This window comes from Sciurus carolinensis, unplaced genomic scaffold, assembly GCF_902686445.1.
Source record: "Sciurus carolinensis unplaced genomic scaffold, mSciCar1.2, whole genome shotgun sequence".
Lineage (NCBI taxonomy): Eukaryota > Metazoa > Chordata > Mammalia > Rodentia > Sciuridae > Sciurus > Sciurus carolinensis.
Window position 1 is genome coordinate 1,561,793 of NW_025920137.1, and position 288,358 is coordinate 1,850,150.

Genomic DNA, 288,358 nt, shown 5'->3' on the forward strand with positions numbered 1-288,358 from the left:
ACAAGCAGGTTGCAGCCGTAAGACCGCTAAAAAGTATCTCAATATTTTTATTTTTGAGTATTTGTGCCCAGATTCTTCCTTGGAGTAGCTGAAATTTCCTTCTACTCAACTCTCTACTGTCACACCAAACAACTCTCAAACCACCTGAGTATTACAGCCATCTGTCCCCCTTACTGATCAACCTTCAGCTCATTTCCTTCTGCTCTGAGAACAAAATCTGAATTTGTTAGCTTTCTTACATTATGTTAATGATGAGGCCCTTTCAAATAGTTTCTTTTAAGAGGAAAGAGAACACCAAACCACTGCACCTATGATCTAGTCTGACGCATGCAACCTACGCTAAACCCTACCACGGGATTATCTGGTATTCCATGAAAAGTAGATTCTGGCATCGCTTTCAAAAACTTCATCATTCAACCTTCCACATCAACAAGTCTCATTTTCATTGATACGTGTGAATAAATACACATACCTCTCTAAAAAGTTCCTGTGGTGAAAGGAGAGTTTCTTCCTCCCATCGGCTGGTGGGTTCCATGGAAGCTGCAAACCCCAGCAGCAAAGCAGCTCTTAATAGCAGACCTTGGAAGCTCACGGCCAATTTCCTCTTGCGTGGTTCATGTCTTCTGAATCCAAAGGTCTCCATAATTAACGTCCCTGGGTCCAATCCCTGCTCCCTGCATGCTCGCAAAAAAAAAAAAAAAAAAAAATCAAATTCACCTCACAAATCCCACAGCACTTTGCCGCTTGAATGTGTGACTCCAGGGGTAAATATGGGGCTTGGGTCAAAGCCATTGGTCCAAATTTATGCTAATCAGTGTTTGGATAAAGTAGCATCGCTATTGGTCCAAATTTATGCTAATCAGGGTTTGGAAAAAGTAGCATCGCTATTGGTCCAAATTTATGCTATTGACCTTTTGGAGAACTACACAAGCTATTGGTTAGCATTTGAGTCTCAAACTTTGGCACTGCCCTTAATTCCGTTTTTCTGGCTGGGGGCCGGTGGTGAGAGACAGGTCAATATGCCCTGACTCTCCTGGGCCCTGACATGCACCTGCATGATGGGACTCATGGACACAATTAAACATCAGTATTTGAGTGAGTATCAGGCATGTTTTCTCAGATTGATTTTTTTCTAGGTTGTACTATATACATAACAGTGCAAATCGTACTCAGTTTTGATAAGATCAACTTTTATAATTTGCATGAGTAAAATGTTATCTATCTTCCTTTGTCTGACTCATTTCACTAAAAATAATGATTTTTATTTTTATCCCTTTTGCTGCAAATAACAAGATTTCATTATTTTTTATAGGTAAATAGTATTTCATTGTGTGCTGCATCTTTTAAATCCATTTATCAGTTGATGGACACTTCAGTTATTTAAATTTCTTGGCCAATGTGAATAGTGCTATAATAAACATGGGAATTCAGATCCTTTTTGACATACTGATTTAATTTGTATATATTTTCAATATTGGAAAAGCTGGATCATATGGTAGCTCAATGTTTAAGTATTTTTTTTTTCTTTCAGTGCAGGGAGTTGAACCCAGGGCCTCGTGCTTTAGTTGGGCAAGCACTATACCAACTGAGCTATATTCCCAAACCCTCAGTGTTTAATTCTTTTAGAAAATACTTCATTTACCATTTTCCATTATGACTATGCTACTGTACATTCCCACCAATATCGTGCAAGTGTTCATTTTCTCTACATCCTCACCAATTCTTGTTCAATATAGGTTTTCTATAATAGCCATTCTTACTGGAGCAAAATGATATCTCATTCTGATTTTGATTTGTATTTCCCTGATAATTACTGATGTGGAGTATCAGATCTTTATTGTTTTTTCTTGAATCTTGTTTTCCCAAAAACAATAATTTTTAAATTCTACATTGACAAAAAGGACTTAAATATGTTTATTATTTCAAAATAAGTGTTTGTTCATTTTGAATTATTCAGTCTGAGGTATTCTGTTACAGCAGCAAGAAAATGGACGGGATGCAGCCCTGCAGGGCGGCCGCCAAGGAGGTGGCAGGCCGCCACATGCTGACCGCGAACCTCTGGTGCAGCCTCTTCGCCGCTTCTGTGCTACAGAGCTACAAAGTGCGACTTGGTGCTGTGGCCCCTCCCCTCCTCCTACACCTGACACAACTCTAAGGACTTCCAGGCCTTGCTTGCAGATGCCAGCAAGTTACCCAACCTGAAGGAACTTCTCCAATCGCCTGGAGATGAAGACCAAAGGACCTGGGACCTGGTGAGCTGGATTTTATCCTCCAAGGTCCTGACAATCCACAGTGCAGGGAAGACAGAGTTTGAAAAGATCCAGCAGCTGACTGGTGCCCCTCACATGCCTGTCCCCACCCCGGACTTCCTATTTGAAATTGCATACTTTGAACCAGCCAACGGCAAGTTTTATGAGACCAAAGGAGAACGAGACCTAATCTACGACTTCCACAGTAGCCGCCTAGAAAACTTCCATTCCATCATCCATAATGACTGCACTGCCACCTGAACAAGGGCTTCGAGCCAGCTCTCCTGGTTTTCCAGCCATTGGTTTATGCTCATGATGTTCCTGTATCTGCTGCTGCTGCTCATGGTGAGTGTCATCAACTCCTCTGCTTTCCAACACTTTTGGAATCCTGTTAAAAGATAATCTTTCTGGGTCTGGTGTGGGGACCACCTCAACCACGTGCCTTATGATATTGTTTCCTTATCCTGTGCCTCATGTCTGACAAGGTCAAGTCTGGGGACTAGTTAGGGGCCACAGGACAATGTTTTAATATGCCATAAATGTATTGATTGCCTTTGATGATGCTCCCAGTCACACTCCAGTCAGTTGGGACCCCTAACCCCTCACTTGTAATTTTCCCGGGAGCCCTCCCATCTGCTCCTTCCTAAGCAGACCAAGGGAGTTGGTTCTTCAGCCAGGGCCAAAGGAAAAAGTCCTGCTGCATTTAAAAACAAAGTGTCCAAGCTGTCAGTGGTATGTTTACAATCATTGCTGGTGGAGGTTGGCCCTTTCTCTAATGCCTTCTGGAAGGCGGGAAAGTGTGTAGTGGGTATTAAATCACTAAGCAGCAGTTGCCTTGTGTTGGCTTGAGACACCCAAGAGGGACAGTCATGTTTCTCATTAAAAATCAGTGGGATGGTTTTTGGATTCCATCCGTTCTTGTATGTGAGTGCAAAACATTTTAAGTTTTCTCAAATCAACAAACAGCCCTCTGCTATAGCTGTACCTCCCTCCCTGCAAAGCATGGATGAGAAAGGAGGGAGTCAGGGCCCTGATTTTTAAAAGAAATATAGACTTAACAATATAGAGCAACTCAAGGCATCTTTTTCTAAAAATTATCAACTGTTGATTATAGCTGAAATGGAACCAAATGTTTGTTTTCTGACTTTTTAAAAATAGCTATTTAACAAATTAGTCTTTGTGAGCTAAGAAAAGGAAATTTCTAAACCTACAGCACCCTTTGGCTGGGATGCACAGCCTCTCTCTTGGCTGCATTCTAGAGTGAGGTATCTGAGCCTCAGGCTTGCTCCTGTTCATATTCTCATGAAGCTGCCAGCCTCAAGTGCCACATTATAGGCCATCAGTGGGATGCTGGCCTTGGAGACGAGGCCCAATCAGTGTGTCACAAATTCATATGATTGAGCCTCCTTCAGAGGACTCAGCCTGAGCTTTAATGTGTAGGAAAAGCTTTGGCTGCCCAGAGAGCCACAGCCTGACTTTGTTGTGTTTTCTTTCCCTTTTTCCTGCTGAGTTTCAGCTGTAATGGAGCCCTGTCCAATTTCGGAGTGAAATTGCTGTAAAGAGGGGGAAGAATCATTTTTCTACAATTTATAAATTGTGAAAAAGCCAATAACATGGTTTTTACATTGAATATTGAAACATTTCAAAAATAATAAAGATATTTTCCTAATTAAAAAAAATTAAAATTTAGTACTACACAATTGAAATTTTTGCAAAGATATTCCACAAAAGATGCTGTACTTCTTCATGCTCTATCATATTATCTATAAAATGTCCAATTCTCCTATTTTTATGATGTACCCTTTAGTCCTCCACCTATGGTTGTAACCACTGGATTATTGCATGATAAAGGTAACTTTTTTTTTTTTGTCATAGCTACAACTAGTAAGTAAACTATGAGCTAATACTTTTGTACTTGGAATTAACCAGCATTCTTCAAATTTTAGTTTTTTATATCCATTGATGATTCTTGTCTGAGAAAATTATTTCAGAGAAGTAACAAAGGTGATATTTTACTAACATTCATTTTTTAAGTATTATCTAGATTTCTCCCGTTTATCTGTTTATTTTTTTTTAAAAAAAGAGAGAAGGAAGGAGGAGAAACACTCTTTCTTCAAAGGGAATAAATTATAGATTCTTTTAAAAAGATAGCCTAAATGTTTATATGAAAACTTCTTTTCCTTTACTTAAGGCCCTTCACTGCAAAATTTAGTTTTATAGTGCTGTAATATATGGCATAATAGTAAATACCTGTAGTCCCCAACCCAGGAGTTCTAGTATAGACTGCACAATAGTAGTCTGTTTTTAAACTTCTGTAGTACCACTCAGAGTGATTAAATGAGATTCCCAAATACTTTCTTTCATCTACACTAAGTCATCTTCCAAAGCAAAGTATCCCTCCCAGTGCCTTCATAGAAAGCACTGCACAGGCTGCAGGCTGGCTGTGGAGATATGAGGCAAGGCTGAGGCAGCTTAGAAAAGTACAAAGAAACCAAACTAGACATGGTAGTACACAGCCTGTAACTGCAGAAGCTCTGGAGACTGAGGCAGGAGGATCACAAGTTCAAGGCCAGCCTAGATAATGGGTAAGACCTATCTAAAAAGTAAACTTTAATAATGAGTAGGAATGTAGCTCAGAGGTAGAATGCAGGCCCTGGATTCAATTCCCAGTACTGCAAAGAAAGGAAAAAGGAAAAAAAAATCTGGATTCAGAGAAGGCTCCTTTAAGTGTAGCACATAAACCGAACAGTTGTAGTAAATAGGACTTTACTAGTAGTACTTTACTATCAATAAAACATGGCTTGGACATCTGACAATGTACTCTACAAATGTGTGAGATGCAAAGAGCCATCAAGTCTCAAAGTATCTATGGAAACAAGGTGACATTCAAGAAGGGAATAAAAGCAGGAAAAATATACCATTTTGGCAAGGTATCTGAACGGCAGACTATTGTAGATTATTACCAAGCAATGCAGCTACTCTGAGTCAAACATTCAGAGACAAGAGTTTTGAGCTATCAAAACATTACTGCTCTTTGAACTATGCTTCAGTTTCCAATGCATAGAACATTGGTTCTTATCCTTTATTCTTACATTCTGGCATCTGACTAAAACCGACCCAGTATTGTTCTAATAATTGTCCAGCTAAATCCTCTTGGTGAAACTATTCACAGGATTTGCTCCCTATTTTTTACTTCAGGTGTTTACCTACAGTTCAATTTATTCCATTGACGCCATCAAGAATGATCAGCCACTTTATTATTGTCCTTTCTCCCACACAGATCCAGTCATACCCAATTACTGCCTGCACAAAAAATAAAAAAGGAGTGGGGGCCACATTTGTGAATAGCAGTTCTAATGGTGAAAACAGGAAGCCCTTAATAAAGAGAAAAACAAGTGACTTGGTTCATCTTTCCATATAGTTTTTTGTGAGAACCTTTTGAGGGTTTTCACCACAAGAGGTTGGCCAAAATATACACCTAGCTAAAGTTACAACTAATAGGGAGACAGAGTATTGCAATAAAATGTAGTAGAGATAAAAAGTAAGATACATCACTTTTATTATGCAGGAAAATCTAAACAGATATATAAAAACTCTTCATTTCAAATACTGTATGTATTATTATTGAATGTTGCATTCCTATAGCCTCTGTTATCAGAAATGTGTATCATAAACAACTTGCATCTCCAGAACATAAATGAACAGTATTGATAAATATCGTATTTTACATTTGGAAAAAGGTGGTTTTACTTTTTGTCTTACGTACCTACAAAATAAAGTTCAAATTATTAAAGACCAAGGTATAAAAATGGAACAAAAATTTTAAAGGTTAGAGTTGCTTTCAAAAACCAAAAGTTGAGTATAATTTGTCTCTGATATAAAGAAGTCTTTTAAAAATCTCACACAAGTGATCAGTTTAATAAATATGATGACATTAAATTTTTTAATATCTTTTCTACATAGAAACTCCAAATACATTGGTTAAGACATACATGTCTCTTCACTGACATCATTGAATTGGACAAAGCTGAACCCACTGTGTGGTGGTGATACCCTCAGTTTTGTGCAGGTGCTGGGAAGTAAACTTGTTAATACAAGTGGCTATTTTCAGACCCAGTTTTCTACTGGGCAGAAATCTAATATATAGCCAGGATTTTTTTTTTATAATTTAGGATTCATTGAAAGTGAATCTCTAGACTTTATCTTTTTATGAGTATCATTTAAAAAAAAATAAGAAATTGAAACTTTTGGAAAATAGCACAAGTAAATAGGGTGAATCAATATTTGTATATATCCTTTCATAATCATAAAATTCCTGCAGCCTACTTAAAAATCAATCCATGTAAGGTCATATGTTTTATTAAGTTGTACACCCTTGAAATCTCAACACATAATTTACATTGAAGGAAAAGTTTTAGAATCAAAGACATTCCTTAATAATCCAGTCTGGAAAAAATCTAATTCAGCAATTAAATTCCAAAATGAAATAGCAAATTAATTACTTATATAACCAGTTCGATGGATCTTAAAGGTCTAGCAATTTCAAAAGGCTTTGGATATATCATTCATAGGTGATTCCTCTTGGAGGTTTTAGTGTACTGATACCATTCTGGAAAACCCTACATAAAAAACAGCAGTTATCATTTGCCTAAACCTTTGTTGCATTGCAATCAGGATCTTGTCTTTTGAAGAATATTACTTGTCAGAAACAAGTAAATGTTTTCCACTCTTTATGGTGATAACAATTAGAACTAAACTTAGAATGGTAATTTTGCTGGTGATTGATGTACTTATTTTTTTAATTTTTTATATGACCTTTGTTTGTTAAATGCACCTTACTAACTGCTTGCTTCATTATTGGATTGAATAAATTACATAATTTTTCAAATATGTGTAAGAAATGAATATAAATTTAACAGTGGAATATACGTGTAATTATTTTTTTCAGTCTTTTCCTGCAGAAACAGTCTGCTGTGTTTCAAGACCATGAGGTATTTTATTACTACTCTTTCTTGGCATTCAAAAATGTTTAAAAGGATGAAGAAACGTTTCAACATAGCACATTATTTTGGTCTCCAAGTGATTTGTGTCATGCATCATTATCAATTTAAAAATATTGAATTATAACCCTAAAATATGATTTGTTGATATTTGCAGTTTCCCCTTTTTTTTATGACACTACAAAAGAAATACAGCTTTGGCTGGTTCCCTGCGCCTCCTGCTTCCCGGAGCCCCGAGGTGCCAGAGTTCCTGGCGGTGTGGGATCCTGACTGCAGCCTTCCCCTGGGTCTGGGTCTGTAAGTTGGACGGCCAGAGCGCCCGGTTGGGGTGTGGGATCTCTCAAAATGGAACCCCTTGGGACCCAGGATCGCCTGGGACCTGCACTGTAAAGAGGGCCAAGAGGCTAACCTAGGCCCTGGGGAACTTAATTAAACCCTTAGTCCGGCCCACGTTGCGCCCCACCCCTTTCCCAGCTTCTGGAGTGGGGATCCCAAGGATACACCAGGGACCGCATCCTGGCACCCCAACCCAGGACCCAGCATTTGGCTCCAGTGCTGGACCCTGGCGCCCTGTAGAAAGTGCCAGAGGTGAGGCCCGGGAGACTATCTGCAGGAGCCAGCTGTAGGCAAGCCCTTTAGCGCTAACCCTTGAGAATACGAGTTACTCTTTTGATGGGATTTCCACCAATTCAGCCAGTGGCCACACACTTTATACATTTACTGGCGTTATGCCAGGCACTGGGAATTCGTTAAATGTCGTTAAATTTTTCAGGGTCAAGTGTGGGAGCCATATATAAACAAGTGCCCTTGAGAGAGTGAGTGAAATATAGTTTGTTTTTTATGTACTAACTGTTAAAGGAGCAGTTGTTGGAAAGCCTTTAGAAAGAGACATCTGAATTATACTTCTTGGCGAGGATAAAGTGTGGAAGAGGCTTTCAGGAAAAAGGAACAGTTGGAGTGCTACCAAGTAATGACTGAATATAATATATGTGTAAAAGAGGAAATGGGGCTGGGGGAGCTTCTGTGCATAAGAAAGTAGACTGGGGTCCAGATAATGAGTGGTTTAATTCTAATGGACACATACTTTTTGATGAGTCTGATTTTCATTACAGAAAGTCATTTTGTTCTATAAAAAGCCTATAAGGAAGAAATTTCTATAGCTGAATCTGGACTTTTAAAGCTAAAGATTAGATACTTACTGTAATTAATTTTGAAGTGATAATGGGATAAGTTTGGGGCATGGCAGTAAAGTCCTGAATTAGAGTTATGACAGTATTGTTGGTTGCTTGACATAAAAGTGTCAAGACTCCATAGGTAATCTGTTGAGGGAGAAAAAGATATCCAATATAATTCATAGATTTTAGACCTTTGAAGAATATGATGCCATAATCAGAAATAGAATGATAAGGTTAGTGTAGATTACAAATTCACTTTTTGTACATGTTGAAGTCTAATGGGATAGCCACATAGAAATGGGCAGCATAGAGTTGGAAGTGTAAATCTGGAGATCAGCCTAAGCATGGTGTCATAGAGGTGGAAGCTGTAAGACGAGCTGGCATCAAAGAGGGAGTACTGAGGAAGGACATTTTGGCAGGGGGGTTAGTGAATGCATTTTATAAAGCTGGAAAAAAAAAACTATAACTAGAAGTAGTTGTAGTAGCAGAAACAGAAGGTTTTAGCCAACAAGAAGACCCAGATATCAAGAGAATTGAAGACTCCACTGGATTAATTCATACAAAGCATCTGAAGAAGATGAGAAGGGAAAAAGTTATTAATTTCATTATTAAGAGATCATTAGTGACCTTTTAAAAGTGAGTTTTAAGCTGGGCACAGTGCCACATGCCTGTAATCCCAGCAATTTGGTAGGCTAAGGCAGGATCACAAGTTCAACTTCAGAAACCCTATCTCAAATGTAAAAAATTTTGAAAAAGGACTGAGGATGTAGTTCAGTGGTACAGTGCTACTGATTTCAATCCTCAATACCACCAAAAAAAACAAAAAAAACAAAAAAGAATTTTAAGTAGAGTGGTGAGCTAATGGCTAATGATATGTGGAGCATTGGTTAAATGGGAATCAGAAAAGAATGCACATGAAGGAGTTCATAACAATAACTGACAGTTTTTGTCTATTTACTTAATACATGCTTATAGATTACATACCACATTTGAAGCTCTTTTAAAAATTAAGTGATTTAGCCAGGCACTGTGGCTCACGCCTATAATCCCAACAGCTTGAGAGGCTGAGGCAGGAAGATTCAGAGTTCAAAGTCAGCCTCAGCAACTCAGTGAAATGGTGTATCAAAATAAAATATTAAAAAGGGCTGGTATGTACCTCAGTGGTTAAGCACCCCTGGGTTCAATCCCCAGTACAACCCCCACTAAATTAACTGATTTAATTTTCTTTAACCACTCTATGAAGTAATTTACTATTGATAGACAGGAAAACTGAACCAGAATTGTTAAGTAACCTGCACAAAGTCACAAAGAGGTAGTTGAGCAGGGTTTCAGTTGTAGAAAATATGGCTCAAGAGTCCATGTTTTGCCTCCACTACTATGCAGTGACAATATTTTTGGAGACAAAAGAATAGGAAACTTTAAGAAAAGATAATCTTGATTTTTAAAAAATGGAGAGGCTTAGAAGGAGACACAGGTTCAAAAGGTAATTAATGAATTTATGTTTGTGTTATATAGTTTTTATTTTTTTTCCTGTCTCAAGTCCTCTTCCATGCCAACTTAGGTCTATTTTTTCCACTCTCATGCTTTAATTTATCACTTGCCATGAATAATCAGGTTTCCTCTGCAGCCTCAGACCCAAATCCAATCAGCTAATAAATCTGTACCTTGATATCATGTAGGCTCTTCTGACTCAATATTTTTAATACCAGATTCATGGTCTTCCCCTTCAGTATTGTCTAGCTTACTGAATGACAACTAAAGATATTCAGTCATGCAAACAAGCAAACAAAAAATACAAATATCAATGTTTAAAATAATGAGATAAAGATAAGATAAACTGATTTAAATGTTTTGATATGGACAAATAAAATGTAATGTTGTGATTAAATACTAACATTTTTCTTTAAAAGTTTTAGCTTAATACTTGATGAAATAATTATTTGAAGACAAGGTTCTCATTACAGTTTATTTCAATTATTTTAAAATTATAATTAAAATATTTTCTAAAAGAAACCTAAATTTAAAGGAATAAAAGTCTTTTTGGTGGTATTTGCCGAAATGATCACTTTCATTTTCCAGTATGAACTGCCTGCTGTGCAAAATCTTTTAAAATATAAAGTAGTACATTTTTATTTCCCTAATGTAAATTAGACAATTGGGGGGTGGATTAAAAACTTTCCCAGGTTCATATTTAATAAATTTTATTTATTAGATTAGAAAGTATGATTTTACAGTATTTTAAATAGAAATCTGAGCATGTAAACAACTGATTGACTTTCCAGTTTGTACCATCTCTTTTCCTTGAGAAAATCAGTTAAAAAAAAATCTCTGTGAGACTTGGACTAATTCTAATCTTATTCTCCCTTTTTATCACCCTGCACTTAAAACTGTTGACTATGTAAATTTGTTGCATATTCTCTTAAAATGGCCTTCACAGAGATTTCAGTGGACTAATTGACATGATTATATTTCCTGCTTGAAAAATCACTCTGGCTACTTATAAGAACTGTGTAGAACAGAGGAGGAAGCGGGCATATGGCCTAGTAGGATATTCAACATTGTAGGCAAGAGATAATGGTGACTCAGAAGTAGAAAAAGAACAACTGGGGTATATTCAAAGGTGATATTAATAACATTTCCCATTGAATTGGGAAATGTTTATCTAGTTTGGCTGATTGCATAAGCCTTAGTCTATCATCCTAACAGTTATTAAGAGTGCTTCACTTCAATTTCAAATGTGAATAAAGCTATTTCATTTAACCAATTGTATTCAAAATTTAAATTAATGGGGACTGAAAGCTGATTATTTGAAACAAATTTTAGGTAAAAACATAGAAAATATAATTATTATTTTATGAAAAATTATAAAATAATAGCTTGTCATATATATTCTTAATTTCTATTATTTTTTTTTTTTTTTGTGGAGGGGGTACCTGGGATTGAACTCAGGGACAATGGACCACTGAACCACATCCCCAGCCCTATTTTATATTTTATTTAGAGATAGGGTATCACTGAGTTGCTTACCACCCACCATTTCTGAGACTGGCTTTGAACGAGCAATCCTCCTGCTTCAACCTCCTGAGCTGCTGGAATTACAGGCATGTGCCACCATGCTGGGCTTCTGTTAATATTTTCTTTACAAACTTAGTTAATAGAGTTTCTAACAGCATTCATTATGATGTTTGTATCGGTATTTGCATATTTTTTTAAAATATGGAAAGATATTTGATTCTACCTTTTACACTGTGATTCTACTGTGTCTCTGGATTATTTTTATTAACCAAGTATTCCTTGTTCTTTCTGAGTTTATAATATGAGCATAAAAATAAGACTCATAAATTAATGGAACAGAGTCCATAAATGGCCCCATATGAATATGGGCACTTATTTTTACAATGGTGCCAAAGTAATTCAATGAGAGAAATAAAATTATTTTCAAACAAACAAAAAAAGGAACAGAACTTACAGTGTCTGCTGCCTTTTTGACTCTGCTATTGTAACAAATGTACTGGGTGCTCAGTCTCTTCCAGCTTTGAATATTGTGATATGCTTACTGACATTAGCTAAAATATTGACCTTCAATGCTGGTCTGAATCTGGGTTTCTGTTGTCCAAAAATAGAATTTACAGACCTCAAAGGGCATCCTGCCTGGAAATTTAAGCATGAACCACAACATGCATACTTGAATGTTGCTTTCTCCCCTTACATTATTTTTTGCTGTTAAATTATTTTGGCCCTCAAAAAGCACTTCTTTCTATCATAAGAAATATGATGCCACCCTTAGACTCTATAGTTTCCATTTGGCTTCCAGGTGGATTCAGTCAACTGTCTGCAGTAATTGATGAAACTTTCCTTATGACCTTCAATGTCCCATTTAGTACATATTTTAGCTGAAGTTAAGTGCACTTTCTGGATTCATGATCTTGTCCCTTCTAAAGTATAAAATGAGATGAAGGGATAGTACAGGTATTCAACACCCTTTGATTTTGTAAGTATTTTATAAGTAATAAACTTAAGGAGAATCTTCTAGACTTGCTGTTGTACAACAGATTCCAGCTATAGATTTATGTGAGTTATATTTCTACATATGAGATAACACAGAAAATGATCATGAAAAAGTGAATAATAATAAAGACTTCTTCAAACAAGGGGTTTCTTATAAAAGTGAAATGTCTTGGTTATTAAAATAAAAATTTTAATGCATAGAATCTGTAAATTCAGAAAAAAAGTTATAAAAAGAGTTTAAAATCAATACCAAATCTCTAATCTAAAAATTAATCTGAATTTATTGATTATTATTTTTTAACATCAACCTTGTTACTATAACAAAATACATGAGGCAGGCTAACTGTACAAAGAAAGAGACTTATTTTGTCCATTGTCCTCTAGGTTGAAAGGCATGGCAATTGTATGAGTTTCACTCCGGTCAAGGACTCTGGGATGAATGGCATCAAAATGGCAGGAGCAAGAGATTACACAGCCAAGTAGGGAGCCAAAGAGCAACTTGGGTTGCCCAGTTCTCTCCAAGGCACATCCTCAATTGTTCTATGCATCTCCCACTATGTCCCACGTCTGAAAAGGCCCCACACCACCCTGCTCATCATCAAGCCAAGGATCAATCTTTTAGCTCATGAACCTTGGGCGACAGACTCAAATCATATCCAAACCATAGCATGTCAATAACCTGGAATAATGTACTTGCATGGGTATCATTTTCCCATTGTTATAATACACAAAACATTTAGTGACTTACATCAACACAAATTAATTGACTTATGGCTCTGGAAATGAGACATCCAAATCACTGGGCTCAAATAAAGCTGTAGCAGGAATTTTAAATTCAAGAGGTACAAAGTGCAATGTTTGCCTCTAATATTTCTCAGATTCCAGTGTCCTCTGCCTTCTTTTGTGTTGGTTGCTTCCCCCATCTTTAAAACATCACTCTAATCAAAGCTTCAGTCTTCACAACACCTTCTTCTCTGACTCTGACTCCCAATGTGTCCCTTTTAAAAGTACCACTGTGATACTTAAGACCAATCTGAATCATCCACAAAAGTCTCCAGACTTTTAAGATTCTTATCTTCATCACAACTTCTGTCCTTTTTATTACACAATACAATATCTACAGGTTACTTTCTAAATTTTTGAAAAACAAAATAGAATTTTTAACATAATGCTAGGTTTAGTTCCATTGACTCCCTACATTGTATCCTGTGTGAGAAATTTTCACATCTGTTGATATTAGAATTAATAATAAAACTCTAACATGCAGATTCTCATCTTATTACATAATTTTCCTTTTTTAAAAGTGGAAAAAGAAGAAGAAAGAGAGAGGGAATGAGTTAATAAAGATGAGTTAAATATTGTCACCAATGTTCCATAAATGTTCAGGATTTGTTGCAGGATCCTAGTCTGTTACTCTGGTTGATGTGTATGTTTGTATGCTAAAAAAAAAAAAATCTATTTTGATTACTGTATCTTTGTAGAAGATATTAATGGAGATGGAGTGATGCCTTCAAGTTATTTCCTTTTATTCAAGATAACTTTGGCAATTGTGCACAGGAATTTCAGGGTTTTTTTTCTATTTATTCAAATATATAAACTTAACTTTGATAGAAATTTTATTAAATATTCCTATAGCTTTGAGCAGTATGTACATTTTAACAACATTAATTCCTATGATCCATAAACATGGCATATCTTACCATTTTTTTTCTGTTTTGCTCTATTTCTTTCATTAGTGTTTTATAGTTTTTAGTTTATGTAGATCTTTCACTCATGTGGTTAAATTCTTGACTAACAATGTTTTGTTGCTTTTGTTGCTTTTCTTGCTAATTCTAATGGAAATATTTTCATAATTTATCATTTGAATAGATTTTTTGGTATTGTAGAAAGTCACAACTGCTTTTTGTATGGTAATTTTGTATTCTGTAACTTTACTGAATTTATTAGTTTAACAACATTGGTGTGGAGTATGTAGAATTCTCTATATTTAAGGTTAGAGTTTAATGTTAACAAAGACATTTTCATTTTCTCCTTTCCTATTAGGATTCCCTTATTTTTTGTTCCCTTGTTTTGGCTAAAACTTCTAGTTCTATGTTGAAAAGATATGGTGGTAGTGGCCATTCCTGCATTATTCCTGATCTTTGCTGAAAGTCTTTAATTTTTCATCACTAGATTGTAAGTTTAACATTTATGACTTGCATTTTTTAAGTGGAATTGTTTACTGGGATTTTTGCTAAGTAATTAAAAAAACAATAAATTACAAAGACAGTTGAATTTATAGATTGTCATTACAGGTTCTACTCATAGTGCTTTGAACTCCCTACCATTTATTTTGCATGTAAATATTCTTGTTGAGAGGACCTAGCCCTAACACTTTTTTCCCTTTTTTTTTTTCTTTTCTTTCACATTTCTTATTGGTGCATTATAGATATACATAATTATGGGATTTGTTGTTACATATTCATACACACAAATTTAACAATTTAATTTGACCAATAACTCCCCATCTCCCCCACTTCCCTCCCTACTGCCTACTCTCTGGTCCCTTACCTCTACTGATCTTCCTTTGATTTTCATGAGATCTGTCCCCATCTTTTGTTTCCTTTTTCTTCTCTAGGTCTCACATATGAGAGACATATGAGTTGTATTGTATTAAGGTATGTCCATTCTATACTTGCCCTGTTGAATAATTTTTCTCATGAAGGAATATTGAATTTTATCAAAAAAATTTTTTTGCACATACTGAGAAAATGACACTGATTTTCAAGAAAGTACAAAGAATACTTAATTGGGAAAGAATAGATGCTTCAAAAAGTACTACTGAGAAAACTAAATATCCTTATCCCATACAATATAAAATATAACTTACAGCTGATTAAAGATTTTAATATTATATCTGAAAACATAAAGTAACTAGAAGAAAACACAGGGGAAAAATGTCACCATAATTTCTTGGAAATTAGTGTGGATTTGACCCCAAAACTTCAGGCAACAATAGGAAAAATAAGGAAATGAGATTCCAGCAAGCTAAAAAGCTCTGTATAGCAGAGAAAGCAATTGAATGATGTAAAACACAATTCAGTAAGTGAAAGTATCTGCCACCCATACATTCTGCCAGCAGTGAAGATTAAAATATATAAGCAACTCAAATGACTTAGTGTCAAGAAATTTAATGACCTGATTAAAGCATTATCAAAGACCTCAACATTTCTGCAAAAAAGACAAGCAAATGACCAATAAATATATGGAAAATGTTCCATATCACTGTAAGGGAAATGAAAATTAAGACCAATATTAGATATATTCTCATACATGTTAGAACTGCTTTCATCAAAAATATGAAATATAAATGTTAGTGAGTATGCATAGAAAAGTGAACCCTTATTCACTGGTGGGAATGTGGACTAGTGCAGATATTATGAAAAATGGCAAAAATAAAATGGAAAAGACTAGAAAAAGAAATAAGTAGTTATTTTGTTGAAGTGACACATGCATTCACAACTTTACACAAATGTAAAAATATTGTTTAATATAGTTTGCATATAAAAGTGTAAAACTCATGTGTTATGGCTTAGATATAAGGTATACCCCAAATGCTCATGCATGAGACAATCCAAGAAAATTTAGAGGTTAAATTATTGAACTGTGAGAGCCTTAACCTATTTGGAGCATTTATCTCCTGATAGGAAAACTATATGGTGGTAGTAAGTGACTGGAAGAGGAGGTCATTGGGGGATGTATTTTTGGAGTATATATTCCATTCTTGGTGAGTGGAGTGCTCTCCTGTTCTCTTTCTCTCTCTCTCTCTCTCTCTCTCTCTCTCTCTCTCTCTCTCTCTCTCTCTCTCTCTCTCTCTCTCTCTCCTTCTTGTTTTCATGTCCTGAGTTACTTTCCTCCATCACGTCTTTCCACCATGATGTTCTACCTTACCTCAAACACAGAGCAATGGAGTCAGCCATCTATAGACAGAGACCTCTGAAACCATGAGCTCCAAAATAAACTTTTACTCCTCTAATTATTCTTATATCTTTTGTGAAATGTTGACTAAATCACTGTGGATCTGAACTATAATATAGTTTTGGTTTAGAACTGAAATTGCCCCCAAAGCATCATGTATTTGAGCCTTGGTCTCCAATGCAATAATGTTCAAAGGTGAGGTACTTGGGAAGTGATTAGATAGTGAGGATTTGAAATGATCTATTTATCAATCCATTAATAGGTTCATAGCTGAGGACTTTATTATGAGGTGGTGGAAATTCTAAGATATGGGACCTATTTGGAGGAAGACATTCACTGGAGCTTGCTTTTGAAGGGCATTTTGTTCCTAGCATTCTCCAGTTCTCTCTCTCTCTCTCTCTCTCTCTCTCTCTCTCTCTCTCTCTCTCTCTCTCTCTTTTCTTTCTACTTCCTGGCTATCATGAGGTCAGCTCCTCTGTTCCATCACACCCTCTTTGCCATAGGCCTATATTAGTAAAACCAGCCAAACTTGTACTGGACCTTCTGAAACCACAAAACAAAATAAATCTTTCCATCATTAAGTTGATTTTCTCAGGTATTTCATCAAAGCAATAAAAAAATAATTCAAATATAAAAGCCCTCTGACCACAACCACAGATCCTTCATGATCAGGCTTATGACTAAATAGTCAACATCATCTTTTGAGAAACCCTGCACTTAATGTGCTACTCTAAGATTCTAAACAATCCATAATTCCTTCAATTAATTATGATTTATAGATTGATTCCAGATTCTCATTAATATCTTAACACAGAAATTTTCTGCATCAATAATGTTAAGTGTGTTTCTCATACTTTAGCATTTATCGAGATTACATTGCTGGGTTTGCTCTAACAAAGTATTTTTCAACATAAAATTCCAGAGTACTGAATTCAGTTTATCTGAGGTTAGGCCTGAATATTTTCAGGTGATGTTAGTAAAAAGTTTTCACTTGAGTTTCATTACTGTATCCCTTGTCTGGTGTCTCACTTTAAGCATATTTTTCTTATACGTAAATCAAGTTTTGTGAAACCATCTCTTGTAATACAGTTGTTTGGTTTTAATGGCCATTTCCTTAGATAGCAGGAAAAATATTAAATCTCTTTTTGGGGAAGAAATATTAAATTCATTCTTTTAACTAGAACACCCTAGTTAACAAAGAGCACAAGAGTAGGTGTTAAATATCTGTAATAAATGCCTTAATTGAAAATTTAATTTTGAAGGCTACACCATACTGGTTATTATTTTTTTTTATATTTTGCCTTCATGTATTTAAAATTTTCAGCAGAAAAAGAACATGATGGTACATTGAGTGGAATTACAGCTTGCAAACATTTCAGGTGGTAATGAAATAGCACAGTGATAAAGATGAGAGCACAGAGAGCTATTTCTCAGTCCCTACTTAAATTTATAATAGTAAAAGTCATCATGAAGACATTTTCAGAAGATATTATAAAAGTCAGTCTAAATGTCAGACAAAAGTTTTAAAGACCTAGTGTTCAATAAGTGAAGAAATGTTTGGAATAGAACTTAAGTTAATGTCACAATAAGTTTCAGTAATGTCACAAACTTCATTCGAATGAACACAGTTTTGTAATGCCTGCACAAAAGTATTTTGAAAGGAAGTAGATCGTGAATCAAATTTTTTAACTTAAGATTTTGAAACAGGTTGTATGTTTTACCTTACAAACTGCAATTCATTTATTAATTCTGTGTCATGTGCAGGCTGCATTTGTCATACCATGTCCTATCATTGTGACAACTCTAAAAACATAGTTATAAATCAGACTAAAAGTTTAAAATATATGAAATCCACTTAGATGTCATTTATACTTATATGTATATGTTTATATGTATACATATATGTATATGAACTATAATTTGTAAAATATGAAGTTGATGGTAAAAGCAAAAATTCAATTAGGCAACCAAAATAGAATGAGCATTCAAAATTCTGTTCAAACTAAGGAAAACAAAGGTAGTTATCATATAATTACATAAGAGAATGTGTTAGAAAATACAACATAGTTATATAATTTACTAATATGAGAAATTGAAAATATCAAACTTTTTTTCATATCTACCCAAATGAACTCCTTTCTCTATTTTTCGTCAGGATCACTTGTAGCCATATCCATAATATAGTTTTCTATGCCTTCTCTATAAATCTACTACTGGATACTAATGCTGAAATTTCAGAATAGGGTTTTTGATTATCTAAAGATACCCTAACTGGTGTAAATTTATTGGATTACAGAACAAGAGTCTTAACTCTTCCTCTTTCCTGGACTTCCCCGATAACATTACTTTACTATGAACTTATATGCCAAAATGTGGCATACTTGGCTTCTAAAATACCCTCAAAATGTGATTCATTATCTTTCTTATGGATAAAAATCGAAGGTATAATTCTTAATTTTTACATCACACTAAGCATTCCAAAAGATGTTGTACTTTTGGAATCCAGGAAGCTCATCAAATGTTAAACAGTAAACTTTTATGAATTGACTATTCAACAATCTCTGGCAGGTTTTTACCTAAGCATGGGATCCAGGTATGTTCTATATGTGCCTTCGACATTCCTATCAGCATGATGTAAACAATGTAGCCAAGATTTCTAAAAGAAGAATGAATTAAGCAATGACCCTGAATAATATTTTAGGGGATAAAGCCTGTGGTACCTAACACAGATGTGACAAACAAATAATGAAAATCCTGAAGGCGGAATTTAACCAAATCATACAGTTATAGTTTGGAACTTAGATATCTCCCAAGGGGTCACATGTTTGCTTACTGGGAGCTAATGGTTCTGTCTGGGGGAGTAGTTAGTGAGGGTGGAGGCCATTGGGAGGCAGTGAGTTCACTGTGGATGTACCCTTGAAAGTAATATGAGAACCTCATTTCCTTCCTCTCCTTTTTACCTGACCTCCTTGAGGTGAGCAACTTTGTTACGTAAAATGCTTCCCACAAAGATTTTCTGCTTTGCCACAGACCCAAGGTGGCTGGAAAATGTAACCATGGACTGAAACCTATGAAGCTAGGAGTTAAAATAAATCGTTCCTCATTCGAACTTGTTTATTTCAGGCATTTTGTCACAGTGATACGATTCTAACAGACATATGGCTATTACCTAAAGTGTAAACATTTTAATTCAGAGATCAGCAATGTTTTCTGTAAAAGGTCAGATAGGAAATATTTTATGTTTGTGTGTCTTACCGTCTTTCTCATAATTCTCCTATGTTATTATGGTGTGAAAATAGCAGTAGAAAATACATTTTAAAGAGGTGCAGTAATATAGTTGTATTTGCAAAAAGAGGGACAAGAGGGATTTTCCATGTTTAATGACTTAGTTTATGTACCACAAGTAAAGGATATATGTTATCAAAATGATTGAAAAAAACTATAAAGTTTGAAAAGTTTACTTTGCATTTAAAAACACAAAACATTTGAAAATAATAATGTAGTAAAAGACTGTCTTGCAAAGTATAAGAAAAATAAAGTGTGCATGATTCCATTAAGAATAGAAAAATAAATTTTAAGGCAATAACTATTAAGAGTCAGAGATATTTCCTAAACATTATGTATTAAGTTAAAGCAATATATATTAATAAAAACACATACCAACTGTTAGCATAATGTTGAAATATAAACAATTAACCCAGTGAGGTATTATATCTAGTTTGACACATTTACCAGAAAAATGGAATATATAGTTAAGAAAATTCACTTGATCATAAACAATCATCTGATTGATAATAGATGAGATAGCCTACTACAATTCATTAAATGAGGGAACTATATTCAATAAACAGTGCTCAACCAATTAGATACCTACATTCAAAATTAAATAAGTAAACTCTAACCAGTTCTTCACACTCTATACAATAAATAATCTGAGGTTGATCATAGACCTGAACATGAATGATGAAGCTAACAAAAAAGCAAAATGAAACAAAAAAATTAAATTTCTTTTCTTGAAAAAACTAAGATAATAATGTCTTGACCATGAATAGTATTTTTAAATGAGATAAATGTCCTTAAAATATGAATAAAATCGATTTCATTAAAATTAAGCATTATTTTTTATCCAGGAGCTACATTAAAGAAGTGAAAGGCAGAGTCCGTGCTGCGAGCCATCGCCCGCTGCCATCCCAGGCCGCAGCACGTTGCGGGCGGCGAGCCCCCCGCCACCCGCCTCGCCCCCTCTGGGCGGTGGCCTGCTCTCTGCAGCCGCCACCCATGCGGTGCTGGCCCCCAACCAGCAGACCTAGGTCTTCTGCAACCAGATCTTCATAAACAATGAGTGCATGATGCCGTCAGCAAGAAAACATTTCCCACTGTCAATCCCTCCACTGGAGAGGTCATCTGTCAGGTAGCAAAGGGAATAAGGAAGATGGGGACAAGGCCCTGAAAGCTGCCCGGCAGCCTTCCAGCTGGGCTCTCCCTGGCGACGCGTGGACGCCTCTGACAGGGGCCAGCTGCTCTACCGCCTGGCTGATCTGATCGACCGGGACCGCACCTACCTGGCGGCCTTGGAGACCCTGGACAATGGCAAGCCCTATGTCATCGCCTACCTGGTAGATTTGGACATGGTCTTGAAATGTTTCTGGTATTATGTCGGCTGGGCTGATAAGTACCACGGGAAAACCATTCCTATGAATGGCGACTTCTTCAGCTACACCCGCCATGAGCCCGTGAGGTGTGTGGGCAGAGCATTCCCTGGAACTTTCTGCTCCTGATGCCAGCGTGGAAGCTGGGCCCCACCTTGGCGACTGGAATTGTGGTCATGATGAAGGTTGCTGAGCAGATGCCACTCACCGTCCTCTATGTGGCCAACTTGATCTAGGAGGCCGGCTTCCCCCCTGGTGTGGTCAATATTGTTCCTGGATTTGGCCCCATGACTGGGGCTGCCATTGCCTCCCACGAGGACATGGACAAAGTGGCATTCACAGGGTCCACTGAGGTTGGCCACCTCATTCAGGTTGCTGTGGGGAACAGCAACCTCAAGAGAGTGACCCTGGAGCTGGGGGGAAAGAGCCCCAACATCATCATGTCTGACGCTGACATGGACTGGGCAATGGAACAGGCCCACTTTGCCCTGCTCTTCAACCAGGACCAGTACTGTTGCCCCGGCTCCCGGACCTTGGTGCAGGAGGACATTTACTCGGAGTTTGTGGAGTGCAGCGTTGCCCGGGCCAAGTGTCGGGTGGTGGTGGCCGCAGGTGGATGAAACTCAGTTCAAGAAGATCCTCGGCTATATCCAGTCAGGGAGGCAAGAGGGGGCGAAGCTGCTGTGTGGTGGGGGGCTGCTGCCAAGCATGGCTACTTCATTCAGCCCACCGTGTTTGGAGATGTGCAAGACGGCATGACCATTGCCAAGGAAAAAACCTTTGGGCCCCGGTGATGCAGATCCTGAAGTTCAAGACCATAGAGGAAGTCGTCGGGAGAGCCAACAATTCCAAGTATGGACTGGCTGCAGCTGTCTTCACAAAAGACCTGCACAAGGCCAATTACTTGTCCCAAACCCTTCAGGCTGGCACTGTGTGGGTCAACTGCTATGATGCGTTTGGGGCCCAGTCCCTCTTTGGTGGCTACAAAATGTCAGGCAGTGGCCGGGAACTGGGCGAGTACGGTCTGCAGGCATACACTGAAGTGAAGACTGTCACAAAGTTTCTCAGAAGAATTCATGAAGAACCACCCAGCTTCCTTCCTCATCCAGTGCCTGAGAGTCCCTGAGATCAGCAAGATTTTCAAGAACGACCTATGCACATGAAAGGCTCAAAGGAGAAACGCCTCCCAGGAAATCTCTCTGGTCAAAAACGTCCCAGAATTCAAACTGATAAACAGGGTGGGCTGGTAGGGTGAAGCATCTGCAGAAAGCCTGTTTTAAACTGTAACAGTACTGCTGGCTTTGAGGGTGATTGCTTACAAAACCAGGTTCATGTGTTTTATCTTCTGTCTCGATCTAATACACTTCTGTAACTTGCCTTTATTTGAGAGGAAAAAGTGAACTGCTAGCACCCTGCTTTGTATCGCTGACTAAAACTCATTAAAAACTGAACTACTTTCCACAAAAGAAAAAAAAGTGAAAGGCAAATCACAGAACTTGAGAAATATTTTCAATTTATATGAGACAAAGTTTTATATACATATAAAGAATTACTACACATTAATGACAAAGGTCATAAGTCAAATTTAGTTGATACAATTATTTAATGGACATTTTACACAGGACAATAAAATTGCCTAAAAATACTAATAAAAGATTTTCAACATGATTATTTAGAGATAAGTTTAAATACAAAATGGTATAATAATAATATACATCATGTTGGAAAGGATATAAACAAATTTGATGATGTGAAGCCTTGAGATTGTGGAATAATAGAAACTCTTATATTGCTACTGGAAATAAAAAAGGTAAAACTAACTAAAGTGATGTACGTGTTCTGTTATTCAGCTTTTCATAACTGTGACCAAAATAACTCACATGGACAGCTTAGAAAAAGAAAAGTTTATTTTGGGCTCATGTTTTCATAAGTTTCAATCATGGGCAGACAGCTCCATTGCTCTGGGCCTGAGTTGAAGCAGAACATCATAGTGGAAGGAAATGGCAAAGAAAAGCTGCTCAACTCATAACAGTAAGTAAGCAGACAGAGAGGAAGAGGCCATGGAGAGATATAATCCAGGTCACACCACCAGAAAACTACATCCTCCCTCCACCCCCTACTGGTCTACAGTTACCACGCAGGTGTCAATTGAAACTACTAATCCATCAAGTGTAGATTAATCCATTGATGAGGTTACCATTCTCATAATCCAATCTTTTCACCTCTGAATATTCCTTTTTTGCCTCTAAATGCATTTAGTCCATCTCCTAGTTTCCCCATAGTCTTAACCATTTCAATATTGCTCAAAAGTATGAATCTAAAGTTTCCTCTGAGATTCAAGACTGACTCTTGCTGTGAGACCTTGTAAAAATACTTTACATATGTCATATACATCCAGGGCATAATGGCACAGAGGAAACATTCCCATTACAAAAGGGATGCATAAGGCACAGAAAGAAGAAATGGAACTAAAGCAAGACCGAAACACAATGAGGCAAATATTAAGTCCTACAACCCTGTTCCAGGATCTGGAGTACATAAGGGCAAGTTGTGGGTACTAAAGGGCTGGAGAAGCCCAGGCCCTTCAACCTTCCTGGCTGTAGATGACATGGCCCCTCTTGACTTTCCTTGGCAGACACTTTATGCTCCTGGGGTCTCTTAGTTCCTTGGGTCTCCATTCCCACTTCAATTTAGCCTTCACAACTTTATGCATCACCTTATCAGAGGCAGCCTACAGGGATTCTGACCCTGCTCCACTTTGCCTAACCACCGTCCCCCCTTCCTTTGACATTTCAGCGGAGGCCTCTGACCCCCTAACTCCAGCATCCTGCCTTACTGAAAAAGCAGTACCATATGAATAATGCCAAAAGCCTTCTGGTAGCTCAAGAAGTAGTTGAAACCCATTGGACCATTGTCTTGACCTGCGTGATGGTTTATTCAGGAAACTGGACAAGAGGTGATGCGGGATTAGAAAAAACAAATCTACACACAAATAGAAAAAAAACTGGGACCTAGTGTGCACTGCACTTGGCTGGAGTGAATGACAATGAGTCAGTTCAGCATGTTTATTATATGTTACATCATTAAAAAGGATTTATTGTGAGCAATTTCTTCAAAGGATTCAAGGTGAAGGACAGACTTCTGTGCAGCCTAATAATAATTATTAGTTTGTGCCCATAACTCTCTACCCCCAAGACAGTTGAATTTGGAACCCAAGATTAAGAACATATCAATTCTGTGGCTGGCACAGAACCCCCTTTGAACAGGAACTGGGTAACCTTTGATCAACACTTTTGCACTAAGAAATTCCCAAGAGAGGTAGCACCACTGTCTCTGTGCAGTTTAAGGACCATAATTCATTTGCCACTCTCAACAGATCATGGGTATATCAGCTTCTGAGTGCCTGGTGGCTAAGCATGGTAAAACAAATCCTGGAGAAAAATTTTCTTAGGCAATGAGTGCAATCAGGTTCTCCTCAATATCTCTTAAAGAAATTTGACTTTTATACCCTTGAGCCTGCCATGTGTGTGAACTGCTGGTTCTTTAGATTCCCTCAAGAAATGTCCTATTGTCTCTCTCCAAAGTATTTAGCTTCTCTTTAGTGCACATCATCTCTTCAAAAATCATGACTTCCTTGGACCCAATTTTACAAGTCCTTCTCTGGCCAAACTGCAAGTTTTCACATCTTTCTTATTTGCTTTTTACTCCCACTCTGCATAGTAAACCTTGCTAAAGGTTACCTGCAATACCCATGCCATTGCCTGGATACAGTGTTGCCTGAAATATCCTCTACAATATTAATTAGTCCTTCACTTATAAATTCAGCTTCATAGAAAGTCTTAGGGCATGGAAAAATGTATATAAGTTTTTTTGCCAAAATGTAAGATGAAAGACCTCCAGTCAATTTGCCTTCAGAATCCTTATTTCATCTGAAATGTCATGAGCTCACTTTTTCCTATCTGCATTCCTATGGGTATTCTGGTCTTCTGAGTGCCCACCAAACTGCCCATTAACTTCTGAGTATAGCATTTAAGACTCTATCAGACTGTATCTCCAAACTTCTCCAAACTCCTCCCATAAATCACTTTTAAAGTATTCTGAAAAATATGGTCAGGTATTATCACTGTCATGACCACACTTCTTAGAACCAATATCTCTGCTAGTTTTTTGTAACTCTTATCAAATATCAAAATAACTGACAAGAAAATCTTAGAGGAGGAAAAGTTTATTTGGGGCTCACATTTTTAGAAGTCTCACATTTTTAGAGGCTGAGCCAATTCTATCCATCTGGGCCTGAGGTGAGGTAGACCATCATGGTGTAACGAATGACAGAGTAAAGCTTCTCATCTCATGTAAGTCAGAAAGCAGAGAGAGTCCAAATGAACCATCCTCTAGTGGTCCAAATCAACCTCCTTCAGCCACAACCCTCTTGCCTAAAGTTAGCATCCAGTAGTGCATTCACATTATTAAAACATTAAATGAAGATGAATCCACTTATGAGGTTGCAACTCTCATAATCCAATCTTTTAACCTCTCAGAATTGACTAAGACTTTTCAGGAGACATTTATGATTATATTACTGGTGTGACTCAGTACCGTGTATAGCCAGAGGAATGAGAAGGTATGCTCCATTTGTGTACAATGTGTCAAAATGTATACTACTATCATGCACAACCAATTAGAACAACAACAACAAAAAATTGCTATGAAAAAAGAAGATCCAAATCAAGGTTCATATTCTCCATTACTCAGCAATTCCTTTTTAGATTGTTAAGGATCAAGACAACCTGGAATTATGATAAGCTTTGGAAAAAGTACTCTTCCATCTGGGGAAGATAGAATTATCACATGCTCTGGATCTTGGACTCTGGAAATTCTTTGCTTTTTGTCCCTATCTTATTTTAAAACTTACTTTTTTGTTTTGATATTCTTCTTATGATTTACATTTTTATTTTCACAACAGGAAACATGGTCAAAATTAACCTAAGGTATCATATACAGCAGGATGTTTTTGGTTAGTTTTCCACCATTGTGACAAAAATAACTGAGAAAATAAATTTAAAGAGAAAAAGATTTCTTCTGGTTCAGAGTCTCAGAAGATTTGGTTTATGATTTGCTGATTCCATTGCTCTTAGGCCTGTGGTGAAGCAAAGAATCATGCCTGGATGCATGTGATAGAACAAATGTGCTCAGCGCATGTTGATCAGGAAGTAGAAAATGAGAGAGAGAGAGAGAGAGTGAGTATTCTCTTCAAAGATACAACCTAAGTGACTTATTACCTCCAATTAAATTCCCATCTTGCAAACTATCCATCACCTCTGTTATTGTCTAGATGTGAGGTATCTCTCAAAAGCTCACAAGTGAGGCAATGCAAGAAGGGTCAGTGGAGAAATGATTGGTTTGTGAAAGTCTTAACCCAATCAGTGAATTAATCCCCTGATAGAGATTAACTGAGTTGTAGGGTGTGGCTAGAGGAGGTGGAGATTGGGGGCATAACTTTGGGGTATAAATTTGTATCTGGCAAGTGGAGTCTCTCTATCTGCTTCCTGATCATCATGTGAGCTGCTTCTCTCTGCCACACTCTCCCACCATGAAGTTCTCTACTATTGTTCTGGTTGGGTCCTTAAGTCATAGCAGTGAAAAAGCTAACTAAAAAAACCTCTTAATAGCTCCTCAAATTAAGAATAGATCAGTGGATGAATCTTCTTAAGAAGTTTAGCCCTCATGATCCAACTGTTGGGGATCCAGATATCCCCAACTGTAGACACTGCTGCTTTGGAGACCCAAACTTCAGAACATGGCTTTTGGGGAAAATTTTTAATTCAGATCATAACAAAGGTCAATACCTCTGTTTCTGAGAACATTTGAATTAGAGAGACATGGTAAATGCGATGCATAATTATTGTGGTTTACATCTTGTAATGTATATACTTTATGTTCCACTGTAATGTGTCAGAAAATTTGAAGGAAAAGAAATCTAACACAGTGGGCACTCTCATGAAGGGGAATTGTCTCTCAGATATGAAGAGGTAAGATCATTGGGTTATTCTTAGTGGCTGCCTGCCTACAGATGAGAACTCCTCATTTCCAAGTGGGCACAATTTTCAGCACATCATGGTATACCAATATAGAACAACATCAGGAGATCCTCTTAAAAGCATTGAAAAAATATTTGACAAATTGCATTTTTATAGTCTTTTAAGTTTTATTATGATGGACATATGATAGGCATAACCTTAAAAGTATCAAATAATAGACAAAAAGCGTATATAAGATACTCATGCACATTGCTGGTTTGTTGCTTGAGCACACTGTATGGAACAGGATGTATTTCTGCATGGAATGAATAATAAAGATTGACAGACTGGGTGCACATGATATTTTTGCCATCTTATGCTTCAACTCATTTATGAAGTTTTTGCATTATTAAGATGTGACCATATGCTTCCCCTCCACACTTTAATCAATAGTTCCCAGAATTGGCAGTGAACTTCAGCATGTCTAAATACCTGCACTGTAAGTGAATTTTTAATTGTGGCATGTTTATTTGAGACATATTCTAGATCATTATCTTTTTCCTCCCCTATTTCTACTTTCCATTTCCACCCAAGTATAGACTGTATTTCCTACATGGACCTAAGTGGGAACAAAGATCCTTTGAAGGTTTGTGCTAGAACAACAGAAAGGAAAATGATTTTTAGGTGGAGTCTAGAAAGAAAATAGGCTTAGCTAAGATCACATGAGGAAGGGAATCCTACTATTTACAGGTTTTCTAATTTAGCCCTGTCATACCTATTTCTGTTGCAATAATAGAGCTGTCTTTCAGAGAATCAGTCTTCTCATCTATGGTCTTATAGCTCCTCCATCGAGAAATTCGACAACACTGTCGCTTTTTAAAATAATTTTGTCTTTTCAGTTGACACATAATTATTCATACTTATGGAGAACAGAGTGATAATTCATTTCATATATGTGGCATGTAATGATCAAAGCAAGGTAATTGGCATTCCCATCTCATCCTTTTTATTGTCATATGCCTGCACCAATAGTCATCAAAGTACATTTAAGATTTTTGTCTAGAACTTGAAAGCATAGGAGGATGAAGCCATCTTAGCAATATAAATAATGTTCTAGATAACTCATATGACAAAAAAACTACCAAACCTTTATTTTCATACTTTGTAAGATAAATAAATAAATATCCAGTAATTAAATCCAAAGAGAGAACACAACAAAATTAATAAGAGTTAAATGTTAGCTTCTTGACACACCTTCAGGGACCAAGCCTTTATCAGCATTCTAATCAATTATGATACTAAATAAGGTTATATTATAAGGCTAATTGATTTTAATTTGAAAATCATTGTGTTACTCTCACTGGCTTCCCTTTTTCTGCTCTACAGAAATATCCAATCTGCTGTAATTTTCTAGAGAGTAACATCACTGTGACCTGCTGGCAATCTCTGGTTGCACATTTGTTGATCCAGAAGGAAATCGCCAGGTTCATTTGGCATTGTAGGCCAATGTAATGCCACAAAGATTGTTGGAAAGCTCTCTGTGATGTGGAATAAAATATTCATCCCAACAAATATTCCTTGGGTCATGCTTAGAAATATCACAGCAGTATAATGATAGGACCACAATCAACACTCAGTTCAGGCAAACTAATTTTCTTAGGAAGACTTCAAAGACCAACAGACAAGACCAAAGTACTGGTGAAGTCAATTAAATTGCAATATATATTCATTCTGATTAGGGTGTTTACATATGACAGCAGTATCCTCTGGATAATTCTTCATTTACATATATACATGCACAATCTAAGATTCAATAAAACTTGTTACTCGCATATCTGCAAATATAAACATAATTTCTACAAGTAATTTTTGAAGCTGAAATACTAGCTTGTGTATGACTTCTCATGAGTGGCCATGGCTTTGCAGTTTCAATGCAAATTTCTTGTGATTATATTCACAATTAAGTCTTTTTCTAACTAATAGGAAGTAGAATTTTGAGGTGATTATTAATTCTTTAAATTATAATTATATGTCCACATTAAATAACAGGAAGAGTACATGAATAAATTAATCAAGGATAGTTAAATACAAAACATACATTATTTTCTTTATTAGAAGGATTTATTTCACAATCAAGTATTTTCTCAAAGTTCATGTTGTGCTTTCAATGAAATAATATGACCTATGTGCTTTATTTCTCTTCTTTCAAACCTGTAATTTTCATATACCTCTTGATTAAGTTTTCTGCTTACCTAAATATGAAACTCATAATTTCTCTTAAGAAGGACTGAAATGTAATTGAAGAAAACCGTATTATATTTCCCAATTTTTCCTTAAGAAAAATGTAAGTAAATGAAAAATTGATATATATGTATATTTTTAAACTTTCTTAATTAAACATAATGAAAGTAATGAAAATATTAAATAGTTTATTTGAACAAGAGACAATTTATGAATTGGGAAGAACCAAAAAATATATATAAAGAAAGAGAAAGAAAAATGTGGTTTTGGACTCCATTGAAGCACAAGGGACAGGCTTTTTAAAAATGATTGCTTCTGATTAGATGAACTTAAGTTTAATTTTTTTCTAATATAAGTGTTTACAAGAAATAGTCCAAGTTATGTTTCACTTATGTTTGCAATTCAAATAAGGTTAAAATTATCTTCATGGACTAATTTACTTTGCTCAGGGATTTTTCAGACCTGATCTCCATTTCAATTTACTTTGATGGATACATTGATTAGTGGATAGATAGAAAATGCGTGGTAATATACGTCTTGAATATTATAAAAATCTATAATAAAGAACAGCAGTCAGAAAATATATTCTGTAAAATGAAGAACAGAAAATATAGAGACTTTGCAAAACTAAATTTTCTTATTCACCAATAATCAACTGCCATGTATAACTAAACAGAACAAACAAAGAAAAAAATGTCGACCCATCAGCCTTAAAAAGAGCCATGGAAACTGCCAGTGGAAGTAAGTATATACCATTAAACTCTATGAGAGCATGTATTTTACATATATATTTATATATATGTATGTTTATATATATATACATGTATATGTTTATATATGGATATGATGCAATGTATATTTAGATATGCAAATGTGATAAAATATGCAAATTTAAATTACAGATGAATATGCATGCATGATTAAAATCATGCTAATTGGGTGAATGCATACCAATTGATATATACTAATAGAGAAGGTTAATGGACCAATAGATAAGTTAGGTATTGTCATTCATTCAAAGTAAATATTACATTCATTTAGCAGAAGATATTCTAGCCACTGAAATTCTATGAAAGATAAGGACTTCAAATTTGTTTTGAAATAGCAAAAGAAACAATAAAAATGGACTTCAAATACCAAATGATCAACAGCCCACATAGTACAGTTTTGATTTGGTTGATCAAATATATCAGATTTTTGTTTTCCTTTGAGAATGAAGAAGCACTGCATATGTGCAAAGATAGAATAGGTAATAACATTTATGCCATATTTAGTAGTTGGAAAGAATTGATTTTCTTTATGTTCAAAACAAGGATGAGGATATAGACAATGTAGAAACAAATGCATTTCAGATATATTAGGGCTTTTATCATATTTCATTAACAGTCAATTTCTCTCATTATAATGGCTTGTGTTTTATATACTCCCTTAGTTGTTTAAACTTCTTAGTATCTACCATATTGTGCTTTAAATTTTATTTAAACATCTGCATTAGAATAGATAACTTATTATGAATAAAATGTTTACAAATAACATTTTTTAAATACCACGTTATATCTTTGTAATATAAGCTGTGCTTAGAATTGTGGTTGCTTGACATTTAAAGAATGTTATTTTAGTACAATCGCTTCCAAGTAAATACAAAAAAAAATTCAAATTTATCTTTAATTCTTCGAAAATACACAGTATTTCTTAGCATTTTTACACTTTAAATGTACATAGTGGCCTGATTCTGCAAAAGAAATTTAGACCTGGAATCCATAAACCATAACATAAGTTGCTAAAAAAAATCCCTCAATTAAAAAATGAATGATCGGCAGTGGAAAGGGGTTCGGGCGCGGGAGCGGGGGGAGTGGGGGGGGTGGGGGCCCGAGCGCCACAAGAGTATGACGGGGTTGTACGAGCTGGTGTGGCGGGTGCTACACGCGCTGCTCTGTCTACACCGCAGGCTCACCTCCTGGCTCCGCCTTCCGTTCGGCACCTGGAACTGGATCTGGAGGCGCTGCTACCGTGTAGCCTCCGCTGCGGTCCTAGAGCCGCTCGGCTTTAGCTCCGTAAGCCCCCGGCAGTAGGCAGGAACCGCCGTTACCACCCGCACCCGCGCGCGGGCCCGGGTCCGGCCGCCGCCCACCCCCGCCGCGCTGGCGCGCGGACGGCGGTTCCCTGGAGAAGTTGCCTGTACACCTGGACCTGGTGATCACCGCGGAGGAGCAGGAACCCAGCTTCTCGGACATCACGAGCATCGTGGTGTGGTTGGTGCACGGCGGTGGGTATCTCCTACATTAGTGTCTACGACCACCAAGGTATTTTCAAAAGAAATAATTCCAGACTGATGGATGAAATTTTAAAACAATAGCAGGAACTTCTGGGCCTAGATTGTTCCAAATACTCACCAGGGTTTGCAAATAGTAATGACAAAGATGATCAAGTTTTAAATTGCCATTTGGCAGTGAAGGTGCTGTCCCCAGAAGATGGAAAAGCAGATATTGTGAGAGCTGCTCAGGACTTTTGGCAGTTAGTAGCCCAGCAGCAAAAGAGATCTACAGATTTGGATGTAGATATGTTAGACAGTTTACTTAGTTCAAATGGTTTCCCTTTCCTGATTTAGTATTGAAGTTTGGTCCTGTGGACAGCACATTAGACTTTCTTCCCTGGCAAATCAGATTGACTGAGATTGTCTCTTTGCCTTCCCACCTAAACATCCGTTATGAGGACTTTTTCTCTGCCCTTCGTCAATATGCAGCCTGCGAACAGCGACTGGGAAAGTAGTGATCCCTGGTTGCATAATTTGAGTTCAGGCTTTTGGAGAAAAGGACCCAAGTGACTCTGATGTTTACAAGGCACCTATGAAACCCTGTGCACACCTAATTCATATTCTTCATAATTTATCAACAAACAAAAAAAAGTGTCTTACTTGAGAGTGAGTGTATGAGTGTGTGCAAGTGTGTGTGCATGTGTGTGTGTGTGTATGGAAATAAACTTATAAATGGGGGAAGTATTGGAGAATGAAATAAGTAGACCTACAACTTTTGAGCAAATAGCAGCAGTGTTTTAGGAGCTGAGATTTCACATGTAAAGCTTTGGGCCCCTACTACTTCCCTGTTTTTGTGGGGAGTAAAGGGAGGGAGTGACTAAAACTGGGTTGTTGTTTGGGGAGAAGGGAGTAATTTTTGTTCTGTCTTTCCTAGTGACCAAACTTTAATTTTTTAAAATAATATATTATTAAATGGAGGTATTCTTAGTTTGAGGGAGTTGCAGAGAATGGAGTTCTGTGTTGCTCACTTGTTAAAAGTTTGCTCCTCTTCAGAGGAGAGAGAATACCTATCTTAAAATACCCGTCCATTTTCATTTCTTACTTCAGTGTAGTTAAACTGTGTGACTTGAGAACGGAGTCTGTGTTCTGTGTTGTAAAGAACATTTGAAAAAGAACTCTTGATACACTGAGATGCAGAATTTTAAAAAAATTGAATTAGGCAGTCAGAAGGGAAAAAAAGGTGAATAAATTGTATTCTTTAAAGTAAAGGTGGAAAATTTCCTAGAAAAGAGAAGTTTTGATTTTCTATTTCATGTAATGTTGCTTAGTACCCAAAATTGGTTTAAAAAATATTTCCATTAGCTATTTTTATTTAAAATGAGCATTTGAGAGAAATTACCAGGGCAGCTCATTTCCTTAGAAGTAAACTGTTCTTCCTTGAAATAACACCTGGGATTTTTTTTTTTTCTCAGTAAATTCCAGTGGTGACTTTGCATAAAAAATTAAGTAGGATTGAGGCCTGTGGGGGGGGGGAATATTACCAAAGTCTACAAAAATAATTTAGATTAATTTTATAGGACAGAGAACTCACTGATTCTGTTTTTTTTTATGAATAAATGATTTCTTGAAAGGTGTTTAATATTTTCCCCTCACTACTGATCCTTGGACAGAAACCATTCTTTATATTTGATGGACTGTTCTCAGAAAACTCTTTCCAACAAGTGTACAGTAGTTAATCTAAAATTGTACATTTAGAATGGAGTATTATAAATACTAGGTCTCAGAAGTCTGGAAAACAGCAAAGAAGACTGAATTTGGAAAGCATGGTCTGGAATTGCTTGGCAGATTCTAAAGCAATGAATAAATGTTTCAGCTTTGGATTATAAAACCCCATTTATGATTTTTAAAATACACTTGAAATAAAAATGATTAAACTAAATTTTGGTCCAGTGACATTACTTTGCACTTCATAGTTCTTTATATAACCTTTTTTAAAGTCTTAATTTATTGCCAAAAGTTTTGTGTGAAGCTACAGCATATCTAAACTTTGAGAATTTTTCATTTATTTCCCTGTGCTGTGATCCATGTTTTATTGAGAGTTTGTGTTTTTGTTTTTGGCTAATTTAAGACTGAATTTTTGCCTTTTGCAGATACGATAGATATGTTATTTATAACCATTCTGGAGTACGTTCAGCTTTAATGAATTAAATTAATTGGTCAATTAAAGGGAAGAGATATAATGTTTGTTAAAATAAAGTTAGTCAAATTATCCATTGGCATATAGCTCAGGTCCCTAAAGAGTTAATATTGAGTTTTTACACTTCTCTCCTATTTCATAATAGTGTATGTACATCAAAATAAATCTATAGCCCATGACCTGAGTCTAGGAAGAAATACTTGAAACATGTTGCTAAGCGTTCTGAATTTGGATATACACATTTCAGAATCTTCTCAGGTGAGTTTGACTGCGTGTACAGTCTGTACAATTTGAATAATATTGGTCATTCTATCATTCCTGCCAAAATTATCACAAGTTCTGTATCATCAGGGCTCCCTTTGCACTCCCGCCAAAAGAACTGATAGCTGTAAAGAAAAATGTATCTATGTGTATTGAAGGTTATTTTCTTTAAATTTTTCTCAACACTCCCCACAATGAAAAAAATTATCAAATTAAAACTACTTTATGGATGACAGCTTGTAGCATAGCAAGAAGTTTGAGAATTTGAATTCCATTCCCAGTTCTGGTTGTGCTTTGCTTCTTAAAACTAATTGGTTCTGTTACAAAGTTTAAAAACTAGTTTTAATGTGAATAGCAAATTCTGGTATATTGTGACAGAGGCTTGAGATTGCCTGTCTCTGAGAAGATGTCATATTAGTGAGCAGTGCCAAATACACTGTGCTATCTATAATTTAATCTTTGAATGTATATTAATTAATTAGCTCCCTCCTGTGTGATGGTACCATGCATAGAGTCAATTAAATCCTTGTGATGTTTTTGTATGGCTGTAGACTTTGATGAAACATGTATATAATGTGTACAGCAAGTTTTTATGATTAAGGAATCAAATTTATTGAATTTTATTATTGAGAACAACATGTATGAACAAAACCCAATAAAAGAATATACTCTTTTCATGGACTGTAAAAAAAAAAAATGAATGATCATTTCTAATCATTGGTAATATGCTAATAGTGCCAAAACAAGAATTATATTTCCTGTTTTCTGTTTAAATTAACTTATTTTTCCAACATTTGGAAACTACTGTGATATTTAATAGATGTATAAAACATAATGAAAAGTTTATGAAAAGTTATTAAAGAAGACATTGATTTTAGCCCATGATTATAATTGAACACTCCTAATTTTTTTAGTGATAATCAATTGTCTTCTTAACTGATAGGGAAGAAAGGCAATTTATTGTCATTTTCTCAATATCATGTTCTTGATTACTAACCCTTATTTTTAATGTGCCTCTGAAAGATTATAAAAAAGAGCAAGTTCTTTACATCAAATAATTATGTGCATGAAAAATATTGTCATAACACCTTAAAAATGGTGCAGTTAGAAGAGTGTTTTCTTCAGTTTCTTTTTTTTTTTCCACAGCAACAGGGCAAACAACCTTGGCTCCTCACTTCATATTGCTAGGTTTAACATCTCTCAATTTTTTGTAAGTGGAATTGAGGATAATAATATCTAGTCTGTAAGTAGATGTAGGTGCACTGACATTTAAATAATATTTAAACAAATTCTTAAAAAAATTGAAGCTGCAAAATTTTACACAGAGTTATATTGTGTATAGCACACCTTCAGCACAAATAAGCACTTGAAATTCAAAATAATTGAAAATATCACTCACGCATATTTCCAAATCAAAATTTCATTTCTCCCTGGGCATGATGGTGCATGCCTATAATCCCAACGGCTCAGGAGTCTGAGGTATCAAGATAGCGAGTTCAAAGACAGCCTCAGCAAAAGCGAGGCTGTAAGCAACTCAGTGAGACCTTGTCTCTAAATAAAATACAAAATAGGAGTGGGGATATGACTCAGTGGTTGAGGCCCCTGAGTTCAATCCTTGGTATCAAAAAAAAAAAAAAAAAGAAAGAAAGAAAGAAAGAAAGAAAGAAAGAAAAAAGAAAAAAGAAAAGATAAATTCATTTCTCATGTAACTCTACTTAAATCTACCCTTACAATTAGTTCCTACAAAAGATTTTACTATATTTAACACAACACTGAATTAATCAGTGAACTTTTGACTTAGGATTTAAAAATCTGAAATAGCTTCCAAAGGGTCAAAATAGTAAAAATGATTATCTCCTGGAGTTACTTTTAAAATTTTTCTAAACAATCAAACATCCACTCTATATATCAGAAAGTGAAATGTTTTATTATTTTGTGTCAAATAACATTAATTGTATTAAAATAATATTATTTAATAAATTAACAAGATGAGGAAGTCAACCATAAAAAAGAGAATAGCAAATAGAAAAGTGATAGATATACTTTCTACAGCTGATAGAGCCAGCAATATCAGTGAATGCCAACATCTAAAAGTAAGTGATCATAAATTTAGACTTTTAGATAATGTTTAAAATGGTTCTTAATATATTTCATATTCCAGTAGAACAGCCCGAGGTTCTTACTGGACTCACATACATTCTAGGCTTTTTATATAAGACACTGAATGTTTGGTCATGTTACTTTTCTTTTCTCTCTGCCTACTCCATTAGACAAAAGAGAGATTGGAATCATTGGAGGTGTGTGATCTTTAGGACTAATCTAAGCAGCAATACCAACATCTGTCAATTTTTCTGCTGCCTGCAGCCTAGAAGCAGCCTCACATGCCCTTGTTTCCCAGAGGGTATCCAAAACAGACTTGAGAGTCTTAGGAACAGTTGGTGCTTTATTTTGAGATTACTTTCCAAGTTCAGAATCCTTATTAATGAAAAAAGTCGTCTAAGAAAACAGATGTTCAGTTGAGAGGAAAACAAACAAACAAACCAACAACAACAACAAAAAAAAAAACACCACAGATAACAGACATACTCTTGAATCATAATGAATATTTGCCAGAAAATAAAGGATGTATTTCATTGCATTTAATGTAATATTCTTCTCGAACAAGCCAAAATTACACCACATTTTAGCCATGACAAAACCATGTAGCCAATATATATTTTTTTAATTTTTAATAAAATTTTATAATTACAAGAGTTACATGTTTTCAGTTTGACTTACTTTAAGAGGATTTGAGTAATGTTTAATATCTGAATGGTGTTTCTCTGAAATTTATGTAAATTTTATGAATTAGTCAATTCACAGTGGTCACAAATCATTGCTATATTTAACTTCCTTCCTTCTCTTTGTCCAAGAAAATTAATGTTTGAATAAAGTTTCCCCAAAACAGCTCCTTTACTGGAATCTCACAAAATTGTTTCCAGAATAGTGTCCAAAATAATTTATCAGGTTTTGCTATTTCAAGTTTGGGGTAACTTTGAGAAATTTCTTATATTACATTTCCCTTTGAAGAAAGGAAAAATGTGAATTATGCAATTTTCTTAAGTAGGTAAGTCATTTTATTGTTGACATGAACACTTAAATTATACTTGAAAAGAAAATGTGATAGGCAATGAATCATGTTATATTTTATAATTTGTGATTAAAATGTTACTACTTTTAATACAATGAATATTTTTGCTTAACTTTAAAAATGTTTATGTGTTATCAAATTAGCTTATAAATTTTCCTTGGTTTTTATGTAATTTATATAAATGATTTTTATTTCTCCAAAACTATAAAGCAAAGAAGCATGGAAATTATTCAGTGATGCTGCATGGAAATTATTCAGTTTTTTAAAGAAAAGGTTGAAAACCTTAGATATTAAAAAAGAAATCAATGTTTATATTAGGAATGTGCTAAATTATTTTTATTGTGGTGAATTTATATTGAATCATAAATCAAAAACATCAATCCTAAAAATTAAATATAAAAAATTTCTAGCCAGGCATGGTGGCACACACTTGTAATCCCAGCTGCTTGGGAGGCTGAGACAGGAGGATCCAGAGTTCAAAGACAGCCTCAGCAAAAGGGAGGCTTAAGCAACTTAGTGAGACCCTGTCTCCAAATAAAATATACAAATTAAGACGGGGGATGAGGCTCAGTGGTCAAGTGCCCCTGAGTTCAATCCCTAGTAATGCCCACAAAAGAAAAATTTCTTCCTCTTTTGACAGAGCTCTCTCCAGGGGAAATCACTATCTTGATATTCATTATATTCTCACATATTAATTTAAACTCTGATTTTATATTGTTGTATTTAGAAACAATGTGTAATAACTTTAGATGTTTTAATAAATAATATAAACACTATTAATTTGCTTTCAACAGTACATTTTATGCATACTGAACATCCTACTTCCACAAGGTTCTATCTCTTGATGATTGAAATTGATGTAGGTCCTAATTTTTATCTCTTACAAACTTTGTATCTACTACTATTCTTTTTCAGGTCTTCATACGCACATTTGAAAAAGTTCCACAAGAGTATACGTTTGATGACAGAATTGCTCTATCATGTTTTTGGTATTGCTTTATATTCAGTACTGTGTAAATAGCAGTACATATTCATGCCAACAGGAAGTAAGATTATAGAATTTGCCACCTTTATAATACTGTGTTGTCATTGAGGTGTGTGAAATGATATATAATGGTAGCTTCATTTTGCATTTTTCTCATTTGATATTTGAAAATCATATGTTCATTTATAACTGAGTATACTATTTAGTTAATATAAAAACATCATGTAAAAACTCTTTATACCTAATGATATATTATGCCTTAATGTCAGTCTTGCCTAGTATTCTTTAGTTATCTTACGTCAGTGTTTGCCTGTGTTAATTTATTTTTAATTTTAAAAATTAACCTGGTCTAAGGGTTTGATCATATATTTCATAAACTACATTAACCTGATTTTTGAAAATGTAATCTCAGTATATTCTTAATTATCTGACAAATTTAATTCTCATGCATTTTTTTGTACTGGTTAGCAAGTTTGAATTATATTCTTCCATATTATTAATTGAATAATATTCAATTCACTTTTCTCATGAACATAAAGTTTATAACTTACTTTCAATACTAAAAAGTCTAAAACAATATTGTTGTGCAAAAGACACAAGGCAAAGATTTTTGCTGTTACACTTCAATATAGTCCAAATTTGGTTGATAATTTGTTCATTTCAAAACATAAATTTAAAATTGAAACTATTCTCTTCAATTATTCCTGGGAAAATATTAAGTATTTACTGAAACTTCTTAGTATCTCATTTCTTCTGTTCTTATTTCTCTACAAATATTTCTCTATGCCTTTCTGGAGGTGTCTGCTCTTTTGCCATTTATTCTTCACTTTGCCTGAGAGGGAAAAACACCCCTAGACCTCATTCCTTCCTCCATTTAAGGCAATGTTGCCTTGTAAATGGCAATACTTTTAGTTTCTTCAAGATTCTTCATGAACCCACCCTTCTCTTCTGTGGAAGGGAAAATACAGCAAAAGGAGAAAGGAAGATAATGGATAGCAAAAGCAATTCCATTTAAATAAAACCATACATTTCTAATGACTTTTTCCTTTTCAAATAGATGCTTGACATATACATTAACATGTGATCTTTCCTGCAACACCTCATATCCAAAAAATAATAGTATTGTTTCTGATACTACCTCAATATTTAAAATGAAGATTTTTTTTTTCTTACAGAGCAAGTGCATATGTTGCTGGAAATGCAATGCCATGCAATTTTGAAAGGAGTTTTTAAAAATTCACTATACTACTTGGCATCATAAACTTTTTACATTGGGACTAGTAATTCTGGATTCTATTGCTCATGATAATATGAACTGGCAAAGCAATATGACTAAGCATATTTCCACTGTGGTACATAGATAATTTACAGTGTGCATGTGATTTAGAAGTAGTGATCATACAGCAAATTTTGGGAAAAATAAGCTTATATAAGTGAAAATAAACCCGATGGAAATAAAAAGGTTTATCTTATTTGTATGTTCACATTTTAAAAAGTAGTGAATCATTTTTTCCTCAATTAAAGGATACCATGAGTTAATATTTTACATAAAATTTCTTAAAGGACAAAAATAAATAAAAGAACACTCTCATTAGAAAATGGCATTTGCATAATTACTATAAAATGCCAATTTTACACAAGAAAATAGGAACCAGAAAGGTTTCAAAATCTCTTTTGAATAATACATGCATATGCAGAGGTTCTGCATGGCTACGTCAATCACCCCATCAGTGAAAATATTTACCTTAGAATGTTAACTTTAAAATAAAAATTTTCAATATGAAAACAGAAGACTTCAGTATAAAATGTACATTTTCTTCAGTCATGTCTCCCTTTCCATCATTATAGGTAAGCTAAATAATTCATCTGTTCTCTATTTACAAAGCAATAAAACTTATGTAAAATATCAGGGACCTATAAATATTTAATATATAAGACCTGCCCAGTCCTATACATTCAAGCCAGGTAAGAACATGTAAAATTCACAAATTAAATTATTTTTGAGACATTGGTCTAGTGACCATATATTAAAGTATTAGTCCCCAGATTACAATGCTATTTGAAGGTGGTGGAATCTTTAAAAGGTGGGGCCCACTGGAAGCAAGTCAGTTCACTGAGGTCATCCCATTGTAGCGTTCAAGCCCCTCCTCTTCTTCTATCCTTGCCTTCTAGCTGCTGAGTATCTCCCTCCACCATGTGCACATGCCATCATATAGTGCCTCACTACCTGCTCAAACAGAAACAGGTACAAGCAATTAGTTATTGGAACCTCTGAAACCATCTACCAAAATACACCTTTTCTCCTTATAAGTTAATTAGCTCAGGTGTTTTTCATAGTAATGGAAAGCAGACTAATATAGAAGTGATTTTCCGTAGACTAAAATGCATAGGTCTTAAATTCTCATTTACTTTCAGTTTTTATTGAGGTAATATTTTCATCTCTTTATGAAGTATAGTAAAATAATTTGATACACATATACAATATGTAATGATCAAAACATCACAATTAGCACTTTTAACTCCTTTAACAGTAATCCAGTCATTTTGAAATATGTCATAGATTGTAAAATATAGTTGTTTTACTATATTTCAGAAAAATATAACCAATTTCTCCCACTTAGCAGTGTTTTGGTAACATCTTATAGTCTCTTCTCTCATCACCCTTTCCAAGACTCTAATGACAATTATTCTATGCCATTCTTCTGTGAAATTAGACTTTTAGTTTCTACAGGTGAGTTAGAACATGTGATATTTTTCTTCCAATATTTGACTGGTTTCACTTAACATGATGACCTCCAATTCTACCCATGTTGCTGCAAATGACTTTAGGATCTCATTCTTCTTTTAGAGATGAAAAATATCCTGTCAGTCATACACACCACATTTACTTTATCCATTTAACCACTGATGAACATATCAGTTGATCTCATGTCTTGTCTATTATGAATGCTCCTACAAAAACATGAGAGTGCAGATGTTGCCATGAGATACTGATTTCATTTCCTTTGGATGTATAACAAGTAGTGGGATTGCTGGATCCTGTGGCACTTCCATTTTAGTTCATTAAGGAATCTCTAGTGTTTGTTTTCCACAATGACTTAGGTGCCACCAACAGTATGTAAAATGTCTAATTTCTTTGTGACCTTGCATTTTTCTGTTTGTTTTGGCTTTTTTATAATAGCTACTTTAACTGGGATAGCATGATATCTCTATATTGTTTTGATTTGCATTTTCTTGATGAATAATGATATTGAGTATTTTTTCATTTATTTGTTGAACATTCTTGTCTTTTATGAGAAATGTCTATTCAGGCCTTAAGTGCATTATTTAATTGGATTATATGTTTTAGATGAGATTGCCAGTTGCAGGAAGCCACATTTCACCACACCAAATAAGATTTAGAGAATTCTATAATCTGAAAAAATTGCTTCATGCCCTATTCTAGTTAATTCTCTAATGGCAAATAATCTCTAGATCTGACTAGAATGTATTTAAGTAGAATCACACAACACAAATATTTTGTGTGTCTGGTGTTTTCATTCATCATACATGTGAAATTCTCCGTGTTGTTGCATGTATTATTATTGTCTCCCCTTTTATTGATGATAAAATACACCTAAAATTGATTTACTCATTTTGCCTTCCACCATGGGATGATGCAGCACAAAAACCCTTCCAGATACTGACCCTTTATGGACTTCTTAGCCTCCAGAACTATGAACTCAATATTTCCTAGTTATTGGTATTCTGTTATCATAACACAGAACAGACTAAGAAACAAAATTTGGTCTGTTAAGTGGGGTAATTGCTATAAAAGATAACTGGAAAAGGAATAGATTTAGAAATGAATAATGGTTAGAGAATGGAAGAATTTGAAGGACCAGGTGAGGAAAAGCCTATATTGTCATAAATGGAGCATTAAGGGTGATCCTAGTGAGGACTCAGAAAAGAGAATATATGAAATTTTTAGCAATTGTTTAATTAGCTTAGATCAAAATTTTGAGAGATGTGGATTTTGAAAGCAATTCTGATGAAATGTCAGATGGAAATGAGGAATAAGATATTGGAAACTAGAGTAAAGAACATCCTTGTGACACAGAACTTGACTGAATTGTGTCAACAGAATTTAAAAGTAATAAACTAGAATGCATCTCAGAAAAAATAAGCAAGCAGCAAATCATTTAGAGCTCCACATGACTTCTTTTAACTGCATAGAGTAAAATGTGAAAATTAAAAATATGGAATTTATAATGAATAGGAAAACAACTTTTAGATTTGATGATATCTCAGTCTGGTTTGATAGAGAATGAAAGAGTATTTTCAGGAAATGAAACCAAAGGTATAGACAAGCAGGTGATAGGAAGACTACTATTAATAGTACAAAATCAGAGTCTATCCTGACACATGCATAATGAGAGAATGCCATCAAAGTCACTTTGGAGGTTACTGATTCCCTTCCTTTCATCTCAGGTCCAAGGGGACCAAGGCCTACGGGAAGGACACTGGCCAAAAATGAGTCCTAGGACCCACTAGGAAACCTGGATTTTGCTGTCCAGGACTGATTCCAGTCCTGCTTCCCACATTCTGGCACAGCACTCCAGTTACCCTAACTGTGGCTCAAGTAGGCTCACAAGTGGGTTTGCACATTGCTATTGAAGGTGCAATGGGAATGTCTTGCAGCATCTATTAAGTATGAAGACACACAGAACTCAAGAGCTGTTGGGAAACATTTTCTTCCACCTAGATCTCAAAGGACACCAGTGTCCTGGGGGCCAACACAAACACGTTACACAATCAAAGTCGCCAGAGAGAGTCCTCAATAGGGCAATACTCTGCAGAACTACGGGATCAGATATACTGCAAAGAGTCAACACCATGGGTGTAGGGTCACCACTGTGATCCCAGAACAATAAAACCACCAGTGTGTAATGGCACCCTGGAGAGCTGCAGGCATGAGACCCTAAACTATGACAACTGCTTCATTGGCTAAGACCATTAAAGCCAGAGCATGTGAAGGCATCAGGACCCAGATTGGGACAACATCAGGGTCCCCAGAGGGTGGGATACGGAGTCAAACAAAATTTTCTTCAGGTTTACAATTTAATTTGTTTCCTCTGTGGGATTTGGATTACTTGGACCATTTATCACTTCTTTTCTTTCCTATTTCCCATTTTGGAATAGAAACGTCTGCACTATGCCAGTTCCATCATTATATTTTAGAAACATGCAACTTGGTTTGATTTCACAGGCTCACAGCTGGAAGATAATTTAGCTCAGAATGAACCATGCCTTTGAGTCTCATGCACAAATGATTTGCACGAGTCTCTGGACTTTAGATTTTGATTGATGTGAGATAGAGTTAATACTTTTGGGGCTACTGAAATAAAGTTATTGAATTTTGCATGTGAAGAAGACATGAGTTTTTGGATCGAGAGGAAGAATTTTATGTTTTTAATGAAGTCCCTTATAGAACTCACGTTGAAATTTATCTGTCACTATACTAAGTACTAACAGTACTAAGCTGTGAGACCATCAAGAGGTAATTAAGCCAAGGGATCTTAACCAGTGAGGTATTGGAAAGGGTCAGGCAGTCAGTGGAGGTAAGAATGATGAGGGGCTGGTAATGAAAAAAATGAGAAAATTGTTTGACTCACGTATTTCAAGTCAGGCAGTCAATATGGATAAAATAATGAGGGTTTCAAGAGAGACTGATTTTTTCAAGGGAAGAAAATAGGGTAGTTGATGGTTATTTTTCAAGAATATAAAAAAATCTTCCATGTTCTTTCTCCTAGGCACGCATATGGGAGAGAAAGGAAAAACAATGATTAATGAAAGAGAGATGTTCTGAGGATTATAAAAAAGGCAAGTGAGGCCAATACCATGCCATTTTTGTTACTATGACTCTGTAGTATAGTGTAAGGTTTGGTATACCCAAAGGACTTAAAATCAGCGTATTAAAGTGATGCAGCCACATTAAGTTTATAACAGCTCAACTCACAATAGTTAAAGTATGAAACCAACTCAAGTGCCCTTCAACATATGAATGGATAAAGAAAATGTGATATATATATATATATATATATGAAAAGGATTATATATATATGTATTTATATTCCATATATACATATATGGAATATTACTCAGCCTTAAAGACGAATGAAATAATGGCATTTGCTGGTAAATGGATGGAGTTGGAGATCAGCATGCTTAGTAAAATAACCAATCCCCAAAATCAAAGGCTGAATTTTTTTTCTGATATGCAGATGCTAATTCATAAAACAGGTGGGGGTGGCTAAGGAAGAATACAGTTATTTTAGATTAGATAGAGGGAATAAAGGAAGGGGTGGAGGTATGGGGGCAAGAAAGATAGTAGAATGAATCAGACATTTTTACCCTACGTACATATATGACTGCATGACTGGTGGGATTCTACATTACGTACCACCCGAAGAATGAGAAGCTATATTGGATTTATGTGTGATGTATCAAAGTGCATTCTACTGTCATGTATAACTAATAGAACAATAACAACAAAAATAAATCTATGACATCTGGTGAAAAATTTCATTATCCTGAGGAATACCATTGACCAAATCATATTGCTATATTGTGTGTACATAAAAACTGTAAAAATGAATAATTATGTATAATTATAATGTACCAATAAAAAAAGTGAAAATTTCATTTAAGGAAAAAAGTCAAGTGACAACTCTCCTGAGGGCTTTTGACTCCCTTCCTCTCCAGAGGATTCTGTCTCTATCACTTTCTTAAATACCTAACTCTTGCTTACTGTGCTTGCTTGCTTCGGATGTTTGCAGTGTTCATTCTTGGACTCCGTAGAACACAAGCTCAGTCCTGATCACCAATAAGCCTGGTATCACCATCATGGGTGTTCCGCTGTTATAAAGGATGAGTTTGTCTTTATCTTGCAGTGCCTTGTCCTTTCTGTTTCTTCCATGGTTTTGAAAAGTAAGAAGGCTATTTCCAGATATAATCTCCTTGATCTTAGAATTCTCAGCTTCCAGTATTATAAGAGAATATGTTTTTCTTGAATACCTACTCTATGGTATTCTGTTATAGCAGCACACAAGAGACTAAGACACCATACATGGTGATACTGACCTGAGTAAGGTTTTGTTATGCTGATTTCTATTTTCAGAAAGAAAAGGGATGTGGTTAAAATTATGATTGCTTGAAAGATGGAGTAACAGTTTCCTTCCTGTCTGGAGGGAGAAATCTAAAAGAAAATGACTCAAAATCATACACCTATCCTTTAGCTGCTGTTACAGCAATGCTCATGTTATGATATCCATGATGTATTAAGGATATTTTATTCCCCTTCTTCACTAAACTCCCAAATCTATCTGGGAACCTTTCGCATTGCTGCTAGCTGAGCAGATCTGTCTCTTAACTGTTAGTAATGATGCTGCGATCACATTCTATATGTCCTTAGGAGGAGAGTTATTAATGGTAGTAAATATTAATATATATTATTGCTTGTCAAAATGCAATTCTTCAGAGTCATTCTTCTTATATAATGTCTTCTTCAGAGAGAATTAATGTAGTGTCCCAAGAGATTCTTGGAATTCCTAATGACAGATTTTGTGGATCAATTAGTTTCACTTATCATCAGTAAGTCTAAATAACAAATCAACACTTTTAGTTGTGTTTTTGACAGAAATAACTGAGGGCAATAGTTTTTGCTCCCTTGAATGGAGGAGAGTAAGAGTGGAGATAGTAATGTGAATGGAGAATGCTTGGTTGTAGGGATCCATTTTCTGTGGCTACAGAGCAGTGGGGTTTCTCCAGAAGAGTAATGGAATGACAGTTAAGCTAGACAAAACAATGAGTAAAATTTATTTTTTCTGAGACACATTAGAAATCTTACACCATACTGATTCACACAAACTCTACTAACATTGTCTCACTATCGATCTAAGTATGTGAAAACTTTTGCTGTGGTTGTTTTAAATATGACACTATTAAATAGTGTCTACCCACTGGACCATGTCATGAATAATTTTAAATCACTAAAGAAAAATGAGCAAATTTGTAATAACATTTTATGTATACTTTTAATTATTAATCATGTGTATTCCAACTTGGAAAAAAAGTCTCAATAAATAGTTGTTGAATTATATTTTTCATTTGTGGCAAAAGTTTTCAAGGTTAGAGAGTTCTGGAGATTTACTGCACAATAATTTGCATATACTTAATAATGCAGAACTATGATCTTAACTGTCAAGATGGTAAATTCATTATTCTGTGTATTTGCCACACTTAATTATAAAAAGTAAAAAATTCTAATTAAAATATTTCTCTGAATGTAGGGTAAGAATTCCTGGGTCAGAGTATGTTTATTTTCAGGAAGTATCAGTACAATATCCTGCTTGAAACATTTGCTTTCAAAGTGCCTCCTGGCCTCAAATTTTTGTCCCCCACTTTCCATACATTGATCACTCACATGCTCTCCATGGAAGACATCCCCAGTCCTATTCAATCACTGAGTCCAGCTCAAGGTCTGGAATCCCCTGAGGTAGAGCTCTCTAAACATTTGTTCTTCTAAATCCCCTTATATGTGAACTAAAGACAACTTGCCTTCTCTTGCCATTGCCAAAGGCTCTGTGCCCCATTATCTGTGACCATTATCCTCTTTGTTTCTTTCCAGAACTTTTTGAACTCTGAAAACTGTCTTTAACTCTGAGAAGTTTAATTGTCCAGAAATTAAATATTCAAAGACTTCTTAGTACAAAATTGGTGTTTATTAAGCATTATTTTTTACTCAAAATCTAAAATGTTTTTAAACTACCTGTTTGCCTTCAGTTTCTTGTGCCAGTGAGCACATTTCAAGTCCTTTTTTGAACATACCTCTTAAAGTTTGACCTACTTCCTTCATACTTTCTTTATTTTCCTCCTTACATTTCCCTCCTGCCTTCCTCCTTCTCCTCCTCCTTCTACTTTTTCACCTTTTGTCTTCTTTCCTTGCTCTCCTCCTCATTCTTTCTTTTCCTTCCTTCTTCTTTTCCTTCTTCTCCTCTATTCTCTCTCTGAAGGAAGGAAGTTTTCCTTGGGAACTTAGGAACTGAGTGAAAATGCTACACCATGAATTTAGCCTTTCCCTGAGTGAGTTATTCAACTGAAAGGATCCATTGGTCTATTATCATTAAAAGTGTAACCACATGCAATTGTGGGTTCTGTTTGTGTTTATTTCTTGTGATAATTCTCAAAGCAGTGTCTCCCCAACAAAGAAAGCAAGGGGGTTTGATTGCAGAAACATACATATATTGATATAGGAAAGAATCATCACTGTATTTAGAAACAGGCACATTCCTGAGCATGCTCAGTTTGAGGATATATATTGTGTGATTAAAAAGTGCAAAAGAAACTGCCTCTGAGTGGAGAATTTAGTATTATAATGTGCAAAGTTTATGTCACTTAAAAGAGTCCATCATAATGAATGAGTGAATTTGGCTAGTTCCTTGCAAATTTCTTTTAAGGGCTTTGTCTGAAACAAAAGAAAAAAGAAAGACACAACTCTCAAAGAGCATTGACAGTCGTTTAAATCAGTAGCAGCTTCAAACATACCCCATAAGCAAAGGTGCTTGCTTCTAAATATACCTGAGTAGCAGATAACAAGAGTTACTTATGAATCTTGTATTTTTGTCTTTAGTACCTAATCAATTATCATTTTCAACCCTGAACCCCAGGACATTTATATTCTTTCTTTTTTGCAATAAAAATTCTTTTCTGACATCATATTTTTCTTGTAATACTTTAACACCATCAGTAATAACTAACAAACAGAAATATTCCATTGTTCAAACACTTTTTCAGGAGCTCTGAATTTGGACAGCATGTGATCTGTCTTATAATTTACTACAATTTTGTTGAAAATATTTATTCAATGTTTGAGCCCTCCTCAAAAGGACATTGAACCATCTAGACTTCATTATCTCATCTTTATGCCAATGCCATACATTCATTTTAATGAAACTTAAGTTCAAAGTACTAATTTCTGAATCTGTCAGTGCAATAGTTGGACCTGCTGAAAAAAAGAAATCTGGACATCTCAGAGATGAAGTAATATCACACTCTAATAGTGCATGTTGGTTGAATTTCTTATTAATTCTTCACTAAGTAGTAACATGAAGATTCTGGACTCTTCCACCTTGAGACTTTGATACTTCCAAGCAGTTTGTTTCCATCTGTATGAATGATATTTGCATATCAGCATAAAGAGTAGTATCAGCACACATAAAGGACTAGGCCTAGCATGTGCAACATTTTAACATATTTGTCCAGATTCTTCTGGTCAAAGCTGTTGATAGGGCAAAGCTATCATTATGACTTGGATCTTCAATGTCCCCCAAAGTTTCAAGTTCAGTGGTAGGGTTTTGGGGAAGTGATTGGATCTCATGGATTCTGAATGAACTACTGGGATGTGGGACCTGGTTAAAGGAGGAATGCCACTGAGTATGTGCCCTGGAAGGATTGATCATCTCTCTGACCTCTTCTCCTTCTTTCTGCTTCCTGGTTGCCAAGAGCTGACAGATCTTCTCCACGTCACCTTTCCAGCTGACAGTGAACCTGAACTAGCAACCAAGATGAATCTTTTCTCTTGTAAGTTGTCCTTGTTAGTAATTTCATCACAGGGATGAAAAGTTGACTAACACACCTGTCACACCTGTGAAATGGAAAAGAACACACAGATGGGGGTGCATCATTAGTCTTTGCCTACACACTTTTCTTATGAATTCTTACCTATGATGTTCTTATGTATTTATGTTGTTACACCTCACTGTACAAATTGCTTTCATAATTCATGCCATCTATTTTCATTACTCTATCTTATTTGAAAGTGCACTTCCCCTTAACATTGATTTACATTAAAAAATTTTTTAAATTATTTATTTATTTTTATTTTTACAGACTGCATTTTGATTCATTGTACACTAATGGGGTACATCATTTCATTTCTGTGGTCATGCATGGTATAGATTCATACCATTCGTGTAATCATACATGTAAGTAGAGTCATAATGTCTCCCTCATTACACCATTTTTCATACGCCCCTCCCTCTCATTTCCTTCTACAAAATCTAAAGGTCCTTCATGCTTCTCTCACTCCTGACCTCTGCCCCCCCCATTATATATCAACATCCACTTATCGGGGAAAACATTTGGCCTTTGTTTTTTGGGGATTGGCTTATTTCACTTAGCATAATATTCTCCAATTCCATCAATTTATCTGCAAATGCCATAATATTATTCTTCTTTATGGTTGAATAATATTCCATTGTGTATATATACCACAGTTTCTTTATGGAATATAAGTTGATGTTATGTAAAATACATCTGATTAGAAACTTTAAGAAACTTTACATGGTTTGTCTAATAATTTGTTTCACTCTTTTGGAAAGTTCATGTATTTCTTAGAGGGCATGGGAAACTACATTCTATAAATTGAAATAAAGATGCATGGTACACCACTACTGCTAAACTATAGCTGATATAAGTTTTAGTTGAAAATGAACTTTGATGCTTAAATTATAAGAATATTGAGGTTGTTATGACCAAAAATTCATGAAAATTAAATTTATTTTTTTCTTCAAAATGAATATGAATTTGTGATTTTATAACAGTATTATCTCATTTGTTCTTTCTGGACTTATATCTACCTGAGATAGATAGGCAGGCAGGCAGGCAGATTGGTAGATGAACAGATAGAAGATAGATATCATCGAAATGGCGGTGCAACCGAAGGAGGCGCTGCAGCTGGAAAGCGCAGTTGAGGTCGGTTTCGCGCGCTTCTTCCAGAGCATGCCAGAGAAGCCAACCACCACCGTGCGCCTCTTCGACCAGGGCGACTTTACACTGTTCACAGCGAGGACGCGCTGCTGGCTGCCCGCGAGGTGTTCAAGACCCAGGGGGTGATCAAGTACTTGGGACCAGAGCAAAGACTCTGCAGAGTGTTGTGCTTAGTAAAATGAATTTTGAATCTTTCGTAAAAGATCTTCTTCTGGTTCGTCAATATAGAGTTGAAGTTTATAAAAACAGAGCTGGAAATAAGGCATCCAAGGAGAATGATTGGTATTTGGCATTTAAGGCTTCTCCTGGCAATCTTTCTCAGTTTGAAGACATTCTGTTTGGTAACAATGATATGTAAGCTCCCATTGGAGTTGTGGTTGTTAAAATGTCCACAGTTGATGGTCCACGGCAGGTTGGAGTTGGGTATGTTGATAACATACAGAGGAAGCTAGGACTGTGTGAATTCCCTGATAACGATCAGTTTTCCAATCTGGAGGCTCTCCTAATTCAGATTGGACCATGTGTGTTACCAGGAGGAGAGAATGCTGGAGATATGGGGAAACTGAGGCAGGTTATTCAGAGAGGAGGAATTCTGATCACAGAAAGAAAAAGAGCTGACTTTTCCACAAAAGACATTTATCAGGATCTAAATCGGTAGTTGAAAAGCAAAAAGGGAGAACAGATGAATAGTGCTGTCTTGCCGGAAATGGAGAATCAGGTTGCAGTTTCATCACTGTCTGCAGTAATTAAGTTTTTAGAACTCTTATCAGATGATTCAAATTTTGGGCAGTTTTAATTGACCACTTTTGACTTCAGCCAGTACATGAAACTAGATATTGCAGCAGTTAGAGCTCTCAACCTTTTCCAGGGTTCAGTTGAAGACACTACTGGCTCTCATTCTCTGGCTGCATTACTGAATAAGTGCAAAACCCCTCAAGGACAAAGACTGGTTAACCAGTGTGTTAAGCAGCCTCTCATGGATAAGAACAGAATAGAAGAAAGATTAAAGTCAGTGGAAGCTTTTGTAGAAGATGCAGAATTGAGGCAGAGTTTACAAGAAGATTTACTTCGTCAATTCCCAGATCTTAATCCATTTGTCAAGACATTTCAAAGACAAGCAGCAAACCTTCAAGATTGTTACTGACTCTATCAGGGCATAAACCAACTCCCTAATGTTATACAGGCTCTGGAAAAATATGAAGGGAAGGTCATCGTCTTCCACTGGCACACACAGCTTTGCTTCAGATATACGTGAAACAATGAGAAAGAAAACACCTGCCTAAGCCAACCAGATTAACCAAACTGACTATCAGCAAGGTGGTAGATGTTGCAGCCAGATCACCCTCGCATCCAGAAATAGCTATTTGAAAAGATACAGACCTTTATTCATCATTTCCCTTTCCTACCCCACTCTGGAGATTAAACCTAGGCCTTGCACATGCTAGGAAAACACCAGGTATTGATGTTGGCAGCTTTTGTGACTCCTCTTATTCATCTTCGTTCTGATTTCTCAAAGTTTCAGGAGATGATAGAAACAACTTTAGATATGGATCAGGTGGAAAACCACGAATTCCTTGTAAAACTTTCATTTGATCCTGATCTGAGTGAATTAAGAGAAGTAATGGATGACTTAGTCCACACTAATAAGTGCAGCCCGAGATCTTGGTTTGGACCCTGGCAAACAGATTAAATTGGATTTCAGTGCACAGTTTGGCTATTACTTTCATGTAACCTGTAAGGAAGAAAAGGTTCTTCGAAACAATAAAAACTTTAGTACAGTAGATATCCAGAAGAATAGTGTTAAATTTTCTAACAATAAGTTGTCTGCTTTAAATGAAGAATACACTAAAAATAAAGCTGAATACGAAGAGGCCCAAGATGCCATTGTTAAAGAATTTGTCAATATTTCTTCAGGCTATGTAGAGCCAATGCAGACACTAAATGATGTGTTAGCTCAGCTAGATGCTGTTGTCAGCTTTGCTCATGTGTCAAATGGACCACCTGTTCCATATGTACGACCCGTCATTTTGGAGAAAGGACAAGGAAGAATTATATTAAAAGCATCCAGACATGCTTGTGTTGAAATTCAAGATGAAGTTGCATCTATTCCTAATGATGTACACTTTGAAAAAGATAAACAGATGTACCACATCATTACTGGTCCCAATATAGGAGGTAAATCAATATATATTCGCCAAACTGTGGTAATAGTACTCATGGCCCAAACTGGATGTTTTGTACCATGTGAATCAGCAGAAGTATACATTGTGGACTGCATCTTGGCTCAGGTCGGGGCTGGTGACAGTCAGTTAAAAGGAGTCTCCACATTCATGGCTGAAATGCTGGAAACTGCTTCTATCCTCGTCTGCAACCAAAGATTTTTTAATAATCATAGATGAATTGGGAAGAGGAACCTCTACCTATGATGGATTTGGACTAGCATGGGCTATATCCTATTACATTGCAACAAAGATTGGTGCTTTCTGCATGTTTGCAACCCATTTTCATGAACTTACTGCCTTGGCCAATCAGATACCAACTGTTAATTACCTACATGTCACAGCACTAACCACTGAAGAGAACTTAACTATGCTTTATCAGGTGAAAAAAGGTGTCAGTGATCAGAGTTTTGGAATTGACGTTGCAGAGCTTGCTAATTTCCCTAGGCATGTAATAGAGTGTGCCAAACAAAAAGCCCTGGAACTCGAGGAGTTTCAGAGTATTGGAGCCTCACAAGGACATGATGAAACAGAACCAGCAGCAAAGAAGTGCTGTCTGGAAAGAGAGCAAGGTGAAAAAATTATTCTGGAGTTTCTATCCAAGGTGAAGCAAGTGCCTTTTACTGAAATGTCGGAAGAAAACATTACAATAAAATTAAAACAACTGAAAGCTGAGGTGATAGCAAAGAATAATAGTTTTGTAAATGAAATCATTTCACGAATAAAGGTTACTACATAAAAAAAAAAACAATGGAATGAAGATAGTGTTGATAAACTGTAGTCTGTAAGACTTTTGTTTCATATTAACCCCTTTTCCACAGTGTTTGAGTGATTGACTAATGGTGCCCATAGGATATCAATTTAATAAAATACATAGTGATAGTACATTTTCAAAAATCTTTATTTTGGAAATTGAGAGCTGTAACTAAGGACTATTTAAATGGACACAAACAGTAGTAAGCAATGTGCCGAATTTTATAAATAAAGTCATGTTAAAAAAAAAAGAAGACAGATATCATCACTATACTTAAACACATATTAAGACCTGCACAGAGTGCACAGAATTAGAATGACTGACAATCCTATTTGGCAGATTTATGATTTTTCAGGCTTTGCCCACATTTTAATTTACTAAATAATATTTTTCAAAAATTCTAATTACATTTTATTTTTAGAACCATTTAGATTTAGAGGAAAAAAATGCAAAGATGTACAGAGAAATTCAACATGTCCACAACCAGTTTCTCCAACTATAAAAATCTTTGAAGATTATGGTATGCTTGCAACCAGTAAACCAACATAGACATGTTATTATTGGCTACATATTCTGTTGTGCATTCTCTTGGAGGTCATCTTTACCTTAATGGCAAAATACACTTTTGGAAGAGTTAGAGTCAAGGCCATAGTTTTCAAACATTTCCATAAGTTTAAATGGACAGGAGGAAGTAAATATCAGGAAGAGTGAGCCTCTGTTGACCTCCTTCCTTCAAACCTGGCTATTGAACTCCAAAGGCTCTATGCTTTCCATAAGAGGGAGTCATAGCTTTTAGCTTCAAAACACTGTGGGTAAATATTAGGGAAAAGCAATATATGATAGTTTAAAATTTTTCTTTCTTTCTTTATTTTTGCTATGTTTATTTTGGATTTAGCAACAATGTGGTAGCTAATTAGTTATTTTCATCTTGTAAGAAAATAAGTGATATCATGAAGAATAAATATGCCATGTTTTTATTTTAACTTGTCTGCTTGCAGAGACCACTGATGCTACTGAGCTTCCATGGCAGGAGCCTCAAGAATCAGTAAGGGGCTTAAATTCTAAGCACAATAAAAGAGAGCCAGCAGATAAATTCTCTCTCTGCTCCCCACACAACCCATGCGATCTTACCTGAATGTTTACTTATGCTAGTAGCTTCAGCTCCTCTGATGACATTCACTGAGGAAGAGCACTGAGCTACTCTTATTGCAAAAAGGTGTTCATTTTGACCTTTTCTTTTTTTTTTTTTTTTTCGCATGGGATCTATCTTTATTTATGATTTAAATAAGCAACATCTAGCATATAGGTAAACAGAATATAGTTAGGCTTTTAAAATACATTTAAAATACAATATCAGTCATTTAATTGGCATATTTATCCCATTTACATTTAATATAAACTTTGGCATGAAGAGATTGTATTTGACCTCTTGTTATTTGGTTTCTACTTGCTTCCTCCATTTTTTCCTATTCTTATATCAGATAATTTTTTTTTTTTTATTTATTTATTTTTTTTTACGTTTACATAGGGTAATGATGTTTATTATATTTTTCCCCTCCCCCCCCCACCCCTCCCACCCCTCCCCACCCCTCCCACCCCTCTTTTCCCTCTACACAGTCCTTCTTTCCTTCATTCTTACTGCTCTCCTTAGCCTAACTCTAAACCTAACCCTAAACCTAATGCTAGCCCCTCCCACCCCCCATTATATGTCCTCATCCGCTTATCAGCGAGATCATTCGTCCTTTAGTTTTTTGAGATTGGCTTATTTCACTTAGCATGATATTCTCCAATTTCGACCATTTGCCTACAAATGCCATAATTTTATCATTCTTCATTGCGGAGTAATATTCCATTGTATAAATATGCCACAGTTTCTTTATCCATTCATCAACTGAAGGACATCTAGGTTGGTTCCACAATCTGGCTATGGTGAATTGAGCAGCAATGAACATTGATGTGGCTGTATCTCTGTAGTATGCTGATTTTAAGTCCTTTGGGTATAGGCCAAGGAGTGGGATAGCTGGGTCAAATGGTGTTTCCATTCCAAGCTTTCTGAGGAATCTCCACACTGCTTTCCAGAGTGGTTGGTTCAACATTCGGAAATCAATAAATGTCATTCACCATATCAACAGACTTAAAGTTAAGAATCACATGATTATTTCAATAGATGCAGAAAAAGCATTTGATAAAATACAGCATCCCTTCATGTTCTTTATTTTTGATATTTAAAAAAAAGTCTTATGTTTTCATCTTTTCTGCTTTCTTGGAAATAGTAGTATTTATCTAAAGTAGTCTTAGCCTAAATGTTCTCTTGCCACAGGCTATGCCCCACCACCCCTGGGAAGCTGAGCTAAATTAGTTTCTAAATGAAAATGCAATATATATTTAAATAAAAGTTATATATAAATATAAAATTATTTATGTAAAAGTTACTATATGATCATATGGCTGAGAGCATCTAAAAATTAAAGAAAATGTTTCCAAACAGATAAAATTAGGGTTCAGTGGTTGAGATACTAGAAGGTGGTTGCATATTCTAATAATAATAATGATAATAGAATTTCAATATCAAGAAAACAAAATGGAATTAGCCAAAGTTAAGTTTTATAAGCTAAGAGAATTTATTCATTCATTTAGCAAAGCAATTTCCAAATGTTGGCTTGTGCTAGTACTGGGGAATACAAAAGTAAAAAGAAACAAACCACATCAAGTAAATAGAATTTCTGACAGTAGGAAGATTATCTTTTGACACAGGGGTGCTATAAATGGATCAAGAAATTATACTATCCTGTATGTAAAATTTAGATCCATCTGTGGCCTAAAACTGGTAATTTATCATTATTCTTTTTCATATCTCAAATCATATAAAGGTATTTTATTCCACAAACCCCTTTAGATAGTTTGTTATGAGAGTAAGTAGTAACACATAAAGAAAAAAGACTACAGTACAATATTAGAAGTTTGAATGTAGGTCTTGTGAACATTCCAGAAAGAAAGCTGAGTTTAACAGCTAAAAAATTTGTTTTTGTTTTGTTTTGTTTTTTTCTCAGTTAAAAGGTAAGATGGACTCAAATTCTCCCCCCACCCCCTTGGTACTATTTCTTATGCAGTGGGGCTATTTTTAGTAACAGGAACTTGACATCAACTGAGTATTTGCAATAGTATGAATCTTGGGCCTTCATTTTCAGTGACTCAACCTTTCAGTGGACACCCATTTTGCTTCCTCCTTAGAGTGGAGTCCAGAGCTGAGAATCTCCAGGCCAATGAGCCAGGATCACAGCTCTGGGTTCTGTGCAACTAACTCCAGCTTCTTTCCAAATAGTGCCCTATGCTGACCTTCTCTTACTGGTTTTCCAGAGCCTTTGTAAATTTACCCAAACGTGTCTATTAACACCTAGAGTGTTGTCCTTAAACTCTTTTTGGAGATCTTTTCTTAGATTGTTTTGATTTTCTTCTCTTTCCTTTTCTCTATTTTTTTTTTTTTTTTAGATTTCTGAATTTGTTCCCCTTCCTTGATTAACCTTTTATTAATATCTATCATCTATTAATTTATTTAATCCTTAAAAAAACAGTTGTGTGATTTTACTGAATAGACAACCATATTGAAAGGTTAATAAATATTCATGATGGCAAAATAATTGTATCTAAATTATTTTCATTTTAAAATTCAGAGATATATTGCCATTATACCTAATTTATATAGTTCCTGAATTTGTGTTTGACCTTTATTTATATTTTTAAAATTTTTTATTTGGATTATTAAATATATAAAATCATCAATAATATAAAAATGAAGCAAGATCCATTTGATAATCTTTATCAATAATTTTGTCAAAAATGGAATTTTAGTCAAAAGTGGGAGAACATTTATTTGATGACAATTTTAGATACTAAAACTATCAGTTTTTCTAAAATATAGGAGATACAAAAAATGGAGGAACACATGCATGAAGAAACTTGTTCTCTGATATAAAAAGGTATGTGAGAATCACTCCATCTAAGCTAATCGTTAATGCTAAATTAGAAATCATCATAAATAAAGATGATAGTATTATCAGAAAAAAAAGTTCTCCTATTTTCTTTCCATATATTATGATAAATATAAGAATCAACCACTTAGAAAATGTTAAAACCACTGGCTAATCTGCTAGTTAGGAATGATATGTGCTTATCCCATTTTAAAATTTATCTCAACAAAATTTTTATTCTGGTCTCTATAATGTTAATATCTCATAATTTGTACATTTAACAAGTAAGACTTTTCCAAGTCTTTAAGGCAAACCTTAAAGTTCAATGTATTTTTAAGTATGGATAAAATAAAATTATCAATATTGCACAAGATGAGTTAGTCAGGTTCCTATCATTTTAGGATATTGTCAAAAATGGAGATGAGCAAATATCAAAACAGAGTCTATATTATAGTTTTAAAATACTTTTTTCAATTGGTATTTTCCCATTGTAGAAAAAGTGTTCTCAAGACTGTCACTATGTTTAAACAGTTTACTCTGTAGCCAGGTGTGGTGAGGTGGAGTTACTGTTGAGGGGATTTCTATGCTGGGTAATAACAGGTGAGCAGGGGATGAACTGTGTATTCTGCCAGCACAGTTTAAACCAGTAGAATTGTTTTCCTTTAATTTCAGTTTAATGTCTCTGAAAGGTATTTATGGAGTTTGTATTCTTTTATAAATATGTTTGCATCCTGACCATTAACACAAATCCTTGAATTTGATTTTTCTGTTCAGGACAATGTAACTAAATTCTTTTCTCCTAAATAACTGCATAGGAATTAACAGCAAAAGTCCACCGAGTTTATTTTCTAGAAGATAAAGGACTGGAAATATTCAGTAGCAGAGTATGGTATGGAATAGAATCTGTTTATCCATTTTGTGATTCTTCATTTAGTAAAAGAATTATGGTTTGGTTTGTAGACATTTGGAAAAGACACTGTAAGACTAGAACATGTTTATGAACTTGTCATTACTAGACAGACATCAAACTAGATTTTGTTCATCAATAAGAAATACATGGAATAAATCAACAAGAAATAGTTTGAAACAAGTTAATACAGTTACTAAAATCTTTTGTTATTTTATTTTGGGATATTTACCTGAAAACGTGGCAGAAGATGGCAGTATAGATCCTTTTAATTTAGACAAAGTTTAACATTCAATTTATTTAGAAAGTTTTAATATATACAAAAACTTTTCATTAAAATAATTTATAATTTTGTCATTACTTAAATGTCATTTGATTAAAGTCATGGTTTATATTATTACTATTATCAGATGATTTATTATATAAAATGTCATTTCTTATATATAAACATATCAACTGATAAACTATAAGACTGTTTAAAAAAGTAAAATTTAAGCAAATACTGCCTAATGTAATTATTTTTAATTTGTAATGTCACTTTCCATGGTGTTAGATGCATACTTTAATAATAAATACATAAGATTTCAACAATAATACAATCATTAAACTCAATCTGGAAATTTTTTAAAAATATGGAAAAGGTGAAAAAAATCAAAGATTATTTTCTTGGTAGTAGTTTACTTCCTCAGTGTGTTCAGCAACTTTGCTGAGATTTTTCTGGCAAAGCAAATTAAAATAATCAATATGGAAGATATACCAGAACTAACATAAACCAGTAGAGAAGGTAAATTAACCAACAAACATGGAATACCATAAATTGATTTTAAATAGAAAAAAACATTCAATTGCTACATTGTAATGGTTGTTGAATTGACTTACTTGAATTGAATTCCTTAAGGTAACTTTTTTAATAAACTGTGACCTATGTTGAATTTACAAGTATATTGTAACTTCAGACTTAAGACTGACTTTAGTAGCTCATCACCTAATTTTTTGAGTTCATTTTGTTTAATTGAACTCTTCAGTTTTCAAATGCCTCATAAGATAATATGAAGCAAAATATATTGGAGAGTTCATTTTAAAAAGTTAGTATTTGAAGCTAAGAAAATAGGGTTTATGTGTTACTCTCCTCATTCCAAATACTTTCCCATTTCAACATGCACTTTTTTTAAGCAGTGCAATAAAATGATAGTGCATGGATAAACTATATAGAAATACTTTTATCTTCTGAAATGTACAGATGACTTTAAGTATCAATATTCCATTTTTAACCCAGTATGTTAATATTTAAACCCGTGAAAACAAAAATAAACAATGTTACCTTACCAATATTCCTTTAATCCTTGATAACTCACAATTAAAAGAGATAGGAACAATATAAACAATGATTTTGAGAAGGGAAGAAAATCTTTCTAAATTATCAAGACATCTAATAGTTTTTCACCAGAACATATTTTTTTTGATTTTTTTTTATTGTAAACAAATGGGATACATGTTGTTTATCTGTACATGGCATAAAGGCATACCATTTGTGTAATCATAAATTTACATAGGGTAATGTGTTTTGATTCCTTCTGTTATTTTTTTTCCTTCCCCCCCACCTCTCCCACCCCTCTTTTCCCTCTATACAGTCCTTCCTTCCTCCATTCTTGCCCCCCTCCCTAACCCTAACTCTAACCCTAACACTAACCCCCCCCATTATGTGTCATCATCCACTTATTAGCGATATCATTCGTCCTTTGGTTTTTTGAGATTGGCTTATCTCACTTAGCATGATATTCTCCAGTTTCATCCATTTGCCTGCAAATGCCATAATTTTATCATTCTTTATGGCTGAGTAATATTCCATTGATATATATATACCACAGTTTCTTTATCCATTCATCAATTGAAGGACATCTAGGTTGGTTCCACAATCTGGCTATTGAGAACTGAGCAGCTATGAACATTGATGTGGCTGTATCTCTGTAATATGCTGATTTTAATTACATGGTTCTTTTTAGTATGCTGAGTTGTGCTTAGGGAGAATTGGTAGCTTAAAATTGTATACTCTCAAATGCCGACCCAGTCTTAACATCTATCAAAATAATATGAAAATAGTAATACCATGTTAAAACACATAATTATAATAGCACTCGTTTTACCCATCTACACACTCAACTGCATGGTCAAGGAAAAATTAAGCCAAAGTGAACAGGAATTGTTATTTCAAATGCATCATCTGTTTTGTTCTTTAAAAATCCATTTTTTTCTTTTATAATCTCTAAATACAAGCATACAAAGAAAATATTATTAATAAGCATTGCAATATGTGAAATACTAGCTAATATCTTGTGTATCTGAAATGTATAAACTAGAGAAATTTAATAATATATTTTCATGTGTGTCTAAGTATAATAAAGAGTAGTGAGTTGGGGATAAAAATAAGTTAGCTGGATAGTAGAAATCAATGAAAGAATAAATTCAAGTCTCCTGTGTGGCCCATAGGATTGTCTAACACAAAATATGAATGTAAAAGGAAGCACTAGAGAAGAGAGACTCACTGGCATACAATAGAAGGAGCACATTTGTCTTCCACAGGATGCAGGGGAAGCTGTCTTCTTAGGAGAGTGAAAAACTTCAAGCTAGAGAGTAGATAGGAAATGGTAGAAGTTAAATTTAAATGAAGAAAGATATCCTAAGAATTGATATTGGAGTTAGGTGTAACCATGGAATGCTAGAACAGAAGAGGGAAATGGGTAAAATGATAAGGAAACAGAGAATGTGCATGCATTTTCCTTTATGATTGGCAATGCCAGGTATGTTGGATTTAGAAGGCAAAACGTAGTTCTGAAGAAATAATTTAGGAATTTACCTGGCAGATGGTGGATTTGCAGTCCTTCTTTTTGTCCTTATAATATAATAGGTAGATATGATTTAGAGCCAGTTGAGATATATTTTTTAACTTTAAATTTCATATTCTCTGATATTTAATATACTGTTATCATCTTTCCCAAAACTATCAAAGACATAATTTTTAAACAATGTTGATAGATTTTTTTAAGAAAGATTGATAAATTAGCTCCTTTAATTATGCTATTTTTCATATTGTTACCAAATAACTTAAAAGGGGATGGAGAAAAAGAAAGAAGATGATTTTCCAATAAATGCAATTCATTTATTTCCAATAAATTCTGTAATCTAACTTATTTGCTTTTTCATATTCCTATTGACTGGGGGAAAATATGTCTATAATGTGTACAATTGTTCTGTATGTCATCTGGGTAATCTATTAATAAATCAAAATTTTGATGATTGCCATACTTATATGACAAGATTTTAAAAAGAAAGTTAAAATACATTAACTGTTCAAATCTCACATTGCCTATTCCATGCCACTGCAGTGTATTAAGTGTTGGCAAGATTAGAAGGCAAATTCTGATGAAGGAAACTTGATGCTTGAACTGCAAAAGTTTGTAATTTCATTATTGTCCTCTAACCTCAGTGTGATAGGGGTTGGGTCCAAGAGCATGATGCAGTTAGACCTTGGCTTTACCTAAATCTAACCAACTATGGTGGATGAAAATAAAGCAAAGCCAGCAAAAGTCTCTATGAAGAAAGTAAAGTGAGCCAAGAGGAGAAAAACAGAAAGTAGTCCCTACAGGGTATTGTTAAAAATCAATTTGACAAATGATACTAATAAATAGGCTGAGTACTTGAGGACTGAGAAGGACTCATTGAATCTTAAAATAGATAAATTATTGACAACCTCAGTGACTGCTGGAGAAAAAAAATCAGAAGTTATACAGAACATCTGAAAAGAAAAAATATATATGAGGAACATGCAGTCTACTTTCAAAGAACACTATTCCATTCTTAGCATATAAAAGTATATTTTTAACATACTATAATTGCATGTATGTTTCTGTCCTACAAGAAAATTGAATTTATTTTAAAATTTTATTTATTTATTTATTTATTTACATTTAAGTAGACAATTATTGTACTGCTCAAGAATAACATTATTTTCCGACTAACCTTTGTCATGAAAGAGAACTATCTAAATCACAAAGTGCAGTGTTTTTTTCCCCAATGTGCACAAATGCAGTACAACTTTTCATTCCTCTGCTTGTACACGATGTAGAGTCACACCATTTGTGTTATCATACATGTACATAGGGTAGTGATGTTTGTCTCATTCCACCATCTTTCCTTCCCCCTGCACCCTCCCCTCCCCTCATTTTCCTCTACACAATCCAAAGTTCCTCCATTATTCCTTACTCTCAAACCCCATTATGTATCGGCATCCATTTATCAGAAAGAACATTGACCCTTTGGTTTTTTGGGATCAGCTTACCTCACTTAGCATGACATTCTCCAGTTCCTTCCATTTACCTGCATGTGCCATAATTTTATTCTTTTTTATGGCTGAGTAATATTCCATTGTGTATATTTACCACAGTTTCTTTATCCATTCATTTACTGAAGGGCATCTAGGTTGGTTCCACAATCTAGCTATTGTAAATTGAGCTGCTATAAACATTGATGTAGCTGCTTTACTGTAATTTGCTAACTTTAAGTCCTTTGAGTATAAGCCAAGGAGTGGGATATTTGGGTCAAATAGTGGGTCCATTCCAAGTTTTGTAAGAAAGTGCCATACTGTTTTCCAGAGTGGTTGCACTAATTTGGATCCCACCAGCAAGGTATGAGTGTACCTTTTTCCCCATATCCTTGCCAACACCTATTGTTGCTTGTATTCTTGGTAATAACCATTCTAATTGGAGTGAGATAAAATCTTAGGGTAGTTTTGATTTGCATTTCTCTAATTACCAGAGATGTTGAATATTTTTTTCATATATTTGTTGATTAATTGTATATCTTCTTATGTGAAGTGTCTGCTCAGTTCTTTAGTCCATTTATTGATTGAACTATTTGTATGTTTAGTGTTAAGTTTTTTGAGTGCTTTATAAATTCTGGAGATTAGTGCTATATCTGAAGTGCATGTAGTAAAGATTTTCTCCCACTCTATAGACTCTCTCTTCACATTATTGATTGTTTCCTTTGCTGAGAAAAAGTTTTTTAGTTTGAATCCATCCCATTTGTTGATTTTTATTTTTATTTCTTGGACTTCGGGAGTTTATTAAGGAAGTCAAGTCCTAAGCCGACATAATGAAGATTTGGGCCTATTTTTCTTCTATTTGGTACAAGGTCTCTGGTCTAATTCTGAGGTCCTTGATTCATTTTGAGTTGAGTTTTGTGCAGGGTGAGAGATAAGGGTCTAATTCTATTTTGCTACATCTGGATTTCCAGTTTTCCTAGCACCATTTGTTAAAGAGGTTATCTTTTCTCCATTGTGTTTTTGGCACCTTTGTCTAGTATGAGATAACTTTATTCATGTGGATTTGTCTCTGTGTCTTCTGTTGGGTACAATTGGTCTATCTGTCTATTTTGGTGCCAATATCATGCTGTTTTTGTTGCAATTTCTCTGTAGTACAATTTAAGGTCTGGTATTGTGATGCCTCCTGCTTCACTCTTTTTGCTAAGTATTGCTTTGGCTATTCTGGGTCTCTTATTTTTCCAAATCAATTTCATGATTGCTTTCTCTATTTCTATGGAAAGAGACATTAGGATTTTAATTGGAATTACATCGAATCTGTATAGCACTTTTGGTAGTATGACCATTTTGACAATATTAATTCTGCCTATCCAAGAACATGGGAGATCTTTCCATCTTCTAAGGTTTTGGTTAATTTCTTTATTCAGTGTTCAGTAATTTTCATTGCAGAGGTCTTTCACCTCTTTTGTTAGATTGATTCCCAATTGTTTTATTTATTTATTTTTTTGACAATACTGTGAATGAGGTAGTTTTTCCTAATTTCTCTTTCAGAGGATTCATCACTTATGAATAGAAATGCATTAGATTTATGACTGTTGATTTCATACCCTGCTACTTTGTGGAATTCATTTATTAGTTCCAGAATTTTCTGGTGGAATTTTTTGGATCCTCTAATTATACAATCATGTCATTGGCAAATAGTGATTGTGTGAGTTTTTCTTTTTCTATTAATATCCCTTTAATGTCTTTCAACTAATTGCTCTGGCTAGAGGGCAATGTGTCTTATTCTCTACAGAGAAAATTCTTCAGGCCTTGTGCTTCCTTCAGAAGAATTTTTGTATCTTGTTCTTTGATTTTTTTCTTCTACATTTATTTAGTATATTCCATAAGAATTTTTTGATACTTACATCTCTTTGATATTATGACAATATATAAAATCTCTAAGGGAACAGATAACTGTGCTTTATTATATCTTCCAATGCATTTTAACAGATACAGTGAATTTTTCAAAGAGCATAAGCACATTTCTCTTTGACTTATTAGCAATTGTTATCAAAGTGGAATTTCATAATATGGAAAATTTAAAGAGCTTAGTCTTTTGTGTATGTTTGTGTGGTTGCATGTATGAAAAATTACAACTTGGTGGAAATAGGAAGGACCAAAAATAATAGAAAATCATAAGAAGAAGTACTGAGTTGGAGAACTTCCATTGCTATCTACCAAGACTTTGCAATTATAATCCATAACCCTGCATAAGACTGGACCCAAAAAAAACAAGTAGACCACTGGAACATTACAGAGATTCAATAAACATACTAATACATAAAGGATATCTAGAATTTTTTTTTACATACAAGTAACACTAAAATATAGTCTGGGAAATATATTCCTTTCATTGATTGAGTTGACTCAATTTGTTCACTATGGAATCATTGAGACTCATGGTACTCAATCTATAAAATCAGTGTTTTACAGATTGTAAAACCACGGCAATTGGTACACTTGAAAAACACTAAACTAAAACATAAATTTTGATATACTTTACATTTAAATTTGAGAGTTTAAAAAATACCAAGACTCTGCTGATATTGTAAAATTGCAGCTCATGAAATAGAATAAAATATTTGTGTATATCTGGCAAAATACTAGCATACAGAATACATTAGGTAAATTAAACATGAATAGGAAAAAAGACAATGTAATAAAATTTTGCATGTGTTAAACCATCCTTGTATGCCATGGGTAAGTCTTGCTTCTCACAATGTCTGATACTTTTAATGTGCCATTGAATATTTTTTTCTCAAATTTTCTTGCGCATTGTGCATCATTGTATATCAGGGATATTGGTCTGTAACTGTTTTCTTGTAATTTCTTTGTGTATATCAGGTATTGACATAATTCTATTCTAGTGTAAGGAAATTTAAATGTTCTTTGATTCAATTTTGGGGGTAGTTTGAGAAAAAATGCAATTAATTCTTCTTTAGTGTCTGGTAAAATTTATTGTTGGGCCATACAATCCTTCTACAGATTTTGGGTTTAGTATTTTTGTTTGTTTCTGTTTTGTTTTGTTTTTCCATAAAGCTTTCATACAGCAAAGGAAACAAAGTGAAAATACAGAGTATAAAGTGGAGAAAATATATTTGAAAAAATATTCTAGCTTCTAAATATATTTGAAAATACTCTAGCTTCTAATATTCTAAGTTAATCAGTAAAGTATTTAATGGCAAGAAAAATGTACTAATAGACATTTCTCCAAATAAAACATAAATGGCCACAAGGTGTATAAAAGAAAAATGCCAAAAATCAATATACAAGGGAAATGCAGAATAAGTTATCATTAAGATGGATATTTTATAAATAAAAATGAAACAAAACAAAACAAAATAAAGGGTACGTTTTAGCAAAGATGAAGAGGAACAGAAATGGAAACCCTTATTCACTGTTGTAGGAATGTAAGTTGTTATAGTCAATGTGAAAAAGAATACAAGGATTCCTCATAAAATTAAAAATAGAAGTGTCATATAATACAGCAATTAATACAGTTTAAAATTAACAAATATACATTTCTGAGTATATATCCAATTATATTAATCAAGGTCTTAAAGATATATATGTACCCTCACACTTTTATGGTATTTTTCTATCAGCCAAAATATGGAAACAGCACAAATATCTATTGATGGATAAATTTCAAAAGAAAATATGGCATGTACACACAATGAAATATCATTCTGCAATAATAAGCAAGGAGATCTTCCCATTCATGATACCATGGGTGAACTGAGAGGACCTCTTCCTGAGTGAAAAGGACAAGAGTTGCATGATTCCCCCTATATGAAGTAATTAAACAAAATATTAAAATTTATAAAAGCAGAGAATTAAACAGTTTTTGCCAGGGTTGGCCTGAGGGAAATAATTCCTCAATAGGTATAGAGCTTCAGTACTGTATGCTAAGGAAGTTCTAGAGATCTTCTGGACCTACAGGTAATGATAGGGTATATATTGAGAATACACCTCATGTTTACCATATATTAAACAAACAAAACCCAAAGGAAGTGTTGGAGATGAGGAATATACTTAGTATCTTGACTATTGAATGTAATGATGGTTTCTTGGGTGTATGCATATGTCCATACACATAAATATAAATATTTGTACGCATGTATATGCAATTTTTCATATATCAAATATAACTCAAAAAGTGTAAACAAATCATATTATAAATTATATGCCCAGTCTCATTCAAAATATTAAATTGAAAAATATTTCCTTGACAGGTACACTTAATGATAATATAGAAAGTGACAAATCCCACCATTCTGCTGAACTAAAATATTTGAATAAAATAAAAATTGTATTTGCTGAATGAAATATTTGAAATTAAATATTTGAAAATATAGAAATAAAATATTTAAATTACTCATTGACCTATTCAATGGCAAAGAATCAATGACTTTAGAATCGTTCCCCTGTAGTCAGCTACATTTCATGTAATGATTGTAAGCATAATACAGTTTTTTTAATAATTTTATAATTCCTATATTAATAGAGTACTCATAAAATTCATTAAAACTTACTAGAGTTTCCAGGAAGTGTTATATTAAAATATTAAATATAGCAATAAAATATATTACTTATAATATTTTATTAGTAAATGTTTATATATGTTATTAATGACACATTTTGTTTTAATGCCTTCTTATTCAAATGGTAATGATTAAAAATTTTTAGTATGAGTAAACAAAAATTATACACTTAATTAAATCACCATTAAAACCATTATGTGGATAATGCCATGAAAATACACTATGTTTATCTTTTCCTGAATTAGCAATAATAATTTAGTATGCATGAAATATACAATGATTATAATTATTATTGGCTGGTTTATATTATTGTATTTAAAAAGATCCTGATAAAATAAACCTAATTTTAATTAAATCTTAACATATGTATTTTTGTACCAAAGGGAAAGATTTTCACATACATAATATATTTCTGTATGCAGTTTGTGTCTCTATGCACAATTATATATATATTTATATATACATAAATTATAATGTACTTCTAATGCTCTCATCTTTACCATGATATAAAGACATCAAGAAACTGTACCATGATGCCAAAAGTAATTTGTACCCTTTGATTTTATTTTCAAATTGACTAATTTAAATTTTAAAGAAAACTAATAAAACAATTTTTCAAAATATAGTAAATTTGGGGGTAAATCATAAAGATATTTCATTTCAGCTCATACCTTTTAATTGAGGTAATTCTGTCAAAGGGGATGTAGGGTCATTGGATCCAAGCAACTGTGAATACATATAATTGGCAAATGAACAATCAGCATTTCAGAACTGGTACTTGAAAGCTTTATAAAGCAGATAACTGATCACTGCATTGTTCAAGACCGGCAGGTGTTCTCACAAATTACCTGAAGTAATTTGCAGTAAAGTACTGCCACAAAGTTTCACATTAAATATGGGTATGATGTATGTAGTTCTTTCTACAGAAGTAAATCAAAGGTAGTTTTCTTCTTTTTTTTTTTCCAGGTATTTACTAATTACCATATAATTATTATCTTTGCCTATAAGAAAATATGTAGAATACATATTTTAAAAATGCAAGGTGACATTTCCAAGAGCTTAAGTTGCCTAAATGGTTAAGATTTAAATTTTTATTTTTAATGAGAAAAATGACACCTATAAAAGAGATTTGTGTGTGTGTTAGTATAGTGGTTACTAGTGGTTATTCATAGATTTGTTTTATAAGTAGTTATTAGACAATTATGCATATTTAAACTTATACACTCATCTATCAAGATGTCATAGAGGTAATTTCACCAGAGGGCATTTTTCCTTTAAGCATTTCTGAAGGCACTTAAACTTTTTTTCCAGAAAATCTTTTAGTTTATATATATATAATTTTTATATGCTTAATTTTTGATAAACCATGTGGGAGTTATGGCAATTTCTATGCTGTCAAAAGATCTTTGCAGTTGGCACAGCACATTTAGGTAGTAAAATCATTTTTTTTCTCTTTTCAACAATAAATTAAACAGCTACTATAACCTATTTACTTTATATAACTCTTAGTTCTTTATCCTTTTGATTTTTTATAACTCTTAGCTTAAATATAAACACCTTTTGCACCTGTGAAAAATATTTTCCTTTATATTTTTTTTCTGTAGGATTCTTTCTAGGTTCATTTGTTTATTGTAGTATTAATCATTTTATTAGAAACAAAGAAAAAGGAACACATTATCCTTTGCCTCCTTGGGTTACAATCATCAAAATCACTCTTCTATTTCTATGTTTTGTCCCACTAGATGTCCTTAGGGATATTCTCTCTGATAGCAATGCTATATTCTGAAATACTCTCTGAAGGACTTGCTGATACTGTTATACAGTAAACCTTCTTAATTCATAGTCAAACTATTCTCTATCAGGAAAATGTGTAGTATAATAAATATATAATGAAGTAGCATTCATTTATCATTATCAAATATTATGCACTGAATAATATATATTATATAATGTATAGTTTTATACAATGAGTGGTGCACTTGGCTTGTTTACACCAGCATCACCATGAACACACAAGCAATGCACTGCATTGTAACATTTTAACAGCAGTAAGATCACTAAGCAACTGGAGTTTTCAACGTCATTATAATTGGATGGGATCATTATCATACATGTGCATCACTGGGTAAGACATCTATTATGCAGTGTCTCATAGCAAAATATTATTATCTCTTATTCAAACTTCTTTGCTACAAATTTTTCTCTCTAATACAGACACATAAATTTTAATGTTTACAAATTAGAAAAATTTAAAGTTGCTGAATTGATAAACGAGTGATTTACATAATTTGTGGCAACAGTTAAGAACAAAGTCTACAGGAAGAAAGTATAGATTCATTGTATTTACTATAATTAGAATTTTATAATGTAATTAAAATGAACACTTATTCTTTACACATGGTCTGATACATGTCCCATAATTTTGATAAAGTTTAAAGTTAACAAATAAAACTTAATCCTTAAGCTATGGGCAAGAAATACCAATTGTAGAGAGAGTTATCACATTTTACTCATTTTCTTCAAATCTAATCATATTTTCATTTTGGGAAGATAAAAACTTCTCAAAGAAATGTCTCTTTTTAAGACAATTAACTAATTTTGGGAGATTTTTACGTAAGATTAGAAAAACATTTCATACCAAAATGTTATAGTTCTCTATGAATTATAAAATGTACATCTCTCAATGATGTGTATCCTTACGTTGCAGATTGAAAAAAAAATTGAATTGCCACCAAATTTTAAGACTACTTTGGCAGGTGACATAAATATATGATTTAAGAAACACACAGGGCCTCATTTTTATTAACTTGATTTGTATGTATTTATTTAGTTATTTTTGTTTAGTTTTCAAAATTACTTGAAAACAATATGGAACAAAATTGGAAGCTTTTGATTTTTGCATTTTCAAAAATGAAGAATTTTAATATAACAGAAAAGAAGAAGAAGGAATAAAAAAAGAAAACTCTGAAAGTCATTTTAGGAATTCCAGAGCTTAATTGGTTACTATCTTCCATCTCAAAATGAACTGTATAAAAATAACGAGAGGGATATAAACTAATATTTAAACAAATGAGCTGAAAACCTCAGGTAACTGAAGCATGTTTCTGAGTGTAGATAATCTGCAGTAGGAGGACTGTGCCTCAGGTACAGAGGTAGGAGACACACAAGGACCTATGACAGCTCCCCAGGGAGCCTTGTCCTCCCTTACGCTTCACACTGGGAAACACACCACCCTCCCGCCCACTCCCATTAATCACAGAGCACCTTTCTTACAGGAAAAAAAATCTAGACAACACCAAAATCCTCTAAATGCTAATGGAAACTGAAGGACATGTATCCATACGGAGTTTACCGAGCTGTCTCTATCCAGGAATCAAAAAAAAAAAAAAAATTATACCCCACTGCTGCTGCTCTTGGCTTGGTTAAGCCCCTGATGGTGGCTTGATTCTCTCACACATACGGAAAACATTATAGATTGTGTTTATTGAATGTTTTACATTTAAATATAATCACAGTTGTACTTAGTACTTATTACATGATAGCATATTTGACAAAAAAATTTGTTTTTTGTTTCAGAAGACTGAGGCAGGAGGATCACAGGTTCAAAATCAGCCTCAGTACTTAGCAAGACCCTAAGCAACTTATTGAGATCCTAAAAAACAACAACAAAAAAATGGGGGGTCTGGAGATGTGACTCAGTGGTAAGTGGTTAAGTACCTCTGGGTTCTATCCCTGGTACAATAAATAAATAAGTAAATAATCATTTTTAAGACTTATAATGCCTACCTTTGGGCTCATAATGACTTATGTTAAGAATTTATTTGTGATGCATGTATTTAACATATTGGTTATATTTATAACAGCAAATCTTCATTTTATATCTTTGTAACTTCTAAATTATTTTTTCCACAAAAAATTCTTTTTAAATGACACATTTTTTACTACCCTTATTATGATGAATCCATTTATTACCTTCATTGACCCATAATTACAAGGTATGATTAAAATGTACTGATAATCTCTGCTACTTTAAACAACCCACATATATTTTCCACTCCCCCTGCCTCAAAATTCATCTTTATCTTTAGGAACACTAAAAATAATTCTTAATTTATGCAGAATTAATTTAGTGTTTTATAACTCTTCAACTAGAATACATCAACATATGATTAACTCTCTAAGGTTTGCCTTTCAAATGATTGATTTTTAAAGAGTTATTTATGTACGTACAGTTTCTTCCAGGAAACACAAAGGATTTTCCCTTGAGGGTTTTTGAAACACAAAAGATACCACTGTATAATTTTCCCAAATGAACTTTTTTTTTTTTTTGGTAGTGCTGGGAATTGAACCAAGGGCCTTGCGCTTGTGAGGCAAGCACTCTACCAACTGAGCTATCTCCCCAGCCCAGAAAATACATTTTTTATTAGACCAGCCTTTATTAAGTTCTTATAATGATGATTGGCACAGGTATGTCACTTATGACACTAAAATTATGTTGACATATCAATGCCACATAAAATATTTTGTATAACCTTAGGTACAGCTAACTTAATAAAGCATGTTTGCCTGCTTATGCTGTATTATCATCAAACTGGCATATGGTTGTCATTTAATTTCTTTCTCATTTACGATTATTACTTTCACTCCACTCTACCTTTACATCATCAATTTCTTGGTAGTATTATAAGCATTACAACTATCACAGAAGAAAACATAGAGTTTTAAGGAGCGCTCCACTGGCGGTCCGCAGTCAGTCTGCTGGCTGCTGTGGGACAATTGGCAGATAAGGCATGTAGCAGATATGCTGTTAACAACGCGGGTGACCATGCCGATGACCAGGATGGTGACTCCAGGTTTTCAGATGTTATTTTGGCAACAATTTTGGCAACCAAGTCTGAAATGTGCGGCCAAAAATTTGAACTGAAGGTAGATAATGTGCTGTTTTTTGGGCACCGGACACTGCTGCAGCATGCTCTGGGGCAGGTCTCCAAAACAGATCCGTCCCGAAGAGGGAAAGCGCCTACCATGATTCTTTTTAATGTGGTGTTCGCCCTGAGGGCCAACGACGACCCTTCGGTGATCAACTGTCTGCATACCCTGTCCCGTTGCATTGCCACGGTCCTGCAGCATGAGGAGCGCCACTGCCAGTACCTCACTCGGGAGTCCAAGATGATCCTGGCGCTGCAGGATGAGGTGTCCGCCGTGGCTGACGCAAATGAGGGTCCGCAGTCCCCGTTCCATCACATCCTGCCCAAGTGCAAGCTGGCAAGCGACCTCAAGGAGGCGTAGGACAGCTTGTGCTTGTCTGGTGGGTGCGGCTCCACATCAACAGCTGGCTGGAAGTGAGCTTCTGCCTACCACACAAGATCCACTATGCTGCCTCCAGTCTGATCCCCCTCTGAGGCCATTGAGCGGAGCCTGGAAGCCATCCGCCCCTACCATGTCTTGCTACTGCTCAGTGATGAGAAGTCCCTGCTGGGTGAGCTGCCCGTCGACTGTTCCCGGTTCTGGTGTGGATGATCAAGACCACATCTGCTGTGAAGAACCTGCAGCAGCTAGCCTAGGACGCTGACCTGGCTTTGCTGCAGTGTTCCAGCTTGCGGCTCACCTGGTGTACTGGGGCAAGGCTGTCATCATCTACCCTCTGTGTGAGAACAACGTCTGTGTGCTGTCTCCCAATGCCAGCGTGTGTCTGTACCGGCACTGGCTGAGCAGTTCTCCCGCCAGTTCCCATCCTACGACCTGCCATTCATCCTTGCCAAGTTCTCCTTGCTCATTTCCTTGTCGGAGTTCAGGAACCCCCTGGCGCCCCCTGCAGGAAACCAGGCTCATCCAGATGGTGGTGTGGATGCTGCTGCACTGGCTCCTCATCCAGCTGCACACCTATGTCTGCCTGATGGCCTCCCCCAGTGAGAAGGAGCCCCGCCTGCGGGAGGAGGACGTCCCTTTCACTGCCCGGGTTGGTGGCCGCAGCCTCAGCACACCCAATGTCTTAAGCTTTGGCTTTCCAACCAGCAGTGATGACATAACCCTCACCAGCCTCAGCATGGACAACTCAGTGCAGAGCTGCTCCCCAGTGGGGATTCACCACTGAACAAGCGGATGACAGAGAGCCTGTGGCCAGTCTGTGAGAGCACGATCGGGCAGCCAGCCTCAGTGTACCTTCTGCCCAGAACCCTGAGGATCTGCGCATGTTTGCCAGGCTCCTTCACTACTTCCGCGGCCACCACCACCTGGAGGAGATCATGTACAATGAGAACACTCGGCGCTCCCAGCTTCTCCTGCTCTTGGACAAGTTCCGCAGTGTGCTGGTGCTGACCGCCCAGGAGGACCCTGTCATTGCTGTCTTCCAGGCGCTGCTCACATGATCCAGGAAAAGAATGGGGCGTGAGGGTAGGCACTGTGGGTGGCCAGCCCTGGCCTGACTGAAGACCTGCAGAGCCCTTGACCTTCTTGCCACCGGCACCTTGCTCCCGTTCAGCAGCCGCTGTGGGGTCATCACACTCTGGGATGTCACTTTCAGTTGGTAAGGAGTAAACAAGTTTTATTCATTAGAAATATTTGAAAATGGAACTTATAGAGATGAAACAAAAAACTTCATAACATGATTTTATTATAGTCGTGTATGTATCACAAAGTAGAATGACTGTTTTAATAGTTTATAACTAGGATCCTTAGTCTCAGAGATTAGTTATTAAATAATTAATATGAACTCAAAAAATTTCACTACAATTATAGCTAAAATAACTGGTAATATAATTTGAGGGTTTTTTTTTAAACTATTCCTTATAGTAGACAAAAAGAATACAAATATGTTTTCCTTTTCTGACATTTATAGGATTTGTTGTATAAAACATATAAAAATACTTTTATTTTAAAAATTTAAGATTAGTTTAGATATTATTCAAATGCAAAATTCTACAGCGTTTTAACAAAACCTTGTTCAATTTTGAGCTTTTATAATCCAATAAACCACTAGTTCCACCATTTTGGGGGTTTTTATTTTTTCATAAGTATTTACCATGAAATTATTTTAAATGTGTTTTTACATATGTGGAAGATACAGAAAAAAAAACTAATAAATAATTTCAAATAATTCTCATCTTTGGTACTATTTTGCATTCATGGAATGTACAGAAATGCAATAATAATGTAACTATTTCCCTCAAATTTTCCACATTGATCCATTTTGTGGGTCTAATTTTTTCATGAACTTGAGTAAAACCTGAGACATATTCCAAGAATATTATTTATTAACACTCCTTAATACCAACTTTCAGATAATTTTGTCTCCAAAAGTTTTAGTTCAATAATAAACTTGACCACCCAAGTGCATAGTAATATTTCTGAACTTCGTTAAAAATTAAATTTTTTCTCCTATCCCAGCATAGGCTGCTTCTTCTACAGATGTCTAGAGCAGGATGAGGAAGTGTTACCATTTTTCTTCTGTTCACCAGTGTTGCTTTTCCTCAATGTCCTAATCCACTCGTAGTTATTTAACTTCCTTTTCTGATTCTTCCAGATCTAGAGGGAGGAAGAAGAGGGAAAAGATGTAAGAGTAATGAAGTGGTTTATTGAATTGAAACTGATATAAGTGTGGGTTGATTTCTTATAGCCAAGGAAGATATTGAGAGTGACATTTTTAATTGAGAAGAAATGTGTAGATTTTTTAGAGACTTTCTTTTCTTATACATCAATACCCTTTGAGTTCCTTAACACTTTTTCCTTCATCTGGTTACTCAGCATGTTGTCAGCTTCTGATTTATGATAGTAGACCTCCATTGATTTTGTCTTTTGACATTTCACCCATAACTGTCTTGGAAATTATCCTTTTAAAATGTGTTCAGGTCAGTTTTTATTGTTGTCCATGTCTAAGTGGAGTATATCTAACGTCCTTTGCCAAGACAAACTATAAGTAAGAAGAATGTTTCCAACATAGTCAGCTTATTTGCATTCAGAAGGTCCAGTGATCATCTTATCAAGCTATCGGAATTTCAAGGCATGTGTGTGGAACCAACCATTGTGTACCCTTCTCCCAAACATGTCAAGGGAAATAGGCCAGATTCTCTTAATGATCTCTTAAGACTCTTTTTCTTGGGTTAAGAATGAAGTGGAAGCATCATCATCTGTTAGAGTTCCAAAGAAGGAACTTATACTGTATTAACAGTACATCCCTCCCATTTACCTCTTCAACTGTACTGCTTTCATACAGTCTAAAGAGATAAAAATAAAGCTTACACATTAATTTTTGACTGCTTTTTTTACTTGCCCCTTTCCAAGTGGTCTGGGAGCTCACAGATGCGGGGGCTGTTAATATCAAGACTCTATTTGTCTTAAGACATTATGGGATTGAGTTGGTAGAAATCACATTTGGTATCAGTACAATATTGCAAAAGATTATAAGTGAAATGTTAGAGTAGTATAGAAAATGCAGAGTCTTTAAATCATTTTTAATACTTTCTTAAATTATCTCATTATTAATGTCCAGCCAGGAAATCACTGCCAAAACAATGTATATAATTTTGAGATAAGTAATTATTAATTATTTTATACTGACAACTGAGTGAATGGAAGATTTTTCAAATTTTATATTTCAGGACATAGATGTTTTAAGCATTTATTTTAAAATAAAATTCGGTGTACAATTGTGTATGAGATACATCACTTACTGCAGAATTTGTTTATCTTTTCAAGAGTTTTCTTGAGCTGCACAATTGATCATACATATTTCATACTATTTTAGATCTGGGCATTTTTGCTTTTGGTATAATTTAGTTCCAACTGTGTTAGAAATAAATATCAAATACTATCTGGAGGAAAACTGAGGGGAAAAGTGTTTTATCTGGTTAATTTAAATGTTAGGTCATTAATTATATTCTTCCTCATCAGTTTTTTTTTTTTTTTTTTAATTCCCAAGACAGAGTATTACCATTCAAGTCATGTAAGTAGGCTCTAAGTCACAGCCATATCTGAGAGAGTTGGACATGTTTAATATTTAAAGTTTCACCATCTTTATTCCATTCTTTTTCTAGCTTGATTTCATGTACTTTAGAGGATAGAAAATTAGAAAAACAAGCAAAATGTTGCTCCCCAACTACTCAGAAGTTATGTTTCTTCTAGTAGTCACATTCACATGAATGAGGCTTGCAAGCAGAAAAGAGAAATGTGCTTTTTAAAAAGGAATTCCTGCCATATGCAATAATGTGAATGGGCCTGGAGAATAGTAGGATTCATGAAATAAGCCAGCCATCGAAGGACAATGCTACCTGATTCCATTTATATAAGGAATCTAAAATGGTGAAATACAGATAATCATAGAGTGGGATTGTGGTCCAGGGACTGGGGAGAAGAAATGAGGAGGTTGGTCAGAGTTCAAAAGGCTTCAGTTTTAGAAGAATGAGTCCTTGAAAGCTACTGTATGTCATAATGCCTATAGTTTACAGTACTGTCTTGTGTACCTAAAACTTTGTCAATAGTATAGATCTTCTATTAAGTGTTCTCATCACAAATCAAATAAAAACTTTTGGAGCAGATGGATGTTTATGATACTGCTTATAGCAATGATTTTATGACTGTATCCTTATCTCATTAAAATGTACACAATAATGTGGACATTTTTCATATGTCAATCACACCTGTATAAAATTGTTAAACTGATAAACAATGACAGCAGTTCATTATCACATTTCTGCTACAGAGTTTTCAGGGTAAGAGCTATAAATACATCTTAAATGAATGTGAGAAGTTATAAACTTATCCATTCAAACTGCCTCCAGTTCATTTCCACTTTAATTTATGTATACTCAGGAGTAGTTTATCTTATACTGGAGGTCAGCAAAAGGAGAAAGACTCCTGAAGTTTTCCCAGGCAAAGGAATGACACTTCTTCTGATGACCCTCTCCTTCCACTCTCACAGCCCCCAGATCAGCTGCTAGTCAGATTCCTGCCTCCTTCAGGATATCAAGAACTCGAAGGATAAAGGTAATAAAATAAGAGAATTGAAACATTTCATTCTTATAATAGCAAGAATCTGAGAAATGTGTGTGAGAATGTATATTTCTTGTGTCAGATACATAAAGGCAGATAATTATATATTAAAATAAATACATTGATATAGATTAACATTTGAAGATTCATTTTTATATCAACATACTGGTTCTAACAGCTCTCAGTGATCATGAATTTTTTTTTTTTTAGATTTGCTTTTGGCTTTGATTAATAGCTTATAGCCTCCATTCAATAGAACCTATGGTAAATGAAGTTTAGATATTAGAAGTTGGTAGAAGTTAAGATATTAGAAGTTTGGTAGAGAGGAATTAATCTAAATGTCTGTGGAAAAGTTGAATGATATAAAAATACAATTCATGACCTGCTCAACTCCTACCAGAATGCATCACAGAAAAAGCGGTGAAAAATATTTCTTTTTTTATTTTGGAAAATGCTTTTGAAGAGAAATTCAGTATAGTTGACAAGTTCTGTCTGTAGTTTGGGAAAACCAGCAGAAGACACGACCTCTGAAATAAGATTCCGTTTCATCAGTGTTGGCATTATTGAGTGAAAAATACAGATGTCAATATGTAAACTGCAAAACAAACAAAAAAGAATTTGTCATTTAAGATAAAGATAGGTAATGAGAACTATATTGATCCACAGGGTTGTTTTTGCAGGGACTGAAATTGTGGATTTTAAGTTCAAAAGCAATGAACAATCCAATAAATGCTATTTTGTTCTATATAACAAGAAAAAAGAATGGTGAATGAGGACTGATATGATCCACAATGAGAAAGTCATTCTCTCTCATCCAATTTGGTCTTGCATCTTCACACAATAATGATAACTCTACCAGCATCATGTTATCGTATAGGAATTCTGTGTGTGACAAGATAGAACCTTTGAAAATGCTTCTTAGAAATAGGCATCACAATTTCAGAAAAATTAATGTTATGTAAAAAAGTCATCAGATTCATTAATCATTCTCTACATTTCTGTCTCCCATAAAATTAGTTGTTGCCTCTGACATCTAAATTTTGCTTCCCTCTATCACTCTACTGTGCTTGAATCACCTCCTTTGTAAACTTGAGAGTTGATAGTGAACCACTAGATATTTATTTCATTTGCTTGCTAAATAAGGCCCCTACTTTTGGTTTTGCAATGTACCAGCTCTCAGACTCTGTCTCCATGGAAGGAGTCAGCTTGTGCTAAGTTATCACTTTGTGTACTTTAATTATTCTGTTCCCCATTTCTGAAGGACTTTGATTTTATGACTTGAAATATGTTACCATGGAAAACATTTCCAACTATATTGAATAAAATATGTGATGGAGACATTAAATGCTCACCTTTTTAATGCCACGTTGATGCCACATTAGCTTGCACCTGTAGATGTCCTTTTCTGTCTCTCTGTCAACTTATAAATATTCAGGCCCTCTATTATCTTATATGTCAATCTGCTATAGAAATTTTCTTTTTCATAGCAGATATATCAGAACTTCTTATTAAGCTTGCAATGTTAAAATAGCTTTCCATTTATCTGGTATTTTACACTGTCTTCTATTTGTTCCCATTTCTATTATATATTTTCTCAAATATTAGTCACATAACTAAAATTTGAAAAATGTAGAAAAATAGAAAGGCAGGAAATATAATGTATAATTTTTAGATTGTGTTAATCATTTTATTTTCTTAATTATTAAATGCATATTTAATATAAAATTCTATATATACATACAGAAAAATACTCATTAGATAAGTAAAATTATATTCTATAGGTAGTATTATATGTAGTATTTGTTAAATTCAAAATTTAATGCTATTTTACCAATTGCCACTTCTATTTTTTCTTAATCTGTTACTCTAAATCATCTTTTACACTCTTCAGTGTTCAGCATTGAATTTTAGTTGTTTATTGACTATATTTAATCTATGTCTTTTAGGTAATTGGTAGCACATTCAAATAGATGTTTATCTAGCTAATGTATTATCAGAGATATGTCTTGATTTATACTTAAAACCTCACAATTATGTTTTTTCCCTTACAACTCAATCCAAATGGTTCATGTCTAAAAGCCATTGCTGTTTCTTCAACAACAGTTGACAGAACTTTGAAACAGTCTTTGCATTTCTCAGGACACTTGCTGCTCTAGGTTTCCATGGAGTCACAGTCTTCTGAGTTTTGCTGTACCAATGGTGCTCTCCATGTTCAGCCTCTTGCCGTTTATCCTCTTTCTAAGCCTTTTATGATTGCTCTTCAGCAATTGGTCTTCAGACCACCTCCCATCTCTAGATACACCTATTTTTAATTGTAGATCTACTTAAATAGCTCCAATAAATCTGCTAATGGTTTCTAAATTTGTACCATTAGGCAGGTCCTGTCTTCGGAGTTGCCTTATCCATTAACACCTCCCTCTAAATAGTCATTTGAATCCCTGTTGTACCACTGCTCACGTCAAAGTGAATTGCTATTTTTTCTTATTTTTCCTATGCAACTTTTCATTCTTTGTTCTTAAAAAGTCTAGTGGATTTTCCACAATGTATCCTGGAGGTTTTATTATTTATGACACTTTCTTTTTGCCATTAGGCAGGTTACACCTGCCTTTGGACCCACATATTCTGGAATTTAGTCAATCTGTCAATTATTAAGTAATTAGTTTTAAATCTATACAGAAAAAAACCCTGTCACTTTCCTCAGAGATGCTTAAATAACATATGTATGGTTGATTGCTTGGCAGAAAAACCTTAAATCATTTGCTCTGATGGTTTCAGGGCAGGGATTTGTGCTCATTTTCAAACAGTATGTGGGCTATTTTGATTGAACTAGTGGAACACTAAGCCATTGTTTTATGTTGGTAGAAACTGCTAGAATACCATGAAGATGATTATTTTCATTTGAAAGTAAATGTTATATATGGAGGGAATAGCATGGAAGTTCAGTGATGGAATATTTTTAAAAATAGTTTTATCATTTTAAAGTTGAATACATTTGTTACACTTAGAATTTCAGTCAAATTTGCACAACATGATCACAGACCTTTTATAAGAGTGTCATTTGAACTAATCCATTAGCCTTGTCCAAATTAGCCCACTTGTTTGTAAGGTATTAAATGCACTACAAATCCTAACATGTTTGTTATGCTCCATAATTATAGCACCTGTTAAAGAGCCCACAGCAGCTGTACTTTCAGCAGATTACAGGCCATTAGGCAAGTTATACAGTACATTCTTTTAATAACCTATTTCTCTTCTTTTGCATGAGACTTTCTGGTTCATAACATGAGAACTTTGTCATGGCCCTTCACTGATTGAGATGAGGACAATGGTTTTAAAATTATCAGGATTCTTAGATACAATTTGCAAATGCTGAGATAAAATGCAATAGTAAAATATTTCACTAACTTTTAATCCAATTTATGATTTTTTTTCACTTGGGAGGGGATGGCTTCAGATTTATCATGCTCTTTTTTCCTACAATTTCTTGAAAATAAGTTAAGTATAAAACTACATGGTAAGGAAGCACAAAAACCCATATTACAAGTTTTTGTTAGGGGTCCAGACAGTTGCCAAATGGAGGAAACATCTGGCATCTATTTTATTCTCTCATTAATTTTTAAGCATTTGCAGGTTGTCTAAATCATCAAAACCCTCCGGTGCATGCAGACACATACACACAAAATTACATTTAGAGTAACAAAGAATATAAAATAGATGAGTCAATCTATTCACTTATTCAAAATTCAGGAGGGTCCAGAAGCTTGAGTCACTCTGCTGTGTACTGCCAATAAAAAAGGGAGAAAATGTAGCAGGCTGACTAGGTCCCTGTTCTCAGAAGAGCATACAGTTTCCTTTAGAAGACAGGCTTTAATCAAATTAATCAGGAAAACAATAATAGCAACACATTATATATTTGTGTGTATATGTATGTATGTAGAGAGAGAGTTGGGGTAGAGAGATACCCTCTGTACCAACTTTGTAACTTTTCTGTAAGTCTAAGACATTCTATTATTAATGCTTGTGTAAGAATTCATATAGTGATTTTATTTATTTATTTACTTTTTATTTTAAGCATATGCCTTTAGGAGCCTGGATAGAGTTTATAAAATGTCGATTGTGTATGTAAACCTTAAAGTAGCATAGTAAGCCTATGCTTATGATTGCATTTTGTTGCTATATTTACCCATTTAAAGCAGCTCATATACTTATAATTAGACCTATTAGTCATTTTTTAATTTTTCTGTGTTTTTCATAGTTGGTTTTCATACTCATGCTGATAAAGAAAGTGTTTTCATTTAATGCAGGGGTCATATACATGCAGAATGTATATGTAAGAATAGACATAAAACTATTGAAACAAGTTATGGATTGTTTATTATTGCAGTATTGAGATTGCTTTGGTTTCTCTTATTCTCTTTGGCAGTCATTACAGTACTCAATACACAGAACTCTGCACCATCACAAGCAACAAAACCTAATTAAGAACAGAGCAATATAATGAGTCTAAATTTTTCTTCATGGGATGGGGAAAACAACACAAATTAGAAACACTTTACAGATTAGGGCCAATATTTCCTCCTAAACTCCACTGCATGTAAAGATTCCTGTCACATGTACACATCTGTTTACTGTTTTCTAAAAAAGCATTAAACATCATTTTGTAATTTTAAAGTAGTCTGAGGTATAATTGTAACAACAAATTGAATATATGTAATCATACAATTGAATATGTTTTGACAGTTGTGTGAAGCCATCACCACAGTCTAAGTCTAGTTATTGAACATGTGTAGTATGCCAAAGGCATTCCTCTCACCCAACTATCCCATCCCCCTCCTTCTCTAATGAATCAGTCACTAATCTTTTATTTCTATCACTACAGACTAGTCTACATTATCTACAATTTCATAGAATTTGAATAATATTTTGTACTATCTATTTTCATTTAGCAGAATTAGTTTGAGATTCATCCCTGTTGCTGTGCATATTGATAGATTTTCCTTTTTACTGTTGAGTAGTGTTCCCTTGAACATGATATACCAAATTCGTTTTATTATTTATCTTTTGATGGATATTTGTGTTTCTAGCTTTTAGTGTTGCAAAGAAGTTGGCATGAACATTCAATCACAAATTTTCTTATCGACAAATGTTTATTCCTGTTACACAAACATCTCTAAATGAAATGCATTTATCATAAGTAGGCAGAGTTAAAATTTTAAGAAACTGTTCCAACTTTTTGGAAAGTCAATGTATCTTTTTCATTATTCACAGTGGTGTTTATTTTTTTAAAAGTAGATAGATTATATAAAACAACAAAGAATTATAAAATATACTGTGATGATAAAAAGTAGCTAGCCCTTGCTAGGCACAGTGGCCCATGCTTGTGATCCCAGGATCTTGGGAAGCTGAGGCAGGAGGATTGCAAGTTTGAAGCCAGCCTCAGCAACTTAACCAGGCCCTAGGCAACTTAGTGAGACCCTATATCAAAATAAAAATAAATAAATAAATATAAAAGGACTTGGGATGTAGCTCAACACCCTTGGTTAAAAAAAAAAAAACAGTAGATTTATCATGTTTTGCCTAATTAGTACACTCTCAAAATGTACACTTCTTATATCTCATTGTAGATTCCTAAGCACAATGTTTTCTTGTAACAATAAAATAGTGTCAAGTAGAAAAATTAGCTTTTCAAAATTCAGAGGTGTACAAAATTGATAGAAAAATGTAGGGCTGATTTTAACCTAGTATTGTGGACTGAATGTTTTTTGTGCCCCCATCCCACAAATTCATATGTTGAAGTCCTAAGCCCTAATGTGACTGTAATTGCAGTTAGGGCCTATGAGGAAGTGATAGGGCTCTCTTTCCCTGGACCCTCGACCATGTGAGGACATAGAACATGGCCATCTGCAAAACAGGAAGAGAGCCTTCACCAACAACTAAATTGGCCAGAACCTTGATTTTAGACTTTCTACTGTCCAGAAGTGATAAAATAAATTCCTATCATCTTAAAAAAAAAAAAAATCTAGGACATGTGTGATTGAAGTTAATTTTATTATGCAGTTAGATATTTGTCAATTGTTCCAAGATAAGTGCAAACTGTCTACATTTCTGAGATCCATAAAAGTACTTCTGGACTTGAAGTTCACTTTTATATCTCATATTTATCATGTGACAGCATTATCACTCAATCTTGTGTTTCAGATTATCTGACAGCAATTAATAGATAATATCTAGAAATATATATAAATATATATTATATATATATACACATATATATATATAATTCATTTCTTTATTAAATTCCTTAAGGGTGAGTGTAAAGCATTAATTTATTTTTATTGTAAACAAATGGGATACATGTTGTTTCTGTTTGTACGTGGAGTAAAGGCATACCATTTGTGTAATCATAAAAACAAAACAAAACAAAACAAAACAAACTATTCTTTCACTCTTTGTTTTGTAGAAAGTTAATTACCATAAATGAGTTGGCTTAATTCTGAACTGTCAATTTCATTTTTTATCTATATGTGTTTACTGTAGCTTTGCATTAGGTTTTGAAATCAGGAAATAAGAACACTCCGACTTTGTTGTTTTCAAGTTTGTGTGTGTGTGTGTGTGTGTGTGTGGCTATTCTTGGTCCCTTGCATTTCCTGAAGAGTTTTAGGATCAGCTTGTCAATTTCTGCAAACAAAACAAAACAAGCCAGCAGGGTCCTGCATGCCTGTAACCTAGTGGCTCAGGAGGTTGAGGCAGGAGGATCAAGAATTCAAAACCAGTCTCAGCAAAAAGTGAGGTGCTAAGCAACCCAGTGAGATCCTGTCACTAACTGAAATACAAAATAGGGCTGGGAATGTGGCTAAGTAGGGCTCCTGAGTTCAATCCCAGGTACCCAAAAAAAAACACCACAAAACAACAAACAAACAATAACAAAAATCCCCTGCCCCCAAACCACTTTGGATTTGGGTAGAGATTTTCTTGATTGTATAGCCCAATTTGGGATTTATTCATTTTTGAACAATTCTTTCCCAGTCCAATTCATCACAGACTGTTACTGAAATTTATTACAACATCATTTCATAGGGATAAAAGGAGATAACAATGGGGTAATAATGAAATAAAGTGGTAGCTTATGAAGCACGGTGGAAGGGATGGTTAGTAATATAATTGCAGCTGAATGTTCTAGAGTAGTAGTTTCCAAATTCTCGTGTATAATTGCTCTCACTTTGCAGTGAGGCTGAATATGGTAAATCTAAAGGAACTTTTTATTCAGAAATTGCATTTTTCTTACTTTGGTTGTTATAATATCATTTAAAAATAGTAAGTCAAAGTGGTATATTTTAATTTCATAATGTGCTTACCAGCTCTATATTTTTTCAGTGTTTATTTCCTTTTAAATGACATAAAGCTTAAAACTCTGGAATCTGTTCTGTAAAGCACCTCTGTACCATTCAAGATTCTTAGTTGTAAGAAATAAAAAATAACTGAATAATTGAAAAAGAGAATGGATTCATTAAAAGGATACTGGATAGTCCATTAATGCTCTTGGTTGCTGGTAGAAAACTACGATGGGAAGCTTCTTTTGTCACTCCACTAGTCACACACAGTAATTACAGTTTGTACCTCAGGAAGTTTCCAGAAACACTCTCATAGTCACATTCTAAGAATATGAACTGACACCATATTTTAGTGTTAAAAGCCAGTGCATATAATGGGAACTTTTAAAGCTCCAGTTTAGTTTAAAGCTCTCTGTGATCGTTCAATTAAAATAGACAAATGTGCATTGACCACCCACTATGAGCACTTGGCTAGTCTCCAATCATGAGCTCTGCCATGTTTGACTTGGCTTGGAAACAACTTAGCCATGTTAAGTGTATTTCCTTGCCTACCAGTGAATGAGGAAGGAGAACTCTCCAACTCTGTTGGGTTTTGATACTAAACAGCACACCCCTGAGAGCCCTGCTTGCTGCACCTGATATATACAGAGAGAGCAGGAAAAAGAATAATTACAATCAGGCTTCTGCTAGCTGTGCTTAAGATCAACAAGTCAGCAGAGTGCCAATCAGTGCTTTTTTACAGAAGCTTCAGTTGGGAGCTTCCCTTTTCTCACAGCAAGATGACTGGTTTGTGGGAAACAAACAACCCTTGCATGCCTTTCCAATCTGTAGTGGCCCCACTTCAAAAAAACAAAAAAGTGAACATGCACACACATACACACACCAAATTGGGAGTGCAGAAGTGGTTCCCTGTGGTGTTATACATAAGGGATGTCTTGAAGACATTGGTCTAAGGAGTTCTTTATGGCAAGCAAGCAATTTGACCGAAGCAGCAAAACAATCAACCTTTATAAATTTGTTTATGTGTTATGGTAAAGGTCTTAGCCAAGAAACATTGTGTCAGGTCCACTATTTTTGTGGATCCTGAGACTACCTTTGTATATACTGAAATATAAAAGTTTCTGTTGGTAGCATAAACTCTTAGTCATGGGAACACCAAATGAGAGGGTGAACAAGGTTTAATTTTTAATGATATACTGTGTATTAGAGTTCAAGCTTACTATACCTTATAAATAGTAGATTAAATTTATTTGAGTATAATACAAAAGTATTTAAAAAGTAAAATTGATTTCTGACTTTTTAGATGTAATCAGTATGATGTATTTTGTAATTACAGCAATTTATAATATGCAATGAAAGTAAATTTATTAGTCTGTTTCTGTTGCTGCAATGTCATACTAGAGGCTGAGTTTTTTACAAAGGAAAAGGTTAATTTACCTCACAGTTCTGGAGATTCAGACTTGACATCAGCATCATTCAATTCTGGTAAAGGCATCAGAGGAGATTTCATCACAATGGCAGCACCCATAAAAGGAGAGATCACATTGGAAGACAGGGAGTCAATGTGAGGGGAAGAGTAAGGCTTGCCTTATTATAATAGCCTGCTCCCAAGAACTGATTCAGAGTCCCACAAAAACTATGTTAATCCTTCCAAGGGTACATTCCTAATGACCTTGCACCTCCTACTAGGCCTCATCTTTTAAAACTCCTATCACTTCTTAACAGTGTCACTCCATGGACCAAGCTTCCAATATATTAACCCTTGAGGGAAACATGCCAAAGTCCAAATTAGAGCAGTAACAAAGAGGGTATTATTTGGAAATGGTAAATATTTTCTGATGGAGTGAATTTGGAGTAGAAAACATAATTTTTAGCATATGTTTTCTGTTGGTACACTGTGTAAGTGCATGTGAGTATGCATGTGTACGTGTGATGCACATGTACAAACAGGGGGGTAATGAAGACAAGATATTTTCTTAAAAATAAATGACCAAAGGCCCTTGGCAAATATATTAGCTATTTATTGCTACATAACAAATTACCTCAATTAACTAATTAAATAATAAACATTTATTATCTCAGAGATTCTTGGGGTAGTTTAGTTGGATGATTCTGGCAATGATTCTAGTAGGTTATAGTCAAGGTGTCAACTGGGATTGTATTCATCTAAAGGCCAGGTAATGAATGTCTGGAGAATCCTCTTCTAAGATGGCTTATTCAACATAGGGATTATTTGGCTGTGTTCTCACTGGCTACTGGCAAAAGAATTCACATATTGTCTCTATTGACCTACTCGTAGTGCTATACCTATTCTCTTACAACATGCCAACCAGCTTCCCACAAACTAAGTATAGCAAGAGACAGAGTAACAAAAGTCACACTGTCTTTTACCTGCTCCTGGAGATCACATTCTATATCCTATTGGATGCATAAATTTTCTCTGTACAAAGCCATGAAAATCAGGAAACGGGGATCCTTTGGGGCCATTTTGGGGACTGACAATCATTGTACATATAAATGTTTATATTTTTAGTTTTATTTTATTTTTAATTGACAAATGTAACTTTATTTATGGAGCACTATGTGATGTTATCATGCATGAATATGTTGTGGAATAAACAAATCAGGCTAATTAACAGATCTTTCTGTAACACTAGAATGAATGTTTTCTGACTGAGTTGAGTTTTATCCCTCTATTAGGTAATGATGTATCTTATTCTTACCATAAACACAATGTTTTTCTTTTCTTTTGTTTTTCAGTGTTAGTGAATCAAACCTATGGCCTCATAGCACACTAGGCAAGTGTCATACCACTACTGAGATGCATCACCAGCCCTGAACAATTTCTATATTTGACTTACATGAAGAGATTCAGGATAATCAAGTCTGAAGATATTTTGTCTTTATTTTGTAAACACCTTAATTCTTGGGCATAGATTGTTAATGTCCCATTTCTTAACATTCCTTTTATTTCATGTATATAATTCATTGATAACATATAGATATGTCTTACTATTTATATTGAACAAAAAATGTCAACAAAAATTTACAAATATATTTCTTTAAGTTTTGCATTTACACTAATTATTCCATCACTCAATACCTCCTTCAGCTAATGCAGTGTTGCTTCAAGAATCCACCATGAAGAATGCCTTTAGATTTAAAAAGAATGGTAATTTACTTGCCAGATCTCTCTATTGTAAAAAAGGATCTAGAAAATAGGTGTAACAGTGTGTTTCTGGAAAAACTGCACAACAATATGATTCTCTTTCCTCTCTGTTCTTCTCTCCGGAGGAAGGATAAATTGGGAATAAAATATATGTATTTCTTCAAGAAAGACTCTCACAATAAAACAACTCCTAGAGAGAACACAAAAATGGTGTAAAAATCTTTAAAGTGTTCTTTTAAAGTCTATTACATTCCAAAGTATTATTTCTAAATGGAAGTTTTTTTTCCTTGCTTGATAAGCTTTGATTTTCTAATATTATATACAATTGCTTGCCTTAATGCGAAAATTCAAATTTCAAAAAGCATTTTATTTTTCTCCAAGAACATTCAGGTTGAGTTTTGCTTCATGTTTTAACCTTGGTTTTGTTTCTAGGCAGATATTACATTTCTAAAGCATGTCTTTAAGATGATTGAATAACTAATTTTTATATACTTTGATATAATTTTATTGCTGATAACATGAATAAATATTTTTTTAATGGAAGAAAGTAGAAGACTAAAGGGTTTCAAATACAGCATTTTATATTTTCTGACTTATTATTTATCATTGAAAACAAGTTGTTACTGAAATTAATTCATTAAAATATAAAATGAAAAAAATTAAGATGTAGTTTTGATTTGAATATGATAAGGTTTTTTTTTTTTAATCCTCAGACAAAAATGGAATATTTTCAAGATGTTAGTTAAGTCTATCTTGCTCAAATGCTTTGGTCCTAATTATTCCAGAAATGTCTGATATGGAACTGCTATAACAATTAATATGAAAATATATAAATTATATTTTATAATAACCAGTGTCAGAATGTGGTTGGAGTTTGCATGGCACATTGTCTAACTTAAGGTTATGTTCAGTATTGTTGAATTAAAGAGCAAATCATTACCCTATGTAAATGTATGATTACACAAATGGTATGCCTCTACTTCATGTACAGAGAAACAAGATGTATCCCATTTGTTTACAATAAAAATAAATTTTAAAAAAAGAGCAAATCAGAAAACAATTCCAGATGTGGTTAGTAATAGTTGATGGGTGAATCTTGTAAAATCTTTTAGGTCATCCTAAGAAATTTTGTCTTCAATCTGTTTGAATTGACATTTTTAAAAGATGGCTCTGAAGACAAATAAGAGAACTATTGCAGTATTTCAGGTAGGACATGATAACTTAGACCAGGGTGGTGGCAATGGATGCAGAGGTAATGAAATAGTTTCTGCAGGAAGTAAAATGTACAGAATTAGGGGATGGATTTAACATGAGAAAAGAAAGAGATACAAAAAAAAATTGTGAACAAATGTTTTGTCTTGCGTAACTGGTTTACTGGTCATATCGGTCATTGAGATGTGGCTCCTGTGTCACCAGCCAAAAGTGTGGTGTTAAGATCCCTATCCAATGATGAGGATCTTTTACTTTTTGTAGGAAGAACTTTGAAAGGCTCTATAATTAAAAAAAAAAAAAGAGTGGTTTTTAACATTTATTCTGTTTAGACTAAAATTTCAAATTGAAACTGTATTATTAGCATAATTATGAGAAATTCATAAGCTATCCTTAGGAGTTTCCAAATCTACCTTTATACACAGGTATGGACTTTCTGACACTTGGTGGCAGCCACCACTTTACACAATGATGCTTTTAGAATATCGCCCTCACTCTTTGGACTACTTAGTAGATGAGAGCAGAAACTTATTTATGACACATTCTCCAAAGGGAATTGACATAAAGGAAACCCTGGGATGGCTGGAAGAGTATATGGGTTGTTTCCCATCTTGTTGTTCGTGGGAAGCCATCCATGTTTAGCAGAATCAGGCTTGGCTGAGCCATGGGATACAGAGGTCTGACTCCCAGGAACTGACAGTCATGAGAGACTGTTTCAGATAGCCTAGGGTAGGTGATCCTGTACAGAGTTGGTTCATCACCTGAGGACATGTTAATTCTCTAAAAAAATGGCTTCCCTAACTCCACCCCATCCTGTTCCTCACAGAAGCCCCTCCTGGTTCCCCTTTACTTGCAAGAAAATAAGGGAAGAAGGGCTTTTCCATCTTGTTTTGAGGCCAGATCTTGGCATGACCCAATCCGTCACACCCCCTTCCATTTGAAAAGATTATTGGCTCTTGTATTTATTTGGTTAGATAAGTTTCTTGGTGGTTAATCAATAGCTGACACCATCCTGCGACAGAAACTCTTTCCCTCATTCACGCGGGATGTGGCAGGAGAACCCCACACATTTATTGTTTCTGTGGTTTCCTAGATGGTCCAGTGCCTGGTTACCTGGTCAGTTTGAAAATTTGCCCTAACCCAGCCACCTATAGTACAATTGGCCCCAAAGGATGCACACGCAGACCTCTGACTAGCTGTATGTGCACGTTTTCAATTGAATTCATAGAAAGAGAAATCTTCAGTATTCATATTGTTCATTGATTTCTAGCAACTTTTAGAAGAAACACTAAAGATGTAGAGTATCCTACAAGGTGGAAATGAAATCCCAATACTTCTTGTGAAAATATTCAAAAAGAAATAATTATTATTACATAATCAATCTCTTCAATTGTGGAGCAAGTCAGTAAATCCATAACCTGAAAATCTCAGACATTAAACAAAAGCCACTGAGATCTATGCACACTGGTCAATCAGGCAAAATCCAAGTCATAATGGAGTCAGCCAAAAATTATTTATAATTACCAAAAAATGTCTTCCTACCTTCCCATTCATTGTTTGCAATAATTTCCGTATAATTTGCATGAAATGCAGTTCCTTACATCTAAAATAACTACAGAGAATCCCAGCACAAAAGAATAAAGTCAGAACACATAAAGAAATTTAAAATATAGATATTAAATATCTATTACAATATGGCCTCAATCCTATCAGTTCCATCTAACATTGCCCAAGAATTAAAACAAAAACATTTTCTTGCATGTTGTCATACTTGATTTCCTAGTGAAGAAAATGTGCCACAGTAGATATGAACAATTTTTTTCTTTCAAAACATATTTATCTTAATTACTGAGCACTTACGTAACCACCATTCAGGTTAGTATTCTTTTTGGAAGAAAGAACCCCCACAACTAAATAAAAAATAGATGATGATTTTTTTTCAATTTCTCAGTTTTGGAGGACATTCGTTGGAGTTTTTTCTCAAAAATCTGATTTACTTTTGATGTGGCTATTGTTGCACTGCCAAATAAACCTAAAATATAATTGTGGATTAAGAATTGCATCAATTCAACTATAACCATGTCATAAATAGCCAATGGTCCTTTCTGAAATGTGATATGAGTACCTACTCCTAAATTGTACTTCTTATTTAGGGAATGTATGATTTCTAATTGATTGATACCATGACAGACAGTAAAGAAGATGATGAAGTTTTTTGGGGGGTGGGAACTAGGAATTGAACCTAGGGGCATTCTGCTACTGAGTTATACCCCTAAAACCCTTGTTATTTTGAGATAGGGTCTACTTAAGTTACCCAGGTTGACCTCGAACTTGAGATCCTTCTATCTCAGGCTTTAGAGTTACTGGGATATAAACATTCCCCACTGCACGCAGCTGCTGATAGAACTTTGATATTACTGTGTTAAATTTTCAACATTTCCTAAATACATGACCAAGAAAATTGACCATTGTCACTTGCATTTTGTACAAACTCAAAAGTTGGCAGAGTAGTGGGACAGTTTCATAATGAAAAAAAAAAAAAAAAAAGAAAGAAAGAAAGGAAGGTTTTTCAGCTGTACTGTGATAGGACTTGATTCCATACAGAAGTTGAACCTGGACTAATTAGTTTGGCCTTTCAGCCAGAAGTGGTGGTGTATGCATGTAATCCCAGTCACTTCAGAGGCAGGCAGGAAGATTGGAAATTCAAACCTAGTCTCTGCAACTTAGTGAGGCCCTAAGCAACTTAGAAATACTATCTGACAATAAAAATTAAAAAGGACAGTGGATATAGTTAAGTTCCCCTGGGTTCAATCCACAGTATCAAATAATTAAATAAATAAATAAAAGTGGGGCCTCATACATAACTGATTTGGGGAACACATCTGAATCTCTTGGGTTGGTCCTCAGTTGAAATGGGCAATCAAAACATATAAAGGGTGGCAGTCATTGATCAAGTCCTGACCATTCTGGGCTAATTGCTGCATAGGTTTGACTCTCTTGGCTGGGTACTGTAGAAGTCCTGTTTGGGCTTCCCAAGCTAGTTGCTGCAGACATTATAGGTCAGAGTTCTATTGTTATATATAGTCAGATCATGGTTCATGTGCATAGTTAGTTGTTCAACGTTGAATGAATTATAGAGTACTAATACCAATTGAAGTAAACTTTTGTTTTTGGAAACAAATAATTGTTTTTAAGTTCTTGGTTTTCTTACACACACACATACACAAACACACCATGTATTTTCCTCAGTATTTTATGTAGAAATGCCTTCTAATTCTCACAACAATGTCCTGAACCAGCACACTAATTTTGTAGATCTATGGCTCTATGACAGTGGGAGCCCTGGCTAGAATCTTCAGGGAAATCATCAAAGGAGATTTGACATTGACTCCTATTAACCTATATTCAAGGCTAATATAAAGTTACTCAAGATGCTTATGTTTCCAAATCAATAGTCTCTTTTTATCCTCTTTACAGCAGAGATAAGCAAAATTTTGACAATTTTGTATATAGACAGTAAGTGCAAAGGGCAGATTTCCTTGACAGTCCAGAGGGAGTTCAGAATAATTATCATATTGCTCATCTGCATACTCATAGATTAATACTATACAGAGTAATACGTATACATTCTATATGTATTTTCTATATTGTGTACACTTGGCATTCCATGAAAAATGCCAGAACTAAATATTTAGAACTAAGAGCAGTTATTTTTATTGCTCTCATCTCTTTAAATTTTTTACATGCTTATGTTCTAAATGTAAAATCAGAATAATAAGGGTTTGCAATATAACACTGAAGTGTATTTTATTTGTTTTAAATATTCATTTTCATCTCTATTATGGCTCAAAACCAATGTGATCTGTAATGTGAGTGCAAAAAGACTCTTGTCACTGAAGAGAGAACAGCTGGCAATAGTAAGTAATGGAAAGACGTTTCAAGCATCTAAATATAATTTGGTTGCATGAAGGAGATAAATGGAAAATAGTCGCTAAAAGTATTCCACTACTGATAATGGGAGTGTCAAAATAATCTCTCACTCTTCTGCAAAATACTTTTCTTTATGGGATAAATTCAAAGATACTACTCTGTGGTACCTAGTCAAGGGGAAAAAAGAGGGATGGCAGATGATGGAGACCCAGAGAATAAAATAATTATTCTGGAGCTTCAACATTTAGGATACTAGGTTATGAAAAACAAAATTTCTACTACACAGCTCTAAGATGGAGAAAAACGTCATGCAAACTATGTGGTACAGTATTGACTCCTCTCTTCTTTATTTTCCTCTTTTCTTGCCTTTTTAAAACAAATACTTTTGGGGCACAAAGACTTGGGAATAAAGCATATAAAGCATTTTTTAAAGATTAGAACCAAGTTACTAAAATCTGGATTTCAGACCTGGTTTAGCAACTTGATTTTAGGAATTAATACTTCTATGAATGTGACTAGGCACGACTTTAATCTCAGCAACTTGAGATGCTGATGCAGGAGAACCACAAGTTTGAAGCCAGCCTCAAAAACTTGGTGAGACCCTGACCATGTCTCAAAACAGGAAATAAAATGGCTGGGGAAGTGGCTCAATGATGAAGTGCCCAGATCAATACCCAGTACTGACAAACAAAGAAACACAAACTTCTATGAATTTGGCAAAGTTATCTTCAGTTTTCTGATGCTCAATGTCCTCACTTATAAACTGTGAATAACAATGGGTAGTCCTTTGTAGAAATAGCATGTATTTATATTTTTATTTTAAAATATCAGTTTTAAGCAGGGCCCTGTGTGCACACCTGTAATTCCAGTAATTTGGGAGACTGATGAAGGAGGATCACAAGTTTGAGGATAATCTTAACAATTTAGCCTAAACCCTATCATGAAAAATGTTTAAAGTAAGGGCTGTGGATGTAGAACATTGGTAGAGGGTCCCTGGGTTCAATATCCACTACTGTAAAATAAACAAATAAAAATAAATGTTTGTTGTAAAAGTATTACTTTGTTTTCTCATAGACGAAGAACCCAAGGGCCTTGGTTACTATTTATATTCCCTTCCTTACTTAAAATTACCAATAATAATAATAAGCCCTATGCAAAGTTAAAAATAAAAATCTTTTCTAAATTGAGATGGATCGATTATTAACTCTTTTCTAGAAACTTTTGAACTTGTAATAGGCAAGAATACCCAATTTCATGTCTTTTATTTTCATCAATTCTTTTTTTATTAGTATGATTGGTGAATGTTAGCCCACACTGGGTTGGATAAAAGAAAAACACAAAGGTCATTCTCCACAGAGAGTCTGAGAAGCATTGACACAGCAAATCCCAAGTGATATTTGATTTTCAATATCCAGTCTTTCTGGATATTTGTTCAAGTACTTGGAACAAACTCATCAATGGCACTGAATTAGTGAGACATGATGAATGAATGCTCACTGAGGCTACCTCAAACATGGATGAAGAAACTGTGTGAGCAGGCTGTGATTGTTACTGGTAAACCTTAAGAGACTTAACTAACTGGACCATTTCTGCTCTACTTTTAGAGCCATGGTTCACAACCAGAGTCATCTTTTCATCCCAGGGATACTCAGCAATATTTCTAGATATTTTGGGTTGATAGAATTGGAAGAGTATTAGTGGCATTTTCCTGACATTGGGCAAGGGTGTGGAAAACCATCCTGCCATACATGGGACCTACACCAGCAAGAATTATTCTGCCCAAATGAGCTATAGTGTTGAGATGAAGGAACCCTTTTGTAGGGTGGTGTGACAATGAAAGAGAAATGATAGCAACCCTGATCAGCAGCCAAACTGAACAGAATACTCAATCCCTAACAAATACTGTGGACATTGGTATAAATCTTTCCATCTATCCACTTTTACTCATTTAGCCATGCTTTTATTCAGCAGATATTCATGACTAATATAGGGACTGCTAAGCCATGGTGACACAGCAGTGAGTAAGAAACAGAAAATTCATGTAATTCACACTATTCCTATGATTGACCAAAAATTGGTCATGGATAATATGTTATTAAGCCATTATTTTCAATTGTATGTAAGTGTGAGAATAGTTATTCAAATAAAGAGCTCTTTCTAACCACTGGTTCACAGAAAAAAAGGAGGCAAGTATCTGCTGGCATTCTAAAACTAGAATAACTGAAAATATCCCAATATTTCCCACTAATACCTACTTTTTCTACATAATATTTGACTACAGAAAGAGAATGTGACATTAGGAGGGTGATAAACCGGGAGAAATTTTATGAAGCATCATCAGTTACAGACGCAACTCTCTGGAAAATATATTGATGAAGAAGAATAGAGCAATGATTTAGGGTTTGCTCCTTTCCCCTACTTTCCTCAGTGCTTTTGAGCCACTTCCAAGTTTAATTAAGGCAAGAAGTTTCAAGAGCATGATCATAAATGACAACTTGTTAAAAAATCATGATCAAAACTTTTAAGAAAGCACAAGAGTGAAAAATGCAGTGGTGTTATTGGCACTGTACCTTATTAATGAATTCAAACTCAGAAAACATCAATACCCTTATAGGACTATATTTTGTGTCACTCAAAAATAAGCTACTGGCTTAATCTGAAGTATTTCTTTCCCTTCAGGAATCCTCAAATTCTCATGAAAGTTTATAAATTTTTGCTTACTAGGCCTTTCCCTTGCTTTTCTTTGCACACACATATAATATTTAAACAAAGTTACGGTTCATAATTGAAACAAGTCAATGAGCAAACAAAAGAAAAATGTTAGTTTCAACTTTACAGACCAAAGTTCATAAGAGAGGTAATCTGGAGAATTCAATAAAACCTCCGTGGCAACTAAATTATCCTGTGGGACATGAATTATTGTAAACACCATTTGTTTCTGCCTATGTAGGAGTAAAAAACATTGACCAATACCTAAGACGTAGAATAGAAATTATATTAAGCATTTTCCATAGATGATTGAAATATGATAGATAGAAACTAGTTATTACTTCTAACTAATTTAGTGGGAATTACTGAAGATATATTTATTTGTAGGTTTACACGTCAGAAATGGTAATGTAACTTCTGGTTTTACAGTGCAAAACATCATTTTATGTGGCTCCAGGTGACACTAATATGAAGAAGAGAGAAATCCACTTACATTTAACCACACGTTAAATAACCACACTGGGCTTACGTTTAATCACACTTTTCTCAGCAGGTATTTATAAATACATATGAGATGCTGAGAAAAATTTTTACCAACTTTACAGAGCTAGTAGGACTAAAAGTCAGAGTAAGGGCTGTTGCTTTGAAAATCAAAGAGAAATTATTGTCAAGAAAAATTAAAATAACCATTCTCTTTCAGTAAGAGTTAACTACAAGAAGCATCTTGAGCACAGATTCAATCCCAACTCTTATTATCAAGGTGTGATGGAAATCTCAACATCTGAAATGGATTAAAGTGACCCCAGATTATTAGTGTCCCAAGCAATTTATCAGAATATGATGATATTCTTTCTGAAGGAAAACAAGATCATAGACCACACATTATTTGTAGGAATATTTTTAGAAACACAACTATAGAACAAAATCAAAGTGAATCATTTATAAAATTTTAAAAAAAGAAACAAATGAAAATTAGCATAAAGCATGATTTTAGAAAAAAAAAAGCTTATGTTTCAATACTGGAAGTAATTGATACAGTTCTTATGTATTGGAAGTAAAACCAAACTTAACCATGTTAACAGAGAATTAAAACTAGAAAACAGTGAAATAACATTTAAAAAAAGAAAACTAAAATTGGTAGAAATAAATACAATAAGCAAATTAGAACACCATTGTGAATTTAAAAATGACAATGCAGTTAAAGTGAGATTAGTTTAGTAAAACATAGTTAAAAGTAAATCACTTATAAAGAAGCAAAGAAAGGAAAAATGATAAAAGTATGGAAGTGAGAAGGTAATGAACATAGAGAATAGGGCAAGAATGTCGAGGGTACATTTTAGAAAAGATTCAGATGAGAGAGTTCTAAGTTCCAAAAAGCCCAATTCATTTCAGGTAGAAAGAGAAAAGAAATTCACATGAGGAAAAAATACAGTTTTACTAAATACACACTCACTAATAATAATATGTTTGCAGAAGTTGTGGCTTATCGTCAAATGAACAGCATTTAGAATGACAGTTTACCTCACAAAAGCAATAATGTCAGCCAGATGATAGTAGATATTTTAATATGCTAAGACAATAATTTTCACATTAGAATTGTATTCATGATTGAAAAATATGCTTTGATGAGAGGAACAAAAAAGATATTGTAAGATGAATAGGGAAAAATTCTGAGGATTCACAATCAGGAGACCTGCATTAAAGGAACTAATAAAAGTTTGGTAATTTCAGACAGGAAGCTAATTTTAGAATCATAGAAATATGAGAAGATACAAAGAAGAATGGAAAGTTAAATGAAATGAAAAGTGACTGTTAAAATGTATGTGGATATATAACTACATCAAGAAAATTCACATATTTTTCCCAGGAGGGGAGGAAATAGAGTCAAAATGCTATAGGAATTTGCATTTTCCTAGTAGGATAATGAAACTTCCAATAAACAGCAGACTTTTATAAGTTAAGGATCCACCTTTTAATAATTCTCTCAATAATTAATAGAATAAAAAATGAGTAATTTTTCAACTATTATAAAAAGTAAAGAATGATGAAACACGTTAAATTTCAACAATAAAGACAGAAATAAGCTAAAAAAGGATACTTGAATAAATCTGTTTTTGATAAAATAAACAGATTAAACATTAGTTAGAATATGAGAGTGCTAAACAACTCACTAGTAAATAGAACCAAATGGACATACAGGACATTGAATCCAACTACTTTGGGGTACACAGCTTTTGCAAACCCACATGAAATATTTTTCAAAATGAACCTATATCATGTTGTAGAGCAAGTCATAATGCATTTCAATGATGAGAATTCCTATTCCTATTTTCATTTTATGAATATTATGTAAAACAGTAGAGGGTAAATATCCTAGGTTTTGTGGGCAATGTGATCTTTGTCACTGAAGTCTGAAAGTATCCATAGACAATATGGAGGGAAGGATGGAGGGAGGGAAGAAGAAAGAGAGAGAGAAAGAGGGAGAGACAGAGAATAAAGGAGTTCATCAATAATACCTCATAAAAACAGAGATGGTAGGGTGCTGTATTTGACCAGCAGGCCATAGTTTGCTAGCTTCTTAAGTATAACATGCTCCCTAGTTATAATGCAATTAGATAAGAAAACAATAACAAAAAGAAAATGAGACTCTCCCTATACAAATAAAAATTAAGAACACTTCTAAGTACACCATAATTCAAAGAAAAATAAGGTTAAATAAATGTAAAAATAATATGGAATACTGACATCTGTGTTATTTTCTAATATTCAGTAGAGGTCCTGGGGGAATTTGCTGATTCAACATTTGGGGCAGGAAATGAACAAGATGAACTTAAAACCTTTTGTGAAAAGGCAAAGTGAAGAAAATTTTCAAAAATCACTAGAAAATTCGACATGACTTTGAAACAATTTTAAAAGTTTAACAAAGTTGAGATGGCTTGTGTACTAAAAGACAATGATAAACCTCTAAAAATATTTAGCTTATAATCACTATTAATGTTTTATTATCTTGTAACCTGTAGTAAAATAATGAATATATGAAATAACCACCAATGGACACTAAAACTATAGATGAAAGAGAGATAGTAAAATTTATAGTGGATAAAGCAGGCAGGTAACAACTGAACTAGCTCATCACTCTCAACATCCCCCAAAAGCAGCAAACAGAAAAAGGTAAGTCTTGGTAAGAAAGTACTCAACATCAGCTATGAAGTATTCCTTCAGGCCTTAATCTCCTCAAACCTCTAAATCAAACTACTGTTTATGAGAAATTTAGGGCAACATAGAAATAGGGAAAGGTAAGCACAAGAGGTAGTGAGCAAATTCCCATACATAGAAATATCTAATGGAATAAAAGACATATATACTACAAAGGTAAAATAATTGAGAAGTAAAAACTATAGCTAAACACCTACGTTTTGACTTCCTTAACAAGATCCCCTAAAGTGAAAGAAGTTAAATCAAGAATAAATAAATGGGATGGATTCAAATTAAAAAGCATCTTCTAAGCAAAAGAAACAATCAATAATGTGAAGAGAAAGTCTATAGAATGGGAGAAAAATCTTTACCACATGAGCCTCAGATAAAGCATTAATCTCTAGGATATATAAAGAACTCAAAAAACTCAACACCAAAAGAAAAAAAAAAACCCAATCAATAAATGGGCTAAGGAACTGAATAGATACTTCACAGAAGATATATAATCGATCAACAAATATATGAAAAAAATGTTCGACATCTCTAGCAATTAGAGTAATGCATATCAAAACTACTCTAAAATTTCATCTCACTCCAGGCATAATGGCAATTATCAAGAATACAAGCAACTATAAATGTTGGCAAGGATGTGGGGGAAAAGGTACACTCATACATTGCTGGTGGGAATGCAAATTAGTGTAGTCATTATGGAAAGCAGTATGGAGATTCCTCAGAAAACTTGGAATGAAACCACCATTTGACCCAGCTATCCCACTCCTTGGTTTATATCCAGAGAACTTAAAAACAGCATACTACAGTGATGCAGTCACATCAGTGTTTACGAAGTTCAATTCACAATAGCTAAACTATGGAACCAACCTAGTTGTTCTTCAACAGATGAATGGATAAAGATAATGTGATATATATATATATATATATATATATATATGCAATGGAATATTGTAAAGAAGAATGAAATTATGGCATTTGATGATAAATAGATGGAGCTGGAGAATATCATGCTAGGCAAAATAAACCAAACCCCAAAAAAACAAAGACAATGTTTTCTCTGATATGTGAATGTTAATTCACAATAAGGGGCAGGAGGCGCTAGATTAGGTAGAGGGGAATGAAGGGAGAGGAGGGGATTTAGGGGTGGGAAGGACAGTAGAGTGAAATAGATATTATTACCTCATGAACATATATGACTGCATGATCAATGTGATCCTACAATACAATCAGAAAAATGAGAAATTATACTCCATTTATGTATGATTTATGAAAATGCATAAATGCATTCCACAGTCATGTATAACTAATTAGAAAAACAACAACAACAAAAAGAACATTGTAAGTACATCACAACCCAATAAAATGTATGGACTTTTTACTTAAAGTTTGATTTGATCAAATGTAAAAAGAAAGATGAAAACTTTGGTGACAAGTTTGGTGATTGGAAATTCAAGCATATTAAGTTGCTATTAAATATTAGGATGATAATGGTTTGTTATTATATTTCAGGAAGTGTCCTATTTTTTAGTGATACCATATTTCAGAGCATAACTGTGACATATTTTATGCTAAATCTTTTCACAAAATAGTGGGGTATGACAATTATGGAAAGCTAAAACATGGTGTAATGATTACAGGTGATGTGCACTGAAAGTAATACCTGGCTAATTCATGAGTAAGGTCTGAGTAAATTCACTTAGCTGCTAACCCCAGACTCTACTCTCAGTCCAACTATCCATTAAAAGTAAAATTCTCATCCCCGTCTGATGCATTCTGAGGTGTACCTCTCATCTTGTTTTGAACTCAGGAGGAAATGAAAGGTTGTTATTTATAGGCTCCCTAAAATCACAAACTAACATAAAAGAATCTATGGGAGTGAATCCAAGACCTTTATGCTTAACAAGATCTAGAGACGATTCTAATGCACACTGAACTTTGAGATTCTTATCGATGATATATAAGCACACAAGTTACTTTGCTGGAAAGATATGCATATTCAAAACTTTAAATTTGCAATCTTTCAAGTTTCCATATAAGTTTATATTAAGCATGCAATAGGATTCTTAAAAGCATTACTTTAAAATTATACTACTATGAATTAATGAATCATGTAATATATTTTATGGAAAAGTTTACTTAAAAAGTAAAAACAAGTAATAAAATATTTAAAATTTTTAATTAAATAATCACAAAAAAGTTAAAATCCTTGTAACTCTGTCAATATGTCCAACAGCATTCCAGCATATAGGGAAATTCTCTCCATGTTCTCCATGTTCATGGTTGAACAAGAACAAGAGAGCTCCCTCCAATATACACATCTGTATTCAGTGTGCCCATGTTCCACATCTTATGTTCAATGGGCTTCTACACAGATATGAACACTTAGATAATTGCCCAAGATGGTTAGTTAGCTGGTTTGAATTAGAATGGATTGGTAGTTTTGTATGAATACTCACATAGAAGAGCTGGAATTTACACCCCAAGCTTTCTTCCCTTTGATTTTAAAATTCTTTATTTGTTCTTTTTGGTTTTACATGACAGTAGAATATATTCTGATATATTATACATACATGGAGTATAACTTCCCATTCTTATGGTTGTACATCATGATATGGAGTTACTCTGGTGGTGTATTCATATATGAACACAGGAAAGTTATGTCCTATTTATTCTACTGTCTTTCCCATTCCCATCCCCACTCACTTCCCTTCATTCCCCTTTGTCTAATCCAAAGTAATCTTTTTCTCTTTATGTTCCTCTTCAGCCCTCTGGCTTCCAGTTGAGGGAATGTGCAAGTTGTCTCTGTATGTATCCAAACATTTCTGTCTTGTGCTAAAGCCAGTGTCTTTTGAGCATTTATTTTTTGCTTTGTGTTTTCCAATAAAGTAAAAATGGTACTGAAGTAACTAATGAGAGAGAAGAGAAGGAAAAATTTGGAAAGTACATAAATTAATGATTCAGAATATGACACAACTACGTTAAAGAAAATCAAAATTAGGGAACTAGAACTTCCCCATCGATTTCAAAATGTACACAAGATAAATGAAAATGTATAAATGATAAGAATCCTCAGATGTGTGTGCATATGCATGTGTGCAGGTATTCATATGTTTCTAACCTTAATCTCTTCCACCCTCTCCTTTCTCTAGATCTTTCTGACCACTTTTATAAACATTGCTCCCATGTATGCAAAGGGCTACATAGTAAATAATTCAGTGTTTACACAGAGTCTTTGCAAACACTTTGAGTCTTAACTCTCTCTTTAATACAAAACAGTCATATAAAATATGAAAACAAATAAACATGTCCCTGTTCTAATAAAAATGTTTTCAAAAGCAAAAGGTGGAATGGGTTTTTCTGATTCCTAGCATCACTTAAAAGAAGGGTAGACTAACTACTAAATGGCACTTTAGACTTGACAATTAATATGACTACTAGACAGCTTGAAAGAAAAAGTAAAACATGAGCATTAAACTTTTGAAAACAAAATAATACAATTTCTCTGAGCATTGTTTTAATATCTCTGTATTTAATGCTTTGGCAACATTAAGACCATATTGCCTTAAGACCAGCTCAAATCACTATCATTCTAGATATAAAATTTACTTGATTATATTTCCATAAGTATTTTGACATGGTCAAAAAATCATCATTGAAAACTAATGAATAGTTTTCAGAACACATCTGATTGTGGTTCAATTAATACTACTGGGAAATATAAAAGCCTATAATTTTAGGCAGTGTCATAATCTGATTCCACTATTTTGGTTTGCACTCTTGGAATATCACTAAATTTTATTCTACTTTTCAAAAAGAAAGGCTAAAAAGAAAATTAATAATTACTAAGACCAAAGTTGAATTTCATAAGAATGAAAGGTGCAATGTTTTCTTTTAAGGTTTGGTCTCTTGATTAAGAGTGCCATCTGCAAATGTGAATCCTAGTGCTGTGAAGATAAGCTCTGTATATCACACCAAGCACACTAAAGTTACTCCTTATCTGTTTGCTGAAATTAGGCACACTAAATTCTCCAAACCCATGTAAAATGGCCCCTTCCAAATAGATAATATTCCTCACATATACTGTTTTAACTGTTATTTTAAGGCAACTCATCTAAAATATTATTTACTTAGAAACATGTGAAATGTGTCTTTCATATTTGATGAAATATTATGTTGGAATTCCAACCACAGGGAAGGTAATATAGTTATAAATGCAGCATTAACTTCTGGTAGACTGCTGCACAATTATCACATAATTAGAATCAGATCTATAATGAGGGAAGTCCCCAAAGTCAACACTTTTCCAAAATGCAGATCACCCTAAGTGCTAGTAATCCCCTCAACATTGTCATTAAATCTAGACATAATTATAAAAGAATGTATATTAAGGCATTGGATTTCAGAAGAATTGGTATTATTATCTAAGGAAAAATAAACGTAGGAAGACATGCCATAGTTTAAAGTTAATGATTTAGTATCCAGATCTGAATCCAAGTGCCTTCATTGAAGTAGTTTGATCATCTCTGTATACCTGTTTCCTCATTATAAAAACGGCTCTAATAATTACTTACACTTTAAAATTCTTACATGACAGTAATGGGAATGGCCATTATAAATCCCAAGTAAGAAAAATCTTTGTCTGTGATTAAACAATAAATTCTGAAGTTTATTTTTCTTCTTTTTTAGTGTATGCCACTGTTTTCTTAATATAACTTCACATAAAAGTTATTTGGTATAATCATTTTAAATCTAGAACCCTCAAGTCTTTTCCCTAGAGATTCTGATAATTGCTGAAATGAATACCAGGAATCTTTAATTGTCAAGTTATATCTTCCAATGATTATACAAGTTTGGAAAATACTAATTTATGTTATTCATTTCCATATATGAATATTTGTGACAGATATTAAAGCACTTGAACTAAAATTAAAATGCAGGTATGAAAAATGAAACAAAATTTCTTCCTTTATTCCTTGATCATCTTTCTATTTTTTTAAATACCAATCATATTGGACATAAAGTAAGCTCAGCTAATTTCTTCCTTTTATTGGTAGGTTATATTGGGACTTAAGAAAATTCTATTATTTTACTTATAAAGATGTTTCTTAATGAGAGAGATATGTCAGAAACAATTTGGACATTTTTCTAAATATAATGCCCGGAAAATCAGTTTTGAGCATGCTCTAACATTTATACAAAGAAAAATGATAAATAATCATTCCTCGAGTTTATTTCTCTTGGTGAAATAATACAGCATTGACTATGTTCTCCTATGTAGATATGAGAAGAATATATCCTATTTAACAAAAATGAACTAGGGATTTTAATTGGAATTGTGTTAAATCTGTATAGTGCCTTTGCAAGTATAAGCATTTTGACAATATTAATTCTGCCTCCAAGAACAAGGGAGATCTTGCCATCTTCTAAGGTTTTCTTGAATTTCTTTCTTTAGTGTTCTGTAGTTCTCACTGTAGAGGTCTTTCACCTCTTTTGTTAGATTGATTCCCAAGTATTTTTTTTTTTTTTGAGGTTATTGTGAATGGGATAGTTTTCCTAATTTCTCTTTCAGAGGATTCATCACTTATGAATAGAAATGCATTAGATTTATGTGTATTAATTTTATATACTGCTACTTTGCTGAATCCATTTATTAGTTCTAGAAGTTTTCTGGATCTTCTAAATATGGAATCATGTTGTTGGCAAATAGTGATAACTTGAGTTCTTTTCCTATTCATATCCCTTTAATTTCTTTGGTGTGTCTGACTATTGTGGTTAGTGTTTCAAAGATGATGTTGAATAGAAGTTGTGAAAGAGGGCATCCCTGCCTTGTTCCAGTTTTTAGGGGGAATGCTTTCAGTTTTTCTCCATTAAGAATGATATTGGCCATGGGTTTAGCTTAGATAGCCTTTACAATGTTGAGATGTTCATATTTATCCCTACTTTTTCTAGTGTTTTGATCATGAAGGGTGTTATACAATTCCAATTAAAATTCCAATGACATCCCACGTAGAAATAGAGAAAGCAATCATAAAATTTATCTGGAAGAATAAAAGACCCAGAATATCCAAAGCAATCCTGTGTAGGAAGAGTGATGCAGGAGGTATCACAATACCAGACCTTAAACTCTACTAAAGAGCAATAGTAACAAAAACGACATGGTATTAGCACCAAAACAGACAGATAGACCAATGGTACAGAATAGAAGACACAGAGACACCAACATAAGTACAGTTACCTCATACTAGACATAGAACCCAAAAACACACAATGGAGGAAAGACAGCCTTTTCAACAAATGGTGCTGGAAAAACTGGAAATTCATATGCAACAAAATGAAACTAAACCCCTAGCTCTCACCTATACAAAACTCAACTCAAAATGGATCAAGGATCTAGGAATTAGACCTGAGACCCTTCACCAAATAAAAGAAAAGATAGGCCCAAATCTTCATCATGTTGACATTGGAACAGATTTCCTTAACAAGACTCCTGGAGCACAAGAAATAAAAGAAAGAATCAATAAATGGGATGAATTCAAACTAAAAAGCTTTTTCTCAGCAAAAGAAACAATCAATAATTTGAAAAAAGAGCTCGCAGAGTGGGAGAAAATCTTTTCCACACACACTTCAGATAGAGCACTATTCTCCAAAATTGATAAAGAACTTAAAACACTTTACACCAACAATACAAAGAATCCAATCAATAAATGGGCTAAGGAAATGGGCACACAAATCACAGAAGAAGATGTACAGGCGATCAACAAATATATGAAAAAGTGTTTGTCATCTCCAGTAATTAGAGAAATGCAAATTAAAACCACACTAATATTTCATGTAACTTCAATTAGAATGACTATTATCAGGAACACAAGCAATAGTAAGTGTTGGGGTGGATGTAGGGGAAAAGGCACACTTATACATTGCTGGTGAAGTTGTACATTGGTGCAGCCACTTTGGAAAACAGTATAGAGATTCCTCAAAAAACTTGGAATGGACCCACCATTTGGCCCAGCTATCCCACTACTTGGTTTATACCCAAAGAACTTAAAATCAGCATACTACAGTGATGCAGCCACATTAATGTCCATAGCTGCTCAATTCACAATAGCCAGATTGTGGAACCAACCTAGATGCCCTTGAATTGATGAATGGGTAAAGAAACTGTGGTATATACACACAATGAAATACTATTCAGTCATAAAGAAGATTAAAATTATGGTATTTGCTGGTAAATGGATGGAGCTGGAGAATATCATGTTAAGTGAAAAAAGCCAATCCCCAAAATCCAAAGACTGAATGTTTTCTCTGATAAGTGGATGACGATACATAATGGGGGTGGGGAGTGGTGGGGTAGAAGAAGAATGGAGGAACTTTGGATTGTGTAGAGGGCAATAGGAGTGGAAAGAGGTGGGGGAAGGAAACACAATGAACTGAAACAGACATTATTACCCTACATACATGTATGATTAAAAGAATGGTGTGAATCTACATTGTGTACAACCATAGAATGAAAAGTCGTAACCCATTTGTGTACATTGAATTAAAATGCAGTCTGTAAAAATAAAAAATTATATATATATAATATATATATAATTTTTATATATATTATTATATTAATTTTTTATATATAAAATATATATTATATATATATATTTTATATATATAATATATATATATATTAAACCATTTAAATTAAACTTTTGCAGATGGCTAAAAGAAAAATGAAATCAGCAAAATCCAGAGTGGAAAGTCTATAGAATATAGGACAATCATTCTGGTTTCATGAACAAATAAAATGATACATTGAAAAATCTATAGATAACAAGAAACTTTTTTTATTATTATTTTTATTTAGCTTTTATTTTTACAGACTGCATTTTGATTCATTGTGCACAAATGGGGTACATAATTTCGTTTCTATGGTTGCACACAATGTAGATTCATACCATTCGTGTAATCATACATGTACATAGGATAATGATGTCTGTCTTATTCCACCATTTTTCATACCACCCTCCCTCTCATTTTCTTCTTTAGAAATTTTCAGATATCACTTTGAATATAATTCACACAAATTTAAATAAAAGGAGGGGGATAACTTGGACTTTTAGACTATATAAACCTAGATAATGGAAATATCAGTTTATTCATTATTCAAACTAAATATGTTTTGCTAAATTTCATCTAACTGATAAATTATGAGCCATTATTCTGACTTATGAGAGCATATTAAAATTTAATTCTTTCATTCAGTGGTTATGATAGTCTTTATAGCTTTATATCAGTTCATAGTTAATGTTATGAGATGCAGTTGGACATCATGGTATAAATTTGGATTTTGTAAAAAGCAGAATCACCTTGTGATTTTTGAGTTGAGAAGGTATATGATTTAATTGCTGCTAAAACAAAAATAAAGTCCACTTTCTATTGTCTAACAGAATCAAGGGGGAAAAACACATTAACAGGAATTTCATTGTCTTTTGAAATTATAAGTGAGGTCATATCACTTCCTTGTTTAAAATGTTTAAATCCAGATGAAACATGACTTTCATCTTCGGAAGTGTTGTGATTTAGATATGAGGTGTCCCCAAAAGCTAATGTGAGATAATGTAAGAACGATCCGAGATGAAATGATTAGATTATGAGAATTGTAACTCTTTGGGTAGATTAACCCACAGATATGGGTTAACTTGGTGGTAACTGAGAACAGTTAGGGTGTGGCTGCAGAAAGTTGGTCCCTAGGGGTGTTATTATGGAGTTTATATTTTGTCCTTGGTGAGCAGAGATCTGTCTCAGCTTCTTGGTTGCCATGGCCTGAACTGCTTTCCTTCTCCACATGCTTTTGCCATGATGTTCTCCCTTTCCTTGGGCACAGAATTATGGAGTTGGTCAACCGTAGATGGAACTTCTGAAACCATGAGCCAAGGTAAGTTTTCCTCCTTTAAATCTGTTCTTCTTAGGTCTTTTGATTACAATAATGAAAAGTTGACTAAAACAGGCAGCTGGGGAAATAATGAGAAGCAATAGATATATTTTGAAGAAAGAGCCAAGTAGACCAGAAGCAGAAAAGGAAGGAAAGAGATAAATCGAAAATATCTTCTTGAGTTTTACACCTAATAACTCTGGACAAATGCTAATGCCATAAACAAAAGTGGAGAAGACTAGAAAGAAAAACAGTTTGGAGCACAATAAAAATTCTCTTTTGAATATGCTGTTTTTAATCTTAGGTACCCAGTAGGAGTGTCAAGATTTGGATATGAAGAAGAGAACTAATAAAGCTGTTGGCGATCTGAAATGAAAGGATCTGAGGTGAACCTGAATGAAATCAGCCAGAGCAGATATAATGACCATGAGGAAAGTTGAAGATTACCTCTGTAGTACTCTTAACATTTAAGGAAAGAAGAGACACTGGCATAAAATTCTGAAAAGAAGCAGACTATCATGTAGGTCAAGAAGTCTGTTAGCATGGAATTCAGGGGATAAAAGAATTTCAAGAAGTCAGTGATTATAAGATGAATCAACTGCTGGTGAAATGTAAATAAATTTTCTGAATTTACCATCTAAAGACAGAGAATAAATTTGTATTAACTGAAGAGGTTTCAAAGGAATTGGTGCTTAATACATAAATTAAGTTGAAATTTCATTAGTTGAGGTAGATCATCTGATGACAACAACAGTTCTAAACATTTCAGTGCAACAGACTCATGGTTAAGTGTCTCCATAAGTCCCTGAGTTCTGAAGTGTTCTGTAGATATTTTACATCAAAACAGTAAGAAAAGGAGAGAAGAGAGAGAAATTAAGAACAAATACAGAACTTTAACTGCCCTGGATAGGCAATGATACATCACTTTGTTTAACTTTCCATTGGAAAGAACTAATCAATATGGCAAGTGGGGTGAAACTTTACATTTAATGTTGTGTCCTGAAACAGAAAGTAAATTCAGTAACTTCTAGCCCATCTTTGTTACATAAATATTTTTCAAGGTCACTGTAAATATCTCTAGTTACTTTATTCTCTAAAAGTACTTGAACATTATTTCATTGATCATTAAAGCCAGTATCTTAATTCAATATATGTGATCTCTGCTTATACCCTAATTACAGACTTTTCTAATGATGTTTCTATGTAATTTAAATGATTTGATTTGCTAATTAGCTTACCAAGTACTCATGAATTGATTTAATTCACAGAAGAAATATAGTTTATATATTTTCATCAGAAATATTTTTATTCAGACTGTCCTTTATGCCATTAAAGTAGGTGAAATACAAATATTCAGAGTATTATTTAGAAATTTTAAAATACCATTGCTTTTCTATTTGAACTTTGGATTTATCACTGAGTTATGCCTTCAAGTCTACTTACCTATTTCAGTCAAATATATTAGATCTTAAAAGGCAAACATAGAATTTTTAGTGGTAATATTATGCTCTATTTACTTAGCTTAGAAGTTCATCACATTATGGGAAATTTGATAAATGGAAAATAAGAATGGAAAAGTAAGAAATATTTTATTTTTTAATATCCAATTAAATTAGACTTTTTAGTAAAATTGCTTATATACACAGTACTCAATAAGTTGTTCCCCTGATAACAATAGATAAATTAAAAATAATATATCCACAACTCCTACTAGCATATTACTAGCTATATAAACAGTGACTATTTAAACATGAAGCACATCATTACTTTGAATTATAGTATTTGAAAAGAGATTTCTTTAAAGCATCACTATTAAAATAGTGTAAACTTTCCCAAAAAGAAATGGTTAGGTGAACAAGACACTACTGATCTGCTGAAATACCATAGCAAACACTAATGAATTGGCTTTAGCTGTCTTAATAGCAGCTCATCATTCCCACACAATTGTTAAAAATAATTAACAAATGTTGCAGAGACAACCTATGCCTATGATATGCATTATATGTTATGAATTAATTATACTTAAGTTTATTAATAATACATTCATACAAACCATGTCAATAATTAGAAATAGCTGAGAGTTGCACAATGGGCAAATATAAACAAACCAATGTGCTAGTCTTCACTTTTTTCTGACTCTAAATTCAGTTTCAACTTGTACTGATTTAAGGATTAGCATATGCAATTTTTATTCACATTTTAAAACACTTGGAGAAAGCATAAAATTAAGTACTTTATGTGCTCGCCATCACTAATCACTAGGGGAAAAGTAAAACTCCGATTGTATTCTTATGGCAACTCTATTATCTATCTCCTCAACTCTTAGCAGATTAATTAAGAGAAAAAAAGAAAATTCAAGGTTTTGGTAAGGATATATAACAAGTAGAACTGTTATGCACTGCTGGTGGTTTAAACTAAAGACAAACACAAGCTATGACCCAACAATTCCATTCTTGCTCCACACTACACAGGAAGTCATAGAACTGTACAAATAATTTCCACAGGGATGCTGCTTGTAATAATTTATTATTGCATCTTTTTCCCCTATAACCAAATATTAGGTGGAGAAAATCCTGGTGAGAGGGAAAAATGTCACTTTGATATTTGAGAGATTTTGAATTATTCTATTACTAGAATGTGAGTACACATAAATGTCTTTACTTCCATGATCTGTTTGCTAGAGTACAAACTCTCTCTCTTCCCCCTCTACCCTCTTACTCCTCTTTCTCTTTCCCTCTCTTTCCAAAATAAAGATTTGCCAAACTATTATCATTTATCTGTTGTTCATCCATAGAAAAGTAGTGAATTATATGAATTTTATCTTTCTTATTTATGACTCTATCACTGTTTAGTATATGTCAATGATTTAATTGTCACATATTTAATAAAAAGCATATTTAAATGAGTGACTATGAATACATGTGAAAATTTTTCAAAGCAGAGTTTTTTAAAATGAATATTTACCCTATTCAGCTTGGATTTCTATTCAGGTCTTTCTGTTTTCTCTATTTTTTTGAAATTGATTCTCAAATGACCGATTCCTGACTTCTGTCTGTTGTTCATCAATAATACTTAGGAGCCTGGTTACATTAAATTTGCTCATCTCCTACTTATGATGTAACACCACCTTATTTTTCAGGATGAGTTCATTACACTGGTTTTCTTGACAACCTTCTCTCAAGGGAGGAGATCAAATCCACAAAGCACCAAAATATTAATGAATCAACAGGACATTTCAATAAGGATGAAACCACTATGCCCGTACCTCCCAAACTACCTTTAGAAGAACCTATTTTAGTTGATTTTTAAAAATAATCATGGACTGATACAATGAAAAGAAATGACCAAAAGAATAATGACATTGCAATGTCAGGACAATGTCATTGCTTCAAGTTTCTAAACACTCTCACAAGTTTCTAAGTACTTGACTCTCTCCCATTTGATACTTATCTCTTCTTAGACAGTCATATAGTTTGAAGACACAGGTTCATGGACCACATAAGTATTGGTGCTCTATATTACATAAGAGAGCACAAAGATCAGGGTCTCAGTAGGAAACAGCATACTCAAATTTGGGAGCTTTAGGGAGGTTTAAATACAGCGGTTATATGCAAGTGTATGGCCAAAGAATTAGGAACAGACAAAAGACAGTAACAAGAACCTCTATGAGAATTCTTATTCTCAAAAAATATTAAGTAAGTCAGACGAGGTATCCCAACAGATAAATTCCTGATCTGAGATTTAAGCTAAATCATGCTATACTCCCAGAAATATAAGAAATGCTCTTTGAGGAAGTGGCGATCCAAGATGGCGGCCTAAAGGGAGACTGCACCCCCGTCGCTCCAGAACCCAGGAGTTAAGAAGGGGAGGCATTGAGAGACTGGGACTGAAATAGAGCCACGGGTGAGTCTGCCCACTGGGTAAAGCTCGGCCAGGGGGCAGGCCCAGATAGAGGTGGCTTATCGGAGCCGGGCAGGGCAGCTAGAGTCATCCACAGGCAGCCCTGCGCACTCCGGCGGTGGGCCCCGCCCACACAGCCAGCTTCTCCAGGTTCTCGGAACGGAACTGGCCCGCTGGTGAGAGCCTTTCTGACCAGAACAAGCTCCGAGTCCCGGAGCCAGTGCAGCTCAGCGTACTCTGGCACGCAAGCAGATTCAGGGTCCAGACAGGGCAGCCAGAGACTTCCCCAAGTAGTCTGGACCCCTGCGGTGAGAGGTGCCGTTCAAGGCTAGCCTCTCGGAGCTGACCGCCCAGTGAGAGACTTTCTACATAGAACCAGCCACAAGCCCCCGAACCAACGGAGAGCCTCGATCCGCAAACAGCCTCTGGGATCAGGGCAGGGCAGCCAGACACCTCTTCAAGCGGCTCTGCCCACTCCGGTTGCAGGCTCTCTTCTCGGGGCGATCCAAGATGGCGGCCTAGAGGGAGACTGCACCCCCTGTCGCTCCAGAACCCAGGAGTTAAGAAGGGGAGGCATTGAGAGACTCGGACTGAAATAGAGCCACGGGTGAGTCTGCCCACTGGGTAAAGCTCGACCCGGGGGGCAGGCCCAGATAGAGGTGGCTTATTGGAGCCGGGCAGGGCAGCTAGAGTCTTCCCAAGGTAGCCTTCCACACTCCGGCAGTGAGCTCCTCCCACACGGCCAGCTGCGCGGTGCAGGCCCACAGTGAGAGCATTTCAGCACAGAGCCAGTTCCAAATCGTGGAACCAGTAGGGGGCTAGGGGCAGTTTTCTTCGGATACGCTGCTTTATCAGATTCCTCCAAGACATCAGGCTACTGAAGGCTGGGAGGTGATACACTGGAAATCTACCAGGACACTATAAGCCAAGAGCGGAAAACTGCAATATCTCAGGGTCCCACTGACAACTGACCAATATGAGAAAACAAGGGAAGAAAATGTCCCAAACAAACCTAGATACTACATCAATAAAACCCAATGACAGCACAGCAGAAGAAATGTCAGAAAGGGAGTTCAGAATGTACGTAATTAAAACGATCAGGGAAGCAAATGAGGAGATGAAAGAGCAAATGCAGGCATTGAAGGAGGAGATGAAAGAGCAAATGCAGGCATTAAATGATCGCACCAATCAACAGTTAAAAGACCAAATACGGGAAGCAAGAGATCATTTCAATAAAGAGTTAGAGATACTGAAAAAAAACCAAACTGAAATACTTGAAATGAAGGAAACAATAAACCAAGTTAAAAACTCCATAGAAAGCATAACCAATAGAATGGAGCACCTGGAAGACAGAACCTCAGATATTGAAGACAAATTATTTAATCTTGAAAGCAAAGTTGGCCAAACAGAAAAGATGGTAAGAAATCATGAACAGAATCTACAAGAATTATGGGATATCATGAAAAGGCCAAATTTAAGAATTATTGGGATTGAGGAAGGCTTAGAGAAACAAACCAAAGGAATGAACAACCTATTCAATGAAATAATATCAGAAAATTTCCCAAATCTGAAGAATGAAATGGAAAACCAAATACAAGAGGCTTATAGAACTCCAAACATACAAAATTACAACAGACCCACACCAAGGCACATTATTATGAAAATACCTAACATACAAAATAAAGACAGAATATTAAAGGCCGCGAGAGAAAAGAATCAAATTACATTCAGAGGGAAACCAATAATAATATCAGCAGATTTCTCAATCCAGACCCTAAAAGCCAGAAGGGCCTGGAACAACATTTACCAAGCCCTGAAAGAAAACGGATGCCAACCAAGAATCTTATACCCAGCAAAACTTACTTTCAAATTTGACGATGAAATAAGATCCTTCCATGATAAACAAAAGCTAAAGGAATTTACAAAAAGAAAGCCAGCATTACAGAACATTCTCAGCAAAATATTCCATGAGGAAGAGATGAAAAACAACGATGCAAATCAGCAACAGGAGGCGCTAGCCTAAAGGAATAGCCAAATAAAGGAGAAACCAAATCATGCCAAAAACAAATATGAGTCAATTGACTAGGAATACAAATCATATCACAATAATAACCCTGAATGTTAATGGCCTGAATTCATCAATCAAAAGACACAGACTGGCAGATTGGATTAAAAAGAAAAATCCAACAATATGCTGCCTGCAAGAGACTCACCTCATAGAAAGAGACACCCATAGACTAAAGGTGAAAGGATGGGGAAAAACATACCATGCACACGGACACAGCAAAAAAGCTGGAGTATCCATCCTCATCTCAGATAATGTGGACTTCAAACCAAAACTAGTCAGAAGGGATAAAGAAGGACATTACATGCTGCTTAAGGGAAGCATAAATCAGCAAGACATAACAATCATAAATATCTATGCCCCGAACATTGGCTCATCCACGTACGTCAAACAAATCCTTCTCAATTACAGAATTCAAATAGACCACAACACAATCATACTAGGCGATTTTAACACACCTCTCTCACCACTGGATAGATCGTCCAAACAAAAATTGAATAAAGAAACTATAGATCTCAACAACACAATCAGCAATTTAGACTTAACAGACATATATAGAATATACCATCCAACAAAGAACGAATACACTTTCTTCTCAACAGCACATGGATCCTTCTCTAAAATAGACCACATTTTATGCCACAAAGCTACTGTTAGCAAATACAAGAAGATAGAGATACTACCTTGTACTCTATCAGATCATAATGGATTGAAATTAGAAATAAATGACAGAATAAAAAACAGAAACTTCTCCAATACTTGGAGACTAAATAATACACTATTATACGATGAATGGATAACAGAAGACATCAGGAGGGAAATAAAAAAATTCTTAGAAGTAAATGAGAACAAAGACACATCATATCAAAATCTCTGGGACACTATGAAAGCAGTACTTAGAGGAAGATTTATTTCATGGGGTGCATTCAAAAAAAGAAGTAGAAATCAACAAATAAACGACTTAACACTACAGCTCAAAGCGCTAGAAAAAGAAGAGCAGACCAATACCAAAAGTAGTAGAAGACAGGAAATAGTTAAAATCAGAGCCGAAATCAACGAAATCGAAACAAAAGAAACAATTGGAAAAATTAACAAAATAAATAGTTGGTTCTTAGAAAAAATAAATAAAATTGATAAACCCTTAGCCACACTAACAAAGAGAAAGAGGGAGAAAACTCAAATTACTAAAATTCGGAACGAACAAGGAAACATCACAACATACACGAGTGAAATACAAAACATAATTAGAAGCTATTTCGAAAATCTATACTCCAACAAAACAGAAAACCTCGAAGACATCAACAAATTTCTAGAGACATATGAATTACCTAAACTGAACGAGGAGGACATACACAACCTAAATAAACCAATTTCAAGCAATGAAATAGAAGAGGTCATCAAAAGCCTACCAACAAAGAAAAGTCCAGGACCAGATGGTTTCTCAGCCGAGTTCTACAAAACCTTTAAAGAAGAGCTCATTCCAATACTCCTCAAACTATTCCATGAAATAGAAGAGGAGGGAACCCTCCCAAACTCGTTCTATGAAGCCAATATCACCCTGATACCTAAACCAGACAGAGACACATCGAGGAAGGAAAATTTCAGACCAATATCCTTAATGAACATCGATGCAAAAATTCTCAACGAAATTTTAGCAAATCGCATACAAATATATATTGAAAAGATAGTGCACCACGATCAAGTGGGTTTTATCCCAGGGATGCAAGGTTGGTTCAACATTCGGAAATCAATAAATGTCATTCACCATATCAACAGACTTAAAGTTAAGAATCACATGATTATTTCAATAGATGCAGAAAAAGCATTTGATAAAATACAGCATCCCTTCATGCTCAAAACACTAGAAAAAATTGGGGTAGTGGGAACATTCCTAAACATTATAAAGGCAATCTACGCTAAGCCCATGGCTAATATCATTCTAAATGGTGAAAAACTGAAAGCATTCCCCCTAAAAACTGGAACAAGGCAGGGATGCCCTCTTTCACCGCTTCTATTCAACATCGTCCTTGAGACTCTAGCCAGAGCAATCAGACAAACCAAAGAAATTAAAGGGATACGAATAGGAAAAGAAGAACTCAAACTATCCCTGTTCGCTGATGACATGATTATATATTTAGAGGAACCTGGAAATTCCACCAGAAAACTTTTAGAACTCATAAGTGAATTCAGTAAAGTAGCAGGTTACAAGATCAATGCTCATAAATCCAATGCATTTTTATACATAAGTGATGAATCTTCAGAAAGAGAAATTAGGAAATCTACCCCATTCACAATAGCCTCGAAAAAAATAAAATACTTGGGAATCAATCTCACAAAAGAGGTGAAAGACCTCTACAATGAGAACTACAGAACACTAAAGAAAGAAATTCAAGAACACCTTAGAAGATGGAAAGATCTCCCATGTTCCTGGATAGGCAGAATTAATATCGTCAAAATGGCTATTCTACCTAAAGTGCTATACAGATTCAATGCAATTCCAATTAAAATCCCAATGATGTACCTTGCAGAAATAGAGCAAGCAATTATGAAATTCATCTGGAAGAATAAAAAACCTAGAATAGCTAAAGCAATCCTCAGTAGCAAGAGCGAAGCAGGGGGTATTGCAATACCAGATCTTCAACTCTACTACAAAGCAATAGTAACAAAAACGGCATGGTATTGGTACCAAAATAGACAGGTAGATCAATGGTACAGAATAGAGGACATGGACACAAACCCAAATAAATACAATTTTCTCATACTAGACAAAGGTTCCAACAATATGCAATGGAGAAAAGATAGCCTCTTCAACAAATGGTGCTGGGAAAACTGGAAAACCATATGCAATAGAATGAAATTAAACCCCTATCTCTCACCCTACACAAAACTCAACTCAAAATGGATCAAGGACCTCGGAATCAGACCAGAGACCCTGCATCTTATAGAAGAAAAAGTAGGTCCAAATCTTCAACTTGTTGGCTTAGGATCAGACTTCCTTAACAGGACTCCCATAGCACAAGAAATAAAAGCAAGAATCAACAACTGGGATAGATTCAAACTTAAAAGCTTTCTCTCAGCAAAGGAAACTATCAGAAATGTGAAGAGAGAGCCTACAGAGTGGGAGAATATTTTTGCCAACCATACCTCAGATAGAGCGCTAATTTCCAGAATCTATAAAGAACTCAAAAAACTCTACACGAAGAATACAAATAATCCAATCAACAAATGGGCTAAGGAAATGAACAGACACTTCACAGAAGAAGATGTACAAGTAATCAACAGATATATGAAAAAATGTTCAACATCCCTAGTAATAAGAGAAATGCAAATCAAAACTACCCTAAGATTTCATCTCACCCCAATTAGAATGGTGATTATCAAGAACACAAGCAACAATAGGTGTTGGCGAGGATGTGGTGAAAAAGGAACACTCATACATTGCTGGTGGGGTTGCAAATTAGTGCAGCCACTCTGGAAAGCAGTGTGGAGATTCCTCAGAAAGCTTGGAATGGAACCACCATTTGACCCAGCTATCCCACTCCTTGGTCTATACCCAAAGGACTTAAAATCAGCATACTACAGAGATACAGCCACATCAATGTTCATTGCTGCTCAATTCACCATAGCCAGATTATGGAACCAACCTAGATGCCCTTCAGTTGATGAATGGATAAAGAAACTGTGGCATATTTATACAATGGAATATTACTCCGCAATGAAGAATGATAAAATTATGGCATTTGTAGGCAAATGGGCGAAATTGGAGAATATCATGCTAAGTGAGATAAGCCAATCTCAAAAAACTAAAGGACGAATGATCTCGCTGATAAGCGAATGAGGACATATAATGGGGGTGGGAGGGGTTAGCATTAGGTTTAGGGTTAGGTTTAGAGTTAGGCTAAGGAGAGCGGTAAGAATGAAGGAAAGAAGGACTGTATAAAGGGAAAAGGGTGGGAGGGGTGGGGGGGAAGGGAAAAAAAAGAAACATCATTACCCTATGTAAACGTAAAAAAATAAATTAAAAAAAAAAAAGAAAAAAAAAAAAAAAAAAAAAAGAAATGCTCTTTGAGAAAGCCTAAATTGAATACCTGAATCCTGTAATGATTAGAGATGATAGACTTCTGAGTTTATGAATGAGTATATAGTAATGGAGGGCAGAACGAATACATAAGTACTGGACAGACTGAAGCAGAGTAATCAAAAGAAAATACTGAAGCTTATTAACATGTATCTACCAGAATAAATTACAGAGTTCCAGAGTACATCAGGAAGAGATTATTGAACATGTAACATTGAGGAAAATTAGTATTAATGAAGTGAATTGAGATATGAGAAAAGTGATGAAGGTGTGATCCAGCAATCTGTATTTGAAAGTGTGTAAGAGATACCAATCAACACAAAGACTACACGGGGAAATAATGTAACTCAAAAGTAGCTCTCAGTCATTTAGGGACTTCACATTAGCAAATCATAGATGAAGAATTTTTAATGATTGCTGATATTATATGTACATAATATGAATTTTTCTTTGTTTTCTTGGTGAATAGTAAAAAGAATTTTGCAGGTTGCATGATCAATATAAATCATGAAGAATGGAAAACTGTAATAGCTTCCACTTCACAAATTCATTCTGAACTTTAATTGAGCCTTTGAAAAAAGTTTGCTAAAAGGCAAAATTCTCACCTTTCAAAGTTTACCACTTTCCGTCTGTTATTTTGCCATAAGTACCTTTTCATTTATATTAATTTTGCAAAATTACACGTAAAACATTTGTTATGGATAATAGCACCTGTCTTAATTTGTTAACCAAACTATAAAATAAAACCAAATATGCAGTTAATTGATATTTAATAAGAGTCGCATGTTTGGTTAAATAATAAATGACAAGGATTTTGAATCAAAGCCTTTCACCAGGCAAGTATATAATGAACCCTTAACAAGCATTAATATTCTGGTCCAGAGAATTTGCAAAAAAACCTATTAGGCAAAAATGTCATCAACCAAATCATTCCAGTTAAAGAAGTTATAAAATAGCCCCATGTTTCTTAAATAAGAAGGCACATGAAATGGTAGACCTTCTTTTCTACAGGCTTTGAATATAAAGTGTTATAGTTATTATTATAGTCAATGCTGAAGATTAAAGTTTTATTTATCTACCTGGACCCACTAAGCTATAATGAGTTTATTGTGTAGCAGAGGGTTTATAAATAAATTTTGCCTATTTAAACATTTAATTTATATTAAAGACTTTTAATATTAGCCCTTTTAAAATGTCAAATTATGTAGGCATATCTTGAAGACATATTTACTTGGTCCAAATAAAATAGTGAATTGTAGAACAGTGTTTAAAAGTGTATTACTTAAATGAATTTTCATCTTTTCCCCTTCTCAGTGACTGCTGGTTCCTGCCCTGAAAGTACAACTTTCAAATTTTGCTTTTAAAACTATAAGGTGGTGATTGAAAAAATGAATGTCATTGCCAGCATGACATACTCTACCACATTTCCCATTTGTAGTATTTTTTTTAGCTTTAAAAAGTACAAGTCACAGAACTATACATTTTGGAACAATTAGAGATGTAACTAAACATAAAGCCAACCACGTGATATTACCAATCATGTGTTTTCAATTAGATATCCATAGTCTGCAAGTTAATTTAGTTAGACCAATGTATCTGCATCATCAACAAAAATATTCATCATCATTATCACTTTTCAGCTGGCAGAAATTAGCAGCAGATGTTATGGAAGTTTTCCATGTTTATATTCAGAGATGTTCAACATTCCCCCGTGAATTCAAAATAGGAAAACACAATGAATCATGTCCCTGCAGTCATAGCAAACTATATTTTGCATCATAATAACCATTTGTCTAACAGAAATTCATCTCATATTTGTTTCCCCTCAAAGGTAAGGAAGTTGCAGAACAGTTGGGTGTCAATAAAAATGTTCTTCATATTAGCCAGACTAAAAAAGAGAAAATAGTTTTGTTTATAAAATATTCTGAGGAATCCAATGTAATAACCAGGGTATCTCTGTGTTGCATCAATTTCTTGCTCAACTTTTATATTAATGAAATATTTATTTAAGGTTTATAGTCTTTTATTACTGTACCCTTCCAAATTAATGAAGATCACTCTTTTGAGTGTCAAGTACATAAGTACCTTATTCAAATACAGTATGAAACAGAACAAGTAAACATAAAAAAGGGCAAAAATAATTAAATATTTTAATGTTAGGAGACACTGAAAATGAGCTTGCAATGACAATTTGACATTGCACTTAGCACTGGGTTTACTCAGAGAAAAGTCAAACAGAGGCTCATCTTATAAACATAAATATTTTTCTAATATCAATTCTAAGAAGTAATTAACAACAATGGGTCTTAATATAAGAAGATGTGAGTAATGTGGTGGATGACATTTTCAACTGAGTTTGCAGTAGAAATAGAAGCATTTTCTAAATGATATAACTTACATCAGCACTGATAAACACTGGAAAATAACATTTAATTATAAGCCCTAAAAGCATTGGAAACTGAGTGGGTATTAAACCGGATGTATAAATTTCTGATGATGTTAGTAAATAGAATATTAGTGAGCTCTCATTTGCGAGTTCTAGAATGACTTCCTTAAGTTTTCCATTGGATACTAAATCAATAAGATGTTCAGATATAAAATGCTCTTCATTTAATAATATTGGGAGTTATTACATGGTATCTTCCTGTTAAATTTTCAAAATTCTTATTAGTACTGTTAAGTTCAGTCACTAAGAAATCTGGTTATTTTGTAATTTAATCATAAAACTTATTTTCACATAATATTATATTGACCTAGTGATTTCTTCTTTAAAGAATATTTCAGCAAACAGATTTTTAAATTTTGTCATATGGCAGGATGAGTAAATAACATGTGCCTAAGTAAAGTAAATCAACTAAAACACTTGACCATCATGACTGGTTATCATTAAGCATGTTGTTTTTTCTGATGGGTGCCTGAAAAAAAAAATCAGCATTATATTTGTTGTTTTTCAGAGTAACTAAGTTTTACTTAATATACATGTGACAACATGGGCTCTTGTTAGGGAAATTAGGAAGTGGAATTCGAACTCAAATGAAAGACCAACTTGCTTTTTGCCCAGAATTGTGTCAAAGTCCTACTGGAAAACTTTTCTTTAATGAAAAAAGAACTTTAAATGTGCTTAAATCTCTTGTCGGGAGGAAGGGGGATATGCTTGAAAATATCTGAGGGTGAATACCAAGAATTAAACCCTGATAAAAGAATTCTTATCCAAGGGCTATGTAAAGAAGGGAGGAAAGCAGGACAGGGAAGGGCAAAAAGATATATAGTAAATTATTTATATAATCAATATGTCTTCTAAGCTCAGAAGTCTCACCTCACACTGAGACTGCAAGGGGCTCTGTAATGTGTTTTAGGGTTGATGTGAGGAAGTATGGCCCTTTCAGTCATCTCTAGGAATGTAGCCTGGACAGTTATCTAGAGAAAGGTAGAGCTATGAAACAGGGAGAGCCAGTCAACTCTCACTACCTAGTAAGGGGATCAGAGGGGCAACAGCAGCAAACAACATCTGATACAGTAGTTTAGTCTATTAAATTGTAAAAGTCTAGTAGTCTTTTTTTAATAACTGTCAAACTATACATTGGCAGTTTACAGACAATATAAAATTAGGAAAGTGATAATTAAGTAATTATCTAAAACTAGATTCACTCAAGTTACATGCTATAAAACATGCTCATACAATTCTATTCAAATGACACCAGGTTCAACAAATCATTAAGTTGAAAATGTAGCTGTTGAACTGCATATCAGAACCAAGATTGAGTCCCCCTCCTCCGGTGTTTCATATCTCAGCAATGGCTCTACCATGTAACCCATTATCCAAGTCTTATAATTCAGGAGCTATCCTTTTTTCTTTTCTCTGACTATTCATATAAGGCCTGTTTGAGTTCTTTCTTATAGCTCTGAAATATCTCCTGAATCAACTTACTTTCTTTTTAAAACATTTTTTTTAATCTTATTGAGGTATAGTTGACAAAAATGCTTGATATTTTCATATATACACATATTATAAATGAGTTGAATCCATTTATTTTCCTTTTTTTTTTTTTTTTTTCTAGTCAGTTCACACTTCCATCGTCTCTAGCTTAGATTTCTGGGAAAACAAAACAAAACAACAACAACAAAAAATACTCATGTGTTTTATTGCATTTGGTCTTGACCTCCTTTACCATATTCTCATATCACAGCTGTATATCCTATTTCCTATTTTAAAAATAAACCCAAATAGGTATCCTTCTCTCCTGTGTAAAAAGTGCTGTTGGATTTCTATCTTAAATATGTTCTAGAAGACATTTATGGAATTTGTCTTCTGCCTATGCTTCTAGCCTCTTTTTTTCCCGCACAGTTCTGTGGATCTTGACCACTTTCTCTTTCCTTCAAGTACTCAAATGGCACATACTTCCTTCCTCTTAATGGTCTTCACACATTTCCATCCACCAGACATTCTAATTCCCTGGTCATGAATACATACACACACTTACAGAAACATGCAAGTCTACATGCAGCCTTCCTCACCAGAGCACTCCTGAAAGTGAATTCTTTGCTGTATTTAAGATCTCCTGTAAACCACTGGTTTCTCACAAAGAACACAGAAATATCTAAAGCCTCACTCACATCCTCTTAACCTTACTTCCAGCCAAATATTGACCACTTTTACCCTCAATGGTTCACTTTCCTAATGATACAATGTAGAATGCTGCTGGAGACATTTCTGCTCTCAGCACAAACTAAAACTGTGGGTGAGTTAGCACAACCCACAAAAACAGCAAGCAATCCTCCTCCCATCATTATCCAGAATTATCCAGAAATAGATAATTCTGAGGCCAAAGAGCAGAACTCCTGGTGAGGAAAAAATAAGACTTCTTTACAAAGTAGTGAATAGATACACCACATGCATAACAGATATATAATCCTTGCATGGCTTCCTTTTCTTTCTTTTTTTTTTTTGACCTCTGATTTAATCTTTTTTTAATTTTTTTTATTTTTTATTATTATAAACAAATGGGATACATGTTGTTTCTCTATTTGTACATGGAGTCAAGGCATACCATTGGTGTAATCATAAATTTACATAGGGTAAAGTTGTTTGATTCATTCTGTTATTTTTTCCCTTCCCCCCCACCCCTCCCACCCCTCTTTTCCCTCTATACAGTCCTTCCTTCCTCAATTCTTGCCCCCCTCCTTATCCCTAACCCTAAACCTAACCCTAACCCTAACGCTAACCCCTCCCATCCCCATTATATGTCTTCATCCACTTATCAGCAAGATCATTCGTCCTTTAGTTTTTTGAGATTAGCTTATCTCACTTAGCATGATATTCTCCAATTTCATCCATTTGCCTGCAAATGCCATAATTTTATCATCCTTCATGGTGGAGTAATATTCCATTGTACATATATGCCACAGTTTCTTTACCCATTCATCAAGTGAAGGGCATCTAGGTTGGTTCCACAATCTGGCTATGGTGAATTGAGCAGCAATGAACATTGATGTGGCTGTATCTCTGTAGTATGCTGATTTTAAGTCCTTTGGGTATAGGCCAAGGAGTGGGATAGCTGGGTCAAATGGTGGTTCCATTCCAAGCTTTCTGAGGAATCTCCATACCGCTTTCCAGAGTGGCTGCACTAATTTGCAACCCCACCAGCAATGTATGAGTGTACTTTTTCCCCACATCCTCGCCAACACCTATTGTTGCTTGTGTTCTTGATAATCGCCATTCTAATTGGGGTGAGATGAAATCTTAGGGTAGTTTTGATTTGCATTTCTCTTATTACTAGAGATGTTGAACATTTTTTCATATATCTGTTGATTGCTTGTACATCTTCTTCTGTGAAGTGTCTGTTCATTTCCTTAGCCCATTTGTTGATTGGATTATTTGTATTCTTCGTGTAGAGTTTTTTGAGTTCTTTATAGATTCTGGAAATTAGTGCTCTATCTGAAGTATGAGTGGCAAAGATATTCTCCCACTCTGTAGGCTCTCTCTTCACATTACTGATAGTTTCCTTTGCTGAGAGAAAGCTTTTGATACAATCCCATACATGTCATTAGTTTATGTTATGGTTTGGGTGTGAGGTGTCCCACAAAAGCTCATGTGTGACACAAGGCATTTTTGGTTATAACCACTTTCCTCAGAATGGGTACAACAGATGCTCCAACAGCTCTGCAGATTTGACAATTCACTTCCTTCCTTCCTTAAAAATTGCTGTTGGCTTTCTCCAGAACATTTATCAAACTTGGTGAAGATCTGGTTACTAATTAAACTATTTTCACAAAATTCATTAATGCCTTTCTAAACTCAAAATTTAGTGGATGTACTAGATACTACACTTCTCGCTAGATCTTCCTTTAAAAGTGCTGGTAATAATCCAGGAGTGGTAGCACACACCTGTGATCCCAGCAGTTTGGGAGGCTGAGGCAGGAGGATTGAGAGTTCAAAGTCAGCGTCAGCAAAAGTGAGGCATTAAGCAACTCAGTGAGATCCTGTCTCTAAATAAAATACAAAAAAGGGCTGGGGATGTGGCTTAGTTGTCGAGTGCCCCTGAGTTCAATCTCCAGTACCTGCCTCCCACCCCTGACCAAAAAAGTGCTGATAATGTTGCTGGCTGCCAGCCAGAGCTGGCAGTCCTCTCTGGAAATTACCCTGGGCGGCAGAGAAAGACAGTCATTTTGTTTACTTCTTGGTGGGGAGGCTACATTCAATGACTGGTTGATGCAGGAGTACAAAGACCCAGTCCCTCAGCTTCAGAGTACACTCCAAGACTGGCAAGGATTTTGGAGATTGCATTATAACCCAATTTGTCTTTCTGCTGAATCCTGCTTGCTCTCTCCAGATCCCAGTTCCCACCCCTAACTCTCCTACCCTATCCCTCATACAGATCTGAAGAGTTCTGCCAAGTGAATCTCCATTTTGTATCTTAAGTCTTCCGTTCTAAATAGCATCAAGGGTCTATTCAAAGTTTTCATTTCCTTGAGTTACCCCTCTGGTGAATCAATGCTGCATACTTCCTCTTTGTGCCATCCTTTACTTCAAAGACACCATGCTATCTTGGTTCTTTTCCTGTCTTCTCAAACTGAATCTTACTCTTGCCTCCTCAGTGTTTATATACCCCACAGTTCTCAGTTCTAAGCTTTCACCTCTATAGAGATGACCACTGAATTTCATCTCCAAGCTTGATTTCCATTCTGAAATCAGTTCATATGCCTCCTGGACATTTCTCTTCAGATCTATCACCATTACTATAAAACAAATTTTAAATATACTCAAAAACAACTTCTTTACCCCCTAATTAGCACCCTCGGGACATACAACCAGCAATACTCTCCTGCCAACAGTTTTAATATACTCGAGTCCTATTTTTAACTGGTGGTTTTGATCTCTTTCTTCACCTTAGCACATATAAGGGATGTAGTACCTTTCCACTAATAAGAGCAGGACAGCACAACAGTGATTCTCAGTGGTGCACAAATCGAAGCTGTAATGTAATGGAACTGGAATGTAATTTAACAAAACACCATCACTGTTCTGCACACCTTCTTCCTACCACTTTCTTGCCTCTATGCTGTATTTGGACCTTGTTGGATCAACTTTTCTTTGAAATCTTTCCTCAAAGTCCTAAAGTAAAATGTTATTTGTCTTTTTGAATGTGAAGCACTTATTACCAACATTAATTTATTGTTCTCTACTTTGAACCTTCCTTCCTCATCTACCTACCCACCTTCTTTGTTCAAGATTTAAAAAGAATCATTCCCAATTTAAGAAACAATCATTACAAATAAAGAAACAATCATTCCCAATGATTGGCACTCAGTAGGCCTTCAAAGAACACTCACTGTAGATGGTACTCCTCTGTAATTTTATTTAAAATCATTTAACCTATCACTTTCTTCATCACTAACAGGAAATGTATCTCTATCTCACCTCTTAGCTATATGTTCCATAATTTTATGATGTTTTGTTCACTATCGCAGTTTTTCTCCCTCCCATCTCCTTTAGAGATGATCTTCTCACTCATGCCTACAAACACTCAAGCCCAGAACCTGCATGATCAGATCTTCTATACACCTCAATATTATTCCACTTAATATTCTCCCCCACTCTTCTTTGGGGGCCTCTCATTAGGCATGATCCTTAGGTAGATATTCAGCAATATAAAAATACCACATGACCAACTCTTAATTAAGAAACAAAACTTACCAGATAATACAGGAATGAGAGATTGGTTGCAGCTGCACTTTTCACTCTACTGTCCTTTTTCTCAAACATTTTTAAGGTATCTACTGCCTAGAAATGGAATATCTGAAGTTACTACCATTGTAAATGACAGTACTCAAGCTTATGGTGGGGAAAAGATCAGTATGGAGTGTTAAGACCAGTGAAGAGTACAAAAGGGTGGGTTAATATGCTCAAGAAAAGAGATGACAAGATGGAAATTTCATTTGAGAGTTAGATTTTATAAAAAATAATGAAATAGAAATTCTGAAGCTAAAAATATAATAATTAAAATTAAGAATATATAGATGGGTTTAATAGCAGATTAAATATAACTAAAGAGAAGACTGAGATAAAGCAAGGTCACTAGTGAATACTGAAGTCTTGTGAGTCATGCAAAGCAGTTTAGGGTTCATCCTGCATCATGGGGTGGGAATGACAACTTGTAAGGTTTAACCTAATAAACATAATCACATTTGCTCTTTATGAAATATTCTGAGATTCTTTTTCTTCTGATTATTACAGACTAGTCTTCCTTAAAAGACCAGACTTCCAGAGAGAACAATGAAAACAGTTATATAAAATACTGAAAATAATTTCTGAAGACACTGGAGGATCATAGAGACAACAAGGACTTTAAGGTCAAAATTTCAGAAAATGTTCAGAAAAAAAAAAGGGGGGGGGGTTCTTAGAAAAGAACAAAAAAGAGACCTATGAGAAAACAGTGAAAATGTTTATTAGAAATGTAACTGAAGTTCCAAAAGGGAAAGAAAGGTGAATGGCTGAGAATTTTCTAAAATAAGTAATAGAAAATAATTCTGAGAACATAATAAAAATGATCTGAAGTAGATCCAAATATAATTACATTTTCAAATCATAAGAAATTAATGTGCATTTTTAACCAACTGGAAAATCTGAGATAACGTTAACCAAATAAAATATGTGGAATGGCAGGCACCTTACATGAAGGTTGAATGAGTATTCAACATTGAAATTACTACAGAATATCAGAAATAACAAAAAAGGTAGCAAAAGGCAATGAGTTATCTTTTCTTTCTTCTTTTAAAGTACATTTAGCAAATAGAAAATGCTCTTGGTTAACTCCCATCCCTGGTAGCAGTCATGTTCAAGCAAAAATCCTGCTTTAGATTTTACAACGGTCATCAGCTATAGCTACTCCAAGTGTCTGACAAATTCTGAGATGTGTGCTGTATAGTGACTGACTCAACTGACATAACTCTGATGAAGTACCAGTCAGCGTGTCAACTCAATTTTGTGAAGGGTAGACAACTTAAAAATATTAGATTTCATATATTTTGGTTATAATATGAGTGAATTGTTATTACTTTAAAGGGTGTATGATGACTTTAAAGAAAACTGTTAGAATTTCTAGGCCAGTTGTTTATAATTCCACAAAGTAAACAGTGTAAAAGAAAAATCCAAACATCATATCCTCACTCTTGGAATTTTGTTTTCTTCACTTATTTTTTAAGAAGAATTTTATAAAACTGTCAAGAAATTGCTAAAACTCACTTCAAAAATTAATGTTGCTACTATTGATCATCCTGTACAAAACATCTCATGGATTCTTTACATAACCTCCACAGCTATTAATGTGAAAGTCATTGCTGTTTTAAATCTCTAAGTTATGTAAGCCACAATTCTTTGAATAAGATTTGCAATGTTTTAATCTTCACTTTTACATTGTGTCACAACAAACATGTTACTTCAAAATATAGGGCACTTAAATAGCTATAGTCATATATTCATTAAGTTTTCTGAGGTAAAGTGCAGAAGAAAAGAAAGCTGTTCTCTAGAATTTATGACATCCATAAAATGGGATACGAAAAGAAAACTAACAAGTAACAGTACTAATTTTTAAAAAAGAATGCTATAGTAATTTATATCATTCCTTTTAGAAGCAGTCATTTGTTTTATAGTCAAGTAAATGTGTTAAATTTAAATTTTTTTAAAATATTTACTTCTTTGTAGTTCAATAATATACTTTAAGGTACATTTAAAACAAAAACTAGTTTCTCCCAAAATGGTTTCTCCCAAATTCAGTAACATATAAAAGGTCAAGGCGATCCAAGATGGCGGACTAGAGGGTGACTGCATCTCCTGTCACTCCAGAACCCAGGATTCAAGAAGGGGAGGCATTGAGAGACTCGGATTAAAACAGAGCCACAGGGTGAGTCTCCCCCACCGGGTGAACTTCGGCCTGGGCAGCAGGCCCGGATAGGGGCGGCTTATCAGAGCAGGGCAGGGCGGCTAGAGTCTTCCCCTGGTAGCCCTGTTCACTCCGGCGGTGGGCTCCTCCCACATGGCCAGCTTCTCCAGCTTCTCAGAGCAGGCCCTCCAGTGAGAGCCTTTCTGCACAGAACCAGATCCAAGTCCTGGAGCCAGCACAGTGAGCTCCGCCCGCAGGCAGCTTCAGGGACCAGGACAGGGCAGCCAGGGACTTCCCCAAGCAGTCCGACTCCCTCCGGCGGGAGGCAACTTTTAAGGCTAGCTTCTCGGAGCAGATCGCCAAGTGAGAGCCTTTCTACACAGAGCCAGCCACAAGTCCCCGAGCCAGCAGAGAGCTCCGACCCGCAGGCAACCTCTGGGACCACGGCAGGACAGCCAGAGATTTCTCCAGGCGGTCCTGCCACCTCCAGCCGCACGCTCTTTCCACGGGGTGATCCAAGATGGCGGAATAGAGGGTGACTACATATCCTGTCGCTCCAGAACCCAGGATTCAAGAAGGGGAGGCACTGAGAGACTCAGACTAAAATAGAGCCACAGGGTGAGTCTCCCCCACCGGGTGAAGCTTGGCCTCGGCTGCAGGCCCGCATAAGGGTGGCTTATCAGAGCAGGGCAGGGCGGCTAGAGTCTTCCCCAGGTAGCCCTGCTCGCTCTGGGGGTGGGCTCCTCCCACACGGCCAGCATCTCTGAGCAGGCCCCCCAGTGAGAGCCTTTCCACACAGAGCCAGTTCCAAGCCCTGGAACCAGTAGCGGGCTAGGGGAAGCTTTCTTCGGAAGCACTGCATTAACAAGTTCCTCCAAGACTTCAGGCTACTGAAGGCTGGGAAGGTGATACACTGGAAATCTACTGGGACACTATAAGCCAATAGAGGAAATCTGCAATATCTCAGAGTCCCACTGGCATCTGACCAAAATGAGAAAACAAGGGAAGAAAATGTCCCAAACAAACCTAGGTACTATATCAATAAAACCCAATGATAGCACAGCAGAAGAAATGTCAGAAAGGGAGTTCAGAATATACATAATTAAAACAATCAGGGAAGCAAACGAGGAGATGAAAGAGCAAATGCAGACATTGAAGGAGGAGATGAAAGAGCAAATGCAGGCATTAAATGATCGCACCAATCAACAGTTAAAAGACCAAATACGGGAAGGGAGAGATCATTTCAATAAAGAGGTAGAGATACTGAAAAAAAAAAAAAAACAGAAATCCTTGAAATGAAGGAAACAATAAACCAAGTTAAAAACTCCATAGAAAGCATAACCAATAGGATAGAACACCTGGAAGTCAGAACATCAGACATTGAAGAAAAATATTTAATCTTGAAAACAAAGTTGACCAAACAGAGAAGATGGTAAGAAATCATGAAGAGAATCTACAAGAATTATGGGATATCATGAAAAGGCCGAATTTAAGAATTATTGGGATTGAGGAAGGCTTAGAGAAACAAACCAAAGGAATGAACACTCTATTCAATGAAATAATATCAGAAAATTTCCCAGATCTGAAGAATGAAATGGGAAACCAAGTACAAGAGGTTTATAGGACTCCAAATAAACCAAATTACAACAGACCCACACCAAGGCACATTATTATGAAAATACCTAACATACAAAATAAAGACAGAATTTTAAAGACTGCAAGAGAAAAGAATCAAATTACATTCAGGGGGAAACCAATAAGAATATCAGCAGATTTTCAATCCAGACCCTAAAACTAGAAGGGCCTGGAACAACATTTACCAAGCCCTGAAAGAAAACGGATGCCAACCAAGAATCTTATACCCAGCAAAACTTACTTTCAGATTTGACAATGAAATAAGATCCTTCCATGATAAATAAAAGCTAAAGGAATGTACAAAAAGAAAGCCAGCATTACAGAACATTCTCAGCAACATATTCCATGAGGAAGAGATGAAAAACAACGACGCAAATCAGCAACGGGAGGAGCCTAAAGGAATAGCCAAATAAAGGAGAAATCAAATTATGTCAAAAACCAAAAATGAGTCAAATGACTGGGAATACAAATCATATCACAATAATAACCCTGAATGTTAATGGCCTGAATTCATCAATCAAAAGACATAGACTGGCAGATTGGATTATAAAGAAAAATCCAACAATATGCTGCCTGCAAGAGACTCACCTCATAGAAAGAGATACCCACAGACTAAAGGTGAAAGAATGGGAAAAAACATACCATGCACACGGACACAGCAAAAAAGCTGGAGTATCCATCCTCATTTCAGATAATGTGGACTTCAAGCCAAAACTAGTCAGAAGGGATAAAGAAGGACATTACATACTGCTTAAGGGAAGCATAAATCAGCAAGACATAACAATCATAAATATCTATGCCCTGAACATTGGCTCATCCGTGTACATCAAACAAATCCTTCTCAATTCCAGAAATCAAATAGACCACAACACAATAATACTAGGTGATTTTAACACACCTCTCTCACCACTGGATATATCTTCCAAACAAAAATTGAATAAAGAAACCATAGATCTCAATGGCACAATCAACAATTTAGACTTAACAGACATATATAGAATATACCATCCAACAAAGAACGAATATGCTTTCTTCTCAGCAGCACATGGATCCTTCTCTAAAATAGACCATATTTTATGCCACAAAGCTACTGTTAGCAAATACAAGAAGATAGAGATACTACCTTGTACTCTATCAGATCATAATGGATTGAAATTAGAAATAAATGACAGAATAAAATCTCCAATACCTGGAGATTAAATAATACACTATTATATGATGAATAGATAACAGAAGACATCAGGAGGGAAATAAAAAAAATTCTTAGAAGTAAACAAGAACAAAGACACATCATATCAAAATCTCTGAGACACTATGAAAGCAGTACTTAGAGGAAAATTTATTTCATGGGGTGCATTCAACAAAAGAAGTAGAAATCAACAAATAAACGACTTAACACTATAGCTCAAAGCCCTAGAAAAAGAAGAGCAGACCAACATCAAAAGTAGTAGAAGACAGGAAATAGTTAAAACCGAGCCAAAATCAATGAAATTGAAACAAAAGAAACAATCGGAAAAATTAACAAAATAAATAGTTGGTTCTTTGAAAAAATAAACAAAATTGATAAACCCTTAGCCACACTAACAAAGAGAAAGAGGGAGAAAACTCAAATTACTAAAATTCGGAATGAACAAGGAAATATCACAACAGACACTAGTGAAATACAAAACATAATTAGAAGCTATTTTGAAAATCTATACTCCAACAAAACAGAAAACCTCGAAGACATCAACAAGTTTATAGAGATATATGAATTACCTAAACTGAATGAGGAGGACATACACAACTTAAATAAATCAATTTCAAACAATGAAATAGAAGAGGTCATCAAAAGCCTACCAACAAAGAAAAGTCCGGGACCAGATGGGTTCTCAGCTGAGTTCTACAAAACCTTTAAAGAAGAGCTCATTCCAATACTCCTCTAAGTATTCCATGAAATAGAAGAGGAGGGAACCCTCTCAAACTCATTCTATGAAGCCAATATTACCCTGATACCTAAACCAGACAGAGACACATCGAGGAAAGAAAATTTCAGACCAATATCCTTAATGAACATCGATGCAAAACTTCTCAACAAAATTTTAGCAAATCACATACAAAAATATATTTAAAAGGTAGTGCACCATGATCAAGTGGGTTTTATCCCAGGGATGCAAGGTTGGTTTAACATCCGAAAATCAATAAATGTCATTCACCATATCAACAGACTTAAAGTTAAGAATCACATGATTATTTCAATAGATGCAAAAAAGTATTCAATAAAATACAGCACCCCTTCATGCTCAAAACACTAGAAAAAATTGGGGTAGTGGGAACATTCCCTAACATTGTAAAGGCCATCTACGCTAAGCCCATGGCCAATATCATTCTAAATGGTGAAAAACTGAAAGCATTCCCCCTAAAAACTGGAACAAGGCAGGCATGCCCTCTTTCACCACTTCTATTCAACATCATCCTTGAAACTCTAGCCAGAGCAATTAGACAAACCAAAGAAATTAAAGGGATACAAATTGGAAAAGAAGAACTCAAACTATCCCTGTTTGCTGACTACATGATTATATATTTAGAGGAACCTGGAAATTCCACCAGAAAAATTTTAGAACTCATAAGTGAATTCAGTATAGTAGTAGGTTACAAGATCAATGCTCATAAATCCAATGCATTTTTATACATAAGTGATGAATCTTCAGAAAGAGAAATTAGGAAAACTACCCCATTCACAATAGCATCGAAAAAAATAAAATACTTGGGACTCAATCTCACAAAAGAGGTGAAAGACCTCTACAATGAGAACTACAAAATACTAAAGAAAGAAATTAAAGAAAACCTTAGAAGATGGAAAGAGCTCCCATGTTCTTGGATAGGCAGAATTAATATTGTCAAAATGGCCATACTACCTAAAGTGCTATACAGATTCAATGCAATTCCAATTAAAATCCCAATGATGTACCTTAGAGAAATAGAGCAAGCAATTATGAAATTCATCTGGAAGAATAAAAAACCCAGAATAGCTAAAGCAATCCTCAGTAGAAAGAGCAAAGCAGGGGGTATCGCAATACCAGATCTTCAACTCTATTACAAAGCAATAGTAACAAAAACGGCATGGTATTGGGACCAAAATAGACAGGTAGATCAATGGTTCAGAATAGAGGTCATGGACACAAACCCAAATAAATACAATTTTCTCATACTAGACAAAGGGTCCAAAAATATGCAATGGAGAAAAGATAGCCTCTTCAACAAATGGTGCTGGGAAAACTGGAAAACCATATGCAACAGAATAAAATTAAACCCCTATCTCTCACCCTGCACAAAACTCAACTCAAAATGGATCAAGGACCTCGGAATCAGACCAGAGACCCTGCATCTTATAGAAGAAAAAGTAGGTCCAAATCTTCAACTTGTTGGCTTAGGATCAGACTTCCTTAACAGGACTCCCATAGCACAAGAAATAAAAGCAAGAATCAACAACTGGGATAGATTCAAATTAAAAAGCTTTCTCTCAGCAAAGGAAACTATCAGTAATGTGAAGAGAGAGCCTACAGAGTGGGAGAATATCTTTGCCACATACTTCAGATAGAGCACTAATTTCCAGAATCTATAAAGAACTCAAAAAATTTTACACCAAGAGTACAAATAATCCAATCAACAAATGGGTTAAGGAAATGAAGAGACACTTCACAGAAGAAGATGTACAAGCAATCAACAGATATATGAAAAAATGTTTAACATCTCTAGTAATAAGAGAAATGCAAATCAAAACTACCCTAAGATTTCATCTCACCCCAATTAGAATGGCGATTATCAAGAACACAAGCAACAATAGGTGTTGGTGAGGATATGGGGAAACAGGTACACTCATACATTGCTGGTGGGGTTGCAAATTAGTGCAGCCACTCTGGAAAGCAGTGTGGAGATTCCTCAGAAAGCTTGGAATGGAACCACCATTTGACCCAGCTATCCCACTCCTTGGCCTATACCCAAAGGACTTAAAATCAGCATACTACAGAGATACAGCCACATCAATGTTCATTGCTGCTCAATTCACCATAGCCAGATTGTGGAACCAACCTAGATGCCCTTCACTTGATGAATGGGTAAAGAAACTGTGGCATATATGTACAATGGAATATTACTCCACCATGAAGGATGATAAAATCATGGCATTTGCAGGCAAATGGATGAAATTGGAGAATATCATGCTAAGTGAGATAAGCTAATCTCAAAAAACTAAAGGACAAATGATCTTGCTGATAAGTGGATGAGGACATATAATGGGGGGTGGGAGGGGTTAGCATTAGGGTTAGGGTTAGATTTAGGGTTAGGGATAAGGAGGGTGGTAAGAATGGAGGAAGGAAGGACTGCATAGAGGGAAAAGAGGGGTGGGAGGGTTGGGGGGAAGGGAAAAAAATAACAGAATGAATCAAACAACATAGCCCTATGTAAATTTATAATTACACCAATGGTATGCCTTGACTCCATGTACAAATAGAGAAACAACATATATCCCATTTGTTTACAATAAAAAAAATCATAAAAAAAGTCACACAAAGTTATTTCTTAAGAATTAACAAAAATATTTAGAATGTAAACATCTGCTTTAAAACATTTGACATAGTAAGAATATATTTCATACTTTATGTTTCTAAACTATAAAATATTCTAAAAAAGTTATACTATTAATTATTCTAGTAAAAGGAACACTCTCAGGTATTTTTTTGGCTCAGAGTTTCATTTCTGAAATAACCTATTTTCATAATTGTTCTTTACATGTCCATAAAAACATACCCAATATTTGTTTTTAAAAGTAAAATGTCATAAATTATTTATAAATGAAACTGATAAAAGTACACTGAATATCAAAATTAAATTCAGTTAAAATGAGTTGTGAAATGGCAGGACAAGGAAAATAAACATCACTAATTTTATTTTTATTCCCCCCCCTCAAAAAAAAAAAAAGATTAGGAAATTAGTTCCATTTCTATTTTCTTTCCTGATGCTTCCTCTCGCTCCTGGCTTCAGCCTTCCACTGAGTCTGACTCTGGTGGCCTTCAGATCAGCAGCATATTTCGTTCAGTAATACAAAATTTTCTATTTGGGTGGTGTTTTGGTTTTTTTTTTTTCTATTACAAAGTTGGCTACAAATATTATCATTACCTCAAAGAATTATACTGATTTAAGCATCTTTTGTTATAAAAAAATTTAGGAATAATTTCAGAATTATACCCTTTTAGAAGGTATAAATTATTTTCTTTTAGTCTGAATTATAAACAAGGGAGTATCAACTTAATCCTTTTTAACCTGATAGTGTTCCCTTTAAATTAAGATTATACTATACACACCTCATCATACTTACAATATACAAATAAAAGAAACACAAAGAGAAACCAGAAATGTTGAAAAGAAAGCAGAAGTGGCATTTAAGAAAATATAGGTAAACAAATTGATGTTAAAAACTTGAACATGCAATGGCACAAAAGATACTTTAAATGAGAACAGTAAGAAAAGAAGCAGACATTAAGATCTGGATTAAATAAACTTGAATGTGAAAAAATTAGAGAATATATTTCTTGAGAGACATAGTTTTAAAACATAAACTATGGTAATTCATTGTTAACCCTTTCTAAAAAGAATATTTTTTAAAAAATCAAGAGAAAACTGACAAAAGTATGGTTTTCTCCTTTTTCTCATCTATAACAGTACACTTCGCATTCATAAAAAGTATTTAATGCTTTATAAATGTTAAAATAGTTAAATATAGTAAATGAACATATAGAATAGAATCATCTCATGGTACTGTGCTATTTTAATCATATAATTACTATACAAATGTTGGGGTTATTTTATTCTACTCTCATATTTTCTGAATAGATGATGGTTTCTTCCCATTCCCTAGAGAGTGATTAGTCCTTTCTGTTGTCTCACAGATAAGAGGAAGGTCCTAAGAAGAAAAACTGAAAGTACAGGTTGGAGATGATGTGGAGAAGATGCTATGGCTTTCTCTGGTCTGTGCTCTCTTTGTCTAATCTGGAGGAGTTGAGTTTTCTAGCTGCAGGTACACATGACATTAACAACTGGTTTTACAAACTAGGAAATCAAGTTTCATTCTGCCTACTCTCTTCTGGTATCCTTTGTTTTTGTTAAGGCTATTTAAGCCTTCTGGTTTTATCTCAGTTATGTTCCATTTGAGAGACCACCAAAGGGGAAGCACAAACAGCAGCAATGTAGCAGCAGTAGTGCCAATGAGATCCACAGGTTCTACCCCATGTCTAGCAGTGGAACCCTTTCCTTTCCAGTGCAGAGTAAATGAGTAAGTCAACCATTTAAACGGGTGACAAGAACTGCTCTGGAAAAGACAGCAAGACAGGACGAAAAGTGCATTTGGGCTGCTATTTGCATACTCAGCCTTCTTTCCTCATTGAGGGTAATCTCCGATTCTGAAAGTCTTACCACTTTGGGGAACTCTGAAAACTTCAAGGGAAAATTACTCTCTGGACTAGAATGTGGTTTGGCAATTTAACAACCAGATAAGGAAAACATTTACATTTTAAAATAAAAATTAAAGAAAATTTAAAATTATACTATTGGAAATTACAGAAATACAAATTTACTAAACTTTAGAATAATCACAAGTAACTTTATTCTAGGAAGGAGTTTCCCTGTTTTTATTGCTTTGACCAATTAACATATGAAATTCCACCGAAAACTGTCTTTCAAACTTACTTGGTTGAAGTCTTTCTGTCTCAAGTACGTAATTGCCTTGTTTATTTCCAGATCATTGGCTAGCTCTACATATTGAGAAGCTTTCACTACTTCCACACACCTATAAAAAAGGCAAAACATAAAAGCAGTTACTTGATTTCATTTTAGTATTTTTATGCTGTTGGTTTTCCTAAATGTGACTTTTCAAAGCTTTTTTTGGCAGTGCAAAGTATAGAAGCCTGGGCCTTGCACATGCCAGGCAAGCACTCTACCACTGAGCTATGCCCAGTCACAAAGAATGTTTAAAGTGTCCCTAGTGTTCTGTAAAGTTAAAAGTTGATTTCCTCCAACAGAGGCTTTGAGTTACTGAAGTTTGTGGTTCTAAACTAATTAATGTCTCATTAACCTGCTGTCACTTCTAATTATTTATGGCATTTTAAATAAAAATTGGATTGATAGCTATATTCTCTTTTAAAATTAACTACTATATAGCAATTTCAATTTGTAAGAAGTCAAACTCTTTCTGCATTTTTCCCTCTTAAATGTTATCATAATAAAAATTCTGAAGAATTTGTAGAATATATTTAATATTTGAGTCTTAGCTTGAATAGACCTATTTGGGGAATAAAACTGTTTTCTAAAGTACAGAGCATTTACTGTTTATTATATATCAGGCACTGTGCTAATTCCTTTAGAAGCATTATCACATTTAATCCCCACAACAACTGTGAAAAAAGATCATCTCTATTTCATAGGTAGGGAAAAAATGAAATATGTGAGATCACACAGGTCAAAAATAAGTTGATCCTAATTTTTGTTAATACCAAAATCCAATTTCCCAAGGCTGTTTTTCAAACTGAGGTCTTGAAATCAACTTGGAGGGTCATGACTTTATTTTTAAAAACAAAATAAGTGGTGGGGAGGAGGTGTTGAGGAGATATTGGTCATAGGACACAAAATTTAGAAGGGGGAATATGTCCAAGAGATCTACTGTACATCATGGTGACTATCATTAACAATGCACCTTTTATAGCTGAAAATTGCAGAGATTTTAAGTGTTCTTAATACACACACAAGTATACAACAAGGTCATGCATACATTAAGTAGCTTGATTTAACCATTCTAAAATGTATATGTGTTATCAAAACATGTTGTGTGTTCTTAAAATAAAGAATTTTTACTTGTCAATTAAAAAGTAGAACAGGAAAAATATCATGTAATGAGGGCAAGGATTATTTGATTAAACAAATTTCACTAAACAAGGTAAAATAATATTTTTTACTAAGGGTCTGGTTCACTAGCCTAGCCCAGTAATTCATTTAAAGCAAAGAATCCCTTTCAAGAAAGCTGATATACAAAGGTGCCTCTCTGCTTGAAGTGGAAAGGGAGGACTTGACACCTGCCTGTTCTGTATCTCTCTGAATGATCCTAGGTCCCCAACCCTGCCCCAGCAAAGTAACCTGGGGATATGGCTAATGAAGTTTCCAGGATTCTAAGAGAATAACTTGGAAACCAGTGATTAAGTAATGCATTCAGCAAGTAATTATTGAATGCCTACTATGTGTCAGAGATTATGTTTAGTACAGGACTACAAGGCTAAATAAAATAAGGTTCTTACCAGTAAGGGAAAATCAGATCAGGAAAGCAAGTTCTGTGTTGGAGCTATTATAAAGAAATCCAAGAATGCAGTGTTAAAACTCTACAACAGCCTGGGAAAAGATATTCCGGAGATATTTGAGCTCAGTTTGAAGGATAAGTATGGACTAATTTAAGGAGAAAGAAAGATATTCTAAGAAAAAGGAATAGCAAGTCTGTAAGATGTGAAGATTAGGAAAACTGAAACTACTGAAAAAGTAGATTCAATCACCATAGCTGGATTAGACAGGATGCTTACGAAAAAGTGGAAAAATAAAGTCTAAGAAATAGGCAGATGCCATATAATACAAAATCTGTATGGTAAGCTAAGGAATATGTACCGTACCCTCAAAGTCCCAGGGAACCATTGAGGATTATAAGCACGTAATAGTATAAATTCTAGAAAAAATCACTTCAGTAGGAACCATAGGGAGCAGCTAGGAGACAGACAATATAGTAGGGTAGGCCATGACCCATGAAAAGTAATGAAATTTTGAACTAATATAGTATATAGAAATAAAAAGGAGGTCATTTTGAGAGATGTTAAGGAGATATTATGAGAAGTAGTTGATCAGATATAAGAGGTAAGACAGAGGACACAGAGGAATCTAAAGTGACAGTCTAGATTTTTGTGTTATGCAGTTGCTTAACTGGTGATACCATTTGCACAATATATGATGAGACCATGTTTCAGGAACATGTGAAGAGGTGCACAGGATTGAAAATTATGAATTTACAGTACATAAAGAACATTAAAGAGGACAGGTCCAATTGTCAGATGTGTAAGCCTATAATATAATACAGTATTCTAAAATAAATATCTGGGATTTGGCAACATATAAGGGACCAGTTAGAGACATGGGTGTTAAAATAAAAAAACATTTTTCTACTTATGCTTCTAATACCAAATGTGTGGAGATATTCCCCACACCAATCGATTCTTCAATTCTCCGAAAATATCAACTGAGTGTCTTGCAATTTAATCCAATTCTGCCACTAACTTAACTAATTTCCTTTAAGGGCTCAGTTCTACAAGATTGGGCTTCACTTCAGATACCAATCACAAGCAGCAAGTTCCCAGGTTACTCATACTCCAACCTGCCTACAAACTAGAGGTTCCCATGACCCTTCTCAAATTCACTGATTTGTTAGAATGGTTCAAAGAACTTAACTACTACCAGTTTATTACAAAAAATATAAAAGATACAGATAAAGAGTGAGAACAAGAGATGCACAGGTCAAGGTCTAAAAGTGTCTTAGGGCAGGAGCTTCTATTTGGAGGTTTTTGGAGTTTGTCACCCTCGCAGAATGTAGATGTATTCAACAACCCAGAAGTTTTCTAAACCCTCTCAGTTATGAGTTTTATAGAGATCCCATTACACAGACACAATTTATTAAATCACTGGCTATTAGTGATTAATCTCCAACCTCTTTTCATAGAGGTGGGGAGGAAAGTTCCAACCCTTAAATCACTTGGTTCTCTGGAAACTAGCCCCTATCCTGAGGCTCTGTGGTGTTTTCAGATATTAGTCATCTCAACACAGGAAAAAAAAAAAAAAAAAACAAAGAAACAAACAAACAAAAAACCCCAATCACATGCTAGTGATTTCAAGGGTTTTAGAAGATTTAGTGTCAGGAAGTAAGACCAAATCTTGTAACAAAGCTGTTACTATCATTCAGGAGTATTGCTCAAGAAGTTACAAGGGTTTTAGTGCTCTGAGTCAGGAACTAGGGGCAGAGACTGTGTATATATATAATAATAAATACAGTGATGTAATAAATTTCACAGGTATGGACCAGGCTATCTGGAGAAAGTAGAGAAGAGTGAGAAGTGAGAAGGTTGATGGAGTCAGAGGAACAAAACTTTTATGTGGCCAGAAGAGGAAGAATGGCTGAAGTAGTCTGATAAGACATAATCAGAAGCATATCAACCAGAAGGGGATGGTATCATACTAAGGAGAAGAGTGGTTCAATTGCAAAAGAACCACCAACAAATCAAATGCCTCAAAAGTAAACACCCATCATGCTCTTATCCCTACTTTCACTAATAGGGGTTCTATAAGAGAATAAGCCCTATGGAAAATTATTTAAGTCACCTTTTTCTCAGTTTTTCTAAAAATAATCTTAACTCCTACTGTTCTTGTGCATACGATGCCTTAGAAACTTAGAGCTGAATTATTTTCAGGAACATATATTCTCTGGATCTTTGATCTTTCCTCTACTTAGAATATCTTTCCTCTGTGCTGCTTTTATCCTTACTAATTCTTCAGGTCTCAATCCAAGTATCATTTAATCTTGGAAGGCTTCTATGACACCACTCTATACTGGGAACATCTACTATATAATCTCATAGCTTTAGCATAACTGGTTATGTTAGTATAACATAGCATTTAGATTGCTTTGTTATTGTTAATATATGTAAAGAATACAAAAACCAAAGCAACTAAACAGATACTTCTCAAAAAGAAGAAATACTATTGATCAATATATGAAAAAAAATTCAACATCTCTAGCAATTAGAGAAATGCAAATTAAAACTACATTGAGATTTCATCTCACTCTATTCAGAATGGTAACGCTCAAGAATACCAATAAGAAAAAAGGTTGGCAAGAATGTGGGGAAAGGGGTGCACTCATACATTGTTGGTGGGACTGCAAAGTGGTGTAACCACTTTAGAAAGCAGTACAGAGATTCCTCGAAAAACTAGGAATAGAACCTCCATTTGACCCAGTTATCCTACTCCTTGGTATATATCCAAAGGATTTAAAATCAGCATGCTACAGTGACACAGTCATATCAATGTTGATAGCAGTTCAATTCACAATAGCTAAACTATGGAGCCAACATAGGTGTCCTTCAACAGATGAATGGATAAAGAAAATGTGGTATGTATACACACACACACACACACACACACACACACACACACATAATGGAGTATTACTCAGTCATAAAGAAGGATGACTATGCCATTTGCTGGTAAATGCATGAATCTGAAGATGATTATGATAAGTGAAATAAGCCAATTCCAAAAAAATCAAACATCAAGTGTTTTCTCTGATATTCAGAAGCTAACCCACAAGAAGTTCAATGGAGTAGACAAAGGGGAAAGGGAAGGAAAGGAAGGGAAAGAAGATAGGAATAGGAAAGACAGTGGAATGAGTCTGACATAACTTTCCTATGTACATATATGAATATACCACATTGAATTTCACCATCCTATACATCCACAAGAAATTAATTAAAAAATAACTATAGGTAAATGGCATAAAAATCAATAAAGGGAAGGGAGCATGGGGTAAGGAGAGGGAAGGGGAAGGAGAGGTACTAGAGTCTGAATTAGAACAAGATATATTCCGTGCTTGTAAAATTATGTCAAAATGGATTCTACTGTCATGTATAAAAAGAACCAATCACAAATAAATTTCTATTATCAACTAAGTGATAAAAGTAATAATTTGCATTATACAGTAATATGTGAGGGTTGTACAATGACATATTATAGTCTAATACAATTAAAATGATGATTATAAAAATAGTAAACAAATGCATAATGGAGTTAAGAGAGAAATAAAATATTACTGGAATAAATAAAAATACTTAGTGAAACATGAAAAAAGAAAAAGAAAGAAAAATTATATTAGTCAAATAGACGAAAGGTAAGACAGGAGATAGGAAGTCAATAAGTAAGCACCTTAAATGTAAAAGGGCTAAAATAACACTATTTAAAGATTGGGATTCTCAGAGTGAATTAAAAAAAGTCAATTGTGTACTGTTTACAAGAGATATAACTTAAGAACACAGAAAGATTTAAAAAAAAAGTGAAAAAAGATATATCCAAAAAGTCAAAAGAAAACAAAGCAAACTTTAACAATAATAACAAAAAAATCAACACATCTCTCTCAAAAGCTGAAAGAACAAATATTAGCAAGAATAAGCTCTGAATAAAACATTAAGAAATTTGATTTGACATATATAGATCCTCATCCTCAACATTAACAGAATATGTGTTTTTTCAAGTGCATTTGGATCACATTACCAAACTCCAACAAATTTCAAAGACTTGAAATCATCATGTGCATAATATAATTTTTTGTTTACAATGAAATTAAACTAGAAATCAATATGAAAAATACAGGAGAAAATGCCCAATTTATTGGAAATTAAACAATATAACAGGATATAAAGTCAACACACATAGTTCAGTTCATTTTTATACACTAACAATGAACAACCTGAAGAGGATATTAAGAATTGTACAATTGTAGCTCTCTCTCCCTCTGAAGATAGCACACATTCTCCCTTGAATATGTATTCCTTTTTTTATCCCCAAAGGGGTAAAGATTGCCTCCAATCTCCCTTGAATATGTACTTACTTTCCTAAATAAATCTCGGTCTATGCCTTTGCGGGGGTGGAAAAGAAGAACAAAACTGCATTTATAACAGTTTCTAAAAGAATAAAACACTTAGGAATGAACATAACCAAGGAAGTGAGACTTGTACAATGAAAATGACAAAATGGTGGTGAAGGAAATTAAAGAAAACATAAATAAAAAGAAACACATCTCATGTTCACAGATTGGAGGACCTAATAATGTGAGCATATTAATACTACCCAAATGTTTTCCCTGATAAGTGGAGAATGATATATAATAGGGGTGAGGAGTGTGGGGATTGAGAGAAGAATGGAGGAACTTTGGATTATGTAGAAGGAAATGAGAGGGAGAGGGGTATGAAAATGGTGGAATGAGACAGACATCATTACCCTGTGTACAAGTATGATTACATGAATGGTGAGTCTACATCGTGTACAACCAGGGAAATGAAATAATGTACCCCATTTGTGTACAATGAATCAAAATGTAGTCTGTAAAATATTAAAAAAATAAAAAAAATACTACCCAAAGAAATATACAGATTCAATCTAATTTCTACCAATATCCCAATGACTGTTTTTGGAGATAAAGAAAAACCCATTATAAAATTCATATGGAATTATAAGGGAACCTGAATAGACAAAACAATCTTGAAAAAGAAGAGCAAAGTTGAAGGACTCACACTTCTGATTTCAAAACTTACCACAAAGTTATAGTAATCAATCTGGCATTAGAAGCAGAATATAAACTAATGGAATAGTGAGCCCCAAGATAAACTTTTGCCTATTCTACACATTCAGTTTTATGTGACTGTAGACATCTTGAGTCTTAACCACCAAAAATGCCCCTGAGTAACTGTGATTGGTATTTTTCCATATAGTTTCTTACTATACTGTGATTAGACAAAAATTGAACAGTATATGGAACTTTACAACCAGATCCTGGCACTAGGAATGTGCCTGATTCTTTGACATTATCTTGAGATAAATTAGGTAAATTGTGACTTGAATAAAGTCACTTTTGTCCTGACCACTTCATAACCCCCTGCTTTTTTTCACTCAAATCTAGGTATCTACTTGGTCTTGCTGCCACTCAAGACCATGCTCCATAAGTCCTCCAATAAACTGTTCTCTTCAATCCTGGATCTGTCTCTTTCTTTGGTCTCATAGCACATTGGAACCAGTTCTCATATACTGGCATCATGCTGTTCCAGGTCACATATGTAGTTAAAGTTTTAGGCAAGGGTGCTAAAACCATTGGATGGACAAAGAAGTCTTTTCAACAAACAATGTGAAGAAAACTGGCAATCTATATGCAAAAGAATGATGGTGCACCCTAACCTCACACCATATACAGAAAGTAACAGAAAATGGATTAAAGATCTAATTGTAAGACCTAAAACTATGAGGTCAGAAACAAAGCAAAAATGTCTACCATATCACCACTTCTTTTCAGCACCCAACTCAATGTCCTTCCCAGTGCAATAGAGCAAGAAAATGAAAAAATAAAAAGAAGTATAAACACTGGAAAGAATATAACTGTAATTATTTGCAGGTGGTCAAATGTGCACATAGATATTCCAAAAGAATTGAGATAACTATTCAAAAGTTAATAAGTTAATTTAATAGTCACTGGGTAAAACATAAGTACATAAAATCTATATTTTATGTGTATCTATGAGTGAAACAGAAATAGAAAATTAAATTTAAAAACTAACAATACCATCAAAATAACAAACATTTAGGACAAATAAAATAAAAGATATGCAGATGTCTAGGTAAACTGCCAAAAGACATTAGTATGATCCAAATAAATGGAGGTATATACCATATTCACAGATTGGAACAGCCAACACAGTAAATAGGTCAATTTTCCCCATCCTGAAACTGCCCTAAAAAATTAAATCTATTAATTCATTTGGAAAAATAAGAGACCCAGAATATCCAAAGCAATCCTTAGCAAGAAGAGTGATGCAGGAAACATCACAAACTAGATCTTAAACTATAGTACAGAGTCATAGTAACAAAAACAGCATGGTATTAGAACCAAAACAGACATGTAGACCAATGGTAGAGAATAGAAGACACAGAGATAAACACATGTAAGTACAGTCATCTCATACCAGACCAAGGTGCCAAAAACATACAATGGAGAAAAGATAGCCTCTTCAACAAATGGTGCTGGGAAAACTTGAAATCCATATGTAGCAAAACGAAAGTAAACCCCTATCTCTCACCCTGCACAAAACTCAATTCAAAGCAGATCAAAGACTTAAGCACTAGAACAGAGACCCTATGCCTAATAAAAGAAAATGTAGGCCCAAATCTTCCCCATGTTGGCTTAGGGTGACTTCCTTCACCAGATTCCTAAAGCGTAAGAAGTAAGATCAAGAATAAATAAATGGGATGAATTCAAACTAAAAGGCTTCTTCTCAACAAAGGAAACAATTAATAATGTGAAGAAAGAGTCTACAGATGAGAGAAAATCCTTATCACATGCACCTCAGATAGAGCATTAATCTCCAGGATATATAAAGAGCTCAAAAAACTTAATACCAAAAAAGACTCCAAATAACCCAATCAATAAATGGACTAAGGAATTGAACAGACAATTCACTAAAGAAGAAACACAACTGATCAACAAACATATGCAAAAATATTCAACATCTCTAGTGATTAGAGAAATGTAAACCAAACTCAGATTTCATCTCACTCCAGTCAGAATGGCAATTATCAAGAATACAATAAATGTTGGTGAGGGTGTGGGGGAAAAAGATACACTCAAACATTTCTGGTGAGACTATAGATTGGTGCAATCACTATGGAAAGCAGTGTGGAGAGTCCTCAAAAAACTTGGAATGGAACCACCATTTGACCCAGCTATCCTACTCCTCAGTTTATACCCGAAGGACTTAATAAGTCAGCATACTACAGTGATACAGTTTATAGCAGCTCAATTAACAATAGCTAAACTATGGAACCAATCTAGATGCACTTTGACAGATGAGTGGATAAAGAAAATGTGATATATATACACAATGGAATACTCAGTCTTTTTTTCTTTCTTTTCTTTTTTTTTGGGGGGGTGCTGGGGATCGAACCCAGGGTCTTGTGCTTGCAAGGCAAGCACTCTACCGACTGAGCTATCTCCCCAGCCCCAGAATACTCAGTCTTAAACAATGAAATTATGGCATTTGCTAGTAAATGGATGGAGCTGGAGAATATCATGCTAAGCAAAATAAGCCAATCCCAAAAAACCAAAAGCCAAATATATTCTCTGATATGCAGATTCTTATTCACAGTAAGGCAGGGGGCTAGGGAAGAATAGAGGTACTTTGGATTAGGTGGAGGAGAGCGGGTATGGAGGTAGAAAGTTGAGTAGAATGGACTGGCTATTAATACTCTATGTGCACATATGACTGCACAACCAGTGTGATCCTATATCATGTACAACCATAAGAATGAGAAGTTATACTCCATTTATGTATGATGTATCAGAATGCATTCTATTGTCATATATAACTAATTAGAACAAAATTTTAAAATTAAATCTATTTTTTTAAATCCCAGTAGAATTTTTACAGAAACTGACAAGTGGATTCTAAAACTTATACAAAAATGACAAGGGGGCTGGGATTATGGCTCAGTGGTAAAGTGGTTGCCTGGCATGTGTGATGCCCTGGGTTTGATCCTCAGCACCACATATAAATAAATAAATAAATAAATAAATAAATAAATGTTCATCAACAACTAAAAAAATATTTTTAAAAAATGACAAGGTTCAAGAATAGTCAAGCAATCCTGAAGAATGAAGGTAGAACACTTATATTACTTATCGTATTCCATTCAGGCTGCTATAACAAAATATCACAAGTTGGATAGTTTACAAACAACATTATTTTACTTCTCAGAGTTCTAGAGGCTGGGAAGTCCAAGATCAAGAACATTTGATATCTAATGAGAGTATGCTTTTTGGTTCAAAGAATGGTGCCTTTTTGCTGAATCCTTTCATAGGTGAAAGGGACTAGCTAGTTCTCTGGGTTGTCTTTAAGAAGGGCACTAATTCCATTCATGAGGGTTCCACTCTTGTGACCTAATCACCTCCCAGAGACTCCATTTCCTAACACTATTACCTTGATGTTTAGGATTAAGGGGAGACACAAACATTTAGACCACAGTACTACTACCACATATCAAGAATTAATATAAACCTTAGAAATTTATACAATGTGACTTTAATGAAAGAATAAATGGATTAGAGGCCACAAATAGACCCATAATAGTCACGTGATATATGTCAAAGATGGCATTACAGTGTATAGGGAAAAGCATAATCTTTTGATGCTGAGTCAACTGGATAGTCCTACTAAAAAGAAAAGAAGGGAAAAGAAAGAACTTGCCCTACTTCACGCCATATTAAAAAAAAAATCCACATGGATCATCTACCTAAATATGAAAGGTAAAATGTCTAGAAGAAAACAGAAAAATATGTTCATGAAGTTGGGGTATGAGTCCTTAAAAGATACACTAAACAAAAAAAAAAAAAAGAAAGAAAGAAAAGAAACAGAAATGAGGGTGAGTGTTGAATGGGAACTTCAGAAAAAATAATACTTGTATGGTAAATAAAAATTTGAAACTAATCATTGGTGTATAGGAACACAGTTGATTTATGGGTGTTAATTTTGTATCGTGTTACCATGATACACCAGAAGTTTTCTGGTGGAGTTTTTTGGGTCTTCTAAATTTTTAGGATCATGTCGCTGGCAAATAGAGATAGCTTGAGCTCTTCTTTTCCTATTCATATCCCTTTAATTTCTTTCTTTTGCCTAATTGCTCTGGTTAGAGTTTCAAGGACTGTGTTGAATAGAAGTGGTGAAAGAGGGTATCCTGCCTTGTTCTAGTTTTTAGAGGGATTATTTTCAGTTTTTCTCTGTTTAGAATAACGTTGACCTTGAGTTTGACAAATATAGCATTTACAACATTGAGGTATGTTCCTATTATATCTAGTTTTTCTAGTGTTTTAAACATAATGGATGTATGGAGAGTCCTCAAAAAATTAGGAATGAAACCACCATTTGACTTATTTATACCACTTCTTGCATATATTCAAAGGATTTAAAATCAGTATAGTACAGTGACACAGTCATATCAATATTTATAGCAGCATAATTCACAATAGCTAAGTTATGGAACCAATCTAGATGTCCATTAACAGATGTATGGATAAAGAAAATGTGGTTTATATACACACCAGATTATTACTTATAGTCATAAAGAAGAAAAACTTTGACATTTGCCAGTAAAAGTACGGATCTGAAGATTATCATGCTAAGTGAAATAAGCCAATTACCCAAAAAAGCAAAGGCCAAATGTTCTCTCTGATATAAAAATGCTAACTTACAAGGTGGGGAGGGGAAGAATAGGGGATTAGACAAAGGGAAATGAAGGGAAGAGAGGGAGGATAGGAAGAGGAAAGACAGTGGAATGAATCTGACCTGAGGTTCCTATGTACACATATGAATACACCACAGTGAATATGAACATCATATATAGCCACAAGACTGATCATAATTAGAACAAGATATATTCCATTTTTGCTTAAATATATCAAAATAGATTCTACTGTCATGTATAACTAAATGGGACAAAAAATTCATAGATACTTGTTGGGTCCATTTTATTTACACTATGATTTAAACGTAGCTCAGTTTTCACAGCTAAAATCAGGATTGATTTTGTAACTGAAAGTTAAATGTGATCATGTACACTATCATGTTTCATATTATCATAATAAATTTGGAATAAAAACCATGGCAAACTGTGGGTACTGGATTTTGATAAAGCAGAGTTGGTAATAAAAAAAACCAAATATGAAGGTGATTGTCAAAATTGGATTTTGTCATGAGCATGTATCTGTAACATTCCTAAGGGCAATATATATAAAATGTCAGGTGTTGCTGGATGCGGTGGTGCACACCTGAAATCCCAGTGACTCAGGAGGCTGAGGCAGGAGGATCGAGAGTTCAAAGCCAGTCTTGGCAACTCAGTGAGACCCTGTCTCTAATAAAAACACTAAAAAGGAGAATGTGGCTCAGTGGTTAAGTGCCCATGGAGTCAACTCCAAGTACCACAAAAAAACAAAACAAAACAAACAAACAAAAAACTAAAAACAAACAAACAAAAAAAGACTGGTATCTTCTTTATGCTCCAAAAAAAATAAATAAACAAACATGAAAATACATCAGTCATCAGTGAAATGCAAATTAAAACCCAAAATGAAATGTACTGGGATGGTTGGCTAAAATGAAAAACCACAAAATACACCACACACTAGGAAGCAACAAGAATTTTTGTAATTGCTTGGAGGAGTGTAAATAGGTATAAAGTCAATGAAAAATTGGTTAGCAGTATCCATTAAAGCTGAACATATACATAAACCTAGTATTACATCATTCCATCATAAGTATATGCCCAACAGAAAAAAGGCACCATCTATCAAGCAGCATGCACAATTGTACAATAATATTGATAGAAGCATATTTTATAGATTAAAAGTGCAAATTGCCATAATGTCCCTTAAAATTAAAATGAATAAACTGCAATATATTAACATTGTGAACCATGATACAGCAATGAACAAACCACAGCTGCATACAAGGATGAGTATGTAACTCACAACAAAGTAAAGGAAGACATGAAAAATATGTACAGTAAGATTCCATATATATAATATTTTTTAAAACTGACAAAATCAAATAATGGTGTCAGTTATGCCTGCTTAGATGGTTAAAATATGAAGAAAAGAAAGGAAGTAATTAACACTGAAATTGGGACAGTGTTACCCTTCCGAATGGGAAGTGCAGTGACCCAAATCAGGATCTTCCAGGTACTGACAATGTTCTATCTTTAAATTTTATTTATTAAGCTATGCAGTGCTCACACAGGTGTTTGTTTTGTGATACATCACTGAGCTGATGTTACTGTGTGGGTTAGTCAGCTTTTTGTTTCTATGACCTGACCAGAACAACCAAAAGGAAGAAAAGTTTATTTTGTCTCATGGTTTCAGAAGTTTAGTTCATGGTAGGCAAGTTTCATTGTTCTGGGCTGGAAGTAGGCTGAAATCCTGAGAGAGGATGGCTGCTCAGCTCATTATAGCCAAGAAGTAAGAAAGGGTGGAGAATAGGCCACAGGGAAGAAGCACCATTCCAAAGTATGCCCCCAGTGACCTACCTCCTCTAGCCATGCTCCTACCTGCCTAGAGTTACCACTCAGACCACTCAACTAGGATGGACTGATTAGGTTGCTGTGCTCATAATCTAATTTTGTACCTTTGAATATTACTGCATGAACACAGGAGCTTTTGGGGGATAGCTCGTATCTAAACCACACACTGTTTTATATGATTTTTTCTTTAAGACAGAATCCCACCATGTTGCACAGGCTCAAGTGATTTCTCCTAAGCCTCCTGAGTACCTGGGACTATGATAAGTATATGCCACTACATTCATCTATTTTGTACAATTTTTTATGTGCTTTATATTTCACCAAAAAAGGTTTAAACTATATGAAAATAAATTAACAGGAATATAGTAAGAATGCCAGAAAATTTATAGTGAAAATCACAAATAATTTCAGGACTGACTTTTCCCCTCTGTTTTTCAATAAAACAGTTGAATTTCAATGAGTTTCCAAACCTGGCAGCACATTAGAGCTACCTGGAAAGCACTGCAAAAGACAGATCTTTCTGTCCCATTCAAGACTGAATTTTTACTTTTAATGATCTCTTTAGTTAATTGCATTCCAAAATTATTGACACTGTACAGAGTACTATTCATGTGTTTGATATACATCACAGAACCCATAGGAGGCTTTAGAAATACTTATTCTTGAGTCTTAACACCTGAATTGTCTGATTTAATTAATCTAGACTACAGTCTAGATCTTGAGAATTTTTTGAATCCTCTGATGATTTTAATATACAACCAAGGGTGGCATCACTGGTAAAGAGAGTAGTGCATGTATCAGAATCACCAGATAGGGAATTGCTAAAAATGCAAATGCTCACTCCTGATTTCAGAACCCTGACTATGGTGGGAAGAGAACTGGAGAGCTTGATAATCTCTACTTTTTGTTTGTTTGTTCTGTGGATAGAATCTAGGGCCTTGCCCTTGCTGATCGTGTACTACCTGTACTTTTAAAAAGTAACCAGAGCATTGTCAATGAATACAAAGTTTAATAAGACTGACCTAAACTATCTGTCCTTATTAGTCAAGTCTACATTTCTCAGCTACAAAAAGGCAATGATTATGCTTATTTCCCTGAGATAAAGTATAAAAGAATACTAATAAACAATCCAAAAGTAGAGTTATGGTCATTAAATTAAGCTGAATAAAAATATTTGATGGAACTTGATATCAAGCTTGTTTATGTGTTCATTATAAACTGGCCTAGACAAATCACTTATAAACACACATTAAAAAGTTAGTGCACCACAATCAAGTGGGGTTCATCCCAGGGATACAAGGTTGGTTCACCATATGGAAATCAATAAATGTAATTTACACATCAATAGACTTAAAAGTTAAGAATCATATGATCATTTCAATGAATGCAGAAAAAGCATTTGATAAATATAGCACCACTTCATGCTCAAAACACTAGAAAAAACAGGGATAGTAGGAGCATACCTCAGCATTGTAAAAGCTATCTATGCTAAGTCCAAGGCCAACATCATTGTAAATGGAGAAAAACTGAAAGCATTCCCTCTAAAAACTGGAACAAGTCTTTCACCACTTCCATTCAACATTGTCCTGGAAACTCCAGCCATAGTAACTAGACGAATCAAAGAAATTAAAAGCATACAAATAGGAAAAGAAGAACTCAAACTATCACTATTTGCCAACATTATTTTATATTCAGAGGATCCAAAAAACTCCACCAGAAAACTTCTAGAACTCATAAATGAATTCAATAAAGTAGCAGGATATAAAATCAACACTCATAAATCTAATGCATTTCTATTCATAAGTGATGAATCCTCTGAAAGAGAAATTAGGAAAACCACTCCATTCACAATAAACTCAAAACACAAATAAAATACTTGGAAAGCAAACTAACAAAAGAGGTGAAAGACCTCTACAATGAAAACTACAGAACACTAAAGAAAGAAATTAAAGAAAATCTTAGAAGATGGAAAGATCTCCCATGCTCTTGGATAGGCAGAATTAATGTCAAAATGGTCATACTATCAAAAGTACTATACAGATTCAATGCAATCCCAATTAAAATCCTAATGATGTACCTCATAGAAATAGAGAAAGCAATCATGAAATTCATTTGGTAGAATAAGAGACCCAGAATAGGCAAAGTAATCCTTAGTAGGAAGAGTGAAGCAGGAGATATCACAATACCAGACACTAAACTATACTACAGAGCAAGAGTTACAAAAGTGGCATGGTATTTGGCAACAAAACACATACGTAGACCAATGGTAGAGAGTAGAGGACATAGAGACAAATCCACATATTTATACAGTTACCTCATACTTGACAAAGTTGCCCAAAACATACAAAAAGATAGCCTCTTCAACAAATGGTGCTGGGAAAACTGGAAATCCATATGCAGCAAGATGAAATTAAACCCCTATCTCTCACCCTGCACAAAACTCAACTCAAAGATGATCAAGGACCTAGGAATTAGACGCTGCACCAAACAGAAGAAAAAGTAGGCCCAAATCTTCATTGTGTCAACTTAGGACCGACTTCCTTAACAAGACTCTCAAAGTGCAAGAAATAAAAATAAGAATGAATAAATGGGTTGGATTCAAACTAAAAAACTTTTTCTCAGTAAAGGAAACAATCAATAACATGGAGAAACCTACAGAGTGGGAGAATATCTTTACCACACACACTTCAGATAGAGCACTAATCTCCAGAATTTATAAAGAACTCAAAAAATTTAACACCAAAAATGCAAATAACACAATCAATAAATGGGCTAAGGAACTGAGCAGACACTTCACAGAAGATATACAAGCAATCAACAAATGTATGAAAAAACGTTCAACATCTCTAGTAATTAGAGAAATGTAAATCAAAACTACCCGAAGATTTCATCTCACTCCAATTAGACTGGCTATTATTAAGAATACAAACAACATCAGGAGTTGGTGAGGAAGTGAGGTGGGTTTGCAAATGGGTGTAGTCACTCTGTAAAGCAGTATGGAGATTCCTCGAAAACTTGGAATGGAACCACCATTTGACCCAGCTATTCCAATCCTTGGCCTATACTCAAAGGACTTAAAATCAGCATACTACAGGGACCAACCACATCAATATTTACAGCAACTCAATTCACAATAGCTAGATTATGGAACCAACCTAGATGCCCTTCAATAGATGAATGGATAAACTGTGGTATATATATACATATACAATTAAATATTAGTCATAAAGAAGAAGAAAATTATGGCATTTGCAAGTAAATGAATGGAACTGGAGAATATCATGCTAAGTAAGATAAGCCAGTCCCAAAAAACCAAAGCCTAAACATCTTCTCTGATAAGTGGATGATGATACATAACAGGTGGGGAGTGTAATGGAAGAATGGAGGGACATTGAATTTTGTAGAGGGAAATGAAGGGAGGGGAAGAGGTGGGTGAAGGAAAGATGGTAGAATGAGATAAACATCATTACCCTATGTACACATATGATTGCACGTATCATGTGACTTGACATCGTGTACAACCAGAGAAATGAAAAATTGTACTCCATTTGTGTATAATGAATCAAAACGCATTCTGCTGTCATGTATAATTAAATAGAACAAACAATAAAAAAAGAGAAAATTAAATTAATGACCTTGACTTTAGAAAATGCATATAAAATTTCTGGCTTTAAAATTAATTTATTAATATCAGTCAGATTTTGAAAGCTGCATATTTCAACAGGCGGAAACAGTCAACAGTCAGTAAAACATAAGCAACCAGTTTTTTAATAGTCCTATTAACATGATAAAAAATTTATGTCAATGTGGTGGTGCAACCCTATAGTCCCAGCTAATTGTGAGGTTGAAGCAGAATCGCTTAAGACTAGGAGTTTGGAGACATTCAGGGCAACGTAGACCTGTTCTTGAAAAACAATTAAAAAAAAAAAAATGGAAACCAACTTCCAAAAGCCAGATCCAAATAAAGAGAAAATAATCTTTCAACTTCAAAACTGCTTCTCTTTTATTGAATAATTTTAAAATATAAAAAATGGAACTGCCAAATAGGCTGAATTAAATAGAAGATTCTATACTGGTTTTTTTCTTATTGAGAAAATGTAATTTGATAATTATCTAAACAGAAGAGAAATCAAATGGTTTAATTTAAATCTTTTGCTTGTTTAATTTCAAATCTTAAAAGTTCTTCAAACATCAAACAGATGTTATTTATGTCTTAAAATGTTTATTCCTTAATCTTCTGCAATTTAGATGAAAAAAGCAGACAAGGAGAATGTAAGATACTTACAATCATTATATTATGAAATGTTTTTCCACATGTATTCTTTATCCTCAGTCAGAAGCTCTGATGTTGCCTACAAAGAGCACTATCTAGTAATTTAAAACACATATCTGCTTAAAAATTAAATATGTATGCTCTTGTAAATATTAAGATGATTCAGTTTACACTTTGTAAAACAAATAATGTTTACTATTCAGCATAAAGATATGACAAAGAACAGAATTAATTTATTGTGAGATGGTTGTCCCCAAATCAAGGAGATCTCAGATGACTATCAAATTTGGTGTGTGCAAAAATGGATCTAGCTATTCCCCTTTTACCATAGTTGGTGAAAATGCATGTGGAGTTCTGCATACAGATACAGAGACATATTTTAAGGGACTCATTTATAAACTAGGTGGACAGTCAACCAGTCAGGCAGAAAACCAATCATTCTAGAAAAACATCCTATCTGAAATGGGTAAAGGAATTGGAACTGCTTATCCAGAAAGAGCAAAGATTTAGAAGAAAGCTCTCCACCACAATTAACAACTGGCAATACCATGACTCAAAAGGGGAGTAGACATAGGCATTCATGTCTCACTTCTCCCCGGACTCTCATTTAAAATGACAGGAAAAGAAATAAAAATGGTGGAACTCTACAACCAAACATCATGGCAGGAAGGGGACATGAGCAAATACAATTTCTAGAAGAATAAAAAAAAGGATAAAGGTGTGTTGACACGTAAAGCAGAAAAAAGGAAGTTAGTTACACTTTGAAAGGTTCCCCAGAAGTGTGTTGACTGCCCCCACAGATTTGAGGTGAGGTGAGGTTGTTCATTCAGGGAATAACTCACAAAAGCCCTAGTGACTAGGATCAGGCTGACCACAGGTCTGTTACAGAATTACTGATCAGTCCATTCATATGTGTGATGAAGCCTACAGACTGCCCTTCACACTCCACAACAACAAAGGAACAACCAGAAAAAAGAAGGTGTGCTTGGAAATATTGAGCAATATGTAAAAAAAATTTTTAAAAAGTAAAAATAAAATAATTAAATGGGAGAATTGAATGAGAAAGTGAAGGGAGTCTCCCAGAAGCAAAGAAAAACAGAAATGGAAAATACTGTATCAGAGAAGTAAGTGACAAGAACTTCTAAAATCCAATTAATAGAAATTCATAACTGGAGAAGGAAGTAAATTATAAAATAATTTGATATAAAATGATATGATATTATTTTCTCAAGTTGAAATATAAGACTACAGAGGAGTCGTGGAATGCTTAGGAGAGAGAAAGACAAACTTAAAATGTGGTCATATAATTTCAAAATAACAAAGAGAAAGTTATAAAAAAACTTCAGGAAAAAAATGGAAGGACTGTATAGAGGGAAAAGAGGGGTGGGAGGGGTGGGGGAAGGGAAAAAATAACAGAATGAATCAAACAACATTACCCTATGTAAATTTATGATTACACAAATGGTATGCCTTTACGCCATGTACAAACAGAGAAACAACATGTATCCCATTTGTTTACAATAATAAAAAAAAATGCAGATCACATACAAATAACAAGGATGAGACCAACATTAGTCAGCAACAACACTAGTTAACAAATGGGCCAATGTTTTTAAAGTTCTGAAAGAAGATATGCAAGTTATAACCTGATCTATCAAGAATGATGACAGAATTAGACTCACACTGAAAGACATTAAGGGGTTAATTGGGGATGAAATCAAGGGAAGAAAATAAAGTTGTTAAATGAGAAGGAGGATCCAGACCAGAAAAGGAAATGGAGGCAAGCACCAAGACAACATTTAACACCAAGCCAAGACAACAACCATCTTGTGGAAACTGGAGTAGAGAGAGATTCTGGGAAGGAAAACTCCAAGAAAAAGCAGAGTCTACGACAGGAGCAAAGAATGCAAAAGAAAGACATGCGATGGAAACACAGTAAACACAAATGTCCTGGGCCAAATGAAAGCTGTCAGTGCACGCGAAAACAGGAAGATCATGGATTCCTAGGAATAGAATAGATTCCAAGGGATAAATAACATGGGTAAGAATCTGAAAGATGACGAAGGTATAACAAAGAAAGGTTATGTTCATCCTATCACAAGAACTATGAACAGTAATTAGAAAATTAAAGCCATAATTTTTCCATACTGACCTGATATTTTAACCACATACAGAGATCAGAGATTCACTCTGTATTAGATCCTTTATGAGAGGCAAATTTAAATTCAATATGAAATAATGTTATAAGCCTTTATTAAAGATGTCAGAAAATAAACCAAATGAATTAAACACCATAAGAATCTAAGCAGAAATTAAATGATCACCTGTATGAGATGCTATAAAAGTTATTCTCATACTGCCTAGAAGAAGAAAGCAAATTCAGCCACATGCTCATTCAACAAATGACCTAAGGGTTCCTAAATCTAAAACACTTCACTACTCACTGGGAAATATATTATTATAAGAGGAAATTTTTTTTTACAAGTAATTTTAGGCCTTTTAATAGATTTTGTTAGTTAAGCACACACTTGGGAAATGTTTCGCCTTACCAATAACACCAAAGCAAGCTATCATGTTTGACATATCATCAATTTGGCTTACCAGACTTGCCAAAAATATGAGGGAGGGAAGGAAAGAAAATATTGACCTTAGTAAGTAATTATGAATTTTTATGAAGTATTTTGACAAAATATATCAAGGGTCAAAAGCAATTTTTTTAACCCTGATTGCAACATTCTTAAGGGACATTGCCAAAATTAGAGCATGTTCAAGCAAAGAAGTGGGCTTCTAAAATCTGAAAACAAGCAGTCTTCAGCTGGCTATGACCACATAAACTTAGCAAACAGTATATTAGATTACAAATTCTATGTTTCATAAAGATTTATTTCTCATCAAAACAATGAAATTGAGCAAGAAGATTATTCTCATCAACTATACAACATGAACAAATAATGGAATTTCCAACTTCACATTCTTGACCAAAAGGTGACTTTAATTATTTATTAAAAATGAAAATGTGAGCCGGGCATGGTGGCACAAACCTATAATCCCCCCCCAGTTCAGGAGGCTAAGGCAGGATGATCAAGAGTTAAAACCAGCTTTAGCAACTCACTGAGGACCTAAGCAAGTTACAAGACCCTATTTCTACGTAAAATATTTTTTAAAAGAGCTAGGTAGGGATTTGGTTTGGTGGTTGAGTGCCCTTGGGTTCAATCTCTGGGACCATAAAAAAAAAAAGAAAAAGTGGGTAAACTCCATTCTACTCTTGTCCAGGCCTTGAAAAATGTTCATGGTGAGTCTCTTGGTGGCATAAAGGAGGTTTTGGGGGGAATGAGGTTAACTAGCAGGCTGACATTTTGGTGGGGGGGGAGTTTTAATTATTTTTCTTCTAGGGGTCTTCTTTTGTAATTTTCATTTCTAAAAAAAACAGTGTTTAAAGTACACAAAATTTTAACATATTTACAAAATATAAAGTAAATTTTCTTTTTTTTGTACTTAAAATTATTTTATTTATTAAGATATGAGAGGCTTCTACATAAATGCACTGAAATAAATGCTATTAATTTCTTGTACCTTTTATTTTTTGCTTCTCATGGAAATGTTTGTACTTTTTTATCATTGTCTTTTATAAAAAATAATTTTCTAAAGAAAAAAATTGTTACAACTAATAAATAAAGTTGTTAAAGTTAGTTCAGTAAAGTTCTAGAATAGAGAATTTATATACAATTATCAGTTGCATTTCTATATTATAACAATGAACTATCCAAAAAGAAAATTAAGAAAAATATAATATTTATAGTAGCATTCAAAGGACATAGGAATAAAATTTAACCAAGGAAGGGTAAAAGATCTATACATTGAAAATTATAACACACTGATGGAAAAATTAGATTAGTAACAAATAAATGAAAAACATATCACGTTAACAGGAAAAAATAATATCATCAAGTGTCTATAATACTTAAAGGGGTCTTCAGATGTCAATGCAATACCTATCAAAATTCTAAGGCTAGGAAATGATGATCTTTTCAGATGTGAGAGCTATTACTCAGGATGAAAAATTCACTACTAACAAAGTAGAAAAAAGGAAAAAAGATAAAAAGAAAGAAGGCAAAGGCTGGAATTTATACAATGGAAACTATCCTAACAAATGGTAGTGCATTTGCCCTAAATTCACTTAATTTGTGAAATAATATGAGCAATGAAAAAACTTCAGAACTTTTACAATATCCTACATAAACCCTAATACTATAGTTTCATAGGTATAAAGCAATACTTATAATCATTATTTACTTTTCTAATAATATTAATTTTAAATCAATAAGAGTATGATCATGAAAACACCATATTCAAGAAATTTTATTGTATTCAAAATCTCTTACCAATCATAACCTACAGCAAAAGATGTTTCAATTACAGGATCAATGAGTTTTGCAGCAGTCATGATGTATTTTTCTGCCATGGCTTTCCTATATCAAACAAACAAAACTTTTTTTAGAAATATGACGCATAAATAATTTAGGTTTAGTTCTTAAAATTTAAGTGTGAACATCTGTCAAAGCTAACATACCACATAAGCTTATTAAGTGATGGACAACTACACAAGAAATATGCTTGAAAGTCAGGTTAAAAACCACAATTTGAAAACATGACAAGCAACATGACTGCCTTCTGGGTTGACAATGTTTATTCCATTTTCTGCTTGATGATGCCTTCTGACAAACTAAAGAAACAAAGAGACACTACAGAGACACAGGCTCTGCTACACAACTTACACAACCTACATGGTGGACATAAAAACAGAGTGAAAATGACCACTGAAGAAACAGTGTGCAGTGAACAGCAAAAATGAACTACTACATGTTGCTTTGAATGTATACGCACTTGTATGTGTATGTGCATATGTGTACATATATAAAATTGTACATTGTCACCAATACTGGAAAATGCCAAACTATATTTCAAAATGGACATGCCAATTTAGAGTGGTGGATGAGCATTCCCTTTTTCTTGGATTTATAAACACAGCAGTTTTTAAAATAGACTTAAAATGTACATAACTATTTTATAATCTTCATACTTATTAAACTGTATTGATGTGAAAACAATATTTTTCCATATCATTAAACATTAATTCTGTATTTTTTTTCTTTTCATTGAACATTTTATTTTAACACTCATAGATTCGCATTTATAAAAAAGTAATAGGGATACCCTCTGTACCCTTTACCCAGTTTCTCCAAGGGTGATGGTATAATATCACAACCAACATTCTAGCATTGATAGTGAAGATATGGAATAGCTCCATTATGTTTTCATTCCCTCATGTTACCTATCACTAATCTGATCTCCATTTCTCTAATATATATAATCTTTGAAAAAGGCTGTTTTCATAAGATGATTTTCTTCAGATCCATCCAAATTATTGCCATATTCATTCCTTTCCATTGTTGAATAATATTTCATGTTATGTATCAACTGATGCAGAAAAGGCGTTAGGGTTAGGGTTAGGTTTAGGGTTAGGGATAAGGAGGGTGGTGAGAATGGAGGAAAGAAGGACTGTATAGAGGGAAAAGAGGGGTGGGAGGGGTGGGGGGGAAGGGAAAAAATAATGAATCAAACATCATTGCCCTCTGTAAATTTATGATTACACAAATGGTATGTCTTGACTCCATGTACAAAGAGAGAAACAACATGTATCCCATTGGTATACAATAATAAAAAAAATACATGAAAAAAAAAGAAAAACATCCATACCTATTCATCAAAGAAACTTCAGGAAAATAGGGAGAATTTTTTCAATTTGATTGAACCATAAGCTTTTTTCCTTTAACTGGTTAATATGATTGCTTTTTTTTATGAACCAGGCTTGCATCCTTAGAATAAACCCTACTTTTAATTTTTAAAAATGTATTCCTGAGGGGGACTGGGGTTGTGACTCAGTGGCAGAACACTTGCCTAACGTGTGTGAGGCACGGGGTTCAATCCTCAGTCCCATGAATTAATAAAATAAAGATCCATCAATAACCAAAATATTTGTATCTATCTATCTATCTATCTATAAAATTTTAAAATGTATTCCTGAATTCTTTTTTTAAAACAGCTCTAGAAAGATATAATCCACACATCAATTTACCAATATCAAGTCTACAATTCTGTAATTTAAGTGTATTCACAGATTTGTGTAACAACCACCCTAACAAATTTTAGAACATTTTCACAACCTTAAAAAGAAACTCAGTACCCATTAGCAGACACTCCTCTGTGTCTATCAATCATTGATCCACTTTCTATCTTTATAGATTTACCTAGTCTTTTTTTGTCTATTTTTTCCACTTAACCATATTTTCAAGGCTCATCTGTATACTGCATGTATTCCACTGTATGACTAGACCATATTTTACTTATAAATTCATGAGTTATTAGACATTTGGATTATTTCCACTTTTGGATACTATGAATACTGTTACTATAAACATCTGTGTACAAAGTGTTATGTGAACCTATGTTCTAACTTCTCTGGGTTATCTACATAGGACTAAAATTGTTGGTCACATGGTAAGTTTATGTATAAGCTTTTGAGGAACTTCTAGTCTGTCTTCCAAAAAGCTACTGAACCATTTTATATTCTCACTATCAGCATAGAAGGGGGGTGGCAATTTGTTCACATTCTCACTAACATTTATTATCCATCTTTTTATTATAGTCTAATATGAGTGAGTGTGAAGTGGTATTTCATTGTAGTTCTGAGTTGCTTTCCCTAATAGCTACTGAAGTTCAGCATCTTTTCCTGTGTTTATTGGGTATTAGCATCATTTCGAAGAAATATTTATTCAGATCCTTTGTGGGAAGCCATCCTTATCTAGCAGAATCAGACAGTTCCCTGTCTAGTTCCCCTAAGAGAATGGCTCCCCTCACTCCACCCTATCCTGTCCATCACAGAAGAAGGTCTTCCAGGTCTTGGACCTCCTCACCTGTGTGTCCATAATAAAAGAGAGTTGTTAGAGGCCAGAGCTGGAGGCCAGACCCGTCATCCCCCATCTCATTTATAAAAAGAGTGTTGGCTCTTGTGTATTTACTGAGTAGTTAAGTTTATGGTAACTGATTGATAAACAGCCAACATCATCCTCCAGCAGTTAACCCTTTTCTCATCCATGCAGGATGTGGCTGAGAGACCCCACAATCCTTTGCAAATTTTTTTGAACTCCCCAAACCTCAACTACTTGTTTAATACTATCAATAGGTTTTTGGATGGGAAAATACAGAATAAACAGTTACATTTTATGATTACTTCAAACATATGCACTGTAAAGACAACTGGTAGAAAGTTAGTTTTGAGATAAGACTCAAGTCAACATTTATAACCAGAATTATATGTAATATCTATACCTAACATTTGCACATTTTAAATTAGATTATTAGACCATTTTTCACTGAGTTAAAAGGTTAATTATATAGTCTAGAAATGTTCCTTCTTAGACATTTGATTTGCAAGTATTTTCTTTCATTTGGTGGGTTATATTTTTACTGTCGATAGTGTTGTTTGAAGGACATACATTTTCTATTTTGATGATATAACTTTTTTCATCACTTGTGTTTGGTGTCATATCTAGGAAATCGCTGTCTAATACAAGGGTAATATTTAATTTCAGGTGTTTTTATATGAATTTTATAGTTTCAGCTCTCACATTTGGATCTTTGGTTCATTCTGAGGTACTTTTTGTATATGATGTGTAAGAAAAGTTCAGCTTCATTCTTTTGCATGAAGATATCCAATTTTATCAAGACCATTTGCTGAAAAGATTGTACTTTCCCCATTACACTGTCCTAGTGACTGCACTACTATAAATGCAAGGGTTTATTTCTAGACTCCCAATTCCATTCTGATTTATATTTCTTTTTTAAAATATTCTTTTAGTTGTTGATGGATCTTTTATTTATTTATTTATATGAGATGCTGAGAATCAAACCCAGTGCCTCACACATGCTAGGCAAGCACTCTCAGAGCCACAACCCCAGCCCTGCTGATTTGTATTTCTATCTTTATGCTAGTACCACAATGTCTTGATTGGTGTATCTTTATAATTTGAGTCTTCCAATTTTAATTTTCTTTTCCAACACTGTTTGGGCTACTCTGGGTCCCTTAAATTTCCACAGGAATTTTAGGATCAACTCATCACTTTCTTCAATAACACAGTTAGGATTTTGATATGGATTGCATTGAATATGCAAATAAATTTGGGGAATATCACTATTTTAATAATATTGAGTGTATATCCAAAACGTTCAATGTCATTTAGCTGCTTTCAACAATGTTTTATAGTTTTTCGGAGTGCAAATTTTGTATTTCTTTTGTTAAATTTAATTCTTAATAAATTTTATGTTATTGTAAATGCAACTGTTAATTTTGTCTTTTGGATAGCTCATTGGTAAATATAGTATATTTTTATACTGCATTTCTGACTTTTGTGCATTGAGTGTTTCCTCTGCAACCTTCTTGAACTCATTTATTAGTAATTTTTTGGTGAACTTCTTGGGTTTTTTCAATATACAAGATCATGTCACTTGCAAATAGTTTTACTTGTTCTGGTTAAATTTGAATTATTTTATTTTATTTGCCTAATTACTAAAGCTAGAACTTCCAATAATGTTGAATAGAATTGGTGAAAGTGGATAGCCTTATGTTGTTCCTGATCTTAGGTGGAAAATATTCAGATTTTCACTATTAAATATGATCCAGCTGTGGGTTTTTCATAGACTCACTTTATCAGATTGAGGAACTTCCTTTCTACTTGTAGCTTTTTAAGTTTTTTGTTTGTTTGGGTTTTTTTGTAATCATGAAAGAATTTTGGATTTTGAACAATTTTTTTTCTATTGAGATGATCCTGTGTTTTTTGCCCTTTAATTAATGTCCTGTATTATATTAGTTGATTTTCAAATCTTGAGCTAATCTTGTATTCGTGGGATAAACCTGATTTGATTATAGTATACAGTTTTTATGTTTTGTTAATATTTTGGTTTGCTAGTATTTTCTTGAGGATTTTTGCATCTACAGTCGCTGGGGTTTTCTTTTTTGATAAGTGTCTTTGTCTGATTTCAGTAGCAGGATAACCCTAATTTCATAAAATATATTTTTTTCTGGAAGAAATTGGGTAGGATTAATGTGAATTCTTCTTTGAAGGTTTGCTAGAATTCTCTAGTAAGATCATTTGGGCCTGGAGTTTGCTTTTTCTGGAATTTTAAAATTATAAATTCAATTTCTTAATATGTAGAGATATTTAAATAATCTATTTCATATGAGTTAAGAGTTTTTCAAGAAAGCAATCCATCTCATCTCACTTGCTATTATTCTTTTGATGTCCGCAGGATCTGTAGTGATGTTTGTTTTATTCTCATTATTGGTAATTTTTGTCTTCTCTCTTTTTGAAGAGTTTGCCAATTTTATTTATTATCTTTTCAAAAAAACCAGTTCTATTTCATTGATATTTTCTATTGTTACTGTTTTCAATATCAATTGTAAACATTCCTCTGTAAGTTTTTTTTTTTTTTCTTTCCCTACTTCCTTAGGTTGATTTTGCTATTTCTTCTATTCTTGAGTTGGAAGCTTAACTTTTTCACTGCAATTCTAATTGCTTTCCCTCTGTGAGAGAAAGTGGTATTTTTCTACTGCTCCTTTCAAGATTTTTCCTTTTCTTTCTTTTTGTTTTTGTTTTTTTGAGCCAGGTCTGTTTGTGAACTCCCATATACACCCGCAATCCTGTCTCAGTCAAGTAGCTGAGGCTACAGTACCAAGTCCAGCTTAAAATGTTTTTTCTGTCTTTAATTTCCAGTTTAATCCTTGAGTTTATCCTGTTTGGTGTTCACCGAACTTCTTGAATTGTAAGTTTAATTTTCCAGGCAAATTTGGGGTGTTTTCAGTCATTATTTCTTTATTCTCTCTCTTTTCCCTTTCTCCTGAATTCTAGATTCTCATGACAGAAAAGCTAGATCTTTTGTTAGAAGTCCCACAGGTCCCTGGGGTACTGTTCATTTTATTTTTATTGGTTCTTTTTAGTTATACACGATAGTAGGATTCATTTTAATATAATTATACAAGCATGGAATTCATCTTATTCTGATTAGGACCCCATTCTTGTGGATGTACATGATAGTGGGATTCACTGTGTTGTGTTCATACACGAGATTGGAAAATTATGTCAGATTCATTCCACTGTCTCCTTTTCCTGTCCCCATCTCATCCCTTCATTCCCCTTTGCCTACTCTACTGAATTTATTTTCTTCCTTCCCCCCACCCCCATTGTGGGTTAGCTTCCACATATCAGCAAAAACATTCAACCTTTGGCTTTTGGGAACTGACTTATTTCACTTAGTATGACAGTCTTCGGATTCATCATTTACAGGCGAATGTCATAAAGACATTCTTCCTAAAGGGTGAATCACACTCATACAATACTGGTGGAAATGCGAATTGGTGAAACCATTCTCGCAGCCAGTATGGAGATTCCTTAAAATAGGAATGGAACCACCATTTTAACCAGTTCTAGAGATTAGTCATACAATAGTGTGAATGTACCTAACACTTAAGATGATAAATCTTATTATCCATTTTATCACAATTAAAACAAAAAGATTAAGGGCCCTCTATCATATAATGTACTCCTAATTTACTGCATGTTCAATGAATTTAAAATTTTCACAAATGAGATAGGGTTTGAGGAATACAGGAAAAAAAAAAACATGAGTCTTAAAAGAAAAATTGGGGATACATGAGCCACTGGAATGCAAAAACAAGCAACTTTTTTTTCCTTTTTAGGTGCTGGTGATCAAATCCAGGGATGCTTTACCACCAAGATACATCCCTAGTCATTTAAAAAAATAATTTAATTTTTATTTTTGCAGTGCTAGGAATCAAATTCAGGGCCTCATATTGTTAGGCAAACACTCTATCACCAAGCCACATTCCTAGCTCTTAATTTTTTTATTTTGAGACAGAGTCTCACTAAATTTCCTAGATTGACCTTGAACTTGAATTTCTTCAACCTCCTAAGTTACTGGGATCACAGGAGATTTAAACAAGCAACTCTTTTTTAAACTCTTTTTTTTGGGGGGAGCAGGTACCAGGGATTGAACTCAGGGGAACTCAACCACTGAGCCACATCCCCAGCCCTATTTTGTATTTTATTTAGAGACAGGGTCTCACTGAGTTGCTTAGCCCTCTGAGGCTGGCTTTGAATTCACCATCCTCCTGTCTCGGTCTCCTGAACAGCTGGGATTACAGGTGTCCACCACTGTGCCCAGCTTAAACTCTTGATTAAACAAGAACTCTTGATAATGGAGCATGAACCCTTGCCTGCAAATAGTTTTATGATATGAGGGCAATGCCCAAGCACTAAAAAGTATTGGCACAAAACTACATAACTCCATCCTGATCCACCTTTAGTCTAGCTTTTAGTTAAGGTCCCTCTATAAAAATTAATAACCAAGACCAAGGGGTTGCTGCTTCTCATTCTCAAAAGATGGTCCACATTCTCTCTTGAATGTATATTCCCCGCTTTACCACAAAAGGGTCTCACTCTCAAGAGAGCCTACATTCTCCTTCGAATGCATCTCTGCTTTCCTAAATCTTTGTGCCTCTAACAGATGCTTCCTTAAATTATGTTTGTCAAGAACCCCACTCAATCTTAAGTTGAGGTCCTCTTCTCTGGAAACTCCTTGGACTTCCTCCAGTGATAAAATTATACTTGGTAGCAACCAAGTACATGTGATATTGTGATAGAAATATATTTGGTCTTTATCTTGATGCCTGGCAAAAAGCTCTTGGAATTTTCTGAATACAGAAGTGTCTTTTGTTAATCATAATGAACCCCCTTTGACAATACCTGACTTTATGTTAATGAGGTGACTTCCTATTAGCTTACAGAAAGTTTCAAAATGGGGCCTGGTTGCCAGTGAAATGAACCATATGATTGAAGAATTGGAACTTTCAGTCCCACCCCTCAACCTCCAAGAGGGAAGAAGGGCTAGAAATTGAGTTTCATCACCAAAGGCTAATGATATAATCAGTGTTGCCTACATAGCTGAACCTCAGTATAGAAGACCTCCAAGTTGGGGAACACATGAAGGTACTAGGAGGATGGCACATCTGGATAGGACATGAAAGCTCTCATACGTTGCCCTATTCATCTCTTCCATTTGGTTGTTTCTGAGTTGCATTCTTTATAATAAACTGGCAAATAAAAGCAAAGTGTTTTCCTGAGTTCTATAAGCTCTTGCAGTAAATTACTGAACTCAAGGAGGAGTGGAGGGAGTCCCTAATTTATATCCAGTTGATCAGAAGTACAGGAAACCCTGAGCTTGCAACTGGTATCTGTAGTCAGGGGTACAAAGGCAATCTTGTGGCACTGTGGGGCTCGCATAAACTCTGGGTAGTTAGTGTCAGAACTGAATTGCTGAACACTCAATTGGTGTCCAGCAAGTCAGATCATTTGTTCTCAATGTGGGAAAACCCCACATATTTGGTGAATAAAGTACAAAGAGATTGTAGTACCATATTAGAAGAAGGAAAGAATGAAGCAAATATAGATGTTTTCCTCTCAGTCTTGGTACCTAATTGGGAGGCAGAACAAAAATACGTAAGGATATAATTTTTTAAGTAATTGTGATAATGAACCAAATTTCAGTATTGCACCAAAGGCAGAGGGAAAGACAGTTACAGAGAAAGAGTAGGAATAACTAAGTAAGAATATTGGAATGAGACTGAGAACTGAGATTATTTTGAAGGACAAAAGGGAATCCGAAAAGTACTGAAATGTTAAAACATCAGCATGATTTAAGAAATATGTTGAATATAGGGCTGGGGATATAGCTCAGTGGGTAGAGTGTTTGCACTGCAAGCACATAGGCCCTGGTTCAATCCCCAGCACCACCACCACAAAAAAAAAAAAAAAAAAAAAAGAAAAGAAAAAGAAATATATTGAATATAACAAATTTTGTAAGAAACAATAATAATACACATTCAGTCATTTTAGAGACATTAAAACTGCACTATCAAGTACCCAAAATATTACCTTTCACGTTCCATTTGTCTGAGAGGATCATTTTTTATAGCTTCAATCACTAGGTTAGTATGGGGGTCATACTGAAAAAAGAAATTAAAACAAAAAAATTCAGAAGTAAATGCTAAAAACTTGAATTTCTAATCAAAATCCCAACTAACAACTGTATAAAATGGAGTATAAATTAATCTTTCAAAAATATTTTCCCTTATGTAATGCAGAACTTTCTTTTTTCCTTTTCTTACTTTTGATTACCTATCACATTCTCCAATGAGCTTATATATATTTTAAGTAGCTGCTACAAGGGTGAGGCTAGAAGAATAGGAACACACAGAAGCTGTGGTTGTTAGTATAAATATGTGATGTCATAAATTTAAAACTTAAATATATATGCTTTCATGATTATCAACTCCTTAGTATAATTCATATCACTACTTCCAATTAACAATACAGACCAGGGCTCAGAATATAGCTCAATAACAGAGCACTCACTCACCTAGCATGTGTAAGGCCCTGGGTTTAATCCCTAGCACTGCAAAAAAAAATTCTTTTTAATGTGACTTTTCCACAACATAGATTATTTTTTTCAATATGAAAATAATACATAATTAACATTTATCCAGCACTTACTATGTTCCAAGTATGATTTTAAGCATTTTGCAAATTTAATCCTTGTAACTATAAGGTAGGTTATAATTAGTTCCATTTTATACATAAAGGAACTGAGGCACAAGGAAGGAAACTGAAGAATACAGTGGTAGGGCCAGGCATATGGTTTGTGTCTACATTCTCTATTAAATTAAAGATATTATGCCATTTTAATCCATAAATATAGGCAATTTAACATTTTGACTTACATAAAATTTATATATAAAAAATATGGAAAATGTTTTCAAAGTGTTAAAAAAAAAAACCCACTGCCCAGAATATATTTTAGAGTATATTCTTTCAGTTTCTGTTCATTTGTAGGTGTGTATCTGTATTTTTTCACTTAACAGTATATAATATTCCCCTACACCTTTAAAAATAAGACTTTTGAAGAGGACTGTATTATGCTTTACTCTTGAAAAAAGAATTACTTTTTTTAATTGTTGACAGAGTTAGTATAGATTTTTTAGGTTCCTCTGCTTAACAATGATTTTTTTTTTTTTTTGACCAGCAATTGAACCCCAGGGTGCTTAACCACTGTGCCACATTTCTAGCCATCCCCTGCCACTTTTTAATTTTTTTAGTTTGAGACAGCATCTTGCTAAATTACTTAGGGCCTTTCTGAGGTTGGCTTTGAACTTAAGATCCTCCTGCCTCAGCTTCCCTGAGCTACAGGGATTATAGGCGTGTGCCAACATGCTCTGCTTAACAAGGATTTTTTTTTTTTTTTTTTTTTTTTGGTGCTGGGGATTGAACCCAGGGCCTTGTACTTGCAAGGCAAGTAACTCTACCAACTGAGCTATATCTGTAGCCCTCAACAATGATTTTTAAAACATCAAAAGATTTTGGGTTCCACAGTCAAGATATTACTTTTAATGAATGACATTATTTTTTTAATACGATTCTCTTAGTTTTGACTAAAACTGTGCAGTGTATTTTAACCAGAATCTCTAGCCCTATTTCAATTGTCTCATCCCTGATCTAATTTAAATAACAAATTAAATATATCAATAATAAAACACATTAATATAGGTCTGTAAAAAACTCAAAAAGTCATCAATTCTAATTTTCTCACTTCTAAAAACAGGAAAACACAGAGTATGAGATGGCTATATAACTGTCTTTTTCATACTCACACTTGGTGAAATATATTTATCATCTTCATCAATTTCTAATGGAACAGCAATCAATTTCTGGAATGCTTTCTTCATTTTTTCTCGATCTCCAATAGCAAAATAACTAAGAATCAGGTTGAAGCCTGCTTTCAGATTTGGTGCCATGCTCATTATATGCTCAAATGAATTAATGGCATCTGAATATTGACCAGTTTTAATAAATATAACTCCAATGTTCTGCATCATTTTAATCCTAAATAAAAATAAACATAGATTAGCACTAAAAATTTAAATTCCTTAGTGTGGCATTCAAGCCATTCCTTTTTTTCTTTCCAATTTTCTTTCTTTTTTGGTTTTATTAAAGCTTCATTGTAGTATAATACATATACCAAAAAATTTGCTTATGTTAAGGATGTGATGCAATGATTACTTCTATATTTACATTGTTATGGAACCACAACCACATATTTAGGGTAGTCATTTCTACTACCCTAAAAAGAAAATCTGTACCTATTAACAGTCATTCTCTATTCTCACTGCCAGTCCTAGGCAACCATTAATCTACTTTGTTTTTCTAAACATTGTCTATAAGTGGAATCACATGATATGTAATATTCTGTGTTGGCCTTCATTCACTTAGCACAATCCTTCTGTGGTTCCTCCATATTGCAGCAAGTATCAGTACTTCACTCCTTTTGTATTGTCAAATAGTATTCTATAATATGGACATACACCATTTACTTAACCACTGCCAACTTGATAGAGGTTTCAGTTATTTACATTTTTTGGCTATTATGACTAATGCTATTATGTTGTGTACAAATCTTCATTATAACATGAACTTTCATATGTATACCTGACAATGGAATTGCTGGTCATATGGTAAATGTATGTTTAACTTTTAAGAAACTGCCCAAGTATTTTCCAAAGTACCATTTTACATATGTAATACATAAGGTTTCGGATTTCCCAGCAGCTTCATCAGTACTTGCTATTTTCTATAATTTTGAGTAGAGTCATTCTAAAGGATGTGATTTGACCTTACTTCCAACTACTCTGACATGAACCTACTGTTTCAACTAATTTATTCAAAATTAGTTGATCAGATCACAAACACTTATTTCCTAGACTCATCTCATAGTATTCCCTTTATCTGGAATGTTGTCCCTTTTGTCACCTAAGAAACCTATATAAAGTGTATCTCCTTCATAAAGTCATCTTTTTTTAAAAAAAATTGGTACCATAGATTGAATCCAGAGGCATACAACCACTAAGCCATATTCCCAGCCCTTTTTTATATTTTATTTAGAGACAAGGTCTCACTAAGTTGCTTTGGGTCTTGTTAAATTGCTGAGACTGTTTCTGAACTCACAATCCTCCACCTCAGACTCCCAAGTTGCTGGGATTACAGGTATGTGCTTTTTTGACCATTATTATTCTCTATTATTATTCCCTTAGGCTGAAATATAGTACCCATTGTCTCAACTATTGATTATTAAGTACATAATGCTACCTATTATCTTTTTCTAAAATTCTCAAATTTTGGTCTCTCCTGGATTAAAACTACCTCAAGGGCATTGTGTCCTATAAGCTAGATATTTGTTGATGATAATTAAATACCACAAAAAATTCAAAACCAAATGATCATGAAAAGTGGCATTTACAAATTAATTAACTATCACAGAGCAAATGTCCCGTGTCTCGGGGAAATTATAACTAGTAAACATATGCCTCTGAATATAATAGAAAATACTGTGGGAGGGCTGGGGATATAGCTCAGTTGGTAGCGTGCTTGCCTCATAAGCACAAGGCCCTGGGTTCAATCCCCAGCACCGCAAAAAGAAAGAAAGAAAATACTGTGGGAATATAAAGTATTTCAACTTCCCCACTCCTCTTCAAAGACTCAGAAATAATCTCATCCTTTAATTTTTTCAAACTATAGAAACAATGTGAGGGAGTTCTTAATTTCCAGACTTGTTTTCTAATCTGATACATTCATAGGAATGCTATTCTGATTATTTGTTGATACTAATTTGTATCATTGTACTAATGGTTTGCAGGGTTAATCTCTATAATGGTCAATTAGCTTAGTTTTATTTCACTTCATCACATATTATGCCTTTAACCTTTAACTTGTCATTCTACAAATATATACAAGTAGTTACAAGGGAATAGAGCAAAATACTACACAGATAACACAAATCTAATACCTCTCAGGTACAAACACTTCAAAATATTTAACCCATTGACCAAAGATCAGAACATGTATCTACCTTGTTTCTGAAAAACAACACTTAAATTTTATAGTTATCTGTGTGTGTACACTTACCTCATTTCTTTATGGACACTTGGGATTTGATCTAAGGCCATTGTAGAATTTAATGGCTTTGGAATAATTTCTTTGCTTTAAGTAAATATTTCCCATATTCACTTTCAGTCTCCCTAATTAAAAAGAAAAGAAAGTATATTCTCATTTTTCCATTTTCTATGATATTTTAGATGATTTTAATTCATATTCTGATTTCTTAAGTTATAAATTTTTAGACATTACCTAAAATTCTAACTTAAAAACAGTTATACTGTTTGATGTATTCACACACTAGTCTTTCTTCTGTGAGTCAATGAAACTTAAGATAGACGCCTGAAAGTAGGGTTGGAAAACAACTGACTTACATTATAAAACTGAAAGTATATTCTGCTAAAAACAAAAATGAGACTATAAGACAATTTAAATTAGACTTAAAAATACCACACACATTGTAATATGATGTTAAAAAGAAATGATATTCAGATAAACTTTAATATTGCAACTAAAAATTTGTATAATTCAAATGCTAAATATAAACTCTAGTCTCTTGGGACATATTTACAGATGGTAAAGCACGTGGGTGGGGATGCCATGGCTCATTGTACTTGTGGTATCAGAACACATTTTGTGTTTACCTAATTTATGTAGCATACTTCATACCAACCATATTTCTTCATTTGTATTTGTATGGATTGTCATATACAGTATCTCTAAGAAGGATACTCCATCATAAATACAAATTTGCTTAGAGCATAGATCATTTCATTATAAGGAAGCATAAAGTGGGGAGATGTAAATTAATACTACAAAAGAGTTGTGACTATTGGGAGAACTGATTATATATACCTACCCCCATTGCTAAACATCTTGTTTTTCATTATAACTTGATATGTGTTTAGTGCCTCAGCATACATTTCATTAGCTGAATACTGACAGGCCACGTTGAAAAGAACCTAAGGAAGAAAAGATTGCAAAACAAGATACAATGATTATGTTAGGTCCTGTTCACTTCTGATCTATCTAGAGATTTAAATCATAAAACAAACCTGCTTATATCAAGATAATCAACCAATTTGGAAATTAAGTCCATAAAAGAAATATCTTGCATTCCAAATAAGCCACAACATTAAGAGATGAACAGCTGTCCTCTAAATTTCACTTAATTTTCTATGTATTCTATTTTAATTTAGTATTTGCCATTCATTAATAGCTGAAAAACCTACAAAGAATAAATGTATATTGTTAATGCTGTTGGTGATAAAGGAAATAAACAAGATAATGGATTAATTCTCTCGGTAAATATAAACTAAACATACCATGGAAATATCTTAAACCCTAAAGTATACCAGAGAAGAATTTGCACAGTAATGGCTCTATGTACAAAACTATAATTTAAGTCATCAAGATATAGTACTTCATGTTCCTACAGGTAAAAATATTGTCACAATAAATTACTGCCTATAGTATTTCACGGAATTTTTAAAAACAAAGTAGTAAATATCTAATATTTTAAAATTTCAAAGTCCCCTTTTTTAATTTGTTTAGTATATGAAGACTTTTCCCACTGACAATATGCCCTTTTATACAAGGAATTCTTCTCAGAATAAAGAAGTTTTGTTAGAAATTAAATATATTTTCACTACCCTCACAAAACATTATCTTATTTATTTGAAATCCTTGAAAATCACCGACCCAAATGTCTACCTTAGAATCTCATTAAGATAACCATCCTAACTGAGCATGAATATTAACAATCTTCAAGCCGTACAACCATTGGATGGTGAGTTTGCAATTACTAAACCATTAAAAAACAATTAATTGAATAATAAGAGATCTTTGCACAAGAAAAGATGAGTGTCTCATGAATTAGAGATTATTATCTATTTGATTCTGGGTATCTAAAAAATAATCAGATTTTAAAAATAAGAGATAAGGCAAGGGCTGGGGTGTGGCTCAGTGGTAGAGCGTTTGCCTAGCACATGTGAGGCACTGCATTCGATCCTTAGCACCACATAAAAATAAATAAAATAAAGTTTAAAAAATCTGTATAAATTTATTTTTAAAAAAGAGATAAGGCAAAAAGAAAAAAAAAAGACTTTAGTGGGGACAGAAGGCCAGAGAGAGGTTAATCAACAGGTACAAAGTTTTAGGTAGAAGTAAGAAATTCTGACATGTTACTAAACAGTAAGACGGTTATAGGTAATGATAATGTACTGTATGTTTTAAAAAGCTAGAAGAAAGAAGTTTGAGTGTTTTACCATAAAGAAATGATGTTTGAGACAGATGTGCTTAATCTGATTAAACACTACACAAGGTATACATGTATCAAAATATCACAAGGTACCCCATTAACATGTATAATGTTTTATTGTATCAGTGAACAAAGTTTCAAAAATTTACTAAAGAAAAAAGGCTTTGGAATTCACAAATCTTGGCTAAAATAATTTTTTTGGCAAATATTTCAGTACTTACTGAGTAAGTTAAATCCAAATTGATATTTTCTGGAGTTGTAACTTATTCCCGTTGTCTCACCAGGACTCTCTCTTTTCTTCCTGCATCTTTTGCCTTTTCTAAGGCCTGAAATCATATTTACATTTTTTAAAATCAATTCTGAGCATTCATCAACTTTTATTCATTAGGAAACTATAACATGAAGTTTGGCTGAATTCATTTTCCAAGACAAACTTCCCTCTGTACTCTTACATAAATTTCCTTGAAAAAAAAAAAAAAGAACACAGAATATTTGTTTAAACTGGAGCTCACCATCACAAAATTGTCTGTGAGGTTTTCTGAGAAAGGAGGAGAGAGTATGAACATGAGTATGTAGAGTATATTTGCACCATGTCAAGATTCTCTGCCATATGCCTTCCATCACCTTTTGAGTTTGACCATGCCTACCTACTTACCTTTTCTTTCCTCCCAATTTCTTAGTCTTTAGGTATTTTAATTCAATTTTGTGAAGCAGGAATTTAAATATGATTTTGTTTCTTATTTAACATTCTTCTGGGATACTCAAAATACAAGTGAAAGGATAACTGCTGCCCAATATTACAAGAGATGCTTAGGTTGGTTCCTGTACTACTCAGAATGTCAAGAACATTTCATTGATTTCCACAGAAAAATTCAGTAAGAGACTTTGCTTTTTTTAGAACTAAATAAAAATAGCACCAGTTCTATAAGCAATAAAAGTAGGTTTTTATATTGAACATTTCTCTCTAATTGTATGCATTAACCTGATAACTGAGTCACAGAAATTATATTTATATGGTAGGACAAAGTAATGAGAACAAAGCATATTAAAAAATTGAATTTTAAAAAGCAGAATTTTAAAGAGCAGAGCAGACATAATCTCTACACACTTCATAAATTTCAATTCCTATTACTTTATGAACTTACCAATTTTAAGTCTCCACAACTGTTAGCAATACAGCTTTCTTCTACCAACTCATTTACTTTCTTCTCTAATTGTCTAATCTTCTCTTCTGGACTGTTGAAGAAAAAAGCAGGTGTAATTTAAATCATTCAACTAATAATAATTTATACTAAAACTGCATTTACTTTTAATACTGTCCATAACATGCTCTTTAAGAACAGGTGACAGATAAGACAAATGTATAAATGGCATTAAAGAACAAAGGTATTGCTGGTTTTGATAAATATATTATACAATTAATTATTCATAATTATAGTAAAAATAGCTAATGTTTATTTAGCACAAGTATATTAAGAGCAAAATACTTTACTATAAAAATTTTGTTTACTCCTCATATTTGCACTTGACACAAGTACTATCATTATTTCTGTTACTAAAAAGGAAACTATGTGAAATTTAAGTATTTTGCTCAAGCTAGTAAGACATGGAGCCAGGATTCAGACCCAACTAGGGCACTCCACCACTGTTGCTACTATATTACTACCACAAAGGAGAAGTAGATTTTTTGTTTTTGATACTGTGGTAAATGAAAACTTTACCTTATGGCTAGGAAAACTGAACATCCCCCCCAAAAAATTACTTATTAGAAAGATGCTATAGAGAAAAATTCTAATAAGGTAAATAAGTTTTAAAATCCTGGCTTTGTTAAGAGCAAATTATTCCAGGGCTATGGGTCCAGCTCAGCAGTAGAGCACACTAGGAAGTATAAAATCCTGGGTTAAATCCCCAGCACCACTATCAACCAACCAATATTTTTAAAAAGAGCAAATTATCCCCAAATCAGTCACATTTCAAAATAACACTGATGTTTTACTACTACTTTCTTCTGCCTTTAATAAAATTTCACTAAAGATACATTCAAATGGATGGTAGTTGTCTTAACTCTCTACAAATGAAGTCTTTAAAAGAATACAGGAGTAAATGTATTTTGCTATTCTAATGTCTATGGAATCATATTCTTTAGGGAAATCTGGGCCTAAGACTGTAAATTCTATTAGTTTTTCTAAGATCTTTAAAATTCTAACTGAGCAAGAACACAATAGATTAAACTTTTATAAAAGCTACAATGAAATTTAAATGCTATTTTCTAGTTGTCTGAAACATCTAATAAATGTCTTTAAATGTTACTTATAGATTATTACTAAACCAAAAATGTTAATGTGAAAACTCTAAGAGAACTTTATGAAAGACATTCAAAGTAACCATTCTGTTCCTAACAAATATGGAGAAAATGAAAACTATATGCAGATATGGTTGGATATCTACTTAAAAAGAACCTGCCACCCACCCTTCTTCCTGGCACAGGGAACCTAAGTCAGTCTAAAGTATCTCATTCCTTATTCTATCATTCAGCTTAACCATGGGCATATGATGCATTGCACATCTGCTTTGGATAGAGAGCTCCTGAAAAAATTTTCATTGTTTTTAAAAGGAACTAGATGTTAATATTTTAACACTGTCATGTATTGAATTACATCATTATCTCACAGCTATCACAATGTTCCACTTGACTAAAGAATCTACATAACAGTAAAGCAAACTATTGGGTTAAAAAGAAAAAGGAACTAAGGCTAGGAACTTTCTGCCACTGAACTTTATCAATTACACAGAGAATTTTGAACTCTTACTACTCTTCTGGCAGCATAATGATGGGCAGGCTCTTAGGAAAAGCCAAGAGAATCAAAAAGAAGCTGAACCAGGGGTAATGTTACTGAGCAGTTAAATTTACCTTCCCCTGAAATGCCCTGTCTCCACAATTCTCACTATATGTGTTCTTTTAAGTTGGTTTTCTCTTGTCTATAGCTGAAAAGATCCTAAATGACATACTTAAATAAAAGAATATACTTTTATTAGTAAACATGCTATCATTAATGAGTGTACAAAATAAAACAAATGTGTATAGAAGTTCCTTGTTAGCCAAAAAAGGGAACTTAAGTAACTTATACAATAGCCCCAAACATGGGCTTTAAGAATTACCATTTTAAGCCATATATTATATAGAAGCAAAACAGTGTAGTTGGTTAATAGATGAGCTCTGGAACCAAACAACTGGGTTTGAATCTGAGTCATATTCTTTATTAGCCTTGGCAAGTCAAGAGCTCTGTATTTCTGTTCCCCCTCTATTAACTGGTGACAGTAATAATTCCATATTTATGTGTAATACACTTGGAACAGTACCTGCACACATCAAGTACTAAGTATATAGCTGAATATACAGTATACTGTCATTTTTTTAGCTACTGTCTAGACAACAGCACAAAACTAAGTTAATTCTATAAAAAATTATATTGTTCCAACTGAGGATGCAGCTCAGTGGTAGGCAAGTGCAAGGTCCTCAGTTCAATCCCCAGCACCAAACATAGACACAGACACACACACAAATTAAACTGCTCAATAATATGATTAACTTGATATGTGTTCTCTTCATTTATTCTTTTTTAAATGTCCTTTTATAATAATCATGACATTTATAATCACATTTGGTCTTTGAGAGAATCACTACTGATACCCATAAAACTTAGACATCATCAAGTTAAATAATATTGCAACAAAATTGCATAGAACACACATGGCTATTCTTAGATTTGATTTATTTGCTAGTTCCAAGAATTAGGGATGGTGTTTTGATTACTGTCCTGCTGGGACAAACTTTTTAAATTACACATCTGAAAAATAAAAATCAAAAACATGCAGCAACAATAACAAAATGACAACATAAGGACTTGCATACCTATCTTCGTTTTTGGTTTCCAAAGGAGGAGCAGGGCCCCTTGATTGGTCAAGTGGGTTGAATGCAGAGCCTGAGACAAAATTCAAGAGTTCATACTTAGTTTGCAACCCAGAAAAACTGAAGAAAATATGAAATTTTATCGCTTATTTCATTTACCTACTTATTAAATAACTTAGATTCCCTGTTTGGTAAATGGAAATAACATTTATTAAGTCTACATAAATATTTTATGTCAGAAAATTGGTAAGATTTTTAACATACATGAAACTATGTAAATAAACTTGTGTGTTAACATATAAAAGATACTCTCTTAGCATATGTGACCTCTACCTCTATCTAGTATGAACTCTAAATTATTGATCATGTGAGTTATAATCTGATAATGGCTTTCTAATTTTCCTTAATGGTGTAATAAACATTAACCTGTCATAATTTTATGTCTTAATCGTTATGTAGCTTCTGTAATTAAATACTATTTTCATCTTTCATTTTTTAAACCAAGTTCTAACTTATATAAAATAAAATGCACATATTTTAAAATGCACATATTTTATCAATACATTGTGATAAATCATAAAGGGCTTCAACCACCACTCCAACTGAGCTATAAAACAATTTCAATACCCCCTTCCTCTTTTTTTCTTTCTTTTTTTTTTTTTGTTGTTTTAATACCAGGGATTAACCCAGGGGTGATTAACCACTGAGCCATATTCCAACCCTTTTATTTTTTATTTAGAGACAAGATCTTGCTAAGTTGCCAAGACCTTGCTAAATTGCAGAGGCTAGCTTTGAATTCAAGATCTTCCTGCCTCAGCCTCCTGAGCTGCTGGGATTATAGGCATGTGACACTGTGCATGAACCCTTCCTCTCTTAATGATACCTCAAATCAGGATCAATTACAATCAATGGCAGTTCAGATTTTATTTAAAATAAAAATGACATTAACATACACAAAAACAGTAAAAAATTAAAGTATCTGAAAAAATTATTATAGAGATTATATAACAAACCTCTCAAAGATGCTTTGGTAAAACCTGCTGCTCTCACTGCTGTCATGGGTCTAGTAACTCCATCCTTCAAAGAATAGGAATTATTTAAAAAGTATTCTCCAACAAGATCTACCTCCTATTTACAATTCTATACATGACACATATCTTAATACAGCCCCAATTTTAATACTGATTGTAATTACTATATGCTTATTCATTACTTCTATCCCTTCATGTATTAATCCTGTTTTCTCTTTTACCTATAAAGTTTCTATTCCTTGGTCTAACTCAGTTTCTCTGTTTGAAAAGAAAAAAAAAATAATTAACTTATTATTTAGCTACTCTCTACTTTTGGTTGATCTCTTATATATCGCACATGACACAAATTATTGAAAATGGTAACACAGGAAAAACAGGTCTCAGCATACACATCATATATACAAACTACCAACATTTCTATATCTACTCTCCAAAAGGTTTTCACTTGAGACCTCAATACATGAATCCAAAGATTTAGTACAATCTTTGAACACAAACTTTAATCCTCAATTTTAAGAATCAGCTCACTATATAAGTAATAGCTTAGCATTTTTAAATATATAATAGAGAGAGGGGGAATCTTTGGTATAAATTCCAAGTCATGAAAATGGCAAAAAAATCAACAACCATATAGCAGAGATACCTGAATAGCCCCTGTCATTGGTCTTCCCATTGATGACGTCAGGGATGTCTTGGACTAATAAATAGAAAAGATGGTTAAAAAGGTTCCTAAATACAGCTACCTTTATTTTTTAAAACCAAGTTATAGATGTTTTCTTTAAATTTTTTTTCTTCATTCTATTGGGGAGTAAATTTACACATAATTTTTTTCCATTTATCACCTGAAGGTATTAGATCAAACTGTGATACTCTAAAATCAGAAGTCAGCAAACTACAACACACCGCCTTTATAAAGTTTAATTGGAACACAGTCAAACTCCATCCATTTACACACTGTCTATGGCTGCTTTTGCATTACAAAACAGGTGGATGAAGAGCTATGACAAAGACCACATAACCTGTAAAGCCTAAAATATATGGCCCTTCACAGAAAAAGTTTCCTGTCTCTTACTCTGAAACAACACTAAAAACCAAATTTATGAATAAATGTTCAGAATGATTAATGAAAGTATGTTCCATATGACATAATGTTAGTTACATTATGTAAAAGGCTCACATAAAGGGTCATTATGAAGGTAAGTGCCCTGGGCCTCTGGGTTCTGAAGCCATCTTTCTGACCCCTTAGAAAATGTTATCATAAGGACTGGGAAATGCTATTTCACCATGTGCTTCCATTTTTTAATCCCTTCCTCTCTTATTTTATATAAGTTAAGGCAATCAACTTATAGGTAATTTGGACAAGATATAAAGATTTATTGATTTTATAGAGTTTTATAGAGTATCTTTCCTCCAAAGATCACTAAGGCAAGACCAAAGTATATGCCTCTGAAACACTTTTCTTAAATTTTATTTCTTCATTTATTAATTGGTAAGCTTTTTTAATAATTATCAACAATATTACATTTATATAACATCTAACTTCACATAAACTATATGAATGGAATACACATGAGACTTGGTTATACTAGATAGAAAATGAACACAATTTAAGCAACCAACGTAAGATTTACAAATAGAAAGGCAGCAAAATATTTTGATATATTTAAAGTCAAAATGACTAAAATGTTCAAAGCTATTAATCAAATTAGACTTTTTAAATGTTCTTAACTGTCCTCATAACTATCCAAAATGGAAACTACACCTGGTTCATGAAGTGAAAGATAGCCAAAATTCTTTAGAACTGACTAAAGTGAACTTAGTATAAGAAAAAGTATCTTAATATTTGCAGCTTGCAAAAACCTACCCCATATCCAGTAGCTGTAGGTCTAGTAACTGCCATGCTTGGTATTTTAGCAGTTATCTTGGGGAGGAAAAACAACACAGTTAACAGAATTCTGATTAAGCTGTAAAATAGAAATTGGGAAAGAAATGGAAAACACAGACTCATCGATAAGGAAGTATTTATGTAATATTTAGAATAATTTCTTCTAAATATTTCTATCTTAATATTAGGGAGCTCAGTTATTTGAAGTATTGAGAAAGAGACTCATTTTGAAATTCATTTTTTAAAAAAAGGGGACTTTAGAATGACCTACGGTACTAATAAGAAGGATGTGGGCTGGGGATATAGCTCAGTTGGTAGAATGCTTGCTTCACAAGTACAAGGCCCTGGATTCAATCCCCAGCACCACCATCAAAAAGAAGAGGATCTGTTTTCATGCTTTCATGTATTCAACATTTACTGCATTAGTACTGATAGCCACTAGCCCACAAAACAGACACAGGTTTTGAAGTCTAAGAATCTGGGTTTAAATCCCAATTCTCTCTTAACTATTTAAAATCTTCAAATCTAAATTTGCTTACCTTTGTACATAAAGTATATTGATGACAAAATTGTAGTGAATCAAATAGGACCATGTGAAAGTGTGCTAAACAGGTTAGTTGTTAGGTTTATTTGTTTGACATATTTAAATATAATTCAAGGAGGAATTCTACTTCTTGCTATGGTACACTACTGCTTTAAAAAAAAACCTTCTCACTAAAAATAGCTAAAAAGGCTAGGGACAAAAAACATTTTTTTTTTAATTGTTTAAATGTACTAGAGAATCATCAAGACTGAAGAATTACAGGGTCTCAAAATAAGGAAGAGAAGGGAACACTAGAGAGGTGAACCTGCATTTGGGTTATTTTTCTCCTACAGGCATCTGTTCATTCCAAAGGCCTGGATGAGAAGCTCAGCATAGTTTTTGAAAGGCTCACAGTCTAAGGGGATAAACACTGGAGTTGAGGGCCTGCCAAGGAGGCAGCCCTGGTAATCCTCCAGGATCTAGCTTGCATCTCCAAAGACTATACCCTCAGGCAGAAAGTTAAATAGAAGTATACCAGCCTTCTTAAGGGCTGAAGTCCAATTTAGAATCATCTCAAATCTAACTGGACTAAGGTGGTCAGAGATTTCTTGTGCTGCTAGGGTCATAAGTAAAAGTAAATTAATCTCTAAGTTTCTGAGTGCTGTTCTATCTATCTACTCCCCTTAAACTTCTTATCACCTGTTTAGGGATTCTTCTGAAATGGGAAAGATGTTCAGATGTTGGTCATTTCAAAAAGACAAATGAGGGGTTGGGGTTGGTAGCTCAGAGATAGAGTGCTTGCCTGGCACATGTGAGGCAGTGAGTTCCATCCTCAGCACCACATAAAAATAAGTAAATAAAATAAAAGTATCGTGTCTATCTACAACTAAAAAACTATATTTAAAAAAAAATGACAAATTGGGGCTGGGGTTGTGCCTCAGAGGTAGAATGCTCATCTGGCACTTGTGAGGCCCTGCACTTGATCCTCAGCACCACATAAAAATGAAGGTATTGTGTCCACCTACAACTAGAAAATATATTTTTAAAAAACGACAGATGCGTATGATACTTTCCCAATTGTTCTCCTCATTTGGACATTTAGGCCCATCCATACTTGAGGTCTCTCACGTCACAGGAAAGAGCCATGACCTCTCTTACCTCTAGGCTTTCACACATGCTGATCTCTTGTCCTAAAATGGACAGTTCCCTTAGCTTGGCCCTTTCTCCAGGTGGCCTTTCCTAATTCCTGCTGTATTCGTTTGCTTAGGCTTCATTACAAACTACCATAGGCCGGGGGCTTAAACAACAAAAATTTGTTTTCTCACAGTTTCAGAGCCTGGAAGTCCAGGATGAAGGTATCAGCAAGTTTGGTTTCTTCTGAGGCCTCACTTCTTGGCTTATAGGTTGCCATGCTCTTGCTGCCTCTTTGCAAGGCTGTCCCTCTGTGCATTATGCCCTAGTATCTCTGTGTGTCCTAATTTTCTCTTCTTTTAAGAACCCAATTGATTTAGGGCTCAACCTAAGGGTCTCCTTTTAACTTACTTATCATAGTCTCCTCTTATCTGTAATTTTGCTTTCTGCAGTTTAAGTTACCTTTAGTCAACTGTAGAATGAAAATAGTACTAGAGAGCAATGAGAAATTAAGACATTTTGAGAAAGACCATATTCACATAACTTTTTTAAAAAAATTTTGTAGTTAGTTATACATGACAGTAGAATGCATTTGACACATTGTACACAAATGGAGCACAACTTCTCATTCCTCTGGGTGTACATGGTGCAGAATCACACCAGTAAGGTAATCATACATGTATATAGGGTAATAGTGTCTGTCTCATTCCACTGTCCTTCCCATCCCCACCACCCCACCCCACCCCTCACTCCCCTCTGCACAATCCGAAGTTTCTTTGTTCTTTCCTATCCACTGGCCCCATTATGGATCAGCATCCACTTATCAGAGAAAACATTTGGCCTTTTTTTGGGGGGGGATTGTATTATTTCATTTAGCATGGTATTCTCTAACTCCATCCATTTACCTGCAAATAGCATAATTTCATTCTTCTTTAAGGCTGAGTAATATTCCATCATATATATCCATTCTTTATCCATTCATCTGTTGAAGGACACCTAGGTTGGTTCCATAGTTTAGCTATTGTGACATATTTACATAACTTTTGTTACACTGTATTGTTATAGTTGTTTTATGTTATAGTTATTGATGTTACTCTCTTACTGCCTAACTTATAAATTAGGCTTTATAATATGTATATATAAAGGTTGATATTATTCTAAGTTTCAGGCATCTACTAGTGGTCTCAGGATGTATCTTTCATGAATAGCAGGGGACTACTGTACTCTTTAAAGACCCTATCCCCAAATACATTCATAGGTTGAGGTACTAAGGGTTAGGGCTTCCACTATGAATTTTGGGAGATTGGAGTGCAGTTCATAACACCTGGTCTATGTTAAATCCTTTATGTTCATATAGCATGTTGCTCTTCTACTATAATGACAATAATACAGTTTCGTCATCACTATTTATCCATTAAAGTTTGCTCACGTGGATCACAAGTTGCTGCTCACTGCTACTGCTAGACTTTGAATCTGGAATGAACCCAAAGGCCCATGTGTTAAGAGTTTTGTCTCCAGCCCATGGCACTATAGGGAGGTAGTGGAAATTTTAAGACATGGGGCCTTAGGGGGCAGGTCGTGGGTTTAGATCATTGGGAATGGACCCTAAAGCAAAGAGTGGGATCTCAGTTCCTTCCTCTTCCTCTTTTTTTCACATTCAAGTGAGCAGCTTTCTGTGTCCTATATTTCCACCAAGTTATGCTGCCTCACCATAGACCCAAAGGAAATGGAGGCAACCAACCATAGACTGAAACCTCCAAAATTATGAGCCGAATAAACCTTTCCTGTTTTATAAGTCGCTTGTCTCAGGTATTTGTTACAGTAATGGAGAGCTCCCTAACACAACTGGATTTCTAACACCTAGCATGGCAAAAAGTTCAGTTAATCTAATATGTAAGTTTTAGCCATTGTGAAAACCATCCACCTATTCTGCCTTCCAAAATACTATGAAATTCAGTGATTGCCTGTTAAATACTTAAATTATCATATTTTTAAACCTAAAAGTTAAAAACAAATTAGCCTGAAGATGCCAAATGAATTTTTTTTCTTGTCTTTCAAATAACTGAGACCAGAGTTTTCTTTGGGCCAAAAAATCTTTTTTAGAAGGATGATTCTTACTCTTTGTGAAAATATAATCACTGAAGTTCTAAACTCCTTGTTTCTCTTACTGTTAGTCTGGTGCCCAACTTTGGTGTTTACTGCTTTGGTGTTTTGTCATGTACTCTCTTTGTAATTACTTGTATAAGAATATGCATGAGTAGGCCTCATTGTACATATTTTATATCAAATGCACTGTTCTCTCTACCTTGAGAGCCTCTGAGATTCATTTTCCTTAATAGGAAAAATTCTGTTTTCCCAACTGTCACCAGTAAAGTACAGAAAAATCACCTTCATGACCTTTGGCCAGGATCTTTAGATCCTAAATTGGCAATTAAGTGAACTCACACTTTAACCCAAAGTATCATACTTTGAGCTCAGATTTGCAAAATGTCTAACTTGTAAGTTACAAATTAACTTGTGCTTACCAGTAGTTTCAATCTGTTATAAAATAAATGGATATTGAACTGTAAATTACCCCACTGAAAGGGTCCTATGTCTATTCACACCATAAAAACCACAGTCACTAGCTAGTTGAAACTAATCTGTAATATATAAGGAGGTATGAGGTGTTGTATGCTGTACTCATACTATCGCATGCCCCAATGGCAGCACATGAACAAAACCAGAGTTTTATCTAAATAATTCTATTTTATATCAAGCAAATAACTCTCTGAAGTCCAACCATTAATTGTGTAGCATATTGTTTGTCAAGGAGGAATTAGTCAAGTAAGTCATTGGTAATGACTAAGGATCACTCAAGATTGAAAAAGTTGTGCTCTCAGGCAGGTAGGGTGTCACGTGCTTGTAATCCCAGCAACTTGAGAGGCTAAGGCAGGAGGATTGCAAATTTGAGGCCAGCTTAGGCAACTTAGAAAGATCCTGATTCAAAGTAAAATTTAAACAAGGGTGGAGGATGTAGGTCAGTGGTAAAGTATCCTTGGGTTCAATACCCAGTACTGAAAAAGAAAAAAAAAAAGAAAGAAAGAAAGCTCTTGTCCTAATGGCAAGGTACCCCAACTCAAAGGTATATATAAAAATAAAATTATTGATATCAAATACAAAATTACTACAGTATGCTTCTTACACAGCCATTGCAAAGTAGTCCATTGCTTTTTCCTGGACTTTATTTTTTAAATCTTCATTTTTTTTAAATCTTGATTTTTGTCCTGAATCTTTCTTCCCACTTATATTCAGTTCCCAAATACCATATTCATGCTTCTAATCTTATCACTATCAAAAATTCTTAATGTCTACCACAGACAGTCCAATACTTAACTTGCATAAACATCCAGAATTATCCATATATTCATCATAACTTTCTTTCTGCTTTTTGTTTTTCTGTTTTTTTTTTTTTTTTTTTTTTGGTACCAGAGGTTGAACCCAGGGGTACTTGACACCTGAGCCATATCCCCAGCCCTTTTAAAAAATATTTTATTTAGAGACAGGTCTCACTGAGTTGTTTATGGCCTCACTAAATTGCTGAGGCTGGCTTCGAACTGGAGATCCTCCTGCCTCAGGCTCCTGAGCTGCTGGATTACAGGAGTGTGCCCAGCTCATTTTCTTTTTTATTTGTCACCACAAATGGTAATTTTTCAGTAAAAAAGAAAAATACCTCTGTTAGGTGAGGATTTCAGAGGCATTTCTAATGAAGTAAAAAAGGAAGTAACTTGGTATAAGTCTCAAGTACGTGCTATCTACTATAAGAGACATGAATGTGAAGCCAGAATTAAGGACAGGTAGTTAGTGTAGAAATAGAAAATCGGGTCAATTCAAGGAAATGAAGCCATGAAGCCATCTGCCTTTGGAAGTTGGAGACTGCCCCTGGAAGAATGGAATATCAGAGATCTCCGGAGCCCATTGATTACCAAATTTACCTGCCTTTATCAAGGACTGCAAACAAGGAGCTGCTAATTAATGCCCCCTGGCCCTTACCCGCCTGAATCACCTTGGCCCTCCCCCTGCCCTTGGCTTCTCACTTATGCAAAACCGGGCCTAGTCACGAAGGCAGGAAGGAGAGATAAGGGGGGAAAGAACTGGAGAACAAAAGAGACTTTAACCTATAAAAGATGCAGGGTGTGCTCACTTCTTGGGACTTTAGAACATCAGCCATGGCCCCCTTCTCCCTGCCGGGAGAAGTCTGTATTATTCCCTTTAAATAAACCTGCTTAATATGCTTGCCTTGGCGTGCTTCTCTAGTGCTTAATCTTCAACATTAGAAGAAGCAGAACTCGTCACCGGTAAACGGCGGTATCAGATTTGGAGGTCCCACCGAGATTTACGCCAAGGTAAGTAAGCTTCTCTCTCCACGCACCCCACATCTGTTTGAGGTACATCTTTCTTTCTGTATCTTTATTTTTGGAGGGCAAAATGGGCACCCGTCGGCTACTTAAATGCAGTTAGTGCAGCCGCCATTCTTAAGACTCGGGTGAGAGGTTTCCCGGCCCAGGCAAGTTTCCAATCCCCTGCTCTGCAGGCATGTTGGGGCTCTGCTGAAGCCGTTTCCTACTTTTCTGTCCAGGCCCGGAGCGCAATTGCCGCAAGTACACAGTGTCCCTAGTCCTGATCTGACCAGGATGCGTGGAGGTGGAGGAAGGGTTGGAGCAACTGCGGGGTTCTCGGCCCGGGCTACTCTCGGGTGGACTCCAAAGGTTCCTTCTCCAGACTCCCCCTCCCGACAGCCCTGAAGGGTATCCAGACTGATCAGTAGACAATGGCACTGAGGGAAAGCGCCAATCACCCTTGCCTCCGTATGGGCCGCACAGTGCACAACACTCCCGCAAATCCACTCCCTCCTGGATGCTCCCCTTCCCTTGCCGGTCAGACATTAGGAATTCAAGCTGTAGGATTAAGGCCTGGGATGATTAGTATGAAAATGCCCAGGTTCCCTTTGTTCACATAGTTAGCCTTCACTAGTCTATCTAGAGTCTCCCCATTACTGTTCCCATGCTTAAATGTGCTCACTGTGTTCTCTTTAAGCTGCAAGAGGGAGGCATTTAAAAACCCCTCCCGTGAGACCCTCCAAGCAAAGGGTGTTATACGCCTAACAACCAATAGATGTCCCCTCACCCTCCGGAGATTCCTTTAGTTTACAGGGCAAGAAGATAGGCAAAAGGCACACTTTTTACTTTTGTCATCGTTTTTCATAATTAGGAGTTTATAGTGGCAGGGAGGAAAGCAGTAATGCCCTTAAGTCTGAATCCTCCAAGGGTCTCTAGCACAGGGCAAACTAGAGCCCCAGCACTTTGCCAAAGGAGGCCAGAAATACTTTGGCAAAGCCAGGTAGTGAGAGACGGGTTTTCTGGACCGGATTGAAGCTCAAACTTAGGGAGACGTCCCTGCACATAGTCTCCGGCACGGGCGCCTGAGGTCTATTTTTCTTTTCTTCCACTTAGATGGGAGCTTCTCTCTCAACAGTATTGCCAGGTTCACCACTAGCCTGCATACTGCTAAATTGCAAATGAAAAGTGCCTTTCATATGTTACCATGCTTGACAGCAATAATCTCTACCATGAGAGGAGAAAGTCTTGAGGAATCGCCCACTAAGGGAGGAAAATTGAGGGAACCCTCCCTACTTAAGATAGGCAAAAATAAATTTAAGGAGGCTTTTGGAGGATCCTAATAAATATTGAGATGTTACAAAACTTACGCCAGGTATTTGACTTCACCTGGAAAATTATGCTATTAACCATCTAGAGTACAGGCAGTTCCCAGAAACCATCCTAACTGGGATTCAAATAATGAGTAGGATGCGTAAAAAAACTATTATGCAGCCTTCAGGAAAGTCCTGCTATTTTCATGGGGAGACTTAGGAAAGCAATAAGAAAGCACACCACTCTGAATCCTGAATCCATAAAGGGTCACCTACTTTTAAAGTATAAATTTATCATTTAGTCAGCCCCAAATATTTAGAGGAAATTTCAAAATTGGCACGTGGCCCTGATCAATCCTCAGATGATCTTCTCCAGCTTGCATCTTCTGTTTTTAATAGACATCAAAAGAAAAGGGAACATATAGGCAAGAAAAAGGACTTATTAAAGATCATTCAAACTGATAGAAACTTTTAATGCCTTGCAATAGCCCATGCAATTTGCCCATTTAGGAGTTAAAAAGCAAACTGCCTAGTCCAAGACCTTAGAATAATGAAGCAGTAATTTCCCCCACCCTGTAGTTCTTAATTCATACACTTTTATCTTGGATTCCAACTGCTGCTTGGTTTACTAAGTTAGATTTAAAAGATGGTTTTTCCTGTTTATGCTAGACTCTGAATAACAATTTGTTTGCCTTTGAGGAACCAGATACTGTAGCTCAACTAACCTAGACAGTATTGCCTCAGGATTTACATGGCCCTCACCTGTTCCGGACAAACCTTAGCTAAGGACTTAACAAAATTCAGAGATAAAACATTCTGTGATTGTTCTCCAGTAAGTAAAGTACATACTTTATGTGCCTCCACCCAGGAGGAATATCAAAAGGCCATTGCAGAACTCCTAAACTTCTTAGCTAATAGGAATTAAAAGATCTCAAAAAATAAAGCTTAATTATGTCATCAACAGGTTCAATGCTACAGGAAATAGCCACCATAGGACAATATTCTGCCCCAGGAAGGGGCCTTACTTCAAGCTCCTGTCCTCAGCTTACCTATGAAGCAAGATTTAACCTGTTTGTCACAAAAGGGGAAAATAAATCCTGGATAAGTAGCCATAGGCAACTCAATAACCAATGGCATATCTCAGTGAGGAACTTAGCAAAGTAGCTTCATTCTCTAAAGTAATGGAAAATAAGGTCTCATAATTTTCTTTGACATTCAACCTGTCCTGATGAGATGACTAAAATACCCTAGGCACAAAGTTTCTGTTAAAACCTGTTAGGTCCTTCCAGATCTCAGTCAAGGCTTACATTGAAATGTAAATAAAAGGAGCCCAAAGGCTCAGTAGGAGACCGGTCTCAAACCCAAAGAAAAAAAGGTAAAAAAAGAGCCTTACCTAAACTCCAGCAAAAGTAAATTTTATGGTGCTTTACTAAAGTAATTAACGGCCGTATCATTTTTCCAGGACTCTTGTTTTTTTTTAATTCTATATATTTTTTGAGCTCATGATTTTTTTTGATCAGTTCTATTTTTTATTCAACTAGAGTTTTTGAACATCTGTTACATTGCAATGGAGATTCACCTATAAAGTTACAAGGCCTTTGATTTTGTGTTATTTGTATGTCGTGCTGTCTGGTGTTGTCTGTATCAAAACTGAGCGCTCCTAAAATTAAAATTTAAAAATGGATCCAAATACTTTTAATTCACGTGATTTAAAGGTTCAATTCAAATTGGGTAAACTAATGAAAGTAAAATGTCTTTGAAAATAACTCACAAGTCTGTAGGTGGTCAATCTAATAAAATATTGATGTTAATAAAATGTCTAATATCAATTGTTTCTAGGACTTTTCTTCAACAGGAAAGAGATAGCAAATACTGTTCAGGACACTTGCCTGCTTTCTTGGTTTTTACAGAATAAGTGAATTAGAGTTAACATGTATGGGATTACTCAAATGTGTTTGTAGAGACATCTGATTAATTTTCAAAGTTAAAATGCTAATTGTTAAATAACATCAAGTACTCTTAACTCTTTAAATTCCATGGGGTATCATACTTAAACATTATTGGTGTTTTTATAGGTTGGTAAATAAAAGGGTTTAAACTTGCTTTGTGTCATCACTAAACTAAAAACAAGGTTACTAAGAGTTATGTCCTAACAAGTGCAATTCTATGTACAAAGGGTCCCAAAAGTTTCAACTGTGTTTCAATTAGAGTACTATAAACAACAAAATATTTAATCTTATTAAAATAGAGCAATTTATCTAAATTCAGAAATTTCATAAGAGTTGTTTCAGAATATGAACAAAAAAGGGTCAACAGATAGGAAAGAGAAAATAAAAGGTTCTGGGTATGGAAATATATTTAGTAAAAGGGAAAAGGAAATGTTTCTGTGTGATGAAATACATGAGGGTCTAAGTAAGTGCTAAGAAAGTCTGTGTACGTAAAGGGCAAGTTTCAACAAGTTTGCGTGTAACTAAGTTGGTTGTATGTATGTGAAACAGCTAAAGCTATTTAAGGTTTTTCCTAAGGTGAAATACTAATGTTCTGAACAATTAGTCTTAAAAATTTTGGTGTATACAATTATGGTTAAACAACTGTTAGAGCATTGTACTATGTTACAGAGTCTACATTTTTCTTTAAAAACTAAATTTGGTAAGATAAAAGTGTCAAGGTAATTGTGAAATGGTTACTAGTTGTATATTAAATGTGTTCATATTTTCCAGGTATACAAGTTTTAAAGCAGGGAATTTATCCAGCTGCTATTCTCCAGATTAAACTTGTCTGTAATGGTAATTTTAAACTTATAAAGAGTAAATTTTATTGGGGATTAATTTCTATCATTTAATGTTCTATTATAGGACCTGTTATCAATAGGGTATATGTAAAATTTGTTACTTTTTACACTGAGATAAAGAATTTCAAGTGTAAATGTATTTCTAAACATTAGAGCCTGACTTGTTTAAAGGTTAATTTTGTGAAACATGAAAATATTTTGCCACTTTGACACACAAAAGGAAAGTTAAAAGCTCTCTCAGCCTTTCTTTGATTCATGTTTTAGATACAATGTTAAATTGTGTTAATTATAAAGTTTATATAGACTCAGGAAACAGTATATGTGAACTACTTAATGATATTTAAGGAAGAAACAAAAATCAACATCAGAATAAGAACACTTAAGGTCTGTAAAGAGCCATGCCTTACCTGAGATAAGGCTCTGCCTCCCACCTTACTGCATGTTAGAGTGACTCCAGCTTATTTATTTGTTAGTCAGACTTCAGCTTATTTAAAGTTATAGTCAAAAGATTATTTTTTTGTTGTAAAATTACTATGATCTCAAATAGGGAATATAATGTGGTTCTCAGTCAAAATTCAACATAGCTATTATACAAGCTGAATATATTTTTACTCTTGCTAATTTCATTTTGTAAAACTGTTACCTGTTAATGTTTTGCAGAAGTAGCTGCTTCAAGAACACGCAACCTAGGTAACTTGTGATAATAAGCCATCACCTAACAGATAGTGGTAACTTCCAGAACTAATGCAGACTCCAGTTAGATAAAAGGGTAAATAACTGTAAAGTTATGGACATTAAAGTTAAAGCCCAGTACTCTTACTTTATGACTGGTGAGACTGGCTTGCTGGATGATTAAGATCAAACTTAGAGATTGGAATTAAATACAGAAGGCAAGATAGACCAGTATTTGGATCTTTTGCTCTCAGTCAGCCTGAACCCAGGGAATAAGAGGACTTCTCTAAGGAGTGCTGCAACTCTGGGTCACACAACCTCCTGATCAAGGAGATTGTTGAGACTAGAGGATGAAAAATCACTCAGTGCATCTGCTGCAAAGGAGGGTCATGGAAAAAGGGAGACATCCCTTAATGCTTCCAAAGGAAGTCACCTCATCAAGGAGACCCCACCTAACCAATGGCACTGGTGGAGCTAAGAAGCTGCTCTTAAGTTCTCTACAAGTGGCCCCTGTGGGAACTCAGCTGACTCTTTAACAAGACAGGAACCAGGTCAATTTGACCAGCTTGATCTTAGACACCCAGCAAAACAGTTAAAACCAAAATATAGCCATTCTTGGGCATTTAAAAGAAATAATAGTTAAATGTAACTTAAGATGTACACTTGTATTAGCCCACTAGAATAGAGACTGGAAGCTACAAATGAAAGAAAGATTCTTCAGCAAATGTGCCTGATAACTATCAAGAGAAATTGCCAGAGTCAGAAGTTTTTAGTCAGTTTAAGGCCTGCAGACCTTCCTAAGCTACACAGGTAGACTTAATCTATGTTTGCTCGTATGATTATCTAGCCCTAAGTAACGGAAGTATAGAGATCTCTACTAAACACAGGTTATACCAATAAAGGGATATTTTACAAGAATCAAATGACATTAAGTAGCTTAACTATATTTTATGGGGACATCTATGACATTAAGAGTTAAATGTTGTGTTTACATTCCTGATAACCTGGACAATGTTAAAGTTCCCAAATAAAGGCCTTGTCCTTTCCAGCCTTTGCTAGGCCTAGTTATGGGAACAATTTCTCAGTTCTTCCACCACCTGGTGAGAGATTGACTTCTGTCATTTTCATGATACTCAGTGGCATGTTCCAGATGCTGCAACATTTACTTTGTACTAATCTCATTTCAGTACTCATGTCTTTTTGTTCTTCTATCATAGAAGCACCCACCCCCAGATGACTTTACAACCTGCTCTTCCCCAACCAGACTTCTACCTTGGACCCCTCGATTGACCCGATTTTTAAAAAAGGAACTCCAAACTGCTTTACCCCTCGCTGCCCCCTTTCAGCTTCGAAGCAGCCAGAACGACCGACGCCCCCTTTTCCTTAAAGCAGTTAGGAGTTCCTATAGCTAAAGGGGGGAATGAAGCCAGAATTAAGGACAGGTAGTTAGTGTAGAAATAGAAAATCGGGTCAATTCAAGGAAATGAAGCCATGAAGCCATCTGCCTTTGGAAGTTGGAGACTGCCCCTGGAAGAATGGAATATCAAAGATCTCCGGAGCCCATTGATTACCAAATTTACCTGCCTTTATCAAGGACTGCAAACAAGGAGCTGCTAATTAATGCCCCCTGGCCCTTACCCGCCTGAATCACCTTGGCCCTCCCCCTGCCCTTGGCTTCTCACTTATGCAAAACCGGGCCTAGTCACGAAGGCAGGAAGGAGAGATAAGGGGGGAAAGAACTGGAGAACAAAAGAGACTTTAACCTATAAAAGATGCAGGGTGTGCTCACTTCTTGGGACTTTAGAACATCAGCCATGGCCCCCTTCTCCCTGCCGGGAGAAGTCTGTATTATTCCCTTTAAATAAACCTGCTTAATATGCTTGCCTTGGCGTGCTTCTCTAGTGCTTAATCTTCAACATTAGAAGAAGCAGAACTCGTCACCGGTAAACGGCGGTATCAGATTGAGGATATTTCTGTGTCCAAGGAAACTCTTTTTTTTTTGCATCATTTTACTGAACTGTAAGCTTTTATGCATCCCATCTCCGTCATATGAGTTGAGAATGAAACACATTTACATCTAAAGTTTGCATCTAGCTTTTATACAGTATAAAAGAAAGAATTCCTTTTTTCTTTCAATGAAGAGGTTTTTTGTTTGTTTGTTTGTTTGTTTGTTTTCCAAACAAGTTAGCTTTATTTCATAAACTTGGGAAAACACAAACCTTAATATTCCTAATATCATACATCAATCAAATCGTATAGCACATAAACACACCTCAATCAAATAGTCCAAAGTCCTCTCTGCCTTGTCGGTTCCAACGACCTCGAATGCGACGTATCTTGGTCAGAGAGAAGAGGATGGCTGGTCTTGGAACTTCCTCCAGCAGATGATCTGGGAATCGAGGACAGGCAGGCTCCGCTGGTCGTGAAGCCATCAGAGCAGTGGAGTCTCAGTAGTCTCGATGGATGATCCATGGGGCTCACGAACCTGGCTGACGTGGATTCCTCAGGAGATCTGGGCTGAGTCGAGGAGTTGTCTGAGAGGGGAGTTTATATACCCTTCTTCTTGGCTTGTTTCCAATTCTGGTTCAGATGGTGTCTTATCTCCCTGGTGCAGTGCTCTCATGACACTTATGTCTTTTTGGCTTGCTGTCCATTAGGGGTTTGCCATTTATTTGTCAGGTGTCCAAGTCTGCTCCTTTCAAATGTTCTGTTTGCTTTGGATGCTGTGTGCTGGGCTGTATCAAGTTGTTGCTTTTGATATCTGTATACAGCTGCTTGCTTTAAATCAGTAGATCCTGAAATAGCTTTTCTTGCATGTCTGCCACTGCACATTTTAGTATTTTGCTATCTGTTTGAAGCATAAATTCCTATTTGCATTTTCTTCCTTGAAAAGGAAATGAGTGGGCCACCTATGTTTAAACAAAAAATTACAAGTTATTTACATATACTTGCATAGATTATACAGTCTTTTTAAAATAGTTTATATTGTTATTTCCCTTTTAATTGTCCCCACCCTTACTTCTCTCTTTGTCAAACTGAATTTACTGCTCTTTGAAATAATCACAAAATGAATGGCTGTGACAAAGAAACATTCATGAGTATTTGAAATCCAAAAGGAATGTTAAGGACCATAAAATATCCACTTTTATCTGGGAATACTCTGAGTGCTTTAAAATTACCCTTTGACTTCTTTAAAGGAAGCAAAGTAAATTTTATCTTCTTACAGACCAGTAAGAAATTCTGATTACTTTCAGGTGCATTGATACATGCCTGAAATCCCAGTGGTGTGGGAGACAGAGACAGAATGATTGCAAATGCAAGAACTGCCTCAGCAAGATAGTGAAGCCCTTAAACAATTTAGAAAGACCCTGACTCAAAATAGTAACTCCACTGTAAAGTGGCCCTGGGTTAAATCTCCAGTACCAAATTAAGAAGAAAAGAAAAAAAAAAAAAAAAAGAGAGAGAGAGAGAGAAAAGAAATTCTGATATTTTCATGAGGTAATACAATCAACTTTGTTGCTTTTGCTATTTATTTATTTTATTGCATAGTAAATACACTTGGCGCTTCAAGTAAGTGAGGGTCAATTCAGTTTGAGTATTTATATTGTAAGTTTTCCTTAATCCTTCTGAAAATTATACCCTTTTTTCATGACCAGTGAAAATCAGAGGTCTAGGAATTAAAATATAGTCATTTTCACTAATGATAAAAATTGGCTTGTGTAGAATTGATACCACCGTTTACAGGTGATGACTTCTGCTCCTTCTAATGCTGAAGTTTGAACACTAGAGAAGCAGGCCAAGGCAAGCATATTAAGCAGGTTTTATTTAAAGGTAATAACACACAGTTCTCCCTGGTGGTTGAAGGGGGCCATGGATGATGTTCTAAAGTCCCAAGAAGTGAGTGAACCCTACATCTTTTATAGGTTAAGGTCTCTTTTGTTCTACAGTTCCCTTTCCCCTTATCTCTCCTTCCTGCCTACATGACTAGACCTGGTTTTTCAGGTGACATGAATAAAGTGAGAAAAGGATGGGGAAGGGAAAGGGTCAAATGATTCAGCCCAGCAAGGGCTCAGAGGGCATTAATTAGCAGTTCCTTGCTTGAAGTTCTTGATAAAAGCAGGTAAATTTGGTTATCTATGGACTCAGGAGATCATTGACATTCCATTCTCCCAGGGGCATTCCCCAAATTCCAAAGGCAGATGGCTTTCATGGCCTTCCTTTCCTCGATTTGACTAGATCCCCTATTTCTACACTGCCTGTCCCCAATTCTGGCCTCAGAATCATGTGACACTTAGTTGGGTTTCAGAGATTGCATAATTCATTTCATACCAATACCAAAATTCTGATTGTAAACCAGGAAACTCTTTGGACAAACATGCTAGCTCATGATCTTCTCAGGAGCAGTAGAGTAAAGTATTGGGGAAACTACAACTGGCAACTTGCAAAGCTCTAGGATATGCAAATTAATAGCTCTGTCCTTTACCTCCTTATAACTCAGTCTTAGCATCTGAAAGATAAATCAGAAAGCTACCTTCCATCGTATCATAGAAAATAATTTGTTGTACTTATTTCTCAAAGTTGGGAGATTAATAGTAAAATTGATAATAAATAAAATGATGTCAGCATTGTTCCAGTTACCATTAGCCATGATTTAACTTTCTGGTATTGCTTATGCAATTTTTATCCAATGTAATAAAGTATTGATTTAAGTTTTTGATATTTTTCATATTTTAGTCAGATATATAGTTATGTGTCTTAAAGTAATAGTAATCTCAGCCTAAAAAATTCTCTTGTTTGAAATAAAATATATGTTAAAAACAAATTTATTTTCTTAATCTACTTTTCAAAATTGCTCCTTCTTCAAGTGATCAGGATTTAGAGGCTTAGAGATGATAATATCTCTAGGGCTAATGACAGATAAAATTGGGAACTCTAGTCTTCATTTCTGGATAATTAATGTATTCCATATTAAATTGACAAAGGAATGGCAAATGTTTTGCATCATTTACAGCAATTAGTAATATTCTAAAGCAATGAGATCTAATTCTAAACATATCCATGTAACAAGAAAAGTACAGAATACATTGTAATTTCTATTCCATTGAAACCTTTACTGAATGGATTTCTGCAAGGAAATTGTCAGTAAAACTCAACTGGATTGTTGATTAATGACTTCAGGATATTAAATAAAAAATGGTATAGCAAGTAAATGTTAGAATTAGGTTAAAACTGATAAAAGTGATACCGCCGTTTACCGGTGACGAGTTCTGCTCCTTCTAATGTTGAAGATTGAACACTAGAGAAGCACGCCAAGGCAAGCATATTAAGCAGGTTTATTTAAAGGGAATAATACAGACTTCTCCCGGCAGGGAGAAGGGGGCCATGGCTGATGTTCTAAAAGTCCCAAGAAGTGAGCGCACCCTACATCTTTTATAGGTTAAAGTCTCTTTTGTTCTCCAGTTCTCTCCTCCCTTATCTCTCTCCTTCCTGCCTACGTGACTAGGCCTGGTTTTGCATTAAGTGAGAAACCATGGGCAGGGGGAGGGCCAAGGTGATTCAGGCAGGCAAGGGCCCAGGGGGCATTAATTAGCATCTCCTTGCTTGCAGTCCTTGATAAAGGCAGGTAAATTTGGTAATCAATGGGCTCCGGAGATCCTTGACATTCCATTCTTCCAGGGGCAGTCTCCAACTTCCAGAGGCAGATGGCTTCATGGCTTCGTTTCCTTGAATTGACCTCATGGCTTCGTTTCCTTGAATTGACCCGATTCCCTATTTCTACACTAACTACCTGTCCTTAATTCTGGCTTCAAAAGCTTATAACTGTGTCAAGTAAAATTATGTATCTCAGAGTCACTGACATATTTTGGATTAATTTAACAACAGCTAGAAAATAATTTTGGCACTATGACTTGTTGACAAAAGGAAAACATCATTAGCTTAAATTAAGATAAGCTAAACATCTATATCTTATACCAGGTACATTCAGCAAATTAAACTAAGTGAAAATTTGTGGTCTCAGAATTATTGTATTTAGATTAATTATAAAATGATATGCTGGCCCAAGACCACATGTAGTCAGCAGAATTTAAAAAAACAATTTTGTTGAATCTTTAAGAACTCATGGAGTAGCCATCTCAGTATCCCTGTGAATGGAGTCATGGTGAGGATAGAGACTAAGAAATCCTCTATATTATTAACAGATTTCAGTATATTTAATTCTTTGTTTTCTTTTACCTAGTCAGGACTAGGCAGATCAATGTCAGACCCACAAGACTTACTCAAGTGTTGTCACACTATGGTATCAGCCACCTGATGTGCTTCTTGGTTCTGATGGGTGGGGGAGCAGCTTTATACATTATATTTCCCCATTTCTTTTTTTATAAGAAAATATTTTGCTCTCCAGTTCTTTTTGAAGCCTTTTCTCTCCTTCCTGCCTAAGTGACTGGGGTTGGTTTTGCAGGTGAGATGTAAAAAGTCCATTCTCCTTCCAGACTTCCAAAGGCAGATGATTTTCATGGACTTCATTTCCTCGATTTGACTGATCCACTATTTCTACACTAACTGCCTGCCCCCAATTCTGACTTCATTTACCCCTCTAATTCTAAGCACTCCTTCACTGCTGTAGGGAAAAGTGGTGATGACCGATCTGGCTTCTTTGAGTTGGAAGGGGGCAGCATGGGGCAAGCAGTTTGGAGTTCCCTATTTAGAAATCAGGTCAATTGAGGGGTTCATGGTAGAAGTCCGGTTGGGAAGAGCAGGTTGTAAAGACATCTGGGGATGGGTGCTTTTTTTTTTCTTGGGTTTGAAACTGGTCTCCCACTGCGCCTTTCTTCATTTACATTTCAATGTAATCCTTGACTGAGATCTGAATCCGAAAGGGGCTAAAATGTTCTAGCAGAAACTTCATGCTTAGGTCCTTTTAATTTAGTTTTGGAGGCGCTTGAGCCTGCAGGAAGAGCTAAAGTCCGGTGATAAATGCAGAGCAGAGCAACCAGGCAGAATGGAAGGTGGAGCTGTATCCAGGGGCACTGGGTCGTCAGATGGGATTCCTCTCCCTTAAGAGACAATGGATGATCCCATCCCGAGTCAAGGCACCAATGTAAGGGAATTTCCAGGAAACCACTCTGGACACGGGAAAACACATAAGGGAATTTATTAAGCAAACAGTGTCTCCCTTCAGGGTAAGAGAGAAAATGAGAGGAAAAGAGAAAGGAAAAGAATGCGAAAAGAGGGGTGGAAGGGGTGTGGGGGAAGGGAAAAATGGCAAAATGAATCAAACAGCATTACCCTATGTAAATTTATGATTACACAAATGGTATGCCTTTACGCCATGTACAGAGAGGCAACATGTATCCCATTTGTTTACAATAAAATAAAAAAATTTAAAAATTTAAAAAAAAAGAATGGGCACACACTAGAGAGAGTGGAAAACCAGGAGGATAGAGAAAAATGTGTAGGACAGACAGAAGAAGAATGGGAAAAACTCAATGAAGAGGTTTTTAGGAAACTTTTTTTTCTGGTTCTGGGGATCAAATTCAGTGACACACATGCTAAGCACACACTCTTCTGAGCTATACCCCAGTTCAAGATATTTTAAAACAAACAAAAGACTCTACCCTCAGTTATTTGAAATCCTGTATTGTTTTGTCTTTAGTATAAGCATGTTTCAGATAGGATTAACAACAATTCAAGTACACTTTTTTGTTTACATTTTATATTAATGAAATAAAAATTTTAAACTGGTAAAAAAAAAAAATAATTGGAGGTTTTTAAAAACAGACTTCTCAATGAAAAGTTTGGAGGAGGACTCAGCCCTGACCCAAGAAGGAAGTGTGTTCATTCTCCTCCACCATTTGCGCTCTTTGGTGGGAAAACAGAAAGACTGGCTGAGGAAAGCTTGTCTTTCTAAGGCAGGGACTTTGATTCTCTTTCCAGTATTGCCACTTAATTATTGTGTGACTTTGGGCAAGTCCTCTTCTACTCTACGACTGTTGTCACCTATGAAAGTAGGGATTGGCTTGGTCTCTTCCAACTCTAACTGCCTTTTAATTTTCGGTATTGAAGATTGAACCCACAGCACACATGGTAAGCACTCAATCTCTGAGCTATATCCCCAGCCCTTGTTGTAATTTTATTTTGAGACAGGGGCTCACTAAGGTGTCCAGGTTGACTTCAACTTGATGATCCTACTGCCTCATCCTTCCAAGTATCTGGGATAAGAAATGTGCCACTATGCTCTGCTTCGAAGTATTTTGGCATACTTGATCTCATCTAATTTCTTTTCACTTTCAGAAGAATTGCTCTACTCTAGCATTTTATTGCCTGATAATTTGATGGATGTTCACAGTGAAAGAAATTTTAACAATTGTCAAAGGAAATTTCCTAAATATTTATTTATATTTTAGTCGGGGTTCAAAAGCAAGATCCCTCTTTCCACAAATCTCTCACTTTTAAGAACCAGTGAGGATGTTCTAGATTTAAGGTGATTGATCTCTATTCAGTGTGAAAGTAGATTACTAATTAAAACAGAAGACAGTGGGGCACAGAGAAAAAAGTGGGAAAACACTCTCTACAGAATGTTCAAACAGTTTTTATGGGTGGAAAAGAGTAAAAACTGGCCTGTGGTACTCTCTAATTGCTGCCCATGTAGCCCTGCATGTGCTTGGAGCAGAGCGAGGCCCAATGGAAGGGTTTCTTCTAAAGCAGGCACACTCTGTCCCTTTATGAGCCTCACACACTACACTGTTGTTTGCAGTTGAGGCTTTTGCACTGCCCCAATCCTGTTTCTGAAAGGGCAGTCTGTGCAGTGTATGTGCAAAGTGACTTTCCAACTCCCTGGCTTTCCTTTTTCTGCTTTCAGAAGAACTTGCTTATAAAAAGCCTTATTCCCTAGTATAACATGTCCATTTTTTTCTACTTGCTGGAGTCGGTCATTAAATTGGTTTCATAATAACTGAGGTGAATTTAGCTTTTCATCTTGAAAGTTGGATTGGTGAAGGCTAGAATGTGGCGTGGAAAGAAACCAGTATGTCCTTTCCTACCTACACCCCCTGCCCTTGTTCAGTATCCAAAATCACCAAATCTAAGAATATTCAAAGAGCCAAAGGAATATTGTACAAAGATGTTTGATGATAAGAAATAGTGAAATTGGACTGGGGGTGTAGCTCAGTTGCAGAGTACTTGCCTAGCATTGGCAAGACCCAGGGTTTGATGCTCAGCACTAAAAAAAATAAATTAAATTAAAGCACAAACCAGTGAAATTAAGTGCATACTACTTTTTCAGCACAAATGATCTTGTCAGGTGTACATACAGGTCTAACAAGAACATGTTAACTTATTCATTCATCCATCCATTTATTTATTTGAAGGAGTTTCTCCAATGGATATGCCAGAAATAAGGCAATCCTGGCAGATGGAAGAGCACGTATGAGCTGTGCTGCCTAACACAATTTCCACTAGCCACAGATGCTATGTAAAAGTAAATTTAAATTAATTCTAATGAAATTAGATTAAAACTTCACTTCCTCAGTCATATGAACAGCATTTGAAGTGCTTAAAAGCCACACAGAGCTAGCGGCTACTGAATTGGAGATTGTGGTAATGAACATTTCCATCATCACAGAAAGGTCTATTGGACAGTGCTGCAAAGATGGAGAGAATATTAAAATCATCTGATTGTACCACCATTTGCAGGTTTGAATAGACTGTAAGCACCAAATCATGATTTGAAGAATCATTAATGACTGATAATAGTTTTTAAAGTTACATGAGTTAATTTCTTCTAAATAGCTGTTACATATCAATATAGAATGTTGGGAAATGAGTTAATGTTATAATTACATGTATTTTTCAAAATTTTTCTTGGGGCTGGGTTTGTGGCTAAGTGGTAGAGTGCTTGCCTAGCACATGTGAGGAACTGGGTTTGATCCTCAGTACCACATAAAAATAAATAAATAAAATAAAGATATTGTGTTCATCTATAACTAAAAGTATTTTAATTTTTTTTTTTTTTTTTTTTGCAGTGCTGGGGATTGAACCCAGGGCCTTTTGCTTACGAAGCAAGCACTCTACCAACTGAGCTATGTCCCCAGTCCCTAGTTTTTTTATCTTAAAGAACTAGATGTCACTTCTCTGAAGTATTTTTGGTCTCCTGATTTATTCTGATAGGGTGAACCTCAGTATGACAGGGGAAAGTGGAATGGTCCACAAACGTGTCTCAGTTTGCTTTGTGTTGCTGTAACAGAATACCTGAGACTAAATAATTTATAAAGACTAGAAGTCTATTTGACTCATGGTTCTGGAGGCTGGGAAGTCCAAGATTGACAGACTGTATATGGTGAGGACCTTCTTGCTGCACTATCCCACAGTGGGAGGTGGAATGGCAAAAGAGGATGAGAGTGGGCTGGGGTGTGGCTCAGTGGTACAGTGCTTGCCAACACATGTGAGGCACTGGGTTTGATCCTCAGCACCACAGTAAATAAATACACAAACAAAGAAATAAATAAAATAAAGTTATTATATCCATCTACAACTAAAAATTTTTAAAAAGAAGATAAAGATAAAATAAAGGTATTGAGTTTTTCTACAACTAAAAAAAATTTTAATAAAAAAATCATTTCATTGGTGAAAAAAAAGAGGATGAGAGTGAGTAGGAAGGGGGTCAAACTTATTTTTTCCTCAGGAACTCACACCAGTGATAACCAACCCATTCCCACAATATTAGCATTTATCCATTCCATGAGGGTTCTGCTCTCATGACCTAATCACCTCTCAACAGTGTTCCATTGGAGATCGTTTCTAACCCATAAACTTTGGGGGACACATTCAAACTGTAGCAGTAGACTTTTGTCTTTTTGAGGTAGTTCATCTACTTTGAGAATCATCATTTTCTATTTTTAAAACCAAGACTTAATTGTAAAATGAACTATGAGAAAAGGCAAAAAGAATCTCTTTTTTTCTTTGCAAATGTGTCTATCCATTCATAATTTTGAAAGTGTTATCTAAGTACTTTCTCGGAAAGCCCAGTAAAGAGAATCAAAGGATGTTGGGACTGTAACTCAGTGGTAAAATGTGCTTAGCATGCTTGAGGACCTGAGTTCAATCCCCAACACAAAAGAAAAAAGTCAAAGGTGATGATATGAATTAATTACATGTGTATAGATTTAGCTTCTCAGCTTCTGCTTTTGGTAGATTTCAGATTTGGAATCTTCATCACCCATTCTCTTGCTCATCTTCTTACTAACCCCAGAATCTGAACCTAGACATGAATAAAACCCATAGGTGATCTTTTCTTTAAGTACATTCAGAAGTTATTTAGAAAGTAATTATAAATGGTTATTTTTAAAAATGAATTTTCTGACAAGGAGCTTGTCTCTCTGAACATAGTTATATTCAAGCACATCAATTTGCCTAGACAATATACTAATCGCAGCTTCTGTCATATAAAGTAATATAGATTGTGCACTGCACAGGAGGACACATGGGGTCTTATTCACATCAGAGGCATCATAGATTTGGTTCTTAGGATAATAAAAACTATTTTCCAGAAGATGACAGTAAAGTATCTTGTTTTTTTAAAAAAATGAAAACATGACAATTTTCTGCAGATTAAGTTTACAGGGTCTGGATGAAGAAGTACGTTTTACTGATTTACACAATGTATGATAAGGGTTATCACTGGCTCTAGGGCCTATATAAATCAAATCCTGATTACTAGTGAAAGTGAACCAATGCAACTAAATAGGCACTGAAAAAGAAAAGGATTATCCATGATATATATTGAAATTTTGGCTTCTAAAATGCTCTTTATTAATATAATTATAATATCAATATATTATATGTGTTATATAGTCTCCTGGTTCATTCAAAATGCTATAACAAAATACTATAGAGTGGGTGGTTTATAAACAGTAGACTTCTATTTCTCACAGTTATTGAAGCTGAGAAGTTCAAGCTTAAAGCATGGGTAGATTCAGTGACTGGTGAGGGTTGGCTTCCTAGACAACTGTTTTCTCACTCTCTCCTCCCACATAAAGAAGGGTGAGGGGTCTTTTTTGGGCCTCTTTAATAAAGGTACTATCCCATTCATGAGGACTCTGTCCCCTATGTCCTAATCACATCCCAGAAGCCCCCCCACTTTTTATGATATCATGTTGGGGGTTAGGATTTCAATATACAAATGGAGGGGAGACATTAACTTTTAGTTCATTATGTAGTAAAAATAATATAGTACAGTCAACCCATGATGTCTATAGGGATTGGTTGAGGACCCCTGCAGATACCAAAATCTGCAGATACTCAGGTTCCTTAAATAAAATGGAGTAGTATTTGCACAAAGTCTATGCACATCCTTCTATAACTTTTTTTAAAAAAAATTTGGGGCTGGGGTTGTGACCCAGTTGCAGAGCACTTGCCTAGCATGTGTGAGGCACTGGGTTCGATTCCCAGCACCACATATAAATAAATAAAAAAAAAAAATAAAACAAAGGTCCATCAACAACTAAAAAGATTTTTAAAAAATTTTTGTAGTTATAGATGGACAGAATGCCTTTATTTTATTTATTTATTTTTACGTGGTGCTGAGGATCAAATCCAGTGCCTCACATGTGCTAGGCAAGTGCTCCACCACTGAGCTACAGCTATAGCCCCCTCTTATATACTTTAAATCACCTCTATATTACATATAATATCTAGTGTCGGGGTCTTAAGCCCCTTCCTCTTCTCGACCAGTGACAAGGGAAGGGAGCACTCCCCAACAAGGCCAGGCCAGGAAAGGTAGGGCAGACTGACCGCCTGCACCGAGCCCTCTGGGCAGAGGACAATCAGACGCATCAGGGAGACCAGTCACAGCAGGAACTCGCTTATTGAGGAAGTCACACAGCTTTTATGTAGGGTGAAGGCTAGGCGGGAACCAATCAGCTTAAAGGTCAGCAAGGTGGGGGGGTGGGGGGTGGGGGGGTTCATGCAGGTGAGAGTCCCATAGGACTATATGGCAAGCACAAGCTGAACAGATTCGCAGAACTGTTGTTAACCAATCCCTGATGGTGGTCTGATTTATCGTCATTAACTTTTGAAACCGCCTTTGAGGCCTTGATCTTGCTCGCTCGTCAGGGAGTAAGGAGTTAGCCTGAGTTAGTTAATGTGTCATTAGTCCCAACACTCTAGTACAATGTAAATGCTATATAAATTCTGTACATGTTTGGAACAGACGCAATTTAAAAAAAAATTTTTTTTTAGTTGTTGATGGACCTTTATTTTATTTATTTATTTATATATGGTGCTGAGAATTGAACCCAGTGCCTCATGCATGCTAGGCAAGTGCTCTTCCACTGAGCCACAAACCCCAGCCCCCAGACACAATTTTTAAAAACAATATATTTTCAATCTGTCATTGGTTGAATCTGTGCATATGGAACCCAGGGATATGAAGGACTGAATATATAGAATAATTCAAGCTTCCCTCGGCCTCATGGAAACATGAGTTCTAATGTGGTTAAGTACATAGAGAGAAATTCTTCAGTTCTGAGGAACATCTGTCTGGCTCCCCAGACCTTCTGTCTTTTGTCCCCCTCTCCTGCCCCCGCAAAGTAAATATATCCAAATGACTACCTTCTTTGGTACTGGGGATTGAACACAGGGGTGCTTAACCACTGAGCCACATCCCCAGTCCTTTACTAAATTTTATTTACAGACAGAATCTTACTGAGTTGCTTTGGGCCTCACTAAGCTGCTGAAACTGGCTTTCAACTCAAGATCCTCCTGCCTCAGCCTCCCGAGCTGCTAGGATTATAGGTTTGCGCCACCTTGCCTGGCATGACTACATTTTAAGGAGCAAAAGGTGGTGGCATGTTTAAGATATTTCGTTCCTCATTCAGAACCGTATATGAATATGTTTTTTATATGCTTTTTTCTGGCTTGGGCAACTGAGTAAATGAGAATTCTACACCTTTTTCTCGTGAAGCAGTTTTGCAACAATAAAATTTCTTTCCTTCCCCCACCACCCTCCCCAGGACTGGGGATTAAAGCTAGGGGCACTTTGCCACATAGCTACATCCCCAGTCATTTTCTTTTTTATTTCGAGACAGTCTTGCTAAGTTGCCCAGTTTGGCCTCAAGCTTGTGATCCTCTTGCCTCAGTCTCCTGAGTTTCTGGGATTACAGGTGTGTTCCATCTCAGACAACATTTCTTTTATACTTCATTCACTTCAGAAATTGCCTTTTGCCTTCCATTCTCTTCTCTCTTTCCCTCCCCTCCTTTCTTCTTAAGTGAAATAAATATCAGCAGGGGATGGATGATGAGAAAGCATTTTATAAAGTGCTATATTAGTATACAGTGCTCCTCCTGTTATTTTAAAGAATGAAAAGAAGTGACCTAGAGAGAAGGTCATAGGATCAGGATTTTTAGACAAGAGATGGGAAGAGAGGGGCAACAATGTGTGACTGAGTGTTTTATGAAATAGTTCTTTATGTCCCTGCAATGACTTTGAGTGTCCCTGGAGACTATGTCTGAGCTTTCCAGTTCATCTTTTGAAAAACACTGTTTGAGCTTAGGATAAATACAAAATTCAGAACATTTTAACTTGAAAGAAAAGTCCGATCTGAAGTTTACCAGTGAAGTGGCTCTCATTATCGACTTTGGTCACCTGTTACTATATTGTGCACAATGTTATTATATTGTGTATTGTATGCATGTACAAATATGCAACAACAAATCCTATCAGTATGTCCAATTATAATGCATCAATAAAAAATGTAGGGGAAAAAATAAAAGTGAGCACAAATCTGTTTTATATACTGCAAGACAGTTCTGGGCAGGGCCAAATGAGAGTCTGCATGTCGAAGAGCTGCTATACAAGACTGCAGTGCACAAATCATTTTAAGATGGATTAGGGACTATTCAGTATTAGAGCATGTGCTTAGCATATACAAGGCCCTGCATTCCATCCCCAGCCCCCACCCCAGAAAAGGATTATATCAGTTAATTCTTACAGTAACATATTAAGTGGGAACTCATGCCCATTTTGTTACAAGTGAAACTGAGTGTTGAGGAATCAGTTAACTTGTTTAAGGTCATACAACTTGTAAAAGATGAATTTGAATTCAAACCTTCTAGAACCCACATTTTTAACCACTGGGCTACTCTGCCTTTCTGATACTGACTTGTACAGTGTTATCTTTGTAGCCTGGAGTTAAATTTGGGGTATGGCTCATACTCTAAGATAACAGATATTGGTTGTGAAAATGACTTACCAGACCAGGGTGCATTTTTTTTTCTTTCTTTTTTCATTTTTTTTTAAAAGTAAGCACACAAGAATGGTTTAGAATTCTTTGATCCTGTACTGGTAATGGGTAAAGGATGGAGAGTTGTGACTTAAAGATGTATAGAGAGATTTGAGGACAACTGCTGTCATGTTCTACTCCAACCTCAAGGGGACTGTGCAGGTGCTTATTCTCTAACCTTATGTCTTGAGGCTAAGAGGCTTAAATGGGCACTCAGAGAATAAGATTTGGGAGACAATGGCTTAATGTTCAATTCCTGCCCAGAAAATCTGAAGAGTAGAAAAACTGGAGGGAAAGAAATGGGTTGAAAAACTGTTGGTGAGCAAAGCCAGCAGATTGCTGTCATGTTGGAATCAGCCAAAACTCAGAATTTGTTTCTTATGAACAGAGATGCAGACCATGCGGGAGAAAGAGCTGCTGAGGCCATTTGACTCCTAAGATAGAGGACTTCCAGAAGATCAAGTAGACTCCCACAGGAAAGGCTGTGTAGAGAAGACCAATAGGAAACCTAGACCTAAAGACAGGACAGGCAGAGGAGCAGAATGTATCCTCTCCAGTGAGGGGAGTTACAGTCCAAATGGCTCAGAGGGATTTCTCTGAAGATTCCATGAAAGTGCCCAAGAGAAAATGTCTACTTTAAATATCCATGAGGTCCAGAAATCATAAGCCATTTTACAACAGAACCAGTGGAGTAAGAATCATCTGCCTCCTTCCTGTCCTCCAACTCCAGAGAGAGTAGGTCATCGAGTGAGTGGTGACAAGACATGAATGAGAAACAACCTGACCTACCACCTTCAAACGTCTCCCTACAACTGCTCTGGGCTGGGAAGGGGAGATTTAACTACCCAATTAAGACTGTATTTGTAACTTAAATAACTCTTAAATTTTATTTCCTACCCCACTCCCAAGAATGATCTGAAAAATCCAGGGCTACCTGAGCTTTTCTTTAATTCAGGACAAGGACAAGAGAATCACCTCTTCCACTGACCTTTTTTATATATATATATATATACCAGGGATTGAACCCAGGAGCACTTAACCACTGAGCCACATCCCCAGCCCTTTTCATTTTTTTAAGACAGGATCTCACTAGTTGCTTAGAGCTTCCCTAAACTTGCTAAATTGCTAAGGCTAGCTTTGAACTTGTGATCCTCCTGCCTCAGCCTCCCAAGCTGCTGTGATGACAGGTGTGTGCCATTGTGCCTGGCCCACTGGCTAGTTTTGAAAGGTGGAAGGAGTTGGGTTTTGATTAAGTGCCATGAGTTGTTCTCCTTCAATATGGCTTACGTGTGCTATACAGAATCCTTCATATTGTATTTGCAATTAATTTCCACAAAGGAGTTCTATAATTTACTTTCTTACATAAAACTTTTATTGTCATGAAACATATATATTTACAAAGCTTGAAATGCTTTTATAACATACCCCACATCTAAATTTTATCTAATATAAATACTTTATTCTAATCAAATGTTTTTGAGAGCTGAGAACTGAACTCAGGGCCTTGTGTGTGCTAGGCAAGCACTCTGCCACTGAGCTAGATCCCCAACCCCTCACTTTTTAAATAATATTATAATGTATTAAAGTAACAATTTTCTAATATAACCCATTTTCTGTATCACTATTAAGGTGATTGTTATCAGCTTTAAAAAAAAATCAGTTACTCTTCATGTTTTAAGCAGGGCTCTGAAAGAGAAGTTCATGTCCCTTTTTTTTTTTCCTAGAGGTTACTTTCTGGGTCTTCAGAGGCTAAGTCACAGGTCTCATAGCTGCTTCCTTGTTTCTTGGGAAACTTATATCTGGAGCTATTGGAGCACTGAACCTCCTTATAAGAAGTTTGACTTTCCTAAAACCACTATGATGAAGAGTCACAGGTTAGGAGCTCTAACTGATAATTTCATCTGAGCCCTGACTTTCAGTCATCCCTGCCATTCAGTCATCCCTGCCAGGGCATTAGACATGCGTGGTTATGGTCCGAGTGTTGTGTCCTGACCCCCAATTCATACATTGAAACTTATTCACCAATGTATTAGGAGGTGGACCTTTGGGGATCTGATTAAATCACAAGGTGGCATTTTCCACTGTGTGAGGACTCAGTGAGAAATCACCATCTATGAACAGGAAACAGGTGTTTACCAGACACTGAATCTATCAGGGTCTTCATCTTAAATTTGCAGAATGTTCTGGAGGCTGAGAGGTTAAAGATCAAATGATATTAAGAAAGATCTTCTTGCTACACTATCATCCCATGGCAGGAAGATGGAAGTTGAAGAGAAAGAAGGAGAAGAGGGAGGGAGGAAAAGAGAATAGGGGAGAGAGGAATATTTTGCTTTTTTTTGTTGTTGTTGTTGTTGTTGTTGTTTTCAATACAAGGTTTTGCTGTGTTGCCCTCGCTTGTCTTGAACTTTTGTGCTCAAGTGATCCTGTAGCCTCAGCCTCTCAAGTAACTGGGACTACAGATCCGTGCCACTGTGCCCAATGTGTTCATTATTTTGAATTTTATTTCATCTCCTCTTATTTGGACTATAACTTTCTTTATCCTCTTCCTGCCTCTTATCTTTCTGTTTCATATTCTGCCTTGGGGTTCATCGGTTCGATTTTGCATTCTATTGAGTAGGGGTGTAGTAGACCAATTTTACACCATGAGATGCTCTGATCTGCTCAGCATCAATATCTAACTGAAAAAGTAAACAAAATAAAAGGATGATATGTTCCTTCTCTTGCTTTTGGAAATAAGCAGAAGAAAGATTTCAGAAGTCTCATTAAAGAGTAAACCTATTATGTGCTTAGTAAGGAAAAATAAGTTATAGGCCTTAACCTTAAGAATTTTACTATTTAGTTGAAGACTAAACATTAAGCACTTCTTAACAAAGTGAATTGCACAATAATACACTGAGTGAATGAATGACTAAAAGAATTTGAGGGCTGTACCATGCAGGGCACAGTAAGCTCAGAGAAAAGAACAATTATCATGAATGAAACAGTCTGCCAGCAGAGAGGAAATAGGACTGGGCTATTTAAAAGGAGAGGTAATTTCAGATCACTTGTGGTGAACACAGCATAGGTTTGGAGGTGGTTATAGGTCAGTAGAACTGTTTGAACATCCAAAATCTCACTTTCTGTAAGAGGCCTTTCCTAAACATTTTTCCCAAAACACATCTTTCTCATCTCCATTATTCTGAGTACCCTTACCCTGCTTTATTTCCTTTGTAACATTTATAATGACCTGAATTTGATTTCCATATACATTATGTCATTTCTTTGTCTACTGTTTAGTTACACTAGAGTGTAAGTTCCATGAAATTAAAGGTCTTTATCTGTCTTGCTTACCACATTGTCCCCAACTGAGCTGTCTAATACAGTAGCCACTAGCTATATGTGGGTATTTATTTAAATTAGAATTAATTAAAGTTAAATAAAAATTGATTTCCTAAGTCACTTCAGATGTATTTCAAGTGCCACTATTCATGTGGGATTAGGGGCTATCATATTGGACAGTGTATTAGTCAGCTTTCTGTTACTCAGACAAAATACCAGAGACAATCAACTTAAAGAGATGAAAGGTTTTTGTGGCTCATAGTTTCAGAAGTTTCAACCCATGATTTCTTGGTCCTATTGCTTTGGGCCTGTGGTGACATGGTATATCTTGGCAAGGCTGTATGGTGGAGGAGGCCTGTTCAACTCATGGAAGCAGGAAACAAAGAAAGAGAGGAAAAGAAAGGGGCAGTGTTCTTATATTTCCTTTAAACTGCATGCCTCCAATGACCTAACTTCCTTCCATAGCCCACACCACCTCCCATTAGTGTGACAGGCTAGGGACAGGTTGGGCATTTGAAGGACATTCAAGATCCAACCTATAGGTCTGGTGATAGAGCTCAGTGGTAGAGCACTTACCTAGTATGTGTGATGCCTTAGATTCAATTCCCTATCTCTACCAATAAAAGGAAAAAAAAAAAAAAAAGCCAACTGTAGCAGACAATACAGATATTAAACATTTCCACCACCACAGAATGTTCTCTTGGGTAGTGCTGATTTAGAATAGTGAGTGGTTTTTAAGGACATGCTCAACAAATATTTAATGAATGAATGTAAAAATAAATGAAAATTGTTAAACTTGCCTCATTTAATTTCCTCTTTTCTCATATGTAAAAGGAGGAAAAGGACAATTATAAGATTGTGAGGATTTCATGAGATAATTAGGTAAAATTGCTTTATTCATTAATGTGAATTATTATTATTATAAGTCAAGCTTCCCTGGGCCTCATGCAATTGTGGGTACAAAGGTGGTTAAATAAACAGGAAGGACTCAAATTTCACTGGCTTTTGCCTTGGCCCATGTAACACATGGGGCCTTTGATGATTCCCTCTCCTTGACATCTGCCCCTTGAGGGTCCCTTATTGGCCATTCCTGCCAGAGACTAGGTTGACAATATTGATAACCAACCAAACATATTCAAATTCACAATCAGAAAAAAAAATCTTCAGGTCAAAAAATCCAGCCAACATCAAAGTGCCCAGAAGCCCTCAGGGACCCAAAGTATTTCTTGATTATACAGTCTTCATGGAACTGGAAGGCACAATCCCCGCCCCAAGTGCTCTATCTCAGGTTTTGTCCTATGGGCACTAAAGCTCAGTTGAGATTAGCCGCCTGCCCCATGTATCCCCAAGACCATCCCTCCCCCAGCTTTTATCTACAGTTCCTCTCACAAAGACTCAGGCCGGGTGAGGGGTGAGGGAAGGAGAATGGTCACCAGGTTGAGTCCTTTGTGCCCCAACCCCTACACCTCTGGGATCTCACAGGAACCTCCCTGATATTCCCTTATGCAAATTGCTGAAAGCAATAAGTATTTACAGGTTATAGACTCAGTCACAGCCAAACCAATGGGATTCAGTAATAGCTCATCTCACCTGGACCTCCACTGTACTGGGGCCTTTATCTTACCCATGAGTAACTTAGGGTACAGAGCAAGCAGCTGCTAACTCATTTCTTCAGATCTTCACTTGGTCTCCATTCCCAAGTGTGCTGGTTCTTGAGGCTGAATAATACTGAGCTGTATCTAACTCTCACCCCGAGAGCCTGGAAGTAGGGAGGCAGCCTGGCCCCTGTTTCAATGCCTCCACTTTTCTACAAGGTCCTGGCTATTTCAACTGGCTTCTTCTGCCCTGCTCTGCTCTGGCTAGAGGGCTGAACAGGAAGCAGCACTTTGTGATCAAAGAGGTTTGCAGCTGTCTTTATCTTAAAGGCAATCTCCAGGGCTTGAGACCTTATCTTAGGACTAATCCCAGTTTTCCACCAATGATAGGTGTGTGAGGTTGTTTTAGTACATAGAAAGGATGATTCAGGAGTTTACTTTTTATTTGAGGATTATTATTCAATTGGAGTTTCAACATTAACATTCTTTCTTAGATTTTGAAGGTCACTGACAAATTTTGAGTTTTTTAAAGTACGGGAAAAAAGTTTAACAATCACTTTGATTGGGTCTTTGAGTTTATGAAATTATTTAAACATTTTTACAGTATTTTAAGAACTGCATTTATAAATGTACTATATTTTATTTCCTGTGTTTCTCAACCAGTCTGACTTAACAAAACTCCCCCAAGTACTAAATAAATCTTATAAATCTAATAAATGAAATGATCCTAAAGTACTTCTTAAGTTCATTTAAATGTTCCAAAACTACACAAGAAATTAGGAAGATCTCATCTTAAAATATTGTCCAAATCAGTTTCTCAACTATACATTTTGCCGGGAGTGGTGCTGGGGATTAAACCCAGACCCTTGATAATGCTAAGCACACACTTAGCTACTAAGCTAGATACCTCAGCCTCTGTCATTTATTTACTTTATTTTTTATTTTTTAATTTGTTCTAATTAGTTATACATGACAGTAGAATGCATTTTGACACATTGTACACAAGTGGAACACAACTTCTCATTCCTCTGGCTGAACATGGTGAAGCGTGACACCAGTAGTGTAATCATACATGAGTATAGGGTAATAATAATTCCACTGTTCTTCCCATCCGCACATCCCTTCCCCTCCTCTTCAACTGTATATTTTTAATAGTAGTTACAAGGTTGTTCCTGAGGCTGAATTTCTCAAACATTAAACATTAATTAATTAATTAAACTCAAAAAACATACTGTTCTATATTCTCTTCAAGTGTATATACTTAACTCTTAAAAGATGTGTTTTAGTCTTTTTGTTGTTATTGTTGCTAGAACAGAGCACTTGGTACTGAGACTGGGTAATTAATGAAGAAAAAAGTTATAGACCTGGGGTTGAAGCTCAGTGGTAGAGCACTTGCCTACTATGTACTAGACCCTGGATTCATTCCCCAACACACACACACACACACACACACACTCACTCAAATGAACAAAAAGGAAAAGAAAGAAGAAAGTTTTGTTTTACCCCATGATTCTGGAAGCTAGGAAGTCCAAGAACATGGCTTTGCTTCAGCTAAGCTCCTGGTGAGTGCTTTCTTCAAGTCATGGTGGAAAGAGGAGAGCCAGCTGGTAGATTTGGAAGAAAGAAAAAGGGGTTGATTTTTTTAAGACTTAATAATGTTCTATGATATGGAAACACCACATTTTGCTTATCCATTTACTTATCCAACACTTGTTTTGCCACTGAATAATGCAGCTGTGAATATGAATGTATGAATATCCCTTTGAGAGCCTCCCTGCTTTCAGTTATTTTGGGTATTTACCCAAAGTGGAATTGCTGGATCACATGGTAATTCTATTTTTTTATATTTTGAGGAACTGCCATATTGTTTTCCATAGCGGTTGCATGTACCTTTGCTATGCACCATTTTCCATTCCTAACAGGAATGCATAAGGATTCCCATTTCCCCATGTGCTCACCAACACTTTTAATTTTCTGGGTTTGGTTTGTTTTCTACTTTGAGGGGGGATTTGATAGTAGTTTCCCTAATGGGTTTGAGGCAGAATCTTAATTTTTTGCATTTCCCTAATTATTGGTGATATTGATCATCTTTTCATGTGTCATTGCCCATTTTTAAATATTCATTGGAGGAATATCTTTTCAAGTTCTGGGTTCATTTTTAAAAACAGTTTTTCATCCTTCATTTTAAAACCTTTTATTATTATTGAATTTGAGAATTCTTTATGTGTGCCTATACAAGTCATAGAACAAATACATAATCTGAAATTTTTTTTCCAAGTTTGTGGCTTATATTTTCATTCTTTTAGAATTGTCTTTGAAAAAGCAAAAGTTCTTATTTTTGATGAAATCTAATTTATCAGCTTTTTCTTTTATTTGTTATGTTCTTATTTATTATCACATGTAAAAAAATCTTTGCCTGATTCAAGGTCACAAAAACTTCTCTTATGCTTTATTTTAGATGTTTTCTAGTTTCAGGTTTTACATTTTGGTCTATGATGCATTTTGAACAACTTTGTGTATATGGTAAAAGATCAGGGTCAATGTGGTTATTACTATCATTCTCTAAGCATGTCCCATTGGGCCAGGGTCCTTGATTGAAAAAAACTAGCTTGTTTTCACTGAATTGTCTTTGTGTCTGTCTGTTATGGTTTAGATATAAGATGTCCCTCAAAAGCTCACATGTGAGACAATGAAAGAATTTTCAGAGGTGAAGTGATTGGATTATGAGAGGAATGACCTAGTCAGTGGATTAATCCATGGATATAGATTAACTGGGGGTTAACTGTAGGTAGGGTGTGACTCTGGGGTTTATATTTTGTCCTTGGTGAGCAACTCTCTCTCTTTTCCTCCCTCCTTTCCTCTCCCTCTCCCTTCTGGGCTATCATGTCCTGAGCTGCCTTCCTCTGCCATGCTCTTCTGCCATGATACTCTGCCTCATCCTGTGCCCAGAGCTATGGACTTGGACAACTAGGGACTGAACTTCTGAAACTATGAGTCAAAATAAACTTTTCCTCCTCAAGTTGGTCTTGTCTTGTCATTCTTGTCTAGTCTTTTGGTCACAGTGACAGAAAGTTGTCTCAAACACTGTTTTAATAAGCTCTGGCTGTTATAACAGAATTCCACGAACTTGTGAACAACAGACATTTATTTCTCACAGTTCTGGAGGCCAGTAGTCTGAGACCAGGGTGTTAGCAAGGTTCCAGGTCTGGTGTGAGCCCCCTTCTGGATGGGAGAAGAGGTGGAAAGAGGGCAATACAACTCTCTAGGGTCCCTGTTTATAAGGAAATTAATCCCATTCATGAGGGCTCCACCCTTATGGCTAATAGCCTCCTAATGCCAACACACTGAAAGTTTCAACATATGAACTTTGTAATACTTCATTGAAAATCAGTGGACCATCTGCCTGTGGTTCACTTATAGTGGTTCCATTGGTGCGTATACATGTCTACTCTTTTATTTTTAATTTTCTAAAATACAAAAAAACATTACTTTTACCATCTTAACCAATTTAAAGCATATAGTTCAGTCATTTTGAGTATATTCACGTTATTGTGCAACCATCACTACTATCCATTTCCAAAATTTTTTTCAACTTTGAAAGGAAACTCCTGTTTCCTCTACTGCTACTCTCAATACTTCACTTCTAAAAATGGATGTTTTCCTTACAACAGTTTAATTCTCCAGGAGAAACCCACTGACTGTTGTACAATTTGACTCGATTCTGACACCAAGTGCCTGGAGTTAGCATAAACCCCCATAGATTAAGGGTGCAGTCCCACAAGACTAACTCCACCCACTTCAGATACCAGTTGTAAGTGGTGGATCCCCAGGTTACCCATACCTTCTGTCAAAATTGGGTACAAATCAGAGGTTCCTGTGACCTCCTCTTTGGGTTCAGTAGTTTAAGATAACTGATTATAGAACTCAAGAAAATATGTGCTGTAACCTATTACAAATAATATATTAAAGGGTACAAATAACAGCTGGATGATGAAATAATATAGGGTGAGTCTGAATGGGTCCTGAGCACAGGATCCTCTGTGTGTGCCACATCTTTTGGGGTGTGTCACTCACCTATCACATGGATACATTCTTATCCATCAACTGGGAAATTTCCTGACCTACATCTTTTGGGTTTTTTTTTGGAAACTTTATTATATAGGCACAGTTGATTAACTCATAGGTCATTGGTGATTAAGTCAACCTCCAGTATTTGTCTCAGAGATGGGGTGGGGTGAAGTTGAAAGTTCTGACCCTCTACTGCAAACTGGTGTGACCACTCTGGAAAGTAGCATGCAAATTCCTCAGAAAACTTGGATGGAATTACTATTTGACCCAGTTATCCCACTCCTCGGCATATACCCTAAGGACTTAAAATCATCATACAACAGTGACAGGGCCACATCAATGTTTATAGCCGTTCAATCACAATAGCTAACCTATGGAACTAACTTAGATGCCCATAAATGGATGAATGGATAAAGAAAATGTGGTATATATACATAATAGAATATCACTCAGCCATGACGAAGAATGAAATTATGGCATTTGCTGATAAATAGATGGAAGTGGAGAATATCATGCTAACTGAATTAAGTGAATCCCAGAAAACCAAAAGCCAAATGTTCTCTCTGATATGCAGATGCTAACTCAAGATAAACTGGGGCAGAGGGAAGAATACAAGTTCACTGAATGAGACAAAAGGGAATGAAGGAAAGGAATGAGGGATTAGGAAAGACACTAGAATGAATCTGACATAACTTTCCTATGTTTGTATATGAATACATGACCAGTGTAACTCTATATCACATACAACCTCAAAAATGGAAGGTTATACTCCATGTATGTTTGATATGTCAAGATACATTCTACTGTCATATAAAACTAAAAAGAACAAATAAAAAATAAAAAATAAGAAAAGAAAATTTTGGCCCTCTAATGCATGGTGGTTTCTTCTGGTCAGCAGCCCCTTCCTCAGAGCCTTTCTCAAAAGTCATGTCATTAACATAAACTCAGATGTGGATGAAAGGGGCTTGTTATGAATAGCATAAGATGCTCTTTTCATCTTTGTAGCTCTTATCATTTGGGAAATATCAGGGTTTTAGGATTTCTGGTCAGGAATAGTAGACAAAGACCAAATAGAGTAGTACCCAAGTATTAGTTCATTTTCTATCAGTGAAACAAAAAACCTGAAGCTGGATGCTATGCAGAGAAAGGAGATTTATTACCCCAACAGTTTTGGAGGCTGAAAGTCCAAGACTGCATGATGGCCCCATTTGTTTGGCCACTTGTGGGTGTCCCGTCGGCTGCATGACAACATGGTGGAGAAGTGAGAAGGAAAACAGCTGTGTGCAGAAGGGGTCAAGCTGGTGGGGTGGTTTCCATTTATAACAACTTACTCTTGTGATAAGTAACCAGGGTCCTTCAAGAAATATGTGAATCTCTTCTGAGAGGGATGTCCCTGTTACTTTCATCATTGGAAAATACCTGAGAAAATCAAGTTAGAGGAGAAAATATTTATTTTGGCCTATAGTTTCAGAGGTTTCAGTTTACTGTCAACCAGGTTCACTGTTTTGGGGCCTACGGTGAGACAGAACATCATGACAGAAGGGCACAGCATGGTGGAGGAAAGGTGCTCACCTCATGGCAGCTGGGAAGCAGAACAAGGAAATGACTGGGCGGACAGGATGCATGTTTTCAGTGATCTACTTGCCCCAGTGATCTACTTCCTCCAACTAGGTCCCACTTCCAACAGTTTCTATCACCTCCAAATAAAGCCACCATGAACCCATCAGTGGATTCACTTATTGATGAAGTTAGAGCCTTCCCCATCCAATCACTTCCCAGGAGCCCCACTCTGAGCATCGTTGCACTGGAGACCAAGCCTTCAACACATAGCCTTTGGGGAACATTCCAAACCCAAACCATAGCAGCCCCTTGTGAACTAATCACTTCCCAGTAGGTCAAATCTCTTGAAGTTTCCACCAACACAGCCACACTGAGGTCCAAGCTTCAAGCACATGAATCTTTGAGGGGCAAATCACAATGAATGTGGTTTGAAACCACAGCACCCTCACTTACCCTTGGGATATGTTTTGAAACTCCCAGTGGATGCCTCATACCACAGGTAGTACTGAACCCCATGTATACTATGTGTTTTTTCCTATCATACCTATGATAGAGTTTAATTTATGAATTAGTCACAATAAGAAAATAGTATAATCATAACAAGTAGTATAGTCATAAAAATAGTACAAATGAAAGTTATTTAAAGTATAAGAATTCTTTATTTCTGGACTGTGGTTGACTGTAGATAATCTAAATTGTGAAAGCAAAACTGAGGGTACTGAGGTACTACTATACATATTTCCTTTTTTTATTTTTTAAGAAATTTATGGTTTATTTTCCATAACCTTATTTTCATGTTGCTTAATAAGTGTCTGCATAACAGCTCAGGACCACTTGGTGGTTGTTCCTGCTCACTCAGTAGCCTGAGCAGTGGGAGCTGCAGAGCTGTCTTCAGTGGCTGGCTGGGCACTCCAGTCTTCAGTAGGAAACTGCTGGATAGGCACAGAGGGCACCTGCACACCTTCAGACCAGTCTGCAACCTCAGGTTGAGTAGTGGTGAACTCAGGAGGTGGAGCAGTCCATTTACCCTGAAATTCCTCCTTGGTCACAGCTTTTTCAGCAGCAGCCTGCTCTTTCTTTTCAATCTCTTCAGGATCTCTGTAGAAGTAGAGATCAGGCATGACCTCCCATGGGTGTTCATAGGAAATGGTGCCATGCATGCACAGAATTTCTCGGGCCAGCATCCACCACAGAATGAGCTCCCTTATTTGTTGCACAGAATGGCAATGTCCGCATAGTGCAGAGGAGAGTCTGTGTTACACAGAGCAATGGTGGGCAGATTGACGTAAGATGCTGGTGACAGAAGATACTGGTAAGAGGCTGGTGGTCAGCCCTGAGATCAGTAACCACCAGAAGACGTGGCTCCTGGAAGGCTGCCTGGATCTGGTTAGTGAAGGTTCCAGGAGTGAAGTGACCAGCAATAGGAGTGACTCCAGTGCAGCAGCAAACTTCAGCACAGCCCGTTGGCCAGTATTCCTAGAGGATATGACACTGACATCACCAGGGTCTTCGATGGCAATGATGGCACTAGCTGCCAGCAGAAGTTTCTTTCAGGTTCTCTTCAGATTTATGAAGCATATGTCATCGCTTTTCCTTTTGTAGATATATTGTTCCATCTGGAAATCAAGGTTGGTGCCACCTAAGTGGGTTCCTGCTGCAAGGAATTCGAGGACTTCCTCCTCCGTCATTTGCAGAACATCAAGGGCTCCGGACGTTGTGACAGTTTCCCTTTAAGTAGCAGCGTGAAAAGGCCATATTTTTTATTGCATCACAATATCACAAAACTGAAACTCTATACCCATTAAATGGTAATTCTCTATTTCCCCTTACCCCCAGACTTATGTCTATTTTATTTTTTGTATCACACTCTCTTGGTTACTTAACTTTACAGAAGTCTTAAAATTAGTTAGAGTTCTTCTAAATTTATTCTTTTTCAAAATTGTTTTATTCCTTTAAATAATATTGGAACTTGTTCTGGAGTGCACTTAACTTGGAATTAGGTTGGTCATTTTGAGTCTTGCTTTTAATCTTTCTCAGGGTGATTCCAGAGAACTTTTCCACTACTAATGCAACATGATTTCTGAGGATTCTACTGATGTCCTTTTGTTATGAGGTTTTCTCACTTTGACTGGTGGGAACACAAATCTCCTCAGTTTTATGACAGTTCTGAGGATTTTTCTGTCTACTCCTTTCTTGGACCACCCTTGGATATGTTCCTCTATCATTTGTACAGATCAGTACTCAGCTATAGACTTGAGGGACCTCTTCTCCAGAGCCCTGGAGCATGTTCTTCTCTGTACATCTTTTTCTTCTTTGGTACTATGTCCTGCAAATTCTGGTCATTTTGCTTTTGTCCCTGTTATTCCCTCTTGGCCAGAAGCAGGTGTTCTTTGAAAATACCATAATCTTTTTTTTCCCCTTTGGTGATACTGGAGATTGAAATCAGAGGTGTTTTATCACTGAGCTACATCCCCAGCCCTTTTTATTTTTTATGTTGAGGCAAAATCTCTCTAAGGTGTAGAGGCTGTTCTTGAACTTGCAATCTTTCTGCCTCAACCTCCTGAGTCTCTGGGATTATAGGTGTGCACCATCATGTCCACCTAAATTCCAGAATCTTTAAAACCCTTTCTCATAGATATTTATTATGTTTTAAATTAGAAGCTATATAGAAATAACTTTGTCCATCTTCCTGTCCTCTTGCATTTCTGTACAATAGTTCTCTAGGATTGAATTAAGCCAAAAGGCACACAACATTTTAAATTTTGAGAAATTAACAACTGTGAGCGTTCTTTTCACTTAATTGCAAGCTAAAAGGTTAATTTGCCATAGTTCCATAGTTCTGTGAGTGCTGACAGAAGAAAGAAATGCCTGGATTAGAAATAGAAGACCTTATGACTCACCAGAGAGTTGGCATATTTACAAAGTTTCTTTCTTAACATTTTCTTTTGTTTTATTTATTTATTTTTTAAACAGGATTTTTCTTTGTTTTCCAGGCTGACCTCCAACTCCTGGGCTCAGGAGATCTTCCTGCCTCAGCCTGGGACTACAGTCATACACCAGAGGACCTGGCTTTTTACAGGGTTCTTGATGCTTAAATTCCTATAGGGTTACATACAGGGCCAGATGACCCCTGCATTTGCAATGGGTAAAGGCTCAAAACTTTTTTTGTGTTTTATTTATTTTTCTCATTTTTTTGAGATGGTGTTTTGCCAAACTGGCCTCAAACCCAAGTAGCTGGGACTACATGTGGGCCCCACCAGGGCCCCCAGGGCCCAGCATTTTTTGAACAAACAGCAAACGTTATAGTGGGCAGCAATCCCACTTCCAGTGGTGAGCAGTCACAGGTACTCACTGTGTGTGTAGCTACAGAAACTGCTCAGCATCAGAAAATGGAAGTTTTGGAGTCGGTACAACTCAGTCAAAACACCACAGATGCCCAAGGGCTATGACTGAATGTTCTCCCAATGATACACTGTGACATTTCCTCTAGAAACACTATGCCAATTTAAGCCTTAAATTGTGTACGAAAGAATTGTAGCTCTGAAAGACTCCATTGCCATTGGAAAAGGGGTCTGAGAAGGTCCTCCTGAGAGAAGAAGAGGATCTCAACTCAGTCCTGACTGGTTCTTGGCTTATGCCACAAAAAAATAATTTTAGGATGTTTTAGAAGAGGCCCAAACACAGGTTTATTTAAGAAAGTAGAGATATTTATTTAAGAAAACAAGCAATACAGCAGGAAACACAAAGAGAGAAGTGTGGTGCTCAATAGTGAGTTGCACTTTGGTGTCTTGGACTTTTCCTTTAAAGGAAATTTATAAATAGTGAATGTGGGAAGTATGTGTGAGTTTAGTTTTTTTCCAGTGAGCTTAGTTTTTTTTTTTTTTTTTTTTTTGGTACCAGGGATTGAACCCAAGGGTACTTAACCACTGAGCCACATCCCTAGCTTATCACCCCCACCACCCCGGTTTTACATTTTGTATTTTGAGATAAGTTCTCACTAGGTTGCTTACAGCCTCCCTAAATTGCTGAGGCTGGCTTCAAACCTGCAATCTCCCACCTCAGCCTCTTGAGGTACTGGGATTACAAGTCTACACCACTAGGTCTGGTGGTAAGCTTAATTTTCTTAAATAAGCACAGGGTGAATCACAGTGGTCTTGTTCTTTCAGGATCTCTGGGTTGATGTCATCCAGTCAATAGACAATGCTTAGAATATCCCCATAAGTCTCTAACAATATTTTCCCTTTGCTTTATTTAGTCTAAAGTAAATATGCTGTACAAACTAATAACTTATTAATCATTTGGACTAACAATACTCTAAGATTCAAGGGTTTTTTTTTTTACAAATTCAGGCCTGGGGAAACACAGGCTTGGGGAGTAAAGGCTGAGGGTGTACATGGAACTTGGATTAAAATTATATTTTTATTTCCCTTTCCTGTTAGTTTCCTTTGTACCTATCATTTCGCCAATTTCATGGGTGAAAGATGACTTATCTTTGTTGGGTCACTTTTCATTTTTGTTCAGTGAGATTGAATATCTTTTCAAATATTTATTGAAAATTTGTGAAATTGTTCTTTAAAACCTACTCTCTCTGAGACTTCTATTTCACTGTTGACTTGGGGAAAACAAACTGAAGAAAGAGCTCCATTCATCATCTGAACCTGTCGGTCACATTTCCAGCTTGAGTGCTGCCTAATCATTTTCAACTGGAGGATGTGACATTTTCCCTTTCACGTGTGCTGTAAGGGCATGAACTTTTGTCATCCACGCATGATGCCCTTTTCATTTGATCTCGTCTGTTCCTGGCTCCAAAAAGAGCCAGGCTTTGAAGCGCTATGAGATTTCCTTTTTCTTACACATCAACCAACTTGGCCTCTGGAAGGAGGAAGTACATTTCATAGTCGGCATGGCACAGTATAAAGAATTCAAATATGTCATTCCGTTTTGCAGCGTAACATATCCGGAGTTTCCCCTTTTCTGCTCTCCCAAAGTTCTGCAACCTCAGAACTTTGAAGCAGAACGAATTACCTGTGTAAATCCAGTAATAAACTGGGCCTGACCTAGTATGTATTGAAAAGGTGCTACTATCTTCAAATGGGAAATATGCGTAAACGTTTCTTTTAGGGTGCTTTAGTGGTCTACTCATGTGCCAACCTGGCAGTCTCTTCCAGTGGACACTGGTTTCACCATGCACAGTTAGAAACTACAAAAAAAAAAAAAAAAAAAAAAAAAAATTACTCGAATCAGAAGTGTCTGCTCTTTCCGTTCTTGCGTGTTCCTTGGTAGTTTCAAGGAAGATCCATTTTATAAGTGGTGCTCATAACGTAAACGCTCGGTCAGCATCCAGACAGCCAGAGTCAGCATTGCCCTGGGGCGCTCGGGAGAAGGCTGTGCAGCCAAGGGAGGGCAACTGACCGCCTGCCCCGCCCGCAGCCTCCGCACGCCCCCAACCCCAAGGCGCCGGGACCTGGCACGGAGCTCCGCGCAGGACAGCCCCGCCAGTGTCGTGGTGTTCGTGCTCGCTGTGCCCAGTTAGGCTCCTGGCTATGGCGTCCTTGGCGGCCGGCGGGGTGGTGATTATTGGCAGGTAAAAGTTTCTGAGGTGTCGTGCTCTTGCCATTGGATCCTGGGGAGGCGCTGGGGACCCGGTTTCCGCGCTTGGGCCCACGCTTTGCGTCCATCCGGGTGGGCACTAGCTTGCTGCTGTCTCTGAGAACCGGTGGGTGCGCCAACTTCCCGCCCTCTAAGGGGCTCTTGGCTCTTGTTTCCCTTCACCGAGCTGACTAGGCTGGGAAAGCGTCTGGGTCAGCAGCGGTGTCAGGCAGAAGCACCCTGTAGAGTGCTAATGTGAAACTTGGTGCTGATTTATCCCAAGTTCCGAAAGCTGACAGAGTAGGCTGCGATTGCAGTGCAGTTCCTGGGATGTACCAAACGATGCCCGGCCTACCAGCTAGTCCACATAGACGCTCAAGGCATTGAACACAACGAAACAAATTTTGGCAATGATCCTGCGATAACTGTATCCTTAGTCACAGTTTATGAATGAGAAAACAGAAATGAAGCAATTTACCCAAGGTCATAGTAAATGATGGAGATGGGACTAGCCCAGAATGGAGGGCTCAGATGCTTGCTTGTCAAGGATGCCTGCAGGGCACATTCCTGTCTGCTAGCGAGGAGGTATTCAGCAAACACACCTGGCGCGTGGATTGGCGTTTCTGATGTGGATGACCTTATCAGTTTAACAGCCCGTATTCCATTCAAATAGATTTCTGGTTTGTGCTCCCACGCCCACTTTCTTTCTTTCTTTAGTTAAAAAGGGGAGGTATATTATGTATACCTTTCCATCGTCTAGCTTTTCTTAGAAATTCTAAGCCACGTATGTAATCAAATGTTCTAGTAGTTGTTTTAAAGTAAAAATAGATAAAACTAGATAGATGCATAACTATGGTCCCAGCTACTTTGGAGGTTGAGAGGGGAGGATTGTTTGAACTTAGGAATTTAAGGCTAGCTTGGGCAACATAGCAAGACCCTGTCTCCAAAAAAAAAAAGTTGAAAATTTTTATAGTACATTTTATTTAACATACAATCTCCTAAATGTTATTATTTCAACAAGTATTAAATTTTATAAATGAAATACTTTACTTTTTAGCATTGTCTTCAAAATCCAGTATGTATTTAATACTTGCAGTGCATATATTTTTGTCAGTTTTTTTTTTTTTTTTCTTTTTTTGCCACTGTGACCAAAAGACCTGACAAGAACAATTTTAGAAGAGGAAAAGTTTATTTGGTGCTTATGGTTTCGGAGCTTTCAGTTCACATACAACCAGGTCCATTGCTCTGGGCCCCAGGTGAGGCAGAACATCATGGTGGAAAGGTGTGGTGGAGGAAAGCAGCTCAGAACATGGTAATCAGGAAGAAGAGCACCGAAGACAAAATATAAACCCCAAAGGCATGCCCCAAAGACCTACCTCCTCCAGTAATACCCTACCTACCTACAGTTACTACTGTTATCAATGGAATAATGCATTGCTGAGGTTAAAGCTCAAATAACCCAATCATTTCACCTTTAAACTTTCTGCATTGTTTCACACATGAGCTTTTGGGGGCCACTTCATACCTAAACCATAACAACAGATCATCTCAGATGAGCTTAACATTCCCTGAGGCTAGTGGCAACCATACTGGACAAGGTTTGTTTAAGTAATGATAGAACCTTTAAAAAAGTGGATATTCAAAAACTTAATTCTGTCCCCATTTTGTGAAGACTCCTTTAAAAAGTATTACAGGGCCAGTAGCCTGAGTGGTAGAGTATTTGCCTATCAGACATGAGACCCCGGGTTCCATCTCCAGCACTGCAAAAAAAAAAAAAAAAAAAAAAAAAAAAACCAAAAAACAAAAAACTTCCAATTATTTCCAAAATGCAGGTCAAGATGTGAGAGAAGGTTTGCTTAATGAGACCAAACTGGAAAGTCTTTGACCTTCAGTTGTTGTAGACCAATCAAGGGACTTCACTTTTCTACCTTTATGTAGCCTGAGGCTTTCTTCATTCCCTTCCCTGGCACCTCCTTTTTCCTTGGATCCTTTCTCTTTCACCATGTGACTGACTTGGTATGTAAGACAACCTAGTACACAGAGTGGTCTGATGCTGTGTGGGTGAAGGCTTTTACAGTTTGAGATGAATTGGGCCATTTTGTGGGGTTGTGTTGTTTTCTTAAGTGAAAAAGTAGAAGGAAGATACTTTTCTTTTAAAAAATATCTTTATGGATTATGTCAACATATAGCATAATACAAAAACACTAAGTATATATAGCTCAGTGAGTTATCACAGAGTGAATGTACCACTGTAAAAATGTTCACAGTGAAAATGTTCTTCAATCTGAAGTTAGACTCTGTTAAGGATTTCTTTTATGGTTAAATAAGTCACCATTTATGATAATAGTGACAGGAAAGAAAGTCTTTAAAGGTGATTGATTACTGGTCAGTTGGAGGCAAGCATGAATGTTCACTGGCCTATTGATATCCCTTGGTATCCATGGGGGATTGGTACCAAGGTCCCTGAGGATACCAAATCTGCTCATGTTCAAGTCCTTTTTATAAAATGGTGTTGGATATACATAGAACCTACACAACCATCCTGTATAGATAACTTATAATATTTGACACAATATAAATGCTATGTAAATAGTTGTTATTGATTAGGGACACAGCTCAATCATGGACTATTTGTCTAACATGCTCAGAACTTTGGGTTAGATCCCCAGCACCCCAAGAAAAGAATAATAAGATGTTATATTGTATTGTTTAGGAAATATTGATAAGAAAAATACTGTACATGTTCAGTATAGATGCAATTTTTTCCTGAATTTTTCAATCCATAGATAAGGATGGCTGATTATCTTCTTGCTGTTCAAGATGGTAGCCACTATCACCTGTGGATATTGAGTACTTGAACTTGTCTAGCTCTAGTACTGCTGATTCCCTGAGTGTTAACATTTATTTAACTTTAACTGATTTTAATTTAAATATCTATATGTAGCTAGAGTATACTGTATTTATCATCATAGGTCTAGAACCCTGAGAGTGTAACTGAAAATTCACATGTATATAATATGCACATTTTATATTAATTGTAAAAAGTTTCATAGTATAGAAGAATAATGGAGTAAATGGAATATAATCCTATTCCTTTATCCAGAGTTCCAGTGGAAGTGATTTTAATTATGTGCACAACAAATGGCTTCACATAAGATACTTTGTAATAAGATGGTTACCCTCTCTGTGACTCCTTTAATATATTTGAGGCTTAACTCAAGTGAGTATTGTGTTAGAGCTTTGAAGGTTGGCCAGCACTTCTGTGGCATTAGAGGATTTTCAAGTCTATAGGAAGCATGCCAAGGTCTTCCCTTCACCAGCTTGGGCAGTCCTTTTAGTCTCTTATGTGAGGTGTCTCCCACGTTTACAATGTCAACTGTAGAGATGGGAGATGGAGTGGGGAGAATACTTCTGGCTCCTACCCTAAGACTACTCTTGAAGGCCCCCTGCCACCCAAACTGCTTTCAAGTTTGAGACAAGCTTGCCCTCCCCTCCTCTGCTCTGATGTGTCCCATCTGTTTGAGTGCTAATAACTTAGTCTGCTACTGTTTCATGCATACTGGCAGAGGACATGAGTCTTCTGGATCAGTGACAAAGGATTTCACTAATCATGGCAGAGCAGGTGGCATGAGTATCATACAGACATACATATTGTGCTTTGCTTTATTGTTCTTCACAGATACTGAGTGTTTTTTTAATATTTTTAATTGTAGATGGACTCAATACCTTTATTTCATTTATTTCTATGTGGTACTGAGGATTGAACCTAGTGCCTCACACTTGCTAGGCAAGTGCTCTACCACTGAGTCACATCTTCATAAACATAACTTTGATGTTGGAAAACCCAAAGTTAATGTGACTTGCTTTACTGTGAAATTAGCTTAGTTGTAGTGGTCTGGAACTGAACCTGCAATATATCTGAAGCATGCCTTTATTTACATTGGTTCCCCTTCTCCTAGAGTCTCATGAAGGGTGCTTGAAGGGTCTGTGTGGATTTCAGAGACTACTGAGTTAAGGGACCCCAACATTTTTATAGTAAGCAATAAGCAATTCTTTTTTGTCCTCAAGGGACACATTGTCTCATGTTTCAAGGTCTCTTGCTGCATATATAACTCTGAGAAGTGGTCCTGGTGAAGAATGGCCAGGGCCTTGTAGTCTTAGCACACCCAGCAAGACATGTAAGAGCTCATGGAAAAAGTCTTCCAATACTGAATATGTGGCTGTGTCTACACATCCCCCTCAAAACCTCTAAAATGGGGGATGTATTGCAGCTACTATATTTATTAGATTAGGACATGATGCCTGGTTCACATTTTCAGGAGCTTCCAACTTAGAGAAACCCTAGAGAACTTTGTTGATTTGTCTTTGAATTGTCTGAGGAGTACTGGGGACCGCTTGTGATGAGATGCAACTTGCTTTTGATATTCTAAGTAGAAGTGGAAATTTTCAGGATTGACAGAGAGGTGGGGCCCAATCCACCTATCCAATGAACATTGGATGCCGTTGTCCCTGCCAGTGATTATTCTACCTCTGTTCAAGTACCTCCAGTTTAAAGAATTTTCTGTCCGTTTGATTATGGGGACTGCCTATTCTCGGCAAACACCAAGCTTCATTATAAGACCCAAGCAATGGAAATCGGTGCAGTAGCTCCAGATCAGCCTTGCACTTCCTCCAGCTTATCAATTTCCCTTCCCTAGGGGATCAGATCCTTCAACATGAAAACACATAGTTTTTATTCTAAACTGATCCCATTCTCCCCCTAGTTACTGCCACATTTCCTTTCAAAACTTAGTAAAATTGTCTGTATTCTGTGTCCAGTTCTTTCTTCCTATCATCTATCTCTTGACACTGAATTATGGAAAAATTTCAAACCATATTAAAGTTGAGAGAGTAATATAGTGAGCCCATATGTAACTATACCCTGCCCCCAACTTCAACAGTTACTAACACATAGATAATTGAGTTTAATTTATATATTCTCTGGATTATTTTGAAACAAATTCCAGACATTATATGATTTCATCTATGACTGTATCAGCATGTATATCTAAAAGACACAGACTATTGTACAAATATATAACTGAAATGCCATCATCATATGAAAAATATTAACAAAATTCCTTAATATCTTTAAGTATCTCTTCTGCATTCAAAATTTTCCTTATTTTATTTTAACGCCTGGTTTGATTGATTCAGATTCTAAATGATGCCCACCTATTTTATTTGATGATATTGTTTCTTGATGCTTTTAATCTATAGATTTCTCATCCCATTTTTTTTAAAGTTTCTTGAAGTGTATTTGTTGAAGAACATGAGTCATTTGCCCTGTATAATCTTCCACAACATAGATTTTGCTGAATGTATCTCTAGTGTCATTTACCATGTTCCTCTATTCCCTTCATTTCTTGAGTCTGGAGTTAAATCCAGGGATCCATTTTATTTTTTTTAATTATTTTTTCATTTTATAGACTGCATTTGATTCATTGTACACAAATGGGGTGCATCTTTCCGTTTCTATGGTGTGCACGATGTAGAGTCATACCATTCGTGTAATCATACATGTACACAGGGTAATGATGTCTGGACTTTCCTTGGGATCAGGTCACAAAAAGTGCTCTGATCATGGTCTCCATTCTCATTCATCCTACTAAACCCAATGGCCAATTCTCAGTCCAAATTCTACTTGATCACTGAGTTTTGACCCAGATGGACCTCTTGTCTCCTTGAGGCTCCCTCCACTTACTGACCCTCTCACCTGGTTATCTTTCCCCATTAAGGTTGGACTGTCCTAAGTTTCAGTTCCTTAGAGATCTCACTCATCTTGCATTACTAAATACTCCATATTCATGTTCCAGCCCAGATCTTGGCCCTGAACCAAGGACTTCTATCCATTTATTTTGCTTGACCTATTTGTTAGACATCTCTCAATTAAAATACCCTATATTGAACTCCTTATCTTCTCTCCTAAAATCTTCTCCTATAGAATTAATGAGATCTCCATCCTTTTTGGTCTCCAAAACAAACTTGGCATTCATCCTCAATTCTTTTAGTTTTTATACCCTACGTTGAACCTACCAGCAATTCTTTTTGTCTATACCTTGAATATATTATATATTCAGAACTCAGCTCACCACCGATCATCCCTTCTGCTTCCATCCTCTTCCAACCTACCATGATATCCTGCCTTAGGCTCTGGATTCCTAATTGTCTTCTTATTTCTATCTTTGTCTGTCTTCAATACAGATACTGCTTGACTTATGATGGGGTCATATCCTGATGAACCATCATGAGGTGAAAATATTAGAAGTGTGAAATGCACTTACCACCAACTCACTTAACATCATAACTTAGCACCACAGCACTATAGAGTGTTGATTGTTTCCCCCTTGTGATCCTGGGGCTGATTGGAACTGTGGTCACTGCTGTCACCTATCATCATGGAAGAAGTTTGGCTCTTATAGCACTAGCCTGGGAAGAGATCCAAATTCAGACTTGCAAGTGTGATTTCAACTGAATGCCTTTTGCTTTTGTACTGTCACAAAAGTCAAACCATCAAAAGTTGGGCACTATATACTTTTAAGAAGGCAACTAGAAAGTTCCTTTTAAAACTTAATTCATGTCTTTCATGTAAGTCATTCTATTAGATACCCATCTCATACATATCAGTAAATATCTAAATGCCTCCATGGTCTCTGAGGCACTATGTATGTAATCAGCTCACCTTCCCTTCCTTCCCTTGGACTTCATCCCCCACCACCCTGTCCTCCACCTCCACTCCAGCTTCACTAGCCTTGCCCATTTGGAACTTGCACCATTCTTTCCCTGCCAAGGACACTTTTCTTCCAGATACTCATGACTTGGCATTTCACCTTCTTCAACTCTGCTAAAATGTTACCTTCCCAGTGAGACAGTTCTGGTGGTGCTTTTAAAATTTCTTTGCCTCCTATTCTCTACTTTCTACTTTTAGTCCCTCTTGTCATTTTCTCTTTTTCCCTGGCACTTTTACTTATTTACAATAAACTAGGCTTATAGCCCACTGTAAGCTCCTAGCATCAGGCTCCAGAATAGTGCCTGGTACATAGTTGGCACTCTTTACTCCTGAGTAAATCATTGTTGCCTTTGTCTTAAATACATGGGAAGAGACTGCTGACCATTATCTAGTGTTTGTCATTAATGCATGTCAGCGTTTTTGTTGTCAACAACTAACATTTATCAAGCTCTGCAACGTGCCAGGAATACAAAAGGTGAGCAAGGTTGTTCCCGGTGCATAGAGCTTACGCTATTGAACAAACAAGAAGTTCATATTGCGGGCAAGTGTTGCTTTTCCCTCACTTCCCTGTACAAAACTTACTGTGGTTTTTACTCACACACTTAGATATCCTTTATGAAAGATCTAACAGTTCACAACAAAGAAAAGTGTTGAACCTACCAGATCTAGAGATTAAGATGGAAGTGAGATCTTGCACTGGTCATTTTCTTCCCTACATCTGCATCTACTCCAGGGTATGCCTATGCACATTCCACCTCACTCAACTTCCCTATATTAATATGGTACAATGTATTATAATTAGCAAACCAATACATTATCATCCACTGATAGTGTTAATTAAAAGTTAATAATACTGGTTATTAATGAAATAATACATTATTATTTAGTAATATCTTTTAAATTTCTGATCTCCTTAGTTTTTAACCTGATGTCCTTTTTCTGTTCCAGAATATCAGATTACATTTACAGTTTTCCCTCTATATCCTTGGGTTCAACATCTGTTGATCCAACCAACCACGGATTGAAAATATTTGCAAAAAAATTGTATGCATAACTGGACATGTACAAACTTTTTTCCTTGTCATTATTTTCTAAACAATACAGTATAACAGCTATTTACATAGCATTCACTTTGTGTCAGGTATTATAAGTCATGTAGAGATGATTTAAAATCTATAAAGAAGATGTGCTTAGGTTGTATGCAAATACTATTCCATTTTATGTCAGGAATTTGAGCATTCTCTGAGCAGGGAGGAAGAGGTCCTGGAACCTATTCCTCATTCATACCAAGTGACCACTCTACCTGTTTGTACCTGTTATTTCTCTTTTGACTTTTTTTTTTTTTTTTTTTTTTTTTTGGTGCTGGAGATTGAACCCAGGGCCTTGTGCTTACAAGGCAAGCACTCTACCGACTGAGCTATCTCTCTCTTTTGACTTCTCTGTGACATTTTCTCAGACTTTCCTTGCCTTTGATAACATTGCCAGTTTTGAGGAGTACCAGTCATGTAGTTGTAGAATGTCCCCCTGTTGAAGTTTGCCTAATGTTTTTCTCATGACTAAGCTGGAGTTGTGGTAGGAAGACCACAGAAATGAATTTCCATTCTCATCACATGCCAAGGTATCACAACATACACCATCATTATGATTCATTGCTGTTGATATTAACCTTGACCACCTGGCTGAGATAGTGTTTCAGGTTCCTCCACTGCAAAGTTATTCTTTTGTTTCCTCTTTACACACTGTACTCTTTGGAAAAAAGTTGCTTTGCATAGCTCATTTTTAAGGGTGGAAAATGATGTTCCATCTCTCTGAGGACAGAATTATTTGGAATTCTTCTGCGAGGGAAATGTGGCTTTTCCAATAATTATTTATTTTTTCAAATATTTATTTTTAGCCATATGAACTTGTGAGTATGTATTCTGTAGCTTGTATTATAATCCACAAATGGCTCAATTTGTTCCAGTTTTGGCCATTAGGAGCTCTTCTAGTGGGCTCCTGTAATCCCTTTGATATAATTTATTAATGTAGGTTTTTAAAAAAAATTTTTTTAATTGTCAGTGGATCTTTATTTTACTTATTTATATGTGGTGCTGAGAATCAAACCCAGTGCCTCACACATGCTAGGCAAATGCTCTACTACTGAGCTACAACCCCAGTCCCTTGTTTGTTTTTTAACATTTACTTGCTGGTGCTACAGACTGCTCCAGGCTCATCTTATGTCTTTCCTGGCTCAGCTCTAGAATTAGCCTTTTCTCTAAGGAGTACTGCTTCCTTTTATTGGAGAATAGTATTAGAAACTAAGAATTGGACTCTAGATGTGTTCTGTACATTTGTTTTAACCCTTTCAACAACCCCATATGTACTCTATGATTTTTTTATCTTTTTATTTTCTAATAAGTCTGAAATAATGGGTGGAAGTGAGGGTTAAGTGTAAGGACTCAAGAGACCTCTTGGCTTTATCTCCTAGCTCCTGCATGGATAGCCTGTGTGGAATAAATTCTTCTGTGTCTCAGAAGTAAATAATGATAGTACATACATTATAGGGTTGTTGTAAAGATTAACAGAGGTAAGACCTGAGTGTTTAATGGTACCTGACACCTAATTCATGCTCAAATGCTGTTGTAGTGGCAATTAATTATTTGAGGAGGACAGCAAATACACTTATCCTTCTGTACCTATGGGAGATTGGTTCCAGGATACCCACAGGTAACAAAATCTGCAGATGCTCATGTTGTTTTCATACGATGGTATAATATTTGCAAAAATCTATGCCCATCTGTATATTTAAACCATCTCTAGATGACTTTAAATACCTAGTATAGTATAATGTAAATTGCAGTTGTACTGCGTTGTTTAAGGAGTAATGACAAGAAAAATGTCTCATATGTTTAGTACAAATGTAGTTTTTTTTTTCCCCCCCAAAATTTTCAAACCATGGTTGGTTGAATCCCAAGATGTGCAACCTGGGGATGTAGAAGACTGGCTGTACTAACTCTCATGTTCAAGTTAAGTGATTTGCATAAGACACTGGTCAAATGGGGACTCAACTAAGGACTTTTTGCCTCATGAGACCCTACCACCGCCTGACTGTAATTTTTTGTTTCAGTGCGTGAGCACCTAATTAATACCTGACATATTACCATGTTCCCTGTGGAATACTGATCTTGGCCGTTGAGCGGGGGGTTCAGGAGTACTTGGGTCGGGACAGATAACATTCTAAATAAATACAGTTATCAAGATGTGTACTTTAAAAAGATTTATTAAATATTGTAGGAATGGGATGTTGTATGATTTTTAAAAGTTTCTTCGGATGAAGAATGAAAAACTGTTCAATTATTAAATTAATTTGAATCCTTTCTTAATTTTCTTTCCCTGCAGTAAACTCATTGGAGGAAGCTGGGCTATGTTGTTTGCCAGTGGAGGCTTCAAGGTGAAACACTATGATATTGAGCAAGAACAGATAATGAATGCCCTGGAAAATATCAGGTAGGCTAACTGATGCCTTCTGGGAGGAGTTGGAATGGCCCTATTTCTTTTAGTTGATCTTGTTTATCACATTCTCAAGGCTGTAAATATCTGTGATTGTACATTTTCATTTGATAGCTCTTGAAGTGCCTCTGAGCCAGTGTAGGTCAGGTGCCTGACCTAGGTCAGGCTAGAATGTGAATTTAGATTGGAAAAGGGGCTTCCGTTGTTAGGACAGGCCCATTCAGATTGAGAAGTTGTGAGAGGGGGAAAAGAGGAGCTGAATGTAAATGTCAGGCTTCAAAACCAAGTGAGTTTGTGGACTTCCCTTGCTATGTCACACAGGGGTAGAGAGCTGGGACTTTCTGTGCTCCCTCTGCAGGATAAGCCCATATCCAGTAGGTGATAGCCAGAACTTCATAGGCATTACCTTATAGGAACAGTGATACTAAGCATTGTTTTGATCTATTGATCTAATGATGACAGTCCCCAAATTAAAACATCCTGAATTTTAGTTAGGGTTTAGAATTCATGTGAGAGGACAGAACTGGAGTTACTTTTGTGGGTGTTAGTAATGTACTTGTTAAAGGCATGAGAGTAACTGGACTTACCAAATTCATAGGACTGAGTTTTAGGAGTGGAAGTCACAGTTGGTAGAAGTATAGAAACCAAAGACAAAGACCAAGAATAAGGGAGTTCAAAAATAGAGGAACAAAAGTAATGCAACATGTCAGAAGGAGAGCTTCCTCACTGCATGACTCATTTACCTGTGATGACCTTCGCTGAATGAATCTGACCATTTCAGACACAGTTTGGTTTAGGTAGTTATTATCCCTCTTTTTAGGATACTTATAAATACATAACTTAAATTTGTCTTTTTGTGTAACAAAAATATGCTTGCTTTATCTAAGTTTACCTTTTAGTAAGATTAGTAGAGGGTATGATGTCAGGTTATAAGCATTAAGAAATCAGATATCCTACTCCAACTTTATTGTGTTACAGATTCAGAACCTGAATCCAGAGAAGTACCTTCTTACATATAGTTATAAAGAGTCAATGCCAAGATAAAATGCCAATCCCAAAAACAAAACTCAGACACTGAAAAACCAAAAAGCAAAGTAGCCAGCACAAAACCACTCACACAAACTATACCATTTTGGAAGGAAAGTTACTTGGCATTTCAGTGCCCATTACCTGCCAGAGGTGTGCTATTCACTAGGGGTATGTAGGCAGATGATGTATATATAGCCATGGAACTTACATCCTAGTAATCCTTTTTGTTTTGTTTTTAGGCACTGGGAATCAAACCCAGGGCCTCATCCGTACTGGGCAAGCACTTTACCAGTGAGCCACATTCCCTGTCTATACCCAGTAATCTCAATCTTAAAATAAACTCTAGGAGACATGTTGTTACCATGATTTTATGAGAAAACATAGGTCTATGAAGGATTAAGAACCTGTTCAGTAGACATAAGATTCACCATAAGATATAAGATTCCAGCCCTGATCTGTCTGACTTCAAAGACATGTTAAGCATCTTCAGCATCCATCTGTACTGTATGCTTTATAGAGATTCTTCAAATATTACTTTTAATATAATATTTGGCATATCCAAAAGAATAGATCATAGGTATAAGTTTAGAAAGAAGAACAATGAAATAATCATCCATGACCCTACCACCCAACTTAAAATTTAGAGCATTACCAATACCTTGTGTATACCTTTTGGATCTCATCCCCCTGCCCTCCTATCAGAGGTAAAAAATAGTCTTCATTTTGTATTTACAATTTTCCTTGTCCTAAAAACACTTATATACATGTCCCTCAACATTATATTGTTTAGTTTTGCTTTCTTTTGTGTTTTATATGAATAAAACTGAGATTCGCCCAAGTTTTTGTTTATAGCTATAGTACATGTGTTTTTTACTGTTATATCTTATTCTGTTGTGTGAATTTTCTATAAATTATTTATCTATTATCCTCTTGGAATACTATAACTTTTCCCAGTTTAAGGCTATTGTTTTTAATATTACTAGTAATATTCTTGTATATGTGTTTCCTAATATATAAGTACAGGATTTTCTATAAGCACATACCCAGCAGTGAGACTACTGGATCTGTTTTACCTGATTCTTATAGCATAGATATTGAACCATCTCTTTCTAGCTTCATTTTTAAAAATCTCTCTTTCATGTTTTCTGTCTCCATGTGTTTTCAGAATACATTCTTCAGATTTTTCTTCAGTTTTCCAATTCTCTTTATATTTGTGTTTAATCAGTTGTTTAGATTATCCACTGAGTTTATTTGAATAATTTCATTTTTCATTTTTGATGTTTGCTTTGCCTCTTCAGATATATCAGTCTCAAATAGTTTGCTTATTCTTTGTGGTTCCATTTTTCAAATCATTAACTATTTAATACATAATTGCTTTGTACTCTGTAATAATTCCAGTTCCTGAGGTTGTCTTAGATTCATCAGAATTAGATCCTGAGATGCAGATTCCTGGGCAAGTGATTTATTAAGGCAGGGCTCCCAGGATAAAGCAGTAAGGGAATAGGGAAGACAGGATAAAGAAGAGATAGAAACCAGCTAAGGATATGATTTTAGAAGTCCTAGGATCAACACAATCTGTGGGAGTTCTAGAGTGTATAGTGAACAGCAAGGTTAGTCCTCAGGCAAGGGAGTTGAACTGTCATAGTCCTGTATCAGACATTGACAATGGTCCTTCCGGGATGCATATAAACTCCCAAGTATTTCAAGTCTGATCTGAGACCAGAGTTCTCTAAGGAAGGCTGTTTGGTGTGAACCTTTAGAAAAAGAACTCCAAAGCTGGAGAGAGATACCCAGTGCTCACGGGAGGGATCCAAAGAGATTTGAAGGTGGAGCACCCATGGCCTCCACTATGGGAATTCACTGCTATGGGGAGGGGGACTTTACATAAAAGAAGTTTTCTTACTTATTCATACTTTCATTCTTTAAAAATACTGGTTGACCACCTACTGTATGTGGGGCATGTCTAAGTACTAGGGATTAAACAATAAACAAAAGAGACTAAGATCTGAGTCCTATAAGAACTCACATTCAGTGGGGAGAAGAAAGGGAAAAGAAGTAGAAAATCCTCTGTGCTTTGTCAATTCATCTCTCACACTTGTGGCGTATGTTCTGTGGGTTTTAGACAAATGTATACTGATATGTGTCCACCAATGTACTATCATGAAGAATAGTTTTACTGCCCTAAATATCCTCTGTGCTCTATTCTTCCCTTGCTCCCCTCAATCCTTGGCAATCACTAATCTTTTTAATGTCTCCATAGTTTGACATTTTTTCCAAAATGTCATATAGTTGGAATTATGCAGTGTGTAGTTCTTTCAGATTGATTCTATGACTTAGTAATATGCATTTAAGTGTCCTCCTTGTCTTTTCATGACTTGAAAATAGTTTATTTGATTTTAGTGCTGACTAATATTGCATTGCCTGTGTGTGCTACAGTTTTTCTATTTATCTTTGGAAGGATATCTTGGTTGCTTTCAAGTTTGGGCAATTATGAATAAAGCTGCTGGAAATATTCATGTGCAAGTTTTTGTTTGGCCATGTTTTTAATTCCTTTGAGTAAACACTAAGGATTACAGTTGCAGGATTGAATGTAAGAATATATTTAGTTTGTAAGGAGCCATTACACTACCTTCCAAAGTGCATATACCATTTTTGCATTCCCAACAACAATGAATGAGAGTTCCTTTTGCTTTGTGTCCTGCCAGCATTTGGGGTTGCCAGTGTCTGAATTTTAGTCAGTCTACTATCATTTACAGAGGGATCTTATTTTAATTTGTTGATAACATATGATGTGGACCATCTTTTCATATGTGTATTTGCCATCTATATATTTTCATTGAGGTTGTGTGTGTGTGTGTGTGTGTGTGTGTTTGTTGAAGACTGACCCTAGGGTCTCATAGTATACTAGACACTGAAGCCCCATTCCCAAGTTCTTTTATTTTTTAATTAAAATATTTTTGGCTCAAGGGAGCACCTTGAGAATTTTCTTTATTTGCTGTAACTCCTTGATGCATAAAAATTATTCCTATATTGGATTAAGTGATTTTGTATAAACCATTCAGTGTTTCTGTTCTGCCAAAGAAGTCTTCAGTCTCTCAATATATTTTAAGCTGCAGTAAAAATGGGTGAAAGCCATATAGTCCTGTTGTTGTAATTCAGAAGAAAACAGACTTCTTGAGACACCACTCACTAAGTATTAACAAAAAATTGAGGCAAAAGAATTTTTTTCAGGTTGAATCAGTGTTTTTATAAAGCATCAAGATCAGAAACATGGTAACAAAACAGCTTAATATTTGGTTTGATTGAGATTATTTAAGGAGCAATAGGAAATAATTTATTGATAGTTAAAATAAAATTATAAAAAGCTTTAAAGGAACTTATGATATTGCTAAATAAGTAAAGTTGTATCTACAGTCTTCCCTTGGACTCCTCGCACACTGGTACCAAAATGTGCAGATGCTCAAGTCCCTCATATAAAAATAAAAGTGGGCATAGAAGCTATGCACATCCTCCCATAGACTTTAAGCCATCTCTAGATTACTCAGGATACCTAATACAATGTCAATGCTACATAGAGTTGTTGTGCTGTATTATTTATGGAGATTCATACCAAGGCAAGAAAAGAGTCTTGTCCCTATATGTGTTCAGGGACACAAAAATTTTTTTCCAGTTACTTTCCATCTGCAGTTGATTGAGTTCAAGGATGTAGAACATACAGGCAAGGAGGAACAACTATACTTTGTTAAATTAATCTTGATTTTTGCATTAAGTAGTTTATATAAGAACTTTATAAACTCCCATTTGGAAATGGTAGTTGGTAAAAGTGCTTGTGCCTTGTATACTTGGGTGGAGACCCTGCACTGGTTTTTGGTGATGATGTTTGTAGTTTGTGTGTCTGGAGCCGAGCAACATTAGCTTTAGATTAGGCCTTGTGTTGGAGACAGGGTAGCCTAGGGAAGAGGAGACCCAGAATATCTAGTTAAGTCAGGCTTTAGGCAACCCCATGTGGACTCCAGACCGGGACTTGGCAAGCATTTTCTGTAAAGTCAGGTAGTAAATCTGTGGGGTCATATGGTCTCTACCTCAACTTCTGATTGTGGGGTAAAAACAGTCATAGATAACAAATGGGTCTGGCTGTACTCAAATAAAACTTTATGAGTTAATACTGAACTTTGGAATTCGTTTAACTTTCATGTGTCACAAAATGTTATTATTCTTTTGTTTTTCTTTTAAGTATTTAAAAATGTAAAAGTCATCTCATTTATAGGTATAGAAAAAGAGGTGGAAAACCAGACTTTTCTTGTAGGCTAATAGGCTTTTCCAATTCCATTATCATTTCATCTTCGCTTTGTCAAGTCAGTTCTAACTCACTTGTAACTAAGGGAAAACCAAACCAAAGATTCCTACTTGGAAATTACTTTGTTCTATTTATTGGGATATTTGTATTTTAGGCTTTATTTTTTAGGTGGATCATTAAAGGTTTTTGTTACTGTTAAAGACTTTTCAGGGAGTACATGGTAGGTTGTGGGAAAGGTTTTATCTGTTGTTTTTGTTTTTGTTTTTTCTTTCTTTTTTTTTTTTTTTTTCTTTTCAGAGCTGGGGATGGATCCAGGGACTCATATTTGTTAGGTAAGTGTTATACCACTGAGCCACATAGCCAAACCCCTGTTTTTCTTTTCTTTTTTTTTATTGTAAACAAATGGGATACATGTTGTTTCTCTGTTTGTACATAGAGTAAAGGCATACCATTTGTGTAATCATAAATTTACAAAGGGTGATGTTGGTTGATTCATTCTGTTATTTTTGCCCCTTCCCCCCATCCCTCCCATCCCAATTTTCCCTCTATACAGTCCTTCCTTCCCCCATTCTTGCCCCCTCCCTAACCCTCACTCTAACCCTAAAACTAACCCCTCCCACACCCCATTATGTATCATCATCCACTTATCAGTGAGATCATTCTTCCTTTAGTTTTTTGAGATTGACTTATCTCACTTAGCATGATAATCTCCAATTTCGTCCATTTGCCTGCAAATGCCATAATTTTATCATTCTTCATGGCTGAGTAGTATTCCATTGTATATATATGCCACAGTTTCTTTATCCATTCATCAACTGAAGGGCATCTAGGTTGGTTCCACAATCTGGCTATGGTGAATTGAGCAGCAATGAACATTGATGTGGCTCTATCTCTCTAGTATGCTGATTTTAAGTCCTTTGGGTATAGGCCAAGGAGTGGGATAGCTGGGTCAAAAGGTAGTTCCATTCCAAGTTTTCTAAGGAATCTCCATATTGCCTTCCAGAGTGGCTGCACTAATTTGCAACCCCATCAGCAATGTATGAGTGTACCTTTTTCCCCACATCCTCACCAACACCTGTTGTTGCTTGTATTCTTGATAATCGCCATTCTGATTGGGGTGAGATGGAATCTTAGGGTGGTTTTGATTTGCATTTCTCTTATTACTAGAGATGTTGAACATTTTTCCATATGTTTGTTGATTGTTTGTAGGTCTTCTTCTGTGAAGTGTCTGTTCATTTCCTTAGACCATTTGTTGATTGGGTTATTTGTAGTCTTGGTGTTGAGTTTTTTGAGTTCTTTATAGATTCTGGAGATTAGTGCTCTATCTGAAGTATGATTGGCGAAGATTTTCTCCCACTCTTTCTTCGCGTTGCTGATAGTTTCCTTTGCTGAGAGAAAGCTTTTTAGTTTGAATCTATCCCAGTTGTTGATTCTTGCTTTAATTTCTTGTGCTATGGGAGTCCTGTTGAGAAAGTCTGGTCCTAAGCTGGCATGTTGAAGATCTGGACCTACTTTTTCTTCTATAATGCAGGGTCTCTGGTCTGATTCCGAGATCCTTAATCCATTTTGAGTTTAGTTTTGTGCACGGTGAGAGATATGGGTTTAGTTTCATTTTGTTGCATATGGATTTCCAATTTTCCCAGCACCATTTGTTGAAGAGGCTATCTTTTCTCCATTGCATATTTTTGGCACCTTTGTCTAGTATGAGGAAATTATATTTATTTGGGTTTGTGTCCGTGTCCTCTATTCTGTACCATTGATCTACCTGTCTATTTTGGTACCAATACCATGCCATTTTTGTTACTACTGCTTTGTAGTACAGTTGAAGTTCAGGTATTGCAATACCCCCTGCTTCAGTTTTCCTGCGAAGGATTGCTTTAGCAATTCTGGGTTTCTTATTCTTCCAGATGAATTTCATGATTGCTTGTTCTACTTCTGTAAGGTACATTGTTGGGATTTTAATTGGAATTGCATTGAATCTGTGTAGCACTTTTGGTAGTATGGCCATTTTGACAATATTAATTCTCCCTATCCAGGAACATGGGAGATCTTTCCATCTTCTAAGGTGTTCTTGAATTTCTTTCTTTAGTGTTCTGTAGTTCTCATTGTAGAGGTCTTTCACCTCTTTTGTGAGATTGATTCCCAAGTATTTTATTTTTTTCGAGGCTATTGTGAATGGAGTAGTTTTCCTAACTTCTCTTTCTGAAGATTCATCACTTATGTATAAAAATGCATTGGATTTATGAGCATTGATCTTGTATCCTGCTACTTTACTGAATTCACTTATGAGTTCTAAGAGTTTTCTGGTGGAATTTCCTGGTTCCTCTAAGTATATAATCATATCATTAGCAAATAAGGATAGTTTGAGTTCTTCTTTTCCTATTCGTATCCCTTTAATTTCTTTGGTCTGTCTGATTGCTCTGGCTAGAGTTTCAAGGACGATATTGAATAGGAGTGGTGAGAGAGGGCATCCCTGCCTTGTTCCAGATTTTAGGGGGAATGCTTTCAGTTTTGCACCATTTAGAATGATATTAGCCTTGGGCTTAGCATAGATGGCTTTTACAATGTTAAGGAACGTTCCCACTATCCCTATTTTTTCTAGCATTTTGAGCATGACGGGGTGCTGTATTTTATCAAATGCTTTTTCTGCATCTATTGAAATAATCATGTGATTCTTGAGCTTAAGTCTGTTGATATGGTGAATTACATTTATTGATTTCCTGATGTTAAACCAACCTTGCATCCCTGGGATGAAACCCACTTGATCATGGTGCACTATCTTTTTAATATGTTTTTGTATGCGATTTGCTAAAATTTTGTTGAGAATTTTTGTGTCGATGTTCATTAAGGATATTGGTCTGAAATTTTCTTTCCTCTATGTGTATCTGTCTGGTTTAGGTATCAGGGTGATATTGGCTTCGTAGAATGACTTTGGGAGGGTTCCCTCCTCTTCTATTTCATGGAATACTTTGAAAGTATTGGAATGAGCTGTTCTTTAAAGGTTTTGTAGAACTCGGCTGAGAAACCATCAGGTCCTGGACTTTTCTTTGTTGGTAGGCTTTTGATGACTTCTTCTATTTCATTACTTGAAATTGGTCTATTTAAATTGTGTATGTCCTCCTTGTTTAGTTTAGACAATTCATAGGTCTCTAGAAACTTGTTGATATCTTCGAAATTTTCTATTTTGTTGGAGTATAGATTTTCAAAATAGCTTCTAATTATGTTTTATATTTCAATCGTGTCTGTTGTGATATTTCCTTGTTCATTCCAAATTTTGGTGATTTGGGTTTTCTCTCGTCTTCTCTTTGTTAGTGTAGCTAAAGGTTTATCAATTTTGTTTATTTTTTCGAAGAACCAACTATTTATTTTGTCAATTTTTTGTATTGTTTCTTTTGTTTCAATTTCGTTGATTTCAGCTCTGAGTTACTATTTCCTGTCTTCTACTACTTTTGGTGTTGGTCTGTTCTTCTTTTTCTAGGGCTTTGAGCTGTAGTGTTAGGTTGTTTATTTGTTGAGTTTTGCTTCTTTTATTAAATGCGCTCCATGAAATAAATATTCCTCTAAGTACTGCTTTCATAGTGTCCCAGAGATTTTGATATGATGTTTCTTTGTTCTCATTGACCTCTAAGAATTTTTTAATTTCCTTCCTAATATCTTCTGTTATCCATTCATCATATAATAGCATATTGTTTAATCTCCAGGTGTTGGGGTAATTTCTGTTTTTTACTCTTTCATTTATTTCTAGTTTCAATCCATTATGATCTGATAAAATACAAGGAAGTGTCTCTATCTTCTTGTATTTGCTAACATTAGTTTTGTGGCATAATATATGGTCTATTTTAGAGAAGGATCCATGTGCTGCTGAGAAGAAAGTGTATTTACTCTTCGTTGGATGGTATATTCTATAAATGTCTGTTAAGTCTAAATTATTGATTGTGTTATTGAGATCTATGGTTTCTTTGTTCAATTTTTGTTTGGAAGATCTGTCCAGTGGTGAGAGAGGCATGTTAAAATCACCTAGTATTATTGTATTGTGTTCTATTTGGTTTCTGAGATTGAGAAGGATTTGTTTGACATACATGGGTGAGCCACTGTTTCGGGCATAGATATTTATGATTGTTATGTCTTGCTGATTTATGGTTCCCTTAAGCAGTTTGAAATGTCCTTCTTTATCCCTTCTGATTAACTTTGGCTTGATGTCCACTTTAGCTGAAATGAGGATGGATACCCCAGGTTTGTTGCTGGGTCCATGTGCATGGTAAGTTTTTTCCCATCCTTTCACCTTTAGTCTTTGGGTATCTCTTTCTAAGAGATGAGTCTCTTGCAGGCAACATATTGTTGGATCTTTCTTTTTAATTCCAATCTGCCAGTCTATGTCTTTTGATTGATGAATTCAGGCCAGTTAATATTCAGGGTTATTATTGAGATATGATTTGTATTCCCGGTCATTTGACTCATTTTATTCATTTATTTGTTTATTTTTGACAGGACTTGGTTCCTCTTTATTTGAGAGTTCCTTTAGGATATCTCTGCCATTTGCTGATTTGCTTCTTTGTTTTTCATCTCTTCTTCATGGAATATTTTGCTGAGAATGTTTTATAATCTGGCTTTCTTTTTTTAAATTTTTTTAACTTTTGTTCATCATGGAAGGATTTTATTTCATCATCAAATCTGAAGGTAAGTTTTGCTGGGTATAAGATTCTTGGCTGGCATCCATTTTCTTTTAGGGCTTGAAAAATGTTATTCCAGGCCCTTGTAGCTTTTAAGGTCTGGATTGAAAAATCTGCTGATATCCATATTGGTTTCCCCCTGAATGTAATTTGGTTCTTTTCTCTCACAGCCTTTAAGATTCTGTCTTTATTTTGTATGTTAGGTATTTTCAGTATAATGTGCCTTGGTGCAGGTCTGTTGTAATTTTGTGTATTTGGAGTTCTATAAGCCTCTTGAACTTGATTTTCCATTTCATTCTTCAGATTTGGGAAATTTTCTGAAATTATCTCATTGAATAGGTTGTTCATTCATTTGGTTTATTTCTCTAAGCCTTCCTCAATCCCAATAATTCTCAAATTTGGCCTTTTCATGATATCCCATAGTTCTTGTAGATTCTGTTCATGATTTCTTACCATCTTCTCTGTTTGTTCAACTTTGTTTTTGAGGTTAAATATTTTGTCTTCAATATCTGAATTTCTGTCTTCCAGGTGTTCTATCCTATTGGTTGTGCTTTCTATGGAGTTCTTAATTTGGTTTATTGTTTCCTTCATTTCAAGGATTTCTGTTTGTTTTAACTCTTTATTGAAATGGTCTTTTGCTTCCTGTATTTGCTCTTTTAACTGTCTATTGGTGCGTTCATTCAATGCCTGCATTTGCTCTTTCATTTCATCGTTTGCTTCCCTTATCATGTTGACTATGTACATTCTGAACTCCCTTTCTGACATTTCTTCTGCCATGCTGTCATTGGATTTTATTGATGTAACATCCAGATCTGTTTGAGGCATTTTCTTCCCTTGTTTTCTCATGTTGTTCAGGTGTCAGTGGACTGCAGAGATGTTGCAGATTTCCTCTATTGACTTATAATGTCCCTGAAGATTGCTAGTGTATCCCCTCTTATCCTTTAGTAGCCTGAAGTCTTAGAGGAAGTTGATACTGCCGTGTTCCCCTAGGAAGCTGCCTCTCTAGGGGTGGTGGTCTTCAGGTGGGGTATATTCCCTGCTAGTGGGCAGAGGTGCCTCTACTTGTTGACCAATGGTCATCCAAAGGGGAAGTAGACTGCGGGCTGAGGCAAGGCCTGTTTGGGCCTGTGTCTCTGGTTTTACCATCCTTGTGGGAAAACCTCACCCGGCGGGGAAGACTCACCAGGTGGGGAGGTCTCAGCTAGTCAGTTCCCCTCCTAGAGGTTCCCCTCAGTCCACAACTACCGCCTGGGCAGGGCAGCCTTCCCAGGCAATGTTCCCAGGGGCCTGGACCTACCTCCTGGCCCTGGGAGTCCTGCCCTTTGCAGACGAGTCTCCTTAGGTAGCCCCTCCTCAGAGAAGCTGCCCACAGTCCTGGAACCTTCGCTCCGCCCCTCAGCTTGTCTGTGTGTAGCTCTTTCAAGAAAAGGTGCCTAGGTCCCCTGACCAGACCATGCTTTGCACCTAATCGCCTAGCTATGCGACCCCTCCTCTGAGCAGTCACTTGGAGCCTTGTACATATGCTCCAAGCCCCAGTGACCTGTCACTCGTCTCTTCCTCCAGGCAGCCACCCGGTGTTCTGTGTGGGTGCTTGGAGACCAAGCAACTCACTGCGCACCTCCACCTCCTCAGGACAGCCCCCTCCCCATTGTTCAGGCGGTTGCTGAGTCCAAATAGCTCGCTGCCCAACTCTTCCTCTGGCAACCGCTGGAGCCGCGGCAGATTGCTCCAAAAAACCAAGTGGTGTGCTGCTCGACCTCCTCTGCAAAGTTCCCCGCTTTCCGAGTTCACTGCTCCAGCGGGGGGAGGGGTGTCTTGCCGCCTGGGCAGGGCAGCCTTCCCAGGCAACGTTCCCAGGGGCCCGGACCTACCTCCTGGGCCTGGGAGCCTCACCCTTCCCAGACAAGTCTCCTTAGGTTGCCCCTCCTTAGAGAAGCTGTCCCGTAGTCCTGGAAACTTCCCTCCGCCGTTTTTTCGCTCCGCTTCGCTGTCCTGTGTTTACCACTCCAGCGGGGGAGGGGCGTCTCGCTGAGCAACTCTACTTCACAAAGTTCTCTGCGTTTTGGGGCTACCACCCCATCCGGGATGCCTCCCCTATGGGAGAAACTCACCTGGCGGCTTTGAGTTGGTCCTAAGTCACTCACTATCTCCTCTTTTGAATCTTGAGTCCTGGAGCAACATGAAATGCAGCCGCCCTCTAGTCCTGCCATCTTGAAAACCCCCCCCGTTTTTCTTTTTAAACCAGGTTAAAGGCTTACATATTATTCTACTACTATGCTTAATTAAGAACTGTTTCTTAATATTTCTAGTTCTTAATTAGAGTAAACTTTTAGATAGCTGTAAAATATTTGAAAGAGAAAAACCAAAAATTTATTACTATATAATAAATGTTATAGAAGGAGCAAAAGTATGCATCTAAGATTTTAAAAAGAATAGATATAACTCTTGCCTTAAGAGCAATACCTTTTTTTTTTTATAACACACACATTTGAGTTTAATCAACTTAAACATGCAGAACTGGTTGTACTTCTTTGACAGCGGGTAGGGATCTTTGGGTATCTTGTGACCTATTACCTTTCTCCTCAAATTATGGTTAGCAAATACCTTCAGGGAAATCAGTTTGAGTTGTACTGTATTGCACCCCTAGAGAACACTGAATTCTTGGTCTGACTTTTAAGTAGAGCTTCCTGGTTTCCTCTCTTGAATCACATGATTATCAAACATGCCATTTCTATACAGAGAGATCAAGTTGAGAGGACAGAGACCAAACCATATTTTGTAAATATTTTGGTCAACATGATGAGTTCTGCAATCTAAAAAAAAGTATGCTTCTCTCAGTAAAGCAAACTCTCATCCTACTGGTTAACAATGACGGTGAGCTAGTTGCCACATTATATTGCTTGTGGTTGTTGGATGTTTAAGAACTGAAGGTTAGAATGCCCCTGACCACATGTTGGGCAAAAAGAATGTAAGGTGAACAACTTCATCCTTTTCCAAAGCAGTAACAGTAGTCCCCCTCTTATTTGTGGGGGTATATCCCAAGACCCCCAATGGATGCCTGATACAGGATACTGAATCCTGTATATACTGTTTTTCCCACATGTTAAAGTTTAATTTGTAAATTAGTCTCAGTAAGAGATTAACAATAACTATTAGCGAAATAGAATAAGTATAACAATATATTGTAATAAAAATTGGGTGAATGTAGTCTTTCTTGAAGGAGTGAAGATGAATATTAATTATCGCGTTCCCTCTGCCCGCAGAGAGAGACATGACAAACGTCTGAAGCTTTGGAAGTTTATTGTGCACAGTCTTCCTTTCTTTCCCTCTTTTCTATCCCTTTCTCTCTTTTCTTTCTCTCGCTCTCTTTCCCTCTGCTTAACACTCACCTGCTCCGGTCGCTCCGCTTCTCCCGCTCGGCTCACGCCTGCTTCGGCCGCTCCGCTTCTCCTGCTCGGCTCACGCCTGCTTCGCACTCTTCTTCCTCGCTTCTCCCCCCCCTCCCAGGAAGTTACCAAGCTTATATACACTTCAACCAATCAAGGGAGAGTACACGAGGTAAACGGCGAACAGCTGTAGGTATAGAATAGGCACACGAGAGAGGCATGCACTAATCACATTGTTAACTAGCTAATACTGTATAGCCAACCGCTTTTGGCTCAGCGCCAGGCGCCATCTTGACCGTGCCCAAGGCTGGGAGTCCCGGGTACCCTGACAATTAATATTTGGATCACTGTTGACTCTGGGTAACTGAAACCACAGAAAGCTGATCTTCAGATAAGGGGGGAAGACTGTATAAATGATGTATCCTCAGGGGTGGAACTGACTGAAAAAAAAAGTTTGTGGCCAATGAACGTCTTCCCTGACACACTGCTTTGTGGTCTTTATCCACTACTCTAGGTGGTGGGTACCATTAGGACAGAGCCTGTACATTCTATTCTCAGTGCCCTTCACTATTGGATGTCATAAGATTCATGTACTAGCTATTATGAATGCAAAAATAAACAATGTGCACATTTCTGGTTGCCAGAGCCTGGAACATAGTAGGTACCAGCCCACCAATAATTGTTTTTACTGAGGCAAGGGAACATTTTATAGAGTTTCAAAAGGTAATTCTTTTTTTTTTTTTTTTTTTTTTTGCGGTGCTGGGGATTGAACCCAGGGCCTTGTGCATGTGAAGCAAGCACTCTACCAACTGAGCTATATCCCCAACCCAAGGTAATTCTTTTGGCTACATTTTTTGTAGAATTTTTTTTCCAAACCACCCTTGTGGTTTGGTTTACTTCCTGTATTCTGATTTTTCTTAATATTTAATAGCAGAGAATATCATGTAGTTGAAATTTCACTACTTCTAGAAAATCCTGTGGATGTTAGACCTATTAAAAATGAATCTTCTTGGGTGGGGTTGTAGCTCAGTGGTAGAGTGCTTGCCTAGCATGTGTGAGGAACTGGGTTTGATTCTCAGCACCACATATAAATAAATAAAATAAAATAAAAATTTTTAAAAATGAATCTTCTTAAATAGAAATGGTACACCTCAATTCTGAACTTATAAAAATGAATTTAACACAGGGAAATTGATTTTTTAAAATGTTAAGATGCTAGAAGAATAGAGAAGGTATTATCACAACTCATACCATGCCAAGGGAGCTCAGTGAATTAAAAAAATTAAGAAGCTGTCATCTAAGACTAATCTTCCTCTAACAGGGTTGCACAATGAGAAACTTAAAACTTGGCATGTTTACATCTCACACCAGAAGGGTGTCTTGACTATGGAAAACCGTATTAGCAGATGCTTCACTAGTTTTCTTTGCTCTCCATTGTGTGCCCAGTGCTTGGCACCTATTAGGTCTCAAGAAAGAATTTCAGAGGGTAAAAGAAACATTTTAGGAAGAAAAACAAAAATCAAGTAAACAAAGTCCTAATATGACAGATCTGGAGTGTTTTACTTCTTATGGTTTGGAGATGGTCTCATTTCCATGTAGCAGATGGGCCATATAGCCCTCAAGGGACCAGGACACCCTGGCAGAGGCTGTGTGAACTCTTAGTGACCAACCACCCCCACTCCAGGGATGAACAAGCTGCCTTATCTGGCTTGAGTCCCCATCTGAAATCACTGTTTTGGGGTACCTCTACTCTTCTATCTCAGTTTCTCTCCTGTCATCTCTTCAGTATCTCTAGATGGCAGCTGTGGTATTTAAAAATGACTCAGCTTTTTAAGTGAGGGAGTTAATATATGACCAGAATGATCTCTGAAACAAGGTAGCTGCCCTGTGCTCTGCACTTAAGTAACTGAAATTGTTCATTAACTCAGGCATTGCCAGTGCCTGAATCTTTTGTTTTTAACTTGTCACTCTTTTTTCTGTCCTGAAAAACTTTATTTTGAACTCTGTTTGAATCTGTCTGAATTCTTCTGGATTAGTCTGTTCTGTTCTCATGATTTGAAACTTACTTTTATTTTTCCCACATACCTTGGGTTAGAATAACTGGAATAGTGATCACAAAATGGCCACAAATTGATCCCCTCCCTGTCTGCTGTCCCCCTTGCAATGTAACTTTTTTTCTCTTACCTCCAACTCCAGACCTGGCCATGGGCTTGCACTGACCAAGGGAACATTAGCCAATGTGACTCATCAGGGAACTGAAAATATCCTATGTATTGAGACATCCCACTTCCTATTGAGAACCCTTCCTCCCATCCCCATTCTGTAAGCTCAGTCTAGCTGGGTAGAGATGTCAGCCCAGCTGCCTGCCAGCACTAACCAGTACCAACTGCTTGATAGATGAGTAAAGTCAACCTAGACCATTAGCTTCCAACCAACCTCCAACTGATAGCAGCTACATGATTGAGCCCAGATAGAATTATTAACCCCAAGGATTATAACAATGAACAGTAGGTAATTGATATATTGAACCTGACTGAGATCATGAGGCTAGAAACTACCCCTGATCCTAGGATCTAAAGGCTTTTGCTTTTGTCTTTTCATAGCCATCCTACTGACAGAGGAGTTCCACTTTTGTAGGAGAATGATGTAGAGCTTTTGGTCTCAATAACTGCCTGAAAGGAACATGCCACAAATAAAGTTTTATTGAAACAGTCATGCTTGTTTGTTTATTGAAACACACTCATACCTGTTTATTTGCAGATTGTCTATGGCTGCTCTCAGTCCACAATAAGTAGCTGTGGCCAAGACTGTATGACCCACAAAAACTAAAATATTTATTATCCCTAAAATATTTACAGTTAGGGGAAATAGGTCAGGTTAGGGGAAATAGGTTAGATGAATAATAATGAACATACTGTGAGAATTCTGGAAAAGTTGAATAGTTCCAGCCAAACTGATCATGAATGTACTGAAAAGGCACAATATGAATGTGGACTTTGCAGGTAAAATCCCAAGGATGATGAAAACACATCAAGGGGAAGAAAAATAAAGGAAATGAAACAATCATTTGAACAGTCCTAATGACAGCCAAATGGGAGCAGGATCTGTGAACACACAGATAAGTCAGGGTCTATATGTTGGCAACATATAGTTAGAAAACAATAAAAAATTTATAATTATCAACACATAAGCAATCTAGGCATAAATATAAGAAAACTGTAGAAGACATTCATGGAGAATTTTTTTTTCAATTTTATTGAGAGACAGTAACGAAAACAAAAGTGAATGGAGAGGAATACCCATTCTTGGGCAAGAGCCTGTCACTAGCTAGTTTAATTATTGAGAAGTAGGGTATAGGGGGCGGTTGATGAAACCATCTAGACTGAAAAGTTCAGGAGTAATCTGAGTTCACAGCAATGGACTGTGGGTTTAGCCAGGTCAGTTACCCTGATTTATCTGTCTGTTCACAGATCCTGCTTTCACTTGGCTGTCATTAGGACAGTTCAAATGATTGCTTCATTTCTCTTATTTATTTTTCTTCCCAAAACAGAAATAGCTTTGCTTTATCTGATTGGTTAAAGTCATATATGCTAATTGTATATCTAGAAACTTGAGCAGGGATAGGGATGTATCTTAGTGTAGTGTCCTCTTAGCATGTGTGAGGCCTTGGGTTCTGTCCCCAGAATTGCAAAACATACAAACCAAAACCAAAAAGCAAAGAAAAACAAAACAAAACAAAAAACACCTGAGGGAGAAGTCAGAACACTTTGATTTTCTCTAGATGGTAGGATTATAAGTGAATTTTGCTAAGCAAAATGATGCATGCTGCTGACATGACCCTGTTACTTCCTTGTATGTGGACACCCATACATAGTTAGGACTATGAAGGATATAGGTTCAATGGTGTGAATCCTATCTCATCATTGTCTTTGTCTTAGTCCATTTTGTGTTGCTATAACAAAATACATGAGATGGGGTACTTCTATAAAAAAAAGAGGTTTATTTAGCTCACAGTTTTAGAGGCTGAAAGTCCAATTGGGCAGCCCCATCAGCTTAGACTTTGGTGAGGGCCTTCAGCGTGTCAGAAGTGATGATGATATCACATGGTGGGAGCACTTCGATGTGTATCATATGGTAGACAGGAAGCAAAAACAACAAACAGAAAATAAACCACACCCTTAAAACAAACAAACAAAATCTCAACAAAACAAAACAGGGGAAGGGCCAGGCTTTCTCTTTTATAAGAACCTGCCCTCACAAGAACTAATCCACTCCTGTGAGACCTTTCTCATTTCCCCAGATCAGCAGTAATCCCTTCACAAGGTGCTAGTTGACCAGGCGCCTTCCAACAGGCCTGCCTCTTAGGTCTCGCACATCCTCAATGCCCCTCACACTGGGGATCAAGCTTCTAGCACAAGAATCTTTAGGGGACTAACTGCATCCAAACTGTTCTCCCTGTGAGGTGTCAAACAATGATACACAAGAAACCAAAGTATCACTTTTATGAACTTGGCTGGTGCTTGATGATTCTGTGTAAACTTTGGTAAACTGATTGCCTTGAGGCTTAAGAAGACCTGTCCTCCAATCTTCCCTGCCCTCCAAATGCCTATGTGACCACCATCCTGGAAGAAGGGGACTTCTGGGTGCCAAAGAGAAAAAGGAGAGAAGGCAGGAGGGCAGGATTGCTGCCACAGTCAGACCCACAGCCTTCCTAGTGGGGCTGGGTGGAGACATTGACTTTCTATAGCATACTTCAGTTTAGCTGCCTTACCAAGAGCATTTCAGGTTCTGAAGGCTGAGCATGCTGGGCAGGTAACAGGTGTGAATCAATTTGATGGGATTAAGCCCTGGACAAACTGTAGATAGTCTTTGGTGGAAGACATTGAAGATATTAAAAAGTTATGGTGCTGTCAAACAAAGGAGGTCAGGGGCTACTTGTTTTTAGAAACTTCGATATTCTGCCCTTTTTCCCAAACTTCAAAAATATCTAATGTGATGTTTAGCATTCACATGCTCTCCCACCATGTTATATGGGAACAGCAGCACCAACATTGTCAAAGCAGATAACACAATACAGTTATCCCATGTGGAAGAGACACTTGGCCTTGTCTTTTTCTCATTCTGCTATTTGCCCTTGGTGTTCTAGGATTTCTGTGACTGGAGACCAAATAGACCCATTTCCATTTTCCTTAATCTTACCTACTGCTCCACTTCTGTCTCTTTCTCCCTAAAGAAATCTTCCAGCTTCCTTGGATTCTCATACCTTAGGGAGTAGGTGTGAGGCAAAATACTTGCCTTGGGAATTCATTATAAACTGACACTGAGATTGCTAAAAGAAATGTAAACCCTGACCTTTATTCCCCAGGAGCTTGTGGTATATGTGTAACCATACTATGGATAGAGGTACTCTGGTTTTCTATCTCCATGAGGATTGATTGTGAGACTCCAAGAGGAAGAGAGGAAGGGAGGAAGCTATCTCTGCAGCTACATCTGTATGGCAGAAGTGGGACACCGTTCAGGGGACACCTGAGCTGTGATAGTCAGACGGTGGCTCTGGTAACGTGCTATGGTTCTAAGGGTGGCTGTTTCATGAGCAGGTCATTTTCTAAATTCCTGTCCATCTTTGTGGTGACTTCAGTACTGGTTGGATCTCTATTGCCAGTGACCACAGGGTGGGTCTCCCTACATTGCCACGTGCCCAGTTGCCAGATGTCTGGTCAGACTGTAGAATTCGATTTTGGGACAGCTGCCATCTTGGGCCCAGTCTGTGGAAGCGCATAAGGGAACCAGCATGGCAGGCCTGTTAATAATGAATTCCTGAAAGGACACAGTGGGTTTGCCAGGTATAGTGGTGCACCTCAAAGAGAAAATGGGAACTCCATAGCCTAAGTACAAGATGGTTTGGACCAGAGGGTTAGCAGCATTAATGAGGGAGGAAATGCATGTGGACTCTCCTCTCTCCATTCTCCTTATAATATTTCTTAGTACATTTGGTACCTTAAAATTCAGATGTTAATCTAATAGATTATGCTAGTTAGCTTTGTAAGCAAATCTCACCAGAGTTTCTTTCTTTCTTTCTTCTTTCTTTCTTTCTTTCTTTCTTTCTTTCTTTCTTTCTTTCTTTCTTTCTTTCTTTCCTTTTTAGTGAGAGAGAGAGTGTGGCTCAGTAGGATGCATAAGGAAAAAGTTGTTCTTATTAATTATTAATTAATGGTGACTTAAGAGAAAAAGGCAGAAGACTGGTGTCAACTGCAGTCATACTTTTAACATTTCTAGCTCTTGGGAATCTCTGTACCATCCTGGAGATTTGATCTGGGCACCAAAATGAATGGGCAGGACTAAAAAAATAAAATAAAAAAGAAGCATTTTTTGTTTTGCTATATTAATAGTATTTCTAGTTAGTTTAAAGTCTAAGTTGACTAGATTCAGGTGGATTCAGGTATTACTTGTATTCTTTTTTTTTCAAATAGCAAAATTGGGCTTCAAAAGAGTAGAACTTAGCATTGATATCCCTAAAAGTAAGTAATGATTCCTTCTCTGTACACATGAACAAGAACCATGATATAATTAGTTAATAACTGTGATAAATTAATTTGTATAGTATACATCATAGTCACACTGTATAAGTTATCATCATTAAAATGAAGGTGAACATTCTCCTTTTCTTGTGAATGTAAAATATGCACAGCTTCTAGGAATCTTGGACTTTAAAGTGATAGTCCAGAGTTCTGTATCTGTCAATATGGCAAAGTAAGTTCTTGAAAGTTCTTTCCACTTCAAAATGCATAAGAATATTGGGTAAATGTATATCTTTGAGGCTTTTAAAAGGCATGCAGAGCTAATGATATTGTACATTTTTTCACATAGTTGCTGGCCATTTGTATTTGTTATTTTGAGAAATGTCTATTCAGGTCATTTGCCCATTTTTATTTATTTTGTTTTATTTGTTTTGCTTTTGCTTTTGTGCTGGGGTTGGAACCTGGGCCTTGCACCTGTCAGGTAAGTACCCTCCCGCTGAGCTTTACCCCCAGCCCCATTTGTCCATTTTAAAATTGGACTACTTGTTTTTATAATAAATATTGTTATATAATAAGTATCTGAGACAATCAGTTTGTAAAGAGGAAAGGTTTATTTTGACTCCCTTTCAGAGGTTTCAGTCCATGGCTGATTGGTCCTCTTGCTTTGGGCCTGAGGCAGCACAGTACATCATGGTGGGAGCACAAGGTGGGGGAAGCTCATTCACCTGAGAGCAGGTGGGCAGCAAAAGAGAGGGGTAGGGGCTAGGTTCCCAATATCCACTTTGAGGGCATATTCCCACTGACTAAAGATCTCCGCCTGGGCCCTACCTCTTAAATGTTGGACATAAGTAACCTCACAGAGCATCATCCTCGGACAAGGTCACTCTTAACTATGATGGGATGAGACAAATAAGAATGCTTCATAAATTTGTCTAAGAACAAGTGAAAACAGGTTCACTGTGCAAAATACTGAGCATCTCTTTCTTGACTAAAATGAGTGCCCACTGCTCTTGAAACCATTACAGCTTTGTCTTCAGCTTAGTCTCCTTTCTATCTGGGTAAGATTTATTGAGATGCCCAGTCTTCCAATTGCCCTGTGATAGTATCTCAACTAGTGAGTTCTACTTCCTAACTTCCTCCAAATCCTGCAGGCAAAGCCTGAATCCTGTGATAAATTCTCTCTGTCACCCTCTTCCAGGATGTCCCATGGCTTCCCTGGTGTCCCAGTACAGGTGTGCTCCTGCTGGCTTTTAGCTGTAGGACATCAACAGCTGGCTTTTAGTTGTAGGACATCACAAGAAGACAAATGCCACATGATCCCACTCATATGTGGAATCTAAAAGGTCAACCTCAGAAGTTGCCACTAGAATGTTGGTTACCAGAGGCTGGGGAGAGGAGGAGGGAAGGAGAGATGGGGAGAAACTGGTCAAGAGGTACTAAGTTGTAGTTAGGAAGTAGAAGTCCCAGTTATGCTTCTAAACAGTATGGGTATGCCCATCCACTTTTTGTCTCCATGAATTTGGTTGCTCTTCGTACCTTAAATAAGTGTGATCATGCCATTTTTGTCCTTTTTCATGCCTGACTTATTTCATCTCATTTGTGTAATGTCATCCAGGTCCATCCACTTGTAGTAAGTGTCAGAACTTCCTTCTTCTTTAAGTCTGAATAATATTCCATTGTGTATATAACAGCATCTTGTATTTGTATTAATCTGTCAATGAACTCTTAGGTTACTTTCAAGTCTTGGCTATTGTGAATAGTGAACATGTGCGTATAAAAATCTCTAAGATTCTGCTTTCAATTCTTTTGGATATATACCTGGAAATGGAATTGCGGAATCATGTGGTGATTCTGTTTTTAATTTTTTGAGTATCTCTGGACTGTTCTCCATAGAAGCTACTCCATTTACAATCTCACCAACAGTGTACTAGGGTCCAGTTTCTCCACATCCTCACCAGCACTTCTTATCTTCCTTTTTTGATAGTAGCCATCCTGATGGGTGAGGTGGTATCTCATTGTGATTCTGATTTGCATTCCATGATGACTAGTGATGTTAAGCTTTATTTTCATATTTGATTTTGATTACTCACAGTGACCATTCTCTACTTCTTTCCAGAAAGGAGTTGAAGAGGCTGGAGCAGGCTGATTCTCTGAAAGGTTCTCTAAGTGCAGAACAGCAGCCGTCACTCATCAGTGGTTGCTCCAACATTACAGAGGCAGTAGAGGGCGCCATGCACATTCAGGTGAGTGAAGGACACTGGCACCCAGGTCTGTAGAGCCCCAGGAGATCTTCCAATCTCTCTGGAAGAACAGAGCAAAATAAAAGGCGGTGGGAGGCATGAATGTTTGTAACTTCAAGATCAGAATTTTGTTTTATGTAACAGCAAACATGGTCATCAAAATTTCCCCCAAACTGATTCTCATCAAAGTAGCATGACAATGTTAACCTTACAGATACTACAATTTTGAGCTCAATTAGATATTCTGAACTGCTAACACTATTTTATCAGCTTTTTAAATGACAGATCATATTCTTTTTTTCATGCACAATGAAGTCAAACCTTAAAGAAATCCCCTTACAGAAAATCTTTCATTTGCATTTAGCCTTTCCAACAACTTCACTTAAAAAAAAATAATAATAATCCTCATAGGCAATAATTGTTTCCTTAGCTGAAAGCCTGGAGAGAGAAAACAGTCCCTTTAGGTAGAACTGGGGCAGCCTCAGGGGTGAGGTGACCTTTCCAGGAATCTATCCCTCAAGTGCCCACAGGCTGTCCCTGCCCCTGTTTAAGAACCTGAGGTCTAACATTATCTTTTGAAAGATCATACTTACTGCTATAGGGTTTAGGTAAATTTGCCTAAAACTCAAAGGGTCATTATTCCAATATCCCTTTTCTGTATTTTGTGTTCTGAGATTTGCACATGTCATGTTGTTCCTATGATGATATTCTAGCTGAGAATTTGGGAACAAACCAGAAAGGCAGCTTGTGTTTTATAATCAGCTGCTGCTCTGAGATTCAGATCAAATACAGAAGGTGGAGGTTCTAGGTCTTTGTGGCTCTTAAGTTTCTCCCATTCCTTTAACAAATATGTATCAAAACAGAACATAAGCGAGGACCATTTTCCATTTCCTTTCTCTTTCTTGTGTACAACAGACTGCCTTTATCCTCTGTTTACTTTCTGGAGTTTCAGTTACCTGTGGTCAATAGTAGTCCAAAAATATTTGGAGAGAGAGGAGATAGACATATCCCACATACACATAACTTTGATTACAGTATGTTATAATTGTTCTTTTTTTCTATTAGTTGTTGGTATTAATCTCTTACTGTGCCTAGTTTATAATTTAAACTTTATCATAGGTATGTATATATAGGAATAAAATAGGATATACTGGGTTTGGTGCTGTGGTTTCAGGCATCAGAGTGGCTTGGAACATGTCAGGTGTGGATGGGGGGTTAGTATGTTTGTCTCTTTCTTGATACGGTGAAGGTTGTATGAAAATTGGGTCTACAGGGAATCAGAGGGCTCCTGTGGTGAGCTTTCAGATGTCCTGTTTCCACACTCACTTAAGTCGTGGGTGTGTAGGAGGACTTGCTTCTGGAGACATGGAAGCTTTCCAAAGCCTGGTCTTCACCTGGGTTTAGTTTTTAAGGAAAGCATATGCTTCTTACATTGGGCCTACCAGGAGGATCTTGTTGCTCTTGACAGTGGCAAGGATGAGTGCCTCCCGTCTTGACACGTGTGGTTCGTACATGGGCCAGGTGGGCTTGCTGCCAGTCGTGACATTTGCACTTAGCATAGGAGTGGCTTTGGCAAGTTTTTTTTTTTTTTTTTTTTTTTTTTTTTTAACTTTTAGACTCTACTTCCTCATCAGTAAAATGAGGATGATACCTACGCTTCTGGAACATGGTGAGAATTGCCATCTGGGCTCATACTTAAGGTGACTGCCTTGAAGTCAAGGTTCCATTTTCCCAATGAGATGTTTAAAAATTCATTTTATGGTTAATTTGATGTAGTTGTCCCTTAGTATTCCCAAAGGTTCCAAGACCCTTGTTGATACCAAAATCTGTGAATGCTGAAATCTATTATTTAACATAGTATAGTATATGCATAGTAGCTATGCACATCCTTTTGTATACTTTAAATTATCTCTAGATGACTTATAAGGCCTAATATAATCTAAATGCTATGTGCATAGTTGTTATACTGTAATGTTTAGGGAATAAAGACAAAGAAAAAAGCCTGTACATGTTCAATCAGTTGCAGTTGTAACAGGGACTTAGAGAGGCTGCCTTTGCTTAATCAGTGACTCTTTATCTGTGTCTGTTAAGGCTGAAAGGGTAAGTGAAAGCAGAATAGAGCTCGGCAGTCTCTGCCTTCATTTTGTATCTGTCTCCTTTATTACCCTTAAACTTTGGTTCATGTCCCTCCTCATCTCTGCATATAGGCATGTTAATCATTTAAGTAGTATTCATCTAAAAACTGGTACTATGAGAGTATCAGCCCTTAATTTACCTCACCTATCTCATCCCCCTTCAAGACTGAGGCAAGATTTGCAGTCTTCTGTGCAGGATTTGCACTCCTGTTTCAAATCCTTGGAATGACACTAGAAGTCTCCAGTCATTGTCCTACAGCTTCCAGGAAATCACCCCATGATGAGACTGCTTCCCATTCCCTAAGCAGGAACAGCCATCGCATGGCAATTGAATTGCTCCCTTCTAGGATCACAGGTCTGATAGATAAATGTCCTGAACAACAAGTTGAAATTATCCCCCTCAAGCAGTCCTTACAGGACTTCCCTGGAGTTTCTTTGCAGAACCAGAACTGAAATAATGATCAGCCGACCCACAGTTTGACCAGGACTGCTTCACTGTGCATATCTCTCACGCCCTACCCCAGTTCTTTCTCTGTTTACACTAAAGCTTCTGTTAGCATCCTGAAGACAGGTCTGAGTTGCTGGATCTTGCTTTGCCTTTTTAGTATGGGCATATTGATTAAAGTTCTTATCCTGCTGTTCACCATTATCCTTTTTGTTTCTTTTCTGGGGCAAGTGACTGGACCTGGTTTGTTGGTACCCCCGGAGTCAGGCATCTGTGACCTAGGACTCTGATAACACAACTTTTTATTCTGAATATTTTCAATCTATGGTTGGTTGACTCCATGGATGGGGGAGAATGACTGCAATAATAATATAAATGATAGAAATGACATTTTATAAATACATATTTAATGGTCATAGAATGTGATCTGAAATATGAATATATAATAAATTCCTGTAATATTTCTTATTTCTCATATCACAAAATTTTTTAGTTCAGACTCTGGTCTGGCATCTTTAACTCCTGTGCATTCATCTTCATCAGAGTTGCTTCTTAAGTTTCTCTAACTAGTTTCCCAGAGCACATCATCTTTCCTTCCTTAGAGAAGATCTTCCTTCAATAGGAAGAGTTTTTGAAATCCATCTGTAGTATTGGCATTGGAAATTTACCTCTGGCTTCAGTGACTAATTCTCAAACATTTAGGTATTTTTCCCCCTGTAGTAAGATACTTATGGTTCTACAACATGATAACTTGCTGTGTTTTTTTTTTAATGTTTAATAAAGCTTATTCACAAATTTTTCAGCACTAGCAGTGAAGTTATGCCCAGGAATAATGAGCATATTTATGTTCAGTTTTTTTTTTTTTTTTTTTTTAATGGGTCTTGATGTGTTTCCCAGGCAGATCTCAAACTCCTGGGCTCAAGCAATCCTCCTGCCTCTGTCTCTCCATGCCTGGCTTATGTTAAACATTTTTGTTTTCCCTTTCCATTTTTGAAATATGGTCTATCAGATGATTTCTATGAACATCTGAAAATAGAATGATTGAATTACTTCAGGCTAATGTGTCTTTCTTAAATAGTTATTGTTTTTCAAAACATGAAGAATTCTCCATAATATGAGGACATTATAATGACTTGGCTATAAGCTGAGTCCTTATTTGAAGGGATAATTTTAGCTAGGCACAGTGACTCATGCCTGTGATCCCAATGACTTGAGAGGTTGAGGTAGGAGGGTCAAAAGTTTGAGACCAGCCTGGGCAACTTAGTGAGACTCTGCCTCAAAATAAAAAAAAATTTTAGAAGTAGTGGAAATGTAGTTCAGTGGTAAAGCTTCGTGGGGTTCAGTCCCTAATACCAAAAGCAAACAAGAAAACAACCACAAAAGGGACAATTTTAGAGAAGGATATATCTACTTTATTAAAAAAAAAAGTGCTTAACACAGTACTTGGCATATAGAAATTGCTCAATAAATGGCAATTGTTTTAGAAATTGGCCCTTTGTACAGAATTTTGATAAACAAATTATATGGAGCAATATATGATGTTTTATGCATAGTAGGTGCTAAAAACTGTTGTTTAGCTAAGTTCTGTCTCTATTTTATATGTCAGATGAATGTGTTTACATGTTGAGCAGCTTCTACTATGCAGAACACTGAGCCAAGCAGTAGGAGAGGAAAACAGAGAAAGATGATGCAAAATCTACTAAGTTTAATTCCTGTAAGACATTGCATTCTTCAGAAATTCTTCCCTCTTGATGGGTGTGGTGTTGCATGCCTGTCCTACTGTAATCCCAGCTACTCAGGAGATTGAGGAAGGAGAATCACAAATTCAAGGACATCTGGAAAAGGCAACTTTATAAGTTGGGATCAAAATGTTTCAAAGTCAATAGTCAAAAATAAAAGTTTGGAGCTTTATATTGAACAGAAGAAAAAGTTTGTTTACTTTTAGTACTGGGAATTGAACCTCAGGGCACTTTACCACTAAGCTCCAGCCCCAGCCCCAGCCCTAGTTCTTTTCTTTAATTTTTATTTTGAGACAGGGTCTCACTTAAGTTGCTGAGGCTGATCTTGAACTTTCAATCTTCCTGCCTCAGCCTCCTGAGTTGCTGGGATTACAGGCAGGCACCACCACACCTGGCTAACCTGGGCAATTTTACAGGACTCTGACTGAAATGAAATAAAAAAATAAAATAGAAAAGAAATTGTTTCCCTAGTGTCATAGAGAGGAATGGGGGAGCGGGATAGTTCTGACCTACAAGATTGGGAAGGTTTAAGAAGATGGGATTTGAGCTTGCCTTGGCCTTTTGACAGGTGAATTTCAGAGAGTTATGTCTCAGAAAGACATGAACAGATGCCTGTGTATATACAGGCATCTTCAGTAGGGCTGTGAGGCTGAGATTCAGGACCAGTGGAGAGGAGGAAAAAGACTGGAAATAAAGATGAATGCCAATGAATGCTTTGAATGTTGACCTGAGGAGTTACTTAGATGAAATGAGTTAATATTTCTAAAGTTGTTAGAGTAATGCATGACACATAGAAGCACTATTTAAATTGTTTCCTGAAAGAGAAATTTGAATTTCAATCTGTATCCTGATTAGAATCCTCCAAGAAGGTATCAGTAAGAGTATGAAGCTAATCAGAAGGAAAGATGGACTTGAAAAAAAAAAAATGGAGATTTCACTTTTACTAGATGACTGATTCTTGGATATGTATGCACAATTTCTTTTTTGAAAATTTATTTTTATATGTATTTTTAGTTGTCTATGATCCTTTATTTTATTCATTTATTTATATGCAATGCTAAGAATTAAACCCAGTGCCTCACACATGCTAGGCAAGCACTCTACCACTGAGCCACAACCCCAGCCCATGTATACACAATTTCTAAATGTGAATAATTTGATAATCCAAATTTTGTAACTAGTTCATACTTGTTTCTTGTCTTATGTTTATCAAGCAGACAAATAAAACCCCCAAGTGCAACTATATGATATACCATGTTTTAAAAAGTATATTAATAATTCAGAAATGTTAGAGATATTTCTTAAAGAATCAAACATCTCTGTATTATAAAGGAAGTTTAGAAAAATCTTGCTTAGGTCCATTATTCCACAAATTTTTTAAAAATATTCTTTTAGATGTTAATAGACCTTTATTTTATTCATTTATTTATATGTGGTGCTGACAGTCAAACCCAGTGCCTCACACTTGCTGGGCAAGCGCCCTACCACTGAGCCAATAGCCCAGCCCTCCATAACATTTTAATATTTTGGTTATGTATTTCTATTTCTCCTGTTTCTTCTTCTTTCTTTCTGTAATATATTTGAGATTATATTATGAATAGAATTTTTAATCATGACTTTGATTTAAAACTGATTCACTCAAGACTATATCAGATAGAAGAAGTATAATTTTTGAATTTAAAAAAATTATGATTTTTATCATTGATGTCAAACCTGAAGAACCTTCCATGTAAGAATTCCATTAAAGCTGAAGTTCCAAAAACCCTTGGCTTTCTGCTCACCTGGCCCCATGGCACTTCATAATCTTAGTGTCAATAGACATTTTTTTTTTTTTAGACACCGAGGATTGAATCCTGACACGTGCTAGGCAAGTGCTCTGTCACTGAACTCCATTTCAGCCTCCTAGAGACTTCTTAGGACTATACCCTCTTATCAGTTTTCACAACTCCTTTTCTGATTTGTATAAGGAAAAATTCACCGTGTAGAAAAATTCCTGTAGGCTACTTGGAGAAAATTTTCTTATAAAAAGAGTAGTGTTACTTTAGGAACTCGTTCAAAAGTAGAAGGTGGCAGAGTGTAAGGATAAACACACACACACACACACACACACACACACACACGCATGCACACAAATGCCAAGATAGCTTGCCATAGTTCTTCAACTAAAAATAATCCCATTGTAGGATTTGCTGAGTCCTGGTGGGTTAAAGCTCCAGCAACATGAGTGTAATTCTCCCCAGGAGATTTTCTTCTAACTAAACCTCAGAGGGCAGGAGCATGGGTCATAAGGTTTCCTAACACTCTGGTGAAATGTGGGAGCATTGCAAGAAAGAAACTTGAATTTCTAGAACGTTAGCACAATTTTGAAATCAAATCTTGCCTGGCAAGAAAATCTACTGTGATGGCAAAATAACTTTATTCTCAAAAGTCTATCTAAAAGCATTGACTCTTAAAGAGCATTAAGGCCCATTAGCTGTGAAATGGAGGTATTATCTAATCTCTGGAACTCAAGACTTGAGATCACAGCAACTGGTAGGAACCATGGGAATGGCTTATTCAGTTATGGAGTTTACATGGAGTTTCCTGCCACAAAATGAGGACAACAGCAGCAATCTAGAAATAAAAATTATATTGTCTATGCATATGACCAGAATTTGCATCTAAACTTCACCTTTACAATTTGGAAAATGCTAATCATTCTGATCAGGGCTTTCAGACACTGTCAGGAATCACAAGAAACTGTGTTCATAAATGGCACCATTTTTGAAATGTGTATCCTTTAAAGAGTAGAAGCTTAGTGGACATTCATTTGGTCTTAGTCATTGAGGGTCACAATAAACCTTTGGCAAGGATGAGGCAGGGGTGAGAGAGGGGGTGGTTCAGGTTATGGAATGGCTAGTGCTGAGAACATACAGTTGTGGGCATAGAGACTGGCATTTCACTTTTTCTGTTTGTGTGTGTGCGTGTGCGTATATGTGTGTATGTGCATGTGTATTTTCTTTTTTTAATTTGTTGTACATGACAGTAGAATGCATTTATACATTTTGATAGACCATACATAAATGGAGTGTAATTTCTCATTTTTCTGACTAATACATATTGTAGGATCACATCAGTCATGCAGTCATACATGTAAAGAGGTAATAATGTCTGTTTCACTCTACTATCCTTCCCGCCCCCCTTCCCTTCCCCTCCCTTCACTACCTTCTACCTAATATAAAGTAACTCTGTTCTTCCCTAGTCCCCCATTGTGAATTAGCATCCGCATGGTATAATTTATGTATAATAAAATGCATGTGTTTTGTGTTTAATGCCATGTGTGTTTGACAAATGCATATGTCCCTTGGCACTTGTGTGTGCTGCATCTGTGGATCCAAGTCAAAAATATTTAGAAAAAAATTACATCTGTACTGAACAAGTACAGATTTTTCCCCCTGTGGTTATTCCCTAAACAGTATAGAATAGTAACTATTTCCATTGCATTAGATGCATTATGAACAATCTAGAGATGATTTAAAGCATATGAAATTACATAAGTTCTATGTAAATACTATTTTATATGAGAAACGAGATCATCTGTGGATTTTGGTATTTGATATTTGTGTAGCTATACCACAGCATCTGTCCATTTACCAGTTGAAGAACTGTTAGATTGTGTCCCATTTATAGCAATTATTTTCAATTTCCAGTTGTTCATTATTAGTACATAGAAATATAATTAAATTTAGTATATTGAACACAAATTCTGTCATCCTGTTAACTAACTGATTAGTTCTAGTAATTTTTTAAAGAGTTCAGGGATTTTCTGTATGGATACTTATGTGTTTATGAGTTTTATGTTTTCCTCTACAAGGACATGAATTTTATTTATATTTAACTTATTGTACCTGCTAGGCTATCGAGTATGATGTTGTATAGGAGTATAAGATCCAATAACCATGTCTTGTTTCTCATTCTGAGGGAAAGTGTTCTTTTACTATTAATTATGATATAAGAGTTATTAAAATTTTTTGGAAAATTATGTTTATCAGGTTGAGGAAGTAACTCTTTAAATTCCTACTTTTTTAAGTTTTTTTTTTTTTTTTTTTTGCAGTGCTAGGGATTGAACCCAGGGCCTTGTGCTTGCAAGGCAAGCACTCTACCAACTGAGCTATAATCCCAGCCCTAAATTTTTACTTTTTTGAGAGTTGGTGTCATGAATGGATGTGGAACTTAAGTGCCTTTTCTTCGTTTTCTAAGATGACTGTGAATTTTCTTTGATTAAAGAAACAAATTTGTTATGGTAATCATTATCTTTTTTAATTTTTATGGTATGGGCGAGAGGATTAAAGTCAGGGCCTCATGCATAAGGTAAATTTTATTGGCTTATTTTAGAATATTGAACCACCTTACATACCTCACTTTGTCATGATATATTATCCTTTTTATGTTTTCTGGATTTGATTTGCTAATATCTGTTGAGGATTATTTTTTATATTTATATTTTATTATTTTATTTTTAATTTGTTCTAATTAGTTAAACATGATAGTAGAATGTATTTTGACACCTTGTGCACAAAGGGAACACAATTTCTCATTCCTCTGGTTGTACATGGTGCAGAGTACACTGGTAGTATAGTCATACATGTACATAGGGTAATGTCTGTCTCATTCCATTTCCCTCCCACCCTCACACCCTCCACTCCCCTCCTCTCACTCCCCTCTGCTCAATCCAAAGTTCCTTCATTCTTCATTCCCCACCACCCCTTATAGATCAGCTTCTCCTAATCAGAGAAAACATTCTGCATTTGGTTTTTTTGGGTTTGGCTTATTTCGCTTAGCATGATATTCTCCAGCTTCATCCATTTGCCAAGAAATGCCATAATTTCATTCTTCTTTAAGGCTGAGTAATAGTCCATTGTGCTTACATACCACAGTTTCTTTATCCATTCATGAATTGAAGAGTACCTAGGTTGGTTCCATAGTTTAGCTATTGTGAATTGAGCTGCCATAAACATTGGTGTGATTTTAAGTCCTTTGAGATAGTTCAAAGAGTGGGATAGTTGGGTCAAATGGTGGTTCCATTCCAAGTTTTCTGAGGAATCTCCATACTGCTTTCCATAGTGGTTGTGCCAATTTGCAATCCCACTAGCAATGTATGAGTGTACCTTTTCCCCCACATCCACACCAACACTTATTGTTGCTTGTATCCTTGATAATTGCCATTCTGATTGGAGTGAGATGAAATTTTAGAGTAGTTTTGATTTGCATTTCTCTTATTGCTAGAGACGATGACTTTTTTTTGTATGTTTTTTGATTGATTGTATTTCTTCTGTGGTGTGTCTGTTCAGTTCCTTAGCCCATTTATTGGTTGGGTTATTTGTTTTTTGGTGTTAAATTTTTGAGTTTTTATATATCCTGGAGATTAGTGCTCTGTCTTAGGAGTGTGTAGTAAAGATTTTCTCCCATTCTGTAGTCTTTTTCTTCAAGTTATCGTTTGTTTCCTTTGCTGAGAAGAAGTTTTTTAGTTTGAATCCATCCCATTTATTGATTCTTTTTTTTTTTTAAGATGTTGATGGACCTTTATTTTATTCATTTATTTATATGCGGTGCTTGCTGAGAGTCGAACCCAATGCCTCACACAGTGCCTCACACATGCTAGGCAAGCACTCCACCACTGAGCCACAACCCCAGTCCCCCATTTATTGATTCTTAATTTTACTTCTTGTGCTTTAGAAATCTTGTTCAGAAAATCAGGTCCTAAGTTGACATGATGAAGATTTGGACCTACTTTTTTTTCTATTAGGCACAGGATCTCTGTTCTAGTGCCTAAGTTTTTGATCTATTTCTCATTGATTTTTGTGCAGGGTGAGAGATAGGGGTTTAATTTCATTTTACTATATATGAATTTCTAGTTTTCCTAATACCATTTGTTGAAGACACTATCTTTTCTTCAATGTATGTTTTTGGTGCCTTTGTCTAATATGAGATAACTGTATTTATGTGGGTTTGTCTCTGTGTCTTCAATTCTGTACCATTTATCTATTTGTCTATTTTGGTGCCAATATCATGCCATTTTTGTTACAATGGCTCTGTAGTGTAGTTTAAGTTCTGGTAATGTAATGCCTCCTGCTTCACTCTTCTTGCTAAGGATTGCTGTGGCTATTCTGAGTCTCTTATTTTTCTAAATGAATTTCATGATTGCTTTTTCTAGTTCTATGAAGAATGTCATTGGAATTTTAATAGGAATTGCATTAAATCTGTATAATGCTTTTGGTAGTATGGCCATTTTGACAATATTAATTCTGCCTATCCAAGAGCATGGGAAATCTTTCCATCTCCTAAGGTCTTCTTTAATTTCTTTCTTTAGTTTTCTGTAGTTTTCTTTGTAGTGGTCTTTCACCTCTTTTGTTAGATTGATTCCTAAGTATTTTATTTTATTTTTGTTTTTGAGGCTATTCTGAATGGGGTAGTTTTCCTAATTTCTCTTGAAGTGGATTCATCACTGATGTGTAGAAATGCATTTGATTTATGGGTATTGATTTTATAACCTGCTACTATGCTGAATTCATTTATGAGTTCTAGAAGTTTTCTGGTGGAATTTTTTAGATCTTCTAAATGTAGAATCATGTCTTCGGCAAATAGTGATAGCTTGAATTCTTCTTTTCCTATTTGTATCCCTTTAATTTCTTTTGTCTGACTAAATTTCAATTGCTCTGGCTAAAGTTTCAAGGATGATGTTGAATAGAAGTGGTGAAAGAGGGCATCCTTGTCTTATTCCAGTTTTTTAGAGGGAATGCTTTCAATTTTTTACCATTTAGAATGATGTTGGCCTTGGGCTTAGCATAGATAGTTTTTACAACGTTGAGGTGTATTCCTCCTATCCCTAATTTTTCTAGTGTTTTGAACATGAAGAGGTGTTAAAATTTGTCAAAAATTTTTTGGCATCTGTTGAGATGATCGTATGATTCTTGGCTTTAAGTTTATTGATTTCTGTATTTTAAACCAACCTGGCATCCCCAGGATGAACCCCACTTGATCATGACGCACTATCTTTATATATACTTTTTAATGTGAGTTGCCAGAATTTTATTGAGAATTTTTACATCTATGTTCTCAGGGATATTGGTCTAAAGTTTTCTTTCCTTGATGTGTCCTTGTCTGGTTTTGGTATCAGGGTAATACTAGACTCATAGGATGAGTTTGGGAGGGTTCCCTCCTTCTCTATTTAATGGAATAATTTGAGGAATATTGGTGTTAATTCTTCTCTGAAGGTCTCGTAGAACTCAGCTGAGAATTTGTCTGGTGCAGGGCTTTTCTTGGTTGGTAGGATTTTGATGGCATCTTCTATTTCATTGCTTGGAATTGATCTGCTTAAATTGTTTGTGTCCTCCTGATTCAGTTTGGGTGGATCATATGTCTCTAGAAACTTGTCAATGTCTTTGAGATTTTCTATTTTATTAGAGAATAAATTTTCAAAATAGTTTCTAATTATCTTCTGTATTTCAGTAGTGTCTAACTTGATATTTTCTTTTTCATCATGAATTTTGGTAATTTGAGTTTTCTCTCTCTTCATTAGCATAGCTAAGAGTTTATTAATTTTATTTATTTTTTCAAAGAACCAAACTTTTTGTTTTGTCAATTTTTTGAATTGTTTCTTTTGTTTCCATTTCATTGATTTCAGCTCTGATTTTAATTATTTCCTGTCTTCTGCTTTTGGTGTTGATTTGTTCTTCTTTTTCTAGGGCTTTGAGATGTAATATTAAATCATTTATTTGTTGACTTTTATTCTTTTAATGAATGAGTTCAATGCAGTGAACTTTCCTTTTAACACTGCCTTCATGGTGTTCCTCCAGGTGTTTATATAACTTCTATTTTTAATTTTATTGTTGATTTCTAATTTCATTCCATTATGATCTGATAGAATGCTGGGTAGTATTTATATTTTTTATATTTGCTAAGAGTTGCTTTGTGGCATAACATATAGTCTATTTTAGAAAATGATCTATGTGCTGCTGAGAAGAAAGTGTATTTGCTTGATGATGGTTGGAATACTCTATATGTCTGTAAGCCTAAATTATTGATTGTATTATTTAGTTCTGTAGTTTCCTTGTTTAGTTTTTGTTCAGAAGATGTGTCCAGTGGTGAGAGAGTTGTGTTAAAGTCACCCAGTATTATTGTGTTGTGGTCTATTTGATTTTTGAAATTGAGAAGAGTTTGATGTATGTAGATGCTCCATTGTTTGGGGCATATATATTTATGATTGTTCTGTCTTGTTGATGTATGATTCCCTTAAGCAGTATGAAAAGTCCTTCTTTATCCCTTCTGACTAACACTTTGACTTAAAGTCCACTTTATCTGATATGAGGATGGAAACTCTTGCTTATTAACACAGCCCATATGAGTGATATGTTTTTTCCCAACCTTTCACCTTCAGTCTGTCTTTTCCTAGGAGGTGAGTCTCTTGAAGGTAGCATATTATGGGTCTTTTTTAAAAAGTTCATCTGCCAGTATATGTCTTTTGATTGATGAGTTAGGCCATTAACATTTAGGGTTATTATTGGGATATGATTTGTATTCCCATTTTGTCTTTTTTTTTTTAGTTTTTAACTTGACTTAGTTTCTCCTTTGATTGACTTTTCCTTTAGTGTAGTTCATCCCTTTGCTGGTTTTCATTGTTTCTTTTTCATTTTCTCCTCATGGAATATTTTGCTGAGAATGTTCTGTAGTGTAGGCTTTCCCATTGTGAATTCTTTTAACTTTTGTTTATCGTGGAAGGTTTTTATTTCATCTTCAAATCTGAAGGTTAGTTTTGCTGGATTTAAAATTCTTGGTTGGCATCCATTTTCTTTCAGAGCTTGATATATATTATTCCAGGACCTCCTGGCATGAGGGTCTGGGTTGAGAAATCATCTGAGATCTGAATTGGTTTCCCCTATACTTAATTTCATTTTTTTTTTCTCTTGAAGCCTTTAAAATTCTATTCTTATTCTGTATGTAAGTCAGTCTCATTATAATGCACCTTTGTGTATGTCTGCTGTAATATTGTATATTTGGGGTCCCATAAACCTCTTGTAGTTGATTTTCCATTTCACTCTTTTTTAAAAAAATATTTTTATTTGTTGTTGATGAACATTTATCTCTTTATATGTGGTTCTGAGGATAGAACCCAGTGCCTCACACATGCTAACCAAGTATTCTACAACTGAGCCACAAACTTGGCCCCTGTTCATAGTTTCTTACCATCTTCTCTGGAGAGTTGACTTTATTTTCAAGAGTAAATATTTTGTCTTCATTGCCTGAGGTTTTGTCTTCCAAGTGCCTAGCCTGTTGGTGGTCTTTTCCATTAAATTTTTAATTTGGTTTATTGTTTCCTTCATTTTGAGGATTTCTGCTGGATTCCTTTTTATACTGCCTCTTTAATGAAGTAACTTTTCACTTCCTATATTTTCTCTCTGATACCATCCTTTATTTTGAAGATCAGATTAACTGTATACCTTCTAAACTCCTTCTCTGAGATTTCTTCTACTGCATTGTCTATGGATTCTGTTGTTGGAACATCTTGGTTTGTTTGAGGTTCCTTCTTCCCTTGGTTTTTCATATTGCTCATGTGTCTTTCCATCTAGCAGCATGGAACTGAGGCAGTATAGGTTCTAACTCTGAAGGCTTCCTGTACCTCACCTTTAAGGGGAAGACCAATATTAACAGCACCCAGTGCAAACAATACACCACCTTAAACCAAATGCCTTCTATTAAGGCATTACAGTTTTCTCAAAATAGACAGAAATGAAATGTTCAATTATGTCTACCATATAAGTAGTAAGTTTGCTAAAAGGGTTTACCATTTCAAATGATGGACAGAGAGGGAACAGAAGTAGTGTAGGATGTAATGTTTATGAGGGAGAAGGAGAAATGATAGAAGTAAAAATTTATAGTAAGAGTGAAGGAGGAGTTAATAGTGTATGGCTGTTAGTGTGAGAGAAGTGAGAAAGAGAATCCAGGGGGACAGATAAGTGAGAGAAAAAAAATACAGGTTTAATCAAAAAAGTAAAAATATAAGAATACACAACCAAACTGTAATATACTATTCAGACACCCCACTCCTCAATTAATTGATGCATGAAAAATATTTGGATTCAAAGATGATAATGATGTGAGGGGAGGGAAGAAAAGTCTCAATGGAAAATTGAACAGTCATTTCCATTGGCTTTCAAAAATTTTCTCAGCTTTCCTTCTCTGCCGATAGGTGGGATTGTCTGAAGTTTGATGGTAGCTCCTGTCCAGTGGGTGACCTACTGGTTGGCTGGGTGAGCCAAGAGCAAGATGCCCTCACACCCTTTCAGTCTTTCCACTCATTGTAGCCAGTCCATTCCATCCCTATGCACTTCAGAACTCTCTGGGCTGGAGAGAGCCAAGGTCTCTCCAGTTTCTCCAACCTGTGCTTCTTCTGGGGAAATCCCCCCAGTTTTTGGCTTTCTACAGGCTTGCCAGGCCCAGACTGGTCCGTGCCCACCCAGCTGCAATCTGATGGATCTGGGCTTCAGTTTCCTCATTGTCTGTCTTGCTGCTGTCCTAAGATCTCAATGCTGTTTCAACTTGCTGAGAGATTGCCAGGGGTGTGCTCACACAAATGACAGACCCTGCAAAGAAGCAGCCAGATGGTGGCCACTAGTGTACCCAACAGGAAGACCTCAGGTGCAACCAGACCTGCAGGTACCCTGATAATAGATCTCCAGGCGTTCGCCTATGTCCCCAGACTGAGGCAGCCACATCCTGAGATGGCAACTATGGCAGCGGCAAACCTGCAGGCCCCTTGGCCCTGGATACCCAGGTCCTGGCTAGTGTCCCAAGATGGTAGAGACTGTGTGTAACCAAACCTGTGGGTAGCCTGACAATGGACTTCCAGTCAGAAGCGGGGAGCTGGTGATTTGCCAGGGAAAGGAGGGCAATTGGCAGGTGAACGTTGGGTGGTGGGTGATGGGAAGGTGAAAGGCAGGCAAATAAACAGCAGATGATCAGTGGTGGGCTAATGGGGGCTGTGGGTGTGTGTGTGGGGTGAACAGCAGTGGATTGGTGGGCAGTGATGGCTGCTTTGCAGAGAAACAGTATTTCCTCTGATTGAATCATGGAGCCACAAGGAAAGTGGCCTCCCTCTAGTCCGTCATCTTGGATCTTCTGAGAATTCTTACCTGTATGTTTAAGAGGGATATTGATCCGAAATTTTATTTCTTTGTCATTTCTTCAGCTGGTTTTCATATTAGCATAATACTTACCTCACAAAATTAGGAAATGTTCTCTCCTCTGTTTTCTGGAAGAGTTTGAATGGAATGGATTTTATTTATTCTAAAATGTTTTGTAGAGGTTCACCAATGAAACTATCTAGGCCTTGAAATTTTTGGTTGGAAGATGTTAAATGATACATTCAATTTCTTTAGTAGATAAAGAACTATTTGGAGTATCTATGCCTGTGCAAACTTTGGAAGTTTGTGTCCCTCAAGGAATTTGTCCTTGTCATCCAATTTTCTCCTTTATGTGAATAAAGTTATTGGTAATATTCCTTTATTGTCATTTTAATGTCTAGCATTGTTTTGGCATTTTTCATTTATCTTTGGTATTGATAATTTATGTTTTCTCTCCTTTTTCAAAGAATCAACTTTTGGTTTCATTGGTTTTCTCTGTAGTTATTTTGTTTTTTATTTCACTGATTTATGTTACCTTTATTTAGTATCTTCTCCTTACTTTGAATTAATTTATCTTCCTTTTTCTAGTTTCTTAGTGTATAACCTTAGGAAATTAATTTATATCTAAATCTATAGTTTAGGTATTGATTTTCTTATATAAACATTAAGTAATTACATTTATCCTGTTATAGCTGCATCCCACAAATCTTGATATATTGTTTTATTTTCATTGAATTAAATGTACTTCCTCATTCTCCTGTGACTTCCTCTTTCACTCACTGGTTATTTAAAGTATGTTGTTAATTTACAATTTTTGGGTGCTTTCCAGATATTATTTTGTTATTGATTTCTAATTTAATTCTTTTATGGTCCAAGAACATACATTATATGGTATGAATTCTATTAAGTTTGTTGAGTTGTGCTTTATAACCTAGCACATGATCTCTTTTGGTGAAGACTCCATGTATAGTTGAAAAGAATGTGTGCATTCTGTTCTTGTTGGGTGGAGTAAACTATAACTATCAAGTAGGCCAAGTTGCTTGATAGTGTGGTTCAGGACTTGCCATTCTAATGGATTTCTTTCTTAAATTTTTTAATTTTAATGACCTTAATGGCTTTATTTTCTGTTCTAGAATTGGGTAACACTTCATTCCATGAGATGGAACATGCATTCCCTCTAATGGATTTTCTATCTACTCATTTTATCCATGATTGAGAGACAAACATTGAAGTCTCATTTCTCAATGGTTCCAAAGTAGGCATACAGTTGGGTCTTGCTTTCTTATTCCATTTAATAGTCTACCATCCAATTAGGATGTTTGGTCCATTAAATTTAATGTAATTATAGATGGAGTTGGATTAAAATGACCACTTCACTTATATTTTTCTATTTAATTCATTTTTTACTTTTTGATCTTCTCTACCCTTCTTTTGGTTGGCTATGGAGAATAATATTTTATCTTTACATTTTATTTCCTTGATTGAATTGTTATTTATGTCTCTTGAATTTTTTTTGTGATTGACATAGGACTTATAAAATTCTTTTTAAATTAACCATGTCTACCTTCATGTGTTATGTAAGAACTTTGCAACATTAGGCTTCCAGTTTCTTCCATGTTTTGTGTTATTGTTCTCATATACTCTCCTTTTTTACATGTTATAACACAAGGTACTTTTCCTCGATATAGTCAACTAAGTTTAAGAGCAATTAAATTAGCTTCATGTTTTCCTACATTTTTACCATTTCAATATCGTTTTTTTATTTGTGCAAATTAAAATTACTCCTGGCGTCATCTTCTTTCTGCCTGAAAGTCTTTCTTTAAAGACATTTCTTTATAGTATAAGTCTGCTCATAAGAACTCTGCTTTTTTTTTTTCTTTTTTTAAAAAAAAAAACCTTTATTTTTATTCTGGTTTAAAATGACATTTTCCTCTGTGTAGAATTTTGTTTTGACTTTTTTTCTTCAGTCCTTTAAAGATGTCACCAACCTATCTTGTGGATTGCATAGTTTCTGACAGGAAGTTTACTTTAATTATTATCTTTATTCCTCTGTATGTAATGTATCCTTTGTCCTGTCTCACATCAAGATGTTCTTATCTTTGGTGTTCAGCAATTTGAATATGATGTGAGTTTGTATATGTGTTTGGTATTTGCCCTGCTTGGTGTTCTCCAATATTCTTTTTTTTTTTAAAAATATATATTTTTTAGTTGTCAACCTTTATTTATTCATTAATTTATTTATTTTTTATGTGGTGCTGAGGATGGAACCCAGGGCCTCACACATGCCAGACAAGCGCTCTACCACTGAGCCTCAAACCCAGCCCCTATTCTCTGATATTCCTGATTTGTAGTTTGTTTATTTTGGAAAAATATTGACCTAATGACTCTTTAATTTTTTTTCTGCCTCATTTCCTCTTCTGGGATTCTAAGTACATATATTTGAATATTTTATATTTGCAATCTTTGGATTTCTCCCACTTTTTTTCCTTTCTCTTTTCTTTGTGTTTAGTTGGGTAGTTTCTACTGACCTATCTTCAGTTTCACTGAGGCTTTCCTCATCTCTGTAGAGTCTGCCTGTTTGTGTTATTATTGTTGTGTAACACATCACCCCAAAACTTAATGACTTAATGCAACAGTAAATACTTTGTACGTTGGTAATACCTTGGCTGAGTGGCTCTGGCTTCAGTCTTTCTTGATGTGGATGTTTGCCAGAGCTGTATTATCTAAGGCTTGATTGGGCCCAAAGGAATAATTTTCAAGGTGAATCATTTGTATAACTGTCAAATTAATCTATAGTAAATTGTGGTTCCATTCCCTGTGGACCTCTCCATAGGTCTTTTGAATGTCTTCATGACATAGTAGCAGATGAGTGATGTTAGCACATGGCAAATACTACAATATCTTTTGTGATTAAGTTTCAGAAGCATCATTCCAACATGTCCTTGTAGGTTGCACGTCAGGCCTATTTAGTGTGGGTGGACTGTACAAAGGTATGAGTTCCAGGAGGCAAGGACATTGGGCCATCTTGGAGGCTGGCCATCATGCTATCAAAGGCAGTTTTTTTATCTTTTTGAAATATTTTTTTTAGTTGTAACTGGACACAATACTTTTTTTAAAATTTTTATGTGGTGCCGAGGATTGAACCCAGTGCCATCGCACATGCTAGGAAAGTGATCTACCACTGAGCTATAACCCCAGCCCCATTTTTATCTTGTTATTGTAATTTTCATTTGACTTTTTCTTATAGTTTCCACCTCTCTGATGAAATTCCCTATCTGTTCACTTTTCCACGTTAACATATTGATCCATAGTCATTTTAAATTCCCTGATAGCTTCTACTATCTGCATTAGCCCTGAGTCTAATTCTGTTGATTGCTTTGTTTCTGGACATGGGATAGTTGTTTTTCCTTTCTTACGTTATAATTTTTCAGGGCATGTTGATGTTGCTTCTTCTCATTAGGTGGTTGGTGTGGAAGATGAATCAATCCTAATTAAAAAAATCAGCTCCAGTTGTATTTTGTTGTTTCCATGATTACCTTAAGTGCACCACCAGCTCCAAATGCCTCTATGTTATCTGTGCTTTGGGGAGGCAGGATTGCTGGAGTCTCCTCAATGTTCCTGCTTCCTCCATCTTCCAGTCTCCTTTCCCCTGTCCTATAGACAGGATCTTTTTCCAGACACTTGCCCCTCCCCAGACAGAGGGTGCTACTGTTTGTTGGACTATCTTCTGCCTTTGGCAGTCTCTGTATGCCATGACCTGTGGTGTGGAGCCTTCTCAGTGATCCTGCCTTTCTCCCATGGCTGCCAAGTTCTACTTTGTTCTTTGGAAAGTCTTGTACAACAGGCATTTCTTGCCTCTTCCTCAGTGTTTCAGATTCATCCAGGCTGAGTTTCTCAACCAGGCACTATTGGCACTTTGAGCAGGTAATTCTTTGTCATAGGAGCTGTCCTGTGCATTGTAGGATATTTAGGGACCTCCCTGACCTCTTCCCACCAGTTGCCAGTAGCACCCTTGTCCTGACTACCTAATACAACCACAATGTCTTTTGACTTTGTCCAATGACCCCTGCCTGGGCCCACTCCTTTTATGGCTTGTATAGATATGATTCTAGACTTAGGGCATTTTCTAACCCCTCCCTCCTGCCTTATGGAGGGTTGTTTTCCTTCTGTCCTTTCTCCTTTGCAGTGGGTCTTCACCCTTGCCCTGGTGGGGGAGGATAGTTTGTTACCCCTCCCCCAGTGGCTTAAGCCTTCTGCCTTGTGAGGGAGGTGGGCTGGTTGCTTTGTACTTCTCCCACAGCAGTGGCCACTTTGTTCCAGCCCATCTGTGCCACCACCTGTGAGGGTGCTGGCTGCTGTCCTTCAGTGCCCCAGATTTCTTGGGAACCCCTGGTAGAGAAGAGGCCTAATGAATGTGACCTCTGCTTTGCATCTGTGCCACCTCTTGCCTCTGTGCCCTCACACTAGCCTCGCTTAGCCTCGGTGATCTGTTAAACACGTCAGCCCCCTTCTTACCTGCCTGGTTGGTGCCTGAGGAATCTTTCCCATGTGCTCTGCTGCAGGTGATCCACCCCTCTGTCCTTGGAGGGGCCTGTCTTGCCTTGGATTTCAGGCTGTAATGGTTTCCCCCCTCAGCCATGGGTTTTCTTTCTGTTTTCAGCTATTCACAGTCAACCATTCTGAAAATATTGACTTTTTCAAGAGAGAGACCACATTCACATAACTTTTATTATAGTATATTGTTATGATTTTTTCTATTCATATTATTTGTTGTTACTAGTCTCTTACTATACCTAATTTATAATTAACACTTATAATCAGAATGTATGTTTAGGAAAACACCCTATAAGGGGTTTGGATATTATTCATAATTTTAGATATCCACTCAAAGTCTTGAACTTATCCCCCATGAATAAGGGGAACACTCCATTTGGTTTTTTTCTAGGACTTCAGCTCTGATGAGTTAAAGAAAAGTTATGCTTTTGTGATTATCAGACTTTTCCTTAATTTTAGATGGGAAGCAACACTCTTCCCTGCTCTGTTCATCCTAGGCAGAAGTGGATCCCATGTGGTTCCTTTTTTTTGGTACCAGGAATTGAACCCAAGGGCACTTAACCATTGAGCCATATCATATCCCCAGCCCTTTTGCTGTATTTTGTTTTGAGATAGGGTTTCACAGAGTTGCTTAGGGCCTTGCTAAGTTGTTGAGGCTGGCTTTGAACTTGCAATCCTGCTGCCTCAGCCTCCCAAGCCTGTTGGGGTATAGGTGGGCACTACCACACCTGGATCCATGGTTTTTTTGTTTTGTTTTGTTTTTTTAGTGATAGCAAGATAAAATTGTTTTTCTAATTTTTTTAATTTAATTTTTATTTGGTTCTAGTTATACATGAGAGTAGAATCATTTATGCATTTTGATGAATCATATATAAAAAATGGAGTATAATTTTTTTCTTTTTTTTTAGTGTTCTTTTTTATTGTTTGTTCTATTTAGTTATACATGACAGAAGAATGCACTTTGACTCATTGTGTACAAATGGAGTACAACTTTTCATTTCTCTGGTTGTAAACAATGTAGAGTCACAACCATTTATGTAATCAATACATGTACATATGGTGATGATGTTTGTCTACATTTCACCATCTTATTTCCTTCCCCCCTCCCCTCCTCTCATTTCCCTCTACACAATCCAGAGTTCCTCCATTTCTTCCTTACCACCTGCCACCATTATGTATCAGCATCCACTCACAAAGAAAACATTTGGCCTCTGGTTTTTTGGGATTGGCTTATCTCACTCAGCTCGATATTCATCCAGTTCCATCCATTTACCTGCAAATGCCATAATTTCATTCTTCTTTAAGGCTGAGTATATTTCCATTGTGTATATGTACCACAGTTCCTTTATCCATTCACGTGTTGAGGGCACCTAAGTTGGTTTCATAGTTTAGCTGTTGTGAATTGAGCTGCTATAAACATTGATGTGACTGCATCACTAGATATGCTGAATTTAAGTGGAATAAAACCTAGGAATAAGATGACTGGATTAAATAGTGGCTTCATTCCAAGTTCTAAGGAATCTCCATACTGCTTCCCACAGTGGCTGCACCAATTTGCAATCCCACTAGCAATGTATGAGTGTACCTTTTTTCCCACATGCTCACCAACACCTATTGTTGCTTGTATTCTTGATAATAGCCATTCTAATTGGAGTGAGATGGAATCTTCAGGTAGATTTGATTTACATTTCTCTAATTTCTCACTTTTCTGATTGTACACATTGTAGGAACATATGGGTCATGTAGTAATATTGTACACGAGTTTCTCTATTATTCTTTTTTTTTTTAAACTGAACATAATGTTTATATTTAAAATAGGAAAAGCATTTGTTCAAACCTTTTATTGTTGTCTTATGAATTTCAAAAGTGATTCAAGCTTGTCAGAAATAATTAGAATTATAAGGCTATATTAAAATGGAGGTGAAATTCTTTTCTCTTCCTAGTCCTAGAGATGATGTTGTAAAGAATTCAAGTTTATCCTTCTAGAACGCTTGTAATTTTGCTTTACAGATATAACATTTGATTAATGGGAATCCTATTATAATATGTTTTACAACTTAAAATTTGCACTTAATAATATCATGACCATTTTTTTCACATCCTTAAATATTGTTCTACCTATGTATTTCTGTAGGTTGGGAAATTGTTTAATATATGTCATTCAGTTATTAGCTAAGTAATGTTTTTGCCATTAAATATTAATGCTTAGGAAATAGAATAGTTTAACATATTGAGGTAATATTTATAATTTGAAATCTAAACAAAGATTAAGATGATATCATAGTATTTTTTTGGCCTCTGAAAGTTGTGTGTTCAAACAACTTAAGTGGAGCCCACTAGGCTGAATTGGCTCCAACACCTTGGACTCCTGTTGAAACAAAATGAAACAATCTTAGCCAGTCATAAAGAGCCAGGGAGCTTTAGTTGTAATTCAAATAGGCAACTGCTCAAACTTTAACCAATCAAATTATATACACACACACACACACACATATACATATGATATATATATGATATATATGCATACACACACACACACACACACACAGTTTCTACATTATTCTGTTTAAGATTTCCCTTCAAACTCCTCTGGCACAGCCCTGAACCTCTTTTGCTTTGATGCTATTTGACTCATGAATTACTGTTTGCCCAAATAAACTGTTAAAAATGTTAATGTGGCTCCATTTAATCTTTTAAAGTGCTAATAAAGCTTATTCTAATGCAAGGGTAAGCAAATTTTTCCTTTAAAGGGCCGGATAGTAAATATTTAGGCTTGGAGGGGTGCTTTGAAATAGGCAGTCTCTGTTGCATATTTTTATTTATTTTTATTTGTGTTTTACAGTCTTTCAAAGATATCAAAACCATTGATAACATGTGGACCATACAAAAATGTTGGGCATGGAAGGGATTTGACCCAGGGGCCATGGTGGCTGACTGCTGCTCTAGAACGTTGGAAGCCATTTGTTCCCTAGCATTCTTTTTCCTCTACCATGTCCTCAACAACCCTCCCCAATTCACCCCTTTTAGTACAGGTTGTCCTTCAAGTAAGTATAAGCTCTGGAATTCAGCTCTCAGCTCTACCCCTAAACAGTGGTCTTTGTCTGGAAACAATCATCTCAGTCCTTCAGTGGCATCCTCTGTAAAATGGAGATAATAGTACCTACCTCATCATGATGTTGTAAGAATTATCTTTTCATTTACCAAGAATGTTCTTGAGAACCTGTTACAATCATCGTCAGCATCCATGGGTGATCGGCTCCAAGACTCCATGCAGATACCAATTCAAGAATACTTAACTCCTTTACGTAGAATGGTATATCTACATTGAACTTACTTATATTCTCCCATATATATTAAATCATCTCTAGATTACTTTTAATAACTAATACAATGTGTGTGCTATGTAAGTAGTTGTTATATTATATTGACAATAATGCCAAAGTCTGTACATATTCAGTACTGATGTAATTAAAATTTTTTTTTCAATGCTGGAAATTGAATCTAGGGCCTTCTGCATAGTAGGCAAGCACTCTGCTCCTGAGCTATATCCCTAGCCCTTGAATATTTTTCATCTGTCATTGGTGGAATTCATGGTTGGGAAGTTTAGGGACATGTGATTAATTATGTGTACCAGCATTAACATAGCATAACCCTGTGTTAGGCATTGGGATGTACTTGTCTTATGAAGCCTGCAGTTCAATGGAGAATATATATATATATATATATATATATATATATATATATGGTAGAGTATTTTTAGTTATAAGTAACAAAGTAACAAATTACTTTAGGGAAAAAGTAAGGTTTTTTTCTTTCAGTTGTTTTGGCTTGCTTTCTTTTCTTTCTTTCTCTTTCCTTTTGCTTTTCTTCTTCTTTTCTTCCTCTCTCCCTCTCTCCTTCCCTCCCTCCCTTCTCTCTCTCTCTCTCTTTCTCTTTTCTTCCTTCCTTCCTTCCTTCCTTCCTTCCTTCCTTCCTTCCTTCCTTCCTTCCTTCAAAACACAGGGATAGGTCTGGCTTCTGCAGAACCTACATTCTAGTGCTCACATGGTCTATCTGGAAATTCTTCCCAGCTATACACATTGCTTTCCTCTTTAGTAGAGTCCCACCATAAGGTGTTCAGAAGACCAATGGCAACTCCAGTCTTTGCTCTCTTGGTTCATTATGCCATCAGAAAGACCTTCCCTGCCCAATTATTTTTTCTTGTACCAGGGTTTGAACCCAGGGGTGCTTTACCACTGAGCCACATCCCTAGCCCCTTTTTATATTTTGTTTTGAGACAGGGTCTCACTTAGGTCCCCATTAAGTTTCTGAGACTGGCTTTGAACTTGTGATCCTCCTGCCTCAGCCTCCCAAGCTGCTGGGATTATAGGTGTGCACCACTGCTCCCTGCCCCACTCCAAATTTTACTGAGACATAATTGACAAATGCAAAGAACATTTCCTTCTAACATCCTTATTAAAAGTTCTGAAGTTAACTCTCTCCTCTGACTTTTAACCCCATCCTGGTAGCTCAGGACATAGGAAGCATTGCTCTGTTGACCAGGATTGGATCTGCTTCCATCCCTGGGAACAGGGTCAGCCCCACCTGAGTAGCATGTACTGAATTAGAGGAAGGGAAAACTGAATAATGGGTAAACAAAAATATGCCACTAGAAACTTAACCAGAATATCACACAGGTCTGTTATCATTAATTATAGTAATTGCAAGGAAGGTAAAGTTCTGTGATGATGGTCAATGGAGCTCTGATCCTGTTGGAAGGTGGATAGGGGAAGAGATTCTGACACAGGGATAGCAGATACATCATTTGCTCACTTACATACAGTCATTTTAAAGGAATGAATGTTTCATAGCCATGTTATAGGACTTACTGATTACAGTACTTACTGATTCCATTACAGAATGGAAAAGGAATACCTATATTTTGGCTATAGAATCCCCTCTTTTAAACCCATACAAAGTAAAAGGAGTAATTTGGAAAGGAAAAGTATTGGGTAAATTTAAATATAGAACTTTAATTCTTCCTTTTAAAATAGTCTAAATCAACAACAACAAAAAAATAACAACAATAACAAAAAATAATCTGAGAGAAACTAAATAAGGTATTCTTCATGGAAATACTTCCATTTGGACTGCAAAAACATATACTATGATCTAGTAAACAGTTGGAAGAACTGATTTTCTTTTGCAACCATTTGAATTTTGTGGGGATTGGCAGCCCAGCCTACTGAGCATTTTGCTTTGTTACTTGAGATAATCTAGTAAATCTATAAAGAGAAGAGAGAATGATCTTTCAGATAATATTATTAAATATAGAATTTATTTGAATATCCAACAAAGCGCAAATGACCTCGCCTGGACCTTGCCTTCCAGGTTCTTCATGCTGAATTTTGATTCTTTGAGATCCTTTTGATTTCTGGGTGAAGCATTGACTGTCTTAGTCATGTCCTTCATTGTGATCTTTTGTTTTTCTGAACCCTCTACAATTTTATTTCTTCCAGATTTAGGACTGGGTCTGGTCTACAAACACCTAGTGGAACAGATATTTGCAGGATATGTCCAAGGAGCTAGGAGGGTACTCTCTGACTGGAAAGTGTGGGAATGGAAAAGAAATAACAGAGAAAGTATCTCCAAGTATTATGAATTTATTAGGAAAAAGATTATAATCCAGAATGCACACTTTGGCAAGTCACGGGTGCACCCAAAGAAAGAAGGGGAAGCTTTTATTAGCAAAAGAGATAAATTCCTGTAAGCTACTTGGATACTTGGATATAAAGTTCATTGGTCTTGGAGACCAGAGAAGCAGGAGTTGAAGACAATTTATAGGTGGAGGTGATACTAGGAGAGCATCTTGTCTGAACTGTTGCAGAATGTGAAATATAAACTTTGTTGCAGAAGTCTGTGCATATGTGCATACCTGGGAGGCCAGCAGAGCGTGAGTGTGAAGGACTTTCTGTTGGGGTTTTTAAGAAAGTCCTTGAGACAGTTGTTATCTTTTTGTGGTGCTAGGGATTGAATCCAGGACCTTGTGCAAGCTAGACGAGTACTTTACCCCTGAGCTAAACTCCCAGCCCAGCATGCATATTTAATGCTTAGAAAGCAGCAAATGCTTTAGCAACTGTAGTATTTATTTCTAGTTACAGAAAAGTAATGAACAGGTGTTTTCACTTTTTGTGGTTGGTAATAGGTGGTCAATATAGATTGAGACCATTACACAGTGTGAGCCATACCAAATCCATCATGGAGCCTGCCTTCTAAAGTCATGTGAGAGAATCTGTCAGGGAATTTAACATTGATTAAGAAACAAGGAGTACTGGGGAGGAACTGTGCTGGTACAAGTCCAGGGGACCCTGGCATTTGGGTGTGTGCTGTGGAAAGTGTGCATCCCACTATTGTTTATTTGGTTTTCCTGGCTCCCCGGACTTCCCACTGCTCACCTAGTGCTTTGGCACCCTGGGACTCATGTCTGCTGACTCGGCACTGCCTTGGTTGTTTATTTTCATTTGAAAGTCAATTTTCAGAGACTTGTTTCCCAGTGTATCTGTTGGAACCACTGTGGGTGGGGTAATCAAAAAAGCTTCTTTTGAGTTGATGACCTTCACCTTTTAGGAGTGAAGTTGTGCTGTGTAGGAGGCCTTCCTGTCTTTTGGAAGCCATGGCCATTAGCAAGTGTTGAGTTGCACATTTGGATACATCTGGGATATGGGTGGTGGTTACTGTCATTTTGGCAGCGGGGACAGCTACCTCCCATTCTTCTGAGAGACAGTGTCTGAGTGAGGTAGGGAGATGATGCCCTGCTTTGTCCTTGACCATGCCAGGCAATGGCATGTGCACAGTGCAGGTCACACAGGCCAGGTTGGGGAGTTTCTGTAAAACACCTGTTTCCTTATATCTTTTCCACTGACTGAGCACATTTACACAAGCCTTCCTTTAATAGGATCCTTGCCTGCGGTTAGTTCACATGCTATAGGGACTTGCCCTGAACGCTGTTATGTTTTCTTGCTTTGCTTTTAAGTTTGAATGAATGCCCTATCTTGCCATCTGGTTGGTAAGTGGTAGATGGAAATCTCTCCCTTCCTCAGGTCCTGATTTCTCCCCATAACTCCGAGACTTGCCAGAACAAGCCATTCAACCCAGTGTGACTCCTGTGTACCCAGAGCTCTTCAGGGCCAGCATGGCTCTTCTTTCATCCTTACCAATGATTCACTGCTGATAGTAGCTAGAGTAGTTGATCCCTCACCATTTACTAGGCCCTGTACAATGTGTTATATGCTTAGGATTCCTATTCAGTCCTCACTGTGTACTATGTAAAGTTGTTCTCATTCTCTTATTCTGTACCTGTCTGTCGCTCCCCTCGCTAAAAAAATTGTCACCTTCATAACTCAGAAGTATTTTTGATGTTTACTGCTGTTTCCTCAGTACTGAAGATAGAATCTGGCACATGATAGGGACTTTGTAAGTGTTGCTGATGGCTGAATGGATTTTCTTTCACAGATGTGAAGTTAAAGACCATACTCAAGAGCCCATGGAGAGTGCCTGGTAGAAACAGCCTTGCAACTCAGGCCCTTTTAGGATGCCAGTTGGAGCTCTGATCGCCATTGCCCCTTCCAGGGAAAGGAGAGATAGGAGGGAACATAGAGGGGCCTAGGAATACTGAGGGACCCTTTCCCCTGCCCTTTCTTTCTCTTGTCTGGTCTCTGTTCCTTCCCTGGTCACTTAGCCCTGTGCTAGCTGCCCTGGCTTCCAGGCAGAACTTCTGACTTGTCACTCTGTGAATAAGGCACTGTGAGAGGATTTTGCCACCTCATGCCTCCTCGTTCTCTGTGTTGGAGAAGTGATGTTAGAAAGAAGCAGCTGGAGAAGACAGACCAGGGGTCTGAGCTGAAGCAAGATAATGTCAGGAAGTTCAAGCTTTCCCTCTCAAGGTTGATAATTGAGGCTGCTGAAACAGATTAATAGGAGAAAGAACATACAAGTTTATTAATGCATGGGAGCCGTATAAAATGTGGAAGTCACAGAAAGAGTCATATGGATGAAGCTTAAGTATCATAGGGAGTGGAAATGAGGGAGGCCTGGAGGCGATTTCAGATGGTAGTAAATGATTTTCAGGAGAAACATGTGAACCTAAAGAATAGACAGGGGCCTGGGATAGGGTTTCTCCTAGCAGGGAGAGGTGGTGACAAATTACAAAAAGGTAATGAACAGGGCTGCACCAAGGCTGCCTTGCTATGCAAATGTCTCCCAGATAAATCTCTGGGAGCTGCCCTCAGAAGAATAGGTGAAAACATGACTCTTTCCTGGTTATTTGATGAGATTCCTGTGGGAGAGAATTTAAGGTAATTGCATTTCTTTTGGGAAGAATTTCCTTCAGTCAGATAAGGAAACTTCAGAGAGATCTCCTTGTACTTTGGAGGAGAAACAAGGGAAGGTTGGAGAGACCTTGATTCACAGGCAGATTCTAAGTCCTTTCAGTTTCCTTTAATTCAAAGTGTTCAGAATGCCAAAACACTGTACTTTGAGGTATCATTTTCTAAGCTCAAATAGCTTTATACTGTAGCCGGATAATGCAATCTCAAGGTTGTTGAAGCCAAGCTGTCTTCTTCCCTTTACTGAAAGTACAGGAGGTTAGGGCGAGCCTAGGCAGAGAGTTTCTTCTGCAAACCTCTCTGGGCTCAGGTGTTGGCTATGAGTGGTTTGGGAGTAGGGGGGAGGGCGGTGTGTATGTCCCTCTCTGGGCACAGCTGAGTCACAGCTACTCTTCGTCTGAGCAGCTTGGGGCTCCCTATCACATCAGAGAGACCAGAACCATTTCTTTTTACAAGTATACATTTCTCTGGTTCTTTTCTCAAACCAACCCTTGAAATATTTGATTTGGTTGTGGAAGAATATCACTAATTATAGTCACTTCTATGAATGGGAATTTCATGAAATAATTATGTGTGATGTCAAATATGGTCTAGACTGGCTCGTGGTAAACCTTTTTGGATTGCAACACAGAACTTTTTGTGTGTTTATTGCTTTATTAAATTCATTGCTTGTGAAACATATGCTGTCCTTCTAACTCAGTAGAAGAAAGTTCACAACTCATCTCTTGTGCAGTCTGGGGAGAGGGAGGTTAGGTGAGCACTGTGAGACCACCTGCTGTTAGGACCCTGCACTGGACTTGAGGTGTGTTCCGAGATCCCTAGTGAGCACTTTAAAAGCCACTATTGTGACTGAAAGTGGAAAGAATTATGAAAAATATAGTCACTACCTTAAAACCCTGGCTATTATCTGTCTTTAAGTGGAGCAATTTTCAGTAGCTATAGTTGACATCCAACTGCTGTCCTTTGTAGAGTTCAGGACCACATATTTGTCCTTTTCTATTTGTACTGAATGGTTTTGTTCATTGTCTGCTGTTTCCCTAGCCCACAGTAGGGAACCCCCTTCTTTAGAGATTAAGAAATGGAAGCTAATACCTTTTAATAATAGCCATGATGGATGATCCACACAAAAAATTACCCTGTTACTTATACTCAATTAACTTGATATGTTTTTGGTACTTTCCTGAGATGTTCGAATAGGTGAGAGTTATTGTTTTATTATATAAACAGTGGTAAAATGAGAAATAAAAAATGACCTATCTCGAGTCTTGTCATCTTCACATATTACTTGTTTATGGTTTTTCTGTTTTCTTTCTGATCTTTGTAGAATTTTAAGTAAAGTTTTATATCATGCTTCCCTAGTCCCACCTTTATCAGGATCCTGTTCTATGGCATATTTGTTCTTTTATAACAGAGACCATGTTATTGTGCTGGGAAGGAGGTTCTACAGGTTCTGGGACAGTGACCTTGGCATCCAATCACATTCTTTATTTCACAATGAGCTTTGACCCCTCACACAGGCTAGGTCCCCTAAGATAACAAGGACTCCTTTAGCTCTTCCAGTTTAAGACTATCTCAGAGGTCTCAGGCTGAAACCAGGAGCTGAATTTGGCCATATACAACTTTAAAATATATGTGTTTTGTTTGAATGATTCAGTGATGTTCAAAAGTCTGGAAATCTTGACATAAATTATACCTGTCTAGTGGTTCCTTAAAATCCTATGTTCCGGCAACAGTGCTAATGATAGGCAACTATGAGGCATTGCCTGTGTCCTGTCACCTCTGCTCTTTCCTCAATTCCAAGGCCAAGTGTCCATTTCCATATATCATTGTTTTTGTACTGTGGAGCAAAAATACAGCACAATATTTCTTGTTTTCATATTTCAATCAAAAGTGAGAAAACAAGAACTAGATTAAAGATCATAGTTTTTACCTGCCCCTCCCTTAATTCACTTGCTTCCTGTATGAGAAATGTAGACACTTGAGTTTGCTCCACATCCCTCCCCCAGTGAGCCTGGGTCTTGGCAGCACCCAATCTGAACATCCTGTCAGCAAGAGGAGGTCTAGGAGAGAGTCCACAGAGAGATTTCACCTCTCAAATGCTAAGAGCACAGTGGACTCCCTCTGTTGCCCAGTTTCCTCCACCTTCCCCTCCCCTGCCTAACCCTAACCAAAGTGCCGAGATTTCCTGGGTTTCCGTTTTTCCCCAACAAGTCAGGATCCACATAACCTACTGGCTCTTGGGGACTGGGAGATCCAGAAAGTATTCCAGTAGAGTCGCCATGAATAGATATCGGTTTCTTTTTCCTTCACTGAATCGACTACCTACGTGAGCCAAAAACAGGCCTTGGAGGACCCCACTCTGTCCTTAGCACCCCAGAATTCCCTCTTTTTAAATATGCAGGCAGTGTTTGTGTAGGAAGCTTTGATTCTAACTTGCCACCCTCTTCCTTTTGGAGGTAGAGCATGGCCAACCATGTTATCGGAAGTTTAGAAAACCCAAATTTACTCATCTGTTATATGGAGATAATAGTAGTTACCACCCCATAAGGCTATAGCGAGGAGGAAATGGTGCCTACATGTTCAGGATTAAGAAGAGTACAAATGTACAATAAGTGTTTAGCTATGAATGTCATCATTACCAATGGGAAGGAGCACCAAGTAAACTGGTTTTGTAGTACAGGTTGAGCATCTCTGAGAATCCAAAAATCTAAAATACTTCAAAATCCAAATATGAAATATGAGATTTTGGAGCATTTCACATTTTTTGTATTTTCAGATTAGAAATGCCCTGCAAATATTCCAAACCCTAGAAAACTCTGAAATCCAAAACTCTTCTGATCCCAGGCATTTAGAATAAGAACTACTCAACCTATATGACCTTTACTATCAGTTTTGGATTTTTTTTTTTGTCTTTTTCAATTACCTTTAAAAAATTGTATGTAGTTTTTGTTAAAGAGAACAAACATTGAAGTATTCCATGTTGCTCTATAATTCTTGTGACCATTTTTGTACTGGCCATGTGATACTCTTTTATAGTCTTTATCCTAACTTACCCAACCACTGTGGTACATTTGGCTTGGTATTATTTCACAATTATGATACCTTTTGACGCCTGAGACAACTTCTGTATGTTGACTTTTGGACCAGATGATATGAGCTCTTATTTGGGGGGTGAGGGGGAAGACTCTTTAATTTTGATTTCCAAAAGAGTATGATGTGATGTGATGGTTTTGTTCTTTTAGTCTTAAGGCTCTGGGAGAAATGATGTTTGGGGTTTAAATGTAGCCATTCAAAATGCTTTCCTCTCTCTTTCTGTTCTTATCTGTTAGAGAGAACAATGAATTGGTTTTTTGTGTCAGTCTCTGGAAAAGTAGAAAATCCCCAGGGGGCTGGCCGATGTCACTGCTCATGTGGTGCTGAGCCCTTTGAGGGTTGGATGCATTCCACTGTGGTTTTCAATCCTGGCCCCAGGGGATCTTGACTTGATCTTCCCTTCCACTTGGGCAGCGGCCTGGGCTCTGTGGAAGCACACATCTGCATACTAGAGCAGACTAGTGCTCCAGCCTGCACTTGAACTTGCATCCAGAGCTGAGTCTGAGTCTTGGGATCAGGAGAGGTTTCTGAGTGCCAGAAGGGGTGTCCTAATGCCTCTGGTGAAGTCTTCTCTCTTCCCTCTTGCAGCTACTTTGATTTTGGCAACAAGGGACTGCTGAATGTGTTTCTGTTCTTGGGATAGAGGAAGAGACTGTGTTACAGAGGGAAGATGGTTTTAGCTTTATTCCCAAACTCAAGGCTATCTTGTTATCCATAGCCTTTTAAAGGATTATTAGGTGTAAAAGATTAAATTTGATCCTAAATTTCCAGGATATATAATAAATATTGTGGTTGTTCTCTTGCTATGCTTGGAACATGGTTTGTCTCCTTTGAAGCTCACGTTGAAATTTAATCCCCATTATGAGATATTAAGGAGTGGAACCTTTAAGAGGTGATTAGGACTCTGCTCCTCTGAGTTGACTAATTCATTCATGTGTTAATGGGTTCAGGGAATATCCTGAGAGTGGGTCTGCTATAAAAGTGGGCTTAGCTAGGTCTCTCACATACTCCATCTCTCACTGTTTGTTGCCTGTCCTGCCTTGGACTCTGCTAGGAAGAGGGTCATCACCAGATACGGCCCCTCCACCTTGGACCAGACTACGAGCCAAAATAAACCTCTTTTCTTTAACTTACTCAGTCTATGGTATTGTTATTAGCCACTAGACAGATTAAGACACCCTTCAGTGTTCATTTACCTTACTTTTATGTTCCACTGGGTATAAAGAAGTAGCTTCAGGACATGGCCTTAACTGGTCTATGCCCATCAGGGAATCCACCTCCCTGTCAGCAACAGCTCTCTCTCCTGTGGAGCCAGGTATCAGTACAAGGAGGAGCAAATGGCTCAGCCCAGACCTAGACAAATTTCCTGGAGCTTCGGGTTCTTTTTTCTCCTAAGAAAGCCAGTGAAAGAAACAAAACATTGTCATGCTTGGCCATGAGGACGAGGAACGGTGCAGCCATTTTGCTACCGGTTTACAGATGAGGCAAATATAAGAAGGAATATAAGGCTCTTAAAGTCCCAGCCATTGTGTAATTGGCCCCTGAGTCTCACCCCACTTCTGGCCTTTCTGAGATGTGAGCCAAATCATTTCTTTGTTGATTAAGGCAGGTTGAATTAGGTGTTTGATTACTTCTAGCTGAAAGCATCCTGACTGGTAAATATGATAAATTACATGTTGACCCAGACTTGAACTTTTGAAAGGTTTCCTGGTACTTTTAAAACCTGATTGTAGGTTTAGAGGTACAAAACATTGCTTGTTTTGTCCAAAGGTTCATATAAGGAAGATTAAAGTTGTATTAATAAAGGACTGTTGGGCCTGGACTTGAATGACGTGAATAAAGGAATTGAAAATAAAGCTCTTAAACTTGAACATGCCGTTTTCTCCTTGACATCTTATATATGGTTCATCTCTTGAAGAAAATAACATATAACTTTTAAGACTTTTCAACTTATTTTAGGCAGAAGGGCCTCAGAAAGTTTCAGAAGGTAGATTCGTTTTGTATCTTTGGCAGATAGATTTTTTAAAATATTATATTGTTGTATATAATTTCCTTCTGTAATAATACCCCCTTTGGAAATTTATAACTTACTGGTATGGTTTGGATATGGTTTGAGTGTGTCCCTAAAGTGTTCATGCATTGGGTAGGGACTTGGTCCCCAGTGTGGCAATGTTGGGAGGTCCTAGGATCTTTAAGAGGTAGAGCTGAGTGGGTGGTCCTTAGGTTATTGGGGGAGCTGTGCTCCTAAGGAATTAAGGAAACTCTTGTGGACAGTGATCCTGATCCCTGAGTCACTCTCTGGCTTCCTGGTTTGGTGATGTGATCTGTTCTTCCTCCCTCAAGTATTCCTACTATTTACTGTTGTACTCTTGCCAGAGTCAGGACTATGCCGCTTGAACTTTCAACTCCTCAAATGGAGCTTAAAACCTCTTTTCTTTATAAAGTTAACTTATCTCAAGTATCTTGTTATGAAAAATGGATTAATAAACTTATGTATCATAGGTTGCTAAACATAACTTCCTATTAAAGCACTTTGTGTACTTGTTTACATATAATAATAATATTATGAATATTTGGGTTAAGCCATATGTGAAATTAGAACATTTCTTTTGAATGAACATTAAAAAATCATGTAATACCTTGAA

At 35.9% G+C, this 288,358-nt stretch overlaps 2 protein-coding genes and 7 pseudogenes across 2 annotated transcripts; 6 read left to right on the top strand and 3 right to left on the bottom strand.

The window, feature by feature from the left end:
• LOC124974202 (aldehyde dehydrogenase, mitochondrial-like) overlaps positions 1-643 on the bottom strand; it is an 18,860-nt pseudogene extending 18,217 nt beyond the window's left edge.
• Positions 644-1,996: 1,353 nt separating this feature from the next.
• Positions 1,997-2,510, top strand: LOC124974203 (protein mono-ADP-ribosyltransferase PARP16-like; annotated as a pseudogene).
• Positions 2,511-2,564: 54 nt separating this feature from the next.
• Positions 2,565-22,118, top strand: LOC124974204 (aldehyde dehydrogenase, mitochondrial-like; annotated as a pseudogene).
• A 9,064-nt stretch (positions 22,119-31,182) lies between these two features.
• Positions 31,183-32,147, top strand: LOC124974211 (dehydrodolichyl diphosphate synthase complex subunit NUS1-like; annotated as a pseudogene).
• A 17,721-nt stretch (positions 32,148-49,868) lies between these two features.
• LOC124974218 (DNA mismatch repair protein Msh2-like) lies at positions 49,869-52,898 on the top strand (annotated as a pseudogene).
• Positions 52,899-71,480: 18,582 nt separating this feature from the next.
• On the top strand, positions 71,481-73,187 carry LOC124974189 (GATOR complex protein NPRL3-like; annotated as a pseudogene).
• A 12,250-nt stretch (positions 73,188-85,437) lies between these two features.
• LOC124974205 (intraflagellar transport protein 88 homolog) lies at positions 85,438-181,586 on the bottom strand. The gene is given in 17 exon segments (XM_047537650.1): positions 85,438-85,480; positions 99,402-99,437; positions 125,380-125,466; positions 135,923-136,022; positions 157,793-157,879; positions 166,478-166,548; positions 168,250-168,481; positions 170,558-170,599; positions 170,601-170,670; positions 171,387-171,489; positions 173,009-173,113; positions 173,933-174,023; positions 176,701-176,770; positions 177,711-177,774; positions 178,372-178,425; positions 179,593-179,692; positions 181,462-181,586. Coding segments are annotated over 17 exon segments (1,443 nt in total). The 3' UTR covers positions 85,438-85,474.
• A 35,476-nt stretch (positions 181,587-217,062) lies between these two features.
• On the bottom strand, positions 217,063-217,926 carry LOC124974206 (40S ribosomal protein SA-like; annotated as a pseudogene).
• A 3,825-nt stretch (positions 217,927-221,751) lies between these two features.
• On the top strand, positions 221,752-255,898 carry LOC124974208 (lambda-crystallin homolog). Its single transcript, XM_047537651.1, has 4 exons — positions 221,752-221,822; positions 231,975-232,082; positions 254,102-254,228; positions 255,842-255,898. The coding sequence occupies exons 1-4, from the start codon at positions 221,782-221,784 to the stop codon at positions 255,860-255,862; spliced, it is 297 nt and encodes a 98-aa protein (XP_047393607.1). The 5' UTR covers positions 221,752-221,781; the 3' UTR covers positions 255,863-255,898.
• The last annotated feature ends 32,460 nt before the right edge of the window (positions 255,899-288,358 follow it).

Excerpts from the sequence above, each read along its gene's own strand:
- LOC124974208 (XM_047537651.1), top strand. The coding sequence starts at position 221,782 with ATGGCGTCCTTGGCGGCCGGCGGGGTGGTGATTATTGGCAG. Across the intron at positions 232,083-254,101 it reads AATGCCCTGGAAAATATCAG|AAAGGAGTTGAAGAGGCTGG; the intron begins GTAGGCTAACTG and ends ACTTCTTTCCAG. Across the intron at positions 254,229-255,841 it reads AGGGCGCCATGCACATTCAG|ACTCTACTTCCTCATCAGTA; the intron begins GTGAGTGAAGGA and ends TTTAACTTTTAG.